General features: G+C 39.1%; 4 protein-coding genes across 16 annotated transcripts; 2 read left to right on the top strand and 2 right to left on the bottom strand.

Moving 5' to 3' along the window:
* Positions 1-55,080: 55,080 nt before the first annotated feature.
* Positions 55,081-89,426, top strand: LOC138742492 (guanine nucleotide-binding protein subunit beta-4). Of its 3 annotated transcripts, none has more exons than XM_069896978.1 (10): positions 55,081-55,268; positions 79,209-79,314; positions 80,108-80,146; positions 80,237-80,343; positions 82,352-82,415; positions 82,504-82,666; positions 83,535-83,601; positions 85,225-85,426; positions 85,817-86,033; positions 87,703-89,426. In XM_069896978.1, the coding sequence occupies exons 2-10, from the start codon at positions 79,258-79,260 to the stop codon at positions 87,807-87,809; spliced, it is 1,023 nt and encodes a 340-aa protein (XP_069753079.1). In that variant the 5' UTR covers positions 55,081-55,268; positions 79,209-79,257; the 3' UTR covers positions 87,810-89,426. The 3 variants fall into 3 exon arrangements, with proteins under 3 accessions (XP_069753079.1, XP_069753076.1, XP_069753078.1); XM_069896975.1 differs by having other exon boundaries at positions 55,081-55,308; XM_069896977.1 differs by lacking the exon at positions 55,081-55,268 and adding an exon at positions 57,089-57,293.
* A 6,108-nt stretch (positions 89,427-95,534) lies between these two features.
* On the bottom strand, positions 95,535-165,094 carry LOC138742490 (mitofusin-1-like). Of its 5 annotated transcripts, none has more exons than XM_069896967.1 (18): positions 165,070-165,094; positions 152,086-152,207; positions 144,893-145,028; positions 137,838-138,000; positions 133,158-133,282; positions 131,311-131,419; positions 129,559-129,666; positions 129,163-129,316; positions 127,891-127,958; positions 119,154-119,275; positions 116,551-116,677; positions 115,966-116,070; positions 115,773-115,875; positions 108,794-109,023; positions 108,252-108,404; positions 105,674-105,870; positions 102,967-103,101; positions 95,535-95,703 (listed from the first exon to the last, which is right to left on the bottom strand). In XM_069896967.1, the coding sequence occupies exons 2-18, from the start codon at positions 152,198-152,200 to the stop codon at positions 95,634-95,636; spliced, it is 2,220 nt and encodes a 739-aa protein (XP_069753068.1). In that variant the 5' UTR covers positions 152,201-152,207; positions 165,070-165,094; the 3' UTR covers positions 95,535-95,633. The 5 variants fall into 5 exon arrangements, with proteins under 5 accessions (XP_069753068.1, XP_069753065.1, XP_069753064.1 ...); XM_069896964.1 differs by lacking the exon at positions 165,070-165,094 and adding an exon at positions 160,389-160,474; XM_069896963.1 differs by lacking the exon at positions 165,070-165,094 and adding an exon at positions 160,092-160,432.
* On the top strand, positions 164,848-197,360 carry zmat3 (zinc finger, matrin-type 3). 7 transcript variants are annotated; one of them, XM_069896972.1, is made up of 7 exons: positions 165,059-165,245; positions 179,753-179,983; positions 180,222-180,571; positions 187,130-187,243; positions 190,504-190,673; positions 193,452-193,552; positions 195,743-197,360. In XM_069896972.1, exons 3-7 carry the CDS (start codon positions 180,260-180,262, stop codon positions 195,949-195,951), a joined length of 906 nt encoding a protein of 301 aa, XP_069753073.1. In that variant the 5' UTR covers positions 165,059-165,245; positions 179,753-179,983; positions 180,222-180,259; the 3' UTR covers positions 195,952-197,360. The 7 variants fall into 7 exon arrangements, with proteins under 7 accessions (XP_069753070.1, XP_069753071.1, XP_069753073.1 ...); XM_069896973.1 differs by lacking the exon at positions 165,059-165,245 and adding an exon at positions 165,328-165,377; XM_069896969.1 differs by lacking the exons at positions 165,059-165,245; positions 179,753-179,983 and adding an exon at positions 164,848-164,940.
* A 14,426-nt stretch (positions 197,361-211,786) lies between these two features.
* On the bottom strand, positions 211,787-232,658 carry s100p (S100 calcium binding protein P). The gene is made up of 6 exons (XM_069897874.1): positions 232,580-232,658; positions 227,912-227,998; positions 222,317-222,427; positions 217,317-217,487; positions 215,597-215,792; positions 211,787-212,231 (listed from the first exon to the last, which is right to left on the bottom strand). The coding sequence occupies exons 2-6, from the start codon at positions 227,995-227,997 to the stop codon at positions 211,902-211,904; spliced, it is 894 nt and encodes a 297-aa protein (XP_069753975.1). The 5' UTR covers position 227,998; positions 232,580-232,658; the 3' UTR covers positions 211,787-211,901.
* Between the last annotated feature and the right edge of the window lie 55,700 nt (positions 232,659-288,358).

Raw genomic sequence — 288,358 nt, 5'->3', positions numbered from 1 at the left:
GTTGTTGAGGAGTCTGATGGTAAAGGGGTAGCAAACTGTTCCTGAACCTGGTGGTGCTAATCTTGTGGCACCTACAACAACAGAGCGTATTCTGGGATGTGAAGGTCTTTGATGATTGCTGCTGCTCTCCGACAGCAGCATTCCCTGTAGATGTGCTCAATAGTGGGAGGGTTTTGCCTGTGATGTCGTGGGCTGTGTCCACTACTTTTTGGAGGGCTTTAAGCTCATGTGTATTGGTGTTTCCATACCAGACTGTAATGCAGCCAGTCTGCACAGGTTCCACCACACCTCTATGGATGTTTGCTAGGGTTTCTGATGTCATACCAAACCTCTGCAAACTCTTGAGGAAGAAGAGGCACTGACGACATCTTCTTGGACACCCTTAATAAATTCTACAAATTTCTTTCAGAAAAGATGTCACAGTTAATATTTGAGAACCAGTTATTTTTACATTTTTCCACAATCTGCTTTCTTATCGTTCAGCCTGCAACACTCATCGTGTGCTATCCGTCAGGTGAGGGGGACTGGGGGTGACGGCCGGGGATGGTGACCGGCTGGGACAGGAATCCTCAAGATGGGACTGCTCGGGACAGGATTGCTCAGGAGAGTGATCACAAGGATCGGCAACTGACCGCCTGGGATGGTGACTGCACAGACGGTAACACTGCTAAATACTAAATAAATTGGTTTACTATAATTTTTATTTGAAATGCATGTGCTTGTTTATAATGTTAGATTAAATTGTTGTTTTAAATTTACAGTAGACCTAATACAGTAAAGCCTCGTTAGAACGCAGTAGTTGGGGTCCAAGATTTCATACTGCATTACAGCTGAGTTGCGGAACAGATGCATATATGTCAGAGTGCCCACGGATAATCAAACCCAAATATTACCAGTTTTCAAAGGATCCGCTATCTATAACTAACAATTTCAATGAAAGAAAGCAAGTGCATTTTTTAATATTGGGATTCTGAATTTTAATCAACTTATTTGCAAAGTTTGGGGTCCACAGACACCTGCGCTATAGTGATTCCACGGATTAACGAATCGCGTTCTAACAAGGTTTCAATGTACTAAGAAAGAAGTGTGTGTTCGTTGTGTGTGGGGGAGCTATGGATGTGGCCTGGGAGCCAATGGGTCGGCAGCCCAAAATGTTTGGGAACCACTACAGTAGACAATCCTTCACAATGTCCTCCCTTTCTGCAGCTATCCCTGATTAGTAATGCTACTCCCAACCCCCCACCACTGCTCTTTTACCTTCCTTCCTATTCCTTTGAAACATCTAAACTGAGGTACCTGAATCACCCAGTCCTTGTGTCAGCCAAGTCTCTGTAATGGCCACAATTCCATCGTAATTCCATGCGCTGATCCATGCTGTGAGTTCATATACTTCTAGCATTGAAATAAACACATTTCAGACCTTCCAACAGATTGCAGTTATGCTTCCTTGAGAAGGGCCTTTGCCCTTGTCAGGATTACAGCACACACTGATCAGAAATGTAAAATTTTGAACAATGTGAGGGTAATATCCCATATCAATGATCAACATGCAATAACTAATGCCATTCTTTGCAGACCATGACCTTCAGTTCACTCAGCATCAGTACTGCATCAATCTTTTTTGCACTATTGAAATAGTGAGTTATGAATTGATGTGCAGCACTTGTTTTAGATGAATTGCTTCACTTTTACCAGCAGGGGGAAGAATTTTCAAGAATGCAGCCTTTCCCTCTTGTATTGAAACAGACCATCTTATTTTGAATTCTTGTTCAATAACAATTTTTTTTGTAACACTGCATTGATTTTCTGCAGTGTTTCTTCTCTCTGCTGGGGAAACATTTGTTATTGAATACTTTGGCTTCCTGTTGTGCCAGCTTCTGTTGCTCTTGATGCAAATTATATGCTAATACAGTTGCTTCTCTGAACAGATATTAAAAATGGCAATATTCACCCGCAAAGACAAGAATACGGATGAAATGTTAAAAAAAAACCAAAGAACTGCATTTATGTAACATCTTTCACAACCGCAGGTCTTTACAATCAATTAAGTTATTTTGAAATTCTCTGTATGCGATGGTATCACAAATAACAAGAATCCTGAGGCTTCTCCAGTATTCATTTGGGTGCTAACATCAACTAGTTTCCATGTAACAGGGTGGAAACAGCACAGTAGTGCATCACTTGTATTTTATTCTGGAGACATGTGAGAGACTTGTATTTTAAATGCTGCTCTTTCTGAAGAAGTTAATATTCCTACTCTAGTGTTGCACAGTGTGGGTGCCATTGTACAGTTTTGCTACTGAAATAATAGTTTGAACATATTTAGAGATCATTTTTTGAGATTAATTTGGAGAGACATGACCAATTAGCCTACTAACTTGTGAAACATGGCAGGAAACAGGAGGAATCTTACACAGTCACGGGGAGAATGTATAAACTCCTTACTGACAGTGACAGATTCGAACCCGGGGCACAGGTGATGTAAAAGTATTGTGCTAACCGCCACACTAACTGTGCCATCTCTAAAATATGTTTGAGAAATTTGTATTCTTACCTGTGTTCCAGGACTGATATTTTCATAAAAATTATCCTACTGATACTTTCTCACAGTTAAGTCATCTCTCTCTCTTTTAGAAAAAAACCTGTTGGTCTGCTTGCAAAGCCAAATGACCTTCTCAGAACAGCAAACTGCAACCAGACAGATTGTGGCAGCGGACCCAATCTTCTCAGCCTGTTCATCTGTTGCGTTCAAAACAATAATCCTGCTTTTGAAGTTCCTTAGCAAAGGATTTCCAAAATAGTTTTTATTGTCTTTGCAGAGGCTCTTGGAGCCTGGACTGTCTGGCTTAAGCAAAGCTCTTGCATTTTAAATGAGATCTCTTTTGTGATGTGTTTATGTCTGTTTGTGGTGACCTACACTAACCCCACCCCCATCTTTCTCTTTTAAAAAAACATTTATATATGTTATAAAATATAATATAACCCATCACAAACCCTTCTTTCCATCAGTCACCAAAATGTAAGCCTTTATAACATGGCATGTCTCTTGTTGTCAAAGGCAATGTGTGCTTATTAATCTAGGATGATCTCCTTTAAAACAATTCTTGATGTGATTGTTCCTTCTGCCCAGCATATCATTCCCTTATACCATCTTTGCATATCAGCTTCATAAGTGCAGGCACGCAACATATCTTGCTCCCTAGTACGTTCTCAGAGTTAGTTGTTAACTCGAGTCCATTGTTAGTGAGCTGAACCAGAAGGTTTTCTCTTATTCCAGAGACAAGAATCTGGTGCTCTTATTGCAGTACTGAGAATTTTGGCAGTGTTTTTTAAAAAAAACTGATTCTCAAATGAGTTGTTAAGATCTACTCTTTAGAAGGGAAAAAATACTCATAACAAACATTTATCTATAATATTTGGTCAATTTCACATTGTTGTCCATGGAATCCAGAAAAAAATCTTTTATACATTACAACAGGGGCAATATTAGCTGTAAACCAATTAGGGATCCCAGATTTAGTGAAAGATGATAATAGAAATCCTTGCTCTTTCTTTATATATCAATTTTTATAAAATATATTCAAATATTCCACTTTCTGTTCAAAATTTCAGTTTGGTGGTTGGAAAAGCATCTAAAACTGGCACAGGGTATATACCTTAGTTCACATATAAATGTAAGTCATGGTAAATAAATATAAAGATGTGTGTTTCATCTTAATATTTATTGTGTGGTTGAGTGATTTGTGCTTCCTGCAGGTTGTTGAACAATTCTAGAAATAGTTTTTTAAATATATAGATGTATATATTTATATCTATATATTTACTTTAGATCTGTGTGTGTGTGTGTGTGTGTGTGTGTGTGTGTGTGTGTGCGCGCGCGCGCGCATGTGACAGAGAGAATTATGTTTCTTCCTTTGTAGGGTGTATTGTGTGTGTACACTATGGTCCAGAGATGCAGTATGTTGTTTTGTCAGATTGTATATGCATATGTACAATCAGATGACAATAAACCTAAATTTAAACTTGTAAACAGAGCAGGGGAAAGTGAGTCATAATACAGTATATACAATTTCTTAAATTGCTGAAATAAATCTGAAACATTTAAAAATCTTTGTTTTGAATGAATTGAAAAGTAGTTAATCCTACTGTCACCAAAGATATTGTTATGCAAAACTTTGACAGTTGTCACAGTGAATAATGATAGTTGATTAAGAAACTACTTTATTTTGTTTATTCAGATATATTGCAGAAAACAAAAATATAAAAACTAACAGTTAAAAATTATATCAGGACCACTTTTCTAAAATGCTTCATCATCAAATGTAGGTTTTTAAATTTATCTTATATACTGACCACAATTTCTGAGAAATATCCATTAATATTTTGCATTTTAATAGCACACTGTTCCATGGTCTCAGTGGTATTTTTCTTACCTTCTTGACGTCATTGTGCTTTGCAGAAGTTACCATGGAAATGACCAATCACCCTAGAGAAATGTCTAGTGGAAAGGATAGCACACATTTTTGCCTTATTTGGTGTAGTGTCTTTAAAATTCATTATATTTTAATGGGATTATTACTCTGCAGAGAACAAGTTATCTTGTTCACATTTTAAAGCACATTTTCAAACTTGTAGGTTGGCATGAAATACCATAAAATTTAAAGGAGACAGCATTTTTCAAATTGTAGTCAAAAATTCATTATTATCAACTTTTTTAATACATTTGTTATTTAAACATTATGTCATCATTATCTAGCTGCACATAAAAAATTGTTTTGTTCTTGATTTTGCTCATGTGGATTTGCAGCATTTTTTTTAGCAAATGACCGTCTATTTTAATTCTCCCTCCCCCATCCACCATCCCCTCCAGAAACCATCCTTTATCTAACTGATGGAAGCAAGATGAGATTTAATAGTCCAAGATGACCTGTACATACAATTTCTATCCCTTCATATAGGAAAAATGCTGAATTCTTATTGGCATTACTACTAATGCCACGATTGAGGTTAGAAATCCACTTCAAAGAGGAAATGTGCACAAACTAACACTTTATCCTGTGAGTTGTCCTTTTACATTTTATAACATAACACTAGACTTCCATGAAAAGAGCATGAAAGAGAATGCATTCAAGGTTCTCATCCCTTTTATGCCAACCCTAGGAATAATGATTCCTGTGGTGGAAAATGTGTGGCTGTGAACTCACAGTATATTTATCAGACTGAACAAAGGTTATCTAGTGGAAATGCAGACCGTTTGAAAGCAGGCAGTGTACCTGTTAGAAGCTCTGAAGTTATTTATAGAAACAGTTGCTGCTTCATGTAGAATCAAAATTGTGTTCTATTTTTGAACAATGCAAATTGCTTAAAAGGAAAATAATAAAATTATGGAGTGCAAAATTCACCATATAGTGCATGTTATAAGTTGGAAAGGATAAAATTTATGAGTTCACAATAAAATCATGGAAAATTTATTTTATGAAGCATTTTTTGTTCACTTGTATTGATCTTGGTGCTGGCACTTTAATCCTATTAAAGTTATTTTGGAATATAGGTCACTTAATTTTAAAATGAAGAATTTATTTTGAAATTGTCTATAACTTTATAGTTCAGTTTTTTGTGATTGATTAATTGCAATCATATTTCAATGCAGCTGAAATGGGTTACCAAACAATGTATTCTTCTAAATACTATTTATTCAGCTTTCAGCAATTAAAAAAAAAATTCAGTTTCATGCATTGTTTATAGCTGAAGATCTTTGCTTTCTTAGTTAGCCTCATCATCCAGACAAGCAATACTAATCTACAAAGCAAAGAATAATTATAGGTATGGTAAAATGTGGTCTCCATGAAGGATGGATTTCAATAATGGATCTCAGGAGGCAAACTGCAGTATGGAACGATGCACGTGTCCAGAGGCCAAACTCCATGTTTTTGTCAGCTTGTTGAATGAAGTATTTGAAAGGTTGACCCACACACTCAACTTTTCAAAAGCAAAGTTTCTTTATCAAGTTGGCCCTACTTTGAAACACTTTGACAAGACCACATGTATGATACCTTTATTGCTCCAGTACTTTCTTCAGTCATCTGATGAAAAGACCTTTGAAGATAGTGCACTGGACAGCAATGATTCCTGCTTCTCTATTACTTTCTGAAACTTAAGCTATCTAAAGCAGCCACCACAAGGCATTGGAGATATTCTCCAAAAGCTGTCATCGCCATATCCTGACAGGATAAGCCAACTAACGTTAGAGTATTCTACTGGGCCAACATCTTTAGCGTTGAGGCTTCAATTACAGTTGGCTCTGTTTGTCAGGCCACATTATTAACTCCTGAACTGGACACTATTATCAGCTCTGTCATGAGCAGAGGTTACAAAGCTGACTGCGGAAAAGATTCAAAGAATTCCTGAAGCCCTTTTGAAATAATAAATCTCAAAAATATAACATCCCTCCACCAACTCTTGAGAGAAGTTGCATTCAGGATGCCTTTGAGGACTTCATATCAATGAGCCAGGAGCAAACAGAAACTCATCCCAGCTGATGGAAAGAGTGCACTACCTTACTAAAATACTTGCCCACTCCTCCTATCCTATCTGTGGTAGAATTTATGTGGTAGAATCTGTGGCCTCAATAGCCACATGAAACTTGAATGTGTAGGATCACAGAATACTGCAGAAAGTGGCAGACAAAACCAAATCCATCATGGACAGACTTCCAAACCATTAAAGACATCTACAAGAGATTTTGCCTCAAGAGCACGACCACCATCATAAAAGATCCTCATCACCCTTGCTATGTTCCCTTCTCACTGCTGCTTTCAGGCAGAAAGTATAGAAGGCTGAAGTCCAGCACTTCTAAGTTCAAGAACAGTTTTTTTCAAGTTCATGTTTATTGTCACATTATACCTAATACAGTAAGAAGGATTTGTTTCGTGAGCAGTCCTGCAAGTCAACTCTAACATGCACACAACAGACCAAAGTAGAAGAGCAAGAGCACATGTGTGTAGTGTTATTGTGAAAAAAAATCAACTGGTACACAGCAAGGGCAGGATGAAAACACCACTGTTAAGTTGGTTCAGAGTCTGATGGTTACAGGGAAGAAACTGTCCTTGAGCAGGATTTCACACTCTTGAACCTTCACTCTTGAACCTTCACTCTAGCAGGAAGAGGAAGGAGAAAGTGTGGTCAGGGTAGAATGGGTCCTTTTGTATATTGTTTGCCTTTCTGAAGCAACAGGAAGTGTTGATGGAGGGGAGGTATGTTTCTGTAACGTTCTGAGTTGCATTCACAATTTCCTGCTGATTCTTCCAATCTTGGCTAGAACGGCTCATGTACCATGCTGGGATGTATCCAGCTTGGATGCATTCAATAGTGCACTGCTAAAAATTGTTAAAGGACACAGGACATACAAAACTTGGCCTTCTAAGGAAGTAGAGGAGTTGTTTTTTTTCTTCTTGACTGCCTCGCCAATATCTTTGGTCCAGGTTAGGTCATTGGAAATGTTTAATCCTAAAGTTACTACAGTCTCCACTTTAATACCATTGACATGGACAGGAATGGGCTTTACTTTCCTCCTGAAGTCTATGACCTAACAGTTTACAGTTACTGGTAATTAGAAATTCTGTTTGTCCCACAGGGAAAAGAATCTCAGGGTTGTATGTGATGTCCTGTACGTTTTCTGACAATACATTTGAACTCCTTATCTTTCTGACTGAGAAAGAGGTGTTTATCATAGCATTAGACTCTCATTCTCCTTCCTGTATTCTGTCTCATCAATATTTAATATCTAGCCTACAATTATTATGGAGTCAGCGCACTGAAAGATGAAGTTGGAGGGGTATTTGGCTGTTTAGTCCTGAATGTAGAGGCAGTATTTGTAAAGGTTAAAATCTTTTGCTTTTGATTCTTAGTTAATTTTTTGTCTATCTCTTTAAGAAAAAGTATTGTTTGTAGTGTTACTATAATGACCATAATGTAATATGTCATAATATCCATGCAGACTAAGAGCTTGCATTTCATTCTTCGACAAACTATGAAGGGAATGTCAGCTCAAGATAATTTTCTTTGAATTCATCTTATTTCTTCTTGTCATCATCCCATATGTTCTTTAAAGTTGAAAACCATTATTACAGATGGAGTTAGCAGATAGTACATCAGTGCTTAAATACATTAATAACAAAACCATGAGGTTTCATACCTTTGTGACTAACAGAATTAATGAGATCAAGAAGGTTTCGCAAGCTAAACCTGGACACAAGACAGAGTTTCACCTGTTGAACTCCATTTACATATGTGGGAGTTGATTATTTTGAACCTTTGTAAGTAAAATGAGGAAGAAGTGTTGAAAAACAATATGGAGGTATTTTTAACTGTGTGACTACAAGAGCAATTCATATTGATGTAGTATCATGCTTGATACAGTCTCTTTTATCAATGTTTTTCGACGTTTTATCGCCAGACATGGTCAAGTAAAGGAATTATGTTCTGATAATGGATCTAATTTTACAGGAGCTCAATTAGAGTTATGAAAAGCAATTCAAAATTGGGATTAAGTACAATCACAGCATTTGCAGATTTTCTTCCTTCGCTTCATTACCTTCTGTAGTTTCTTCTAACCTTGAGCGATCAGATCCCATACCACATTGTGATGCCTCCAACAAATTGGCTTTCAATGGTGCACCTGTAGAATTTGTTGGGGGGACATGAATGGCATGACAAACTTCCTTAGTCTTCTAAGAAAGTAGAGACATCAATGCAGTTTCTTGACTGCCACATCAATGCGTTTGCTTCAAGAGGGGTGATTGTGTGTGTTTCTTTGAAGAATTTGGAGCTATCTACTCTTTCCACTTCATTTGTATTGATATGGACAGGGTGTGGTCTCTGATCCCTCTCCTGAAGTCAACGTTCATCTCCTTCATCTTACTGATGTTGATGGAAATATTGCTTTCTTGGCACCATGCCACTGACCTTTCAGTCACTTCCCTGCATTTTCTCATGTTGTTTGATACCTGGCCAAGACAGTGGCATCATCAACGAATTTGAACATGGTGATTGAACAGTATGTGACTGAATGGTTGTGGACATAGAGTGACTGTGACAGGGGACTGAGTGCACATACTGAGGAGCAGTAGTGTTGAGTTTGATCGTGGAGAGGTTTTGTTACCCATCTTCAATAATCATATTTACTGATCGATTAGTTTCTTGCTCTTGAGGAGTGGAATTTATTTATTAATCCCCATCATTGACAAATATCAACAGCAAAAGTTGATATTTTTCTTGCCTAGAAAGCATGCATCAGTTTTTTTCTTGCCTGGATTGCCTGCCAGTTCTGAAGCAACAACGTACTCGATGTTCTTTCATTTGTGTGAACAAAAGTTTCAATTGTCTCTGTTTGGACATCTGTGGTTATCAGCAGCCAAGTGGCTTGTTCTGTTGACAAACATTTTATTGAAGGGATTTTGTTTTCAATGGTCCTACATTTGAAAAGCAAAAAAAAAACCCACAAAAGATACATTGATAGACGACAAATTTCTTCATTATACAGGCTACATGTTACTGCCATTCTGATTACGGAATTCACAAATCACTGTCCCAAAATCTGAGATGTGGGATAATATTCACACTTGGAATTATAGTCTTACAGCACAGAAAAAGGCCCATGGGCTATTCCCACTTGCCTGCATTAAGCCCGTATTTCAATCCTCTCCCATCCATTCAGAAAGTCATGAGGCATTGGATGCATTAAATCTTGGCTGTATGGATTCAGAATTGGCTTGCCTGCAGAAACCAGAAAGTAGTAATATTCTGCCTGGATGTTAGTGATTGGTGGAGTTCTGCAGGGATCTATTCTAAGATCCCTGCTCTGTGTGATTTTTATCAATGATCTAGATGTAGAAGTGGAAGGATGGTTCAATAGGTTTGTGCATGGTACCAAGGTTGGAGGAGTTGTGGATGGTGTTAAAGATTGTTGTATGTTACAAAAGGATATAGACAGGATGCAGAGTTGGGTGGAGAAATGGCAGAGGGAGTTCAATCCAGGTAAGTGTGAGGTCATGCATTTTGGAAGGCCAAAACTGAAGGCTGAATATGGGGTTAATATTGTGGAAGAATAGAGGGTCCAGGGTCAAAATCCATACATCTCTCAAGTTTGTCATGCAGGTTGATAGGATAGTTAAGAAGGCTTATGTGATGCTAGGCTTTATTAGTTAGGGGATTAAGTTCAAGACCCAAGAGGTCATGTTGAAACTCTACAAATCTCTGGTAAGTCCACACTTAGAATATTGTGTTCAGTTCTGGTCACTTCAGAGGAAGAATGTGGAAGCTTTGGAGAAGATGTAGAGGAGATTTACCAGGATGGTGCCTGGATTGGAAAATACGTTTTATGAGACAAGGTCAACAGAGCTAGGATGAGAGGTGACTTATTTGAGGTCTACAATATTCAGAGAGGCATACATAAGGTAGACAGCCAGCGTCTTTTTCCCAGGGCGGGAGTAGCAAACACTAGAGGACATCTGTACAAAATGAAAGGAGGGAAGTTTAGGGGAATCTTCAGGGGTAAATGTTTTACACAGAAAGTTGAGGGTGCCTGGAATCCTTTGGCAGGGATGGTGGTAGAATCATTAGGGGCATTTAAAAAACTCTTAGACAGCCACATGGATGAAAGAAAAATAGAGGGTTACAGGGCAGGAAGGATTCTTTTTTATTTTGAATATAATATAGGTCAGCACAACATCAAGGGCCAAAGGTCCTGTACTGTGCTGTAGAACCCTAAATTTAAGTTTTAGATTTTACTATTGTAGCAGTAAAAAATCAGAAAGAGATCATATAATTCAAAGCTGCATGTTAGATTTAAAATCTGTTTAAAACTTAAATCAATGTTCTCTACTGACTGAATCTTTTCACACTAGAGACCGTTTCTTACTTTAGCAAGACTATTCATTATGTCAATGCATCCATGAAATCTTCTCTTAGTCTGCTCTGCACAATGGAAAACAATCTTAGCTCTTCGCTGTAACAGTCCCTTATCCTAATAATATTCTGAGCAGTGTACACAAATGAACACAGTATTCAAAATGTTCACAGTTTTATTTAAAAAAACTTAGATAACTTTGCTTTTTAATTTGTAATTAATTTGCATATTTTATATGGTCATTGAGTCCAAGCCATTGCTGGACACTGTCAGAATCTGTTCACATGCTGACAGATTGATCAGATCCATCTGAATACTGTCTGTGATGAGTTTGCATGTTATCCTTGTGACAGCTTGGGTTTCCTCCATCTGCTCTGGTTTCCTTCTAAATCCCTAAGACCTGCATTTGGGAATGCTATAAATTGCTTGTAGTATGTAGGCGAGTGGTAGAATTGAGGAGTTGATGAGGATGTGCAAAGAATGAAAACACAAGATTGGTTGATATGAAATATGTGAGCTGAGGCCACAGGCACAACCTACATCTCTCCATGACTCTTTGACTCTATGTGCTTGTTACCGTAAAGACACCTCTGTCCTGGTGAGAACTGTGCAGCCAAACCAAGAGAGGAGGAAGCCTCTTCCATCACATCCATGAGGAGATCATGAGAGAAATGTGAGAGGCTTGCCAATAGGTGGATCAGCCTCTGCAGTCTTTAGCTGTGGCCCACATCTCATGCTGAGGAAGAGCACTGCCTGCCGAACTCTAGCCCTTGTAGACAGGCTCTCCACAGTGAATCCCATTGCTGGATTTGCAGCAGATTCCTGGTTCTACATTGTGCAGTGACGCCAGGAACACTTTATTGTCAATATAATCTGTACTAATGCTCTCATTCCAGGAAACACATTTTGAGCCCCAGGTGAAGTCTCAATGTAGAGTCAAGAGAAAACGCATTCCTCTGCCCAAGCCACCATTGACACTTTACTGCTGATAGTCAGGTTTCTGATTTCATTAAAGGGTCAGATAGCATTGATACCAAATGTCTGTCAAATTCTGCTAACAATGTACCAGCAGCTAATAGTGTGTCTGTATTGCAGTTGCTTGAATTCAGTATTACACTTGCACCCACACATCCCTCACCATCATTCGGGGCCCCAAATAGTTATTTCAAGTGAAGCATCACTTCACTTGTGATTCTACAAGGGTCATCTACTACATCTGGTGCTCCTGTTGTTGTCTCCTCTACATTGGAGAGACTGGACACAGACTAAAAGCTCATTTGGTTGAGCACCTTCACTCTGTCTGCTGCAATAACAGGGACCTCCCAGTGGTCAACCATTTTATTTCCACACACCATTCCCCCACTGACATATCTATCCATGGCATCAAGCACTGCCAAACCAAGGCTACCAGCAAATTGGAGGAACAAGCCTTAATATTCCATCTGGGCACTCTCCAGCCAGATGGCATTAACATAATCCTGCAGTTTCCATTAAACCCCTCCCTCATCTCTTTTTCCTTTCCTCCACCTCCTCACCCTGTTCCCTCTTAGTTCAGAGAGCTAACGCTCCCCCATCACAGCTTTTTTCCCTTCTATCCTCCCACTTGTATCCACCTATGACCTCTTACTTGTTAGGTTGTGGTCCTTCCCCTGCCCATTTCTCCTCCTCTCTTCCCCAAACTTTTTATTCAGGCACCTACCTGCTTTTTGCTCAACTAAAGAGATCAGGCATAAAATGCTGGTTTTCCTTTACTTCCAATAGATGCTGCATGACCTGCTGAATTTCTCCAGCACTTCTGTGTATTGCATGACAATCACAGACTTTCCCATTTAACAATGTGTGGATCTGCTTGCCATGACCTTGAGATTAATATCAACTACAACATGGGGATTGTGAAACTAGCCTGACTTAATCTGAGCAGTCTGCTCAGACATATGAAATCATTGTGAGCGTGAGAAATCTTTCCTTGCCACACATATTTCTGGCTCTAACATTTGATGCCTGACATAATTATTTGGCAGCCATGGATAGACACTTTACACCAGGCAAGATCATCTTATGCTCAATACATTTTACAGTTGTAAGTCTTTCAGCAGCTTGCACTTGTTTGGTCCACTGGAGGAGAACAGAAGAATGGCCTGCCTCTCTGGCTCTCCTCAGATGCTAACAATTGGCTGTTGTTGAGCTTTCAGGAAATTTGTCCAAAACTGGCAAGTGTCAATGAGTGGGCCAAAGAGCAATGTGCTGTGAATGTCATGGGAATCTCTGCACTGTTGGAAGGTTTCTGCCAACAGGTCTAGATAAAGCCTCCCTCTTGCTCCAGTTAGTGCTCTGATTTCCTGTGCATATATACTATGGACCCTTTGATCATTGCCCTTCTCTCCTTCATTATCCTCATTCTCTCTCTCCAGTGATTCATATTGCTCGTTCTTTTGCTAGAAGCTCTCAGATAAGAGCTCTGCTTTTATTAGTTGTGAATAAGCAGCAAGGAACAACCAAGACAAAGACAAAGACTGGAGACCCATTATCCCCTAATATCCATACATTGATGCAGAGAGGCCCTTGAAAATTGAAGGAGAGCTACCAGATCAGAATGGAGCTACATAGAAACTCACAGGGAAAAGGACCTCTCATAATCAATACCAGCATGAACATTGAGGACGAAGGAGCTCTAATAGTGCATGAGTAGCTTACATTCCTGAAGGGGCATGCAGAATTATGTGAGTACAGTCATGAGGGCATGTAGCCTGAGGAAGCCCTTGGAACTGCAAATCCACACTTCAACTCTTGGTCAAAGTTAAAAGCAAAGAAAGTCATTCTGTAGGTACAGAATTGAGCTGTCAATATTCGGATGTGCGCAAATCAGTTGCAGCTACCTGGATGATTTTGTCTCGGTGTGGCAATTATATTAATTTTTCTGGCCAGAACGGTCCAGACCTGGGTACAAGCCCAGGTTGGGGCTACAGACAGTCGCATATCTCAGTTCAAATCATATTTAGCTTCTGGAGATATTGGAGGTGGGTACAGGCGCATGGGTATGTGTCGATCTTTGTGTATGGGTTTGTGCAGATATGGTCTATGGATGCCAGTTGATTTGCTGTCACAAAATATCTGGTGCAGCAAGAATGGTTCCAGTAGTGTGTTTGTCCAAAGTAAGATCATTGGAGATATTTATTCTTAAGAACGAAGCTATCTACTCTTAATGTGGACAGGGATATGGACTCTGCCCTTCTCCTGAAGTCAATGATCATCTCCTTTGTCTTAATGATGTTGAGGGAAGTTGTTATCTTGGCATCATAGCTCTAGACTTTCAACCCTTTCTTATATTCTGTCTCACTGGTATTTGATTCCTAGCCCACTACTTTAGTGTCATCGGCAACATTGAAGATGGAGCACCTGTTTCCTGACTGACTTTTTGATCCTGTTTCAAGTATTTCAGAAAAGCAATAGGAACAGCAAAGAAGCTTTAATTACAAGGTGTTTCCAGATTATGAATGGGAATAATAGATTGGCAGTGGATTTCAGAATGAACAGGTAGAAGAGTGGTCACAAATGATGGGAGAGTCAGCCCTTGTGCAGCAACCTGAAGAAAACCTATAGAGTTGTGAGTGACCAGTGTCAATGAGGAGAAAACGTCACTGAATTTTGTGCTGCAGTGCTAAATATATGAGCCATAGAGTTATCGGAATAATGTCTGTGGCTCTCATCAGTGTCATTGTAAATACAGTCATTCAGACTAGTTGGAGCTGGCAACAGAACAGCCATTATTGAAAGCAGCTATTTTGAGATAATCAACAGTGTGATCCCACAAGGAATCAAGGTGTTAACATGCAGCACCCTCAATTCTTAAATTACATTGATATGATCCTCTATTGAAAATCCAAGGATGACATGTGGGCTGCCTTCAGGAGAGTGAATACAAGGAAAGTACCTGGCCAATGACTGAAAACCTGTGCTGACCAATTTTCCAATGTATTCACGGATATCTTCAAAACCTCACTCTGGTTGGGCATGATATCCACCTGTTCCAAACAGGCCTCAATCATGTTGGTGCCTCTGTGACTACCAACCAGTGGTACTCCTATCCATATGAAGTATTTTGAAAGACTGGTATTGAAGCATGTCAGCTTCCTTTTGACTGGCGACATGGATCCATTCCAATTTGTATCACAGCAATAGGTCTACGCAGATGCCATCTCACTGGCTATAGATAAAGCCCTGGAACTTTTGGACAGCATAGATGCAAACATCAGGATGTTATTAATCAACTGCAGATCAGCATTCAACACCATCATCCCCTCAAAACCGATCAGCAAACTCCAAGTCCTGGGCCTTAAAACCCCACTGTGTACTTGGATCCTGGATTTCCTCACCTCCACCCCACAATCCAGTCCCTGGAGAACGCTGTTTCATCAGGTTGTTCTTGAACAATCAGAGGTCAATAAACTTGATTTGACAATCGGTGAGGATTGGTAATAACATCTCCTGCACAATCCCCGTCAGGACTGAAGCACCACAGGGCTGCATACTTAGCCCACTGCTTTACTCACTTTACACTTATCACTGTGTGACTTGGTATGGTAACATCACCAACTACAAATTCGCTGATGATACCACTGTACTGGGTAGTATAAAAAGGGGTGATGAGTCAGCACACAGGAGGGAGACAGAAAACATGGCTGAATGGTGCACCAACAACAATCTCGCACTCAGTGTCACCAAAACCAAAAAGCTGATTGTGGACTTTAGGACGGGAAAACCAGAGGAATATGATCCAGTGTACATTGGGGGATCAGAGGTGGAGAGGGTGAGCAAATTTAAATTCTTAGGAATCACTCTCTTGGAGGATCTTTCAAACTTAAGATGTCAAATTTATTGTCAGAGTATATACATACAACCCTGAGATGCCTTTTTCCTGCGGGTGTGGCAGAATTACTAGTGCAAAAAATAAACTGTACATAGCGTAAAACATGTAAACAAACAAAGATCTTTAACCAAACTGTGCGATACAGAGAGAACAAAATAAAGTCAATAAAATGCACAAGTCAGCCTTAAATGAGTCTCTGATTGAGTTTGTTGTTGAGGAGTCTGATGGTGGAGGGGTAGCAGCTATTCCTGAACCTGTGAGTCTTGTGGCACCTAGACCTTTTTCCTGATGGCAGCAGAGAGAACAGTGCTTGTGCTGGGTGGTGAGGGTCTTTGATGATTGCTGCTGCCCTCCGACAGCAGCGTTCCCTGTAGATGTACTCAATAGTGGGGAGGGCTTTGACTGTGATGTCTGGGCTGTGTCCACTACCATTTGGAGAGCTTTATGCTCAGGGGTATTGATGTTTCCACACCAAACTGTAATTCAGCAGATGGATCTTGGACCCAACAAACTAATGTCATCCTGAAGAAGGCACATCAGCACCTCTACTTCTACAGGAGTTTATGGAGGTTGGGTATGACATCAAAAACCTTGGCAAACTTCTACAGATGTGCAGTGGAAAGTGTGCTGAATAAAACATGGAAGTCTGCAGATGCTATGATTGCAGTAAAAAGACACTGAAAAGTGTGCTGACATCTGCATCATGGCCTTGTATAGAGGTACCAATATCTCTGAGTGGAATGCATTGCAAAAGGAAGTGGACACAGCCCAGTACATCGCAGGTAAAACTCTCCCCACCTCAGATACCCACCTGGTCACCACACCTCGACTATCTTGGCACCTTTTCTGACTGTCATCAGCATATTATTGATTCTACTGGGACAACTGTCTTTTACTTCGTAAGCACTCGTAATTTGTGGAAAAATTTTCTGGTGGACCTTCTTAATGATTTTTGTTCCAGTTTAATAAAGAAACTGATATCTTTAATCCATTGTATAATAGAAGGACCCTGTCAGACTTCCAGTAAAACAAGAATAAACACTTGGCAAATAGTGACCTAAACGCTATTGCATCTTTCTCAAGTGAATTTAGGGAGTTGTCCAAGAATCCAAATATTGCAGTCAACTGACAGGGTTGCAAATTGCCTTTAAATATTTTGGATATGTGCTGAAGACTTGGCTCCAAAACCCTTGCATTTTAGGGCACTGATAAAGCAAGTGACGTAGGTGGCAAAGGGGGCCATTACACCTATTACATTTTTCCTGAATTTCAGGATGTATGTGTATGGCTGACAGTCTGGATTTTGAAAAGTGACCCTGTGTAGCACCTTGAGTCCCAAGCGAGTGAAGGAGGGGGTAGAACAAATTCTCTTAATAGCCTCTTCCCACAGTTTCTCTTCAATTTCCATTTCACCAGATCCCATTCCTCTGATATTCCAACTGAGAAATCTGACTGGCATCATCCTGTCAGGAGTGCTCGGATTCATTGGATTATACATTTAGATTTTGCGAGCTGTACTGCCTTAACTGAATATAAGCACCAAGGTGGTACAACCCCAACTCCACCCCCCCCAAACTGACTCCTAACATACACAACAAATCTACATACACACCCACATACTTGCTACACTCATCCCCATATTAAAACTAGCCTTGGTATCAACACTTTACATCCTCATAGTCCAAATGTCTTTGCCCTAAATGTCAAGGTCTCAGAGAGTGAGCTTAGGAAGAACAGAAACATAACCATCCCTCTCATGAATTTTTAATTAGATTTACAGGCAGATTGCAAGGCACTTTGGTCAGCTCGATGTTGTTCAGCCCAATAAATTCATGTATAAATTTAACAGTGTATTTAATAAGTCTTGGAATTTCACCTTAACAGGTTTGATGAATGCAGATTAAAATAAGAATACCCAACAAGTGGCAGCGAGCGCCCCATTGCACTCGTACTTTAATCAGTTGTTTTTCAAAGTCTTTGTTGTGTATGCAATCACACAATTAAGACTCGGAGACGTGATGCTTTCTCATCCTTTACTTCTATTAGACTAACATGGCTACTGACACACAGGGTCATATATGAAAGGGTGACATCATGATGTGGGCATCATGATATCCAGCAGAGGACGGGCTTATACCCAACACTCTTCCCACCCCCACCCCCACCCCCACCCCCACTTGTGATAAATGCTGACTTGGCCCCTTCGAACTAATAAGATTACATCAGGCCCAGGATTACAAGTGAGAATTATAATACATCTCATGAGTAATTATAAAAAGGAAAGTATTTAATAATAATCAGGGCACAGAGTCCTCAAAGCATTCAGGTGGTCTTCTTTCTCTTTTGGACCACCTCGGTGTGGTTTGCTGTGCCAATCTTTGCGCGGGACCCATAGATAGTTGGGTCGGCGGACTAGGCAGTGAATGCCCGTTTTCGCTGCCTTCCTGGCTGCGTGTCTCAGTTACTGGACACCTCACTGGATTTCTCGGCTTCACAACCATCTCTGCCCCCCTTCACTTGGCCAGAGGGGAGGGATGGTTGGGGTAGGCCACGGCAGGTCTGGTTCCATCTCCTCCTCCAGTTCATGAGGCAGTTCATGGATCTTAGTGTCAGTTAATGCTCGTAATTGGTCAGTGTCCCTTCCACAATCTGTCCCCCACTAGAACAGAGTATGAGCAGGGGCTCAATTTTTGTAAGATTACTCCTACCATCTATGGGTCTTTATAATTGTCTCTAATCTTGTACCAGAACTCTGGTTTGTGGCGATGCTGTTTTTTGCAATCTGAGACCCAGATCTGGATGAACTGTGGACAGCCTTGTCCGCAGGTTGCAGCCAAACATTAGTTCTGCTGGGGTGCATTTTGTGGTAGAATCCAACGTTTCAGTACCCCAATAGGAAATCTGCGATTTTTGTGTCTCCAGGAGGGATTTAGATGTTTCATGGTTTTCTTTCCTTTTTTTTTTACTATTTGTACAAAACTTTGTGCCTCCTCGTTAGTACTTGAGTGATAGGGTGCGGACAAAATATGTCTGATATTGTTGTCACACATAAATTTTTTTAAATGTAAGCTGAGGCATATTTTCTGTAACTAATTCATGAGGCAATCCGTAAGTGGCAAAGATGGCTCTTAGACAGTCAATCGTTGGACCTGCTTTGGTGTTTTTCAGCTGTGAAACTACTGGCCTTTTGGAATGTGCGTCCACAGCTATTAGGAAAGTCTCACCCATGAATGGTCCAGCGAAGTCTACATGAATCCGATGCCAGGGTTTAGATGACCATTCGGGTTAGCTCTGCCTTGCAGCATTTTGGCTGCATTGATTGACATACTTTGTATTCACTTACTGTTGTTCCAATGTCTCTGTCTATGGAGGGCCACCATAGACATGCATCCGGGCCATTGCTTTCTTCGTACCATTCCCGGATGGTTGTGCTGTAGTTCTGATAACATGGTATCTTTCCATTTGGCTGGAATAATTGTTGCGAGGTTGCCTCTCTCTGCAATTGTTTTGACTTTAGCTGCCTGCTTATTTGCAGGCCAAATGCACTTTATAAGTGCACATTTAGCTTTGACATGTCCTTCGGTTTTGCAATTTAGAATTTTTGAAGAAACTGTTTTCTAGTCAGTGGTTGCATTTCCCACAATGGAAGCATTGTTGGTGGAAAGACCTCCTGACTAGTAGGTCTGGTTGACCCACATCCAAGTTTTCATTTGCCATTTCAGAGATGCAGGCAGCCCTGCAAGCAATTTTTAATGTAACGTCTTCATCCCTTGCTAATCATTTTTGCATTGCATTTTTTTTTAACTTTTATTTTTCACATTATTAACCATATTAAGCAAAATGCACACAAACATTTCCCTCTTGAATATACACTGTGTCATTTTCTCCCCTTTTTCATTTTTGCATTGCTTGGCGATTTGCCAGCCCCATCACTAATCTGTCTTCCCTGATTTAGAAACTGCTCAAAATGACAGCACTCTGCCAATTTGCGCAACGATGCCAGGTATTCACTTACTGTTTCTCCTGATCCTTGTCTCCTTTCATAGAATTGTTGCCGTTCTGCCATAACTGGTGGTTTGGGGCTTAACTGGTTCCTTAGAGCTGTGCGTAATTCGTTTCATGTCTTCGTCCCTGGATCCTCTGGGGCCAGCAAGGTCTTAATGAGGTCAAATGTTTTGCTGCCCATTATACTGAGGAAGAGGGCATGTTTGCGGTTTACTGGACCTTCCACAATATGCAGTAGTGGTTAAACTATTCAATGTAATTATCCCAACTTTCTTCTACTTCGGTGAATTCCCCAAACTTTCCCTCTGCCATCTTGGCGTGCTTTCACCTTGATCTTTTGGCAGGAATTTGTTGGGGTTGTTAGGTAGTCGTTACCTACCTTTCTTCTCAAGGTTGGTGCATGGAGTATGTGTAGGGTTTATTTTGTTCCTTGTTTCCACTGTTGTGTATGCACTCACATAATTAAGACTTGGAGACGTGATGCTTTCTCATCCTTTACTTCCATTGGTCTAACATGGCTACTGGCACACAGGGTTATATATGGAAGGATGTTATGATGTCCAGCAGAGGGCGGGCTTATATTCAACAGTCTTGACATACAGTATATGCTTGCTTCATCAGCCGAGAGGAAATCCTTCACCTCATCACCATGAGTGATCCATATTCAGGATGGGTAGATTAACCCATGTCGTACCCCTGCAGGGTTCACAGTTCCTGTTTAACATCATTGAACACCGCCCAGGCTTGGGCTTCTTTCACATTAAGATCAGGAAAATTGAGATAGTCATCCCCTTCAGTTTTACCTCGCAACGTTCTCTGGCATGGCGTAGAACGTCCACTCAATCACTGTAGTAGTGAAGTTTGGGCACTATGGCCCCTGGGCGCTCCCTCGATCCTAGTATCACCCTTAGGGTGTGGTGTGCTCAGTCCACCAGTGGCTCTTTATCCAGTCCAAACACATCTTTTAATAAAGCTGGTACTGTGTATTTGCTGTGCTGTCGGTTCCTTCGGGAACTATTCTAATGTTATTCCTCTGGGTCCTTGCTTCCAAATCATCAGATCCATTTTCCAGCTTTATCATATTGGCTATGAGTGTTTTAGTTTTGTTTTGCATTGAGCAGTTCAATGTTCTATCTCCCCAACAGTATCTTTAATTTTCCTCAGTTTGGTCTATGTGGATACCTTTTTGGCCATGAATTGTGTTTTTATTGTCTGTAGCTCCGCCTTAAAGGCAGCCAGTTCTTCTCCAATATGAATTTTTTTATCTCCATTTTAATACTCTTTACAAAGCTCAGTCAGCATTGCTAGCTTTATCCGTTTGAAGTTAGTTTCCTGTTCTTCCTGGTCTGACACTGAGCTGCCCAGGAAGGCAGGATCAGGTGAGGCTGAGACTTTAGTCTGCTGGGTGGGCCTTTGGGGCTGCTGCACACTGTCTGTACTTTTAGCCATCTTGTTTGGCATTTCACCACTTCAAAATCCATCACCATTACTTCAAAGTGTTGCCAACTATCATCCAATGATAGGACACTACCTGGTTTGCTGTTAAATAATACTTTACTAATACAATTTGGCCTTGCAACTTAAAGCTCATTTGTCTTCATTCATTCATTCATTCATTCTCCATTTTAACAAACGTTCTTTGATCTGTGATATTAAACTGCATTTCTTTCTCCATAGATTTGATCTGTTGAGTTTTGCCAGTATCTTCTGTTATTTCACATTTCCAGCATTTGCTGCTTCAATCAGTGTTTTAAATTACCATGTTTATTTTTAAATCTTAATTTAGACCCACAGCACGGTAACAGGGCCTTTCAGCCCAAGAGCCCATGCTGCCCAATTACACCTACTTGACCTACAACCCCCACCCCCCCCCCCCCCCCCCCACCGTACGTTTTGAATACTGGGAGGAAACTGGAACACACAGAGGAAACCTTCACAGACATGCAGAGAACTTACAAACTTCTCACAGATGGCATTGAATTTGTACTCCCGGTTCCGATCACTGGCACTGTAACAGCGTTGCGCTAAGCATTACGCTAAATGTACTGCCCTTTTTTTCATCCACTATTGAACAACTGAAAAGTGGCAAAGCAGCAGGTATGGATGGAATCCCCCCAGAGGTCTGGAAGGCTGGCGGCAAAACTCTGCATGCCAAACTGCATGAGTTTTTCAAGCTCTGCTGCGACCAAGGAAAGCTGCCTCAGGACCTTCGTGATGCCATCATCATCACCCTGTACAAAAACAAAGGCGAGAAATCAGACTGCTCAAACTACAGGGGAATCACGCTGCTCTCCATTGCAGGCAAAATCTTTGCTAGGATTCTCCTAAATAGAATAATACCAAGTGTCGCCGAGAATGTTCTCCCAGAATCACAGTGCGGCTTTCGTGCAAACAGAGGAACTACTGACATGGTCTTTGCCCTCAGACAGCTCCAAGAAAAGTGCAGAGAATAAAACAAAGGACTCTACATCACCTTTGTTGACCTCACCAAAGCCTTCGACACCGTGAGCAGGAAAGGGCTTTGGCAAATACTAGAGCGCCTCGGATGCCCCCCAAAGTTCCTCAACATGGTTATCCAACTGCACGAAAACCAACAAGGTCGGGTCAGATAAAGCAATGAGCTCTCTGAACCCTTCTCCATTAACAATGGCGTGAAGGAAGGCTGCGTTCTCGCACCAACCCTCTTTTCAATCTTCTTCAGCATGATGCTGAACCAAGCCATGAAAGACCTCAACAATGAAGACGCTGTTTACATCCGGTACCGCACGGATGGCAGTCTCTTCAATCTGAGGCGCCTGCAAGCTCACACCAAGACACAAGAGCAACTTGTCCGTGAACTACTCTTTGCAGATGATGCCGCTTTAGTTGCCCATTCAGAGCCAGCTCTTCAGCGCTTGACGTCCTGTTTTGTGGAAACTGCCAAAATGTTTGACCTGGAAGTCAGCCTGAAGAAAACTGAGGTCCTCCATCAGCCAGCTCCCCACCATGACTACCAGCCCCCCCAGATCTCCATCGGGCACACAAAACTCAAAACGGTCAATCAGTTTACCTACATCAGCAGCACTATTTCATCGGATGCAAGGATCGACAACGAGATAGACAACAGACTCGTCAAGGCAAATAGCGCCTTTGGAAGACTACACAAAAGAGTCTGGAAAAACAACCAACTGAAAAACCGCACAAAGATAAGCATATACAGACCCGTTGTCATACCCACACTCCTGTTTGGCTCCGAATCATGGGTCCTCTACCGGCATCACCTACGGCTCCTAGAACGCTTCCACCAGCGTTGTCTCCGCTCCATCCTCAACATTCATTGGAGCGACTTCATCCCTAACATCGAAGTACTTGAGATGGCAGAGGCCGACAGCATCGAATCCACGCTGCTGAAGATCCAACTGCGCTGGGTAGGTCACATCTCCAGAATGGAGGACCATCGCCTTCCCAAGATCGTGTTATATGGCGAGCTCTCCACTGGCCACCGTGACAGAGGTGCACCAAAGAAGAGGTACAAGGACTGCCTAAAGAAATCTCTTGGTGCCTGCCACATTGACCACCGCCAGTGGGCTGATATTGCCTCAAACCGTGCATCTTGGCGCCTCACAGTTCGGCGGGCAGCAACCTCCTTTGAAGAACACCGCAGAGCCCACCTCACTGACAAAAGACAAAGGAGGAAAAATCCAACGCCCAACCCCAACCAACCAATTTTCCCCTGCAACTGCTGCAACCATGTCTGCCTGTCCCACATCGGACTTGTCAGCCACAAACGAGCCTGCAGCTGACGTGGACGTTTACCCCTCCATAAATCTTCGTCTGCGAAGCCAAGCCGAAGAAAGAAAATTAACACCAATTTGTTGAATGCAAATATTTTACTCCATTGTGACTGCCTAAAATTTAACATCAATCAAAATAAGAGGGAGTGCACCACCCTTGGCTCTCCCTATTGTAAAATGCAATATTTATTCCGGAAAAGGGAATGAGTGAATGACATTTCATGCTTTGAATGGATGGATGGAGAACTGTTTTGCTGAGGATGATAATGAGGAAGGTTTTGCATAAGAATGAGGAGTGTCAGTTGTGGACAGGCTGATGACAGTATAAGGAAACACATTGGTAGGTGAAACTGCAAGTCGTTAGAGGTGAGAAGTATAAGCTAGTGACGCCAAACTGACGGGGATTGATTGATTTTGGTTCACGTTGCTTGAATTGTTCTTGTTTGTCCTTCTACACTTAGGTTATTGGCATTGACCTCATGTACCATATTCTAACCTCATGAATCCTTGGTTTTTTCTTCCCAGTGCCACTGATCAAATATTTTCTGAGCTCTTTTACTCCTCAGCAATAGTTCCTAGAAAGTACCTCTCATTTTTTTGACCCTAAATGAAAACTCTTTTAAGTTGTGAGTTTTGAAATTCCATTTTAATTCTGCAATTGAAATTATGTCATAGTGGTCATTTATTATAACACTGATGGGAATCATGTGGTGATGTCCAAACAGGTTAAAAAAGGCACAGGCAAACAAAGTGCACAGATGTCTTGGTTTCCTGCCAGTTTTCAATTAAAATGTATAGGGAAGTCAAAAGCAATTCAATTATTTGTCTAATACCATATCAGCTGTCCAATAAAGAAGAAAAAATACTGATTTGATGCTAAAATCTGCTTGAATCACTTCAAACTATGGCACAAAATTAAAAAGCCCAAATAGCTTTCTTTGCTTAAACTATAACTCCATCAATACAAACTGAATCTAAATAACATGAAGCAAAGCCTTACGATATACAATCCGAGAGATCATGAGGCAATATTGGGTATATATATCTATATATATATATCTATATATAGATATATATATATAAATTTATAATATGAAAGTAATTTAAAGCATGTCCTTTCTTAACACGCAATGCAGTGGAGCTGACCAGATCTCAGGGACAGTGCACAGAAATGCAGTGATTCATTAAGATGCTCTTTTGATTCTAAAAATATGTTCTATAGTTACTCTTTCAGAAAACTATATCTCAAAGCAGTTTGGTTTAAGTTATTTCCTCTCTGTGCTTTTATTTAGAAATATAGCACAGTAATAGAGGCCCTTTGGGCCACAAGCCTGTGCTGCACGTTTGCATCCAATTGACCTACAACCCTTGCTATATTTTGAATGGTTGTAGGAAACCAGAGCATCGAGAGAAAACCCATGCAGAAACAGGGAGAATGTACAAACTCCTTCCAGATAGCATCGGATTCAAATTCCAGTCGCTGGCGCTGTAATAGTGTTACGCGAACCATTATGCTAACCACTTTTAGTCTCTAAATTTGGAATAAATAATTAATTCCAAATTTTTGGCTTATATTTTAAAGTCAAGAGCATATATTATCAATTATAGTAAAAATATCAGTTATATTCATTTATCTGTGTTTTGGTAATTGGCTGTAAATGAATATTTATAATCGCATAAATACATAAAACAAGAGAATGACAATGTGAAATGTAAATTATGATTAATTGAAAATCTCTGATCTGAAGCTTTGTAAAAAAAACATTTTTTATTGTCTTTGTTCTGACATGACTGCCCTGAATTTTAAAAATATTGCTAGGATTTCTTCTAATCTTGAATGCAGAGACACTGATTGACGTCACAAGGTTGCTTTTGGGAAGTGCACAGGATCATCATTCTTCTGACTGGTTACAAAAAGCTTTCTAAAAATAGCAACAGAGCAAAATGGGAATAAAAAGACAAGGGTGTGTGAATCATGAAGGATTTTCTAGCCTGCCAATAGAGATGAATATTTTATGTGGAAAACACATTCAGGCAATGTAAAAGTGATAATGTCATGTCTAGATTTTGAAACAAATTAAATATATTATCTGACTATCTTTGACACAGATAATGTAGGGTCAATTAACCTGTGATTAGCTATAAGTTGCCTCTTCAGAAAGCTGGTTGATTTTTTGCATAAATGTTATTCAGCTTTGAGGGCATAACATTGAAGCAGGAAGAATTAATTAAATTATTTTCCAAGTATTCAATTTTTGTGGCATTGTGTAATCTTGGACTCAATTAATATTTGAATCACATGAAGAAAATGGGTGACAGCATAATACAGTGAATTGCTTTTTAATTTCTCTTTTTTTTCTAAGATGAAATATCTAACTAAAAATGTCTTGGTTAAATTATGAGCTTGTATATTATTCAACAACACCAGTCATTGTCCACTTTGTAGGACAGTAAGTAGTGTGTGTAGTGACAGCTGTAAAATGACAGATTAGAAATTACACAGTTAACCCATTGCAGCAAACTTGGCAATCTGAAACTTGAACAAGATAGATCTGTAGCAGGCTTGGCATTGTTGATGGCTCACTGATAGAGTAAATAGGGTCATGTGTAACAACATAAAGGATTTCTTCCACTTAGCTTCAGAGAACTCTGCCAGCTGATACCCTAATGGCATAATAGGATCTCTTTGAAAATGCATCAAGAAACTGCTTGTGTTTTGAATTAGGAAGTTGCAGAATTTTAACTGGTTAACTTTCAGCAATTCTCCTATGTATAATCTGAATTTGAAAATTAGAATTTACATTTCATTTCTTCAGGATTAGATAAATAGCTTCTGTCATTGCACAGAAAACAAGCTCTTCCACTGCTAATCAGAAATGCTACGTTTTTGGACTCAGGGCTTCTAAACATGAGGTGTTTTGGTGCATTTCAGACACCCAACATACAAATTCATGAAATTATGTGATGGCTTAGAGTAATTCATTCACCAACTGTGATAACTTTAGTTATATTAGTAATTCTCTAAATTGTAAATTCATTAATGAACAAATTCCTAAATCTAAATTACTTTTATATATAGGATTTCAAATACAGTTTACATCAGGTGGCTCTAATTTCTTGAAAGACAGTATCTCACAAAATGTATTGTAAAGGCAAAATGGAGGCAAACTGTTGATAACAGTGCTGGATTCCAAAGGTAGCTATTGCATTTGCTTTGAGGTTGGTGGAGAGCTCAGCTCAGCAGATTACGCAGAGTGTTTTCACATCTTTATGTCATATAACAGTTTCCTTATTATCAGAGAAGGTCAAAAGTATCAGGGTACAGCTTGGAACAACTGTCCTTACGCAGTTTACATATTTCTAGCCATTTCAAAGTTGTCACTGCTGCTTTGAAACCAATTTACACTGTTAAGGTTGCTTCCAAATTGTTCTAAGAACTTGAACAAAAATCACAGCAGTTTACTTTCTTTACTATATTTGAGTCATAATTAATTGCAGAAATCTTCAGTGGCTTGTTTTGACCATTAATATATAATAGGATTATTCTAACCTCCTTGTCAATCTGATAAAAGATTTGTATCTTTAGGGAAATGTTTCTATATCAGAGACATACATGTACTGTCAAAAATCATTATCGTACATCACTAATAAAAGTTATGGTTCAAAATAGAACAAGGTGCTCAAAAGTATATTAAACATGTAATATGTTCAAGAAGCAGGACACCAACTGTTGAGTTTATTGCATTCAAAATATTATTAGAAGCAGCTCAAGGATTCCTCTTATAACTAAAGCATTATTGAATTTTATTATTATCTCCTACTTTTTCTTTTGTCAATTTATTTATGACTATGGTACTAACTATAGTTATTAAGTATGTTTAAATTGAAAAGGTTTTGAAAAATATGGAAAATTAGATCACATTTAAAATTTTTGAAAATGTATCATTTGAAGAAAGCTGATATTAAAAAATTAAATCCTTTATCAAAGACATCTTGTGATATTAGGTATTCTTACCAATCCACATGGGGTGAATTCTTCACATAGCCTCCATGTTGTGATGTTACACTCCCTTGGTGTTAATTAATGACTAAAAATAGAATTGTGAAAGGAATGCAATGCACTGTATTGCAGGAGACATTTTATATTTATGTGCAGAATTAAATTATGCTTTTTTTTTTGTTTCACAAAATAAATACTGATAAAATCATTTCAGAAAGAAAATGGAGAATTCCAATTAAGAAATACTGTCTATATCTTATTATCTGTCTTACATTTTATCATTTTCTTGAAATTGTCTTATGCAGCATCAAACATAAACTAGATGTTTCATTTGCACTGCTGGGTGATCGATGCTCGGCAAATATTCCAATTAGTTTTACTTGCAATGGCCAAAAAACAAAATGCATATTGATAATGGAACGCATTTACTCTTTTTACTCAAGAATATTTTTAAAAATACAAATAAAATAATGGAAGATAAATGTCACAGTTATTCTTGTGTGTCAATAATTTGCAGATATTGTACAATGAATGAGATATTTAACTATACCTTTAGACCTTTACAATATGGCTACACTCTCCAACTTAATGAATTTCCATGTGAATATAATAGCAAATTAAAGTTGTAGTAACACAAGTTCAGAATATTTTAAAGATATCTTTAAATTTCATACACTGCAATTAATCAAATTTTCTTCCCTTCAATACTTAGAAAAATATGTGCTGCTAAAAATGTGTTTGTCAATCATCCCCTGCTCAAGTTCAGGGGATGTTACCTACAAGCTGTACTTCATAACTCAGGCTAAATTGAATTAATCTTTACTTAGCACCACTATTCTAGAACTAGAGTTCATGATCGCAATGTGTGAAGTTTAACTTCAGTTAGCTTGAGTCATCATAGAGGAAATTAGTTGGAAATAATACCATCTTATTTATGAATACTTGTAATAATTAATTAAAGCCATTCTAATACTTATCCATATACAATAAAATTTTTACTTCACTGCATCACAGGATCCTCTGAGCAGGAAGCCATCATTATCTGATGCCAGATTTCCTGTGGGACTTTGGACAGAATGCAGGATCTGTGTGAACAAGGCACCCCCTTGTACCTTTCCTTAATCAGAATGAAGAATTGTAAATTCATCTGAATTGTTTCAGTTAGTGTGTTTAATTCAATGCCACATCAGGAAAGAAAGTAAAACACAAAAGTCTGCTGGAGAAACACAGCAGGTCAAGCAGTGTACTTTATGTTAAAAATGGGATGAGTCAAATGAGAAGCTATTAAGGGTAAGAATAAGTTCTGCCAGGAGGAGGAGGTTGGTGGTGGAGGGGTTCTAATTGGGTCTCATGTTAAGAAAGAAACCAAGGGCTTATGAGACCTTCTGTTTGATTCCAGTGCCTGATGAAGGACTCAACCCTAAAACATTGGTTTTGTTTCTTTATCTTTGCTACATAAAGTACGCTGTTTGACCTGCTGAGCTTCTCCAGCGTTATGTTTGTAAAAGTAAATAATGCTAGAATTGAATGAGAAAAATAGCGAGAAATAAAGAGGACAAAAGATGTAAAATTTATTTTCTTTATATTTTTAAAATTAACAATAATTAAAATATGAAGTGATCAAATGCATAAGGTTTCACCTGTAATAATTGTTTGCTACAATTGAAATTTATCATGTTCTTGAAAAGACCTGACGCACTGAATTAGTTATGCATGACAAAATAGCATATAATTTATTTCAGTAGAATATACTGGTACAGTGCAATTTATAGAGGACTCAACTAACTCAAAGCAAAATTCAAAATTGCAGAAGTACATCAAAAAATAGGAGGTGAAGTAAGGCACAACCAATCATTCCTGACCTATCATCCAAAATATTCATGGCGGATAGGCTTCAGGCTTCATCTCTTCTATCCCAATTGCCATATCCTTCAATATTCTGATCTGTAAAAATGAAACCACTTCCTCTATACTGCATGCCTCCAATGGATGAGCCTCCACAACCTTCCAGGATAGAAATTCTATTGATTTGCCACTTCTGTGAAAAGTAGTTCCTAGTCACTTCAGTTTTGAATGACTGCCCTCTTATCTTGTCCTTATCCCCCTCATATGAAATTTTCCCACTAGTTGAAACATCTCAACATTTCAACATCTACTCTGTCTTGTCACCACAGATTATAACATTACTCCTCATTCTTCTAAACTCTAAAGAATATAAATTTATTTATGTGGACATGATAGGACAATCTTCTTATCCCAGGAATTTCTTTTAGACTGTCCCCAGTGCTGGTATATCCTTTGTCAAATAAAAGGACTAAAACCATGCAGAATTCTCCTGGTATAGTCTCATCTATACTCTTTGCCTAAAGTCTTCGATTTAGCTAACTTCCAACCTTATTGCAATAAACACTAATATGCCATTTGTCTTTCTAGCCACTTGCTGCACCTGCCTGCTAACTTTATGTGATTCATGCACAAGAACACCTAGATCTCTCTGATCACCTCCAACCTTATCTACTGTATTTGGTGTTCTCAATGTGGCCTTCTCTACATTGTTGAGACTGCACAGAATTGGGACTGCTACGCAGAGCATCTGTACTCTTAATGCAATGTCCATCCCAAGCTCCCAGTTGCATGCCATTTCAAATCCCCTTCCCATTCCCAGATTCCATCCTTTGTTTTGTTCACTGCCACATAATATTTCATATTCTGCCAGGGCAGTCTAATGGTGAGATCTTTGATGTTTTCAATTTCAGGTAAGAGTCCATCTTTTCTTCTGAGCTACTTCAATCTTCCTTCTTCCCCTACCCAGTTTTTTTCCCTTCCCCACACTCTCCCACCCATCCCCTCTTTCATTTCATAACCCTCCCTCTCTGGTGGCATCATTTTCTACCCTCATTTCCCTTGGATTCTTTCTCCTCATCTCTTCAGGTCCTTCTAGTCCCTTGTCTTTCCATAACAGCTCTTCCAGCACTGGCAGCTGCCTCCAAATATCATCCCCACCTCATACCCCAACCCCATACCCCACAACAGCTTCTACCTTTTTTTTCTCCTTTTATCTGGCACTCGCCAATAAACTACCTCTGTCCGTCAATCCATCATCCTTCACCCCTCCCTATTTCTCTAATCTCCCTTTGGTCCCAATCCAGCCCTTCCACCCTGTCTATATTAAACTAGTTGTCTCACCTCTGCACTCGTAGTTTTGAAGGATTCCGGCCCAAAACGTTGATAATTTTTCTTCCACTGATGCTGCTCGATCCACTGAGTTCATCCAGCAGATTGTTTGTTTCTCTAGATCACTGCATCTGCAGTCTCCTGTGTGTCTCTACATTCCTTTAATCTTTACTTATTTGCAGCCTTTCTCCATTTAGATAATGGACTGCGTTTAGATTCCTTCTGTCAAAGTGCATGTCCTCACACTTTCCCATGTTAAACTTTATTTGCCAGGCTTTCATATCATCACTAAACCTATTCATATCCTGTGGCAGAATCCAAATATCCTTATTGCATTGTACCCTACCATCTATTTTCACTTTCATTGGCAAATTTGGGCATATTTCACTGTGGCAACTTCTCCAGGTCATTAATATAAATTGTAAGTAATTAAGGACTGAAAACTGATCCTTGGGACAATCCAATAATTTCATTCTTTCAGCCTGAGAAAGACCTAATTAATCTGAATGTCTGTAGACACACAGGAGACTGCAGATGCAGTAATCTAGAGAAACAAACAATCTGCTGGATGAACTCAGTGGATCGAGCAGCATCAGTGGAAGAAAAATTATTAATCCATGCTGATAAACTTCCCATATCATTGTACACCAGCCTTTTGTGTAGCACCTTGTTAAACGTCTGCAGAAAATCCAAATATGTTCTATCTACAGGTTTCCTCTCAATCAACTCCCCTTGATGCATTCTCAAAGAACTCGAGCAAATTTGTCAAACGTGATTATCCTTCCATCTTTGCTAAGTGACTATTTCTTCTTTGAATATAGACACCAGTATGTTACCAACACCTCATGTCAAGATTTTACCTGCTTTTTGTTTTCTTCCCTGAGATTTTCCAATTTGCTGGTACCTTCCTAGAACACAATGAGTTTTGAAAAATATCAACCAAGGATTTCATTATCTCTGCAACTACTTCCTTTGAAAGCTGACAAAGAGGTGATGGAAGAGTGAGGCAGGGGCTGATAGGTTAGAGGTGGAACAGATGAGGTTGGAGACAATGTGCAGAAGTCCTTCATTCCCAACTTCACTAGCTTCCATCTATTACCTACCCGCTTCTGTCTTCCCACTCAGTCTTGATGCAGGGTCTCCAACCAAAATGTGACAATCCCTTAGCCTCCACAGGTGCTGCTTGACCTGCTGTGTTCCATCAACTGCTTGTTTTTTTGCCCCAGATTCCAGTATCTGCAGTTTCAAGCCTTCATTTAAATAGACTATTCTGATTTCCCCTTTCATTGAAAATAATGAAATTGGTTTTAAAATGCCTATAAAGTTTAACAAATTAACTCATTTTTGAATTCTCATTGATCATGGCAACTGTGCTGGTTTATTATCCTAGAGATAAAATAGACTTGTCAGTGTGGGTATCAATTAATTATTTTCAGTCATGTTCTATGCCAACTCATCTTTGACAATGATGAAACAGTTCAGGAGTATATTCAAACTCTCAATCATCTTCACTATTCTTTTGAGGTTTAGCAGAAAAATCTGCACAAACCTTTCTGAATGACTTGCCAAATCTTTGCAAATGATTTTTGATAATTGTGCATTGTTTCAACTTTTACCCTCACATTCAGGTTTGGCTGAAACACACTCAGACATTTTTGAGCCTTTTGTTCATCAGCATTTTTCTTATCCTGTTGTGGAGCTTTTGGTCAATCTATAGCTAGGATGATAATATGTAAATCAATGTTTCATTGGGAGACACTTCATTGCATGACTTGCTTCTTCAGTTTTCTTTCACTATGGGTACAGTATTGATCTATCTTTTTCTCTATTTGAAGCTGGACAATAAGATGTGAAACTATGTCAAATTGTTTACATTGAAATTCTGAAAGATTATTTGTGTTACGAGTCCAAAGGACCCCAAGACCCAGCAGCAAAAAACATTCACCAAGACAAGTGGTTTTTGAAACAAAAGTTATTTTTAATCAACTTCAAACATGAAAATAGAATCAAACTTTAACTTAACTCTATACTTAACTAACCCAAATACCCCCTTTCTAATTCTAAGCGCAAGTGTATGTAGTAATGTGTGTATAAATTTAAGAAAAGTTCTTTGGTTCATAGTTCAATCTCACTTTTCCTTCTTCCAAGTTCTTTGGTTCACCGTTCAATCTCACTTTTCCTGGTTCTCTGGTTGCAGGCAATCACCATACTGTGCACAGAATTTAACATTTATAAAGTTCACCAGGTGCTTGAAAGGTAAATGTTTATCGCTCAGGAAGGTTCTCGTAGGGTTTGCCAAGATATTTGTTGCTCCAGAACTTCCACAACTGAGGTACCACCATTAGTCACTTCAATGTCTCGCTGATTAAACTTGCCCCGTCACAGTTTTTCAGATGGTAACCTCTTTCTTTCAGGTTACAACAGAGCTCCTTCTGTTCCTCTTATTCCAAAAGAAACATCAGACAGATAGCACTTCCAGCCATCCACTGCTTTCCTGGATTGCACTGCTCAGTTTCACACACACACTCACTGAGAGACCTTGTCCTCTATCTCTCTCTCTCCAACTGAAACGCCAAAGAGAGCATGTGACTCATGCCTTGCAAAACCCCCACCTTCCTGAGCAAAACAACTGGAGTTCTTCTTTCAAGTTGTTATCATTAGCTGTGTTTATACTAAGGACACCTCGAATCACCGCGATTTTTTGTCGCTCGCATCACCGTGCATTTTTGGACTACCTGAACTGTTTCTACCGAGCGATTGAATACGCGGTGATGCAGGGCGATGCGAGGTGATGCGAGGAATGCGAGGTGATGCAGGGCGATGCGAGGTGACCAGGAAGTCCGATGACCAATTGAAAACCGCGGGTGAAAAATCGCGACTTCCGGTGAATCGCCCGCGGTGTTTCCACTGCGAGGTTGTCCCTCGCATCACCCCGCATCGACCACCTCAAAAGTAGGACACCGGAGCACCTCGAATTGCCGCACATTGGCCACAACCGGATGTGTTTCCAGTGCGGCCAGATTCGAGGTGTCACCGCGCATCACCGCGCTTCACCTCGCATTACCTCGCATCACCGCGCTTTTCCCGGCTCAGTAGAAACACCCCCTTAGGTAAACAATCCAGAATTGATCTTTCTCTGAGCATTTGCAGAAAGGGTACTGATAGACAGCATGATTCCAGCAAGACAATGGTCAAGCATTTTATGACGTCAGTTCAGTTAACACCTACTTGTGAAAGGTGCTTACATTCTCCAAGAGATCCTGCAATGTGAATTCTTCAGTCTTTCACATAAGATCTGTTTTAAAATGTGTGTATGTATGTGACCTACTCTAAATCTTATAAATTCTCCCCAAATATTAATATTGTTACATTTGATATGATCTCCTGGAAAGATCATGTCACAAAAATGGATGTGGGTTTTTCCACATGGACTACCTGAACTATGGGTACAGTACAATAACTATGCATGCGATGGCGCATGACCACATATTCATGACCTAATTTCACATTGAATGGCCAATACCAGGAACCATCCATACCTTTCTTGCAATCTGTCCTACCAGTTCAACATTGAAATAATGTGATTTGGGTAAAGGTTATTTTTCATTGCCCAGAATTCAACTCCAGGCTACTTTGAAGAACCAGGTAGTCTTTCCTGCTTTGGGAACCAATTCTGTGTAGTTTCAAACACATAATATTATTTAATTCAATTTCTCTTCAACTGCTCTTCCTCTTGCACAGAAATAGTATAGAACTCCACTAAGTTGCTTTGGCATCTGGTGAAATGTTCCCGTGGGCTTTGTTCCCATAAATGTGCTTGGATGTGCAAATTGAGTCTTTCAGTATCTAATTCAATTGTTTCTTCCAACTGTCCCTTTTTTTTTGAACAAATCTTTCCCTAATAAAGCTTGACTGTGCAGTTCGCTGTTCTGACTGCTCAGTAAGGGACAATGAGTAGTAATTTCACTTTTTGACAAATATTAACAACTACATGTTGGATCTGTTTAAGCCACATATTGAGCCATTAAATATTGTACAAGCCTCTCCTTCATGACTTTCAGTGATCTGTTTGTGCTTTCATTGAGAATCTGCTTGGTTGATATTATTTGGGATTGGCATCCTGGAACTACCCTTGCACATTGAGTTGTTTGACCTTTATTTTTGCAAAGCATTTTGTGGATCTAAACTGGCACCCCCATTATGTCAGTGGCAGCTTTTTTGCAACCAAGCCATTGGTGTCACCTGGACATATTACTGTAGTTCCTGCCTTAACTGCTCTGATGGCCTGCACACAATGTTACGCATGAGCTGAAATTCTTTGGAAGCTATGTCCATCAAGATGCTCTTAAATTGATTGTAAGATAAAACTCTTGAATTTGCAGTTGGATTGATGACAAAACTATCAGCATTCACCATCATTCCTCTTTTCTGTAAAAATTGGCGCAGTAACTTTGTCATTTGCATTTGCAGAAATCTAGTAATTATTTTGCCAGAAATTTCCTTTCTTCCAATAACGGTGAATTGGGTCACAACTTTTGCTATAAAAAGGCATTGAAAATATTAAATCTTGTTGAATAAGTCATATACTCCAACCATGATTTTTTAAATATATTTGTGCATATCAGGATACTGGCACAATATTCTGCAAATTAAAAGTTATGAAAAATCATTTTATACTTCAAACTTCCTTTGAACATTTCAGCTATTTTGACCCCATGTATATATCCTGATTCCTAATTTGCTTTCAGTAAAATGGTTTAAAAAATCTTTTTTCATTGCTTTTTATTTTTTGGTTGACTACCTGAGAGAATTCATTAGTCAATTGGCTTCCCAGTGAATTTGAATATGTCATTGGACTAGGTAATACAGAAATGTACGTATAGGTGATGGGCTAAAATTCACAGAAGGGATATCTGCACCTCAGAGTAGCTAAATTTAAGAGTGACATTTGCCAAGGTCAGTAGTGCCTCTTGACAGTCTCCAACATAAATAGTTGTCATGTATTTACCATGGCAACTTTCAGTACTAGAACATATCTCTGTCTTCTGTTTCCAGGCTCAGTTTACATTACTTCTGTCTATTATATTCATCCAGTCTGCTCTGAAAGTACTCTTGACTGCAGGATAGCTCTTACCTCTTGAAAAACAAGTACCAAAATGTGATTTTGCTTCTGGCATTTTTTGAAACATTTGCAGCTAAGTTGTTGACTTCAAATCACCTGGATTAACTCATTTTTCCCCCATGTGCAACCAAAGAGAAAACTAGAAGTATATTTAAATAAGATGACATTATATTACAATTCACATATAGAGCTGGTGCAGACAGCAATCAGTGATCAGCAATGCAGACTGACAGAGCTTAATAGGCTTCTGCTATGCATATTTGTCATTCATGTATTCAAGTTTGGCTATTCTAATTATAATTCGTTCAGGAAAGCAGAACAAAGGCAAAAAATGAGTCAAACAACCTTCTCCTATTTTTATTTGTTAATGATATTATAATTCTTATAGTCTGGATCTTTGAGTCCTATTTTATTTCAACATAAGACAAACCACATGGTACATTATTATTGATGTCATTAAGTGCATGCCTTAAACTGGGGAAAAGTCAAACATGCTAATGTGAATTGTGCACAGATGGCATCCGGTCCACTTTTATGATTTGTGTTATATCAGCGAGAAATGATTGCTTGTGTGATCTTTTCTAGTAATAATTGAATTTTTCATGATTAGCACTTAAAAGCCAATTTCTAAGCTTTGGTGTCTAACCTGACCTTGACATAAGCTTTATTTACCTTCATATTAATCAAACTCCTCCTCTCCCTCTAAAGCATCCCTCAGCCATTTAATTATTGATCATACAGATAGATAATAAATGTGAACTCATCTCTAACTTCAGGAGTATAACTATTTCAATTCTTCTCTGATCTAAGAAAATCCTGTGTATAATAGCTATTCCTTTTCCATCCACCAATCAACTGTCCATCCATGTTGCATTATTTTTAGTGGGCCACATGAGTGTGTTGAGCCCAGAGGACCCCAAAACCCACAGCAATAGATATTCACCAAGACCAATGGTTACTTAAACAAAGGTTGCTTTTAATTGTCTTTAAACATGAAAACAGAATCACGCTTTAACTTAATCATTATTGACTTAACTAACCTAACTTAACCCCCTTCTAATTCTAAGTGTACATGTATGTAATGTGTGTGTAAGTTCAGAAATGTTCTTTGATTCACAGACCAATCTCACTTCTCATTCCTCCAAGTCCACTGATTGTAGGCAATTCTTACACTGTGCACAGAATTTAACATTTATAAACTTCACCAGGCTTTGGTGCTTGAAAGGTAAATGGTTACCGCTCAGGAAGGTCCTTGTCGGTTTTCAGAGAGAGATTTGTTGTACGCTGGACACCCCAGCCACTTCAGTGACTTGCCAAAGAAACTTTCCCCATCAAGGTTCTCCAGATGATAACCTCTTTCTTTCAGGTCACCAGAGTCCCTTCTTGTTTCTCTTATTCCAAATGAAAGATTAGATAGCCAGTTCTCTCCTCTTGCATGAGCCACAAGAGCTTTGACCAGGCTGAACCAAGAACTTACAACCCATCTTCAAAATGGGGTTTTCCACAAGCTTGCCAGCTTGTCCTGTTCCAGTCCCAGCTGCTGCTGCTGACTGTAATGTAACTCTGTAGAAGTAATCTGTGTGTGTGTGTGTGTGTGTGTGTGTGTGTGTCTCTCTCTCTCTCTCTGAGAGAAAGCCTGTTTTACTCTCTCTGCCTGCAAACCACATGATCCTTTTAGAACAGGAAGTTCCCTTCCAGACAATATGTGGCTCCAACAAGCTCTTTGATCTGTTCCCTTTTTGTAAACAACAATTCATTAGTGAAGTCTCTTGGACACTTTCCAAAGCTTCTGCAAAGGCAGTGGGGCTGATAAGTCGAGCATTAGCAGAGCTCCAGTATTTCAAATAAAATTTGTTTTAAAGTGTTTGTATGTGACCTACTCTAAAACTTTCCCAATTTATCTCACAAAAACATATCTATATACTCTGTCACAACTGAATGTTTGAAACAAGCCTCTCTGTGGCATTTTGTTGAATACCATTCGAAAACACATCTGCATCATATTTTATCCATTTCCGTTATCTATCAAATTGATTACTTTTCCAAAAATTTATTGTTTGTCAAGAAGACTATCTCTTTTCTCCCAATTAACTTTATAACTCAAAATCACTCCATAGCGATTCAACAAATTTTGTAATGGTTCTAAAGAATTTTTAGGATAAGATAAATATATCAAGACATCATCCGCAAACAGATTAATTTTATACTCTTGTTCACCTATTTTAATTCCCTTAATGTTAACATCTTACCTTATCATTTGAGCCAAAGGTTCTATAACTAATGCAAATAAGATTGGTGACAGTGGACAGCCCTGTCTAGTTGATCTGGACAAATTAAATGCACGTGAAACCTGTCCATTCGTCACCACCCAGACAGAAGGATTGGTAGATAATGCCTTAATCCAAACAATAAAGAGCGGTCCAAATTTAAATCTTTCTAACACCTTAAATAAAAAATTCCACTCAACACGGTTGAAAACTTTTTCTGCATCAAGCGCTAATATCATTGGTTGATTGAGCAGCCATCTTGATTATTGTAATCAATTTAGTAATGTTATCAGCTGAATATCTATTCCTAATAAAGCCTGTTTGGACAACATGTACTAATTTTGATTAAAAATTAGTCAATCTGTTGGCTAATACCTTTGCTATAATCTTATAATCTGCATTCAATTAAGATATTGGTCTATATGAAGCCACTTTTAATGGATCGCTATCCTTCTTTGGAATAGCTGTTATTAATGCCCTTGAGAATGACCCTGGAAATGAACCTGTTTCTGTCACTTGTTTAAGTACTTCTGTATAGACAGGAAGTAGCAAATCATAAAATTATTTATAAAACTCCATTGTGAATCCATCTTCTGCTGGAGATTTCCCACTAGGCATGGATTGCAATGCCTCCTTAAGCTCGAAATCAGTAAATGGACCATCTAATTCCCTGGTCTGTTTCAGTTACAAATTAGTCAAAAAAGATTCAATCTGATCAGTATCTTGAGTCCCCCCCAGATGTATATAAATCCTGATAAAATGTACGAAATTCATCATTAATTTCCTGTGGTTTATATGTTATCTCTGAATTTCTCCTAACTGTTCTAGATACTTCTTCAGTCTTCAACTGCCAGGCTAAAAGCTTATGGGCCCTCTCACCTAACTCATAATAACATTGTTTCAATCATTGATCATTTTTTCATAATTCTAAGTTTGCAAAGTATTATAATGTATTTTCAATTTAGATAATTGTACCTTATTATCCTCCGTTGAACTCCTCCGAAATTTCTTCTCTAAATTTTGACTTTCTACCAAATATTGTTTTTTTCACTCTTGCTGTATAACTAATAATCTCACCCCTTAAATATGCCTTTAAAGCGTCACATAAAATAAATTTATTCTGTACTGAGCCTTCATTTGTTTGTAGAAAAAAGTCAATCTGATCTCTAACATATTCAATAAATTCAGGTTTCTTTAACAACATTTCATTAAATCTCCAACTGCCACCTCAGAACCAGTACAAGAAATTAGTAATAACAAATGATCAGACAAATCCTATTCAGCATGAGTAATTCTACCTTGCAATTGTGCCGATACCAAAAATAGATAAATTCTAGAAAACGAATCATGGCAAGCGGAATAAAATGAAAAATATTTATCATTCGGATTCATCCGCCTCCATATTTCCACTACATTTAAGTCTCTCAGTTATTCTTTTAGCCTTTTTAGGTTTTTTCTCACAGTTTTTGGAGATTTATCCAATAATGGATCCAATCAGCAGTTAAAATCCCCTCCTACCAAAATATTCTCATTCAATTGATTCAGATTCAAAAATGTATCTGTAACAAATTCTACATTCATCCATAAATAATTATTGAACTGAACTCAAATTATATATTCTAAGAATATGCAATCAATTAAAATTCAACACGCTAATTTGTTCTTCTCTCACATTTTAAACTGGGGTGTTACATTAGCCACGTCAAATCTCTGATCATAAATAGAATAACAACTTCATGGCCCTAGACCAGGAAAGTTAAAATTAGCTTACTTCTGCTTCGAATCAAATGACCTCTGTTCAAAACACTGCTTTTAAAATTATAAGAATTTGAAGTGAATGACTGAATAATTTGAAGTGTACTAAACTTTTCAAGGAATAATACTAAATTATTAAGAATAGTCAAATAGCTCATCAACACTTGCTATCCATACTCACGTATGTAAGTTTTTGACTAATTTCTGTGGAAGTGCACTTAAGAAAAAAATCTAAACATTCAAGATATAAAATTAGAAAAAATGTTCAACTGAAAAAAGGTTACTCTACAAACTTCATTAATTTTTGTTTGCCATTTCTGAGATTAATTCAAGTTTGATTTTATGCAAGATGCATTGTAACTGTGTTTCTTCAATGGGTTTGGGAAATCAAAGAACATTTGAGAGAAAGGAGGCCAATCATCCAATTGTATCCATACCTGCTGACAGAGTTCCACCCAGCCATTTCCCATTTGGTCTGAAATGCTTTAGAACATGACTCAAGTACATATCCAAGTACATTTTAAATGGAATAGGATTTCTATCTCTATTATTGTTTTATGCATTAAGCTCCAGAATACTACCTCTCTCTGGGTGAAAAGATTTTTCCTTACCTCCTCTTAAAATGTTTCAAACCTAGTTACATCTCACTAAATCCCCTCCAGTACAATCTCATAATTCTTGTAATGTATTGGCTAGAATTGTAGCATGAATTTGTAGACAAACAAACATTGTCTACTGATTTAGCGTAACCTTACTGTTCTTACACTTTATGCCTTGTCTAATAAGCCTCCCGTAAGATTTTAGCTGCCTTTTCAACCAATCTTCCTACTTTAAGCATATTTGGACATAATTTTAAAAGTCTGTCTATTTCTTCACATCTCTGCATATTCCCTTTCTTTGTCCACTGCCTCATTTCTCTGGACTTAATTCCTTTTGTTGTTAACAAATCAATACTCCGCCTTTAATTATCTGTAACTTTCTAAATTAAAGTTTGTACTGTCCCTCAGAACTGATTTAATTAACTGCCCACCACAGAAGTTTATATGTACTTAGTTCATCCCCTGCACCCTTCCTGAATAACAGCACAACACTAGCAGTCCAACAGTACTCTTGCACCAGCCCTGTAGCCAGGGAGGTATGGTCAGAACCTCTGCAATTTTCTTTCATTTCCATAAACTGTCTACTTTGTATTTAATCAAGGCCTAGTGACTTATCCACTTTTAAAGATGCTAAAACCCTTAATACTTCCTCATTGACAATGTTTATCTGTATTTTGCAATCTTCCTCTAACTACAATATCATATTGTTCACTTCTTATGAAGACATTATACATTGAGATCCTTACCCACAACCTATGCTTCTGGACGCCAATTCCATTTATTTTAAATTTCTTATTGTTCCTTATCTTACTCGGCTTCTTTGTTTTTTATATATATATATACACACATAAAACATCTTTAAATCTCCTTTGAATCCTCTTACCTGTATTATCACATGCTATTTCTTTGCTTTCATAATACCCCTTTGGGATGTCTAGAACTGATGCTCCCAACCTTTATTTTTGTGAGAACATGGTTGTGCTGAACCTTTTCAATCTCCTTGAACATCTCTCTTTTCTAAGACATTGATTCATCTTTTGCTATCTTTTTCTATATCCATGATAAATACTGTACGTTAATTTCTGATAATTATTACTTAAGTGCTTCTCACTTTGACTGCTGGACTTGCTATATTTTGGCAAAAAGAAAGTTTTGAATGTAATTTTGGAATTCTGTGCATTGTACTGATGTCTTGTCTGTCTTGTTTTACCATCAATGTTAAAGTTGTCTTAATTTAGTTACTTTTCTCCTTTTATTGCTGCCTTCATATGTTTTCATTTTGTTTTTGTCTTTCCCGTCTCTTCCTTGTGTCCATTCTTGAACAATTCCAAGCGACATTTTTGTATTGTATAACTCACCTTTGAATCATTTTCAACGCATTAAGTAGTTTTCAAAATGGTGGGTCAGTTAGAAAAGATTAAATGTTAAAGTAGCAAGACATGCAGTAATACATAGACAATGCAATCATTTGAAAGTCTGAGTCACACTGCTCACTAAAAGTGTATTGAATACACACGATGATTATACATGACAAATTACATTTTCACGATATTTTGTCTTTCTTTCTGAGAAAAGAAAACAAATTTCTGCCTTGTCAATCGATCCACTAGGTAAATTAACTCAATCTGTTGTCTGGACACTGATATCAAATATTAATGGAGTTGCATTAGAGTCAGAATTTTACAGCATGTAAACAGACTTTGTGGCTCACTTATCCATGCCAACCAAAGGTGTCTATATGAGCTCATCTCATTTGCCTGTGTTTGACCTCGATGTACCTGTATACATGTCTTTTAAACATTGCAATTGTACCCACCTCTTCACTTTTTCTGGCAACTCATTCCACATACCTACCACCCTCTGTGTGAAAAAGCTGTTTTTCTCCTCTAATTCAGAATCAGAATTTATTTCATGAACAAGTCACCAGTTTTTTTTCCACAGCAGCGTCACAGTGCAAACATTCATATTAATCACCTTACAAAAATAAATAAGTGCATAAAAAGTCAAAGTAAGGTAGTGTCATTGGTTTTTGATCATTCAGTGGCAAAGAAGCTGTCCTTGTGCCACTGAGTGCTCATCTTCAGTCTCCTGTAACCTTTTCACAATGGTAGCAGAGTGAAGAGGGATTGGCCTAAGTGGTGGGGGTCCTTGAGGATAGAGGCAGTTTTCTTAAGACACCACCTCTTTATATGTCCTCGATGGAGTGAAGTCTGGTGCCCATGATGTCGTAGGCTGAGTTAACAACCCTCTGGAGTTTTTTCTGGTCCTGAGTTTTGGCACTTCCATACCAGACAGTGATGCAACTAGCTAAAATGCTCTCTACAGTACACCTGTAGAGGTTTTCTAGCATCTTCGGTGACATACCAAATCTCCTTCAACATCTCACAAAGTATAGCTGCTGGTGAGCCTTCTTCATGATTGCATCCACATGGAGGCTCCAGGACAAATCCTTGGAGATGTTGACACCCAGGAATTTGAAGTTTTTGACTCGCTCCACTACTGAACCCTGGATGAAGACTGGTTCGTCTTCTCCTGACTTCCTTCTGAAGTCCACAATCATCATCTTGGTTTTGCTAATGTTGAGTGGAAGGTTGTTGGTGTGACGCCACTCAATGAATTGATCTATCTCCCTTCTGTACGCTTCCTCATTGCTGTTTCTGATTCTGCCAACAATCGTGGTCTCATCGGCAAATTATAGATAGCATTGGAATTGTACCTGGCCACACAGTCATGGGTATATAGTGGGTAGAGTAGTGGGCTAAGCACACATTCTTGAGATGTGCCTCTATTGAGAATGAGGAGGAGACAATGGATGAACATAGTCAGTAAGAATTGGAAACAATGAGGAGGGTGAGGAGGCCCAGAGTTTGGAGTTTGTGACCAGCTCTGAGAGAATAATGGTGCTGAAGGCTGAGCTGTGGTCGAGTTGCTGTTTTCCAGGTGATCCAGAGCTGAGTGGAGAGCCAGTGATATTGCATCTGCTGTGGAGCGATTGTGATGATGGGCAAATTGCAGTGGGTCCAGATCTTTGCTTAGGTACATGTTAATTCAGGTCATGGTGATCCTCTCAAAGCATTTCATCATAGCAGATATAAATCCCTGTATCTTTTGACTCCCCTACCCTGAGAAAAAGACTGTGACTTTCAACACCCCTCATGATTTTGATACCTTTATAAAGTTACTCCCAGCCTCCTATGCTCCATGGAAAAACTACCTAGCCTATCCAGCTCTCCTAATAACTCAAGCCCATCAATCCTGGTAACATTCTAATGAATCTTTTCAGCAGCCTTTTCCAAACCAATGGCCTAATTCTAATAACTAAATGACCAGAACTGGACACATACTCCAATTATGCTTTTATCATTGACTTGTACAATTGTAACATGATGTCCCCACTCCAATAACAATCTGGCAATCACATAGATAATAGGTGAAACGGGATTAAAACATGAGGATTTGCGTGACTAAATGTGTATTTCTAGATTCTCAGGGAAATTAGGATAATAAAGGACACTGACTTTTATAGACAATATCTTAATTTCAGTAAATTACCTCCAGTGATAGGTATAAGAAATGGGTGACACAACATATTTTTGCAAAATTCAGGGCAAGTATATATTATGCTCATTTATAGTTCAATGAATGCCTGTGTTACCAAACATTGCCAACTTTTATTTTAATGTTGAAAAACATCTCAAGAGCAGTCAGATAAAATCTGAAATCAACCCACTCATAGAGATATTCAATAAACAGCTCTTAAGGTGCATCTTAACGAGGAGAGGCCTCATATTAGATATGGCTGAATTAAAGCCATCATTCATCGGGTCTTATACTCAACATGTGCAAGACAAATGTCCTCTCCACATGCACCATATTGCCTCCAACAATTAAAATTAACAGCTGGACCCAGGAAAATGTTGTTTGTGCTTCACATCTTGAGAGTCACCTATCAATGAAGACAAATATCAATGATGGTTCTCACCACAACCCTACCCTGCTATTGGTTGATTGAGAAAGGGGTATTTGTGCATCTGACCAATTGGGTAGCAGTGATCCCTGTTCTTCAATATGCTTTTGAAACTTGGACTGCATCAGGTTCCTCAGGGCTGTGGAACAATAAGACCAACACTGTCTCAGCAAAAATTCTACAAATTCACTGGAAGGATAAAGCAAATCAATGTTAATATGTCACCAGTGAAGTCCTAGTTTTGTCCATTCAGCTAGGTTGGGCAGGCCACATCACTTATCTGCCGGTTATAATGCTTCCAAAAAGAAATTCATACTTAATCATAGAAGAGATTACCAAGTGAACAGAGGAAATTATTCAAGTTTGTGATCAAAGCTTCCAAGATCCAGCATGCAAACTGTATCTTGGACCATGATCACTCAAAGTCAAGAAGGAGCATTCATTATAGCTTTCTAAACCTTGAGTATATGCATGGGGAGCACACAGAAATCCTGTGTAAAAAAATCAAAAAGTTCAAATCACCTCTCAAATAGCCATCAACCCCATTCTCTCAAGCATCTCTTGTTCTATCATGGTAAGGTCTGTGGTTCCCACACTGGTCTCATCAGCCACCTCAGAATTCACAAAATAAGTCATCCTTGAATCTCAGGGGTTGGGTGAGAAGAATATTGGGTATGCACAAATGGTCAGCACTAGTGGAGAAATCCAAGATAACAAAGTGATACAGGTAACATTGAGATAGATTAAGAAATAACATAAATATAGTATTATGCTGTGGCCTATGTTGCATTTTAAATTATTAAAACTGTTCTATAAATAACAATGGTTCAATTTGTAACTATAACCAGGGCAATAAATAATGTAATTCTAGGATGGTATTTTGACATTTGGGATTAGGGCTCTTTGACTGCTTAGTTCTAGCTCAAGATGAAAATGAGGATATTTTGTCAATGCAAGTTTATTCATATCATTGAATAGATGTTAGAATCTGATCATCATTTTGAAGCTTAAGATAACTTGGTGAGTCCTTGAGTTATGGTGAATTAGGAAAACAATTAAATTTCCTTTTATGTGGGGAGAACCTTTGGGAAACAATTGTTTGTAGTTCCATCCTGACATTGGGAGGTGGCCTGAAAAGTGTGTAGTATACAGTATACTACTATATAACAACCGATGTCAATTATTAAAAGCAAAGGATATTTTAAAAATAGTAATATTACTTCATAGTTTTGTAAGCATTCTGTTCATCCGTTCCCTCTTATCTACTCTATTAGTTACAACTGCAAAAACTCAACAGGTTTATCAAGCCTGATCCCCTTTCCTGAGTCAACATTGACTGCTCAACTTCATCATTATTTTTTAGTCCTGTTTACTATTTGCTAAAAAATACATTAAATGCAAGGCGAGCATGTCTGCAGTCCCTTGTTCTCTTCCCGCTTTGACCTTGATTTCTAAGCTAAGACCATCCCAGATGTCAAATATTTAGCAAAGATGGATCCTCGTGTTCGCTATGAAAAAGGAGTGCATCAGAGTAGAGAATGCATCATTTTAATGTTATATAATGTGAAGTATCTTTAGTGAGTAGTTTTAAAGGCCTTTGGTCAGAGAATTTGAGTCTGACTAATTACCTAGAACAATTATATTGAGTAATGTTCCACAATTCATTCAATGATAATTACATAAAGGGAGCATATTCTGTGACATATGATAGTATTCTCAACCTTGAGTGCATGGGGAATTATAGTTTGTTCATTATAGTTTGAATTGTCCCAATCTAAGTTCCAGCTTTCACCTTGCTGATTGTGGAATGCAAGTTGTGAAACCTCCATCCTGCTACATTTCTCTTCAAAGGTTTTTTTCAAATTCTAGTTATTTAACTACGGGTTAGGGCGCATCTCCTAAAAGTGATCCTGCATGGTATATATTTTCTCTTTAAAAAGTGATGTGTTGTCTACTCTAAAGTTGCAATATAATTGTAAATTGTCACATCAAGAAATCAATTGATTTTATTGAGGCTGTTTTTTATCCTGGTCAGACTGCACATTGAATGCCAGCTTGGTACTGTAATATGAATGAATTAAGCACCTCTGGAGGTCATATAGAGGGCAAAAATTACCAATGATGGCAGAGGAAGAGTAAAAGAAGACAAAGTACCAGTCTCAAAATACACAATGCATGAAAATCGTACCAAGTTACAAAATAAACTTTAAAAAATGAAATTGCTTAAAATAATAAAGATATAGTATCTTAACCCAAATTGGTTTACTATTGTGATTGGCTTTATTACTTTTACATTAAGATGATCGACATCAAGGCGATGGAGTCACGGAGTTATGCAGCACAGAAATGCGCCCTTCGGCCTTTCCTTCCTTTTTGTCCATCTATGCTAATCCTATTTCAGTTTTGGATCCTTATCCTACGCATTGGCCTCTTGAGTGCTTGCCTAAATGCATTTTAAACTTAGTTATTATATCTGACTGCAGTACCTCCACTGGGCTGGCAACGAGTTCCAGATATATATATATATATATATATATCTTCTTTCTTTGGCTTGGCTTCGCGGACGAAGATTTATGGAGGGGGTAAAAAAGTCCACGTCAGCTGCAGGCTCGTTTGTGGCTGACCAGTCCGATGCGGGACAGGCAGACACGATTGCAGCGGTTGCAAGGGAAAATTGGTTGGTTGGGGTTGGGTGTTGGGTTTTTCCTCCTTTGCCTTTTGTCAGTGAGGTGGGCTCTGCGGTCTTCTTCAAAGGAGGCTGCTGCCCGCCAAACTGTGAGGCGCCAAGATGCACGGTTTGAGGCGTTATCAGCCCACTGGCGGTGGTCAATGTGGCAGGCACCAAGAGATTTCTTTAGGCAGTCCTTGTACCTTTTCTTTGGTGCACCTCTGTCACGGTGGCCAGTGGAGAGCTCGCCATATAATACGATCTTGGGAAGGCGATGGTCCTCCATTCTGGAGACGTGACCCATCCAACGCAGCTGGATCTTCAGCAGCGTGGACTCGATGCTGTCGACCTCTGCCATCTCGAGTACCTCGACGTTAGGGGTGTGAGCGCTCCAATGGATGTTGAGGATGGAGCGGAGACAACGCTGGTGGAAGCGTTCTAGGAGCCGTAGGTGGTGCCGGTAGAGGACCCATGATTCGGAGCCGAACAGGAGTGTGGGTATGACAACGGCTCTGTATACGCTTATCTTTGTGAGGTTTTTCAGTTGGTTGTTTTTCCAGACTCTTTTGTGTAGTCTTCCAAAGGCGCTATTTGCCTTGGCGAGTCTGTTGTCTATCTCATTGTCGATCCTTGCATCTGATGAAATGGTGCAGCCGAGATAGGTAAACTGGTTGACCGTTTTGAGTTTTGTGTGCCCGATGGAGATGTGGGGGGGCTGGTAGTCATGGTGGGGAGCTGGCTGATGGAGGACCTCAGTTTTCTTCAGGCTGACTTCCAGGCCAAACATTTTGGCAGTTTCCGCAAAGCAGGACGTCAAGCACTGAAGAGCTGGCTCTGAATGGGCAACTAAATATATATATATATATATCCTATATATATCACTTTCTGAAGTCCCGTTCCTCTCACTCTAACCCCCTCTTTTTGATACCCCTATAACGTTGTTGAGAAGAATGTTCAGATCGTGCTGTTGAATTCACTTTCAAATCAGGCACTGCAATGGGAAGAAGCATGAATTTAGTAATTGTCTCCAATCCGAATATTTGTTGAAGAGCCAAAATTCTATTAGAGTTTGCAGAACACTTCTGTTTAGTGGGTGTTTATGTATTGTCACAATTTGATACCTTTAACAAGTGGAAATGAATTACATGAAGCCCAAGACTTTTTAAAATAATTTTTTTTCATACTGTGAACCATATCAACCAAAATATATACAAACATTTCTCATTAAATATACACAGTGGCATTTTCTCCCTTTTTTTCCCCCCTACCTTCCCTCCCCCCTTCCCACCCCCCTCCAAAATCAATATTCAACATATACAATACAATAAAACCATTAAACAATGTCATAACACAATGAAAAATAAACAAGAAAAATGTGTGATCTACTTTTAAACACTGGATCAAGTCATTTTGCCTTCTTATCATTTTAGGGGGTGGAGGTCCGAGGCAAGCCCTCTCTGTTGTGTTCTATGTACGGTTCCCAAATTTGTTCAAATAATGTGACTTTATTTTTAAAATTATATGTTATTTTTTCCAATGGAAAACATTTATTCATTTCCATGTACCATTGCTGTATTCTTAGGCTCTCTTCTGATTTCCAAGTTGACATTATACATTTTTTTGCTACAGCTAAGGCTATCATAATAAATCTTTTTTGCGCTTTATCCAATTTGAGGCCTAATTCCTTGCTTCTTATATTACTTAGAAGAAATATCTCTGGATTTTTTGGTATGTTATTTTTTTGTGATTTTATTTAATATCTGATTCAGATCTTCCCAAAACATTTTCACTTTCTCACATGCCCAAATTGCATGTACTGTTGTTCCCATTTCCTTCTTACAGTGAAAACATCTATCTCATAATGTTGGATCCCATTTTTTTAAGCTTTTGGGGCGTGATATATAACCAATTATACTGTATCATGTGTAACCTTGTGTTTATTATATTCTTCATAGTTCCAGAACATAACTTTTCCCATGTTTCATTTTTTATCTTTATGGTTAAATACTTTTCCCACTTGGGTTCATAGCTTATTTCATCCTTTTCCTTCTCTTTCAGCTTAATGTACAAGTTTGTTATAAATCTTTTAATTATCATTGTGTCTGTAATCACATATTCAAAACTGCTTCCTTCTGGTAATCTCAGTCTGTTTCCCAATTTATCCTTTAAATAAGCTTTCAGTTGATGATATGTGAACATTGTACCATGAGTTATTCCATATTTGTACTTCAACTGTTCAAATGTTAATAAATTATTTCCCAAAAAAACAATTTTCTATTCTTATAATTCCTTTTCTCTCCCATTCTCTAAAGGAAAGGTTATCTATTGTAAAAGGGATTACCGGATTTTACGTCAATAGTAATTTTGGTGTTTGGTAATTCGTTTTTTTTTCCTTTCCAAGTGAACCTTCTTCCATATATTGAGTAAATGATGCAGTACTGGTGAGCTTTTATATTGTACCAGCTTTTCATCCCATGTATAAAGTATATGTTACAGTACCTTCTCCCCTATTTTATCTCATTCTATTTTAGTCCAGTCTGGTTTTTCCCTTGTCTGATAAAAATCTGATAAATACCTTAATTGTGCTGCTCTATAATAATTTTTAAAGTTTGGTAAGTGCAAAGCACCTTGGTTGTACCTCTCTGTTAATTTATCTAACGCTATCCTCGGTTTCCCCCCTTTCCACAAGAATTTCCTTATTATTCTCTTTAGTTGATTAAAGAATTTCTCTGTTAATGATTGAAATAAGTATTGTATCCTTGGGAAGACATTCATTTTAATGCAATTTACTCTCCCTATCAACGTTACCGGTAATTCTTTCCAATGTTTTAAGTCTTCCTGCAATTTCTTTATTAGTGGCTGATAATTTAGTTTGCACAAGTGGCTTAAGTTATTATCTAACCTAATACCTAGGTATCGGATTGCTTGAGTTTGCCATTTAAATGGTGATTCTTTTTTAAATTCTGTATAATCCACATTACTCATTGGCATCACTCCACTTTTATTTGCATTGATCTTGTACCCTGATATTTCTCCATACTCCTTCAATTTCTTATGTAATTCCTTTATTGATATTTCTGGTTCTGTTAAGTATACTATGATGTCATCTGGAAATAAACTGATTTTATATTCCTTCTCTTTTATTTTTATCTCTTTTATTTTATTTTCTGTTCTTATCACTTCTGCCAATGGTTCTATTGCTAAAGCGAACAGTGAGGGGGATAATGGACATCCCTGCCTAGTTGACCTACTTCATTTAAATTGGTTCGATACATATCTATTTTCTGTTACCTTTGCCAATGGTCCATTATATAATGCTTTAATTCAATTAATATATTTTTCTGGTACATTGAACCTCTGTAATACTTTCAATAAATAATTCCATTCTACTCTGTCAAAGACTTTTTCTGTGTCTAAACCAACAGCCACTGTTGGCATCTTATTTCCTTGAACTGCATGAATTAGATTAATAAATTTACAGACATTATCCGCTGTTCGCCTTTTCTTAATAAATCCAGTTGGATCTTGTTTTACTATTTTTGGTACACAATCGACCAATCTGTTTGCTAATAATTTCGCTATTATCTTATAGTCTGAGTTAAGTAAGAGATATTGGTCTATATGATGCTGGTGTTAGTGGATCCTTCCTTGTCTTTGGTATTACTGTAATTATTGCTCTTACATGAATCTGGCAAGTTTTGTGTTTCTTCTATCTGGTTCATTACTTCCAGGAGAGGGGGAATTAATAGCTCTTTAAATGTTTTATAGAATTCTATTGGGAATCCATCCTCTCCAGCCATTTTATTGTTTGGCACCTTTTTTAATATATCCTGTACTTACTCTATTTCAAATGGTTTTATCAGTTTGTTTTGTTCCTCTTCTTGGAATTTCGGCAGTTCAATTTTAGCTAAAAACTCTTCTACTTTATCATCTTTCCCCTCGATCTCAGTTTGGTATAATTGTTCATAAAATTCCTTAAAGTTCTCATTAATCTCCATTGGATTATATGTAATTTATTTGTCCTTTTTCCTTGATGCCAATACAGTTCTTTTAGCTTGTTCTGTTTTAAGTTGCCAAGCTAATATTTTGTGTGTTTTTTCTCCCAGTTCGTAATACTTTTGCTTTATTTTCATTAACCGCATGAATTAGATTAATAAATTTACAGACATTCTTCTCCACCTTATACGTTTGTAATGTTTTGTATGATTTTTTTGTCCACCAATTCTCTCCTTTTTGTTATATAATCCCTTTTTACTAGTTCCTTTTCTGTACTTACTATCTCCCTATTCTCTCCCCCCAACCCCCCAGAAAACACTTTTTTTACACATATAACAAAGTTCTCCCTTTTTCCCCCTTATTTCCTTTCTTCCTTTCTCTTTCCTTTCTTTAGTTCTTTACTTATACATTGTTTTTACATCTTTATATATATTTTATCGCCATTCTTCATTCTTGTTACATCTCTCCTTCTGTCCTGCAAGCGTTCTGAAAATTCTTATGCTTCCTCCGGATCCAAGAACAGTCTATTTTGCTCCCCAGGGATAAATATTTTAAGCACAGCTGGATGTCTTAACATAAATTTATAACCTTTATTCCATACGATCGATTTTGCTGTATTAAACTCCTTCCTCTTCTTTAAGAGTTCAAAACTTATGTCTGGGTAAAAAAAAAAAAAAAATTTTGACCTTTGTATTCCAATGATTTATTGTCTTCTCTAATTTTATTTCTTGCCCGCTCCAGTATATTTTCTCTTGTCGTATATCTCAAAATTTTAATAAAATGGATCTTGGTTTTTTGATGTATCTGTGGTTTCGGAGCTAGTGTTCTGTGTGCCCTTTCTATTTCCATTCCTTCCTGCATTTCTCAGGACCTTTGGGATCCATTCTTTTATAAATTCCTTCATTTCTGTGCATTCTTCATCTTCCTTTAGGCCCACTATTTTTGTGTTGTTTTGCCTGCTATGATTTTCCAACGTATCAACTTTCTGAGCTAACAACTCTTGTGACTCTAAGTTTTTTATCACTTTCTTCCAATTTTGTTCTTAAGTCGTTTACTTCCATTTTTACAGCCGTTTCTCGTTCTTCATCTTCTGTTCTTTTAATTTTCCCTTTAATTGCACTAAATTCTAATGACAACCATTCTTTTAATGCTCTCATTTGTTCTTGAAAAAAAGCTTTATGTATATTCTGTCCATCTGTTTTACCTTCTATTTCCCTGTGAAGATGTTGGTCTTCTTCTGTGTCTGTACCTGTATTTGTGTCTTCTTCTCTTTTTTGTATCTGTGTCTCTTCAAACTTTCCTGATGAGTTGCTTGTCTCACTTTGTCGGGCCTCTTCTTGCTTGGCCTCTTGCTGTTGGTCCTCTTCTTCTGAGCTGCTCATCTGAGCCTCCTGCTGCTGCTCTTCTTTCCTTTCCCCCCTCTCCTGCCGCTTTCCCCATTTCCCAGCTGAGAGCCCTGGTGTCGGGCGTCCCTCAGCTGGTCGCGCCGTGGTTGCCCGCTCCTCGGCTAAGCCCCCCTCCCGTCGATGTTTTCCTTTACCTTAGATTGCGCACTGCTTCCTCGCGCATGCGCAGTTGCGCACTTTTGTTTGGCTCAGAGAGCCATTTTTGCACTCCAGCAGTTGGGGGGGTCACGACTCTGCGGGGCCGTCACCAACCTCGGAAATCGGGTGCTCTTCACCACGGCTCCCTGTTTCTTCGAGCAGGTTAAGGCCTTCTCCTTTCTTTTCCGGCATCTTCTTTTTTTCCCGTTGATTTTACTTTTTCCTTCTTGGGTGCCAGGTGTTGTCCTGTCCTGCAGGAACAGAGGTTGCCCACTCCAGTAGGCTGGAGGTACACTCCTGCAGGAACAGAGGTTGCCCCTCTAGTAGGTTGGAGGTACACTTCTGCAGGAACAGAGGTTGCCCCTCTAGTAGGCTGGAGGTACACTCCTGCAGGAACAGAGGTTGCCCACTCCAGTAGGCTGGAGGTACACTCCTGCAGGAACAGAGGTTGCCCCTCTAGTAGGCTGGAGGTACACTCCTGCAGGAACAGAGGTTGCCCCCTCCAGTAGGCTGGAGGTACACTCCTGCAGGAACAGAGGTTGCCCCCTCCAGTAGGCCTGTGGTGGACCACCACACTTTTTTCTCTTCTTTTCTTACCCTACCGGCCACTACCCCATCACGTGACTGCTCCCGAAGCCCAAGATTTTACATGAAGAATCATTTTACTGAATTATTTTGGCCTCAAAAAGAGGCGAGCTTACATTTTGGAGTTCGGAAATTAATTGATGACAGATTTCCAATGCTTCATGAGGGTTGTGTCCAGTAATCCAGATTTTTCCCTGACAATTGAACATTCTGCCCAGTTTTATATTTAAATTTGACTCTGGAAAAATTACATCTGGGATTAATGAATTTTTTATACAAATGACTGATATTTTATTTATTCCAATAACACCCTTTCAGATCTGATTAGAAATGAGCACAGGGTTTATGAGATCAGTCCAGGTGGACGACCCATCCTCAAACAGATGGAATCTCATGTATCCAGAAGAGGTGTTTGCAGCAAGGTCAATTTTGTCAATTAATTGGAGGTTGGATGAGTACATGGATGTGAGGCGGTTGGAGGGTTATGGGCAGGGATCAGGTAGGTGGAACGAGTGGAGTTTCATTTCAATTGGTGCGAACTAGAAGGGCCGATATGGCCTGTTTCCGTACTGTAATTGTTATAAGGTTATATGAAATGAATGTTGAGGATGGAGCGGAGACAATGCTGGTGGAAGCATTCTAGGAGCCGTAGGTGATGCTGGTAGAGGACCCATGATTCGGAGCTGAACAGGAGTGTGGGTATGACAACGGCTCTGTCTATGCTCAACATTCATTGGAGCGACTTCATCCCTAACATCGAAGTACTCGAGATGGCAGAGGCCGACAACATCGAATCCACGCTGCTGAAGATCCAACTGCGCTGGGTAGGTCACGTCTCCAGAATGGAGGACCATCGCCTTCCCAAGATCGTGTTATATGGCGAGCTCTCCACTGGCCACCGTGACAGAGGTGCACCAAAGAAGAGGTACAAGGACTGCCTAAAGAAATCTCTTGGTGCCTGCCACATTGACCACCGCCAGTGGGCTGTTATTGCCTTAAACCGTGCATCTTGGCGCCTCACAGTTCGGCGGGCAGCAACCTCCTTTGAAGAAGACCGCAGAGCCCACCTCACTGACAAAAGACAAAGGAGGAAAAACCCAACACCCAACCGCAACCCACCAATTTTCCCTTGGTGTCTGCCTGTCCCGCATAGGACTTGTCAGCCACAAAGGAGCCTGCAGCTGATGTGGACATTACCCCTCCATAAATCTTCGTCGGCGAAGCCAAGCCAAAGAAGAAGTAAGAATATGGGATGAAGAAGGAAAATGCCATTCCAGGACACACTGACTGACATCTCTCTCTCTCTAAAGATATTTAGACTCATCATGTAGACACATCCTAAGAAAGTGCTGCCTGCTGTAACGTGCTGTAACGTTAAATCCTAGATTTAACGAGGTCGGCATCACCGCGATTTTAATGGTATTTCATAAATCTGGGGGAACCCCGACGTGGTCTTTTGCCGGTGGAAAGAAGATGTAATTGTTGACATTAAGTTGATATTCGCGGCCAACGATCCGAACGTCAACCCGATCTAATAATGGGCTGGAGCATGCCGGAAATCTGCAGCTGAGACGTTTTGCGAACTGTCGAAATTCCCGAAACTTTCTGTAATCTCCGAGCTCGGCTGACGAGGTGTCGGCTTTCAAAGCCACTGCTGGGATCGCTGCGGGGCAGGTGCAACTAACGTCAGCGGACCAGAGAAAGTCTGGCGAGTGCTGAGCGGCGTGGCCAGCCGTCCTGATCGCAGCCATCCGAACCAGCGCCTGCACCGGCCCACCCAGCGCACCCGGAAGGGGGGAAGCGAGTCGCTACACTGCAGCTCGCAGCGCTTGGCGACGTCAGAGCCCCGGTTCCCATGGCAACCACCAAGGTCCGAGGGAATCCATGCGCCTCGCTGCAACACGCAGTTTCAGACAAAAGAAAGTGGGCGGCTCGAGTCCCCCATGTGAGGGGCGGCCACATGTCTCCAACCCGCCCAATCATGAGCGCATCCCCATGTGGATCTGGATGCCCGGCGATTCTCTTGACTAGTTTCTGAAGGTCGCTGTTTGATCCCTCTCTTTTCACTCCTTGCTATCAGGTAACCTTGAGGAGAAGGAAGGGCGAGATTAGATTTGGTTTCCTTTTGATTCCCTTCTAGATAATTGGTTATATATGGGTTTAATTCTGGCAGATCACCTAGTTAGGTAGAAATGACTCTCAATAGGGGTTTAATTCTGGCAGATCACCTAGTTAGGTAGAAATGACTCTCAATAGGGGTTTAATTCTGGCAGATCACCTAGTTAGGTAGAAATGACTCTCTATAGGGGTTTAATTCTGGCTGTCTAGATCACCTGGTTAGGTAGAAATAACTCTCTATGGGTTTAATTCTGGCTGTCTTAGATCACCTGGTTATGTAGAAATGACTCTCTCTATAGGTTTAATTCTGGCTGCCTTAGATCACCTGGTTAGGTAGAAATGACTCTCTATGGGTTTAATTCTGGCTGTCTTAGATCACCTGGTTAGGTAGAAATAACTCTCTATGGGTTTAATTCTGGCTGTCTTAGATCACCTGGTTATGTAGAAATGACTCTATAGGTTTAATTCTGGCTGCCTTAGATCACCTGGTTAGGTAGAAATGACTCTCCATAGGGGTTTAATTCTGGCTGTCTTAGATCACCTAGTTAGGTAGAAATGACTCTCTATAGGGGTTTAATTCTGGCAGATCACCTAGTTAGGTAGAAATGACTCTCTATAGGGGTTTAATTCTGGCTGTCTAGATCACCTGGTTAGGTAGAAATAACTCTCTATGGGTTTAATTCTGGCTGTCTTAGATCACCTGGTTATGTAGAAATGACTCTCTCTATAGGTTTAATTCTGGCTGCCTTAGATCACCTGGTTAGGTAGAAATGACTCTCTATGGGTTTAATTCTGGCTGTCTTAGATCACCTGGTTAGGTAGAAATAACTCTCTATGGGTTTAATTCTGGCTGTCTTAGATCACCTGGTTATGTAGAAATGACTCTCTCTATAGGTTTAATTCTGGCTGCCTTAGATCACCTGGTTAGGTAGAAATGACTCTCTATGGGTTTAATTCTGGCTGTCTTAGATCACCTGGTTAGGTAGAAATGACTCTCTATGGGTTTAATTCTGGCTGTCTTAGATCAACTAGTTAGGCAGAAATTACTCTATATATGGGTTGAATTCTGGCTGTCTTAGATCACCTAGTCAGGCAGAAATTACTCTTATGTCTTGACCATAAGATTGTATAAAGCAACTTATTTGGTTTCTATCCAGAATTATTTTTAAGAAATAATGAACAAATATGGGTAGGTATTTTGAATTACATTTGCATTAATTGGTGATATGACATGCTATTTGTTAAATTGGAAGTTTTTATATGTAGGATTTGTATGTTAAACCCAATAAAACATATTAAAAAAAGAAAGCTACGTGAGGGGAGCTCCTGTTCCTCCAAATGCTGGCCAAGCCCTGAACGCCCTGCCCCACGGCCCATGACCCTAACCCAAACCAGAACGAAATACTGCGATACACTCCGGCGTTTTCAGTCGCCTAGTTTGACTTTTAATGACCACTCTTTCATGGAACTGCTCACTCTACCTGTGTCTCCTTCACTGTTATTTCAGGGTTTACGGCCGGGGTGGGGGTGAGGGCATTTTTGGGACAATTTGTAAAGGGTGAGGCGGTGAGTTTTACTTAAATTTTGTTGAGGGATTTTATTGCGGAGGGGGACGTGGTTGGTCGCCGAGTGTGGAGGACGGGCTGTCAGATCTCTGATCTCCCCCCCCCCTCCAAAGTTGTCGCTTAAGTCCCGGATCCTGGGTGTGGTCGGCAGAGGCGGGACAGTGTCGGGCCAGTGGGGGAAGGAGTCGCCACTGCTGTGTCCCGTTGCACACACGCAGCCTGCTTCCTGCGATCGTATCAGCGGAAGGCCGACACCATGCGTGGAGACTGAGGAGGGAGGGGTGGGGGGGACGGGTAATCCCGGACAAGCAGCACAGGAAATCCCGGGGCGAGGGAGCAGCGTGGAGGGGCCGGAGAGACGCGGCTACTGCTGCTTCACCAGGTAACTCTGCTTCGGTCCCCGGGCTTGGGGGTGATCGCGATGTCGGTGGGCTTCTATTAACGGGCAGGAGGAAAGACTTTCATCAGATAGTTAATGAGACCCCACCGCGTCTTGGTGAACATTACACTACAAGTGAGTGTCGTTGTATTTTGGAAGAATATGCAGTAATTTGAGGCTTTGGAATGTCGACATTGTAATTGTGCAAAAAAGCCAAACAATGTCTCCCTATGTCTTAGCCTTTTCTGCAAATAAATAAACCATTTCGACCCTTTTCATCTAAGTTACTATTGGAATCAGATGTCAGACACATCATTGAATATCGAAAAGAAGAATTCAGTGTAGCCTTGCGTACAGTCTAACAATCATGTTTTGTGTGACTTGAAATTCGCATGATTTACAGAATAATTGAGTCTTTGAAATAGACCAGGGTCTGTGTATTTGAAACATCGCAATAGCTGATCAAATATCACAACGTGTGGGAATAACGGGAATTTCCGAATATTAAAAGTAGGATGTATTGCTCTGGAGCAGAAGAAGATGTTCCATTCATCAGTTGTACAGGCAGTGTCAATTTCATTGTTCATTTCCGCGAGGGAGGAAGGAGGGAAGAAATGAATTGGTTCCGAAATACCCACCTGTATATATTTTGAGAATCTTAACTGGATTGTCAGAAAATACTTTCCAGTCACGACTTGCCATTTGATTTGTTTGTGATTGATACCAGATGTAACATGACAAGTTCTGAAATTTGGATTATTGGAGAATAAATATTTAGAGAACAAAAAAAATTCAATTGCACTTGTGACAAAAATGATAATGTACCTTTTGCAAATCTATGGCATCTTGTCATAAGACAGATCTTGTGGGAATAATAGGTGTCTGATGCAGATTAATTTTTTTTGCAATTTTTAAAATATTTTACAATGTGTGTGTTTGAACTATTTAAGATGATTTGGTTCAATATTTAAAATCGATTATTTCATGAAAGGTTGGCTGCTGAAGTTGACATACAGTGGTGGTTTTTGATTTGGTAGATCTCGTTCAGTCCATTGCCTTTGTGCTTGATTATTCCATTTTTGTGCAATGCTGGAACCTAAGGAGAGAAATATATCCAGTTTTTGCTCATGAGATCCAGCCACTTCTAACTGAAAATATGCTTTTGCCGGACTTTGTTTGGCTTGGCTGTGATCAAAGAATCATCAGATACCTAGGGTGCAAGAGACATCTATTCAGCCTAGATCCAAAAAGTGTTATTTCGATTGATTTCCTTTTTTAAGACTCTTTGTTTAACATAGCACATCAGGTGTTCAACTGGCTTCTACCTCCCACCATTTTGAGCAGTGAATTCCAAAAGCTTACCGCTTTTAACATGAATGAGCGTTCCATCAGTCTAATCTTTTGAGCAATTAACAAATTTTTTCTCTTCTGTACTCAACAAAATAGTGATTGGGTTCAGGATTCCTCCACTACAGATTAACCATTTAGAAAAAGATTTGGTAAGGTTGTTTCCACCCAACTGCAGCAGAAACTGGCAAGACGGAAGAGGAGACATCTGAGTTGGTTGATATTGAGTGGGTAGCACATCTTTTCCATAGGCAGCAAAATGATTTTGATAAAATTCATTTGACTATGCACAAATGTAATTGTTATAAGTTTGTGGGTAGTAGATAAAACCAGTGTTAATAGTGTAAGGAATAAAACATGAAAGACCTGCAGACACCTTGATTGAAGTGAAAACATAATGCTGTAATCCATTTTTTTTTGGTGCTGCTGTATACAAGATTTGGTATACTGTATTATGAAAATATTCATTAAAACATATGACTGTAAGAATTCTTTCTAAATTATAGTACAGAATAGAGTGACCTGATCTTTTGAAATAATGATGATGAGGTTTACTGTAACTCAATAAAATTTTGCAGCAAACAGCAAATTTAATATCATTACTTTTCAAATGTTATACTGTTTACTAATGGCCCAGCACGAGACTTTTAAAGTGGATGAAAAGAAGGCAAAGAAAACAAAGGAATTATTTTGTTCACCTTCTACATAAATCTTCATATTTGGAACATATTTATTGAATAATCACAATCTTTAAAAAAAAAGATGCATTTTTTTTGTTTTAGACAAGAATATTTTGGTTAAAAAATGCCACCAAGTTTTTCTAGGTCTCTGCAGAATCTCACTTTTGCAGAATGTTGGTATTTATTTCATTTGATCCCTGTGAATAGGAAACCATGAGACAATTTGTGTTTCTTAGCTTGAGGGAAAATTTAGTAACTTCTGAATCACAAGCGTGAAAGTCTGTATAAATTTAGATATTGGCGTTTAGAGGTTGCCGTAGTTGTGCTTTTGACCTGGTAAGGTTATAATTGTACTGTATTGTGGAAATTTCAATAGCCAGTACAGTGTTAATTTGCTCAATGAAAGCCTGAGTAATAGGCTTATTCCAGAACTCGAGTGGATGATATTGGTTCACCTTGCATGTTGCATGCTTTCCTTCAAGTAATCCTAGCAATTTCACAATATTTGAAGAAATGAGGCCTATTCTCTTCAAAATTCTTCAGTTAAAGAACATTGACAGTTGCAATGTAACTGACAAATTGCTTGTGTACTGTCTTTGTGTGCAGTTTTGAGAACCTGTTTGCTCTTAATTCACCCTAATCAAGAGTTAGATGACTTCAAAGTGGAAAATGACATTCTTTGCCCCTCTATATTTAGTTGAAATGGATAGCGTAGAACATTTGAATTTTTAAAAAATTTGGTATAATTTTTAAATAATGCTTGTTTTAAATATATAAACATGTCAAGCATTTCACTTGAATTGAATATTTCAAGTCAATGGTGTTAAATGCTGTCCAACCTCAATATTTTCATCATTTTGCCCTTAATTTCATTGTATTCGTATTTTATTTTTCTGGCATTGACCCTGACATTTTGACAAGGCAACACTTCCTCTATCAATTTGTTATAATTTGAACTAAACCTTCCATGAATCCACTCCTTAGCCAAAAACCATTTTTGTGATGCTACTGGAGATGACAAACCAATGCAGAGTCCAGAGGAAAAGTGGGAAAAGTGGATATGAAATGTTCATTAATTTGCTGAATGGCAATATTAATCTTCTGTCAACTAATACACTATATAATTAAACCAACCTAAAATCTTACTTTACTGCATAATTCTTAATTTGAGTTACTATTTTGCAAAATGTAGCAGTGTTTTCATATAAAAATAAACACAATGCTGCAAATTTTTAGAAAGCTGGGCAGCATCTTATAAAGAGAGAAATATTGTAGGTTTATGATCTTTGATCGGATTTGGAAGGAGAAAAAATGTTTGGAGTTGCAGGGTAAAGTGTGGAGTGTAGCGTGTTGTGTGGAAGCGCAGCTAAAGAACTAGACAGCAGCTGTGAGCTCTTCTAGCACAACTGATTTACTTTGAAGTTTGCGCTGCAGCCTTTAAGGCTATCCAAAGCCTGTCCCTCGTGACCCAGAATTTACGGTCTGCGCCGGAAGAGAAGGACCCACGATGCCATCTTTGCTGTGGCTGACTGCGCATGACAAGTGAGGCCGGAATATTCCACAGGAATACTGAGGTCAAAGGAATTGGCTGAGATGGAATGGTGATCAAGAAAATTCAGGTGACATTTTTGTTGTCAAGATGGTGGTGAAAGATTGTTAAACATAGATGATGTGTAAATAAGGAGATGAGTTAGGGTAGTGGAGAGAAAAAAAAGTAATTGAAAATTGCTGGAACAGAGACCCAGAATGCAGTTGGAATAATGAAATAAAAGAAAATGCTGAAAGTAACAGGTCCAGTAATTTGTTTCGAGAGAGTAAAAACTGATTTAATAGAGTAAAAATCCTGTTATTACAAAATTCAAGCAATCGCCAAAAATTGCAGAAATAGGTAAAATAATATGGAAGTTTAAAATTGGCACGTCTTGCTGTTAGTTCACCAATCACACCACATGCAGTCTCAAGCAACTGGGAAATTCACTTATCTGGCATCCACCATTCCCCATAAGTGCCGGATGGATACCAGCGGTTTTACTTATTACAGTTTGATGGCCTTGAATTAAAACTGGCAAATTCTGCCCTCTGCAAAAAATTGCTGCAAGGAAGGAGAACCATAGTCCTCAAACTTGTGTTGGGCTTCATCTAAACAGTGCAGTGAAGCCAAAGATGGGAATCAAATATGGAGTGGGACGGATATTCAAGCTGTTGTTCTTCTGAAAAGAAAGGTTGTTTGTAAAATGCTCACCTCATTTGTGATGGGTTTCTCTGCCAGTTATGACAGAATCTATAAAAATTGTTACATCAAGTTAAAGACTATACTCGCAGTATGTAACTCACTGCCGATAAATGGCATAAATCAATGATGGGGCCCAAAAATGTTTACTATTTAACTACGTTGATTTGAACAGCACAGGAACAGGCCCTTTGGTCCACCCTGTCTATACCAGTTATGATGGCAATCTTAGCTCATCCCACCTGCCTGTGCATGTTCTATCCTTTCATTTCGTGTCTTTAAAAAACAGTATTCTGATGATGTTACAATAAAGAGCAATTTGGGACAAGAAAGTGCAAGTCTGCAACATGCTGATTTAAAACATTTGATCCTGTTGATGTGTGCATAGTATTTTAAGCAGTTTTACTCAAATTCACTTTGTGGCTTGCGTAGTACTCTAGGGCATGAAAAGTAATTTGAATTGTACTGTAGCATACGGGTGTTTGAATAGTTGTAGGTCACTTGGCCCCTTGAGCCTCTTCTGTCATTCATCATGGCAAATTGTAACTTGAACTCTGTATTTCTGCCTGCCCTAATGGCCCTTCCCCCTCAGTAAGTTCTATTATTGAGTACAAACAGAAAGCTGTGTCAGTTATTTTAATTTAGTGTCTTTGGAGTAATAAACAAACTTTGACACTAAACTCTGAAACACTACATTGAAACTGTTGAGAGTAGTGATCAAAAACTTTGGTAAAGGTATGAAGAATTTGGTTTACGTCGAAAGGAAGAGCAGCAGAGTTTTAGTGAGCGTATTTGAGAACACCAGTGAGGTGACTGCTTGACAAATTACCTTTCATTTCGGAAGGGTGAGGATTCTAGTTGTAACTGAGACTTTCTTTGAAGCGATAAAACAGGAATGTGTGGGGGTGGAGGGGGGGAGGATGCAGAATTGGATGACACATAAGTGTGATTAGCACAGAGGAGCAAGGCCATAGAGCATTTGAACACAAGGGTAAGAATTGTATATTTTTTGTGTCACCCACTGAAGCCAATAAGAGGTAGAAAGAACATGAGTAAATGGGGCTGTGTAATTTGTGGTATGGGCATTGTCGTTGGGAAGTCTATGAAAGGGGGAAAGCTGGCTGAGAGAACAATGAGACAAAGATAAATTGTGACAGGGAGTTTCATCTGACAAATTGAGTAGAAGGAATGGTGGATGCCAGAAATGCAGTAATTAGAATAATTTGGAGTGGAAAGAAATCGTCTCATGAGTTTATGTGTCCCCTGAATAAATACAGACACAAAAATCTCTTTTTTGTTCTTTCCTCTTCTAATTTCTTGTGTTTTCTTGCATTTCTTATACTCCTTAAATACCTCATTTGGTCCTTGCTGACAATACCTGTATAGACCTCCTCCTTCTTCTCAACTAGGGCTTCAATATCTCTCAAACTAAGGTTCCCTTTTAGTCTAGTATTTAATTTTGATAGGAACTCTGTGCTCTCAGAATGTCACCTTTTGAAGTCTTCCCACTTTCCAAGTATACCTTTGGCAGAAAATAACCTGTCCCAATCCACACCATTAAAATTGGCCTTTTCCAATTTAGTATCTCAACTTTTTTCATCATTATCTTGAATGGCATGAACACCTACTTCAGTCACCTGCCCTGGCTCGTTCTGTAATAGGAGATCCAGTATTACATTCAAGTTGAGACCTCTACAAATTGATTAAGGAAACTTTCCTGAACATATTTGACAAACTAATGTACAGAAGTTTGATTAGAGTATTTAAGACGTGCTGAATCTCCTCACTACCTGGAATATAGAAGCATTGGTTAGCTTTCTTTACAGATGCCTCTGTGCTGGTTCAGGAAGGAAATGTGAATGCCAGAGAACTTGAAGCTACTAACCCTCTTCACTGCCATTCCGTCAATGAAGAGGTTTGAATAGATTCTGCCTCTAATTCCTGAAGTCTATAATCAACTCCTTGATCTTGCTGACACTGAGAGCAAGATTGTTGTTTTGGCACCATACAGCCAGATTCTTGATCTCCATTCTATATTCTAATTCATCGTTAATCATTATTTGGCCAACAGTGATGGTGTCATCAGAGAATATATAGATTTTGTTGGAGCTGAACGGCTACATGGTCATGAGCAAGGAATATAGTAGGGGGTGAAGCACACATCCTTGAGATGAAGAGGAAGAGATGTTGCTAATCCAGACTGATTGAGGTCTGCTGATGAAGCTGAGGATACATAGAAAGGAAGGAGCAGATTCCTGAGTTTGGTTATCAATTTAGGTTGGTTTGGCGTTAAACACTGAGCAATAGTCAAGGAAAAACTGACTGATGTAGCAGTTCTAATGACCCTAGTAGAGTGGAGGGCCAGCAAGATGGCATCTGCTGTTGACTTGTTGTGGCATTAATCAAATTGAAATGGGCCCAGATCTTTCCAGTGGTAGAAGTTGATATGTGTCAGAAGTAACCTCTGAACACCACTGGCTGGTTGTCATTGAGGCAGGGCACCTTTGTTATTCTTGGTCGTTGGTATGATAGATGTCCTTTTGAAGCAGGAAGGGACCTTGGTGAGCAATTGAAAATGTCTGCACATGTGTTAAGCATCCAGTATGGTACACTAGTTAACATGGATGGTTTCTGCTGGTTCAACCTCTTGAGAGTTCTTGTGTTGTCCTTAGTGAGTGAGAGCACGAGGTCATTAAGGGCTGTATATTTTTCCTTTTGAAGCAAGTAGAAGGTGTTGAGCTCATTTCAATGTGGTGCATTGCAGTCCTGATGCTACATTATAGGAATTGATGTCATGCACACTCTGCCATAGTGGCCAAGAGTCTACCTAAGCTTCCAGCTTTGTCAGGAATTGGCTTTTTGTGTAATAGTTTTCACAAGCTCGTATCTGGACAACCTGCATGACTCCAAATTGCCAGATTTAAATACCATAAATCTTGTCTTCAGCGGGTGGTGAATCTCCTGATTTGTCCTCATCTTCGGATTTGGGTACACCCATACATATTTACTAGAGGTACACTCATCCATACATTTCCTGATGAAGTTGTTAACAACATTCATTCAGGTCCTCAGTTGAGTCGTGAACGTGGCCAAGTCTACTGACTCCAGACTGTCACAAAACTACTCTTCTGTTTCCCAGACAGTGCTCTTCAATTTAGACCATTCAATATAGGAACAGAATGAGATCATTTTGTCCATTGAGTCTGCTCTGCCATTCAAATTGTGGATGATGTATTTTTCCTTTCTCCTGACCTCTCACCATAATTTCTGCCTGTCTGCAGAAAGAAGGAACATAAACAGGTTCAACTTTCCAAAGTGTGGGAGTGAGATGAAATAGTCATCAGCATTTACAGTAGATGTGCAGCAGTGGCCATGAATGTTTGGTCCTCTGGAGCAGCCATTCTCAACTTTGTTTTGGCTATGCTCCCCTTTGGACTGCTCAAAGTTTATGGGCCCCCTTCCCTGTGAAGCAGCCATTGAGTTGGTTTCTTCCGTACTTCTCTCCTACCATCTACATAATGAACATAACAAATAATTTATGATTTCAGTCCGTGGTTCCCCTGAAATGTGCTGTGGCCCCCAGGGGGCTGTATAGCTACTTTGAGAATGGCTACTCTGAAGACCTTCTGGTGATAAATTGGGAGTATTTTCTTGAAGCTAGCTTGACAATGATTGAGAAGGCATGGGGTATATTGTATGGTGTTTGTGATAAGCTCAGTTCTTTATCAAATAGTACACATTCTTTCTGCTGAATGCAGTGGTAGGGAAAGGAAATGAGTCAGGGGGTATAATGTATCTCAGGAATGATATTTTAGTTTTTTTTGTAATCAGGAAATTTCTGTTCATTCACCAAATCTTTTTGCTGTACCTTGCATTGGAGATCTGTTTCATCTTCTATCTTTTTCCCTTCCAAATTATAAATGTCAAAGGGAAAAAGTCAATTTTCAAAATTGCCACTCTCCTTCCAAAGTGAGGAAGAAAGGAAGAAAAGAAGCAGGAGAAATGATAAAACTAAGCAGGAAACAACTTTTTCCAATGGGTTGTTTTATAACATTAAATTGTACAGAGTGTGCATGAATCAAGTACAGGTCCTAAAGGAACTTGATTTTTTTAAAATTAAAACTTAATTATTTTCTTTTCTTTGTTGATTTCTTTCGTATTGGCTTGTTGCAAATTTAATGACGTAATCGTTTAATGTTTTAGAACATGGGCTTTAGTAAAGCCTTTGACAAGGTCACACATGGGAGGTTAGTTCAGAAGGTTATGACTCTAGGTAACCATGGAGAGGTTGTAAACTGGATTCATCATTGGCTGTGTGGGAGAAAATAGAGTGGGAGTGGAAGCCTGTGACTAGTGGTGTGCCTCAGAGGTCCATGTTGGGACCATCAATGATCTGGATGATGTGGTAAATTGGATCAGCAAGTTTGCTGCTGAAACAAAGATAGGAGGCGCTGTGGACAAATTTTCAAAGCTTGCAGAGGGATCTGGACCAATTGGAAGAATGGGCCAAAAAGTGGCAGATGGAGTTTAATGCATTTTGGAAGGGAAAACTAAGGTAGGACCCACATAGTAAATGATAGGACACTGAGGAGTGTGGAAGAGCAGAGAGATCTGGGAATACAGATGCACTGTTCCCTGAGGGTGACATCGCATGTGGATAGGGTTGTAAAGAAAGCTTTTGACATCTTAGCCTTTATAAATTAAAGTATTCAGTATAGGAGTTGGGATGTTATGTTGAAGTTGTTTAAGACATTGGTGAGGCCAAATTTAGAATATTGTGTGCAGTTTTGGGTGTCTAACTGCAGGAAGGATATCAATAAGATTGAAAGAGTGCAGAGAAGATTTTCTAGGATGCTGCTGGCTCTTCAGGAGTTGAGTAAAAGGGAAAGATTAAACAAGTTAGAACTTTATTCCTTGGAGCGAAAAAGATTTGATAGATTTACAAGGTTAAGAGAGGAAAATACAGAGTGGGTGCACAAGTAAGCTTTTTCCACTTAAATTGGGGGAGGTAAACAAGAGAGGTCATAGTTTCAAGCTGAAAGGGGGAAGGTTTAGGGGGAACATTAAAGGGTAGTTCTTCATTCAGAGCAGTGGGAGTGTGGAATGAACTGCTATCTGATGTGAATGCAGGCTTGATCTTGTGTTTTAAGAATATATTGGATACATGGATGGGAGAGGTCTGGAGGGTGATAGAATGGAAGCAGGTCAGTGGGACTAGCAAGATTATGGTTGTCATAGCCTAGAGGGGCTGAATGGCCTGTTTTCTGTAGCATTCTATGGTTCTAACATCTGTAAATAAGTTTCAACTGTTGCCCTTTTGGTAAAAGACAACTATGAAAATATGCCAAGGGCAGAAAATGAATTTAAAAGCTATTTTTCTTTGAGGAGAAGAGTTCTAACAATTGGACTAAAGTTACTTAGGTGGGTAAACTATTTCCATGTTACTGCTGTATGTTTTCTTGCTACTGCTAAGGCAACCTATACAAATTCTTTTTGATATATAGATAATTTCAATTTTGGTTTTATCCCTTCAATATTATCTAATAAAAATAACATTGGGATTTGTGGGAATTTAATTCCTTTAACTCATTCTTTAAAAAAAATTGCCAAATTTCACCAAAATATCTCACTTTAGGACAGGATGAAGTTGAATGTATAAAAAGTACCTATCTCCTGACCACATCTAAATCTGATAAATCTGATTTCGTTCTGTTGAACTTCTGTGGTGTGAGATATAATTGATGTGAAAAAATTTGAACTAATCTATAGTGTTTGTCATGCTATCTCAGTAGAAGTCTGACCAATTTTGTTCATCAGTGTTTATATTTAGATCCATCTCCTATCACTGCCTGGACCTATGTATCCCCTGTTTGGAAGTTCCCTTCTGCAATAAAGTGTACATAGCTGAGATAAATTTCTTTATATATTTATTACACATCACCACATTTCAGACATAACATTATTGGATCTAATTTATCTCTCAATAAGCCCTTAATTGATAATAACAAAAAACTATTATTTTGTATCCCATATTTTTTAATATTCAAATGACATTAAATTCCTTCCATCATAACAAACTTCTATATATCTAATTCCTTTTCAAGACCAAATATTTAAAAAATTGATTAAATCAATTCTGTATCAAGGGCATTTTAGACAGGACAACCCTTTTTTCCAGTTTCGTTATTTACTTTATTCCCAATATTAATCAACTGTTTCAACAAAGGTACTTCTCTCTCCCAAGATATTAATTTTGATTCCTATTTACATATAAAGTCTTCAGATATTGTCTCTCCTATTTTATTAATTACTATTTTAATCCATGCTGACTTTTCTACCTCCTAAAAAAAAAATCCAGAAATCTCATTTGAGCTGCCTTCGAGTAATTTTTAAAATTTGGTAACTGTAAACCTCCTAAATCAAAGTTCCACATCAGTTTGTCTAAAAAACTCTCAATATTTACCCTTCCAAAGAAAATGTCTTATATTTATTTCATTCTTGAAAAAACTTTTGTGGTATCATTGATAGAGCTTGAAATAAATATGATTCTCTAGCAAATATATTCAGTATCTTCCATTTGTTCAAATCTTCTCCAATTTTCTTAAGTAAAAGTACATAATTCAATTTATGTACATTATCTAATTTATTATCTACCCATATCCCTAAATATTTTATTCCATTCGTCAGCCATTTATATTGGGCATCTTTTGTCAATGAGTATAGTCCCCTCCAGTAAGGGGCATAATTTCACTTTTGTCACAATTTACTGTAGAGCCTGATATTTTCTCATATTTCTCCAGTCTTAAATATAATTTATGTAGCCAACCTATTGTTTTTGTCAAGTAAATCAAAATGTTGTCAGCAGATAAATTAATTTGATATTCTTCTTGATTAACTTTATTCCTTTAATTGGATCAGATTAAATCAATTCTGCTAGTGGTTCAATCACTAAAATAAATCTTTTTTTTTTCTTTCTTTTTCTTCTTTGGCTTGGCTTCGCGGACGAAGATTTATGGAGGGGGTTAAAAAGTCCACGTCAGCTGCAGGCTCGTTTGTGGCTGACCAGTCCGATGCGGGACAGGCAGACACGATTGCAGCGGTTGCAAGGGAAAATTGGTTGGTTGGGGTTGGGTGTTGGGTTTTTCCTCCTTTGCCTTTTGTCAGTGAGGTGGGCTCTGCGGTCTTCTTCAAAGGAGGCTGCTGCCCGCCAAACTGTGAGGCGCCAAGATGCACGGTTTGAGGCGTTATCAGCCCACTGGCGGTGGTCAATGTGGCAGGCACCAAGAGATTTCTTTAGGCAGTCCTTGTACCTTTTCTTTGGTGCACCTCTGTCACGGTGGCCAGTGGAGAGCTCGCCATATAATACGATCTTGGGAAGGCGATGGTCCTCCATTCTGGAGACGTGACCCATCCAGCGCAGCTGGATCTTCAGCAGCGTGGACTCGATGCTGTCGACCTCTGCCATCTCGAGTACCTCGACGTTAGGGGTGTGAGCGCTCCAATGGATGTTGAGGATGGAGCGGAGACAACGCTGGTGGAAGCGTTCTAGGAGCCGTAGGTGGTGCCGGTAGAGGACCCATGATTCGGAGCCGAACAGGAGTGTGGGTATGACAACGGCTCTGTATACGCTTATCTTTGTGAGGTTTTTCAGTTGGTTGTTTTTCCAGACTCTTTTGTGTAGTCTTCCAAAGGCGCTATTTGCCTTGGCGAGTCTGTTGTCTATCTCATTGTCGATCCTTGCATCTGATGAAATGGTGCAGCCGAGATAGGTAAACTGGTTGACCGTTTTGAGTTTTGTGTGCCCGATGGAGATGTGGGGGGGCTGGTAGTCATGGTGGGGAGCTGGCTGATGGAGGACCTCAGTTTTCTTCAGGCTGACTTCCAGGCCAAACATTTTGGCAGTTTCCGCAAAGCAGGACGTCAAGCGCTGAAGAGCTGGCTCTGAATGGGCAACTAAAGCGGCATCATCTGCAAAGAGTAGTTCACGGACAAGTTTCTCTTGTGTCTTGGTGTGAGCTTGCAGGCGCCTCAGATTGAAGAGACTGCCATCCGTGCGGTACCGGATGTAAACAGCGTCTTCATTGTTGGGGTCTTTCATGGCTTGGTTCAGCATCATGCTGAAGAAGATTGAAAAGAGGGTTGGTGCGAGAACACAGCCTTGCTTCACGCCATTGTTAATGGAGAAGGGTTCAGAGAGCTCATTGCTGTATCTGACCCGACCTTGTTGGTTTTCGTGCAGTTGGATAATCATGTTGAGGAACTTTGGGGGACATCCGATGCGCTCTAGTATTTGCCAAAGCCCTTTCCTGCTCACGGTGTCGAAGGCTTTGGTGAGGTCAACAAAGGTGATGTAGAGTCCTTTGTTTTGTTCTCTACACTTTTCTTGGAGCTGTCTGAGGGCAAAGACCATGTCAGTGGTTCCTCTGTTAGCGCGAAAGCCGCACTGTGATTCTGGGAGAATATTCTCAGCGACACTAGGTATTATTCTATTTAGTAGAATCCTAGCGAAGATTTTGCCTGCAATGGAGAGCAACGTGATTCCCCTGTAGTTTGAGCAGTCTGATTTCTCGCCTTTGTTTTTGTACAGGGTGATGATGGTGGCATCACGAAGATCCTGAGGCAGTTTACCTTGGTCCCAACAAAGCTTGAAAAACTCATGCAGCTTGCTTGGCCACGGCACACGAACCATGGGTGTAAAGGGTGGGGCCAGTACTGCGCGCACTGCACTCCACCTAAAAGCTCCTTTGCGCAGGCCCGAGGACAGGTCCACGTCCTCCCCCTCCACGTCCTCCCCCTCCACGTCCTCCCCCTCAAAAGATGCTCACAAACTCAAGCTAGCATGCTGGAACATCAGAACCATGCTAGATAAGACTGACAGCCATCGACCTGAACGTCGGTCTGCCCTCATTGCACATGAACTCCTCAGACTTGACATCGACATAGCCGCTCTCAGTGAAGTCCGCCTGGCAGATGTAGGCAGCTTCCAAGAACGCGGCGCGGGCTACACACTCTACTGGTCTGGCAAGCCTTCGGATGAACGACGCCTATCTGGTGTAGGCTTCATGGTCAAGAGCTTCATTGCCTCCAAACTCGAAAACCTTCCGACAGGCCTCTCGGACCGAATCATGTCCATGCGACTCCCACTTCAAAACAAGCGTCACATCACCCTCATCAGTGTCTATGCTCCAACCCTCCAGGCGGAACCAGCAGAAAAGAACAAGTTCTACACCGACCTGCGCAACCTCATCCAACGTACCCCTACAGCCGACAAGGTTGTCATCCTGGGCGACTTCAACGCTCGTGTCGGCAAAGACTCAGAAACCTGGCCAAGAATCCTGGGCAAGCATGGCGTCGGCAAGTGCAACGACAATGGGCGCCTCCTGTTGGAGCTCTGCGCAGAACAGCGGCTTGTCATTACAAACACCCTTTTTCAGCAGAGGGACAGCCTTAAGACCACCTGGATGCATCCCCGATCCAAACACTGGCACCTCCTGGACTACATCCTGGTGCGAGAAAGTGACAAACAAGATGTGCTCCACACCAGGGTCATGCCTAGCGCGGAATGCCACACTGACCACCGGCTGGTTCGCTGCAAGCTCAACCTTCACTTCAAGCCAAAGCCCAGGAACAATAAAGCCCCCAGAAAGAGGTTCAATGTTGGAAAACTGCAGTCAGACGAAGCGAGAGGAAACTTCCAGGCAAACCTCAAAGCAAAGCTCGACGTTGCAACCCGCCTCACGGACCCGTCCCCTGAAACCCTCTGGGATCAGTTGAAGACTACCATACTGCAATCCACTGAAGAGGTACTGGGCTTCTCCTCCAGGAAAAACAAGGACTGGTTTGACGAAAACAGCCAGGAAATCCAGGAGCTGCTGGCAAAGAAGCGAGCTGCCCACCAGGCTCACCTTACAAAGCCGTCCTGTCCAGAGAAGAAACAAGCCTTCCGTCGCGCATGCAGCCATCTTCAGCGCAAACTCCGGGAGATCCAAAATGAGTGGTGGACTAGCCTCGCCAAACGAACACAGCTCAGCGCGGACATTGGCGACTTCAGGGGTTTCTACGAGGCTCTAAAGGCTGTGTACGGCCCCTCACCCCAAGTCCAAAGCCCACTGCGCAGCTCAGACGGCAAAGTCCTCCTCAGCGACAAGATCTCCATCCTCAACCGATGGTCAGAACACTTTCAATCTCTTTTCAGTGCCAACCGCTCAGTCCAAGATTCCGCCCTGCTCCAGCTCCCTCAACAGCCCCTAAGGCTAGAGCTGGATGAGGTTCCCACACTGGATGAGACATATAAGGCAATCGAACAACTGAAAAGTGGCAAAGCAGCAGGTATGGATGGAATCCCCCCAGAAGTCTGGAAGGCTGGCGGCAAAACTCTGCATGCCAAACTAAAATAAATAAAGCAGCTGATAATGCCCATCTTTGTCTACTGTATCTAGTTAATTGAAATGGTAGTGAAACCTGCTCATTTGTAACAACTTTAGCCTAGGCTCATTATATAAAGCTTTAACCCAATTTGCAAATACCTGTCCCATCCAGAATATTTCAAACACCTTAAACAAAAAGTTCCATTCTGATCTATCAAATGCTTTTTCTGCATCTAAAGCCATTGCCACACTTGGATCTCCCTTATTTTGTGCTAGATGTATTATACTAAGTCATCTAGTTACATTATCTGCAGATTTTCTCTTTTTCACAACCCTATCTGATCCATATTTATCAACTTTGGTAAAAATTTTGTTAATCTATTAGCTAAAATGTTTGCAGTTATATAATCTACATTCAACAATGAAATATGATGATGGCTTTAAAGGGTCTGTGTCATTTTTTGGTATTATTGCAGTGGAATAAGATTCCAGGAGAGTGTGAGTTACCACTGCCTGACTTAATGCTTCTATAAAATGAAGAATCAACAAATCTTTAAATTCTTTATAAAATTCAGGTGGGAAACCATCTTTGTAATGAGATCAACGCTTCCCCCACCATCATTGGGGTGAAAAGGGCATCCAGCTCCACTTGCTCTTGTGAAGTTAACTTTGGTAACCTTATTTATGACAAAACATCTTCTATTTTATTATTGTCTTTCTGCGACTCCAATTTATATAATTGAGATTAAAATTACTTAAAAGCTTCTTTGATTTCTTGAGGCTTGTAGGAAGTCACATTCAACTCTAATTTAATTGAATTAATCCAAGCAAATACCTTATGAACTCTTTCTCCTAACTCATAATATCTCTCTGTTCTATATGTTTGTAATGTATTATACTGAAGTTTCTTATTTATAAGCCTTCTACGTTTTTTCTCAGAGGTCTTTCTTTGGAGATCTTTTTCTAAACATTTTATCTCATTTTTCAATTGATCCAATTCTTTCATATCATCCTTAATTTTAGAAGTATAACTTATAATTGTCCTCTTAAGTATGCTTTCATCGCATACCATAAAATAAATATATTATTAACCGAATTAGAATTAGTCTCAAGAAAGATTTGAATTTGTCTTCTAACAAAATGCTAAAAATCTGGTCTTTTTAATAATATTGAGTTAAATCTCCATCTATAAATTGGTTCTTCTTTATCTAACACTGCAAGTGTCATTTAACAAAGGTGAGTGATAGATAAAGTTCTTGCTTTGTAATCAACTTGATGAATTCTATCTTGGAGATGCGCCGATATTAAAAAAAAAATCTGTTGTTGTATAAGAATTGTGTCTAATAGAATAAAAAGAATAATCTCTCTCTCTCTCTTGGGTGAATTCTTCTTCATATGTCTATTAAATTGAAGTCCTTCATTAATGTTGAAGTGGCTTTTGCTGCCTTTGCCCTTGTTACTGTTCTAGTTGATCTATGTAAGCTGGGTCTAGAGCAGTGGTTATCAACCTTTCCCACTCACATACCACCTTAACCAATCCCTTACATATGGCATAGGGATTACTTAAAGTGTGAAATATTTTGCTTGAGGAAAATTGTCATTGGTCCATTTCCTTTGGGGTATGAAACAGTGCACATAATGAGTCAATTAGGTACAATTAAAACTGGTTTTAAAACTTTTACTTTCCACCCACATACCAAGCAATCCCTTACTAATCACAGAGCACCTATGGCATAGGGAATATTTAAAGTGGTATATGAGTGGAAAGAAAAAGGTTGAGAACTGCTGATCTAGACAAAAATTGAAATCCCTGGCTATTAAAATATTCTGATGTGTTCCTGCCAGAATAAGAAATGTTTCTTGTATAACTTTTTCACCATTGACATTTGGTACATATATATTCAAAAGGGTCCAGAATTCTGAAAAGATTTGACAATATACTCTAATATATCTTTCTGCAGGATCAATTACTACATTTTGTAATTACCTGGAAGTCTTTATCAAGATTGCCACTCCGCTTCGTTTTGATTAAATGAAGAAGCTGTGACATATCCCACCCAGTCTCTTTTTAAGTTCTGATGTTCTATTTCAATTAAATGAATCGCTTGTTAAAAAAAAAACTATATTTACTTTCATTTTTTAAAAAATATGTCAATATTCTCTTCCTCTTCACATGTCTGTTTAGCTTGTTAACATTAAAACTTAGAAAGCTCATAATTTAGTCCAAATCCAATGACATTTTCCCTTCATCTCTCTCCCCGCACCTCCTCGGCCATCCTCTTTGGCAATACAGGTAGGGGAAAGAAGAATTGTACATAGTCAGTTTAACTTTACAACAATTAAAAGATGCAAAAATAAGAAAAAGAAAATAAACCCCCCCCCCCCGATTAATGTTGTTTAAATAATATAGATTACTTCCCTCCATTTTATGGGTTGCAGCATTTGCCACAAATACGAGTCGATAGTAGTCAGTCCTTAACTCCTTTACACCCCCCCCCCCCGATGTTCTCATTATCAATTTCATCTATGCAGAAAGTAAAAATAAAAAAAAAACGCTTTATATTATCCAAAGCATTTTCAAACTCCCTCTTGCTGATTAACTAGTAGTGTATCAACAAATTCTTCAGCAAGAACATGATCTGTAAATAACTTGTTCTGCCCTCCTTGCAAGAAAATCCTCAAGTTGGCAGGATAGCACACAATTAATCTGTAGCCTTTTTGCTATAAAGTGTGTTTTACCGTGTTAAATTCTTTCCTTTTCTTCAGCCATCCAAGCTTGTATCAGGATAGAAAAATATCTTTGTTCTGTGAAATTCCAATGGACCTTGTCTATCTTTGGCACCTTGTGGTGCTCAAGCCCATATTTTATCTCTATCTTGATAGCAGACATTTTATGAGTATAGACCTTGGTTTATGATCTGATGGAGGCTGGGGTCTCGAGGCTCTATGCGCCCTTTCAATTTCAATAGTATTTTCAAATTTATCTGGTCCCAGGACCTCTGAAATCCATTCAGTTTATCTAGATCAACATGTCAGGGTTGCCCATTGTCACCAGCCTTATTTGCATTGGTCAAGCTATTAGACAAAATAGTAATATTAAAGGAATAAAAATAGCTGAAGACGAGTATAAGATTAATTTATTTGCAGATGATGTGTTGATATATTTAATGCATCCTGAACAATCTGAGACATTTGCAAGATTGTTTAGAACAATATGGAGCAATGTCTGGGTATAAAGTTAATTGGGACAAGAGCAAAATATTACCAACTTCAGATGAGGACTATACTAATTGTTAGCAGATTACAAGATTAAGATGGTCTAATAAAATTAAATATTTAGGGGTAACCATTGATGTAAATTATCAGTCTTTATATAAATTAAACTATGTTCCTTTGTTTAAAGTAGATTTGATTAAGTGGAAAGATCTTTCTATAATGTTAATAGGCCATGTGAACTGTATCAAGATTACTATTTTTCCACATATTCAGTATCTTTTTCAGTCAATTCCATGTGTACTTCCAAAAGTATTTTTTCAGGAATTGAATGCTGCTGTGAGAATGTTTTAGTGGAAAGGTAAATTAGCTAGAGTAGCATTGCAAAAATTGACCTGGAAGTATGCTTTAGGAGGACTTCAATTACCTCATTTTCAGAATTATTATGAAGCTGCCCAATTAAAATTTATTAATAGGATGTTTGATGTTATTTAACCTCCTGGGTTAGCTAAAGTTGAATTGGCTTGTATTTCTGAGCTCAATGTTCATCAATTTATATTTAAGTGGAGTCCCCGTTTGTTGTAGGGTTATAATGTGCCTGTTTTAAAGCATTTGTTGGAGATTTGGACTAAAAGAAATTATATTATAGGTTCTTGAGGTAAAATAATGACTCAAACTCCGTTATATCATAATAAAGTTATTCCTTTTTCAATGAATAATCAGTATTTAAGAATTTGGGATTCTAAGGGTATTAAGTGGCAGCAGAGCCCACCCCACTGACAAAAGACAAAGGAGGAAAAACCCAACACCCAACCCCAACCAACCAATTTTCCCTTGCAACCGCTGCAACCGTGTCTGCCTGTCCCGCATCGGACTTGTCAGCCACAAACGAGCCTGCAGCTGACGTGGACATTACCCCTCCATTAATCTTCGTCCGCGAAGCCAAGCCAAAGAAAGAAGAAGAATTATTTTGAAGACAGACAGTTTCTTTACTAGACTTATGGAGAAGTTCAGGATACCATCTAATTCCTTATTTGTATACTATCAGGTGTGAGCATTAGTGATACATAATTTTGGAAGAGAAATGATGCTACCTAAATTAACTAAGTTCAAGGCTTTAATTTTGGAAGCATCAAAAAAGGGATTTATTTCACAAGTGTGTGCTTTGTTACAAGATAAGATGAGTAAACCAGATTTAAGAAAATCTAGAATTAAATGGGAGAAAGATTTATCTTTTGATATATCCCAGGAGGAATGGGAAGTTATGTGTCAAGAGAGTGTGACTAGATTGATTAATGTAAGATATAGTTTAGTTGATCATAATTTTTTTTACATCAGTTATATTTACTCCTGAAAAGTTAAAAAGATATGGTTTTAGTATTTCAGATTTGTGTTTTAGATGTGGGATTCACACTGGAACATTTTTACATGCAGTTTGGTCTTGTGACAAATTTCAATAATTTTGGTTAAAAATTAAAAACTTTTTTGAAGATTAATTCAAGATTAAATTACCATTGGATCTAATAACTTTTTTGTTGGGTTATAGTGTAGGATAAATTTCAGATGGCATTCGTTTGTCTGGTATTGGCGGTAGCGCAGAAATGTATTGTGATTTCATGGAAAGATAATGTGGAATTGAATATGGTTCATTGGCATAATGAGTTAAAATCCTGTACTTATTTGGAGAAGATAACGTATAACCTGTATAATAATTACTCTTTCTTTGTTAAGATGTGGTTGCCTTATTTGAAATTTATCGGTTTGGAAATATCTTAACATTTTTTTTTCTCTGGTCTTGTTAGTTTGGCACATCACACAGTGTATGTAATTAACTCCCCTTGAGGGGTTAGTTGGGGTTGGTGGGAGGGGTTAGTGGGGTTAATTTTTTTTTAATGTATGTATCTAAATTTATAAATAAAGTTTTCAAAAAAGAAAGACCTCTGGAATCCATCACTAAAAATTTTTTATCAGATCATCACCTTCTTTAAGACCAACAATTTTAATATTATTTATTTATTCTACTAAAGTTCTCTGGAGGTCAATTTTCCTCCAAAATTGCTTCTTTACAATGGCCCATTCATCAGTCTCAATTTCCATTTTCACCATTCTATCCTGTACCTCCTCCATACCAGCCTTGTTTTAATTCTTTCATCTACATTGTCGAATTTATTTTGCAATTTATGTACAATAGCAAAATACTTCATCCGTTTATCCAAATTTTTCATCTCCTCATCTCCCTCAGTTCTTTTAATTACTGAACATTTGTACAATCTTCTTCCTGTGGCATTTTTAGTTTCCTACCATTATCTTTAGACACTTTTGTCTGCTTTGTTACTTCCTCTTCATGATCTTCTTTCTCTTCATCGCTGGCCTTTGAGTCAGATGGAGGAATCTCCTCTTCTCCTTGTTGAAATAACTTTTGGCATATACCTGAGCCAGCAAAAACGCTGCTGGCTCCTAGTGATATCTTGGAGCTCTTCTGGACTGCGCATGTACGTCTTCCCATGCATGTGCAGTTTAGTATCTTCCTCTTTGATACCCTCACCCCGGATAAACAGCTGTGATGACGCTGTGGAGTGTCAGACAGTCCCTATAGGGTTGCAACTCATCTGGGGATGAGCTCTCGCCTTACTTTCTGGTTCCATTGAAATTGCAGGCCTTGTTTCTTTGTCTTGTCGTTGTTCCATCTGTGTTTGTGACAGGCTAGCAACAGTGCTCTCTTAGGTGACGTGGTTAGAATATTATAAAGTAATTCTTAAGCAGCTTTTGACAAATTTGATTAAATGTACTTTGCTTACTTGGCACTTTTTAAATTAATTCCCAGGAGAGTCAGATTTACACTTCCTGACTCTACCGCATCACGTGACATCCCCCAATCCTTAAGATTCTTGATTAAGTTATGTTCTTTTTGAACATTGAGATAAAGCTTTAAATTGCCAGATGAATAAGCATTGGTTTTAACATAAACAGGTATATTTGAGGCATTTAAGGTGTCCTAGGTAGAATTGTATATACTATATATGCTTAAAATATGTTTAAATACATTTGTCCCTCATTTCCCCTAACCTTAATGTATCAGATACAGAGATAATCAAGAAAGTGGATTTCAGGAGAACAATTTTTGTTGAACAATGGAATGTGATCATGGCCAGGTGGTTTACTTTCTATAACTGATCTGTGGGATACACTTGCTTAAAATGCTTTGCTGAGGATTAGATATATTGCTATTGGAAGGACATCTGTAATTATGATGTGTGAGAAAGATTGGGCATTATGGTTTCATTTTTTGATTAAAATGTAAAACTACATTAAAAATCTATTCTAAAAGATAATGAGAAATTTTCTAATTGAGTGAGAACGAACCTTTTCCCCATCACAGGAAGGATGTGAAGGCTTTAGAAAGAGATTTACAAGGATACTATGTGGATTAAAGGGAGGTTTCAGAAATAAACAATATTAAGAGGTTGGACAAACAGGGTTGTTTTCTCTGGTGTGTAATTAGATCAGCCATGATCGTATTGAATGGCGGAGCAGGCTCGATGGGCCATTTTTGGCCTACTCCTGTTCCTACTTCCTATGTTTCTATGTAGGCTGATGAGCTAGCTTATAGAAGTTTATTAACTGGAGAGACATAGATAGGGGAGGTGGTCAGAATTTTTCTCCCAGGGTGAAAATGTTGAATACTAGAGGACATGCTTTTAAGGTGAGAAGGCAAAAGTTTTAGAGGGGATGAGTGAACTACATTTATTGCACAGAGTGGTAGGTGCCTGGAATGGATTGCCAGGAATAGTGGTGGAGGTAGATATGATAGAAGCATTAAGAAGCTTCAAGATACATGAACATGCAACGAATGGAAGGATATGGATCATGTATGGGCAGAAGGACTTGGTTTAATATGGCATCATGTTTGGTGCAGACACCATGGGGTGAAATCCTGTTCATGTGTTATATTGTTCAGTTTATTTCTGAAAGCGTCCTCAGGAAAATTGTCCCTTTGTGGGTCATAATATTCAAAGTATAATTACCGTAATTGATTGTTGTATTAATTTGAATAACACTGAACAGACATTTTTCATCATAGATCTGCTTCGTGATATTGTGCGTGGGCATTTTGATACCAAGCTAGGAAAATGAGTGAACTAGAACAGTTGCGCCAAGAAGCAGAGCAGCTGAGGAATCAAATTAGGGTAAGATTTTCTGAAACTATGCACATGATATATGAACAACTCAGCTGTGAGCGTGTATGGAGTTAAGTTGGAACCATTCACTTGTGGAACACCCCCATTTAGACCTTAAAGATTGCTGATCATTTTATTTCATGTGAACAAAAATATGTTGATCAAGATTATTTGCTTATTATCTTGTGGGTTTATTATTAATGTGGCTGGTCTTTCCATTTAGGTTCCTCGTTAATGTTGTTTCCTAGGATGTTATTGTGTATTTACATTTGTAATGTGCGTAGGTTTCAATAATAGCAGATCTATATCTGCTGCAAAATAATTTATTTATTAAAGCGAACCTTGTGTTCCCTGGATCCTGCTAACAGAAACATGCATTTCGATCATCACATTTTGTGTGGTAAATTACCATGTAGTGTTCACAGTTGTAAAATAAGGTCTCATGCAATAGATGTTAATGACCCGAGTTTAGTAAATTGCAGCCAGAATTTCAGCAAGTTATGAGAAAGAGAGCAGAAAACTGTCATCCTAGAAAGCCTATAGGGAACATAACCTATTCATTATGAATGTAGCAGTAGGAGATGAGAATACAAGAATGACCATGGAGAAGCAGCTGATTTTTCAACCACAGTCTGAGCTACCACAAGTTGTGAAGTTCCAGATCAAGAAAATATCAATGGGATCCTGTTGCTTACCTAATAAAAAATAAGGATAATAGCAGTGCAGACGGGATCTTAAGCAGTGGTATTGCTTGTTACTTGTGTTAGCAATGGGACAAGTAAAATTTTGTTTGTCCTTACAGGATGCAAGGAAAGCTTGTGGTGATTCTACCCTAGCCCAGGTAATATTTGATGGGAAATGACAAAGAACTTGTTTTGCCTTTCTTCTTTGTCACTTTGATTGGCGCATACTAACTAACTGTTCTTTCCAGATTACAGCTGGTTTAGATTCAGTGGGCCGAATCCAAATGCGCACAAGGCGTACACTGAGGGGGCATTTGGCTAAAATATATGCCATGCACTGGGGATCAGACTCCAGGTTAGTACTCAGATGTTAAAGCTCTTAATTGTAACGTGATCAGTTAGCACAGTGAGAAAGATTTTTTTTCTTTAATAAATTGATTGATTACCTGTATGAAATCGGCAATATCTTGGTTATAACATTCAAGGAATTTACTGCATTTATTCTAAATGTCCAATGTCTGAAATTGCTTCACTGAAATCAGTCATGAAAATATTGCTGTCGTGGACCTTTTCACTGCAATTTCAGAGCTAACTCTCATTTGTGGTTGTATCATGGGCTTAATTTTGGTCTGACCTAAAGACAGTGCATTATAATGCCTTTAATTAGAGTATATTTTAATTGGTGGACAATCTCAGTTCAGCTATACCATATAGTATCAGCTGTTGTGGAATTTTTAAAAAATAGTCAAATTGAAAAATGGAAAGATTAAGAATTTAGTGAATGGTAATTTGATAGATTTTAATTTCCACAGAGAGCTTCTCTGCACACTCTGTGAGGTTTTGGAAATGATTATCTACTTAAGCTATTTGATAATTTAAAAAAAAAATACCCATACTGGTTATTGCTTTGATCTGTATTCTAATTTTTAAAAGAAAACTTTTGTGGATTCTGTTTCCATTCATTACTGCTTCTGCACTTATTCTACTTCCTAACAATACTATTTATTAATTGAAGAATAAATTTTCAAATATCACTGTCTTTTTGGTAAATTTTACATTCTTCAGTTTCCAGTCCTCTTAACTAATGAACCCATTCTATGTTGAATCACCTAAACCACAGAACGCTTGCATCAGCCTGTTTTCCAGTGACTACAGCTTACCAGCAGAGCTTATGACTAAGCTGAAGGACCTGGGTCTCTGTCTGACCCTCTGCCACTGGATCCTCTACTTTCTCATTGGCAGTATGGATATGGATTGGCAATATCGCCTCCTGCTCTCTATTAACATGGGCACCCAAGGCCTCTATTTTCTCATTGGCAGTATGGATATGGATTGACAATATCGCCTCCTGCTCTCCATCAACATGGGCACCCAAGGCTGTGTAGTTAGTACCCTACTCTATTCCTTGCAGACCCATGCCCATATATCTAAATTCAGCTCCAAATGCATCTACAAATGTGATGACCAGTTGTTGACTGAATAATTGGAAACATTGAGTCAGAATACAGGATAGAGTTAAGAACTTGGTTGGGTGGGCTACAACTGAGAAGCTGATTGTTGATTTTAGGAAGGAGAGGCTTAAGGACTATACACCTATCTGCATTGTTGGGGGAAAAAGTGGATAGAGTCAGACCTTTAAAGTCCTGGCAGTCTATATTTCAGAAGACCTCTCCATCAAGGCCACCATGAAAAAGGTACACCAATGCCTATACTTTCTGAGGAGATTTGGCATATCATCAGATACTCAATCAAACTTGCATTATGGAAGGTAGACCGAATGGCTGCATCACTGCCTGGTTTCGTTATTCAAGAGCCATGGAATGTAGTAAGCTATAGAATGTAGTAAATATAGCCATGTCCATAATGGGTCCTGACCTCCTGCTGCAAACTTGTGAGACACTGCCTGAAGAAAGCAGCCAACATCATAAAGATCCCCCATCACCCTCGTCTCATTGTTACCTTGGTTGAAAACCAATGCCTCTAGATTGAAGAACGGTTTCTTTCCAACAGCAGTCTGACCCTTGGTACCCTAGACATAGACTGCTCCAACAACACAAAAGAACTGGCAGCACTGTTGCAAGTCACTTTTTTTGAACTAGGATTACTGTGAATATTTAATATCTATCTTGTGTATTTGTATCTTAATTGAATCCTGTAAATTTTCTATCTTGGTTCTAGTGAAATTAAAATGATAAAAATGAAAAAAAAAGAATAATTTTAGTTTATCTTTTCTAAACCCTTCAATTTTGAATCTTGATCAGGCAGGAAGGACCAGTTTCACTCACCATACTTTTCATACAAGTGATTCATCTTCTCCCTGCTATCTTTGTCTTTGACGTCTTTAAATGTTTTTATATTTGCAGACTTTTAGTCAGTGCATCTCAAGATGGAAAATTAATCATCTGGGACAGTTATACAACAAACAAAGTAAGTGCAAAAGGTTTAGGTTTAAAGTGTTGCACAGTTTAAATCATGATTAAGGTGAACTCAGTGACATTTTTCTCCTTTTCTATAGATGCATGCTATCCCTTTACGGTCATCCTGGGTTATGACTTGTGCTTATGCTCCATCTGGAAATTATGTTGCCTGTGGTGGGCTTGACAACATCTGTTCCATCTACAGCTTGAAGACCAGAGAGGGTAATGTTCGAGTAAGCAGGGAACTACCAGGACACACAGGTAATACTGGTGTAAGTGCTTCCTGCTTAGCACTGCTGATGTGCCGATGAACCACATCAATCAACTTTCATCCTGCAGAGGAAGTGCAAAGATGGAAGAATGTTGGTCAGAGTCCTGTGATTCTTTCTGTAAGCTTTGAGTAAGAATGAAGTTGAGACAGAGGATAAGCAGCTAACCCATCCAGGATTGTCGCAGAAGACTCTAGAATAGATACTGAAATTTACCAAAGCACAGATAATGCTTTTGAGAAGGAGCAAAAACTATGGTCATCTGATAAATTACCAACTTGACTTTTCATATGATGTGAGCAATTTTGCACAACATGATGAGAGTCAGTAATAAAATACATGTCCCTCTACGCTTCATCTCCTTTGAATCATTTGTAGCATTTTTCAGCAATACACTGAACAGCAGAAGGTAATTAGACGTCAGATGCGATGGGAAAATTGCGATTTTGCTCTTATTAAACCAGTTAATGATGTGATAATTAATCTTTAGTTGACATAATGATTAACTTACGTAAGTTCTGATTTAGTTGATGTTCTATAGGGCTAATTCTGTTGTTGAAATGAGGAATGCAACTAGAATTCCATAATGACAACTGGAGTCATTGATAATGGGTTTGCTTAATTTTCATTCTGTTAATTATATTTAAGCTTAGTATTTTTAAGGAACTAGCTGAGAGATCAGTTATTGCATTCAAGGAGACTAAAGTTGTAAGAAAATAAATGTATGTTTCTATGGAAGGAATGAAAATTCTACATGTGAACTTTTGTTAAAATTAAATGCTGTATTTGATTTGAAGACCTTTTTGAATGATTACGAATTGTGCCAAAATTGATACTGACACCATTAACATTTTAAACAGGATACTTATCATGTTGTCGCTTTCTGGATGACAACCAGATTGTTACAAGTTCGGGAGATACAAGTTGGTAAGCCCACTTAATTATAGTCTTCTAAGCCTTGAGGTTACTCTTGAGAGGATCTTAGTCCTTGTGAAGACAAGCAAATTTGGATCCATAAGCTGCAAATAATCTGGTTTAATTCAGAAATGGTGATTAGAAAATGGTTTGGACAGGGGATATACTGGGTGTTGAAGAATTTTGCTATACAATAATTGTTAGGCTCTGATACTCAGTCATCAGCTTTGTACTAAGGAGAGAGAGAGTGTCAGTCTCCACCTGGCCTTCTGCTCTAATTTATAAAGTTTAGCAGATGTACTTTATACTAATGAATTAATCACATGACATTCCAGCAACCTTCTGATTACAGGCACAGATAAAAAGAAAGGAAACACTCTCTGTTTCCTCAATTTAGCCCACACATAATGAATACAAACAATGCCGAAGTGTTTGCATCCAGTACAACTCCAGATGCACTCAGGAAAATGAGAAAAATGCTCAAGATCACAAATGTGCCTAATGCAATATGTCATATCCTGTCAGTCCTTGCAAAGGATCACCATAATTGATTCTTCCACACCGGGGTATTGATTGAACGTGGAGGTGTGTTTTCTGAGGAAGATATGTGAGAATTTGAGAGGAAACCTGGACAGGTAGGAAGTGAAATGAATTGGATATAGAGTGGAGAGAACAGATCATAATGTTATGGACAGTTGTAGAGCTAGGTATCAAGTACTCCAGCCTCCAGTTCTAAAACATCTGTGGGTTAATTTAAGGTTCAAGATCATTATGTAAAATTGAAATTTAATTAATCAAGATTATCAGGCAGGCTTTCGTTTCTTCTGTCTTTCCTACTTTTTTGGGGAGGGTGGGGGAGAAAATATGAAAATATGTATTCTTTTTGCATCATTTTGTTATTCCTTGTGATATGGATAAAAACTGTACTTGTATTGATGCAAATAAAAAAATAAAATTTACAAATAAGAAACCATCTGTGGGATTAGCTTCAAAAAATACTTGATTTTCTTTCCACTGTTTTCTGGGTTCACATGTATTTGTATGGAAAACTTGCTCAAATAAATGTATATTAACTTACTCAAATTAACTTGCACATTTTTTGGAAGTTAACATGATGTTTTATATATTAGGGGTGTTGAATCTAAGTTGAAATTGAATATGTATCAAAGGATGTTTGTTCAAATTGCCTTAGCAATAGCAAGAAAATGTATTGCCATAACTTGGAAGTCTGAGATAGATTTGGGTACAGAAAGATGACATGCTATAGTTTAGAGGTGTATACCACTTGAGAAAATCTCATAATTTAAGAGATAAATACTATCTACTTTGGCAGAAATGGAGCCCATATTTCCAAAATATGGGTGTAAATATTTAAATGAAGTTCTGACATTCTCTTTCTCCTTAAGGTCTCAATAAACTATGAGAAACTTTAAAGTAATAGGCACTCCCATTGAGGGTCTCTTGACCCTTTTTTCCCTCTTTTGTAGGGGGATTGAAGGGGGAGGGGGTTCTCATTTTTTTTCTATAAGCCTCATGTATTTGTAATGATTTGTATTTTTTTTAATCGTGTGTATTTTTTTGTGGTTCTACATTCATAAATAACATTTTTAAAAACATGGTGTTTTATATTTGTAGTGCTTTATGGGACATTGAAACAGGTCATCAAACCACAACATTTACAGGACATACTGGGGATGTCATGAGTCTCACATTAAGTCCTGATATGAAGATTTTTGTTTCTGGTGCTTGTGATGCTTCTGCCAAACTCTGGGATATTCGAGATGGAATGTGTCGACAGTCATTCATAGGCCATGTATCTGATATTAATGCAGTTTGTGTAAGTATACTTTTATTCTAGGCCAAGTAATGGTTCAGCACAGATAGGGTGAGCCAAAGGGCCTGTTACTGTAGTCTTCTATGGTCCAACTCTTTTCACCTCAGGTAATAATGAGTAGTTTCCATTAGCTCTGAGACATGACAACTTTTATACTAATTGTTATTAATTACTGAACTTAGTGGGGTTTTTGAAAAGTTGGATTTAAGTATGTTACCTTTCCTAGTTTGAAATCAAAACCAGATTGTGCAAATTTTGAAATATGGTTCTTATTTTCATAAATCTAATTTTTTTCAGACTAAAAAAAAGAATACAATTTGACTACCTAGTTTTGTAGCCACCTATATTGAATATGGTTCTAATTTTGTAAAATTATATTATTTCCATTCTCAGTTTTTCCCCAATGGAAATGCATTTGCCACTGGGTCGGATGATGCTACTTGCAGATTGTTTGATCTCCGAGCTGATCAGGAGCTGATGATGTACTCGCACGACAACATCATCTGTGGGATTACGTCAGTCGCATTTTCCAAAAGTGGACGTCTCTTGCTTGCAGGCTATGATGATTTTAATTGCAATGTTTGGGACTCTTTAAAGGGAGATCGTGCAGGTCGGAAAATCATTTGTCTTTGACCAGATATTGTATGTCATATTTTTATAACTCTAAAAATAGCATGTTAGAGGAAATAGAATACCATAAATATTCCAGTTAAGGCAAAACATCGGTGGAAAAATGATTAACAACACTTCAAGTCTAAACTATGTAAGATGGAGATGTTAACAACTTGTATTTGCTAGACCATGCATTTCCACAATTGTATGAATATTTTGGCAAGAAAAGGCCAATTTAACTGAACAGTTGTGAGCTACCACAGGAAGTTGTAGAAGTGGTTGCAGTTATAACCTTCAAAAGGCATTTGGACATGTATATGGATTGGAAGGGTTCAGAAGAATGTACGCAAATAGGACTAGCCCAGAATACCACCTTGGTCGACATAGTTGAGTTGTGTTGTAGGGCTTGTTACCTGCTGCCTGATTCTATGTGTTACATCAACGTGTTAATTTGGTACAAGCATATGAAAGTTTACATTATTTTAGACAGTCTCTATAGGTAACTAGGGAATTGCTTGATACTGCAGCATCTTGTGCTCTTTGCTTCAAATTTCTCTTCTCCCCCCCACTTTTAAACTCATTTGTTTTCAGTTTTTGAATACTCCATAGTTGATTGTTGTACATGGTCCATGGAACTATAGAAAAACTACAGTGTAACAGGCCCTTTGGCCCATCGAGTCTGTGCTGAACTCATCCCAAAGAGCTGCACCAGAACCATGGCTTTCCATACCTGCCCCAACTATGTATCTATGCAAATTTTTCTTGTCAAAATGGAGCCTGCATTTTCTGCTTCAGCTCCATACTCTCACCACTCACGGTGTGAAGATCCCCCCTCCTATTCCCTTTTACTGTTTGTTCTTTCACTCTTAACTCGTGTCCTATCAATGTAGAAGCCTGCTTGCATCTACTCTATAATTTTGGACACCTGTCATTATCTCACATCATTTTCCTATGCTCATCGAGAGAACCAGGAAAGAGGTTCTGCTGAGGAATATGAGGATCTAGGGACTAAATTAAAAGCTAGAACCAAAAAGGTGGTAATCTCAGGATTACTAGCTGAGTCACATGCAAATTGGCACAGGGCCGAGAAGTGGGTTAAATTAATGGGAAACTGTCACCAAATTGGGGAAGGAAGGAGCAGTTCAAAGGTGACGGGCTCCATCTGAACTGTGATGGGACCTGGATCCTGGCGAATTGCATAACTAGGACTCAATAGGAGGGGTGGGGCGGGGTGAGTTCAACAGGTTGGAGGATAGATAAAGTAAAAGCAAAAGTTTTTTTGGAAAAAAAATAGAAAAGTAAGAGTAGAATGTATAAAAGTCAAGTGCAAAAGAAGCAAAGATTACCAGATTTTAAAAGCACAAAAAGTATAAGGACACTTTAATCGAATGTTCGTAGTATTCAAAACAAGGTCAATGAAGTTGTTGCACAAATCTTTACTAAAAGGTATGATTTGGAGTCCATTACAGAAATTTGGTTGCAGGGTTGGAAGGATTGGGAATTAAATATTCAAGGATATCAGATAATATGGAAGATTCCTCCTTGTCTCTTTGAATATCCTAATGGTATAAAGTTATAGTTGTCAGATTTGCCAATCAAAATTATTTTGGTGTTTCTAGTTGGTATAATCATTGTATTTTCTTCATCTTCATCTCTCTTTTTTCCAGGAGTACTTGCTGGACATGACAATCGTGTGAGCTGTTTAGGCATCACTGATGATGGAATGGCTGTAGCAACAGGATCATGGGATAGTTTTCTGAAAATCTGGAACTGAGGTAGTCATCTGAATATTGTTATTAGGACTACCTATGCTGCAACCAACAGTTTTAAAATAACATTCTTTTTATCAAGTATTTGCAGGTGACGTTTTTCTATCACTGAATATAATTGTACACAAGGCTTGTGTAAAGTAGGCAAATCTATTGAAGAGGAAAAATCCTTACGGCTGCTAACTTTAAGGCTGTCACATTATCACAGTGAGCAGAAAATATTTTAAACTAATCATTGTTTAGTTTTAAGGACTGCATTATTTGGAGGATTTTTTTGCTCATCTGTCAATCCAATGTTTCGTACAGAATGTACACAAAAACAGCAGCTAACCATCTCACATTTGTCTAATGTAAAGAAATCACATTTTAAAGCTAAATTTCTCACCCATATTTATCAAATTACACTGGTGATAAATTGCTTTTGATTTGATTTTCTGGTGAAATAACTTATTGTGAGATATTTAACTACAGTTGTGTGTATTCGCTTGTTTTTTTTCCCCAGCACTTTTTAATTATACAGAACATTCCATCAATATTGTATATCCATTTGCAATAAAACACTGCTTAACATACTGTTCAGAAACAGGAACTCTCGCGTCAAATACTGTTGCACATGTATTAGCCTTTTTCTCCTTGTGGCAATATCCGCCAAATGACCTGCACCCAGAACAGACAACACATTCTTTGTTTCTATGTACCTGAGCCCATCTGTTCCATCAGCCCCTTCACCTTCCACTTTTCCCTTCATCTCTTGATTGAGATGTCATTTCATGGAGCATCACCGTTACAGGCAGTATATTGTTCAAGTCTGTCTACATCTGCCTGTTAATGATCAGCTGCACAGCTTCGCATCACAATAGAGCCTAATGACAGGGTGCAAAATCTCGTGCATTATCCAACAGATACAAGTTCTTGACCAGCACAGGATTTACTGGGTTGATTGTATTCTTATGTGCACACACAAATGCCTGCCATTTAAAAATCAGTTACAACACACAATGAGCAAATGAAGCTGGTGCCTTCCTAATTCATCGGACTTGGTGTCATACAGTACATTTAACTGCTGTACAATTGGGAGTTTTGCTTGAAATTAACATTCATGGTGTGGAGAAATAATTTTTGATTGTGAATATGTATGTGCACTATATTAACATGAAATTCAATTTACACTATGTAAACCTAAATGGCCTTTTTCTAAAGTGCTATCACTAGAACATGGGTTGAAAAAAAGTAGCATTTCTTAAGATAGAAAATTAACCAAATCACTTAGCATTAACTGTAAAACTTGTTATGCAGCATAAAATGTATAGTTTACATGGTGATTTATTGAAATTTAGTTTGGGTTTTGTTGTTGTACTAGTTATTATTTTGGTTGTACTGGATTGCACAAATCATGTGATTTAATGTGGATTTTTGAATGTCATAATTAACCTACTTGATGTTATCTTTGGTGTAATATAAACCCTAAAACCTTGTGAATCCAGTGTTTACATTGTGCCAATAACAGGTGTGGAGAACTCAGTTTAATAGTCAGCGTTTTTAATCAGTGATCAATTCGAGCAACTTCATGGTTCAGCTTCCCCCCCCCGAACAGCTTTGTAAAAGATGTATTTTTTTTTCTTCAAACAAAAGCATTCACAGGTCAGAATTTTTCAGTTCGGTAAGTGTGTATTTTTTTTTGTTGTTGCTTATTTTTATTTAGAAAGATCAATCGATGACTGTTCATCATTAAAGATTTGTATCCAACAAATGGCATTAAATTTGGACTTGATAGAATGGTACTAATCAGCTTGCAAAGAATGCCTTAAATTTCTGTACTTTGGTTTGTGCCATAATTAGTCGTGTGTTAAACTCCAGAAATGGATTTTTATATACGCTGCATAGGTTTTCAAAACTTTTAATCATTTTCATTTTATTTGGCCATACTTTGAAACAAATGATACATTTAATCCCTTGTATTTAATCCTATTTCATTTGTCTATTAAGAATGAACATTAGTGAACTAATTCGTGAATCTGTTAAATAATTCAATGACAATTACTTGTCTTAATCTGTCTGGGGTGTGCTGTTGCCATGAGAATTTTCACATGCCCTCTACAGAATTTCAAATATGGAGGTTGGTTCTGAATGTGGCTAAATTTGAATCCGATTTGGCCAACAACCAAAATGTTGAAAAATATAGGTATTGCATATGAGGATACCACCGTAGAAGTTGAAGCACACAGTTGAGCACTATGCATCATATTTGGGTAAGTTATCCCCTCAAATACTTTGCTTCTGGGATTGGGTAGCCTGAAGAATCAGGATTGCATCTCAGATATGAGTTGTTAAATTCAAATCAGTAAAAAAAACTTCAGTGGATATATCTGAATTGCAAAATATGAAGAATACAAATGGGTGGCACGGTTGGCATAGAGGTGAGTGCAATGCCTTTATGGCACCAGCGATTGGAACCTGGGTTCGAATCCTAAACTGTCTGTCAGGAGTTTGTACATTCTCCCTGTGTCTTTGTGGGTTTTCTCTGGGGGCTCCAGTTTCCTCCCACAGTTCAAAACATATTGGGGGTGTAATTTAATGGGATGTAAATTGGGCGGCACGACTTGTGGGCAGAAATGGCCTGTTAGTGTGCTGTATGTCTAAATTTTAACAAGATTAAAATTTAGTTGTGCAATTTGCTGTCATGTTTAGTATTAGAAACATGGTCTAAAGTGCAAAATCAATTTCTTCTAGCCTGTACAAATAGCTTTACATAATTAATAATTATGGTTACAGTATTAACCCGTTTTGTAATATTGCATTCTTTGGATTTTGTATTTATTCTGCAGCCAATAAAACCAGCAATTTGTGCTATTTTTTTCTTCTATTGTGCTATTATATAAACTATGAACTGATCTTCACTACTTGTATCTTTATAGTGTTTACACATCAATATTTCTTTTATATATGTACAGTGGCTCTGTGAAACTAATGTTGCGATAAATTGATTGTCACCAATAAAATGCTTTTAACCAGGGTTGTGTAAAGGTTCGTATTTTCTAGGTGTCTTAAAGCTTGAAGCATAAAGTATTTTTTACATCAATTTACATATCATAGTTCCAAGAGTGCTTCTTTAACTGCTCATTCACTTGAGCATTTTGTGGAACCGAATTCATTTACAAGCTTAAACTCCAGGAGGAAAGTGAATAGGAGGGGGAAAAAAATTATAGTCAAGAATATGGAATGTATTTATACCAAATATGAATATAAAACCAGCTTGCATTGCCTACTCCAGAAAGCAGTAGCTGAGAAATATGCATCCTTGTATTTTTAACATAGTTTTCCTGAAATTAGATCGATTTTCACTGCCCCTGCTACACTTGACCGAGCAGTGAAAATCGATGCCTTTGTTGTGAAGAAATATAGCCATTACCTGACAAAGTGAGTACCAAATTGGCATTGGTTCCTTTAGATGGAAGTTGCATTGATAAGGAAGGAATCCAGATTATGTTTAAATGGGTTAATTTAAGATTATACACCTTGAAACATTGTAGGTACAATGTTACTGTCCATGCAGTTAATCGGGTAGCACTTTTAGTATAACATTTTTACAATGCCAGTGACCCAGCTTCAGTGGTGGATTAACCACCACCCGGGCCCTAGGCTAATCTTTAGTAAGGCCCCTGTCCCACCCTTCGTTGAATAAAATGAAATTGTTCCATTTATTAGCATTTGGGCGTGATGCCTTCACATATTCTAAATTTATCTACTGGGTATGTAGTGGGAATACACCAGTTGGTGTTTGGTTGTGACATCGGACAGTTTGGCGCTGGCTCTCGCATTTAGTGACGGACATGGCATGTAATTTATTATCATGTTCATAAATATAATAAATTAAGTATTGATTAAAATGTTTTTTTTTTGGCACTAACAGTTAGGCTATAACAATTTATTCACTTATAATATGAAGCAAGGAACGGCGTTTCAGGCTGTCGTGCAGGACCTGCTCTTGGGACAGAGGCTGTTGCTCTATCACGTCAAGCTTGCTGACACGGCACTTCAGGTGCTGGAGGCTTACCAGCAATGACTGAGTCAACAGGACAGGGGAACCCGGTGGAGGGGACTGGGTGGCAGGAGGACTGTGAGTGGAGGGTGGTCAGGAATCATGAGGGTATTGGTGTCCAGTCCCTGACCCTAGGATAACCTGCCTATGCTACCCCAAAAGGGCTCGGCAACAGGTTCCCTCCCATCGTCCACCGCTGCCATTTACTCTCCGCCAAGTGCTGGTAAACCTCCAGCGCTCGTAGTGTTGTGTCGGTCAGCTTAACATAATAGTGACAGCTGTTGTCCCTAGTGTAGGGTCCCACATGACAGCCTGAAGAGCCACTTCTCATTTCATGTATAATAAATGAATAAATTGTAAAATCGAACAAATCTTTACCTTACAGAAACCATCTGCTAGCCCTGAATAATTTGAATTGTCTGTTAGTTACAAAAGGATAAATAAAATCAGTTCTAAAACCACAATCTCAATATAAAATAACAGAAGGGAGAGTCTTTAAAAAAGTAAACCGTACCACCACAGAAATAGGGTGATAATTAAGTTTTACCTCCTGTGGACACTGCAAAACCTGCTGAGTTCCTCCAACATTTCCATGTTTTAACTTTGCAAAAGAAGCACTGTCCCCCTTCCCCTCAGGGTGGCCAGTGTGCTGGTGCGAGGGAACATGATTGACAATTTTCTTTGCCGAATCTTACGGGGAGAATGGGACATGTGGTGGTGATTGGCATGGAAATGGATCCAAGAGCAGGTTTCCGAAATTGAGCATTGGTGGAAGATGGGGAGTGGGAATGAGTGGGCAGGTGCTGTGTATGATGATGTCATTACAGGAGATCACATGGTTTAGTTGCAGTTTGTGTATTTTATTTTAAGGTGGGTGAGCTGGAACAGTTTCTGCACTGCTTTACATTGAGGGTAAAACACTGACATCTCTGTTGCTGTGCCCTATATGAAGAATTCTGCTCTGGCAGCACTACACCCCTGTAACTGGTGGACCCAGGACTAACGCTAGCCCATGTTGATAAGTGGTTACATTGGTATACCAATGGTTGTGATGGGCCCCCTTACCTTCCAGGTCCCTAGGCTTCAGTCTACTTAGCCTAATGGTTAATCTGCTACTGCCCAGCTTCAAATCTGGTGTTATCTTTAAGGAGTTTGTACATTCTCCCTGTATCTGTCTAAGTTTCCTCCTACCTTTCAAAATGATACAGAGATTGTAGGTAATCCCTTACTAAGATATTTGATTCCACCTTCAACAAACAAGTTAATGCAGTAGCCTTTTCATCTTTGCACCATTGCCAAAATCAAATCATTCCATTAATTTAAAGATCTTGAGAAAAGTTATCCATGCCCTTATATTCTCACATTTAGACTATTCTAACTCTCTATACACTGAAATTAGTCAGTCTTCATTATACTGTCTGCAACTGATTCAGGCCTCCCTTCATTGGCTGCCAGTACAGCTCATAATTAATTTTAAAGTTCTCCTATTTGTTTATAAAGCCTTTAATGGGCTAGCCCTCTCTTATATCATGGATGTCCTTATTCCTCTTCAAGACCTCTCAGGACTGCTAACTTGGGGTACTTGGCTGTTCTGTGCCCAAATTGTAAACACAGAGGAAATCACACCTTCGCTACTGCAGTCCCCAAACTGTGGAACAATATTCCTCTTTCTATCAAATCGGCCCTTGAAGCTGTACTTTTATTCACTAGCATTTTGAGTCCTCATTATGCACCTTGTTGTTACCTTGTGTTCTAACCTCTCGTATTCATTTTTTTTGTACTTTAATAGTTGCCTAGTTGTGATATCTTTATCTGTACAGCACTTTGGTCAATGCGAGTTGTTTTAAATATGCTATATAAATAAACTAAACTAATTGGTGTATTTTCGGTTGGGTGAGTTGCTAGTAAGTCTGAATGGCATGTTACCATGCTGTATGTCTAAATTAAATTAGGGTTACAAATAGGCTTCTTGAGCCTTCTCTCCTTTCAATAGGTTGCCCATCTCTACCATCTTTTTATCCCTTTGCCTAAGAATTTGGTGATCTTTATCTTGCATGCTACACATTTGACCTGATAAATACAATGTTTTTTTTAAAAAAAAACTAAAATGAGCTGAATTGTTCATTCTTTAAGACTAGGATTTCCCCATTTTATCTCTATTCACAAAACATTAAGGCAATAAGAATAAATTTCAAGATGTCCTTAATTCAAATAATTTATTAGAAATTGTACATTGCTTTAAAAGTATGCATGTTCTTGAACTGTAACTATGGTTTGTTGTTCACATCTAGTAAAAGTATATACAAGACAGTTCATTTAAATAGTATGAACCACAAATTTAAAAAAACTTCAAGGCCCCTTTACTGTTTAACACAAATTGCCTAAACTTGATGAATAACTATAAAATTATCCTATTTTACTTCCAAACACTAGTGATTCATCACTTAATTACAAAGGATTTATTTTCCTATCTCATGGATCCTAATCCATTGGAAATGAAGTACCCGATAGATAAATTTAAGTTATTTTACACAAGATACTGTAAAGCACAGCATTTTATCCTGATAAGAGGGAAATCCATGGCAAGATAGAAATCCTCATCTCCCATTTTAATTAGAGCAGGTAAATTTGCTGTTATAACTGATAAAAATTCAATACAAGTCACAACCATTTTTCAAGTCTTTGAACAATCTGCATGGAAAATAATGGTAGAGATCTGCTGATATACTAAATTTCATATTTAATTAAAATTGTTCGTATCTATAAAAAAAACTTTCAAGTGGCATTGCAAATTGTATAGTGGGACAGATTTTTGTGGAAGTTAAAGGTTTTAATATATTTAATGAAATCTAATGTGTCAATTCTAAAGCAACTAAGCTGCAATATCTTTGGTAATTGCATGATTATGCACTGAAATACCCTTAAGAATTTAGTTATCAAAAGGGCCATAGATGGACGATTAAAATGAATAGGTAAAAGTTTGTGGCAGAAGTGAAACGATCAAGAAATCATTTAATACTCGCTTCTTGAGATGCTGTTACCAGAACAAGTTTCTGCACACTTTGTATTGATTCATTTTAAAAGCAGTTTATAGAAAATTTAGCTAATAGTACTTGAACCTTGAATACTATTTTGGCATAGGATATCCTGTTTATTTAAATTGCATCTATCCTATTACTGCTTTAACTGATTGCTGCATTAAAATCCAATCACTAATTAAATGATTGGGAGATGTTTCATTTACAATTTTTTTGTTTTCTTTAGTTCATGGATGCCACCATGCTACTGGGTCAATTTAATGAAAGTTCATTTTACTAATAATTAAACAAGCAAATGGTAGAATTTACATGAAAATAGACTTGGGGGAATCTGAGACGAGGCATTTAGTTTTCCATGGATAGAGATACGAGTACAAGGTTGTTTTGATCAGTAATATACATGTGCTTCAACAAAATAGATTTTATAATCTAATTTAGTACACAACTTTAATACCCTTTCATTATAAGAGCTGAGTTTCTGACCAATGATTGCTTGATCAAACTGAATCTGACATGTGGAATATTGCTGTTTCCTCAAAACAAAAATCGTATCACAAATAATCCCAATCGGCAGCAATTAGCTTTTGGAAATCGAAGTATAGTTTGGGAAACGATAGAATTTAAGAGCTGCTGAACTGGATCATTACTGTGTGTAAAGGGAGAGCAAGTTGTATTTTCACATAATACTGTGGCAGCATTGGTAACATTCACCTGATTACTGAACAAACATTCTTTAAAAAGTTAGCAAACAATCAGCGGCTTGGCTGCAAGTACTGCTTTGTAAATACATCCAATTCATTTTCCAACCATGTTGCCTTGTTTCTGTAAGAAAAATGGTTTTGATACATTCAAGTACACAATAACTGACAGCTACTTAAAATAAAACATGCACAAGTTTTTGTTATATTAGTAAATTAATTATTATACGGCAGTAGAATGATGAGCAATTTACAAGTTGCAGCTTGAAGCTAAGAAAATAAGGAACTGAATTGAAACAGGAATAAAACACAAGTCTACAGACACCATGATTTTAGTAAAAACACAATGCTGGAGAAACTCAGCAGGTCAAACGGTGTTCTTTATTATAGCAAAGCAAAGGAACCAATTTTTCAGGCTTGAGCTCTTGGTCAAGGACTGATCAAAATGTAGACAGGAACCCAAACAAAATAATGGGGGGTGTGCAAGCATTAGGTGGATAACGGATGGGGTGGAGAGCTGGAGAAAAGACAGAGGAAGAATGGGGTAGCAGAAACTGGAGAAATTGTTGTTAATGCCATCCAGTTGGAGAGTGCCCAGACAGAATATTGACTGTTGCTCCTCCAATTTACTGGTGGTCTTGGTTTGACAGTACATGGGGCCGAGACAGACTTGTCAGCATAGGAGTGGAGTGCAGAATTGAAATTGTTGGCCACTGGGAGATTCACAAGTGCTCTTCATTTGGAAGGATTGTTTGGGGCCTCACATGGTGGTGAGGGAGGAGGTGCGGCACAAGTGTGAAACACTTCCTCCAGCTGCAGGAGAAGATGACAAGGAAGGGATGAGTGGATGAGGGAGTCATGGAGGGAGTGGTCCATTCAGAAGGTGGAGAGGGGAAGATGTGTCTGGTGGTGAGATCATGATGCAGGTGGGTGACAGAAATTGCAGAGCCTGTAGGGTGGTAGCTCATACCAGAGCTACTCTCTATTTTACTATAGCCTGCATCTATTCTCACACCCTTCAACTTGGTGATTCTTTCGTCACTTCTCTACATCAAGGGGTAGTTACAGTTGAAGGCTGACCCACTGGCATCTCTTTGGGATAGGCAAAGAAACCAAAGCACCTAGTGGAAACTTTTTTTTATTTAAAAAAATTTTTCACACTATGAACCATATCAACCAAAATATGTACAAATGTTTCTCATTAAATTTACACGGTGGTCTTTTCTCCCTTTTTTTCCCCCTTTCCCTCCCTCCCCTCTACCCACCCCCCCCCTCCAAAATCCACATTCAACATATACAATACAATAAAACCATATTTTCACACAAAGGAAAATAAACAAGAAAAATGTGTCATCTATTTATTACACTTTGAATCTGGTCGTTTTGTCTTCTTATCATTTTCATTCTCATTTTAGGGGATGGAGGTCGTAGGCAAGCTCTCTGATATGTTTGTTCCATGTATGGTTCCCAAATTTGTTCAAACATTGTGACTTTATTTTTTAAATTGTATGTTATTTTTTCCAATGGAATACATTTATTCATTTCCATTGCTGTTTACTCAGGCTCTCTTCCATTTTCCAAGATGACATTATACATTTTTTTGCTATCGCTAAGGCTATCACAATGAATTTTTTTTTTTGCACTTTATACAATTTGAGGCCTAATTCTCTACTTCTTATGTTACCAAAAAAACCAGAGATTTTTTAAAAGTATGTTATTTTTTGTAATTTTATTTAGTATCTGATTTAATTTTTTCCAAAACGTATTTACTTTCGTACATGCCCAAGATGCATGTCGTGTTGTTCCCATTTCCTTCTTGCAGCGAAAACATCTATCTGATAAAGTTGAATCCCATTTTTTAAATTTTTGAGGAGTAATATATACCCTGTGTAACCAATTATACTGTATCATGCGTAACCTTGTGTTTATGGTATTCTTCATAGTTCCAGAACATAACTTTTCCCATATATAATTTTTTTATCTATGTTTAGATCCTTTTCCCACTTCTGCTTAGGTTTATAGTTTACTTCATTTTCCTTATCTTGCAGTTTGATATACATGTTGGTTATAAAATCTTTTAATTATCATTGTGTCTGTAATCACGTATTCAAAGCTGCTTCCTTCAGGTAATCTCAGTCTGTTTCCCAATTTATCCTTTAAATAAGCTTTCAATTGATGATATGCAAACATTGTACCATGAGTTATTCCACATTTATACTTCAACTGTTCAAATGTTAATAAATTATTTCCCAAAAAACAAATTTCTATTCTTTTGATTCCTTTTCTCTCCCATTCTCTAAAGGAAAGGTTGTCTATTGTAAAAAGGATTAGCGGATTTTGTGTCAATAGTAATTTTGGTATTTGATCATTTGTTTTTTTTCCTTTCTCAGTGGATCTTCTTCCACGTATTAAGTAAATGATGCAGTACTGGTGAGTTTTTATATTGCACCAGCTTTTCATCCCACTTATAAAGGTTCTGGTACCTTTCCCCCCATTTTATCTAGTTCTATCTTAGTCCAGTCTGGTAAAAATCTGATAAATACCTTAATTGTGCAGCTCTATAATAATTTCTAAAATTTGGTAACTGCAAACCACCTTGATTATACCTCTCTGCTAATTTATCTGACACTACCCTTTGATTCCTCCCTTTCCACAAGAATTTCCTTATTATTCTCTTTAGTTCCTTAAAGAATTTTTCTGTTAAAGGAATTGGAAACATTTGAAATCAGTATTGTATCTTTGGGAACAGGTTCCTTTTAATGCAGTTTACCCTCCCTATCAACGTTAGCGGTAATTCTTTCCAATGTTCTAAGTCTTCCTGCAATTTCTTTATTAGTGGCTGATAATTTAGTTTGTACAAGTGGCTTAAGTTATTATCTAACCTGATCCCTAGGTATCAGATTGCTTGTGCTTGCCATTTAAATGGTGATTCTTTTTTAAATTCTGTATAGTCTGCGTTACTCATTGGCATCGCTTCACTTTTATTTGCGTTGATCTTGCACCCTGATATTTCTCCATATTCCTTCAATTTCTTATGTAATTCTTTTACTGATACCTCTGGTTCTGTTAGGTATACTATGATGTCATCTGCAAATAAGCTGATTTTATACTCTTTCTCCTTTTTCTTTTATTTTCTATTCTTATCAGTTCTGCCAAAGGTTCTATTGCTAAGGCGAACAATGAGGGGGATAGTGGACATCCCTGTCTATTTAACCTACTTAATTTAAAGTGACTCGATACATATCCATTTACTGTTACCTTAGTCCATTATACAATGCTTTAATCCAATTTATATATTTTTCTGGTAGATTGAACCTCTGTAATACTTTGAATAAATAATTCCATTCTACTCTGTCAAAGGCTTTTTCTGCGTCCAGAGCAACAGCCACTGTTGGTTTCTTATTTCCTTGAACTGTGTGAATTAGATTAATAAATTTGCAGACAATGTCCGCTGTTCGTCTTTTCTTAATAAATCCAGTTTGATCTTGTTTTACTATTTTAGGTACACAATTGGCCAATCTGTTGGCTAATAATTTTGCTATTATCTTAGTCTGAGTTAAGTAGAGATATTGGTCTATATGATGCTGGTGTTAATGGATCCTTCCCTGTCTTTGGTATTACTGTAATTATTGCTGTCTTACATGAATCTGGCAAGTTTTGTGTTTCTTCTATCTGATTCATTACTTCCAGGAGAGGAGAAATTAATAACTCTTTAAATGTTTTATAAAATTCTATTGGAAATCCATCCTCTCCTGGTGTTTTATTGTTCAGCAGATTTTTTAATATATCCTGTACTTCCTATATTTCAAATAGTTTTATTAGTTTGTTTTTTTCCTCTTGCAATTTTGGAAGTTCAATTTTAGCTAAAAATTCTTCTATTTTATCATCTTTCCCCTAGTTCTCAGTTTGATACAATTGTTCATAAAATTCCTTAAAATTTTCATTAATTGGATTGTATGTAATTTGTTTGTCCTTTTTCCTTGATGCCAGTATCATTCTTTTAGCTTGTTCTGTTTTAAGTTGCCAGGCTAATATTTTATGTGGATTTTTTTCTCCCAGTTTTGTTTTCATGATGTTCTTCTCTACCTTGTACGTTTGTAATGTTATGTATTTAATTTTTTTTGTCAGCCAATTCTCTCCTTTTCGTTATATCATCCCTCTTTACAAATTCCTTTCTGTACTTACTATCTCCCTTTCCAACTGCTCTATTTCCCGATTGTAATCCTTTTTCATCTTAGTCACATAACTTATTATCTGCCCTCTAATGAAGGCTTTCATTGCGTCCCATAATATAAATTTGTCTTTCACTGATCCTGTGTTTATTTCAAAATATGTTTTAATTTGGCATTCAATAAACTCCCTAAATTCCTGTCTTTTAAGTAGCAGAGAGTTTAACCTCCATCTGTATGTTCTTGGTGGGATGTCCTCCAGTTCTATTGCTAATAATAGGGGTGAATGATCTGACAGTAGTCTAGCTTTATACTCAGTTTTCCTAACTCTCCCTTGAATGTGGGCTGACAACAAAAACATATCAATCCTTGAGTAAGTTTTGTGCCTACTCGAATAATATGAAAATTCCTTCTCTCTTGGGTGTTGCCTCCTTCATATATCCATAAGTTTCATTTCCTGCATAGATTTAACCATAAATTTGGCTACTTTATTCTTTTTACTGGTCTTTTGTCCAGTTTTATCCAACATTCGGTCCAAATTAAGGTTAAAATCCCCTCCTATCAATATATTTCCTTGTGTGTCTGCAGTCTTCAAACAAAATCATGCATAAACTTTTGTTCTTCCTCATTAGGCGCGTATATATCAAGCAAATTCCAAAATTCTGAGTATGCCTGACACTTTATCATTGCATACCTCCCTGCTGGATCTATTATTTCCTCCATTTTGATTGGTACATTTTTGTTAACTAGTATGGCTACACCTCTAGCTTTTGAATTATAGTATGCTGCCATTACGTGTCCTACCCAGTGTTCTCTTTAGTTTGTTATGTTCCACATCAGTTAGATGCGTTTCCTGCACAAATGCTATATCTATTTTTCCTTCTTCAATAAATTTAGTAGCCTCTTCCTTTTAATTTGGTTATGTATTCCATTCCTGTTTATAGTCATATAGTTCAAGATGGCCATCTTATATCTTGCATACACCTCTTTGCCACCTCCATCCCCCTTTTCCATCTCTTAGTTTTCTCTTATTACACTTAATGTATGACAACACATTTAAGACAAAGTACCCCTGCAGTTCCCACATCCACTAATACCTTAACCCCAAAAGTTCCCCCCCTCTCTGAGTTGCCCCATATCCCTTGCCGGGCAACCACAACTTCCCATTTCATTTGGATTGCCATCTTGTTCATGGCATCAACAGATTTTGCAGTGACGGTTTTTTCCCCCTCTCCTCAGCCCTTTCCAGAAAACACTTTTATTAATATAAACACATATAACAAAACTCTATTTTTCACCCTATTCCCTTCCTTCCCTTCTCTTTTCCCTCTTTAGTTCTTTACATATACATTGTTTTTACATCTTTAAATATACTTTATCGCCGTTCTTCATTCTTGTTACATCTCTTCTCCTGTCCTGCTAACGTTCTGCAAAGTCTTGCGCTTTCTCTGCATCTGAGAACAGTCTGTTTCGCTCCCCGGGTATAAATATTTTAAGCACGGCTGGATGTCTTAATATGAATTTGTAACCTTTTTTCCATAAAGTCGATTTTACTGTATTAAACTCCTTCCTTTGAGTTCAAAACTTATGTCTGGGTAAAAAAATATTTTTTGACACTTGTATTCCAATGGTTTATTATCTTCTTTAATTTTATTCCTTGCCCTGTCCAGTATATTTTCTCTTTTCGTGTATCAACCTCAAAAATTTAACTAAGATGGATCTTGGTTTTTGATGTGCCTATGGTTTTGGAGCTAATGCTCTGTGGGCCCTTTCTATTTCCATTTCTTCCTGCATTTCTGTCGTTCCCAGGACCTTCGGGATCCATCCTTTTATAAATTCCTTCATGTCTGTGCCTTCTTCACCCTCCTTCAGGCCCACTATTTTTATGTTGTTTCACCTACTATAATTAATTTTCCAACATATCAATTTTCTGATATAACAACTCTTGTGTCTCTAATTTTTTTGTCACTTCCAATTTTTCTCTTAAGTCATTTACTTCCATTTCTACAGCCGTTTCCTGCTCTTCCACATTCTCTACTCCTCTGTCGTTACTTCTAACCTTTGCATTTTATCTTCTGTTCTTTTCATTTTCCTTTTAATTGCATTAAACTCTAATGAAAACCATTCCTTTAATGACCTCATTTGTTCTTAAAAAAGACTTTATCTATATTCTGTTCATCAGTTTTACCTTTTCTCTTTGTCCATCAGTTTTACCTTCTATTTCTTTGTGAAGATCTTGGTCTTCTTCCTCTTCTTTTGTTTCTGCGTTTGTGTCTTCTTCTTCTCTTCCTGATGAGCTGCTTCTATCTCTTTTGTCAGGCCTCATGTTGCTGGTCCTCCTCTCCTAGGCTGCTCGTCTGTTGTTCTTCCTGACGTTGGTCTTCTTGCTGGTCATCCCTCCATCTATCTCCCATGTCGGTTTCATCGCTCCCTCTTCTGCTGTCTTCCTCGTCCTCCAGCTAAGAGCCCTGGTGTCGGGCATCCCTCAGCTGTTCGCTCTTTGACAGCCCGCTCCTTTGCTGAGCCCCCCTCCTGTCGGTGTCCTTTCTCCTTTGATTGCGCACTTTTGTTTGGCTCTGAGAGCTATTTTTGTAGTGCACCGGCTGGTGGGTCGTGACTCCGCAGGGCAGGCACTGACCTTGAGGGTTGGGCGCTCCTCGCCACCACAGCGTCCTGTTCCTTTGTGCAGGTAAGGCCTTCTCCAGCGACTTTTCTACTTTTTTTCCCAGTTGTTTTTACTTTCTCCTTCTTGGAAGCCATCTTCTTTCTCTTCTCTGTATCTTTATTTTCTATTTCTTGTATTTTATTTTTGTTATGCTTTGCTTTTTCCTAAATTTTTTCCTATTTTCCTGGAGAGGGCTGGTTTTCCCGACCAGCCACTACTCCATCATGTGACTCCTCTCCTAGTGAAAATTAATGGACAAAGAAAAGATGCACCTAAGATCAGAATTGAACAGCAGTTAGCTGCTGAACCATTCCCAAATTATTTGGCTATCCAAGGGGAAGGTCTGTCAGTGAAAATGAAAGCATGTAAACGTTCAAGTTCACTTGTGCTGATGAACTCCACACTTTAAACACAATTCTGTCCTATTCCAATTACAGGGGAATGACTTTGCACTATGGTTAGAAAATTGTAGAAACAGATCAACTTGCATACCATGAAATGTTTTAAAATATATCTTCCAAGAATAAAGGTTTCATTGGAAAAAAAAATTTACCTCAGAAGCTTTGATCGGTTTTGTGTGGTTTCTAAGAGTTCAATTTTTTTGTTGAGGTTGGAGATTGCTTCTTCTAAATTTTTCTCTGTAAGATCTACCTGCTGACATAGTCGAGCAAATGTACTGCTCATTTCCCTGGAAAAATAGAAAAGTGGATTGGGCAGGAAATTCATAGGTTCACTTGCAAAAATTAAACAATTACAAAGCATTTTTTGATTATGTTATTCTGACCCAATTTAAAAAGAATGATTTTATCCCTTAGCTTAGTCATTTAATTTTATGCCAGCAAAAGTTGCATATTGGAACAAATTTGTCACAGCAGAGATTAGTAGTTACCTATCATACAGAATACAGTTACTTCCAGTATAGTTCAAAGAACCAGGAAGCAGCACATTAGCAAGGCTCACTGCAGCACAAAACCTCTTTCAGTGTAACAAAGTTACCCTTGGCAGGCTGCCTTTGGCAGCTGGTGAGGCCGTGTACTCTGGTTCCCTGGATAACAAAACTGGTATAGTTACTGAATCTTTGTAGTTTGATCCTCAAATCTTTCAGCAGTCTTCATTAAATCAAAGAAAAGGCTCCTCTTTCCTTTCTCACAACCATCAATTGTCTCCCTTCCATTCTGATAAACCTGCTTTGGTTGGGAAATCTGATTAGCAATGCGCTGGTGGACTTATGATGTCTATCAGTACACCAGTTAGTTTAGGGTGGTGCAACACCTCCGACACTTTTGGCCTTGTTACAAGTTTGATAATGGCAACAAATAAAAGTAAGCAAGATTGAGGAAAATATAATATTCTTGACAATCAGTATCCTTAGTCCATTATACAAATAAGAAAATCAAGTTTGATGATTTTGTTTCTTTATCTGCACATGAAAGCCACTGAATCATGACAAATGAACAATTTTTGACTAAAACTGTATACAGCTGAGTTTTACAAAGAACTATTAATGATTTGATAATTGTTATAACTAAGTAACTGGAAATAAAAATCACTTTTGTCCAATGACTATTTTTTAAAAAAATGACAATGTTAATGCATCACAACCCACACCTGACAGACTCCTGCTTTCCCAACGTTACAAAAGCAATTCTTTGAATCCTGCCCTTTACCATTCAGTGTTAGGTCTTCAACCCTCCAAGGTCTCTGTATTTGAATTTAGACCAACCATTTTATTGCTACAACTCTGAAGCAAAGCACTGAAGTTTCTTCAAATCTCTCTCCCTCAAAACACTATAATGCCTGCCAATTGGACATCACCTGCATTGATTTCATGTGGGTCAACTTTGTGCAAAGAATGACAATTTCCCAATGCAGAGATGCCATAAAAATGAAAATATTGTACAGCCAGTTCTTCAAAAAGATCAAATAGAGGAAAACTCAAGTAATAGAAAATAGAACATTCAAAGCCATGAAATATTCACTACTGATAGGAAAGTAGCAGCTATAATATGCAAGTGGAGATGTTAAGGTTTGAGCTTAAAAAAAGCAGATAAAAGGGTATGCTGACTGAGGCGGCCAAAATAGGAATGTACATTGAATTAATTTAAGGTACAACTCCCAGAATTATTTTTAATACTTGGGAAAGGCTCTATTCCACATAATATATAGACCCTGCAGTTTAGGATTTATTTATTTTAAATATTGTCCAAAGACCAAGTGGAACTATGCAATGATCTATTTTTTTTAAAATCTCAACTTTATTCTCCCAGTATTTCTCACTTTAGTGTTACCATACAGGTTAAGTCTTGCCTCAAAATCCTTCTCTGATAATGTCCATAATAAACTCTCACAATGTACAGATGCATTAAAATTCTTATTTTAGCTACAATGGTACACAAGATACACCAACAACACAAATTACCATAATGTGCTAAGAAACAAATAGAAAAGGACAAATGTTTACAGTTGATACAAAAAAAGTTTCAATTGTGCAGCCAAATCTCTTGGTGGTCTGGGTGTGCGTGCATGCAAAGACTGCAGCAGAAGCTGGAGGAAAAGCAAATCATTGATGAACCAGAGAATTCACAATTGTGCTGGAAAAACTCAGCATATATAGGAAGGATAGCTATCGTTTCAGGCCGTTTCGACGTCAAGTATAAGCAAAAACAGGCAGGCACCAAAATAAAAAGGTGGGGGGGGGGGGGGTAGGGGAGAAAAAAGGGAGGATTAAGGACTGGTGGGAGGGCAAAGTGAAAACATGAGTGATTGGGAAGAGTGTTGAGGGTAGCTCACTGGTAATAAGGGAAGGGGTGGGGATCTGAAAGAAAGAATCAGTAACTGTGGCCACATCAAGCCAAGAAGAAGTTAGCACAATCACGATAGATCTTCAGACAAAGGCTATTAGAAGGGTGGTTCTTTCAGCCAAAAAAAGATAAAATAGGGGAATGTCAAAAAATAATTAAACCATATTGGGTGCAATAAACAAAATATTAGACACCCATTCGAAAAGAAGCAAAGGGGAAATTTATTGGAAGGTACACATCTACTGGCGCACAAAATTTAGATTCAGAAAAATGAATCAAAAGGAAATGACAAATGTGAGAAAACTGTTAGATCCATCAACTCTTCATCCTTTAGTTACACCACCGTTAGAGATCATGCTCCCATCTACCAACCACTAAGTAATCTTCCCGGAAGAGGAAGCAGCTCCAGCTTATTCAGAGGGATTCAATTGAAATTAGTTTTCTTAGAAAAGTACTTACTGACTAACTTGATGACTACAGTTTGCACTTGTGAAACTAATGACCATCTGCAATTTCTCAGTCGCATAATCCACAAATTGGCGCTTGAAAGTTCTCTCCTTTGCTTTTGTTGTCCACATCAAGCGTTCATACATGTACAATAAACTGTATGAACTTAAAGCAATAGCTATAAGCCTCCATCCCACAGCCCTCAAAATCTAGGTGAAAAATGCAAAAAATGATTATTTACAAGCAAGATATACTTATTCAAAACTACAATGTGTCTATAAAAGTTATACAGTAAACATAATAGGGAGAAATTTTATTTTGGTTAACCAATTTAAAGTTTTGGATGAAGACCCCCCCCACCCCCGCATTATGTTTTTATAATGATTTTCCTTTGTTATACATTTCAACAATTTTTTTTCTGCAACCATAGTTAAAACTGTCAGATTTATTGTCAGTAGATACATGACACCACATACAACCAAGATTCTTTTGCTTGTAGGCCAGGCAGAATTTCTACTTGTCAAAAGTGCAAAAAAAACTGCTCAAGATGCACATACAAAAGAAATGTAAACAAACTGCAATACAGAAAATAAATATTCAATAATAAATAATATGAAACTTAGGTGTCCTTAAATTAGTCTCGGAGTTTGTTGTTGAGATGTCTGATGGTGGATAGGGGTAACAACTGTTCCTGAACCTGGTAGTACAAGACCTGTGGCACCTATATCCCTTTCCTGATGCCAGCAGAAAGAACTGAGTGTGTCTTGGGTGTCAGGGATTATTGATGATTGCTTCTGCCCTCCAACATCAGCGTTCCATGTAGATTTTCTTGATGGTCTTGCTTGTGATGTATTGGACGGTTTTCATTAACCTTTGCAAGGCTTTCCACTCAGAGATATTGGTGCTCCCATACCATGCTGTGATGCAGCTGGTCACCATTCTTTCCACTACACATCAGAGACATTTGTCAAGTATGAATTTGAAACAATGTCCCCTCCTCAACAACTATCAACACAGGTGCAGTTCAAGGATGTGTGCTCTACTCACTATACACCCATGACTGTGGGATCAGGTACAATTCCAATGCCATTTATAAATTTGCCGATGAAACCACGGTTTTCAGCAGATTCACATACATCAATGAAGAATTGTACAGGAGGGTGATTGATCAGCTTCAATGAGTTGTGTTGCACTAATAACCTTGCACTCAACAGTAGCAAAACCAAAGCGATGATTGTGGACTTTAGGAAGTCAGAAGAACACAATACATGGATATCAAAATCTCCAAAAAAAACAGCTGACCTGTGATGCCCAACCAAGAGAAAATTGGAATTTAATGTTTTCTTGAAAATCTGCACAAATCTTGTTGCAATCCAGATCATAACAGAGATCAAACTTGTGAAATGGTAAACGCTCATTGACCTGATTCTGAATATTTAATGGAAGCAAAGGCTTGAGATTTTCTGCAAATATACAAGACTTTGATCAATGCTCTGAATCCAATTTAAACAACAACCAGCTGGTTGCATCACTGTATGGAGGTGCCTATGCTCAGGACCAAGAAAGAACTCCAAAAGGTTGTTGGTTTACATCACAGGCACCAGACTTCAATCCATGAAGGACATCTACAAGAGGTTGTGTTTTAAGAAAGCAGCCTCTGTCCTCAAGGACCATTACCCAGGCCATGCCTTCTTCACTCTGCTACCATCAGGAAAAAGGAGCCTGCAGAAACGCACCCAGTACCACAAGGCCTGCTGCTTCCCCGCTGCCATCTGATTGCTGAATGATCAATGAACAAAAGACACTGCCTTACTTTGACTCTTCTTGCACTATTTTTATTTATGTTTGTAAGGTGGTTTGTATGAATATTTGCTCTGTGATGCTGCCGCAAAACAATGGGATTGTGCCTCGTTCATGACAATAGATTTGGATTCTGAGATTATTAATGTCATACCAAACCTCTGCAAACTCCTGAGAAAGTAAAGGCACTGAGTTGTTTTCTTCAGGATCATATTTGTGTGTGTCCAGGAAAGGTCCTCCAAGATAGTGACTCCCAGGAAATTTAAATTTGCTCCCCCCCCTCTCCATCTCAAACTAATAATATAGCATCAATGAAAAAGACTTATCGTGAGAATTTGGGGGTAGGGAAGCATGTTGCAGGGAGCTACTGTTCAATCCCATTTTTGTCTTGCAAAACACCTTTCACTGATCTCTAGAGGGCAAGTCTTCAAAGTACAATTTGGCTCATGCAATATTTCAAAAATTGCTGCAGTGCCTCTGGCTCAGTTCACATTTGTAGATGGTCATCACACTGTACAAATGTTCATCAATTCATATATTTTTGCTTAACGAGACAATTTCCAGAATATATTAATTTTATAAATTCTCCTATTTACTTGATAATATAGCTGTAAAGATGTAAACCAATTCAAAAAGGTGGGACATTTCAAGTTCGAACCATGCAAATAATCACAAGAAAAGTTACTGGTATAGGCAATATGATAGAATGGCCCAGCATAGTAAGCTTTCCTCAAAATTACTGGGGCCATTGTGATAGCTTGTCATCTTAATTTCAGCCACAGATACTTGCCACTCCTCCAATAACAACAACACCCACGGAGGTCCGCGACGTCAGAGAAGCTAACCCAGTAACTAGGGATATCATGTCTTCTTGAGTCATGTTTTCCTGTGCAAGTTCAGGAGCATTTGTCACGATTGGGGTTACTGGTAATGGTCGAAGAAACTATAGTACAAGGAAGCAAAGATATTCAAATTACATTCTTGCTTCAGTTATTACAGAAATGTGCAATTGTATTACTTTCATTTGCCATTTAAGTATCATGGTTAATGTGATTTATGGTGTGAAAAATAAAAAAATTAAAAAAAAAAAATTCAAAGACAAGGTCGTAGCTGTCTATCTGTTCTCCTGAGAGTTGAGCCAAGGGAAAACATCTAGTCCAAACAAATATATAGAATACACCCTCAAAAAGCACTAAATTTTGAATCCTAAAATGCAAGATTAGGTTTTGGGTTTAATATTTTCAAATCTATTATACAAATTTTAACTTAATAGATTATTAAAAATGATTGTAAAAATGATTGTAAACCATACATGTAGCATGTTCAATGTACCTGAGAAGTTGGGTTAGCAAGACCCAGAAGGGCTCTACGAGCATTCTTCGGTCCCAAAAAGCGGCTGACCAGTGATGTCCAACCAAGAGAAAATTGGAATTCAATGTTTTCTTGAAAATCTGCACATATCTTGTTACAATTCAGATCATAACTGAGATCAAACTTGTGAAATGGTAAGAGCTCATTGACCCGATTCTGAATATTTAACGGAAGCAAAGGCTTGAAGTTTTCTGCAAAATATACAAGACTCTGATCAATGTTCTGTATCCAATTTAAGCAACAACTTAACAGAAAAAGTAACACTAGTCTGCCTGCTTTTTGCTCATACCTTAATGAATGGCTCAGGTCCAAAACATTGGTTAGGTATCTTTGCCTCCTATGGAGGATACAGGACCTGCTGAGTTTCTCTAGCACTTTTGTGTATTAACTGGCATCACAATGGGATAGCTGTTAATTAGGTTACTGCTGTCTATCAAAAGATCTGTACACTAAGCCAGTCAATTTCACAACATTAAAAAATGAAGCTTCTCAAGTTTTCTGAATACTAAAGCGAATGTGTCTAAAATTAAATTGTTTCGTTTCCATTCAGACATAAATCCTCTATGTGACAAATGTAAACTAGGTGATGCTTCTTTAGTTCAAACATTCTGGACCTGGCCTAGCTTAGAATAATTTTGGAAAGATGTTTTTCAAACACTATCGGAAATTCTTAAGTTAAAAGTGGATCTTTGCCCTTTAATTGTTCTTTTTGGATCACCTCAAGATGTTGATGTATTACTGACTTCAATTCAAAGCTGAATTTTATCTTTTACGTCATTGATAGCAAGATGTGCAATTTCGATTAAATGGAAAGATAATACTCCACCTATACATGCACAAGGCTAAGAGAAATTATGGCTTGTTTAATGCTAGAAAAAAATTAGATATGTGATCAAGGATTCAAATGTTAAATTCCAAAAGACATGGGCCCTATTTATGGATTATTATCATAATTTTAAGATTTTGGTTTTTTTTTTAAATATAAATTTTATTTACAATTCAAAACCACAAAAGATTCACGCATTTTACAGTAATACAAATCCATTTCAAATATGTGGTAAATACAAGAAAAAGAAAAAAATGAAAGAGAAAGGCTCTCCCTATAAACCTTCCCCCTCGAACCCTCTACAATGCAAAAAAAAAAAAAAAAAATGGGACAAGAGACCTTCAACTGCAGTGCTCCTTACTATAAGTCTTCTTCTAATATACAGAGACTTTTAGGAGAAAGAGAATGTCTAAGATTCATTCAAATATTCATACCTACAGTTGTAAATATGGACTCCATATTTTCCAAAATATATATTTATCTCTTAAATTATAAGTAATTTTCTCAACTCCGAACTTGCATATGCCATCTATCCATTCCAAATCTATGTCAGACTTCCAAGTTATAGCAATACATTTTTTAGCTATGAATAAACGTCACCTGATACATATTCAATTTTAATTTAAGTTTAACCCCTCTAATATCACCCAATAAAAAAAAAAAACATTGGATCCTGTGGGAATTTAACTGCCATTATTCATTCTAATAAATTACCTATTTCCAACCAAAAAGGTTTAACCTTAGGACACTGCCAAGTAAAATGCAAAAATGTACCAAGTTCCTGTCCATATCTGATGCATAAATCCTAGAAAGCCTGATTCAATTTAGCTTTTGTGATGAATACAATTATATTGAACCAACCTATACCTCACACTTATTGTGCTTTTCATACTTTCTCTACACAACTCAATCCAATTCCACTCATCTTATTTGCTTACTCACATTTACTTCCCATTTTGTCTTGAATTAAGCACCCCTACTTTCTGAGCTTTTTTTGTATCAACCTATACATTACTGGAATAAATTTCTTTCTATCCCTGCTACACAAAAATGACTCCACTTCCATCTGTGCTGGCAATAACAGACAGATCTTGACCAACATTTTCAGGTAAGAATCTCATAACCTGATAATAATAAAATCTGGAACCTTAAACTTCTTCATTCTTCAAAAGTAATAAATTTCCCCACTTCAAAACAATCCTCAATGTTCTTAATACCGTAACATTGCCAGACCTTTAGAAACTGATTTCCCATAGAAAATGGAATAAATCCATTTTGAAATAAAGTTGTTCTTCTTGACATCAAACCTTCTCCAATAGCTATATCGACCTTATTTCAAAGCTCAATTAAATATTTCAATATAAAGGTTTCTCTATTCGCTAACAATCTTGAATTCCATTTATAAATAAAATCTTGTGGGTTGGTTTCCCCTATTTTACTAAATTCTATATTTACCCAAGCTGGTATTTTATCTATGTCATACATTACATTAATAAAACACAACTGGGCTGCTTTATAATCATAAAGTTGGGGAGCTGCAAATCTCCTAAATCATATTTCCACTTTAATTTTTTTCCAAAGAAACCCTTGCCATTTTCCCTTTCCATAAAAAATTCCTAACACAAGTATTTAATCTGCTTCCACCTAAATATTTTCTTCCAGCTTCTAGCCACGTAAAATCAATTGTTCAGTGCTTAGTGTTGTGGAATTTTGGTGCTGTGTTGTCCCGCTCCAAGTTGGGGGTCTCTTGATTCATACATGTCAACTTTCAATTCTGATTCGAGGAAGAGGTTTTTGGATTTTTTTTCTTTTTTTTGTTGTTAAATCTTATTTTATTGACATGATTGTGCCTCTGTCTTCTGGATTACCGTATTATGAGAATACTACATTATGTTTATTTCTTTTTTTCCTAATCTTGTAGCACATTATACAATTGTACTCTTCAATTGTTTATATTGTAAAATATTAATAAAAATATTTTAAAAAGGATATCAATCTACATTGTTTACTCTCCACATGTACCTGGACTTTAATTGACAGGAACAAATCAGTTAATTATTTGAGCTATTAGGTAGCTATTGCTTTAAGCCGCAGCAAAGGATTTCCTGTGTAAAGGCATTTCTTGTTCTTACACAGTGCTTCCTCTGGTTCTTTTCTCTTGCGTCTTGCATCAAATACTTTATCCGATCTGTTCTATTTAATTCCTTTATATACTAAAGTGTAAGTCAACCTCATCCTTACATCTTACTCCCTACTAAAATTCATATACCATTAAAATGCAATTAGAAAATTAAACAAACTTCCACAATAAGTACAACATAGGCAGTGATATTCTCTGGTTCTGTACACTCAGACAGGCAAGTTAGCTTTATCTACCTTATTTCAAAGCTCAATTAAATGTTTCAATATAAAGGTTTCTCTATTCGCTGCTAACAATCTTGAATTCCATTTAAAATAAAATCTTGTGGGTTGGTTTCCCCTATTTTACTAAATTCTATATTGAAGCTGGTATTTTATCTATGTCATACATTACATTAATAAAACACAGAGCAGATAACAAGAAACAACTCATTCACATTCCCTTGAACTAAATCTTAAATGCCATATGTCATTCAATGGGAAGGTATAAAATAATAGCAACTCAAGATTGAAAAATCAATCATTAGTATAGCATATTGTGTTTGCATGCAGTTTTTAAAAAAAAGCTAAAAAGCCCCAAATTCATCAGGTTAAACTATTGTTGCAGTACTAAAACTACATTTGTTGGCAAAAGGCCAAATTAAATCCAGCAAATTGCAATCTTGACTGTAGTGATGCTAGGAGGAACACAGATGTGCAACCACAAAGTACACAGGATGTCTATTAGAATATCCTAAATAGCATTAACTACACTTCAAAAAGTTAATGAGGACACAAGGAATTGCAGTGGAGGGAAGTCAAATAGCCCTCAATGTTGTTTTCCCTTCAATACGATAAAAAAATGGCCAATTTAGCCTCAACTTCCCCAGATTCTTCAATCTTCCCCAACCTTGGTTTGGGGGAGGGGGGGTGGGGGGGGGAGAAAACACTCGTATGTTTTTGAGTTGTTGACAAACAGTCCAAAAGATAACTAGCCACTACATACATGAAAGACTGCAGGTGCGACCTGGAGCCACACAATTTGCTGGAGGAACCCAGTGGGTTGAGCAAGGGTTCCCACCCTCAATGTTGACAATCTTTTTTTTAAATTTCACTGATGCTGCTCAGCTTTTGAGCTCATCCAGCAGATGGTATTCCAACTAGCCACAAAACACTGAGAAAATGATGTTGCTCTACAAATCCAAACTTTCACTTAAAAGTTTAATGATCAGCTGCACCATCAGATCAGAACAGGTTCAGACTCAAAACAACACATTTCGCTTGTATTTAATTAGCTCAGATGTATTTGGGTTTATGTGGTGTGAATGTAAAGGCCATTATTGTGCATGTGCATCTGCTACCTTGGTGCTTCTACATACGTACAGAAGGTCACAGATTTTGGAACTGCTGCAAGTATCTGTATTCAGTAGTCAGGAAAAAGCCTAGCCCTGATCAGCTTGAGACGATTAAACTTCTGGATAAAGCTTTGTCCGACTTGACATCAAGTTTCTACAAAGTTGCAACAACATCCTTGCAATAAAGTAAAGCTTATTCTATTACATTTCCAAATCGACTCTCGAAATTGAGAGGTTTTGGAAAGATTGGAGGCAAATTATTCTCATTACAAAACTACATTGAATTAGATGTTACTACATATACATATTTGTATTCACAAATTTATGGAACCATTTAAAGGTCTATTTGCTTTAAAATAACATTACCCGACCCTTCTCAAAGTATGCACAACTACAGTATTAGAAACTTTGATATCCAAGTTTTATCAGACAAAAAGGTACCTATTAAGTGTCTGAAAATACTACATATCTAACACTACAAGTATGACTTGAATGCAGAAGAAAAATACAAATGTAACAGTTCAGTATTCATTCATTTATGACCGTTATTTTAATTACACATAGGTCCATGATGTTGCACAATCAATTTTGCATGGAAAGACTTTTAGGTAAAACCAACATAACCCACGATTTACAATTAAGCTAGATATTCTTTTCCTAGATAGTGCCACGTTATGTAATTATTTCTGGAGATTTAATCATCCCAGTTGAAATATATCAAACCCTCCTAATTTGTGGCTGGAAAATGGCAGATAAACTTTGGGGAGTCACAGATGAGTGACTCATTGCAGGATTACAACCTCTGATTTGTTGTTAAGGCCACAGTAATTATGCAGCTGCTCCAATTAGGTTTATGGTCAACCGTTAACGCTTAAGACATTAGCCCCTTTCACACTTGCAAGTGATCCCAGGAATTAACCGCCAATGGGCCTTTAAAGTGCTAAGTGTGAAAGCAAAATCAGCTCAATACCAGCGTCAGATGACATCTCACGCCGGGGATTGGCACATCAAGTGATGGTGGACCTGCCCTAAATCCTGATCAATGTATTATGATTTTATATTTGAACAAAATTAATCATGCCTAATTATAACATAATTAAGTTTTATGTACAGCACAGTATGAGCTCTTCAGCTCCTGTTGTTGTTCTGCTGACCCCTAGTACAATCCCTGGGGTCTGCAGATGCCAGTGTTTGCAATCAGGCAAGTGTGAAATGGGTAATTTCATTGTGGGATTGTAATGACCCAAGTTTTTGTGTGAATGTAGGAACGTGAAGGAAGATTAAAATTAAGGTATAAACTTTGCCGTGGGAAGGTCATAGCAGGAGAGAGAGAGAGGAAATAGAGAGCAATAAATAGCAATAGCGGACAATTTTAAAACAGCATGGGAAAGTTGGTAGCGCTATAGCGCACAATTTATAAAGACTGTGGGAAAAAACAATGGCAGACCTCACTTCCCAGAATATCATGCAGCAGAGAAAGCCTTCCATAAATGCTCCGTTGCCACAGCCGGTCATACAGCCCTTTCTCTGCCCCATGGAATTCTGTGAGGGCAGGTCCGCCATCGCTTTTTCTCCACGGTATTTATAAATTGTATGCAATAGTGCTACAAGATACTCCAACATTTCTGCCAACTTTAGTGCAAACCCACCATCAGCCAAATTTTCCCCCTCTCCAACCCAGGAACAAGTCTCTCCAAGACTGCTTAGTCCGTTCTTCCTTTCCCATCCATAATTCTGCCTCCTTAAGCACTTCCTGCTGTAAACTGCAGAAGGTACAAAACTTGTCCCTACATCTTCCGCTCACATCTACCCAGGGCCATAAACAGACCTTCAAGCCAAAGGAGAATTGTCCAACCTAATCTACTTCATTTGATGCACTGGTGTGGCCTCTATGTTGGTAAGACCCAAAGCAGATTGGGTGACTGCTTTATTGTGTTTGTAGGTCTTGACAAAAGATTTTGACTGAAACATTGACTGACTTCTACTAGATGTTCCTCCAGCAAATCTGTCTGCTCAAAATTCCTGCATCTGTAGCTTTTGTGCTTCTCTAATTTCTTTGTGGTTTGTTAATCTGGATATCACAATTCCAGAATATGAAGATTTGCCAGGTACAATTATTTTTGACTATTTTATTTATAAATTTAAACCACAGAAAATCACATACATTACAAATCTTTAAGTCAATTTAAAATACATGTGGTATATAAAAAGAAAATGAAAAAACCCTTACCCATCCCTCCCCCCACTAAGCCCCATAAGGAAAGGAAAGAAAGGAAAAAAGGATAGGTCAAGAGATTGTCAGCAGGGTAACTTACAGTATTTAACACCATCCAATAAGAAAGATGACCAAGAGAGAGAAAAATGTCGGGATTTCAATTAAACATGTACAAACTGACAACATGTCTAATATTTTGCCTCTACCAAAAGAACTTTGAAACACTGTATGCACTGCCTACAAATGTACTTCATTCTGCTAACTTTCTGATCAATTTTTAAACTTTATTTGCTAAAGTGTTTGTCATATACTTGGAGAATGAAATAGTTGAGAATTCATTTGGAATGACTCAGTTCCATGACTGAAAATCAGACCCATGGGAAATCCTGCTACTCAATTCAAAAACTTATATTTTGATGTACAAACCTATAATTTCAAGTTGTGCTGTGTGCAAAGATGCATGGACTGCAGTGGAACAACGATCGGCCAAGTTCCTCCCTAGTCCAGCTTCAATATGCTTCTGCAGATCCTGTAAAGTAATTAAGTACTTCAGCGATGTGAGCATTATTTTATGATTGCTTTCCTCTACAAAATGCTCAATGATGGTTTTACTGCTTACATTTTTATAAAACCTCAAGACTGAAGGAGCAGAATGGAAATCTCCTTTAAATTCATCAACCAATATAGATAATCGGCAGATTTCATGTGTCATTGCAGCAGAAACCTGAAATAACAATTTTAAAAGCAAAATGTTACATTTCCAAAAAAACTGATTTTTTTTTAAACTTGCAATGTCAAAAATACAAATAGACTGCGCTCAGAACATGGGCAGTCCAGACAAGCAGATCTTCCAGATTATTGGTACCCTAGTACAATTTTAATTAATTGTTTTAAAGATGTTACACAGAATCATAATGAATGCTGCTGTGAACCCAGAGAGTCAAAAGGAAGCATGATGTCCAAGGCTCTGTTGAGTCAAAAGTGTGCGTAGCCCACGTTACCTACTGAGCCAGATACTGAAGCTATATTTACAAATAGTCAGCAGATTATTGGAGTTTGTGTACTTAGATAAAATTTCAACCATAAGACATAACATTTTTAAAGCATTTTATACATAATATTTTTGGTTAACATCAGTACTGGCCAAGATCAACTGGAGGCCAACACTTTAAAGACAAGGCGGGGATGGTCTACAGATTCTCACCTTAGTTTCTACTTCTTCTGTTACCAGCTTTATTTTTCTCTTACAGTCCTCTGACAGTAAAGTCAATTGACTACGCACAAACTCTAGTTGATCTAGATGATCCTCTCGTTCTTCCAATGAAAGCACCCTGACAGCAAATAAATGGCTTAATTTTAAATATTATCACGATTTGGGAACACGTGTCCTTAATTCAATTTTATATGAATTAAATAGACTGACCCTTCAATGCACAATTGTACATATGACTACATGTTGAAGTTGGTGCACTCATTTTGAGATGAAGCTTTCTACATTCAGCCATTGTCAATAAGTAAATAATTATTTTCAAAAATTACTGTTTTTTGTGCAATGGAAATAAATTTCTGATGCATTTGGACAGAGCATAATCTACAATAACTTACAATTAAAAACATCTTCAATGAAATTAAACACTGGAAGTGACTTCACAAGAGTCTTAAGGGTTAAAATTTGAAATAGAGAGATTTCATATTTATTGTCATGTGACAATAAATTGTCAGGAAAAATTACCAGAATCTCAATCAAATTGACAATCTTAAGAAGCATATTGAAGGGAAAAGAGATGGGTAGAGAGAAAATTATGAAGGTTAAGATAGTTTGGAAGTACAGCTGTCAACAAAGCAATTTTAAAAAGTGGAGATGCTCAAGACACCCAAATTTAGAGTGAAATTTTAAAGGAAGAAATTGCAGAGATAAAATGGGACATGGCCATGAAATGACTTCAAAGGAAAGAGAATTTTAAAATGGAGGCATTGCCAGATTGGGAATTAATTTAAACCTGCACACAGGCAGCAAAGCCTTGAATGACCACCAACATGTAGTATGTAAGTACTGAGGAAAAACATGGGAACAGTCGGATTCTGAGGCAATAAAAGCAAACTTGATAAGATATTAAGATAGACCATATAGAAAAAAAGAACAAGAAACCAGTACTTGTATGATGCCTTGCAAACCCCGCAACAGAAAAGTTTCCTCTTTTTATACCTAGAGATATAACAGAGCACAAAACAGGAAACAAAACACAAGTTCCATGCCAGATTCCCCACATTCTTTGCACTTGTATGCATTTCTGGGGCAGTCCCCCAGGAACAGGTTTAAATTGTTAAGAGGATGTCAGCAAGACGACAAGAAAATGGGAGCAGGATTAGATCATAGCCCCTCAAGCCTTTCAACATTGCTTTGGCCGATATTCACCTCCTGTACAATTACCCCATAGCTCACAATTCCATAGATCTTTCAAAAATGTATCTTCTAATTCTTTCCATATCCTAATGATTTTAGCTTTCACAACATTCAGAGAATTCCAGTAATTCACCATTCAGAAGTTGTTCCAATGCACTTCAATTTAAATGGCCATCTCCAAATCTTGTAACGATGTCCCCTCATTTAAGATTTTCACACATCTTAATTTCTACTCTCTCATGCCTCTTCAAAGTATTATACATTTCAATCAGATCTCAATGTTCTAAACTGCAGAGAATAAAGATCAACTTTTAGCCGAAACTGCAGAGAAGATAGATCTACTTTTAGCTGCATTGGACAATCCTCTCCTCTCAGGAGATACTTACATTTCTTGGGACTGCTTCCAATGGCATTACTTCCTTTCATAAACAAAAACATTAAAACTGTGCAGTACTCAAGTTATTGCAGCACTAGTAGCTTATGTAATTGTAATAATGCTTCCCCATTTCTAAACTCTAACCCTCTTGCAATCAAGGCAGAGATGCTATTTCCCTTCCACTTACAGCAACTGCCTGCTGAAGTTTTACAATTCATGCACAAGAATATAGATACTTTTGCAATCTTCCTCAGTTTAGATACTGATGTCTTTAGATTTTGCTTATCAAAGTGGATACCATTTTTATCTTAAAACCCACTTGTAGTTTACATCCATTCATTAAACCCATGTTTATCCTATTACCCAATCCAAAAAAAACTCACTGGAATATTCTCAAACCTATTTTGTATATTATTCTTATTATAATCAAAATGCAAGTGATCCCTCATTTTTCTGGGATTCATCCTGCTAAAAATGGATACTAGAGTTACAACCATCCCTGCAGATTTGAGAACTAGAGACCAAAAATCCTCATCCAATTCTTTCCCCTCTTAGCTTTCCTTGGTCAACAACAAATTAATGATTGTTATTATTCGCAGTGAGCAACTGGGCTTGAGGTGTTGGCAATTATTGTTGCCACAAATTTGCTCGAGAATTCTGAAAAAGGGTTCCAGTTTCTCACTCAATTGCTAGCAATGTATTTATTATTCCAGGGGTATACTGTTGTCGCAGATGACTGGAATTACAAAGGAATGAGGGTTGTTCCAATCAATTAAACAGATTACATTTTCAGTGCCCACCATCCAATTTTCAGGCATTTAGCATGTAAGTGCAGAGATAGGAAGAATGGACTGGCTGTGACTGGGGAAATTGAAACATTTTAATGCTTAATGGAATTTATTTTCACACTAACAATTAAATCAATAATTCGTGTTTCACTTCAACATTTCTCATTCAAGACCCAGGTAATGTAAAAGCTTCACCAGATGTCTTGCATATAAATCAAGTTATCGGGAATTTTTCTTACCTTTTTTCTGCCGCAACCACATTGATGGAGTCCATAATTTTTTTCACAGTGTCTATGATCTGTTTAGCTCTGATAGTGTGTTGCTCAAATTTTGTTTTCACTGCTGATTGCGAGATACACTCCTGCGAGGTCCAAGCAGGAACACATTACTGTGAATGTTACATCATTATATTGGACAATTATAAAGATACAGACTTGCTGCTGATCGTAAACAAAATGTGAAGCTTCAACAAAACAAGTAGGAAATAAAATTTAAATAAAACAAAAATGCCAAAACAGCAGCAAGGCAATACCTTAGCCCAAAGATTTATATTCACAGTAATGTGGTTTTTTTTAAAAAAAAAGAAAAATCATGCACTTCCATAAAATAACATAAAGGGTTACTTATAATATGTAAATACAGTAAAAACTACATCTAACTATAGCTGTCACTGATGATCAAATTACATTTCCTCACTCAGAGTGTAATACTTATTATCAATGCCGGGAGTAATACTCATATGTCACAGCTCCTTTGTTTTTGTTATCATGCCTTAATCCACTTCTACCGTTATCATTTACATTTTTAAAATTGCATTTAATGACATATTGCTACCTCAACAAAACCTGAAACCAGCGCAAGACCAGTAGAAGCTATTCTTGAACCTGAAGGTAAGAGTCTTGCGGCACCTATACCCCTTTCTGACGGCAGTAGTGAGAACAGATAGTGTCCTTGGTGATGTGAATCCTTGATGATTCTTGTTACTCTCTGACAGCTGCTTTTCCATGTATGTATTTTCTACACCGGGGAGAGTTTTGCCATTGATGTACTGAGTTGTATCCACCACCTTTTGCAGGGCTTTCCGTTCAGGAGGTACTGGTGCCCTCATATCAGGTTGTGATGTGGGTGGTCAGCACACTTTCCACTATGCATCTGTAGAAGTTTGCCAAGATTTCAGACGATATACCACAATTCTGCAAACTCCCGAAGATGTTGAGGCACTGACATGCTTTCGTCCCAATGGCATTAGTATGGTCCTCATGAGATAGTGGCTCCCAGGAATTTAAATTTGCTCTTCATTTTCCCCTCGGATTCCCCCAATGATCATTGGATCATACACCTTTGGTTTTCCTTTCCTATAGTTTATAATCAGCTCCTTGGTCTTGGTGACATTGAAAGCGAGGTTGTTGTTAGTACACCATTCAGCCAAGTTTTCAATCTCCCTCCTGTAGTCTGATTCATCATCACTCCCCCCGCCCTCCCTTTTAAAAAAAAATACACAACCCACTTCAGTGGAATAATCAGCCAATTTGTTTCTGGTGTTGTCATACTGAGCCACGTAGACACGTCAAGTCACCTTAATTTATCATTCATATCATGCTCACATGATAAAGACAAGATAGCATTTCTCCAGGACTACGGAGCATATTTACATAAAAATAAGTTAAAAGTTAAACACATTGAAATATTAAAATATTAAGATGTATACAGTGAAAGTCCACAGTGCACTATCCACATAAGTTCTTGGAATTCAGGAGCCAGGTGGCTTGGGCGAAAAAAAACTTGTGGCCCAATCTGGATGCAAGGACCTGAGGGCTACAGTACCTATCTGATGGTAGAAGGGGGATAATGTGGAGACCTTCACAATGTTTATTGCCTTTTGCCTGCATTGACTGTTGTAGATGTCCTTCATGGTAGGAAGAGAACCCCCAATTATCTTTTCTGCGGACTTCACTATCCTCTGCAGGGTCATGCAGTCCAAGGTGGTACAGCTTCCAATCCAGACAGTGATGCAGTTGCACAGGATGCTCTCAATTCATCCTCTGTAATGCAGTAAGGATGGCACGGGGTGGGGAGGGGGGGTGGTGTGAGGTGAATTTTCCTCAGCCTTCACAGGAAGTAGAGGCACTGCTGGACTCTCTTGGCTATGGAGCTGGTGTTAAGAGTCTACGTGAGATTCTCCGCCAATTGCACGCCAAGGAACTTGATACTCTTGACAGCCTCATTGGTCAAGCAGTCAATGGTCAGCTGGTGGGCCTTATTAATACGAATGAGTCAGCAGACAGAGATGAGGTGCAGTTGCTAACAGACAGGTGCAGAGCCAACAACCTGTATCTAAACATTAATAAAACAAAAGAGATGATTGTTGACTTCAGGAGGGCCTGGGGGACTGTGCATTTGTCCATTATCAACTGAACCTCATCTGTATATGCCGACACCTCATTCATGCTAATAAGGCCCACCACGGTTGTGTCATCAGCAAACTTAATGATGCGGTTCAAGCTGTGTTTAGCTGCACAATCGTGGGTCAGCAGAATGAACAGCAGTAGACTAAGCACGCAGCTCTGGATGGCCCCCGTACTCAGTGTGATGGCCTTGGAAGTGCTGTTACTGATCTGGACTGCTTGAGATCTCGCCAAAAGGAAGTCAAAAATCCTGTCATATGTGTACAGTATGCACAGTCATAGGTGTACAGAGAGTGGAGCATTGGGACCAAGTATGCAACCCTGTGTTACTCCATGCTAATGGAGACTGTGGAGGAGATGTTCTTTCCAAGCTGCATTGATTGGGGTCTGAAGGTGAAGAAATCCAGGATCCAATTGTACAGTGGGGTATTGATGGCGACATCTTTGAGTAGTTTATTAGTTTTGAGGAGATGATTATGTTGAATGCTGAATTGTAGTTGATAAAGAGCTTCCTAATGCATGAATCTTTGCTCTCCAGGGTTTCGAGTGGAACCAGTGAGATGGCATCTGCTGGGGATTTGTTGCTGTGGTAGGTAAATTGTAAAGGATCCATGTTGCCACTCAGAACACTTTGTCAGTGTGGATGAGAATGCCACTGGTCAGTGGTCATTTAGGCTGGTGACCACTCTCATTTTCTGCATTAGTATGATGAAGCCTGTTTGAAACAGATGGGTACCACTGTCAAAGTGAGATGTTGAAGATATCAGTGGATACACTGGCCAGTTGATTGGCACAGGTTTTCCGTGCTTGGCAGGGTACCCCCTCTGGACCAGATGTTTTCCTTGGATCCACTCTCCTGAAGGTAGTCCATATGCCATACTCTGATATTGACAGTAGATCAACAGAGGAAATTAGAGTGTGCAGTGGTTTTTCCTTTTCTGGTGATCATATTAGGCATCAAAGGCATTGAGCTCATTTTGGAATGAAGCTTTTGTGTCTTCTACTACATCGGATTTGGTTTTTCAGTAGGTTATGTCTGGGCACTTTCCAACTGGATGGCATCAACACTGACTTTTCTGGTTTCCATTAAACACTGCCCCCCAATCTTCTTCCCCCTGTCTCCTTTCCTCTAGTTCTGTCTCTTTCTCTTCCTTTTCCCTTTCTTCTTTCAGAGCCAAAAATCAATTCTCACCTTATCTTTTATCATATCCAATTAAGATCTCATCTGTTGGCCTGGATTCCTCCCCCTCCCATTCTTCCCTCTTTCTCTTCCCAATCTTTAATTCAGACACCTGCCAGCTTTTTGCTTACACTGTGAAGGGGCCAGGGCCCATTGGTAATATATCTTTACCTCCTATGGACACTCCAAGACCAGTTGAGTTTCTCTAGCATTTCTGTGTGTTTTTACTACAATTATAGTGTTTGTAAACTATTGTGTTTCACTCTATGTCATTTAGGTATCTTTTGTCATTTCCATCACTACCATTATTTCCAACTCAGCATTTGTGGTTATTCTCAACATTGTGTGTTTGGTTCACATTCACAATTAGAAAATCCTGCTGTCAACTTACATAGTTATGTTTATTGAAAAAAATATACAATATTGATATCCTACAAAGGATGCAATTTGTAAATTTAAAAATATTCAATCTAACATTTACTGCATTAATGAAAGCTTCACTTTGGGATTGCCTGCCTACTAAAAGTTGTGCAAATTTCATGACTAGTTTCTTTTTACTTGATATGAATTGCATATATGGGATGCTCGTCCTCTTAACACATCCCTTAGAATCAAGGATGATTTGCTTTCAATTATCTTTTGGGATTTAAAGCAACTGATGAGGCAAATGTGGAGATCACAAACAGTGTTGGCAGCTGAATAACGAAGTGATGCACTCCTTCTGCCGTCTGACTCCTGTGTGCTCCCAATGCATGGAGTACAGCTCTTAGAGTGCCACTCCAAATGTTCCTTAAGAAGCTATGAATAAGGAACCAATCGTGGTTTGGCTGCTCAACTCCCCAACCAACTCTGAGAATGTTCTTCAATATTTTGGTCTGTTATCTAGTAATCTCTTGACAAAGTTCAAACTAGAGTTTCTGTTTGGGAATTTGGTGTTGGGCATGTGAATATTATGACTTGCCCAAACACAATAAATAAATGTAATTAAAGCCTCAATGTCAGGAATGTTTGTATGGAAAAGAATGCTGACATTAGATAACATCATTCCAGAGTATTTTTAGGGTTCAGTAGAGCTTGTGTTGGTACTATGTTTCCATTGCTCGAGACCAAGTCTCAGAAATAAGTCGGAGGTCAAGACTTATTGCTATCCAAGTGTCAAGTTTAAGGTCCTGATCTTCAAACAGTTATCCTCAGAATGTGCTGGTGTACTGTGAATTTCATCATTGATTATCAATTAGTGTTCTCAATAGCTGGCCATACTCGTGCATTTCTGCCTTAACCAAATGACTAGGAATAACACTGCTTAGACCAGCAGGAGGAGGACTGTGATAGAAGTAGTGCAGCAAAGTGCGAGCATCTAACAGACCAGAGCTACATTTGAAACTGGAGCACAATGGGAACAGGGCTTGACAATGCATAGTCAGGGATGGAACGCACCAGCTTAATAAGTTTGATGTTTCAGTGCTAGAACACCAAAGAAAGAAATACAGGTTCCTAGCTTAAGTATTTCTAAATCAAGGGCTACATTTTAAAAAGTCTACTCGATAGGAACTGAAGAAATAGCCTCAAGGCATTCTACATTGTTAAGCATTCTGCAAACCCTACTTATAAATATGTTCTTAGTGCAAAGAAGTGATGCAGGAATGAGTGAAAGTACACTTGCTCAATTTAATTTTTGAAAGAAAAAGTATGAAATCAAGAATAAAGTAATAGAAAACAAAATAGCATTCCTAAGAGCACCTCATCAAAGCATGTCTAGACTTCAGCAATGAACACAAAAGACTGACCAGAAAAATGCACACATTGCTGGAGAATGTTAGTGTACAGCTGCACAAAAGAAGACATTTTTCAAAGAGAAACTGAGAGATGGTTAGGCAAGATATTAAATAAACAATTTCTATAATTATAACAATTTTATGACAATGCTAAATTTCAATTCATATCCAGAAAAATTCTGACCAGAAACATTCAAAATAAAAGATGAACAGTAAAATTGTTGAGCACCAGCATTTTTATATGTTACACTGCGTCCATTTTTAAAAAATTGTTAAAATATCAGTAAAGCTACAATGTACTGATTTTCTTCTGGTGGGAGATCACATTACAAAACATTGGTATGCCCACATTTAGAATACTATGTGCATTTCGGGTTACCATGTCATCAAACTGGACAGAGGGCCAAACAAAAAAGAGGATAAAGAAACTAGATAGGCTATTTTTTTCCTTAGAGCATAGGAGGCTGAGGGGTGATCTTATAGGAGGTTTACAAAATCATCAGGGACATAGATAAGGTGAATAACCAAGCATCTTTTCCCCAGTCTAAATTATACAATAGACATGTTTCAAATATGGCACCTCTAAAACAAGAGGACATAGGATTAAAGTGTTTTTTTTGGGGGGGTGGTAAACACTTAAAAAGATACGAGAGGCAACTTTCTTCCCACCCCCCCCCCCCCCCCCCCCCGTCACAGTGGGTAAGCTGCCAGAGAAAGTGATAGAGGTTGAGGCAGCTCCAATTGCAACACTAAAATGACATAGAACAGAAACATGGATCAGAAAGGTATAAAGATAAGGGCCAAACACAGGAAAATGGAAACTAACTGGTCAACTTGGTCAGCAAGGACAAGCTGAGTCAAAGGGCCAGTTTCCATTCTGTATAGTTCTGTCACCCTGAGATGAAATTTAAATATTTTGTCATGCAGTAACACAGCAGTGCTTTCACTTGAGACAAAGAAATTCATGACATTGTTGCAAACATGAATCAATGATATTCTCTTAATCCTTTGCATACTGTGAGACAACTATGAAAACATTACAATTAATGCCTTGGTATGATGATCTAAAATTGCTTTGTTTGAATTGAACATGGTTGTTCATTCCAGATTTGGAACTTGTCTACTGTATTTTCAAATCTGCAGCTTAATAGAGCATGACAATTTCAGTTCTTAAGGAAAATATAAATACAGCAGCCCTTTAATCTGCAGTGTTTTCATCTGAAATAGAATAGGAGCTTACATCTTGAAAATTAAGGGTTTCTCCTCAGGATGAGCCAGATTTGATAGCATGTTACTGCAAGAAAGGAGGAAGAACATCTGTCTTTTAACACTGAAAGCATCTCTGGAGAAATTATGTGTATATCTCCGGTTAGTTTCCTGACCATTAGAAGAGATTCAAATTCTAAATGTACTACATCTGAAATGTTAATACACCGCACTGTCATAACACCACAATAGAACTTCCAATCAACAGTCACTCTGAACTATTAACTTCACAAAGCAAACCATTCCAAATAGTCCACATCTGCACTTCATGTTGATTTGATCAATCAATACACGTTTAAATCGAAAAATTTTGTTGTGCGAAACACAAAATAGGACATAATAAATTAAATAGGCCAAAGTTGAAGGAAATAATATACATTGACACAAATAAAATCATCTAGTAATAAGCAACTAATAGAGCGAGGAAGGAGAAGAGAATGAAGCCAAAACTATAGTTCATAAAACATAGAACTCAAAGACTTACCCACCTTATGTTTATCCTCCTCCACCACCCTCCAACCTCTCTCCCCCCCCCCCCCCCACCACACCTTAATCAGTTACAGGTGCACAACAATTCAGTAATATGAATGTGTGAAGTTACCTGCGATTCAACAGCATGAGATGTATATGGTAAACCTGGAACCACAATCTGGAAGTGGCTTAACAAGTGCAATTCTGTATCACCCTCACCACCAGACATGAACACTAGAGCTTACTTGCAGAACAGTAGCATATCAAGACAAAACATGTGGGTGAGAAAAAGCATCTAGAATGGTAGATAAGAAGTTCAACATCTGTTAAGCAAAGGTTTTTCTTGAAATTATAAGTGGTGTCCAGATTAGGGCTCTGATATTGTGCAATAATGAGATCTGGCAACAAACGTGAACAGGAGAACATGGAAAAGGAAATGACAATTGATTGAGGGTATAGCAAAAGGCAATATATTCCCTTAAGTTGGTTCCATCATTTAACCTGCATCTCAAATATATTTACCAAAATCAATAACCGAGGAGAATAAATGAGCAGCTGGAGAAGAATAATGGCCACAAAAAACAATTACAATCAAAGTTATAATCACAACCACCAAGGCAAATAAAGAACTAACAGACAAATAGTTTCTTGCTTGGAGCAATGCGAAGCTGTAGGCTTTATGCATTCCAATAACATTTAGGCAAGATAGTCCTATGATGTTCACTGAAACTTTGCCCAGTGGATAATTTTCCCAGGTTTAGATGGTGGGGCTGGGCAGAGCTCAGAATTGGGAGGGCATTTATGGGGTGAAGAATAGATGATGCATACCTTTACAAGTTTCTAGTCTGGAGGTGATTTTAGGTACTCAGAAAAATAATGGAGCTGTCAATTGTTTCACCTGGTATCGCCATGTAATGTAAACAAAGAGGTAATGAGTTTGGACAACAAATAGTGAACCTTCAGTTGATAATAATTGACAAAGGAATAATGAAACAACTACAAGTATCATCAACCTGTACATTCAAGTTTGCAGATGATACAAAGTTCAAAGATACAGTATATTGAATTGTGATTCATTGAAAAATCCTACAAGGATACAAAATGTATATGTGGATAGAATAGTGTACATGCTGGCAGGATAATAGACTCTGGGCACATAGAAGATCTGTTTAAAGGTGAATGCATAGAATTCAGATGACCAAAGAGGTTAAGGGATCCTGATTAAGAAAATGGCATCTTAAAAAAAATTTCATCACAAATGACATCAGGTTTATGATCTTAAGAGCCTATGTATCATGTTTCTTGAAGAATGAGAAAAAAAAAATTGTTGTATTGGGCTCCACACAGGTTACAGTAGCCACGTAACTTTCCTTCTATTGAAGGCATTAGAAAATAAAGAAGAGCCAAATACTCTGCAAGAACACAAAGTAACAAGAGCAAAGCATTACAGATTTAATGTCCTGCGTTCAGATGACAGGAGCCACAAGTACCTTATCATTGCTATTTTTGCCAATTTTTGCCAAACATGATGCACTGACATGAATGAGAAAAGGGTATCCAAACCCATTTGACTTCATTACTTTTATTCAAAGTCTAATTATATTTGAAAAGGTTATGCTTATCATTTAAAGCTTAAAATGCGATTGAAACATCAGTTTACAGACTTAATTTTACCAAAATCTAAAGCTACAATAAGACTGTCAAAGAAACATCTTCATAAGATGCGAAGTCAACAAGTTTAAAGTAATAAATATTTCAATCTAAGCCTACATCCACAATTCATTTTTAAAAATTGGATAAAAACCACTCCATTTTGGAAACATAAACCTATGTTTGGGGGTGGGGGAAGAGGAGGGATAAAAACTTATCTTTTGCATACCTCAAACTGTCGTTCAAACTTTTGAAATTCAAAAAGCCTAGCCTGGAAACCATCTGCTAGTGCACCACCTGGAAATCAAAAGAAAAAAAGTGAAAGAATTGCTAATTTTTCATGATTAGTAAGTGGGAGAGTTTTTTTTAAAAACTATAATAGTAAAGCAGCCAATCAGACAATTATAATCAGTGTTAAAATAATGACTCTCGGGTAAAGGAAAAGTCAATTTCCAATATCTGTAATTAATTCCAAGTTATTACACTTCAAATCAAAGCAATCCTCACACAATACAAATATAACATTGGTAAAATTATCTATTTAATAGTAACAACATATTTATTCAAGTTCTAAAAAGCCACAATGCTGTGATTTTTTAAAAAAAGTTATTTGACTTTTCTGAATGGAAGATTTCATGTAAAATTTTAAAAAACTTTTTCCAAACAAGAACACTGATTTGGAATGGGCCATTTAATTTTGAGTTCACTTTCCCATACTTCTATTATCTTGGCAAGACTTAGTGATCTGCTTCTTGGGTTGGCAGATATGTTACATAAAGGGAAGTCAAGTAGGAGAGGTTTCTGTATTTCACAGTTTAGACAACATCATATAAACATTTTAGAAGGCTTAACAAGGTAGATACTGGAAAGACCATTTCCCTGGTTAAGGAGACCATATACTGAAGGATCACAATCTCAAAACATGGGATAAGGTAGTTTAATTCCTTGGTTGGAGGTTTGTGAAGGTTCAGATACTAATTGCATGCAATGAATGTCCATATATTAGTGGTAACAAAGGATCTGGGGATTGGGCAAGGTTGAGAGGGATGTGGGCCAAAAACAGGCAAAAAGGATTAATACAAATTATTTGGCAAGTACAAATTGAGCTAATGCACCTGCTTCTGTGCTGTATAATGGTAGGAATTGATTACAATAGTGTTGAAGTATGAGATCAATTATGACTTTGCAATTGGAAAATTAGGTTTGAGAGATTGAATGGCCTAGTTTTTTTGTGTATGGCCATTGAGCTAAAAATCAGTTGACAAGTACAAGACTGATGAGAAAGCAAGATAAATTAATAATTTCACACACACACAAAAAAAATCACAATTCCAATCTTCCTTTGTCATCAAGGTTAGAAAAGTTTTTTTTCTTCCCTCAGAATCTTGTCTTTAATGAGAAAATGGCAGATCAATCAGCAAAATTATAACCAAGGATTGGCAAAGTTCAATTTACACGCACAACCTCTAATATTTAATAGAGATAAGAATACAACACCTACCACCTTCTGGCATCCCTTGAGCTTTATGAATTCTGGCATTTACAGCCTCCTTGGCAGAAATAAAAAATATACGATTCTCCGCCTGTGCATGATCCATTACGCCAAGCTCATCAACCAGAAAGTTAACACAACGATCAGTATGTTGCTGACGCACCTGAATTATAAAAATATAGATTTGTATTTCGACAACATTGACAGAAATGAAATACATTTTCTTCTATTTTGTCATACACGTGTGTAATCACAGCAACAAAGCTACAATTATTTAATTGTTATTTAAGCATAAATATTTGAAAAGCATTTAATCAACAACTGTATTCACAACAACATCTCAAATAAAATTGATTATTTTTCCATTCATTAAACAAATTTAAGCATTGTCCATTAGCAACTTACTTCGTCCATGTATTCTGGTTCAGAAGCAGAAGCATCCCAACGATTATTCAGAATAAAAATATTTGGCTTGGAAAGTCGCTCATTCACTTTATAAAAAAACTGTTTTTCCTGAAATTGAGATAAATTAATAGTCAGAAAGTATTTGAACATGCAAAGTTCACATGAAAATGTCAAAATCTAAATTTACAAAATAGTTCAAGAAACTGATTCAGTTAAACTAGGAAACATTTCAAATTTAGAGGCAGTTGATTTATTCTATGAACAGCTAAATAAAAGTATGGAGTGTGATCAAGGGGATAGGTAGCCAAGAATTCAGCATAGAAGCACTGGCTAGTTGCAGTGTGCGTGTTAGTCATTTGAGACTCCAGCAGCTGCACATGCCACTGAACTATATGGAATGCATGGAGGTCAATTCTGCAATGAGCACAGGGTCAATCTATGATGTACCAAACTGAAGGCTCTAGTGTACAACACATCCGGCTTCTTAAATTTCAGGCCAACCATGATTGGTACACCCCAATTTTATCTGACAGACGTCACTGATCTTCTCTTACAAAGAGTTGAAGATGAGATACTTAATATGTATGATAATTTTAATTTTTTTTTATTGTTTCTAAATGCATCTGATCATTTTGAAACAGTGGAAAGGTCCTTCTGACAGAATAAGGTTGTTTAAGATTTTACTTGTCACGACTTGCAGTCACACCAGCAGCAAACTACTCCACCTTGTGGAACAATTGGCAAAACCAGCAGATCTCGGTAACCACATCCCACAAGCGATGAACCCAAATAGAGCTCAGAATTATCCAATCATTATTCGGAATTAATGACCATGAAGGCAACATGAAAGTGGAAAAATGTCAAACCCATTTACTTTGAATCTTTAGAGTTTTCCAACCAAAGGATTGTGGATATAAGCTGTTCCTTATATTCAAAAGAACGGTCTACATTATTGCAAGTCATTTTTCTGCATGGGGATTAATGTGACTATTTATTGTCTTTTTTAATTCAAAAACATTTACTATTATAACTTTTGTTTAATCAGTATGTGTTCGATGCAGCAAGAATTGTGGTGCTTATGTACTTTATACAATATACATGTCACACTCATTGTAATTCAAGACCAAAGCTGATCAACTTCTGGACTGGATGGATTTGGGAATGGCAGAGCAACCTGGGGAGCTGAGTTATCAACTGCTATAGTTGATATGTAGTCGTGGAGTCCAATGTTTAGTTTTACAATATGTCCAGTTCTCAACAGTCAAAATTATATTTAACACAAAACACAACATAGAACTGCACAGCACAGGAACAGGCCATTTAGCCTACAATCTCAGCACCAAACTAAAACTCTGATGTTTGCACATGATCCACATGCTTCTATTCCCAACATATGTAACTTGTAGGCTCTTGCATGGTATTATTATATCTGCTTCCACTACTACTCCTGACAGCCTATTCCAGTTAACCATTACTGAGTGACAAAATCTTGCCATACACATTTCCTTTAAACTTTTCCCTTCCTCACCTTAAGCACATGTCCTCTAGTAGAGGACAATATTTTTATGGCTTTGGGTAGAAAATAAATTCTGCTGGCTGTCCAGCCTATCAAAGCTTCTCATAATGTTATAAATTTCTTTCATATTTATTCATACATTCACAGTTGCACCACTAACAGAGAGAAAATTATAAAGATTCAACCTTCTGATAATTGTCTTTAAATTGTACCAAGAATTAAAAGTATTTACTTGCCGTTTGCATTAATGTTGATTCTGAATTTGCAACCAAGACAAAAACATCAGCATCCAGACAGAACTTGTCAATCCAAGTATCCAACTCGGTGGTGACATCAGTACCAGGGCTGCAGAAGAAAATATCAGTTGACACAAACACATTCAACACACATTCTGAAATTTCAAAATGCTCTGTTAATTATACAAATAATCTTTCTGAACAGAAAATGCAGAGAATATTGCTGAGGCTCTCAATGCATACCATTATAAAAAGAGAAAATCTGACCCTAACGCGAGGAATGCATATGCATAGATATACAAAGAAATACAAGTAACACTCTGCTCATATGAATGGTTCTTCTTTCTCCAACACAATTTACAGAAAATTTTGAAATTTTTCCCTTTCATAAATGAAGCTTGTGATTTTTAAGTGTGTATATATAGCTACAACAGTGACTTATAATGCCATTAAAATATTTTATTCAGGAAGTCTATTTTTCTCAACAATATCAGAATTCCACAGTTGTAAAATAGTCATTTTCCCAGTCATACCATAAGAGGGGCTCAGGCCCAAAAAATATCTTTACCTCCTATAGACGTTGAGAGACCTTATTTCTGATCTGATTAAATTTACACAATCAACTGCTTTAATGCTGGCAATTTTAAAAAAAAGAGATACAGCGCAGTAACAGGCCCTTCTGGCCCATGAGTCCATGCCACCCAAATACATTAATTAACTTACAAACCCCACAATATCTCTGGAACTAAAAACATGCAATTTATGACATCAAAGCTAACAATATGCAATATATTACATCAAGAAAGAGGAAATCTTTATTTTTGGAAAGAGTTATAGAAGTTAAGTTTCTTCAAGATCCAAATTTTTTTTAAACTTGGAAATATTTTTGATACAGAATTGAAAATGAAATTAAATAAATACCAATGAGAATGTGTTAAAATAGCCCTAACAGCAGCTAGAAAATGTGTGGCAGTAACTTGGAAATCAGATGTGTATTTGGGAATGGGTAGATGGCACCACTTGAAAAGATTGCATATAATTTACGAAACAAATTTGAAATTTAAAAAAAATTTGGGAATCATCTTTATAAATTGTAGGAATTAAGGTGTAATTGCCCAATCGGAACCTTCCGACTTCTAAAATCAGGGGTTCCCAACCTGGGATACATGTACCCCCAGTGGTACATTTGCACTTTTCAGGGAGTACATTGGGTCTGAGAGAATAACCACTACTGTACAATACATGGTGTTGTAATCTGCAGTCAGATTGCACAGTGTCGTGTTTTTTTTAAATCCTTAAATTTTAAGGGTACACAGGAACCTATAAAAATGCCCAAGGGGTACAGAGGAACAAAAAGGTTGGGAACCCCTGTCTAAAATTAAGAAAATTAAGTTATGTTAGATTTGATTTGAGATAGTTTTAGTAAATTTTTCTAAATATTATCCAGATAGTTTCTTTCTTCTTTTTTTCCTTTCTTTTCTATCGGGTTGTTGGGGGGAGGGGGGGAGGGAAGGGAAGAGGATGGAAGCAAGATTTTTTGAAAAAAATCACTATGTATTAATTTTTCAATATTTTCAAATAAGGAATTTAAGTACAAGTATTTCTTTAATGTATATGTGAAATTAAATAAAATTTTCAAAAAAAAGGAAAAGCACATCAGGGAGATTACTAAATCTTTGTAACAGCTTTCTTCCAGTGAACACTACAGCTTCATACATGATTACAAAATCCATGCAAGAAGAATCTGATCCCACTTGAACAAATGAGATAAGTGTTCTATAATTGTCTAGAACAATTAAGCAATAAAAATTATAATTCAGTTTCAAATTAATTTGAACTGATCAGACCTGTCCATTAATACCAAGTCATCTCGGAGAAGAGCACATTTCGATTTTGGCCAAAAAACACGGACAAGACATCCAGCATCCAAGTATTCATTCTGATGTAAAGCATGTGCCAGCTGATTCACAGTCTAAAAATATGAATACATGGATTATTGCACATTGTATAAGATTGGCAAAATGTGATTTACAAGGAAAACATATACAACACCACCGAAAGAAACAGAAATCAAGAAGGAAAGCTCTTCAATATCCAGATTCCTTCATGAAAAAATGTACAAGAAATATAGTACAAGCCACCCCTCCCAGGATGATTCAAATAGCTAGATTTTTTTCTTTGTAATTAACTAGATGATTCAATTCCTGGGTGTCATCATCTCTGTCGATGCAATCCTGAACACAAAGTACACCAGTGGCTATACAGTGCAGTACCCCGTACCCAAAACGCTTGTGACCAGATGTTGTTTGGTTTATAGGTTTTCAGAAAAAAACAAAAGACCCAAAAACAACATAGTAGCATCAGCAGAATACTTGCATCAGCAGTTAAACAACAACATGAAAATTCACATGAAATAATGTTTAATACATGCCAAAAAAAACCCCACGATCTCTGCCGCCGGACCCCAACACCTCACAATTGCTGCTGCCAGTTCCCGACTATGGTCCCCGCCCCTGCCCAGGAACCAGAGGTCCTTACTCCTCCTTGGGAACCCAAGGCAACTTCTTCGATGTGGAATTTACTGTCCTTTTTACTTGAAACTTTCTGCTCAAATTAACTCTCTACATTTACTATATCGCAAGGCTTCCCTTCATCCAACTTGCAACCTTTTCAAGGCTATCTTTGATGAATACTTAATTTTTTTTAGCCTCCGCTTTACATATCCTTCTCCAGTATCACTATCCTTTCCATTCATGTAATGCTTTTCTCCTCCCTTTGCAAAGTCATCTCTTATTTATGGCATAGTACAGGAGTAGCCAAACTTATTTTACACAAGAGCCACATATGAAGAACTTCAGATGTTTGAGAGCAGCCAACAGTCATGCAATCGCAAGCCACACCCTCTAAAACTACCATCGTGAGCAGCGGCCCATACGATTTCTGGATCAGCCAATGCATTTCCACGAGCCACACATTAAATGTCAAAGAGTCACAGGTGGCTTGCTGGCCACGGTTTGGCCACCTCCTTCAATTTCCTTATCCTCACTTCACCAATTTCCTATATCTGCAAAAACTATTATTCAGCATTACACCATTGAGCAATCCAGTTAAACAGTTGAAGACAGAAGTAAGCTGAGTGGGCAATTAAATTCAACAGTTCAAAATTCAATTTATTATCATAGTATTAAAACAGTCTCAAATTACATGAAATTCTTTTTGCCTGCTGCAAGACAGACAGATTCACCAACAGCAGGAATTGCCAAAGTATCTCTTTACAGTCTGACTGCAAGTCAGACTAATAGTCAGAGAGAGAAGCAAAAGAGAGTGTGTTCCCCACCCCCCACCCCCCCACCCCCTTGCAGGAAGGTTTGCTCGTGTTGCTACAGTGGGTTTAAACTGGATTTGCAGGGGAATGAGAGCAGAAAGAAGAGTGGAGGAAGGAATAGATGATGTGAAAATTGCATGCGCTGTTAGAAGTCAATGGTTGAACGTGGTGAAAATGTTCTCAGGTTTATCTATTTCAATGCATGGAATACTGTAGGAAAGGCAGATGAACTTGGAGCATGGACACACACAGAATTATGACACCATTAGTGAAACTTGGTTGCAGAAGGGGCAGGACTGGCAGCTCAATGTTCCGGGCTTCTGTTGCTTTAGCCACAATAGAATGGGGGCGGGGAGGAGTGGCATTGCTTGTCAGGGAAAATATCACAGCTGTGCTCATGCAGGACAGAACAGAGGGCTTGTCTACTGAGGCTAATATGGCTGGAGCTGAGGAACGAGAAAAGTATGACCACAATTATGGGTTGTTGTATTATAGGCCTCCCAATAATCAACAAGAATTGGAGGAGCAAATCTGTAGAGAAATAGCAGACAGCTGCAGGAAACAGAAGGTTGTGATAGTTGGAGATTTTAACTTTCCACATATTGATTGGGACTTCCATACTGTAAAAGTGATGAATGGCTTGGAGTTTGTCAAATTTACATAAATTGGAGGGACAACAGCACATTTTCTGTCTGGGCACTATCCAGCCAGATGGGATTGACTTTTCTGGCTTCTGTTTACCTGCTCTCCTCTTCCACATTCCCCCCCCCACCCCCACCCCTCTCTATTCACCTAGCCATTCCTCCTCCCATTGCTCACTGCTGTCCCCTTTCCCCCTTCTCCACCTATTACCCCCTGCCTTTGCAACCATACCTTCCTCCCCCCACCCCCACACTCTTTTGTTCGGATGTCTGCCGAAATTTTTCCATACCTTGATGAAGGGCTCAAGCCTGAAACATTGATTATGTAATTTTACATTTGCTATATAAAAGACACTGTTCAACCTCCTGAGTTTCTCCAGCATTGTGGTTTTACCTTAGACTGGAGGCCTGCGACTAGTGGTGGGCCTCAGGGATCGGTGCTGGCACCATTGTTGTTTGTTATCTACATCATGATCTGGATGATAATGTGGTAAATTGAATCAGCAAGTTTGCAGACAACACTAAGATTGGAGGCTTTGTTGGCAGCAAAGAAGGTTTTCAAAGCTTGCAGAGGGATCTAGACTAGCTTAAAAAAATGGACTAAAAGTGGTAGATGGAATTTATGCAGACAAGTGTGAAATTTTGCATTTCTGGAAGGAGAAAGCAAAAAAGGACACACAGTAAATGGTAGGACACTGAGAGTGCAGTAGAACAGAGGGATTTGGGAAAACAGATACATAATTCCCTGAAAGTGGCGTCATAGATAGGGTTGTAAAGAGAGCTTTTGGCATATTGGCCTTCATAAATCAAGGAATTGAGCAAATGAGTTGGGATGTTATGTTACAGTTGTACAATGCATTGGTGTGAGGCCAAATTTGGAGTAATGTGTGCTGTTCTGGTCATCTAATTACAGGAAAGATATCAATAAGCTTGAAAGAGTGCAGAGAAGATTTACTAGGATGTTGCCTAGACTTCAGGAACTTAGTTAGAGGGAGAGCTTAATCAAGTTAGGACTTCATTCCCTGGAGCCGTAGGAGAATGAGGAGAAATTTAATAAGGGAATTTAAAATGATGAGGGGTCTAGACAGTAAATTTAGGTAGGCTTTTTCCACTGAGAGTAGGTGAGATACAAACCAGAAGACACGTATTAAGAGTGAAAGAGGAATTGTTTAGGGGGAACCTTCAAAAGAGAGTGGTGGGATGTGAAACAAACTGCCAGCTGAAGTGGTGAATGAAGGCTCAATTTTAACATTTAAGAATTTGGACAGACACATGGATGGGAGAGGTATGGAAGATTATGGACTGGGTGCAAGTCAGTGGGACTAGGCCAAAAAAAAAATGGTTTAGCACAGATAAGAAGGGCCAAAGGAGCCTGTTTCTGTGCTGTAATGTTCTATATTCTATGTTAATGTGGTAATGTTCTATGTTCTATGATTGGTTCTACAATTATTATTTATTCAGCAAAATAAAATTAATATTCTACAACAGTCTTCAGTAATTTGGCATTGATATTACCCATCATCCAAAACAAAATACAATGTATGCCAGGAACACCTTCTGTGTTTCCCCTCCATCAGTGCACAAGCTATTACGGTGCAGCTCCAAGGTTAACACAGGCTCTCTGACAGCAAATGCCCTGCTATTCCCACAGATGCTCCTCCTGAATGCTGGTCACTGAAGTGTCAGATGCAGGCTGTTACTGTACGCTGTTCCAAACCATCACCACTTCCATCCAGTTTGATCCTCATCTACCGCTGTAAAAGTGGCTGAACACCTTTATCAAGAATTAGTAGGAAATACAGGATACACCAGAATGCCAACTCTTCATAATTTGCATAACCCTGATTTAATTAAGTTTGTATTAAATGGAATGCAGAAAGATAATCTGTTTTGATGATATTAAGGACAGCTGAGGATATAGACAAATTATATCCCTATATAATTTGGATAGTAAATCGAAAAAATAGAGGGCATAATCAGTAAATTAGAGCCAATCTTTCAGAATGTTTGGAGCACATTTGCACACAAAGATAGTAGAAAGTTGCAGTCCTCTTCTGCTTTTGACAAATGAAGCTGTATTGATTACTGTATTTTAAATCTGAAATGGATACACTTTTTTAACCATGTGCATAAAAAGATGAAAGTAGTTTATGGAGCCAGATTGATGATCATCTATAATACTCTGTTTGTTCAAATTTTTTGTTTTGAAAATCTTTCTCTGGATAGCTCCAGGATCATGTAGTAAAGTCATGTTTTAGCATTGGTATGAGGTCTTGGTAGGGAAAAATTGAGATTGGAAGGGAGGAGAAACACATTTTGGTGACATAATACGAACAGAGACTTCTCTGGATATCCCAATTGAAGACATATCCTTGACCAGATCACCATTCTCCAAGGCCACGTTTCAAACTGCAAACTAAATTATGATAAGATATGATCATTCAAGCATGAAGTACATGTAAAAAAAAAACCCACAAATATTTAGTTTCATCAATATACTGTATTTAATTCCTGCTGATCTCAACATTCCTAATGCCATGCATTCTTACGCAAGTACATACCTTCACATTCTTTTTTTCCTCAGAGTCTTCAGTCATCAAATAAGCTTTGTCCCCATCTGTTCCTTCAACACTTAAGAAACAGTTGGTTGTATGTCCAATGCCACTGGGCAGTACCTTGTCCCACAGCATTGCATTGATCACTGTACTCTTCCCATTACTTGTTCTAAGAAAAAAATACCTTAAAGTTATACATTTCAAGATCAGAGTTTAAAATAAAAACCACAGAAAAATATGCAACTGAATGTTAGAAAGCAATGTCTCAATTTATTTCAGGTTGATAATATCAAAATGTACATAAGCAGATACGTGAATAACCGAGAATTTGAATATATTTTCAGTCTTTCAGGAAAGGTTAACAGCAGCCTCTTACAACTGGCCAAGAACAGAGTAAGCTGCCTCATACACTATTGCCCAGTAGTACTCATATTTACTGTAATGAAATGCTTTGAGGGGGTTAACTCGTACCCAAGACCTGAAGTCTATGCAATTTGCCTACCACCACAAACGTTCCACAGCAGATGCAATCTCACTGGCTCTCTACTCATCCCTAGATCACCTAGACAACAGCAATACATACATTAGGCTGCTTTTTAATCAATTACAGCTCCGCTTTCAACACCATCATCCCTTCGGTACTGGTTTGAAAGCTTCAAAACCTGGGCCTCTGCTCTTCCCTCTGCAACTAGATCCTTGACTTCCTCATCTGAAGACCAAATTCAGTGCAGATTGGTAACCACCTCTCCTCCTTACCGACAATTAACACAGGTGCACCTCAACAGTGTGTGCATAGCCCCCTGCTATACTTGCATTACACCCATTAAATGTCTGGCTAGGCACAATTCAAATTACATCTACAAATTTGCTGAATCACAGATGGCAATGAGAAAGCATATAGAAGCGAGATAGATTTGCTAGTTCAGTGGTGTCACAACAATTCTGCACCCAACATTTGCAAAACTAAAAAAATATTGTGGACTTCAGAAGGGGAAAACACAAACTATTCCTCATCAGTTGAGATGGCAACGAACTTCAAATTCCCAGGTGCCAACTTCTCTGAAGATCTATCCTGGGGCCATCGCATTGATGCAATCAAGAACAAGGCTTGCCAACTATGACATTTCATTAGGAGATTTGATATGTCACCAAAGACTTTTGCAAATTTCTACAGGTGTGCCGTGGAGAGCATTCTCTGTCTGGTATGGGGGTGCTAATCCACAGGAAAAGAAAAGGATTCAGAGGGTTGTAAACTCAGCCATTGCCATCAGGGGCATTAATCCTCACTCCATTAAGGACATCTTTAGAGGCGGTGTCTCAAGAAAGCAGCCTCTATCATCAGAGCCCTCAACACCAAAGCCATGCCCTTTTGCACTATTTATTTTTTGTATCTTGTATTTATAGAACTGTAACTTATAGCAATTTTCCACCTGTAATGGTCAATACTGCTGCCAAAAGAGACAATTTTTAAACATGTGTTCATGATAATAAATCAGAATCTGATTCTGTACAAAGTGCCCTCCTTAAAAATATGCCAATACCAAGGGTTCAAAAATCAAAGAAATATTTAGAGTTGTCTGTTTTCCGTCTATTAGGGTCTTCAAAGAGGTGATGCTTTTTTAAAAATAATTTAGACATACAGCATAGGAATAGACCGTTTTAGCCCACGAGTCTGTACCACCCAATTTACACCTCATTATACACCCCCAGTACATTCTTGAACGGTGGAAGCCGAAGACCCTGGAGAAAACCCATGCAGACACAGGAAGAGCATACAAACTCCTTTCAGACAGCGTGGGATTCAAACCCCAGACCGGTCCCAAGTGCTGTCGCTGTAAAGGCTTTGTGCCAACCACTACGCCAACTGTGCTGCCCTTGATCACGAGCGGAGTCCAACACACGTTTCAATATAGTTCTTGGATCTGGGAAATAGGTTACAGCCTTTGTTCTTCTACAATTGAGGTGTAGATCTGTTGCAGCACAGTGACCTAGATTCAATCCCAATGCTCAGCTGTGTGTAGAGTTGCACTTTCCCTTTTTGTCTGCATGAATATCCCTCAAATGCTTTGGTTTCCACCCACTTACAAGAAGCTGGTAGGTTACATGCTGTCTACATATTATTCCTTTTCTTTTTAAAATATTTTAATTGAGTTTAACATAACAATCCATATACAAGATAATAATAAAGACAAAATAATAACATGTACATAACATGAAATTAAAGTAAATGCATAATATGACAAATTTTATTTTCCATCCCTTATTAAATGCGATTCTCTATTAAAATGATTATACGTTTATATCAGCTAAATACAAATCGCATTGTAACTTAACAAAATTGAAAAAAAGGATATTATCCAGGATAATCATAATGAACCCCATAAATCCACTTACCTAAAGAAAAAACCCAAAACAAATACTAATCTAAACCCTCCCTCTAATTAAGGTTACAAAAAAAGATGGATCAAGTCGCGACCTCCAGAAAACAGACAGATCAGCACTAGAGCACACAAATCATCTCAAACTGCCAATTAGGATAATATTTTATAAATGGGCCCAATACCTTTTAACTGTAACTTTTTATCTTTAATATTATACCTAATTTTCTCTAAGCTTAGATATGACATTACATCATGTAACCATTGTGCGGGTTTGGTTTTTGTTTTTAGTAATTTTGTGTGAGCGCGCGTGTGCGTGAGTGCGCGTGTTCGTGCACCATGTTGGCATTTTGAGATATTGTTTTATTGCATTATCTGTAAGCATGGCTGTTTTTCTTATAAATAAAATATTAAAAAAACATTGTGCACGAGTCAGTGAGTGTTCACCTTTCCATTTCATTAAAACTGCTCGTCCGGCTAATAATGTGCTAAAAGCTTAAAACTTTCTCTTGAGATGCTGATAAAAGTTTATCCTGTTCACGTGAAAAACCAAACAGGGCAGTTAAAGGGCATGGATCTAAATTTAATCTTAATAATAGTTGGCAAAGAATGCAAAAATATTCTGCCACTATCTTAATAATTTAGGACACTCCCAAAACATATGAATTAATGAGGCTTCAAAAATTTTACATTTTACACAAAATGGATCAACACCTGCATAGAAATGGGATAATATGAGTTTAGACATGTATTCTGTGTATTAGCTTAAATTGTAATAAACAGTGCCTTGCACAAAATGAAGATTCATTGATCAAACTAAGAGTGAAATACCAATCTTCATCTGAAAACGTTATAAGAAGATCATGCTCCCAGTCATCTTCAATCTTTGCCATTGGGCTCATCTTAAATCCAATAGATCAATATAAATATGTGATATGAATCCACTATGAACAAACTGTAGATCAAAAAGTATATCAAGAATATGTGAATCTGCGATTCGAGGAAAAGCATTCAATTCAGTCTGAACAAAATTCCAAACTTGACAATTGTTCAAAAGAAGCAAAGTTATTTTGAATAATACCAAGTTTGTACCATTCTTTAAAGCCTTCACCTAATACTGAAAGTGGGAAAAGATGGTTATCTACCATAGAAAAGGCAGCAAAAAATCATTATGCCCAGAAGTATTGAACTGCACATTTCACAAACATTTCTATGACTGATTCCACCTGCATTGAATTCGGCCATCGTTATTGAATGAAGATCTACGGGGACCAATGCCTGAAGAGGGCGCACAAAATCAGTGAACCAGTGCGGACTCGAAAGGCCAACATGGCCTGTTTCCGCTCCGTAAATGGTTATAACCAAAAAATTTCTTAAATTGAGCCCGTATTCTCAATCTCATTCTCGGATTATGTGTCAATTTAGAAAATGAAAAGGGTAAAGTGGATCCTAAAATTGCCAACATAAACGATTTCTTAGAAAAGTTCAGTTCCATTTCTGCCCAAGAATGGTGACTTGCTAATTTATCAAATTTTAATTATAAAAGTAAATTGCATATTTTGATCGCCCAGTAATAAAATCAAAAATTTGTAAGTGACATTCCCCCATTCCTAATAGTTTTCTTAAGATGGTCTTTATTTATACATGGGTGTTTCCCCTGCCATATATGAAAAAAAATAACAGAATCTAATAAATTAAAAAAGGATTTAGGAATAAAAATTGGTAATGCTTGAAAATGATCCAAAAATTTAGGTAGAATATTCATTTTAATCAAATTAATAGATCCAATCATTGTAATTAAAAGTGATGACCATCCTGAGAATATTTTAATCTGATTGAGTAACACTACACATTTTTCTTACAAAGTTCATGACTTTTTGTAATAGTGATTCCTAAATATTGATATTTATCATTAACTAGTTTAAACAGAAATTTAGAATACATAGAAAGAGATCCATTTAAAAAGATAAAAGTTCACTCTTATGTAAATTTACTTTATATCCTGAAAATTGTACAAACTGAGTGAACATAGTTAACATATTTGTATCGAAACCTCTAGGTTTGAAATGAAAAGCAATAAATCATCCACATAAAGAGATACTTTATGTTCAATTCCATTTCTATTTAATCCTTTAAATTGTCCAGATTCTCAAAGGACTACTGTTAATGCTTCTAGTGTTAATATAGAAGCTGTACATCATTAAACTCAAGCCTGATGTGAAACCATTTTTACTGAAGGTACCTCGAAGGGTCCCATTGCAGCTCATGGGCAAAGTGAAGAGAGAGCTTGAAAGAATGGAGAAGCTTGGAGATATCAGCTGTATAGAGGAGCCTACAGAATGGTGCTGCGGCATGGTGGTAGCACCGAAAAAGAATAAAGAAGATGTTCGCATTTGTGTGGACTTGACACCCTTGAATGGATCAGTGTGCAAAAAAAAAAAGTTTAAACTTCCTTCGGTGGATCAAAACCTAGGCAGGCTCACTGGTGCACATTATTTTACTAAGTTGGACGCGAATTCCTTTGTCCAAAGAATCAGTTCTCTACACATTTATCACACCATTCAGGCGTTACTATTTCAACCACCTACCCTTTGGTATCTCCCTTACCCCTGAACACTTCCAGAACAGAATGGTGACTGAGGTTACTGCAGGGCTGGAAGAAGTTGTCTGCCACATGGATTTATCCTCATTTGGGGGACCACAAAGGACCAACACGATGTGAGGGTCCATGCAGTCCTAGAATGAGCAGAAAAGGCAAGGATCACTCTCAACATGGAGAAATGTGAGTTTGGAAGGAGGCAGGTGAAATTTCTGGGTACATTATCTCAGCAGACAGCATGAGACCAGAACAGAATTTTCCTCGGTATGTGAGCCAACTAGGGAAGTTCATACTAAATATGGCTGAAAATGACAAACCACTGAGAGAACTGTTGTCCAAGAAAAACCAGTAGAGTTGGGAACATGGGCAACAGAGGACATTTAGAAACCTCAATCGAGAGCTATCATCCACACCGGTACTTCAGTTGTATGATCCAAATACAATTGGTCACCAATCGCTTATGCTTCCAGATTGCTAACAGAAACAGAGCAATGGTACGTGCTGCTGGAAAAAGGGACATGGGCCTGCGAGAGATTCAACGGCTTCATTTTGGGACTACAGTTTGAGTTGGAGAAGGACCACAAACCACTTGCGAGTCTGTTAAGTGGGCAAGCGCTGGATTCACTGCCACCACAGATAAGGAGGTTCTGGATGAGGCCGATGAGATACTCATACATGATCACACACACACACCAGGGAAGAACCTCTCACCTGCGGATCTATTTGCTCGCTCCTCCCTACAAGACATGCTGAAAAAGACCTCATGGAGGACACCAATATTTACATGGAGACGGTAATGGAAACCCTCCCAACAAGCAACAGATACCTGACAGAGCTCAGAGAGCAACTATGCGCTGACAGTGTGAGCAAGTAAGTCATGAAATACTGCATCGGAGGGTGGCTAGACAGAAACCAGTAACAAGGACCAGTCAAACACTACTGGCAAGAGAAGGCCATTCTGAGTGTGCACAACGGACTACTCCTGCAGGGTACGAGATTAGTTATTCTGGCTAACTTGCGGAACAAGTTACTCAAGAAAATACACGAGGGCCACCATGGGGTTGTAAAGTGTCGGGAACATGCCAATCAAACAGTGTGGTGGCCAGGTCTGAGTATTCAAATAAGCGAGATTGTCTTGAGGTGCAGAGAGTGCATCCAGGAAAGAACAAACATCAAGAGAACTGTTGATGCCAAGTAAATTCCCAACAGGCCATGGGAAAAACTTGGAACAGACATTCACTCTTGGAGAGAACGCATACTTATTAGTGGTGGACTATTTTTCTAGATTCAAAGAAATAGCACAACTCAGCCTGACACGAACTACAGATGTAAATGTTCATTTAAAATCGATGTTTGCACGGCATGGCATTCCATAAGCGACAATGGTCCACAATTCTCAAATGATCAACCTGGAAAAGCTGGCACCAGGAGATAAGGTGTGGATCTCTGATGCAAGACAGCAACGTACAGTAACTTCTGTGCACCACAACCCACAGTCGTACATTTTTAGTGGACCACAAGGGACACTGAGATGGAATTACCCACATCTCGTTCCCATACCAGAGTCTCCAGGTGAAAAGCAACAAGAGCATGGGCCAGAAATGGACTCTCCTGCAAAGGCAGGTCCAGAGACTCTGCCGAATGAAACACAGAGTTCGCTTGACATAATAAGAACGAGGTCTGGACAAGTAAAGAGACTGTAGAGACTGTAAAACACCCAGAGTCAAGAAAGACTTGTGTACTGTAAATGTTGTATGTGTATTTGTATCGGAATGTGTAAAGGTAACGGGCGAATCCACAGAAAAGGGGGCTTCGAATGCAAAGGGGGATGTGGTATAACACTATTGGTGGGACATCGAGCAGGCCAAAGACATTACGGGGTGGGACTTCCACATCTTGGAGAGGCTCAGGACTAGCAGGGAAAAGCCTACGCATGTAAGGTAAAACAAGCTACAAACGCGACTCTAGACTCAAGGTCATTTTTATAACAAGCGTGTCTGAACCCAACACGACATGAAACACCAGAAAAATAATTTGCTCTTTAGACCAAGCAATGTCTGTTAATCATTACACATTCCTCTCACCTTCCAAAAAAGGCTACTTTCATGTGTCGGCGTGCCAACACTTCACTGATTCCAGCTACCTTAGATGCAAATATTTTTATCTCTGACAACTGCTGCTGTGTTGTTATCTTTTCCAGGCCTTTATTCTGATGAGATTCTGAAAAATTCAAACAATCAGTCAATAAAAATAAGGTATTGCATTTTTTAAACATCATCTTTGCCAAAGTAAAAGATTCACACAATTTAAAAAAAATAACACTGAACCAAAGACAACACTACCTCAGACCAAGTTTCTGTTTAGTAGATAAGCCAGCATTGAAGGTTAAAGAAAAAGGAAGGGGTCATACAAAGATTTGAACATTGGAATCCAGATCTCCTGACATGCAACTTGCCAGCTTAGACCACAAGATGTAGGAACAGAATTAGCCAATTGGCCCACCAAGTCTGCTCTACCATTAAATCCCACAACCTTTCGCACCCTTACTAAGCAAGAACCTATCAACCTCAACTTTGAATACACCCATTAACTTAGCCTCCACAGATTCTCCACCCTCTGGTGGAAGAAGTTTCTCCTCACACCTGTTCTTAAAGGATATCCTTTATTCCAAGGCTGTGCCCTTTGGTCCAAGACTCTTTGACTATAAATGACCTGGATGAGGAAGTGGAAAGATGGGTTAGTAAGCCTGCAGATTGCATAAAACTGGGTGGTGTAGTCAGTCTGGAGGGTTATCACATTAAAAAGGGACATGAAAAGATGAAGAGAGAGGCTAAGAAGTGGTAGATGGTATTTAACCCAGAAACGTATGAAGTGGTTCATTTTGGCGAGTCAAATTTAAATGCAGAATACAATATTAATAGGACTCCAAGCAGAATGGACGAACTGAGAGGTCTTGAGATCAATGTCCATAGGTCATTCAAAGCTGTTGCACAGGTTGATAGTGGCGAGTTGGTCTTCAGTAACCATGGGATCAAGTTCAAGAGCCATGAGGTAATGTTACAGCTCTTCAAAATCTTGCTTAGACCCCACTTGCAGTACCGTGTTCAATTCTGATCACCTCATTACAGGAAAGATGAACATGCTATAGAGAGGGTGTAGAGATTTACAAGGTTGCTGCCTGGATTGGAGAGCATGCCTGATGAGGATAAGTTGAGTGTACTTGGTCTTTTCTTCTTGCAGCGAGAGAGGAGGAGGAGAGACAGTATAGATGTATACAAGATGATGAGGAATTGATCAAATGGATGGCCCCTAACGTGAGGGGTAATAGCTTTAAGGTGCTTGGGAGAAAGTACAGGAGGGATGCAAGAGGTAGGTTTTTCCACACAGAAAGTGGTGGATGCATGGAATGTGCTGCAGCAATGGTGGTGGAAGCATGTACAATAGGATGTTTTAAGTGTCTATTAGATACATGCAACTGAGAAAAATTGAGTGTTCTGCAAAAGTGAAATTCTAGGCAGTTGTTGGAGTAGGTTGTGAAGAAGGCAAATGCAATGCTGGCATTCATTTCAAGAGGAATAGAATACAAAAGCAGAGATGTGATGTTGAGGCTTTACAAGTCAATGATGAGTCCTCACATGAGTATCATGAGCAGTTTTGGGTTCCTCATTTAAGAAAGGATGTGGTGGCATTGGGGAGGGTTTAGAGGAGGTTCACAGGGATAATTCTGGGAATGAAGGGGTATCATATGAGGAGCATTTGACAGCTCTTGACCTATACTTGTTGGAATTTAGGGGGGGGTGAGGAGATTTCAATGAAACATTTTGAATGTTGAAAGGAGTGGACAGAGTAGATGTAGAAAGGTTGTTTCCCCATGGTGGGAGAGTTGAGGCAAGAGGACAACTTCAGAATTGAAGGGCGTCCACTTAGAACAGAGATGCACGGAGGAATTTCTTTAGCCAGAGGGTGTTAAACCTATGGAATTTGTTGCCACAGGCTGTTGGGTGTATTTAATATAGAGATTGATAGGTTCTTGATTAGCCAGGGCATTGAAGGTTACACAGAGAAGGCTGAGCAATGGGGCTGAGAAGGGAAATGGATCAGCTCATGATTAAACTGCAGGGAAGACTCGGTGGGCTGAATAGCCCATTTCTGCTCCTGTCTTGTGGTCTTATCGTTATTAGGACAGCACATCACTGTGGGATGAAGGGCCTATACTGAGCTGTAGATTTCTATATTCTATGTACCAGAAACATTTTCTCCACATCTAGCCCTGTCAACAATAATTTTTGTTCCCACTCTTGTCACAGACAATAGTATAACATTCAACAAACTCTCAAATTAAACAAAAATGTAGACATGCGGCACAATTATAGGCCATTTCGGTCCACGAGTCCATGCTGCCCAATTTACACCTCTTAACCTATACCACCCTCCCCTGGTACGTTTTGAATGGAGGGATTGGAAAACAGGTCCCAGAGAAAACCCAAACAGACACTAGGAGAATGAACAAATGTACAGATAGCGCAGGACGAACCCCAGTCCGGTCTCGATCACTGGCGCTGTAAAGGCATTACACTAACCGCTACGCCAACTGTGCCACCCCTTCCAAATAACTAACAGAACTCAACAGCCCACTCACTAACAAACCCAGAGCTTGTAAGCCTCATTGGAAGTCACCCATCTTACCCACACACAAATATGAATGGAGCATTTTAGTTACATGGAGAGATAGGGTGGATTTTCCTGATGCAGAGGAGGCCAAGGAAACAGTCCCCCATTCCAGAGGTCTACAAAACTAGAGGATGTGGATTTAAGTAGAGGGGATCAGAGGATGGATTTTATTTTATTCCCCACTGAGATTGTACAGGATGAGCTCCAGTTGCAAAGGTCAAATTTATGGACACCTGTATTGTGGAGGGTCAGGACTGTCATGTGACAGCCCTGCCCACCACCTGGTCGAAAGATACACCACTTGCCAATCAATGATTGGCCCTGCCCCACACATCAGTGCACAGCTAATCACTGGCCCTTTGTACTTGGGCCATTGGATTTGTAATCGACTTAACCTTGTTGGCACCAAACCATTGGCTCCCTGTAAATTACCTTGACTGGGACCACCCCCCCACCCCTATAAAGGACACTACGTGTGTTGGGTTCTTTCTCTTTGCCATCTTTAAGTGACCACCCTGCTTCACTCCAGGCTGAGTACCATGGAACAATGCTGGAGAAATCATTGATGAGGTGTACATTGTGATAGAGAGTGTTTTAATTAGGTTTTGCTAATGGCATAGGGCCGTGCCTGCACTGAGTCAAGGTGTGGCAGGTATCAATTTTTTTTCCTTGGTTGTAAGAGTGTGTGGGTGTGGGGGATGCGCGCATTTTATTCCTGGTGCGATTTTCCCAAACTCGTCCATAAATTGTGTGCATGTTTTATTCCCAGTGCAATTTTCCCATGATCATCCAAAAGTTGTGTGCATGCGCTTTATTCCTGATACCATTTTCCCATCTTTTTGTAAATAAAATCATTTACTACTAAACTGTGTTCAGAGTCCTTGCTTTTGAGACCCATCGAATCAGTTTTCTCACTCACAACACCCCACATATTCAAGCTATTATATTTAAATTTTGTTAAAAAAAAGTGTAATCTCCCCAGTAATCGGACACGATTGTTGCTCAAAAACAAACTCTGGCAGTTTCACTGCAGGAGGTCACCTAAGAGAGCTCCTCCAGAAATGGAATGCCATCACCTCTACTGACATGTATGTAACAATAGGCCTTGTTAACTATGTAACAAGCTCAAAACCAGCCATTGATGTGGGAAATCCTGATTCTGTACCATTGTAACTAGGCAGGGGAAGCTAGCTGATCATATATGAATGTGAAAGCAGCAATAACAAAAATAACTGATTGATTAGGCTTTCAGAGACATGTTACTGGTGTGGATAGATCATCTAGGGCAGGGGTGCTCGCACACCTTAGGGGGTGCGAGATAGCATTGCAGGGGGTGCGAGATAGCATTGCAGGGGGTGCGAGATAGCATTGCAGGGGGTGCGAGATAGCATTGCAGGGGGTGCGAGATAGCATTGCAGGGGGTGCGAGATAGCATTGCAGGGGGTGCGAGATAGCATTGCAGGGGGTGCGAGATAGCATTGCAGGGGGTGCGAGATAGCATTGCAGGGGGTGCGAGATAGCATTGCAGGGGGTGCGAGATAGCATTGCAGGGGGTGCGAGATAGCATTGCAGGGGGTGCGAGATAGCATTGCAGGGGGTGCGAGATAGCATTGCAGGGGGTGCGAGATAGCATTGCAGGGGGTGCGAGATAGCATTGCAGGGGGTGCGAGATAGCATTGCAGGGGGTGCGAGATAGCATTGCAGGGGGTGCGAGATAGCATTGCAGGGGGTGCGAGATAGCATTGCAGGGGGTGCGAGATAGCATTGCAGGGGGTGCGAGATAGCATTGCAGGGGGTGCGAGATAGCATTGCAGGGGGTGCGAGATAGCATTGCAGGGGGTGCGAGATAGCATTGCAGGGGGTGCGAGATAGCATTGCAGGGGGTGCGAGATAGCATTGCAGGGGGTGCGAGATAGCATTGCAGGGGGTGCGAGATAGCATTGCAGGGGGTGCGAGATAGCATTGCAGGGGGTGCGAGATAGCATTGCAGGGGGTGCGAGATAGCATTGCAGGGGGTGCGAGATAGCATTGCAGGGGGTGCGAGATAGCATTGCAGGGGGTGCGAGATAGCATTGCAGGGGGTGCGAGATAGCATTGCAGGGGGTGCGAGATAGCATTGCAGGGGGTGCGAGATAGCATTGCAGGGGGTGCGAGATAGCATTGCAGGGGGTGCGAGATAGCATTGCAGGGGGTGCGAGATAGCATTGCAGGGGGTGCGAGATAGCATTGCAGGGGGTGCGAGATAGCATTGCAGGGGGTGCGAGATAGCATTGCAGGGGGTGCGAGATAGCATTGCAGGGGGTGCGAGATAGCATTGCAGGGGGTGCGAGATAGCATTGCAGGGGGTGCGAGATAGCATTGCAGGGGGTGCGAGATAGCATTGCAGGGGGTGCGAGATAGCATTGCAGGGGGTGCGAGATAGCATTGCAGGGGGTGCGAGATAGCATTGCAGGGGGTGCGAGATAGCATTGCAGGGGGTGCGAGATAGCATTGCAGGGGGTGCGAGATAGCATTGCAGGGGGTGCGAGATAGCATTGCAGGGGGTGCGAGATAGCATTGCAGGGGGTGCGAGATAGCATTGCAGGGGGTGCGAGATAGCATTGCAGGGGGTGCGAGATAGCATTGCAGGGGGTGCGAGATAGCATTGCAGGGGGTGCGAGATAGCATTGCAGGGGGTGCGAGATAGCATTGCAGGGGGTGCGAGATAGCATTGCAGGGGGTGCGAGATAGCATTGCAGGGGGTGCGAGATAGCATTCCAGGGGGTGCGAGATAGCATTCCAGGGGGTGCGAGATAGCATTCCAGGGGGTGCGAGATAGCATTCCAGGGGGTGCGAGATAGCATTCCAGGGGGTGCGAGATAGCATTCCATTTTTTTTAATATAAATCCATACTCCTTCAATTTGGATAATATGTCGGATGATGAAGAGCTGAAGGAAGATCTTATTGAACTGCGCACAAATCGTGTTCTTGAAATGCAGTTTGAAAGCAAAACTTTGGAACAATATTGGTGTTCGGCAATGGACAGGCTTCCAAGACTTTGTGAAAAAGCACTAACTGTGCTCATCCCATTCGCGACGACATACTTATGCGAGTCTGAATTTGGTGCCCTTTTGTCAATCAAGACAAAATCTAGAAATCACTTGGGTCCACGGGCTATCAGCAACAAAGTGCCACGTTTTGAAAAACTCGAGCAATAAACAGGAACAAAAGAGTCATTAAATTTAAATTGGCTGATGAACATTTGAACATTCGTTCTTTAATTTTTTTTAAAGAAATTTCATGCATGGATGAAAATTTAATTTTTTTGTAGGTGTTATGCAACTTTTAATTTGTTGTAATATTTTTTCTTTTCCATATGTTTCATTTTTGTTTATATATTATTAAAAATTGATTATACAAATTAGTTTTGGTCACCTTCACCTTAAATAAATTATTACTTTAAGGGGTGCGAGAACATATTAAAAATTGTTTAGGGGTGCGGGGCATAAAAAAGGTTGGGAACCACTGATCTCGGGGATGGAAAGATATTTTAAAAAGATGGTCAAACAGTACAAGTTTACACTGTTTGCAAATAGCCTGTTTTAGCCTGAGACAAATGCCAGTTAAGGGAATGAAATCAGCGCCCAGAACTTTCTGTTCATCAAGTTCAATGTTGAGCACAATCATGTTTTACAAGTTCATAGTGGGATCAAGAGAATCCGAGTATGCTGGTACAGTGTACAGTCTACCATCAGCTCTAGTGTGACCACAGTCAGGAAAAGCACATTATACAAATGTATTTACTATCTACTGTTGACTTGTACAAATCACAAGCAACTTGGCTTTGGGCAGCACGTTAATGCAGCAGTTAGACACCACCAGCAACCCAGGTTCAAATCCAGCGCTGTCTGTAAGGTTCTCTGGCACCTAGGGTTAGGGTTAGGGAAATGTAAGGGAGTTGTAGGTTAATTGGGGCATTTAAGTGGCATGGGTTCAGGGTTAGGGTTAGGGAAATGTAAGGGAGTTGTAGGTTAATTGGGGCATTTAAGTGGCATGGGTTCAGGGTTAGGGTTAGGGAAATGTAAGGGAGTGTAGGTTAATTGGGGCATTTAAGTGGCATGGGTTCAGGGTTAGGGAAATGTAAGGGAGTTTTGTAGGTTAATTGGGGCATTTAAGTGGCAAGGGTTCATGTTCAGGGTTAGGGTTAGGGATAGGGAAATGTAAGGGAATTGTAGGTTAATTGGGGCATTTAAGTGGCATGGGTTCATGCTGGAAAGGCCTGTTGTGCTGTATGTCTACAATTAAAATGTATAATTCAACATCTATTACTTTTTAAAAAAGATATACAGCACAGTAATAGACCCTTTCAACCCATGAGGCCAAATCATACCAATTGACCAACATTCCTCAGTACATTTTTTGAAGGGTGGGAGGAAACTGGAGGCCCTGAGGAAAACCTATGCAGGCATGGGGGAGAAACAACAAATTCCTTACAAACAATGTGGGATTTGAACCCCAGTTCCGATCGCTGGTGCTGTAACAGCTTTGCACTAATCATTATGCTACCTATATTGATCTATGTGTTGACAATTATTAAATCTATTAAATCATAAAATCATCACTTACCTTCAATAAACCTTGCCCCTTCATTAACATATTCCAATAATTGTTCAAAGATGGTATTAATCTTCTTCTTAGCCTGCACAAAGTGCTTCAGTGGAGATGAACTCGAGTCTGCCATGATTAAACTATTAAAAAAAGTCATTAGTAGGTGAAATAAAGTAATTCTAACCCAACAATAATTTTCATTTAGTGCAAGATATCCCAAAATGTTTGGAAAGAGCATTACAGAATAAAATTTGACAGCATGCCACAAGAAAAAAAATGAAACCCAAAAGAAAGTTAATTCTGGAGGGTCTTAAAGAAGGTGCCTCAGGGATCAGTGCTGGGTCCATTGTTGTTTGTCATCCATGTCAGTGATCTGGATAATAATGTGGTAAATTGGATCAGTAAGTTTGCAGATGTCACTAAAATTGGAAGCGTTGTGGACAGCAAGGAAGGCTTTCAAAGCTTGCAGAGGGATTGAGACCAGCTGGAAAAAATAGTTTGAAAAATGGCAGATGGAGTTTAATGCAGATGTGTGTGAGGTGTTGTATTTTGGAAGGACAAGCAAAGGTAGGACATACATGGTAAATGGTAGGGCAATGAGGAGTGTGGTAGAATAGAGGGATCTGGGAATACAGATTCATAAATCCACGAAAATGGCATTACAGTTAGGTGGCTAGGGTCGTAAAGAAAGCTTTTTGGCATACTGGCCTTCATAGATCAAAGTTCTGAATATAGGAGTTAGGATGTTATGGTAAAGTTGTACAAGACATTGGTGAGGCCAAATTTAGAATATTGTGTGCAGTTCTGGTCACCTAACTAGAGAAAAGTTATCTATAAGATTGAAAGAGTGCAGAGAAGATTTACTAGGATGTAGTCTGGACTTTAAGAACTGAGTTACAGTGAAAGGTTAAACAGATTAGGGCTTTATTCCCTGAAGGGTACAAGAATGAGCGATTTGATAGAGAAATTTAAAATTATGAGAGGTGTAGACAGAGTTAATGCAAGTCAGCTTTTTCCACTGAGGTTAGGTAAGATACAAACCAGAGGACATGGGTTAAGGGTAAAAGGGGAAACATTAGGGGGAAACTTCTTCACAGAGAGTAGTGGGAGTGTGGAATGAGCTGCCTGCTGAAGTGGTGAATGTAGTCACAATTTTAACATTTGAGAAAAATTTGGACAGCCATATGCGTGGGAGGGTAATGGATTGGGTGAAGGCCAGTGGGACAAGGCAGAATAATAATTCAGCAGACTAGAAGGGCCTATGGTCTGCCAAACTATTATTCTGCCGAGTAATGTTGTATGGTTCTTGGTTCCAAGATGAGAAAGAGAAAATATAGGCAAATGTTGGGGGGACAAAATTCCAGGGTTCAGGACATTAGAAGAAGGAATGGCCAATACTGACATCTCAATTAAAAAATGACAACTGGATTTAAATTATTTGACAAAGGAAAACAGTTTCACATTTTCTAATGCTATAGAAACATTATCTTAATTAAAAACAATTAAAATTGTAACACTCAGTGGATGAGTTAGTAGCTAAGAAGAGGAACAGAATAATGATTTCAAGTCTTTGATATGTTAATTCTTATTTCTCCCTCCACAGTTGTTGCATGGCCCAGTGACTATTTCCAGCTTTTTCTATATTACAGATTTTCAAGTTCCACAGTATTTTAGCATTGTAATTATTCAGTTCCTTAAAGTGGCATCACAGATGGTGTGGGCAAAAAGGCTTTTGGCATATTGTGCTCAGTTTTGGTCACCGCACTGTAGGAAATACATTATGAAACTGAAGAGGGTCCCGAGAATATTTACAATAATGTTGCCCGGACTCGTGGGGCTTAGCCATCAGGAGAGGTTAAGTAGGCTAGGGGTTTAATTCTTGGAGCATAGAAAGATGATAGATGATCTCAGAGGTGCTCAAAATCATGAGGTCCAGAATAAGGGAAAAAGAGTATCAGAGAGCATAGTTTAAGATGAGGGGTGGGGGAAAGAAATTTAATAGGAACCTGAAGGCTTTATATATATATAAAAAAACAAAGGGTGGTGGGTGTATGGAACTTTGCCAGAGGAGGCACTCGAGGCAAGTACTATTGAGAAACAATTAAACGGGTATATGGATAGGATAGGTAGAGAGGTATATGGGCTAAATATAGAGAAGTGGGACTAGTTTGGATGGGCATTTGGTCAATGTAGGCAAGGGTCTGTTTCCATGTCTGTTTCTAATTGAGAAGTTATGAATTAAAATGTTTCCTAAGCTCATTTAGGGAACAGCAGTATGAAGCAATTAAAAGTGATGAAATAAAAGTGATGGGCCTCAAATCAGCAGAAAAAGCAAAGTAGAAAACATGAAGTGAAAAGAGATGGCAAGGGGGAAACATGACAAACACAACACAAGTCAGAAAGGAATTCCAATCAGAAGGTACTACCAACAGGAAGAAAAGGCATGACAAAAATATTGAATAAATATTTATGTAATATGATAATGAATGAGATCTTAAGTGAATTTGAAAACAAAGATATTGATCCATTTTTGGTAACCATAAAAGCAAGAACTGAACTTTTGTTAAAGGTGAAGAGGAAGATGGCATGTTGGAGCCCGAAGGAAAGAAACTCTGGTAAAGAAAATAGAAATGTAGGTAAAACTCATTTTGGAAACTAGCAGTTAAATAACATCTTGATTTGTTACAATCCTGGAGGAACAGAAATCAAAACTGAAAGCACTAACTGAAATGAAACAATAGTGATTTGGTCGACACCAAAATATTATTACTATCCCTTCAGAGAATTCAACACATATTTAGATACCTTTTCAATACTACCACATTACAGTGCTTCCTTCTTGCAACCCAATTTTTCAAGTTTGGAGGTTCAGTCCAAGGTTCAGTCCAAGTATATGAAAAATATCAGCCTCTTTTAAACTGTTGTTCTGTTGCTTCGATCACAAATGTAACTGCTAAATCTTAGATTCTCAAGGTGGGGGTGTGGGAACATTTTGGTGGGGTGTGGGGCTTAAGAATATTTTAATGGGGTGTAGGAATATTTTGGGAAATAATTAAAAAGTTGGTTTGAAAAAGTAAACTTGTATGTTGGTGTGAAAGATGCGGCTTGGCAATACTGTCAGTCCAACACAATTGTGGTAACTTCCAAGTAAAATCTCTTTGACCTTTTTATTTTCATAATGTTTTTGCTTTTCTGATGTTTCTTGTTGTTATCCTTGGTTAATATTATAATGATATTTTTTCTGACCGGTCTTATTATCATTCATTCCAAATATTTCATTGACGACGAAGATTCCAAATGATAAAAAATGAAGAATGTGAGATTATTGCTTCACACTGAAGTAAGGTGGTTGTCAAAGGGAAACTACTTCAAAAGGTTTATGGAACTGTTTGATCTCCTCAGCAATTTTTTGAAGGACAAATCTGAAATGAAGATCTTGCTAACAACAGATGACAAAGCTTATGAGTTACTTGATGGATATTTTTGAGAATCTAAGTACATTGAACAAGCAACTCCAAGTAGCAAATATGATGCTCGTTGATGCAAACACAAAGATATTTGGATTCATGGCACTTTTAAAATTATTCCAAAGGTATATTTCTGCAAGAAATTTCAGTCAATTCTATTGGTTGAATAAGTGTGAGGTAACTAATGCTGCTACAAACATCATTGTTGGCCATTTGAACATGTTGGTTATTGACTTCAATGATAGATTTTGTGATTTAAAGGAAATGAATTTTCCCTCTTAGTTAACTCAGCCATTGCTGGTGGACTTATCTGAAGTTCCAGTGTGCAATACCAAGAAGAGCAACATGATGAATCTGTGAAAACTCTGTTCAAAGTGAAAGGAACCATGATGTGGCTTTCAAACGAGATTGAAAAGAAATACCCAAACTCGACTACTTTACTATTGAAACATTTTCCATCATCTTATTTAATAGAATGTGGCTTCAGTGCTATTAGTGATTTGCTACAAGCAAAGAAAAACCAACTGGAAATTACAAAACATGGAGATTTAAGGTTGAAACTAACAAAATTAGTCCCTAGATTCAAAAAAATCTGCAGCCAGCGTCAGGGGCAAGGTTACCAGTGAAGTGACGACAATTGCTGAATGTGTGTTTGAGATGGTTGACATATGGAAGAAGTAGCTGAATATGAAATGTGTTCCAGTGTATTCCCGACCTTAATTGCATTGAAATACACTTGCAGTAAATGATTTAATTAAAACTTCTTTTGAATACATAACTTTTTTCAGCTAATGGTGGGGCATACTTTTTTTGAAAAATTAAAGTGGGGCCAAGGGCAAAAAAGGTTGAGAACCGCTGTATTAAATGATGTCCAACATCATATTCTTTTTCTATCACAGGGTATTTATTCAGAACTTAATATTAATATTTATCAGTTTGCAATCATAGTGGAGAGAAAAAAAACAATTTACATGCTCAGTGACAAATGATCCTGTACATTAAAATAATAATTAGCGACCTAGCTATTGAAAATTCACTCATTTACCAGTATGTAGAAAGAACTAATTTATCCATGTCAACCAAAATCAGATTCCACCAATAGATTCAATGTATCCAAACTTGCAATGAGAACATTAATTTTCACAACTTTGATAGTTTCATGCAAATCAATGCCAATATCCCATCCTAACAGTGTATTTGAGTTTAAAGCCTAGAACAAATGACAAATGTGAAAGGAATTAGTGAAGCTGTGTGCTCCCATGTACAAGATGACTATCGTCCAGTCGATCTAACATCTACGATGAAATACTTTGGAAGGATCACAATGGCCAGAATTAACACGTACCAAAGGTCTGGACCCACTGCAATTCGCCTATCATCACAATCGCTCCTCAGCAGATGCAATGTCACTGACTTTCCACTCAGCTCTGGATCACGTCAAACAGCAACTCATACATATGGCTGTTCTTCTTTGACTACAGCTCAGCCTTCAACACCATTATTCCTTCCTCAGTGCTGATCAAGAAGCTCCAAACCCTGGGCCTCTGCACCCTATTAACCATACAACAATTACAGCACGGAAACTGGCCAATTTGGCCCTTCTAGTCCGCACTGATCAAAGAACCCTCCTCTATCCCACTTACCAGCACTCTGCCCATATCCCTCCATCCATATACTTATCCAACTCTTTCTTAAATGACAAAATTGACCCTGCCTCCACCACCTTTCCCGGAAGCCCATTCCACACAGTAACCACTCTCTGAGTAAAGATCCCCCTCATGTTACTCCTAAACCTTTGCCTGTCAACTCTCAACCCATGACCTCTTGTATCCATCTCTCCTACTCTCAATGGGAAAAGCTTTTCCACATCAACTCTATCTATCTATCCCTCTCATTATCTTAAACACCTCTATTAAATCCCCTCACACCCTTCTACGTTCCAAGGAATAAAGACCTAATTTGCTCAATCTTTCCTTGTATTCCAGATGCTGAAACCCAGTCAACATTTTTGTAAATCTTCTCTATCTTGTTAATATCCTTCCTATAAATTGGTGACCAGAATTGCACACAGTACTCTAAATTTGGCCTCACCAATGCCTTGTACAGTTTCATCATTACTTCCCAACTCCTATATTCTATGCACTGATTTATATAGGCAAGCATATTAAAGGCCTTCTGCCACTGGATCCTTGACTTCCTCATTAGAAGACCATGGTCAGTATTAATTGGAAACAACATCTCCTCCTCACTGACTATTAACACAGGCACACCTTAAGGATGCGTGTTTAGCCCACTGCTCTACTCACTATACACCTACGAATGTGTGGCCAGGCACAATTCTAATGCTATCTACAAGTTTGCTGACGGTTGTCAGCAGAATCACAAACAGCCATGAGGAAGTGTACAGGAGGGAGGTAGATCAGCTCATTGAGTGGTGTCACACCAACAACCTTGCAGTCTAAATGAAGGAGATGATTGTGGACTTCAAGAGGAAATCAGGAGAATATAATCCAGTCTTCAGTAAAGGCTCAGTAAGGAAGAGGGTCAAGAACTTCAAATTCCTGGGTATCAACATCTTCGAGGATCTGTCCTGGAGCCTCCATGTCGATGCAATCATGAAGAAGGCTCATCAGTTGCTATATTTTGTGAGGTGTTTGAGGAGATTTGACAACTCTCAACAGGTGTAAAGTGGAGAGCATTCTGCCTGGTTGCACAGAGGTGCCTATGCTCAGGACAAGAATAAAAAACTCCAGAAGGTTGTTAACTCAGCCTGCGACATCACGGGCATGACCTCAATCCATCAAGGACATCGACAAGAGGTTACGTCTTAAGAAAGCAGCCTTTATCCTCAAGGACCCTCTTCACTCTGCTACCATTGGGAAAAAGGTACAGGAGCCTGCAGACAAGCACTCAGCGGTTTCTTCCCCGCTGCCGTCACATTGCTGAATGATCAATGAACCAAAGACACTGCCTTACTTCAACTCTTAGTAAACTGTTTTTATTCATTTTTGTAAGATGCTTTATATGAATGTTTGCCGCAAATTATTGAATTTTGTGACTCGTTCATGACAATAAATTCTGATTCTGAGGTTATGACGATCTGTTCCGGAGCCTCCATGTTGATGTAATCGCAAAGAAGGCTCACCAGCATCTCTACTTGGTGAGGTGTTGGGAGGAGATTCAGGATGGCATCGAAGGCTCTTGAAAATTTCGACTGATGTACCATGGAGAGAATTCTGGCTGGTTGCATCACAGTCTGGTAAGGAGGTGCCTATACTCAGCACAAGAAAAAACTCCAGAAGGTTGTTAACTCAGCCTGCGGTATCAGGACACCAGATGACCCCCACCACCAAGACCATGCCCTCTTCACTCAGGAAAAAAAAGTACAGGAGCCTATAGACAAGCACTCAGCAGCTTCTTCCCAACTGACATCAGGTTCCTGAAAGACACTGCCTTACTAAAGTGCACTTTAATTATTTTTCTTTTGGTAAGGTGGTTTATTTGAATGCTGTCGAAAAACAACGAATTTCATGACTTGTTCAGATTCTGAAACCGAGGACAAACTAGTTTTAAATCAGTAGGCACTGTTATTAGAGTAAACAACTCTTGCACAGCAGATACACCTCGCATCTTTAAACGGGAGTTGATGAGACTCCAGGAAAACTCAATGCAACATTTAATGTCAATCTCTTCTCCGTTTCTAACAACATTCGGAGCTTTCCCCGCAATTTACGAGCTTCCCTGTCGTGTTGATTGAGTACAAGGCCTGGCGTAGGCCTGTGTTCATACGAGCGATTCGTTCCTGCGACGGGGCAGGCAGTTCAAACGCGACCGAACCGTCGCCCTTTTAATACTGAATCCTCTGGCCGCTTGCAGCCCTTCTCATCGCTCCCCATCCCCACGTACCTCGGCTCCAGAAGCAGTTCAGCAGCGACCGTCCGCGGCCACGCGTGCACGAGCCCCGTCAGCCACGGGAGCCCAGGCCGCCGTGTGCACACGCTTCAAAGGGTAACAGGGCGAGCCGAGAAGCGAGGATCTGGAGCAAGTCGCAAACTGCTGGAGGAATTCAATGGGTCTGTCGGGGCAAAGAGGTTTCGGGGAGAGATCTTGCATCTCGTCCAACCTCAGATCACTCAGAAGAGGGACTATCTGTGAACAACCGCTTGGCGCAGGTAAGGAACAACCCCCCCTTGATATTTTACAGAATGACTTTTTAAATAATTTACTTTATTAAAATTTTTTTTTTTAAAAACGGCGAAATGTGGTCGAAAGATACTTGCACAAAATAACCTGCAGCCATACGGTGTGGACACGAGAGGACAAGTTGAGTCGCAGAGCTGTGAGCTTTGGATTTCCAGCATCCATGCTCATCCGAGCGAAGGTGGCAGACGAACAAGGGAACGTCTACTGAACTCAGCAACTCCACGACTTTAACCATTTCCACTCGTGAATTCGACATCTCCCACCTGACTTGTTGGTTAAAGGGGGCCGCCCCGGTGTCAAGTTGAACAGGAGTCTTCTGTTTATTCTCGAGAAAACCAATAAAACATAACTTACAGAAGTGTATTTGTGCCTCTGCGGTAATCTTGGAGATCCCACTGTAAGATGACATTTGTCTGAATCAATTTTATGCCGGTATATTTCACGGATCAAGGGTCACCCTGGTATCTTCCCCTCCCTCAACACGGTATCGAACTCTCCCACGTGTAAATCCGTTACATTTTTTAAAAATCACGAAGACCTATTCTGCATGCAGAAAAGCGGAATGCCATATAGTATTCAATAGTAAAAGCTAGCTTGCATTAGTGCACGGGTTAAAACTGCGCCACACGTAGGTTTGCTATGCCACATTACCTACTCCCTCGTGTTTAGACTATCACTTGAACAAGATCTGAAATCCTTCGTGTGGTTTTAAATTGAGTATCTTAATGAATTGTAACAATATCAGGTCATAATACTACTGGGTCATGTGATTTCGTTGCCAAGCTTTAATTGGATGATGGAATTTTTAAATTTGATGTTGCTAAACTCTAACCATGTTTTATATCGTCATTTCAAGGCTAAATGTTTGATTAAAGATGCCCTTTGCGATCAAATATGTTTAGTACTTTTAATCAAACCTTTACAGTGTTAAGCGAGTGAAGCAATTTCTCAGGAAGAAATTGTACGTTCGGCCATTACACGGGGTGGGGGAGATTCACTTTAATTTCAGAATTCTTACCCACCCACTGCCTCCCACTTTACTTCTAGTATACTGGGGTTCTGGATCCCACTTTACGTACTATGATGTGATTGCCTTCCTGAGACATTGCACAAGCTGACATCCCCAGAAGGAAGGAGGCTGAGAACTGATGGGATATATATATATACAGGTGTAAGATTATGAAACCGTGGGGCATATGTATATGAGTGTGTGAACAGTTTCCTGAGATGGTGGAAGGCATCAGCAAGTAAAATCTCTTTTCTTTGAATCTTGTCCTGCTAAGTTATTTAAGAAGCCTCCCAAGTTACCCAAGAGACATAAATAACACTGTGGTTCTGATGCCACTCTACATACTATTGATGTGATTGCCTTCTTGAGAGTATGGAGGAGGGTGTTCCTTGGATTGGAAGACTTCTGTTATGGGAAGACATTGCACAAGATTATATCCCCAAAAGGATGAAGGCTGATGAGTGATGTGATTTTTTTTTTTAAATAGATATGTATATGAAAAGAATTGATAAGGTAGGTAGTCAAAATTATTTTCTCTTGGGCTATCAATCAAAAGAGCATAGTTTTACAGTTTTAATGGGGCTTTTTTATTAATACATTGAGCGAGATTGCCAAAGGGAAAATGCCAGAAAAAAAACAATAAAGTTAGAGAAATTTAGAATATAGATGCAGTTTTTAAAAAGTTATATTTAGACGCATCCTGGTAACAGGCCTTTTTGACTCATGGGTGCAGTTTTAAAATAGACGCATCCTGGTGTAAGGGATAATGGAATGTGAGGAGTCAAGCAAGTGCTAATTAAGAATGAATTATGATGGGTTAAATAAGGGTGAAGTAAGAATGGAATGTGAGGAGTCGAGCAAGTGTTAATTAAGGAAGAATTACGATGGGTTAAATAAGCGTGAAGTAAGAATGGAATGTGAGGAAGGGTTAAGCAAGTATAATAAAATAGGGGTCTTCAAAAACAGGATAGCAAGTAGATAGATTTAGCAAGTCCTGGGGGTTGATTAATGAGTAAGAACAAAGACATGACACTTCCTGGTAAACAAGTTTGCAGAAAAAGGCACATAAACTGATCAGATGTTAGAATACATGTAGGCAGAATTACCTAATGGTTAACCAATCCAGGAGGCAGAAGAATGTTAAGGGGGAAGGTATTTCTGTACTGAAATGGAATGTATAAAAAGTTGGGTAAGCCCCAGTATCTGTGTGTATTCCCAGGGTAAGGGGAAGCACCCAACTTTGCATTGTTGTAAAATAAATGTTCTTTGTTCTCAATTTTTGTCTCGAGTGAAATCTGTGAAGGCACCTCTGCTTCTCACACTGGTAACAGGCCCTTTCGGCGCATGAACCCATGCCGCCCAATTGACCTACAACCTCTGTACTTTTTGAAGGTGGAAACTGGAGCACAAGGAGGAAACTGATACAGACATGGTGAGAATGTACAAACACCTTACAGACATCATGGAATTCTAGTCTCAGTCACTGTAACAGTGTTGTGATTACTGTCCTGCCCTAAAGGAAGTTCTTAAAGGAAGCAGGGTATCCAAGATAGCTATTGGATGTCCATTGGCTTGAAATCACGAATGGTCATTGAACTATTTGCTGAGTTGCAGAACTTGGGTAAGGATTAATATTAAGCTGAGAATAAGGTGGCAATTGGCAGAAAGGTGATAAATGTTTGAATTCCTTATGAGATCAGGAATCCACACCAATACAACCATCAATATATCGGTAATAGAGATAACTTAGGGGACCCAAGTTGGTCTGAAACAACATAAAAACAAACATCAGAAACATGCAGTAGATCAAAACACATCTATGGAAAGAGAATAAAAATGAATATTTCAGTTTAAAGATCAAAACTGTGAAGGACTGGTCTTCCCTTTTCCAGTTCTGACAAAGGTTCTTCAACTTAAAATGTTAATTCTGTTTATCTTTTCACATTTACTGCATAACCTTTTTAGGTTTTCTGTTTTGATTTCACATTTGCAGCATTTTTTTTTAATTTTGAGGTTGAAATTAAGATTGTTTTAATTAAGGAAGAATTATGATGGGTTAAATAAAGTCAAAAACTTGAATCCATGCAAGTCCCCATAACTTGAATTTTGTTTTGAAATTAGTGAACGAAGCAAAGGAGAGTTGAAATGGGGTAAAGGATAATGAAGTAAAGGAAGGGAAAAGTGAGGAACCACATATTTGCCTTCATTGATGGGACAGCAGTGGAGAAGTTTAGTAAGTTCAAGTTTCTGGGAGTCCACATTATCGGAGGACCTCTCTTGGAGCCAGTGGATCAAGGTTGCTGAAGAAGGCACACCAACATCTTTACTTTCTAAGTTTGGAAACTTGGGAGCCTAGGAATACAAAAGGCTGCAGAAAATGCTAACCAAGTCAAGTCCATCAAAGGTACCAGCCTCAAGTTCATTGACAGCATCTCTGTGAGATGCTGCCCCAACAAATCTGCCAACATCATAAAGGATGCCCTGGTCTCAATCACTTCTCATTGCTTCCTTCAGGCAGATATACACAAGCCTGAGGTCTAGCATCTCCAGGTTCAAGAGCAGTTTTTATCCAACAGCTATCAGGCTCCTGAACATCTCAGATCTATCGTATCCCTAACCCTAAACTATGCCAAGACCACAAAAAGATCTGTCTGCACTACTGAAATCTCATCATTTTTCTTGCACCAACTGAAATTGTGAATCTAACCATCATTTTATATTTATTATCTATTTTTATGTCTTGGCATATTCCAGTAACTTAATGTATACTATCATAGTTGGTGAATGCTTACCTGTAGCAAGTGGGAATTTCAGTGGATATGTACAGCGTGTTTAAGTATACAATAAAATTCACATTGAACATGTTATCACAATTTAGTCAGATGAAGATGGTAGACAGCAGAGAGGGGTCTGACTGGATCTTTGGTCAAGTAAGAAGCAATGGCATACAGAACATTGCCTAGTATGTGATGCAGATGTAGAAATACTGCAATTAAAATAAGTCAGTTAGGGCAAAAAAATATAGAAATTCAAAGTGGCAGTGCCAAGGATTTCAGAGGCATCATCGATACAAGTGCAAAGGGACAGGACAAAAAAAATCACATTGAAAGCTGGTATTCAGTCTGAGAGAAACATCTTTTTACCAAATGATAACAATGGTGGTCTTGTCATCAAGTTTAGCAAACATGAAGCAGAGTGCTCAGAGTTTAGAGATGTATAGGTTCAACTGAGCAAAGTCAGTTGAAAAATTGACAGGCAGGCATTCAGTGATGAAGAGAAGATAAAAGGGCAAAGCAAGTAATCTTGGTGTATTGGAAATTCCAAACTCACAAATTCTGTGTGAAGATTCCTGGCCAAAGAAAGTCCTATGGTTGAAGGTGGTGGATAAAAAACTTAAGGTTATGTTGGGCTTGTAGTTTATGAGATGCCGAGGTCTCTATTCAGGAGTGATCATTTGGGATCAGAGAGAGGAAATTAGAAGAGATAGTGAAAACATGGCATGTCACAAGTCCAGGGGTGAAGAAGATGGGGCCAGCGAAAACTGGTATGTTAAGTAGGACTCGGTGTTAATATCCCTTACTGCACTCCTGAGACTTGCTGCCTAGACGCTACAGAGCCAAGTGCGTGGTGGCATCTTCTGGGTTATCAAGTAGGTGCCGTCCTTCCTCAGTGTTTCGCTGATAGACCGACGACACCTTCAGAGGGTTCAACAGGTTCAGGTCCAACCCCGTGTGCCTTTCTGATGGGTAGATGGTGGATGTGCAAATAATGACAAGGGTGAGCAGTGTTGTCTCGAAGATGGTTTTATGATGTACATAAAATAGTAACTGACATTTCAGGAAGGCTAATGAGGTTCCCAAAAGGCCAATCATAAAAATGGCAAATGAGGCAGAGCAGCAAAAGGACATTGGGGCTGGTTGGCCACGGGTCATGAAGCAGGTAAAGTTCTCAAACTAGTGAGCTGACAACATAGGAAAATCCCAACACATTTCATGGGCGTTATATTTTAAATAACTCCCCAGCCTTTTACAATCTAACCTTTGAAATTACTTCAAATTGGGGGGGGGGGGGGGGGGAGAGATGCTGCGCAGATGGAAGTGATGCACTTTCAATCTGATGCGTGAGTAATGGTTCAGGAGCTGACAGCTCTTCAACCCAGTCTTTGCGACCTCTCGCTGGAAGAGGCGAAATCAGGTACCTGTGTCAGGTGTGGCGGCCCTTCTCTGCACCACCTTGCCGTTCGGTCCCCGCTCTGAGACCCCTCCTCCCCTCCCCTCCCCTCCCCTCCCCTCCCCCAGGCCGCGGTCCCTGTTCATCACGCACCCCGGTCTGCCGCTGCCCTGCCAGGGGCTGCTTCACCGCGACGAGCTGCCGTTCGTCCAAACATCGGCGAGCTCCGGCGAGCCCTTTGCCACGAGCGGAGGGCGCGCGCGGACATTCGGGCGGCCGACTTCCCATCATGCCCCGGCCGGCCCAGCAGCCCCACCGTGGTTCAGGGGGTAAGTGGCCACGCAGTTGTGTGCGGCGAGCCTGCCGCACTTGTCCACTCGGGCTTGCCCTCCCCCACCCTCACCCCCACCCCGGGTCGGGAAAGCGCCCGCGTTCACCGCCGCTGCTCCCCGTCGCTTGCGGTAAGGCAGATTGCCCCAAGTGGGCAAGGAGGGTCTCAGTGATGAGGGTCTCGGTGAAGGGTGAAGCAGTAAACAGTTTCTCAGGGGGGGGGGGGGGGGGGACTGGGGGAAAATGGCGAGAGGTAGAAAACATTGGGGCCATGGCCAATATCATCTGCAGAGGTGAGAAGCCGCAGCTAATATTGGCCCTGCATATTTTCGTGGAATAAATAGATCTTCAAATCTGACCTGTTAACTTTGATAATGAGGGGAAGATTATTTGCCTGTAGAGACTTTTTTTTTTACACCATATAAGTATTAGAAACACTTCTTTGGAAATGCTACTAATTTGCCTGTTATTTGTATATTGATTCTGTGCTATAGACGTGGCAGGTGTCCATTTCTCCCCCACCAATATGTAAAGGGAGCTGCTTCCCCCACCCCCAGGAACTTTGGAATGTGAAACGCATTTGTTTTGGTTTTGTAAAGTATTTTTCTTTTGGTGAATAGATTCTAAGAGATTAAATCATATTTACCCTTCCAATGAACTCCATTGTAAACTCCAAGAATTACATTTGACATTTGTCCATGGACTTCTTGCCCCTGGAGGAATTCAGCATTGTTCAACAAATCCACATACTAGCCACAGGTTTTTTTTTGCAGTGATTTTTCAATTTTTGTTTGTGTCTCTGGAGGCTTTTTCATTTATTTTACTTCAGCAAATTATTTTCCTTTGGACCATGGTACTTTTATTTTTTTAATATCTGATGCTTTCACTTTATCACAGACACCTTCTGTGCTATTACGGCCTCTATTTAATTTGAACCTGTTATTCCTTTGATTTTTTTTTGCCATGAACTTTCTCATGCTCGACTTATTGTGTCTGACGTGCTGTGCTTTTCCAGCATTTTCTGTTTTTGTTTTGGTTTTCAAGCATTTGGTTTTGTTTAACTTGCCCCACGTGTTGCCCAGATTTTGAGATTTCTGTCAAGGTATGTGCTGAGGCATTGTTGAGAGTTGCAGAGAATAATGAGAAATTGCAAGGGTCTTTCAAAATTCTTGTTAATGTAAATGGGATATCTGATGTGTGTTAAGGTGACTATATAGATATATTGATTTAGAAAAACACTTGAGTATGATACTTTTGCTTGCCAGCAGGTACTAACTATTAGATGTATCTCTCACAGTTATTCACTTATTAATAGAATTGAAACTCATTTTATTTATTTATCAGAATTGTACAAAACTTTACAACCATATAAGGCACTGTTGCAACTGCAGGCAGTATCTTGCACAGTTCTGGTCAGCCAGCTATAGGATTAATATTATTAAGCTAACAAGGGTGCAGAAAAAAAAAATCACAAGAATGTTACCAGGACTGGTAGACTTTATAAGGAGAGGCTGGATGGGCTGTGTTTCTTCCCCCCCACCCCACTCCTGAGCACATAGATGTTTGTAAAATCATGAGGGGTTTTGATAAGGTCATTTTCCCAGGATAGGTGGCATAGATGTAAGATGTGAGGTCCTGAGCACATAGATGTTTGTAAAATCATGAGGGGTTTTGATAAGGTCATTTTCCCAGGATAGGTGGCATAGATGTAAGATGTGGGGGAAGTATTTAAAAAGGATCTGAGGGTACCTGCTCCAGAAAGAGTATGGTGTAAAAAAAAAAAATGAAATGAGCTACTGGAGAAAGGAGTAGAGGTGGGGACAATTTCAAGATTTAAAAATAAATGTATACTGGTACATGGATAGAAAATGTACAAATTGGACTAGCTTGGACAAATTGGACAGAAGGGCTTGTTTCTATGTTATAGAACTCTATTACTCCATAACTGCTAAATAAGCAAGGGTATATGCTCTCTTTGGATATATAAACAGCAAGTGGATATCAAGAGGAGGAATACATCAATTCAGGATAAAGAAAATGATTGGTGCATACAGCCAGGCGTGCAGTACTAAATTAGTATTTTGTGAAGGGAAAATAGAGGATACTGCCATGATATCAATAGAAGGGGAGGTTGTAGATATTTATAAAGTAATTAAAAATTGATAACACGATAAAGACTGCCTCCGATTAATCAAGTTACATTGTCCAAATAGGATGCATCTTTGGTTGCTCTTAAAGGTGAGGTGGAGTTGTAGGAGGGGTTGCCATCTATCATGGCTCCCTTGATTCGATGGAAGTACCAGACTTCTGAATAATAGTAAATGTTACCATCTTTTATAGAAGCGGGGGGGGGTGGTGGGGGGGGGGAAATGCGAACATGTATGTTTTAACTACTTGCTGGTCAAGAGCTTTTACAAGCAATAATCAAAGAAGAAAAAATGACATTTGAAGAATTTTGACTAATGAACAGAGAACCATCTTGGATTTCCATTTTAAAAATATCTTATTTTAGTTTCCATACATGTATTAACATCCAGATACGAAAGACGATATTCATATAAATCAAATTAATTATACATGTTATTATATACTCCCTGAAATCGCACCAACCCCCTGTCCCAAATAATAACCCCTAAATTAAAAAAACAAGAAAAAGAAAAAAAGATAGAAAGAAAATATAATTGAAGTAAAGAAAGAAACAAACCTAGTTACCAAAATATCACCACCATTCACTTAACTTTGCCTTTTCAATATTATTCATTTACTTATCCCAAGGAGTTAGCAAGGTTTCATGAGGTTTGGGGAAAGCACTTAATAAATTAATACCTACAATGTGTAAGCATGGGCATCAAATTTTCAAAAGAGTATCCTATTTACTCCTTGCATGTAATCTTCTCAAGAGGTGTACAACTGTATTTCTGCATGCCATCTTTCCATTCCTAAATGCAAATCTTATTTCCATGTCACTGCTTTACATTTTCTTGCAACTGCTAGTGCAATTTTTACAAATTCATTTTGATAAAAATTGAATTTCAGTTTTGACCTTATCACTGAAGTATTACCCAATAAACAGAATATTGGATCTTGTGGAAATTTAACTCCCGTGATTTGTTCAAGAAATGTTTCTAATTCTATCCAAAATGGCCTCAATTTTGAACGTAACCATGCAGAATGCAAAAAAAAGTACCTATCTCTTGACTACACCTAAAATATTTATCTGATAAATCTGATTTCAATCTATTTAATTTTTGTAGGGTAAGATATAGTTGATCTAAAACAATTATACTGAACCAATCTATATCTAATATGTATTGTATTTGTCATACTATCATAACATAATTCCAACCAATTTTTCTTCCCAATACTTGTATTTAAATATGTTTCCATCTCTGTCTAGATTAATGAATTCCCTGCTTTTGAGATCCCATAGCTGTATAACTTATTCCTTGTCTTCTTAAATAAGCCTTGAGAGAATCCCATACCACCAACTTATTAGTTACAGAATATTCATTCAGGTCCATAAAAAAATGTATCTGTTGCCTTATGAAATCACAAAAATCTTTTCAACAATGCTGCATTAAATCTCCATCTATAATCTATATTTTGCTCCTCCTCCAGTAAAACTGACATAACTAAAGGTGAATGATCAGACAATATCCTTGCCTGATATTCAATACTATGAACTCTTGTCTGGAGTTGAGATGCGATTAAAAGCATATCTATATGGGAATATGTTTTATGTCTATAAGAATAAAACAAATAATCCTTAACATCAGGATGTATCTTTCTCCAACTATCAACAAGTTTCATTTCATTCATAAAATTTTACACATCCTTTGTTAACCATAATCCCTCCTGATCTATCCAGCTTGGAATCAAAGGTAAAATTAAAGTCTCCTCCCATAATTATTTTCCCTTTTGCATTAACTAACTGCATAAAAACATATTGTGTAAATTTTCCATCATCGACATTCAGTACATATATATTCATCAAGATTTGATGAATATATTTATCATCACATACCTCCCCACTTTATCAGTCATTACATCCAGTATTTCAATAGGTAAACTCTTATTTATTAATATTGCTACTCCTCTAGCTTTAGAATTAAATGAAGAAGAGAATACCTCCCTACCCAATCTCTCTTTAGTTTCTTATATTCTATTTCTGTTAAATGAATTTCTTGTATAAAAGCTACATCTACTTTTTTTTTCATATAATTCAATAAACTTTTTTTCTTTATCAGATTCTGAATTCCATTAATATTAATACTAATAAATGGCAATTTCTCTGCCATTAGATTCAAAATTAAAATCTATATCCCTTCAGCATTCTCCCTCTATCTCCCCAACCAACCCAAGCCTCTCCATATATATATTTTACATCTATAAACGGTCTAGGCTAAGAACCAAAAAAAAAAGAAAGGAAGAAAGATATGGGAAAACCCCAAAAGCACATGATGTTGAAGCATCTCTATCATCCTGATCTGCATGGGATGCAAAACTGGTTGCATTAGTGCCCATGATAACCTAGTGGTCAGCATCACATTCCCCATTAACTCACTCAAAATATCATACCATCCCTTCTTTGGCTTGGCTTCGCGGACGAAGATTTATGGAGGGGGTAAAAAGTCCACGTCAGCTGCAGGCTCGTTTGTGGCTGACCAGTCCGATGCGGGACAGGCAGACACGATTGCAGCGGTTGCAAGGGAAAATTGGTTGGTTGGGGTTGGGTGTTGGGTTTTTCCTCCTTTGCCTTTTGTCAGTGAGGTGGGCTCTGCGGTCTTCTTCAAAGGAGGCTGCTGACCGCCAAACTGTGAGGCGCCAAGATGCACGGTTTGAGGCGTTATCAGCCCACTGGCGGTGGTCAATGTGGCAGGCACCAAGAGATTTCTTTAGGCAGTCCTTGTACCTTTTCTTTGGTGCACCTCTGTCACGGTGGCCAGTGGAGAGCTCGCCATATAATACGATCTTGGGAAGGCGATGGTCCTCCATTCTGGAGACGTGACCCATCCAGCGCAGCTGGATCTTCAGCAGCGTGGACTCGATGCTGTCGACCTCTGCCATCTCGAGTACCTCGACGTTAGGGGTGTGAGCGCTCCAATGGATGTTGAAGATGGAGCGGAGACAACGCTGGTGGAAGCGTTCTAGGAGCCGTAGGTGGTGCCGGTAGAGGACCCATGATTCGGAGCCGAACAGGAGTGAAGCTTATCAATAAACCTTTTAATCCATTAATCTTATCCAGTATATTAGGTCATGCACAATATAGGTTAAACTTTCCTCCCCTTTAATCTCTCTCAAAACTCACACAGCAAAACCTCCCAGTTATATAATGAATTCAAGTGTCTACAACCATCTGCTGATCTTTAACAGGGATATACCTTTTCTTCATTAGGCTCAGTAAAAAATCTATTCCTCCCTCCCGGGACAAATACTTTCAAAACGGCTGGATATCTCAAAACAAAGGCATAGCCTTTTTTTCACAATACACCTTTAACCGGGTCAAGCTCCTTTCTCTTTTTCAACAAATCAAAACTTGTATCTGGATTTAAAAAAATCTTATTTCCATTATAAATCAAAGGCGATTGTCTTTCTTTAGCTTGTTTTGCTGCCTGCTCCAATATCTTCTCTCTTACTTCATATCAAAGGAATCTGACAAGTATTGGATGGGACCTTTGGTCAGGCTGAGGTTTAGGCCTCAGTGCCCTATGGGCTCATTCTGTCTCCAAATCACCTTGAATCATGTGCAGAGTCTTGAGCACAAATACAGTTCTATTACATTAGTGAATGGTAATAAAAATTGCCATATAAATAGCTAGCTTGGGAATCTTGCATTTCATGAAACCTGCTTCTTTGGCACACAATTGAACTAGATGTGAAGGATGAGGTGCCAATTGATGTTCAGCAATAACCTACAATATGGCTTGCTACAAATTTATTTCAACCTAATCTGTACCTTATGTCACAGAGAGCTATAGCGAATAAGGAAACAGATTGAATCAACTATACATTCAATAATTTAAGATTGCTCAGTTTGTAGTTGCAGTTATAGAGGCAATTCAGCAAGTCAGAAGAAAGCCATTTAGAATGCTAGACTCAGGTCAGTAATGGGAACAAATTCTAATTGGCCACATTTCATGCCAATTAGACCTGGGTTTGAATCCAATGCTGTCTAAGGAGTTTGTACGTTCTCCCTAAGTGCTGCAGTTTCCTTCAAAGCATGTGGGGGCTATAGGTTGATTGGTGTATTTGGGCAGCACAAGTTTGTGGGCTGGAAGGGCCTGTAACCATGCTGAATGTCTAATTTAATTTTAATATATTTTGGTGATGGCTCAGTTACCCATTTAGGATGGAGGATATTGCTAAATTTGCTTCAAACACAAATTTTCCACATTTCCAAAAGCAAAATTTCCTAAGTTGCCTTTTGCATATGGTAGATTAATGGATTTAAGGTTTGTTCTGACCCCATGTCTCAGCATATTTTCTGCAGAATAACATGTGGTCAGACAGTTATGGCAATACAAGATTATAAGGGTCTTCTAAACAAATAACCATGGGCAAAAATGTCGACTCGTTGTTAAGCAAAGGTCCAGAGTCGGTGGATCTCTTTAAAATGTAATACTTGCACAGTAAAACCTCTGGTATTCAGAATTGTTTATTCTTAATGTTGGTGTATTAATTAGGCATTGTAAGAGCAAGACTCAAGCAACCCGAAAATACTCTTATCTGTAGGGCTGGATTAAACTAGTGCAGGGCCTGTAGCACATGTTGTAAAGGGGCCCTAAATTTAAAAAAAAATACACATATATATTAAAACATCTAGTAGTTTAAAAGAGAGAATGAAAGGGGCAAGTAGGACACCAAATGCCAGGGGAAGCTAAATTCAGAGCAGAGAGATGAACTCAAAGCAATAAAACATTGCAAATGCAGCCCCTCGTGCACTTTATGAATGGATACAAATTTTTGCAGATAAAGCATATTTCAAAGGGAGTCGGTGGCTGGTCAAAGGGGAGATGCAGCTGGGTGAAGGACAAAGAGTTTTCAGCTGAATATCTGGTGGTGGGCAACAGAAACCCAGCAAAGGGGCTTGTCAAATGCTCAGCAAGTGACTGGAGACCTGCCTGGCCATCAGAACCAGCACCTGTCCCTGTGATATCATGCAGATCCCCTGCTTTTGCTCCAGGGATGAGAGAATAGGCCAGTCCACCAAAATGTTGGGCGTGAATAAAAAAGGAGACAGTTTCCTGAAAGACGGCATCTGCTTGGAGCATTGCATCAAGAACCCCAAGAACAGCATTGATACAGATTCCCCCGGTAAGTGAACATAATGGCCACAGAGTTACATCAACAGCAAGGAGTTTCTTCAACATTTTAGTTCAAAATCAGCTGCTGCATTTTTTTTTACATGTATTAACAAAGAAACTTTATCAATGGACTTGAATTGCAGACCTTATGCCAATAAAAAGGAGATAAATGGGTAGCCCTGATTCAGAATTCTGAGCTGCTGTGAGATCCATCTTGGCAGTTGGTTTGGAGGTGAAGAAATGGAAGTGTAATTGATCAGGGATCCTTTGGGGGAAATCGGCAGAGGGGGGATTGCATGCTTAATACCACTGGATTTCTCGCTGATTTATGATTCAGTGTGCAAAATTAAAAATCAAAATAATGTATTTTCAAACAATTAAACGAAATAATTTCTATTTTTCATTCTCACTAAACACTTAAAGCCATTTGATTATAATCGGAGTGAAGGTTTCACTCATTGTGTATTTTTTAAATATAACTAGTTTAAAGATAATCTTTTGGAGTATTATAATGAACTGATTGATTCTTTTGCATCTGCATCTTTCTCTTAAATGTTTATTATCTGTTCTTTGATTGGGGATGTTACAATCATCTAAAATCAACTCTGATATTCATTTTTTTTTAAAACTTCAGTTATATTAATAGAATAGAGCAAGTGCGGGGCCCTTGAAAATGTGGGGCCTGTAGCATGCTACTTTTGCTACTACCTTAATCCAGCGCTATTTATCCAGCATCTACTAATCCCATAGGTGCTGGATACCAAAGGTTTTACTGTACAAACCATTGGTGAGATGCATTTTGTCTCTTGTGTACAGTTTTGGTCACCACACTACAAGAAGTTTGTGGAAGCAGTAAAGGGACTGCAGAAAAGATTTGCCACTGAGTTGCCTCAAAGTAAGAGCTGCAGTAAGCAGAGATTGGATAGGTTGCATTCATTGTCATTGCAAAATAGGAGGCTGAATAACTTCATGATTCTTTTATTGTCATATAATAAAAAAGATGTAATATTACACAAAATTGCATTTAGTCTGCTGTAAGGCGGGCAAAGATTCGCCATCGGCAGAAGTTGCCTGGCACCCTTTATAGGCAGTGCAAGAGAAACAAAAGAGAGACCCTTCAGTCACTGAGTGTCCGTGGATTGGCCTCCAATGCACCAGTAGCCTCTGCAGCCGCACAGACTTCAGATTAAGCCATTGGCAACCTATATTCCAGAGTTGCCTCAAATGGAGAGCTGCTGTTATAAGCAGAGATTGGATGGGTTGCATTTATTGTCACTGCAAAATAAGAGGCTGAATATAGAATTTTCAAAATTGAGGGACATAATAGGGTAAGTTGTCAAAGACTTTATCCCCCGGGGCAGGAAAGTCTAGAACTTGTGGGTACAGGTTTGAAGTGAGAGGGGGAGAAAGTTAAAGGAGATCTGAGAAGTAAATTTTTCACACAGAAGGTGGTGGTTATTTGTGGTGTTGAGAACAGGTATCGGGTTTGGTGGGTTCATAGAGAGATGAGTCTGGCCACAATCACATCTAGCTTTTATTAACACACAATTTATAGAGAGTGGAAAAATTGTAACAGGAATCTAAAATACACTTGCACAGAATTTATAAAAGGGTGTAGCAAAACTTTAAACAGTCTTCTTTGGCTTGGCTTTGCGGACAAAGATTTATGGAGGGGGTAAAAGTCCACGTCAGCTGCAGGCTCGTTTGTGGCTGACAAGTCCGATGCGGGACAGGCAGACACGGTTGCAGCGGCTGCAGGCGAAAATTGGTTGGTTGGGGTTGGGTGTTGGGTGTTTCCTCCTTTGCCTTTTGTCAGTGAGGTGGGCTCTGCGGTCTTCTTCAAAGGAGGTTGCTGCCCGCCAAACTGTGAGGCGCCAAGATGCACGGTTTGAGGTGATATCAGCCCACTGGCGGTGGTCAATGTGGCAGGCACCAAGAGATTTCTTTAGGCAGTCCTTGTACCTTTTCTTTGGTGCACCTCTGTCACGGTGGCCAGTGGAGAGCTCGCCATATAACACGATCTTGGGAAGGCGATGGTCCTCCATTCTGGAGACGTGACCCACCCAGCGCAGCTGGATCTTCAGCAGCGTGGACTCGATGCTGTCGACCTCTGCCATCTCGAGTACACAATTACTAATTCACATCGCAATGCTGGCATTAACACACTATAAGATGGGGTAATACACACCCTCTCAGATTGTCGGGAGGCGGCTCTGGTACAAACAGTACTCGCAGGGGTATATACACACACTCTTAGACTCCTGATCATCAATAAATGTGGCTCTACTGTATGTATATCGATCTATAGCAATACTACAGCTCAATTTACCCACAACCCTTCCAAGCAACATCTACAGTAGTGTCCAGAGTTATCACCATGAGGCAGAAAGCAAAATGTGCTCTGTGCTGGTGCTAAATACAGGGCTAATCTGTGTGTCTAGTCCATAGTGATGCTGAGTGATTTGAATTAGCCAATGGCAAGATGTGCACTAATTTGTTACCAGAGTCCAACCTTGACTGACAGGTGATGTGACTTCCAAATCCATTCCAGGGAGGGAGGACACAAACATACCTTCCAGATAGGGAGGCCACATTTTCTCCACACACAACATTATCTCAAATGAGATGCCAAAGCAGGTGCAAGAGACAGTAACACTTACAAAGCTTAGGCAGCATTTGAACAGATACTTGTTGAGAAGAGGAATAGGGATATAATGCCCTCCATAATGTTTGGGACAAAGACACATTTTTCCTTTATTTGTGCCTGTGGCTCCAATAGTTTTACATTCAATTAAAGTGCACATTCCAGAGTTTATTCAGGTTATTTATATATGTTTTGGTTTGACCATGTAGAAATAACACCACTTTTTATACAAACCCCCTTATTTCAGGGCACCATAATGTTTGGGACATTTGGCTTCACAGGTGTTTGTGAGTACTCAGGTATGATTATCTGCTTCATTGGTGTAGGTATAAGAGAGCTAGGTTTGCTTCTGAGCTTTTAATCACCTTTGGAATATGTATTTGCCATTTTTCAAAACCATTATGAGGCTGAAAAACAAAAAGAAAACAGTAAGAGACATTGCCCAAACCTTAAGATTACCAAAATCAACAATTTGGGACATCATTAAGAAGAAAGGGTGTACAGGTGAGCCCAGTGATTGCAAAGGGAGTGGTATTCCAAGGAAGACCCCCACTGCTGGTGACAGAAGAACTCTCATCTTGAAGAAAAATCCTCAAGTGTATGTCCAACAGATCAGGAACGCTCTTTAGGAGGTAGGTCTGGATATGTCAAAAAAAATATATAATATGTTTAAAAAAGAATGTCATCTCAGTTGTTTCCCATTCCTCCTGTGGTGCCGACCTAGCCTGTCTTAACTATTGTGATGCTTGACCTAGGCATGTGACTGCAAAAAGACGTTCTTCTCCAGCAGCCATGCACATCTTGTAAGCATTCTTTCCCCTGCAAATACTGTTTGGAGTTCCAACATGAAACCTTTGTTTGTCTTCAACATTGATATATTTGTGTACTGGATGTAATAGTTAATTGCCATTTGAAGAAATTCTGCCTGGCCAAGAATCTTGGGGTGTTATGTATCTACTCTGACAATAAATTTGAACTTTAAAACTATGCTTTAATATATAACATAAAAGTGGAGGGCTAGGTCAGAAAGTTTTCAGATGATACAAAGGCTGGAGGTGTTGTGGATAGTGTAGAAGGTTCTTGTGGGTTACAACAGGATATAGGCAGGCTACAGAGTTGGGTGGAGAAGTGGCAGATAGAATTTAATCCTGATAAGTATGAAGAGATGCACTTTGGAAGGTCAAACTTTAAGGCAGAGGATGTGGTTAATGGTAGGATTCTTAACCATATGGAGAAACAGAGATCTTGGGATTCAGGTGAATAGATCTCTCAAGTTGCTTTGCAAGTTGATAGGGTGGTTAAGAAGACATATGATATGTTTGTCTTCATTAGTTGGAGGATTGAGTTAAAGATCCATGAGATAATGTTGCAGGTCTATCAAACTCTGGTTCGACCATATTTGGAGTACTGTGTTCAGTTATGGTCACCTCATTACAGAAAAGATGTAGATACTTTAGAGAGGGTGCAGAGATTTACCAGGATGTTGCCCAGAGAAGAGAACATGTCTTATGAAGCAAGGTTGATGGAGCTAGAGGTTTTCTCTTTGGAGCGATGAAGGATGAGAGTTGAGTTAATGGAGGTAGATAAGAATATCCCAGGCTTCAATAGGTTAGAGAGCCAGCACCATTTTTCCTGGGCGATAATAATAAATACCAGAGGACATCTGTTTGTGAGTGGAAGAAAATTTAGGAGAGCTATCAGATTTTTTTTAATAACTCAGTGATTGGTGGGTGCCTGAAATGCAATGCCAGAGGTGGTGGAGGCTGGTACAATAGGGACATTGAAAAGACTCCTTTGCTTTTAATTGGGGTACTCGCGGTATGTGCACATGGGTGCAAACTCATCTACACAGGTCTTAAAGTTGGTGGCAGCTGTGGCATATATAATTCAAGTTTGAAAATAAGTCCTTGAATATGGTCTGGTGCTCCTCTGTGTCCCTCGACCAAGCTGTCACTGTCTTCATCACTGGTGCTGTAGTCCTCAGTCTCTGCTTGTACGCTGGGAGTAGAAGTACAGCTAGGTGATCAGATTTGCCGAAGTCTGGGTGTAGGATGGCTCACAAGGCATTCTTAATGGTGGTATAGCAGTGGACAAGTCCATTGCTGTTCACTGCTGACTCATGAATGTGCAGCTCGAACCACATCATCAACTTTGCTGCCGATATGACCTTGGTGGACCTTATCAGCAAGAATGATGAGATGAGGTGCAGTTGCTAATGGACTGGTGCAGAGCCAACAACCTGCACCTGAATGTTAATAAAACAAAAGAGATGGTTGTCAACTTAAGAAGGGCCCGGGGATCACTCTTTGCTGACCATTGACAGCCCTACTGTTGAGGTGATCAAGAGTATTAAGTTGGTGTGTACTTGGTGGAGAATCTCACCAGCTCCATAGCCAAGAAAACCCAGCAGCGCCTCTACTTCCTGCGAAGGCTGAGGAAAGTTCATCTCCCATCCTCACTACATTCTACAGATGATGTGTTGAGAGCATTCTGAGCAGTTACATCACCACCTGGTTTGGAAACTACCATTTCAGATCATAAGACTCTGCAGAGGTTAGTGGAGTCAGCAGAGATTATCTTTTCCTACAATGGCAAATATCTACAATACATGATGCATGTGGAAGGCAAATAGCATTGTGAAGGACTTTTCACACCCCGCTTGTAAACTTTTCTCCCTTCTGCCATCGGGAAGGAGGTACTGTAGCATACAGGCCCACACATTCAGATGGTGCAACAGTTTTTTTTTCCCCACAGTCTGCCAGAGTTTGTCATTTCTGACAACCGCTAGATCTTCCAATGTACTTAATACGTTGTTACTTAACAGGTTTGTCGATTTCTGTGGCTGTAGGTTTGATTTGTATTAGTTCTTAATGGGAATGATTCAAAAAGTCACCACTGTAAGGTGCCATCTCTTTTTTTTTAAACTCACTGGAGTCTTTATCGACATTTTCAATCTCTCATTGCTGTAGTCGGAGGTTCTCACCTGCTTCAAAAGGGCATCAATCATACCAAGTGAGCGGTCTCAATGACTATCGCCCAGTCACGCTGATATCTACTGTGTTGAAATGCTTTGAGAAGGTGGTCATGGCTGGAATTAACGTATCTATGTAAAGATCTGGACCCACTACAATTCGCCTACTAGCACAATCACTCCAACACAGATACAATCTAACTGGCTCTCCACTCAGCCATGGATCACTAAGACCAGAGCAATATGTACATCAGACTGATTTTAATTGACTACAGTTCAAATTTCAACACCATCATACCTTCAGTATAGTCAGTAAGCATCAAAACCTGGGCTTCTCCATCTCACTGTACAACTGGATCCTTGAATTCCTCATTGGAAAACCACAGTCAGTACAAATTGGAAACAATGTCTTCTCCTCACTGACGATCAACATAGGCACACCTCAACAATGTGTGCTTAGCCCATTTCTCTACTTGCTTTACACTCATGACTGTGACTTGGCACAATTCTAATGCCACCTACAAATTTTCTGATGACACCATGGTTGTTGGAAGAATCACAGATGGCAATGAAGAAGTGTACAGGTGTAAGATAGATAAGCTGGTTGAGTGCATCACAACAACAACCTTGCACTCAACGTTAACAAAACTAAGGAACTAATTGTGGACCAGGAAGGGGAAATTAGGAGAACACAACCTTGTCCTCATCGAAGGGTGAGCAGTGGAGAGGGTAAGAAACTTCAAATTTCTGGGGTCAACATCTCTGAGGATCTATCCTGGGGTCTCTGTGTTGATGCAATTATAAAGAAGGTTCATCAGTGGCTTCACTTTGTGAGGAATTTTGTATGTCATCAAAGATTCTTGAAATTTCTACAGGTGTACCGTGGAGAGCATTCTGACAGTTGCACACTATCTGATTTGGAGGTGCCAATGTACAGGACAAGAAAAGGCTGCAGAAATTTGTGAACTCGGCCTGTGCCATCATGGGCATCAGACTTCATTCCATTAAGGACATCTACAAGAGGTGGTGTATGAAGAAAGCAGTCTCTATCCTCAAGGACCCTCAACTCCCAGGCCATGCCCTTTTTTTCATTGCTACCATCAGGAAGGAAGTACAGGACCCTGAAGACTAACAGCCAATGGTACAAAAACAGCTGCTTCTACTCTGCCATCAGATTTCTGAATTGTCAGTGAACCACAGAGGCTGACATTAATCTTCTTTTGCACTAGTTGTTAAAAAAAATTAATTTTTAGCAATTCTGCCCTTGTAATGTTCCACAAAACAATGAATTTTGTGACACATGTTCATGACAATAAATTCTGATTCTGAAAATATTCTTGGATGTAAAAAAAATAGAAAGTTATGGGTGTGAGGTAAGAAGAAATAGATTGTGTGTAGGTTTACATAGGTCAGTACAACATCATGGGGTGAAGGGTCTGTGCTGTAAATGTTTTATATTATCCTACAATAATGTTTATTGCATTAGCATGCCTTGATCCGCTAACACTCAGAAAACTAAGCTACTTTCAGAATCCTAATCCAATTTGAACAATGGATATAACTATAATTTTCAAACTGTTGCTTTAGGATCTGTCAGCCAGAAAATGATATCAACTTGTGCTATACTGTTAAGAACTGTGGTCCTTGCCTTGCTATGGAAAGACAGCCTGAAGATAATTGAATTCATTTGAACAGTCATCAATGCAAAACAGTTCAAGGGCCCCCTTTTTCCCCAGTGACCTTTTACAGCAGTCTGGACACAGAAATCCAGGACAACTGAACCCACAGGCCACAAAGAAGTTAGGAGTGGCACACTGCGTGAGTGTGGACTTAGTTTTATAGCAATTTGGACTGAGTTAAGATAGTGGCTAATTTCATGCATCCAGAAAGCTTCTGGTGATGATGTAACTTGTATGTGAAGGGATTGTACATTAAAGAGCACATAGAAATTATAGGAGTATAAAGCTAACCAAAACCTATCAGAAAGTTGAGTGGTGCCGATAAGAAGTGCATGCAAACGTATACTGCTAGTATTTAATTTTATTCTTTTGTTCAGCCCAAGAAACAAAGATAAAGTCTGCTTCTGAATCTCCAATGTGTCAACAGTCATATCAACATACAACTTTATCCCAGACACTGCAGTCATTTTCTCTCCAGCCTCTACTTTCAAAACAATCCCAGAACCTTCAGTCAATCACACCTGCAATGATGCCACCAGCCTCACAATTGTTACCTACACAGATGTTTAAACCATCTCCGTCGGAGATTGATATTTTATCACAAGAAAAGGCGCCGTATATTAATACAGACCAGGATCCTGTTTTAACAGATCTCTGTAGACCACTACATTGTAAACTGTGCAACGTCTCTCTCAATTCAACTCAGCAAGCACAGGCACATTACCAGGTGAGTGAGCATCATGAACATGAATGTGCATCTGTAAGTATAATTAGAATTATTGAAATAATCAAGGATGTTTTTTTCTTGATTTCAGATGAAGTAAGAATAGAGACCATAGTTAATGAACAAAATATTTCAAACTTTTTTTAAAATTGCTTTTATTTTCATACTTTGACTATATTTGGCTAGATTGTGGTCTAAAATTAACATTGCTAACAACTGACAGTTGAAAAGTGACCATTGATAAGGTGTATATAGAGAAAACTTTTACTGATCATACTCACATTGTTAAATCCAGAATTCAGAAACTACTGCCAAATTTGCCAAAGTTGTGCCATGCTGTTATTTATGCAAGGGACTTGATATTGGAATATATTATCGGTATGAAGTTGGGGAATATGGATTGAGGAGGCAATCACAGCAAAACAGTCACTGGCATTAAATCACAGGTGTGGAATCATTTTCCTTCAATTTTTTTTCTCAGAGATTTAATGATTGTTTTAATATTTTTTTTGCATCTTGTTCCTTGATTCACACCTCATTCTCTTGCTATCCACAAGTGTGTGATCTCTGTTCAATATGTATTTTAATGAGTGACTTGGAAGAGTGGTGCATATGGAAGGACAGAAAATAATTGGAAACAGATGAGAGGAATTGGAGGGAAGAATTCAGGGGAAGAACATAAGAGGCCAGCAAGGTAAAATGAAGAAAAGAGGAGACAGTGTTTTAGTGAGGGAAGGAGATGGGAGAAAAAATGAGAATGATTGGAGAAAAGTAAATTTCCCATTTTTGAGTCAGATTTCTTGTCAGAGTACATACATGACATCACATACAACCCTGAGATTCTTTTTTCCCATGGGTGCAGCAGAATTACCACTGCAAAAATGCAGTGCAAAAATAAACTGTACACAGTGTAAACAAAGAACAGTAAACAGATAATGAATGTAAATTAACTGCAATACAGAGAGAACAAAAAAAATCATTAAGTGTGCAAGTAAATGAGTCTCTGATTGAGGAGTCTGATAGTGGAGGGGTAGCAGCTGTTCCTGAATCTGGTGGTACATGTTTTGTGGCACCTTTTTCCTGATGGCAATAGCAAGAATAGAGGGTGTGCTGGGTGATGTGGGCCTTTTGATGATTGCTGCTGCTTTCCGACAGCAGCGTTGCCTCTAAATGCACTCAATAGTGGGGAGGGTTTTGCCTGTGATTCCCTGGGCTGTGTCCATTATTTTTTTGGAGGGCTTTACATTCAGGGGTATTAATGTCCCCATACCAGGCCATGATGCAGCCAGTCAGTGCACTTTCCACCACACCTCCTGTAGAAATTTTCCAGGGCTTCTGGTGTCCCATCAAACTGCCACAAAACCCTGAAGAAGTTGAGGTGCTGACGTGCTTTTTTCACGATGCCATTGGTGTGTTGGGTCCAGGAAAGATCCTCTGAGATAGTGACTCCCAAGAACAAAATTTCTCATCCTCACCACCTCTGATTTTCCCCCAATGATCACTGAATTGTCTACCTCTGGCTTTCCCTTCCTGAAGTCAACAATCAGCTTCTTAGTTTTGGTGATATTGAAAGCAAGGTTGTTGTTGGTGCACCATTTAGCCAAGTTTTCGATCTCCATCATGTAGGCTGACTCATCCCCCTTCCTTTATACAACCCACTACCATTAACAGATACCAGAGGTCTTGGGGGAAAAAACAACTGTAAAGTGCAAGTATTGAAGGCTTCTTTTTGAAAGAAGGAAGGTTGAATAGTTTTCATGTGCAAAATCACTTATTCTGTTGCATGATATTTTAATGTTGGAAACCAAAGTAGTAGATAAACCAGCAAATATGGAGCTGTGGAGTCAGAAACTTAATGTTAACTACAGTTAACATTGTTAACTTGGTAGTTAGACATGCAGTTATCTTGATTTAATTATATGAGAAATGCCTTCATTGTTTTTGCCTTAATGTATCTTTAGAGAAAGATCCTAAGGCAAAAGTGAATTTACGAATAAACCAAAAGAGATGAGAAGTTGTGTGGGGAAGAAAAATTTGGTGGGTTCAAAGATCAACAAGTCAGGACACAGGCTGAACACAAGAAGGATCTTTATTATAACAGGGATAACACACACTAGTGCTCTCAATCACAACACAGTATAGTCAGTCACATCAGAGTTAATGCTACCGCTACTAGCAACTGTTTTAACAACCAAAGATTACAATACACCACCTACTGTTCCTTGTCTCAGCTCCAATGCTATGTAACAGCCCTGATCCCTGTGTAGTGCACACCTTACCAACCAGTCCTCCAGCATTGTCCACAGTTTGTGACCTGGAGTGGAGCAGAGTTCGTCTCCGGTCTGAAGAGCAAAGGAGGAAGAGCTACTCCATGTGGTGTACTTCATAGTACAGTAAGCTAGAGGTAATCACTAGGTGTTTAAAGGGGCCAATAGTCAGGTGTGCACTAATGGATGGGCAGAGTCCAACCTTGATTGGCAGGTGATGCGATCCTGACTAGGTTGCAGATGAGAGGTCACGTGACCCTCCACAATCCACATTCCTACTAGGTTCCAGACCCAGGTCACGTGACCCTCTACAATCCATTTTCCAAATCATTAAAAGAATAAATACAAACATTGCAAAAAGTAAATTAATACATTGTTACAAAAAGTAAATACATTGCTTCAGTGCAAGTGCCTGATGAATAAACTGATGGACCAGGGTGGCCAAACTTGCTTAATGTAGGAATTACATACAATAAACTGCAGATGTTTGAGAGAAGCAAGACACGCATATTTTTAAAGAAAATTTTATTACATATTAAAAAATACATGTATATAGTAATATTTCATGTATGTAGTTTTTAACTGCTTAATTTGTATTAGTTTCAGTAATCAAAATGGATACATACTGTATATCTCATGTAATTTTGTGGACCAATTATTTGGGTAAAATTTCGGAGGTCTACTATTACACATACTATTTTTGTCTATGAGCTGTTCGAGGCATCAGGAGCTTGGATGGGTGGGAAGTCGGCATTGGGATCTAAGGCAGGAGGCTGGGGCATTGGGATCTCAGATAAGTGGGAAGCCAAGGCATCGGTAGCTTGAATGGATGGGAGGCTGGGATGTCTTGAGCTCAGGTGGGTGGCTGGCTGGTGGGGGTCTAGGTGAAGGTTTTACAATCGGGAGCTCAGATGAGTGGGAGACCGAGGCCTAGGTGGAAGATGGGGGTCTGGGCATCAACAGGTCAGATGGCCAGGTGGCCAGAGCATTGGGAGCTCAGATGGGAGGGAAGTCTGGATCATGCTTACACTTCGCTAATTTCACTGCCCACAACACAGCCACACATGCCACAATCACACGATCTCAAGCCACACTCACTAAAACTGCATAGCCAAAATATTTCTATGAGCCACTGCTTGTGAGATGCAGGTTGGCCACCCCTGGGATAAGTACAACAGAAGGGTGAAGGTATTGTTTCAGAAAATGACAATGGCCTACCAATTCCCCACAGATCAAAAGAGTAATTGTTCTCCCTTTGGAGTGTTGTTCTGTGGGAACTGGCTTCCTGTCTGTTTGGTGTTTTTTTGTCAGTCACTGACTCTCAAATGTGGTCTCCCCAACTTGCATGAGATAAATGTGCAGCACATCTCACCGGCAACAGCACTGATACTACCTTCATCTGTGAGCAAGTAGGGCAAGGTCATCCAGCTTTCCCTTAATCCAAAGTACCACAGCCTTTCATTGGCTAGCATTTCCACCACTGGATGCTCCCTCATCGTTTGAAGGCACGCATCCCAAATAGCTGCCGCTGGGTCATACTGTGGGAAGCCAAGGGTTGGTCCAACAGGCGTGTATCCAGGGCGTAAGGATGATTCTCATGGGAGCACCCCATTGCTAGGCTATGGATTGTTTGCGCCAAGATGCTCATATTCCCACTGATTGCTTGAACCAGTGCTGACTGAACTTGCTGCATCACATTGCCAAGGCGTGCTCCCTTTGTGGAGTCACTGGGAGAGTCAGGACTGTTTGTATGCCAAATTGTATGGAAGGGAAAAATAAACCATTTCCTGACACACCCACCCCCACCAAGGATTATTGAAAGTGAGGTGGTTAAGTGGTGAGAGAAGTGAAATATCGCCATCATTACCAAAACATTTTGATGAATGACTCCATGCAAGCAACTCCTGTAGCTGTCATCGAATGGGGTTGGTGTAAGTAGAAAACCCTCAGCTGCGTTTGCCGGAACAGTGCTGCAGTCTGGTGTGGTGGTGCTGTGTGCGTATTCGTAGACTAGGAGGAGCAGTTTGGAAAGCAGCCTCCTGTTGTTGGGGTGGGGGAAGAGAGTAGTGGGTTTGGGAGAAGTCATTCACATCTGTTGACTTGGTTGATGTGGTTATATGATAGATTATTCAGGGGCCACCTCTGGTGGAGGAGGCACAGGGGAGGCTGGTCTGAGTTGGTATGTGCAGTACATTGGAAGCTCTAGGCTTTTCCCCTCCCCCACCCCCCCCGCCCCCCCCCCCCCCCCCCCCCGGCAATGCTATTTCCAGAAGAGAGCATGCATGTCTCAAGGTTGTGATTGTCTATCCTCACATCCCCATCCCCCAACCACGTGATAACCCCCCCCCCCCCCTCCCTTGCACTGCTGGACAATGGCACAGACTTTGACTGGGTCGAGCTGCCAGCCAGACTGGCGAGCTGCTTGTAGCTGCTGCATTTTAATTAGCTTGCAAGCTGCCTCTATGCCTTTCACCTCTGGGATGGTTGCGTGCACTTGGGCAGTCTGCGTTGCTTCCTGTAGCACACAACAGCAATGCCGGAAGGTATCTATCCTCTATCTTTCTGAGTACCATGTTGGCCTAATTCTCTTATAATTCTCCTATAATTTCCTGTTGGCTTCTCAGGAAAGATGCCATAAGCCATTGGGCAACCCCCCTCCCCCCCACCCCGTACCCATGACTTCCCTCAGTCTTGGGAGATCCCGGCTTTTCAAGGAGGTATACCAGATAGTGCCCAATCTTCTCCTCTTGCAGGTCCAAACTGTCAGCCCAGTCTATAAATCTTCCGTGGTCCAGCAGTAAACCTGCTTAACCCTGCATTATCATCAGTCTACCTGGGAATTCTTCCCTTGTGCCCTGAGGCTCCTTTGCTATTTGTGGAGTTGTTCCTGCCAGTCCTGTTCATGAGGAATCATGCCTTAACACATACGCATGACAGGAGACCCACACACATGCTTGTTAATACAAGGTCAAACATTGTGTACAGTCAAGACTCCTTGAACCCTGCTCATGTGTGAGCAGTCAGTGACTAATTCTGTTTTTCTAAGTAAACTATATTGTTCCAGGTTTCAATGGAGAATAATAACCAAACTGCTTAATACTCTGAAGTAGCAGTCAAGCTACTTTTTAATCTTCGAGCAAACAGATTTCCAATTTAATAAACAACTCGAGGTTCATGGCTCTGTTCACCGCTTTCAACTGGACAATAAATTCCTTCATCTCCAACTTGATGGAGTCATGGCATCTGCTTTAAAATGATGTAAAGTGTGTCTTTCCCTGTTCAAATCCACCCAGTAACTTTTCTAAAATATATATATATATATATATATAAATAAAATAACCTAAAGATTAATATAACATCATTTTGTAACGATGAGTTATGCTGCTAAATGAGAGAACAAAGTTGAGAAAGGTTATTTATCCCTTCTGCAAAATACCAACTATAATACATAGAGGCAGTCCCTGGCTTGTGTCCATAATTGGGACTGAAGGATCAGTCGCATCTCGGAATGCATGCAAGTTGGAATTTTGCCCTTATGTGTGGAGTACCGAAGTCAAAGCAAACTTTTTAATCAAATCTTTTTTAAATCGTTGATTTTTGTTGTATTTGACAAACTATAACAGGGATACAGGGCATGTAAGAGCCAAAATGTGCATACTTGTTAGTCTGCATTCTGGGATTCTTAGACTGGATGCGCCATCTTGATTCCTGTGCGCATGAGTGAGTCTTCGATTGGCGCACGTGCAATTGGTTCGCGTATTGGAATTCAGTTGGCCCATGTATGGTGGGTTCGCATATTGGAGTTTGGTTGGCGAATGTATTGGCTTTTGCATTGGAGTTTGGTTGATGCATGCATAGTGGGTTCGCATATTTGAGTTCGATTGGCACATGTGCGATAATTAAGGGCATGAATTCAATATCATCAGAGTGCTTTAACTCAGTCGTAAGTTGAGTAGGTCATAAGTTGGGGAGTACCTGTAAATAATAATTACCTATGGGGATTGGTAGATGCTGGATCAGTGAATTTGTCAGTTGCTTGAGATTGCCTGTTGTGTGGATTGGCAAACTGACTAGTTGGGGGTGCCATTTTTTAAACTATTTTTTTACCTATTGGTATTTATTTTCTGTGATTTTTTTTTTTCCCAGTTGCTTGAGGGTGTCAGTTACTTGAATTCTGGATAACGGATTTTACTGTATCTGTTTATTGGAAATATTCTTTGGCATCTTGATCCCATCATGCGAAATGTAGATATATTCACTGCTGAAATAATTAATTTAATAATTTTTATTTTAGGGTAAAAACCACTCCAAGAAACTTCGTAATTATTATGCTGGACATCAATGTGTGTCTACTTTCAAAATGACTCACTCTGTTGATCAGGCAGCCACACATCCTCCAGCATCCCAGGTATTGTAAGTGTATGTTGGTATTGAAGCAATGTCTTGAATATTACAACTGTTAGGTGTCTTGATAATTTCTGTAGTAGTATAGCTGAACTTAAGCTATATTAATTAATTCTGTTTGTATATTTATCTTTCTCGTACTTAGTGTAGTTATTTTTATATTCTTTGGCTTGGCTTCGCGGACATGGAGGGGTAATGTCCACGTCAGCTGCAGGCTCGTTTGTGGCTGACAAGTCCGATGCAGGACAGGCAGACACGGTTGCAAGGGAAAATTGGTTGATTGGGGTTGGGTGTTGGGTTTTTCCTCCTTTGTCTTTTGTCAGTGAGGTGGGCTCTGCGGTCTTCTTCAAAGGAGGTTGCTGCCCGCCGAACTGTGAGGCGCCAAGATGCATGGTTTGAGGCGATATCAGCCCACTGGCAGTGGTCAATGTGGCAGGCACCAAGAGATTTCTTTAGGCAGTCCTTGTACCTCTTCTTTGGTACATCTCTGTCTCGGTGGCCAGTGGAGAGCTCGCCATATAGCACGATCTTGGGAAGGTGATGGTCCTCCATTCTGGAGACGTGACCTACCCAGCGCAGTTGGATCTTCAGCAGCATGGATTCGATGCTGTCAGCCTCTGCCATCTCGAGTACTTCGATGTTGGTGATGAAGTCGCTCCAATGAATGTTGAGGATGGAGCGGAGACAATGCTGGTGGAAGCGTTCTAGGAGCCGTAGGTGATGCCGGTAGAGGAACTCCATTGCCTCCAAACTAGAAAACCTCCCGACAGGCCACTCGGACCGGATCACGTCCATGCGATTTCCCCCTTCAAAACAAGCGTCGCATCACTCTCATCAGTGTCTATGCTCCAACCCTCCAAGCGGAACAAGCAGAAAAGGACAAGTTCTACACTGATCTGCGCAACCTCATTCAACGCACCCCTACAGCCGACAAGGTTGTCATCCTTGGCGACTTCAACGCTTGCGTCGGCAAAGACTCAGAAACCTGGCCAGGAATCCTGGGCAAGCATGGTGTCGGCAAGTGCAACGACAACGGGCGCCTCCTGTTGGAGCTCTGCGCAGAACAGCGGCTTGTCATTACAAACACCCTTTTTCAGCAGAGGGACAGCCTGAAGACTACCTTGGTGCATCCTGGCACCTCCTGGACTACGTCCTGGTGCAAGAAAGAGACAAACGAGATGTGCTCCACACCAGGGTCATGCCCAGCACGGAATGCCACACTGACCACCGGCTTGTTCGCTGCAAGCTCAATCTTCACTTCAAGCCAAAGTCCAGGAACAGTAAAGCCCCCAGAGAGAGGTTCAATGTTGGAAACTTGCAGTTAGACGAAGTGAGAGGAAACTTCCAGGCAAACCTTAAAAAAAGTATTTTTATATATATATTGAAAAAAACACGATACGTATTCTCTGAGTTCCAAGCCACTACAGAACCAATCTAATAGCACGTGTTTAAATTATCTAAAGTATTTGGGATTTTAAATAGTGTGATGAGATACAGATGTGAAACAGCCATTCATATTTACCTTGCACTACTGCTGTCTCACATCCAAGACAGATCTGTTGTGTTTACACCAAAATCTAATGCTAACAAATAACATGTTCTTGTGTAAAGCAAGGTGTCCAGAAGAAACAATGAACTATTTTTTGATAATGTTGGCTTATGAATATGGTTCTTCATATATCATCATAGAATCTCCAATGGTGATCCAAGAGAACAAACTGGACCTCAATGTAACTGCTCATTTGCAAAATGCCATATAGTTGACTAATCTCGAACCCACTGGATTTCAAAGCCAAGGAGGGGGGGGGGGGGGTAAAAAAGTATCAGATACAGAGAGCTTATTCCTCAAAGAAGATAGAAGATGTAAGGGTGAAAGTAAAAGCAAAGTTATGAAAGTGTAACAAGGCATGAAAAAGAAGAGTGAACTTTAATGGCAATGCAAAAATGTTTGCTAAGAGTGCAAAGAGCAAGAAAATAGCATGGGTTTTTTTTTGTATAGGTAGAGTAAATGTGCCAGTTTCTTGGTGAGTACATTGTTGCTTTCTTCACACCAGAGGGGACAATGTAATTTTGTACTTCAGGAGAATATGTGTAATGGGATAGACAGAGTAAGACACTAAGTGCTAGGTAGTTCAGTTTGACTGAAAGGGGATAAATTGCTAGACTTGAATGAAACATATAGCAGGTTGAATGAAACATATAGCAGGTTGAATGAAACATGTATGGCAGGTTGAATGAAACATATGGCAGGTTTGCAAGAGGGGAAATTGCAGAGATTTTGACCATTTTTTTTAAATTCTATCTGATCACAGAAGAGATACCAAGGACTGGGGAACCAATCATATTGTATGACTGTTCAAAAAGGGAGGAACTACAGGCCAGATAGTTTAATTTTGCTGATAGATAAACTATTGGAATCAATTCTGAGAATAAAACAGAAATGACTTTTTTAAATTAATCAAGAACAGTTAACATGAATTTTTTTTATGAATCATGGCTGATTAAAGAGAGTAAAAGAAACATTTATCTACCACTGATGTTGAGCTGACTGATTTGTGATTACCTTGACTAACTTCCTTTTAAACCATAATGGCACAATAGCAGTCTTAGAATTTGTATCCAACAGATCTGCCATTGGACATGATTATTTTGCATTCTCCACCAGGAAATATAATATCCTTTAAATATGAATTCCTGGGATGTTAACTGGTAGCTTATTATGCCAAAAGCATTTTCCACATTCATTCATTAATATGGACTGTTGAATGTACAGAATGTGAATGCTAACAATCAATGCTGCCCTAGTGATGCACAACAACATTGATTACTTAGTTTGACCTAAAATAACATTGTAAAGAAAATCTGTGCTTAGTGTAACATTGCTGCAATGTGTGGCTAAAATTCTAAACCAAAGCATTTTAGCTAAGAGTGACTTTGACATTTACGTTCAAGTAGAAAACAGCCCTGTCTAGATGCCAAGAAGATGTACGTGGAGCAGTTTTTAAACAAGTCTCTCAGAATTCCTGGACCCAAAGCATCTTCTTTGCAGCAATGCCTGTATTTGACACATGGTATATAATTCCACAAAAATTCTGGTTTTAAAATCATTAGAATACTTGAACGTTGCCTTTTTGTCTTTGTTATCTGTTATATACAAGGAAAAAAACAAGTTTCTGGTTATTCCTTTGTTTACAAGATACTCTGCAGTCTACAAAACAAGTTGCCTCCTTTATTTTGATTATTTATATCTTATTTTCCACTCAGTCAGGGTCCTCCAAGTCGGCAAGTCGTGTGATTTTGGCCACAGCAAATGATTACTGCAAACTCTGTGATGCCTCTTTTAGCTCTCCTGCTGTGGCACAAGCACATTATCAAGGAAAGAACCATGCAAAGAGGCTGCGGCTGGCAGAAGCTCAGAAAACAAATTCACTTTTGTATGTATGCTAAAAATCTATGACAGTTTTTTTTTTAGTATCATAATTTTGATAATGTGGATAGTTCATTTCTAAACAAAAAAAAACAATTAAATTTTGTTTCAATGTTTGATTTCTAAGTACGTTGCTTCTTTTGGGTCCATAGACCTGGAGTTTATTCCTTCAGGTGTTCATATTCTAGTAAAGGCCATCACCCAATCTGCCACCAATCTTTAGAACAGTGCCTCTTTGGAAAATGTTTTCATTTGACCTCCCTCCAAGCATATATTACTAGCAGCAACATCTGAGTTTTAATACTATCCAGGAGGGAAAATAAACAATTAAATATTTTCTGCTTTTTTTTTTGCTGTGTCCAATTTATGAATCTTTGATTTATTTCTCATTTTGGAATATTGTCTTAAACCTCTATCATGAAGATTCCAGAAATTAACTCCTAAAAGGTCGAATTTCTTTGAGGCAGTGCCCAAGATTATTTTTGGGTTACAGTATGTTCTGCAATGTGGTTGGTCAATAAACTGAAGCCATACCAGCAAAATCTGTATCACACAAATAATATTTAAAAAACGATTTCAATGAATCTTCACTACTCAAATGTGTCTTTTCACATCTGCCAGATACACAGAATTTAGAAAGATATGCACAATGTGGGGTGAGCAAATCCATGGCCAATGTTCTGGGAAGAACCTCCAGGAGTATGGATGTCTGTATATATGAACAAGTTCCTATGTCAATTAACCTCATAATTTTTCTTAATTGACACAAGTTTAATTTTAATAGAGATAATGAAGCCTATAGACCTAGTCAAAAACAATTCGCAAAATATATTTAATTTGTATCATGTGGCACAACATTTATAGATTGACAATAATTAATAATTTAAATTCCAATAACAAATTCAGAACTTGAATTTTTAAGTGTAAACAGAATGGGTACTCTGTGCTGAAAATGCATTTTTTTTAATTTTTGATCTTGGTCCTCTTTCTGTATGCATGTCAAATGACAAGAGACTATACAGTGTGAAGAAAGATATTAGATGCTTTAGAAGGCTTGTTTTATCATTATACATTTTTAATTTTATAAATATTACTATATTTATAAAACATACATACATACATAGCTTTTGTGTCACAATTCCTAAAGCAAGCAATGTGATTTCACTTGCATTATGTGAGCTTGACATGAGTTTTTCTTTAGTTTCCTTGAGCAAATGGTCTTGGGATTTTTTTTTTAGACTGTTTCTAGCTCCTCAATGTGCAATAGCAGGAAGGGCTCAAATTGATACTAATCTTGTTCTTTTTAAGATTGACCTTACACTATGTTTATGTGCGTTTAACTCTAATAAAGCCGATTTAGTTAGGGGTTTGACCTGTCGATATTTGATGTTAAGCAGTTGGCCGAGCATTTAATTCACTCCAGCAAAGATGGCTTTAAGGTTGAGTTGGTGTTTGGTGCATTTATCTTTCCCCTGCAATAACTTTATTAAGGTGAGCTCACAGCTGCACAGCAATCGGCTTGGCCCTTCCTCCCTTGCCCACGGCTCTCATTCACTCCCCCTCCCTGTTCAGCCCCCACCGTTTAGGCGGCGACAACAGCAGCAATGACATTCACCTACTGGGATGTTTAGGCACAACATGTGCCACTTATTCCTCTTTATCACCCCTTCTTGTTGCTGTTCAAGGCCGTGCTTCCCATGAGGTTTCCTGGTGGCTCTTTTCCCTGGACCAGTGCCCCTTTTGACAGATGCACCGCGCACCCCTTGGATCAAGGGCATTGGCTGCGAAGGGAGGAAACTTCCGAGTTACCTCCCCTCTGCAAGCCCTGCAGTGCTTGTTAAAACCAACGTGGGCTTCAGCGACCATTTGTGTTGAGCCACTTAATTCCCCTCTAAAAGTGTCCCGTGCCCCCTGCTCTGTTCTGCACTCACTGGACAACACGCCACCCAGATATTTATTAATATCTCCTTGCCCTGCACACATGAGATCACAGGTTGAAGGTTGCCCACCCCTGGCCTAGAGCATCTTTTAATGAGCTGATAATTGTTCAGCAGGAATTGGTATTTGTTTCAGTGTGTCTTCTTGGGAATAGACCATCGCAGGTTGAAGGTTGCCCACCCCTGGCCTAGAGCATCTTTTAATGAGCTGATAATTGTTCAGCAGGAATTGGTATTTGTTTCAGTGTGTCTTCTTGGGAATAGACCATCGGGAACATAACCCGGTGTTCAGCAGTTTTAGATAAATTCTGAAAAAGATCTTTGCATTTTGCAAATAGAATGCTCTTGGTAAATGCATATTTCAGGAGTAGATTGAAAGCTCCTAGCACCTGTTCAAGTTGTTTTCCACAATCAAAAGGGAGTGCATTTGTCACAGTTCCAATTTGTGCTTCACCTTGGTTCATGTGTTCCCATTCAGTTCTTGCTATCCAGCTCTTCTGAACCTTATTCCCATGACCATTCAGGCAAGGAGAGAGAGGTTGAAAATGCCTGCGAATACTTCTGCTGCACAGGCATTGAGGACTCCACCAGGGATTACATCTGGTCCAGTTTCAATTCATCCTTCACTTTCCATTGGGCCAGGGCTTCCCTAACTTTTTAGCCCACGTAAAAAAAAAATGTTTTTTCAAAATAAGATATGCATTGAAAATAATGACACCAAATTATTGAAATTGGAATTGTGTACACCAGAAGGTATGGTGGTTGCGAGATCACTTTAAAAAGCTATAAAACAGTTAAGGAAATCATATGATCATTAAACTGACTAACAAAGAATTATTATCCTGCAGAGATGCAACAGAACTCACAAAGAGGAAACAAAGGAAAGAAGGGAATGCTTTTAAAGTAGTGCCAAATCGTCGCAATCTGCATGGAGTTCAAAATACTCTAGGTATGCAATGATTTTGTTTATTATGTGGCAAATATTTAACATATTAACAATGTACAACAATGAAATAAATGTTTGCAGGATGTCAAGAGAACACTTCCTTTTCTTCCATGAGATCTTTCACTTTGAGAAGGGAGCCATCAGTTTATATTTCAGCCTAACTTCCACTTCTTTGTATTGAAGTGCCACCCAACCTTGTTTGCCCAAATCTCTGAAGGAATCCTTGGCCTTTAGTCTTGAAGGAAAGGGCATTGTCCTTTGGATTATATTAGCATTGTTATGAAGTCAATGTATTCCCTTTAGAAAAAGGTCAGTTACAACTTTTAAAAATAAAATGGGATCAGAATAGTAATTTATTGACTGGCAATGGAAATATCTTTTTAGCAATAAATAGTTTTAGACATTTCCTGGTATTTATTTCATCAACTTAAATAGAATGAAAAATTGAAAGAGAAGTACGATGTGCAGTGGATATTATAGCACTCACTATACCTTAGCATTAGCAGCCAAAGACAAAATTCAGTCCCAGTCTATTATGTTTCATTTGTTGCCAAATGGCCAGAGTAGAGGAAACTTCTTTGACAATAGAGGTAATTGTAAAACCGTTGGTCATTTAGAGAAATACTGACACAATTTTAAAAATAAGCAACTTGTATTCCATGTCTGATTTTACATACAACCCACTGCAATTTACCTATTGTCACAGTTGCTCCACAGTAGTTGCAATATCACTGTCTCTCCACTCAGCTTTGGATCACCTTGAAAACAGCAATTCATTCATACAGCTGCTCTTCATAGACTACAGCTCAGCCTTCAATGCCATTATTCCTTTAGTGCTGGTCAAGAAGCTACAAACTCGAGGCCTCTGCAATTGGATCCTTGACTCTCATTAGAAGACCACAGTCAGTACAAATTGAAAACAATGCCTCCTCCTCACTGATCAGCAACACAGGTGCACCCCAAGGATGCATACTTAGCATCCTTAGGGTGCTGCTTGTTATACACCCAGACCTGTGTGGCCGGGCACAATTCCAATGCCATCTACAAGTTTACCGATGACACCACAGTTGTCAGAGAATCACAAACAGCAATGAGGAAACGTACAGGAGGGAGATGGATCATCTTATAGAATGGTGCAACGACAACAACCTTGCGCTCAACGTCAGCAAAATCAAGGAGACGATTGTAGACTTGAGGAGGAAGTTGGGGAAACACGACCCAGTCCTCATCGAGGGCTCAGTAGCGGAGTGTGTGAAGAACATCAAATTCCTGGATGTCAATATCTCTGAAGACCTGACCTGTCCAGCGGCTATACTTTGTGAGGTGTTTGAGGCAGTTCAGTATGAAACCGAAGACTCTTGTAAGCTTCTACAGGTGTACCACGGAGAGGATTCTGGCTGGTTGGATCACTGCCTGATATGGAAGTGCCAATTCTCAGAACAAGTATGAATTCCAGAGTATTGTTAACTCAGCCTGTGACATCAGAGGCACCAGACTTCATTGAGGACATCTACATGAGGTGGTATCTTAAAAAACCAGCCTCCATCCTCAAAGATTCCAACCACCCAGGCTATGCCCTCTTCGCTCTGCTACCACCAGGGAAAAGGTACAGGAGCCGAAAGATGAGCACTCAGCGGCACAAGGACAGCTTCTTTCCCACTGCCATCAGATTCCTGAATAATTAGGGAACAAAGACACTGCCTGACTTTTCGTCCACTGTTATTGTTATTATTTTTATTTTATTTTTTATAGTGATGTCATGAGATGGTTATAATGTGTATGTTTGCTCTATGAATCTGCTGCAAACACCAAATTTCATAATTTGTTCATTACAATAAATCCTGATTTTTCTCACCTTTCTTAATAATCTCTTTTGAAGCTGAAGGCTCACTTATTCTGTGCCATTTGGTCACCCAATTACAGAAAAGATTTCAATAAGATTGAAAGAGTCGAGAGAAGATTTGCAAGGATGTTTCCAGGTCTTGAGGAGCTGAGTTACAAGGAAAGGTTAAATGGTTCAGACTTTATTCCCTCGAGTTTCAGAGAATGAGGAGAGATTTGAGAAAGGTATGGACAATTATGAAGGGTATAGATCAAGTTAATACAAGCAGACTTTCTCTACTGAGGTTAGGTGAGAAAAGAACTAGAGCACGTTTGTGTACAGTATGTATATAATATTTTATATTTATACAGGTCCTTATTTTAATCCACGTTCCCGGCAACGGATTCCACGTGACCTAGCAATGTGCGTGACACCAAGTGGACAGTTCTATTGTTCCATGTGTAATATTGGAGCCAGTGAGGAACAAGAATTTAGGTTGCACCTTGAAAGCAAACTGCATAAATGCAAAGTGTCAGAGCAGCGATACCGCAGTGAGTTGGAAAATCTTGGATATGTCTGAAGGTTTGAAAATGTGCACATCTTGAAACTTAAAGCAAATGCTTATGTTTGTCCATTTTCCATTCACAATATCTATAGAGGATATTAAAATTAAATAAATTATTGAGGCCATTTTTTATTAAAATTCATTTGTTTAACATCAAAATGTATTTTGTGTTTGCTTAATATTTATTTAATGTAGTTAGAGTTTTAGAAGACATCAGTTAATTGTTTTGTTATTTTTTATCCATGAAAGGGAATGTATAACTGGTCCTATAATGCTTTTAGAAATGATTTGGAAGTGTTTGAGTGATATTAATATTTGTTTTTCTTCCAAAATTTTTCCAACAAAATGTCCCATTATTGTAATTTTAATGTCATTCTAATTTAGTTTATTTTAATATATTTATTTTTGTTCCATAATATATATGGTCTTTTGAAGTCAATTCAGAAGGTGATATTCTAATAAATGTTCAACTTTGATCATTCCTTTATTGTTGACTATTGTTACAAAGAGAATCTCACTTATCAGGCTCTCTGCAGAATTCTTAAGGTTAAAAAATACCATAACAGATTAATGTCCATTTAAGTTATCTTTATTTCCGATAATTATTCGGAGGACTTGATGAGGACTTAATGACCTTCATAATGTTACTAATTAGCAAAAGTTTGAGGATTCCTAGACTGTATAAACTACAGTGCATACATATACAAAATTTATAATTGAGCTCCTTGATCATTATTTTAGCCACCACTGGCATCGTCAGCATGCACTATTTAAACTTTAAATGGTCAACAGCAAAAAAAATAAAGGATGTTATTGCTGTTGTTAATTTTTCATCTTGAAACATTTTTAAAATGTTAAGTGATATTCTCCTTTTAACAATGTTTCACAATACTAAAACCTTATGAAAATAATTCACTTAAGAATAATTTTAAAAGTTTAATATTGTGGAAAAATAAAATGCTATCCTTTTGCAAATCAATTAAAATGAGTTTCAGAATTTGATGGATAATATCCTTTGAAAGTCTTGGGCAAATAATTTGTCCTGAGGTGGTTTGCTGAGCTTGGATTAATAACAAGTGAATATGTAAATTGTATTATGAAAAAGAGTTTAAAAAGTGCATCCCTTTTCACTTGGCTGCCGAGACTACCTGTACAAATCAGAGTCAAGAGATCTTTTTTATTAAATGCGAGCATTTAATGAATATTCTTTATCAAATTATAGTTTATTTTTTATAATTTTTATGGATGTAAAATTGTACTGAACTTTTCTATCATTATGCTCATTGTTATATTTTGCTCTGCTGGATTTTATGTGGAAGAGAAATATCTGTTTTATGTCTTATATAAAAGCTATTCAAATTGAGCCTTTCACATTGACATGATAGATAGATGATAAAAATTAAACAAGTGCATTTATAAATTTATGGCTGACTGTGACCACTTCATGATTGTACTTGGTATCTTAATTGTAGCCAATGGTACGATCTGTTGGATGACATTTCTATTTCAAACTCTGATTCACTTCAGGCCCCTAATTTTTTTTTTAATGTTTCAACTCACAATTTAATAATGGCAGAATTCCACATGTAAAGTACATAAAATCGAACAGAACTGGCATTTTGCTCTATGATGCAGCCAGCCAGTATGCTCTCAATAGAGCTCCTGTAGAAAGGTAGTGGCTTGTAGCCTTTTCTGCCTTAGTGTGCACCTTCCTCACAGATGAGGAGATGTTTTGTGTCTAGGATAGGTCACTTCTTAAGTGGGCTCTGAGCAACTTGGTGCTCTCTTTCTCTGCTACAGAGCTATTAGTGTGTAGTGGAGGATGGTTGTCCCTGGTCCTCCTGAAGTACACAATCATCATGTTGAGTTTTGGGTTGTTATTCTCGCACTATTTCATGAGATCTTCCACCTCTGTAGTGTGACTTATCGTTGTTGCTCATGAGGCCAACTACCCGTCATGACACCTGAAAACTTGACTTGGAGCTTTATCTGGCAAGGCAGTTGTGGGTCAGTAGCATAACCAGAGTGAGATCTGAGGTGCTCAGTGTGACAGTGTTCGATGTTCTGCTGCCATCCCAGATGGACTGTGGTTTTCTGTTAGGAAGTCCACAATCCAGTTACAGAGAGGGTTGTTGAGACCCAGCAAGGACAACGTCTCCACCAGACTCTGGAGAATGATCATATTAAATGCAGAGCTGAAGTTAATGAACAGCTATGTTCTCCAGGTGAGTCAGGACTGAGTGGAGAGACAAGGCTATAGCATCATCAGTAGAATAGTTCTGTCTGAAGGTGAATTTAAATGGGTCCAGTGTCTCTGGGAGGTGTGCTTTGATGTGTTTCATAACCAGATGCTTGAAGCATTTCACTGGGTGGAAGTCATTGGGGCCTGTTACAGTTGTCCTCTTTGGTACTGGGATGATCGCTCCTGTCTTGAAACCCACATGGATGATGGATTGCTGCAGTGACATGTTGAAGTTGTAAGGACCTCTGTCAATTGGACTGCATAGTGCTTTAGTAGCTGACTAGGTTATGTTGTCTGGTCCCGCTGCCTTGTGTGGATTGATCTTGAATTGGGATCTCCTCACCTCAGCCACGGCTATGTAGGGATTCATTCATCAGGGGGTAAAGGAGCTTTCTTTGGCCTCTGCCTATTCTTGTCGTCGAACCATACACAGATGATCTGTCTCCAGAAGGGAGGTGTCATTGTCTTTGACTCGCAAGGTTGTTTTGGGGTCTGTTTTTGATCCCTTGCCACATGCACCTCGTGTTTCTAATCTTCCTTGCATACCCATGCTTTGCCTTCTGGATTGCACAGGAGAGTTCCGCCCTGGCTGATCTTACTGCCAAGTTGTCTCCTGTCCTGAAAGCAGCATCATGAGGTTTGAGAAGAGCCCAGATCTCTGCATTCAATCATAGTTTCTGGTTAGCCCTGGTTGTGAAGCATTTGATCCCGGTGACATCCTCAATGCATTTTCTGATGTAGCCAGTCACTGAGCTTGTGTACTCCTCAATATTAGCGTGACTGTTGTAAGTGGTCGCTTCCCTGAAACAGCTCCAGTCGATGGTCTCATAGCCATCCTGTAACATTGCAATGCCCCCACTGGTCACGTCCTAATCTCCCTGTGAAGTGGCCTCATTCGCATGGCCAGCAGTGTATATGCCGGAGTTAGCAGGACTGATGTATGATCCAAATATCCAAGGTGGTGTACATTCAATCCAGGATGTTTTCTGGCAGCAAAGATGCATACTGTTAAACCATGATCGATTTGCTTTCAGGTTGGTGTGATTAAAGTCACCAGCTACAACCATGCCACTGTCAGTGTGGGAAATCTGGACTTCTCAGGTGGCATCATAAAGTTCTTTCATTATTTTACCTTCATTCACCTTGGACATAATGTAAACAGCATTAATCAGCATGGCAGTAAGTTCCCTGGGCAGGTAGAAGGGTTGCATTTCACCATCAGGTACTCTATTTCAGCTAAGCAGAAGGTTCTTACATCAGAGAAATTTGTGCACCAGTTTTCATTGATGTAAATGAACAGGACGACTCCCCCCCCCACCCACCCCCCAAACCCATCCTCAAGTCATTCCAGAACCAGCAGCATCTTTGTCTTCCCTGATGGAAATAAGACCATTTAGCTGGATCGCTGAAACTGGAATAGAGTCTTGGAGCCAGTTTTCTGTATTTGCCAAACCACAACAGCCTTGCTATTCTTTCTGGTTCATATGCATTCAATAATTATATTTATATGCAATCTATATTAATGATTGGATGAGTTCCAAAATTTGCAGATGACATTCAATGTGGAGGTATAATCTGAGAGGATAGCAATAGAGTTTAAGAAGAACTAGGTAAGGTCATGGAATGGGTAAAGATATTGTTGATGAAAGTTACTGTTTTACAAATGGGGGTGTTAGATTTTGGTAGAAAGAATGAAAAACAGCAATATTAACCAGAAGGTACAATCATAAAAAGGACATGAGAACTGTTTTGGGGGGAATGAGTGCAGGATCCATTGAGTCGGGCATGAGGAGAAAATAATTGGAAAGGTATTTGTGATCCTTGGGTTTATAGACATTATAGAGAAATGTTGGTGAAACTGTCAATATTTCATCACTTAAATAGGGTACTATTGAGAGAACAAGTAACTGTATTAACATCATTGGTAGTAAATTGCTTTGTTCTCAGAAACCTGCAACACTTTTCCATCATGGATCAATTTGCCTTCTACAGTCCATCTTTGTGGGACTATTGTAATTTGTCACATTTGCACAAGAGGGCAATGTTGAACAAAAATAGCTTCCAAATTTAACTGCTTTTCCTACAGGAGTCATGATTCCTGATGAAGTGTTAGCAGGGGTTCAGTGCTGCCAGAGCTCACCCGGAGCACTGCCCGGCATCTCATCGGGCTGCTTCAGGTCCACTCCAGCACCTCACGGGGCCTGCTCAGGACAACGGTAGATAAGACAACCCCTCCTCCCTGGGAGCTATTCTTTTTCTTCCATGACAAGGCATCCTAGTTCGCAGTCCTTTGGTTCACAGTCAATTATACACCATCAAATATAACATGGCAGTCACCAAAGATAGGTCACGCGAAACCTCCTTGTCGCTGGGTTTGGTGAGCTCCTGCACCTAAAAAAAATTTGCATTGCTTCCCTGAGGGTTAGAGCTCCAAACATTAACTACTTTGGATGCTGCATGACCAGCAGGGTTCCTCCCATTTTTTTTTACTGTTACTTTATTTCCTCCATGACATTTGGTGGTTTTTCAGATTGACAAATTTACTTTTAAAATCTTATACAGGCAAAGTCCCTTGATTTCAAACCACAACATGAAAATAATCTCAAACCTGTTTTTGAAAACTCTTGTGGTTAAGATTTTGGATGGTCTTAAAAGATTGGAAAGTTGGTGTTAGGAAGCCAAGTCAGACCTAAAGTGGATAAATCATCTGTTGGAGATGTGGTTCAGAGGATTAGCCTTCCTTGTAATCTTTCAAACATCTGAATATTTAGGAGAAGAATCTGAAAACTGAAAACATGTTTGTTCAAAAAGAATTAAACTCAAGTTAATAAATTTAATTTCATTATGGAAAAATTCAAGAAATAATAATCAGGGATAAAATTAACAGCCCCTAGGATGAGTGTGAGTTGATTCAAGAAACCCAAAATGGATTGTTAAAATTAAGAGAGAGTTGGTGAGGGAAATATGATTACATAAACTTCACAAAGGCATTTGATAAATTGCCAAATAGTTGATGCAATTATGCTTGAAGTCCATGGTGTAAAAGCAATTGTGATAACGTAGCTGGAAAGTTGTGAGAGGAAGTGGAATATAGTGAAAGGTTGATTTTTTTCAAATGAGCATAAAATGTACAAAAAATGCTTTTCAGTGATTAATTGACATTTAAACTAAGGACTTGGACTTGGGTTCCCAAATATACATGTGACAAACAAATTTGAAGGTGGAAACCCCAAATAGACTTTAAGCAGATATAGATAGGGTAGTGGAATGGGTAAAGATATAGTAGATTAAAGTTACAGATTACAAATAGGGGATGTCACATTTTGGTAAAAAGAATGAAAAGAAGCAATATTAACCAGAGGGTACAACCCTAAAAAAGGGGGAATGTGTTCAGGATCCATTGAAAGCAGTCTGGCATGAGGAGAAAATAATTGGAAAAGCATTTGGGATCCTTGGCTTAATATTTAGATATATAGAGTATAAGAGCAAGGAAGTGACAATGAACCTTTATAAAACACTGGCTGCAATTGGACAGTTCCAGGCTGCAAGCCAAAACCTAAGATGAAAAACACTTAGAGAATGCACAATGGATTTATAAATATCAGGCAAGATGGGGTTTGGTTATATGAATAGCCTGGTGATACAAGGTTGATCCAATTGAACAAAGGTACTTATAAAGATATCTAATGTAGACATTCAAAACCATGAACACCAAAGACTGAACTATTGTCATAAGTATCAAGTGCAAGGAGACATAGACTGACAGCCCCTCCAATTTACGGACACATACATATAAATGAGGTCTCATAAGACTCTCATATTCACGAAACACAAAACAACATTTGTATATATGAATACTTGTCTTGCACATGTATTGAATGTCTGGTTTTGTGGGTATGTGTGTTTTTTGCACCAACGATCAGAGAAAGAGAAAGCTGTTTCGTTGGGTTGTACTTGTGCAATCAGATGACAATAAACTTAACTAATGTTTCTAGAAAGACATCTGCATGCTTCATGAACAGAAGTTGAAAAAGTAAATGTTCTGATTATGTGCCTACTTTTTTTCAAAGAAATGCTGCAAGTGAATTTTATTACATATCTCAAATTTTTGGATAGTCATTTATGAATTGTCCCAGGGTGAATTTTTGTCATTGCCAGGCTTGCCTCTCTTAAACTCAGAAGTCTAGTATACATTTATACTTGCATTCCTATGAATGGCTATGAGAATTTTTTTCTCTCTCCAGATTTCAGATTTATTGTCAGAGTATACACATGATGTCACATTCAACCCTGAGATTCTTTTTCCTGTAGGTGAGGCAGAATTACCACTTAAAGTGCAAAAAAAGTACACATGTAAACAAATTTTAAAAATGTAAACAATAAAGTGCAAAAGAGTTTTTAAATGATTCCCTGATTGAGTTTGTTGTTCAGAAGTCTGATGGCATAGGGATAGCAGTTGTTCATGAACCTGCCAATACGAGTCTCGAAGCACCAATACCTTTTTCCTGATAGCAGCGAGAAAAGAGCATGTGCTGGGTGATGTGGATTCTTGATTGCTGCTGTACCCTGTCGATGTTCTTGATTGTTTTTCCTTTGATGTCCTGGGCTGTGACCACTACCTTTTACAGAGATTTATGCTCAGGGATATTGCTGTCCCCATACCAGACTGTGATGCAGTCGGTCATACACTTTCCACCATACACCTGTTGAAATTTGGCAGGGTTACCAATGTCATACCAACCTCCACAAACTCCTGAGGAAGTAGAGGCACTGATGTGCTTTTTGTTCACAATGCCATTACTGTGTTGGGTCCAGGAAAGATCCTCCGAGATAGTGACTCCCAAGAATTTAAATTTGCTCACCCTCTCCATGTCTGATCACTCAATGATCACTTAATTGTACACTGCTGGTTTTAGTAATTGTTCTTTCTTGTGGTTTAAATTTTACAAAATGGTGTTACATTGTGCTTTTGATGCCATTTCTTAGGCATCTTCTGGAGTTAGAGAATTGGGGAGTAACTGGTTAATTCAAAGGAGACCCGGTCTTTAAATAAAACCTGTCTACATGACACTCCTCACAGTAAACGGACACCATTGTTTCTTAAAAACACTGCCAATTTTCCCATAGGAGGCCATTTAAGAAATTAGCTATGGAAACTGACAATGTAAACCACACTTGATACTGCAATGATATTCTTTTAAACAATGTAACATCCACTGATCCTTTAAGACCATTGAAACTTGCCATTGAGCCTTGGATATCCTGATTCTATAGTTTTCTAACCAGACTGGGGAAGGCAATATTTGGGCCACATTGAAACACCAATGATGCGATCAGTGAAGGCATTAAGTGGTTATTTCCTATATTAATCTATCTGTTTGCATAACCAGGGAGCCATCCCTCAACAGTGAACAAGATAAATATATTATGGGTGTCTGGGGTTTTGTGTTCAAAATCGCTTACAACAGTCATCAGTATTTGAAGCCAAATGCAATCTGCTGGAGGGGCTCCACAGGTCAAACAGTATCATTCAGAGAAAAAGAATGGTCAGCGTTTCAAGCCAAAACTCTCATCAGCACTAGTTAAATGTAGAAGAGAAGCTGGTATAAAGTAGTCAGAGCTGGAGGGTGGAACAAGTGTCTCTGAGGATTGGTGAAAAATGATGGACAGATGAAGTAGATTGGCAGATGGCAAAGAGAGAGAGGCAAAAAATAGTTATCAGGTGGAGTACAGTGGGTGATTAGAATACATGGAACCTGTTAAGAAGGCGAGGATAGAGGTGTAAAAGTCCAAAAGGAGGGAACGGAGAGAGCGTTAGAATCAAATGGGGATGGAACCAAAAAGGAGGGTGGATGAGAACGAGTGGAGGTGGTCAGGATTGTCCATGCCCAATTGTTAAACTTAAATGGGCAATATAACTTTCAATGAAACACGATGGATAGGCTGCAGATGCTGTGATTGTGGTCAACACACTGAAATGCTGGAGGAACTCAGCTGGTCTCTTCAGCATCTATAGGAGTCAAAGATATATTGTCGATATTTCAGGCCTGTGCAAAAGGAGACAGGGAATGGAAAGATGATGGGGGAAGCAGGCGATGCGGTTTTTAATGAAAGCCAAAGGTCAATATTAATGCCGCCCAGTTGGAAGATGAGGTGATGTTCCTCCAATTTACAGTGGTTTCAATCTGGCAGTACATGAGACCATGGACAGACATGTTGGTAAGGGAATGGGAAGGATAATTGAAATGGGTGGTCACTGGGATATGATATATACTACCTAGTCCATTATCATATTCAATTAACACCTTTTGTTGGTCTGGATTCTTCCCCCATTTAAAAAAAAGTTCTGAGACTTGGTGATGTATCCTGTTCCTGCCTTTTCTGATTTTTTTCTTGAAGAAGGGCTTAGGCCCGAAACATCGGTAATATATTTTTGTGGCTTATAGACGCTGAAAAGACCAGCTGAGTTCCTCCAGCATTTTGGTGTGTTTACTAATTTGACCTTCAAAACTGTACTTAATCATGTTCTTTTATTTTTGTGTTTGAAATGTATAAATCTTCATTGTACTGCAATGTCATGAAAGGGAAAGGAGAGGAGAAATTGATTGTTCAGTACACTGGTTTGTGCTGAATGAAGACTTCAATTTCCAGTGGTTTAGCAGCAGTCACAAGACTGTGGAGTAAACAAGTGATCTTATTTACTTCTTGACTCATGGAAAAAAAAATGACCTGTGGATAGCTGTAAAAACAAAACCCATTCATAACCTGGAGATATATTTTGCTCCTAGAGATTGCTACTAATGAATAAAACTAAAACTGATCAAAATCAATGAGGCAAGAAGATGTAATTGTGCATTGATGCAGCTCTGTGATCGTGCAGAAAGGAAATGAATCAGCAACATATAATATTGTACATGCCCACGGACTCCCCCCAGCTATCTCGATTCTTCATCTCACAAAGTCTACTGGAAATATTTTATTCCATTGTCCGAAATGCCCGATCTGCATCATTTCTGTGCTCCAGTTGAGACTTTCCACACTGGTGCATCTGAAATCTCTTTTTTCTTCTTGAACTATGGCCTCTTTTCCCTTGACTATACATTATCAAGCCTTCCTCTCTTCGACAGAACCAGGAAAGAGATTTCATAATTCTCACCTTTCACCTCTCCAGAGTCCATATTCAATTGATTTTCAGGTTCAAGTTTATTGTAATGTGCAAAGATGCACTGATACCAATTGTCTTGCAAGCAGGCCGATTAGACATCTCTTATTTAGTACAAGTAAAACACAGTACAAAAGTGCAGAGTTACAGAAAGAGATGAATTGGTATGGAGCAAAGGCAGCACAGTTTTACTATTATGGGGTTCGTTCAGAAGTATGAGAATGACAGGAAAGAAATTGTCTTTGAATCTGGTGGTGCATGATCTTGTATTTGTCAATCTTCTTCCTCATGGGAGAGGTATGTGTTAGGATGAGATGTCTTTTAATATCTTGGCTACTTTTACAAAGCAATGGGAGATAGAGATATTGATGGAAGGGAGGACCTGAGCCACATTCACAACCCTTTGGAGTTTCTTGTGGTCTCAGCCTTATCTTCTCAGATATATTCACTTTTTCCTGTCCATTCCTGTGGTGATAGGGAGCAGACTCATCATACATACTATATTCTCTTGGGGTAGGCCCCATTATTGCAGAGATACAAACCATTTTGTTTGGATCTGTAGTATTCCAGTAAACTGCCACAAGCACTGTAACCTGTAGAGGCCTGCTTAGATCTTTATACATCTTCTGATTTATATTTCCATGGACTTCCCTTCGCTCAGTCAGAGCCACAAACTGTTCTGGATCCTGAGCTGCTAGATTAATTATCCTTAGTCAATAAATGGAGAAAATTCAAACTGATTTAATGATAAAGACAATTTTTCCAGGAAGTGAAATTCTAAAGAACTAATTAATTGGATCCAAGGATATTTTATTTGTCAAACGAATTGCACCTAAAGGACAATATTAGTTATTGAAGGCAAGACAGAAACTGACCTTCCCTCATCTGGATAATATTTATCATATTAAGAATTCTGTCCATTGACCCATAAGTTGTTTATAATATATAAATGACAGATGAGATTTCAGTGCTCTACAAAATAAAATAAATAACAAGTTTTATTGCATGTATTATTTGTATCAAAACGTTATGTATAACCTGATAAATGCAGGGAGGTTGAATAAGTGGGATGGAATTTTCTGAAAAAGTAATGCTGTATTGAAGGATGAATAAAATTACCAATGTACAGGTTAGCCTATCAAGAGGAAGTGAAGCCCAATGAGTTACAAATATCATCAAATGTTGGAATGACGTGTGCAATTTATTATTACCATATATACTCGTGTAAAAGTAGAAGTTTGTAGACCATTTCTTAATGTTAAATTTGTGGGGGTGGCTATTACTTTTGAGAGGCTGAAATTCACACTAGAATGCAAAATATCTTAACAGTGGCAGAAGTCCAAATGATCTCTAAACGAATAAAGAACAAAAACACAATTAGAGTAATGATAGTCTGCATATCAAAACACACGTCCGACCATAGGGGGGGAGGTCAGGACTGTGGCAAGTATCTGCATCATCGGAGGTGTCGGGAATTCTGATGGGTGGGCGGCTAGGCTGAGGCAAGAGTCTGCTTTTGAGGCTCCGATTGGTGGGTGGCCGAAGCCAAGGCGAGAGTTTGCATTTGAGATATCAGGAGCTCTCATGGGTGGGTGGTCAGGGTCCAGGTGAAAGTTCGTGATCAGGAGCTACAATTGACGGGCGGCCAGGGCTGAGGCAACAGTTTGCAACCGAGGCGTCGGGAGCTATGATATGCGGGCGAAAGTCCACATCATAGACATCAGGAGCTCTGATGGGCAGAGCCAAGACGAGAGTCCACGTTCGAGGCATCAGATGGCTGGCGGCTAGGGCCGAGTCATTGGAAGCTCTGGCCTGGGGTCAGCCAGGGCCAAGGTGAGAGTGTAAGGTCAACGTTTACATGATATATGGAAAAATTCCAATATTTCTGGACAAAAATAGGGGGTCAACTTTTATATGAGTATATACGGTAACTTAACAGAAGTATCATTTATGTTTTATCTTTTCTGTATTTTGGATGATGTCAACTTGTGCACTTTAGTTGACAATTAGATGGCACAGAAGTTTTTACTTACTAATAACAGCATATAAATGTTTTCTGGCATTGTGATAATTCTAATGACTTCCAAATAATATTTCTGACCTAGGTCATCAATAATTATGTCTTCAGTCTTATTTATGCTGGTGGTGAATTATTAGTGCTCTAAAAATGCTAAAAATTAAATTTTTAAATATTTTTCCTTTTTCCTACTCTTAATCCAATATTAATTTCTCTTTGCATGTCTTCCTTACATTGAATTCACAGTTTCAATTCACCTGACTCTTCGTTATTCCTTTATTCATTCTTTCATTTTCATTAATTTAAGACAAAATACTTTGTTGCTCCCATTTATCAATGTTCTCAGATGGTTCAGAACAAAGCAATTTTCTTGATTGTAACACATTCCAACGACTGTTAACAGTGGTCTTTACAGTGTCCTCCATAATGTTTGGGACAAAGACGTTTTGAACCACAGTAAGGGTGGCAAGATTACAATCTGCTGAGAAGTATTTAAAAAGAGCCTGCAGAATTCTATAAAAAGGTCTTGTGGACAGATGAGACCAAGATTAACCTGTATCAGAGTGTTAGCAGGAGCAAAGTGTGGTGGCACAAAGGAACAGCCCAAGATCCAAAGTATGCCATCTTGCAATGTAGCCTCTGTATTTCTTTTCATGAAGCCTTCTATAGATAGTAGTTATTGACATATCCACACCTGCCTTCTGAAGAGTGTGTCTGGTCTGTTGAACATATGTTTGGGGATTTTTTCTTCATTATGGTGAGAATTATTCTGTCATCAGCAGTGGTGGTTTTCCTTGGAATGCCAGTTCCTTTGCGATTACTGAGCTCACCAGTATACTCTTTCTTCTTACTGATGTTTCAAACTGTTGATTTTGGAGTCCTAAAGTTTGGGCATTGTCTCATTGTTTTATTCTAAGTTTTCAGTCTCATAATGGATTATTTGACTTTTACTGGCATAACTCTGGTCCTCATGTTGAAAAATGACAACTACAGACTCCAAAGATGAGCAAAAGCTTAGAAGCAAGCCTAGCTTTCTTATCCCTGTACCAATGAAGTATTGAACCATACCTTAGTATTCATAAACACCTGTGAAGCTAAATGGCCCAAACATTGTGGTGCCCTGAAATGACGGGACTGTAAAAAAGTGCTGTAATTTCTACATGGTCAAACCAAAATATACACAAATAACCCTGAATAAAATCTGGAATGTGCATTTTAATTCCAAAGACTATCAACGGTTCAATGAGGCAACCCTTCCTGAATGTTACCCCATCCCTCACATCCAAGACTTTACGGCCAACCTGCATGACGCGAGGGTCTTCTCCAAGATTGACCTGGTGTGAGGATATAACCAGATCCTGGGCATTGGAAGCCGCTGGCACCCTGAGGACATACCCAAGACGGCCATCATCACCCCCTTTGGCCTGTTCGAATTCCTGCACATGCCGTTCGGGCTCAGGAATGCTGCTTAGACTTTCCAGCGCCTCATGGAGTCTGTGGGCAGGGACATGGATTTCGTCTTTATTTATTTGGATGGCATCGTCGCCAGCAAGGACCGGGTGCAACACAAGGCCCACCTATGTGCCCTTTTCTCCCGGCTGGTCGACTTCGGCCTTACTATCAACCCGGCCAAGTGCCAGTTCGGGAAAGAGTCCATGCAGTTCCTGGGCCATAACATCATGGCTGAAGGAGCCACGCCCGCCACTGCGAAGGTTACCGCCATCAGGGAGTTCCCACACCCGAACAGCCTCTAGGGGCTGCAGGAGTTCACGGGTATGGTTAACTTTTACAACCGCTTCATCCCGGGAGCTGCGCGCATCATGCAACCGCTGTTCGCCCTCATCGCAGCCAAGCACAAGACACTCGGTTGGAACCCAGAAGCCTGCATCGCATTCGAGGGCACCAAGGACGCCCTTGCGAAGGCCGCCATGCTCGCCCACCCACACACCGACCTGCATATGGCTCTCTCTGTCGATGCTTCTGCCACAGCCATCAGTGCTGTCCTGGAGCAGCAGGTGAATGGGCATTGGAAGCCGCTGGCATTCTTCAGCCGCCTGCTCTGCCCGCTGGAACACAAGTATAGTGCCTTCGACCACAAATTACTGGGCATGTACCTGGCAGTGCGGCATTTCCGCTATTTTTTGGAGCGGAGGACTTTTACCATCTTCACTGAACACAAACTCCTCACCCAGGCGCTCGCAATGCCAAAGGATCCCTGGTCGGCCCGCCAGCAGCGTCACCTCTCCTTCGTGTCGGAGTTTACCACCAACATTCGGCACAAGGCAGGGAAGGACAATGTGGTTGCCGATGCACTCTCACGACTGGCCATCTGCGCGCTGACGCCTGGCCTCGACTTCGACCAGCTCGCCTGGGACCAGGAAGCTGATGAGGAGACGAGGGCCTTCAAGACCGCCATCACCGCCCTGCGGTTCTGAGACCTCCTGACTCCGAGCTGCAAAAGCACCATCCTGTGCGATATCTCCTTGGGCACCCCGCGGCCAATGGTTCCACAGCAGTGGTGCAGGCAAGTCTTCCATCACATCCACGACCTTTCACATCCGTCCATCAGGTCCACGGTCCAGATGGTGACAGAATAGTTCGTATGGGATGGGCTGCGGAAGCAGATTGCGGGATGCACCCATTGCCAGACGTCCAAGGTGCACAGGCACACTAGGGTGCCCGTACAGGAGTTCGAGCATGTCCGGGAACGGTTCAGCAACATTCACATGGACATCGTCAGGCCCTTACCCGTTTCCCGGGGCAACCGTTACCCGTTTACGGTGGTGGACCGCACCACTCGCTGGCCCGAGGCAATCCCATTGCAGACGCCACCACCGACTCCTGCTCCCGAGTCCTGTGCATGGTTGGGTCGCCCACTTCGGCGTCCCGGCTCACCTCACCAGCGATCGGGGCACCCAGTTCACATCTGCGCTCTGGGCACAACTCGCCAACTGGTTGGGGGTACAGCTACACCGCATCACGGCCTTCCACCCGCAGGCCAATGGACTGGTCAAATGTCTGCACCGCCACCTTAAGTCGGTGCTCATAGCCCGCCTCACCGGTCCCAACTGGATGGATGAACTGCCTTGGGTCCTCCTGGGCATCTGCTCCACTCCCAAGGAAGATAGGCAGGCATCATCAGCTGAGCTGGTCTACAGTGCGCCACAGGCACTACCTGGTGAGTTCATCAACGCACGTCACAATCCCCAGCAGTCACCGCATGAACTACTTCCTCACCTCAGAGCACGCTTGGACTCCTTCGAACCCCCACCGCCGCCCAGGCATGGTACCCGCCCAACTCGAGTTTCTGGCGAGCTGCTTTGCACAGAGTTAGTTTTCGTTCGGCGGGGCCTGACCGCATCACTTCTGCAGCGACCATATGAGGGGACATACAGGGTTATACAGCATTCCAGCTCGACGTTCACGTTGGACTTGGGCAGCAGGTATGAGTTGTTTACCATGGATGGGCTGAAGCCAGCGCACTTCGATCCCACCAAGCCCGTGGTCGTTGCCCAGCCCAAGAAGTGAGGCCGCCTGGCAAAAAAGGACATTGGCGCTGATTCTGGGGGGTGGCTGTGTGGTGGCTCACCACAAGGCAGGCGAACTGGCCCCGCTTGTAAGCCATGCGGCGGGGCAGCCTGCCAAAATGGCGCCGTCAGGGGTTTCCCTTCCTTCCAGCTCGGGGCTCAGAAACCTGTGCTTGAGGACCATGTGACGCCTGGGTGATGTCAGCGCCCTCTAGCGTGGTTCTCAGCCAGGTCCAGGCTGGGAGTATAAGTGCAGCCCAGCAGCCTGCAATAAACCAGTCTGCTCACTGAGCTCAACCCGTATGGTTGCGTGTGTTATTGCAGGAGCAGAGTAGCTGCCACTACTGAACATTATTTAAAATATGTTAAATTGACTATTTTCGCCTTAAAATGTGGAACTCACTTTTACAAGGAAGATGTTTCAGCTAGGATAAGTGAATATCAATAATACAATTATCCCACCCAAGCAACATTCTCTTCATCCTCCTTCCATGGAGAAGAAAATTCATGAGTATGAGATCATGCACCACCAAATTTAAGGACAGTTTCTTTCCCATCATTATTATATTCCCGAATGAACCTTAAAATATTAAAATGGTGCTGCCTTTGCTTTGTATTTAACTGATCTCTCTCTGTAACCTTGCACTTCTTAAATGGTGTCTTGCTGTACTATGTATGAGATACCTTGCACACAAAATAAACTTTATCATTGCATCTTTGCTACATGTGATAATGAACTTAATAATGTAAATATTTGCACAACATTGCTTTTATTTGCTAAAATTATCCTTTGAATGTGGTTATTTATCATGAGTAAGTATCTCTTATTTGTGTTAAGTTAAATTTGCTGAAGTCTGTGCTAACTCTTTTTAGCAAGTTTTTACATAATATTTAATTTTGCAGGTACTCAGAGCATTTTATGTTGTTTGCATGTATTTATTAATTTGACAGAAGTTTCAGAAAGCTTTTTGAGATTGTATAACAAAGACCTGTAATTTTTCTGGTACAATGCATATGTCAATTCTTAAGGAACTTTGATGAATATTGGCAACCTTTTGCAATTTTTTTAGTTTCTTCCAGTGACTGTTCACTGAGCAGAGATAGGTATTGTGTCAGCCTCACCAGGATTACAAGTACAAGTCCACCAAGAAACATACAAGAAGGCCAGAGCATTCCACAATACCAAGCATTAAACATATTAAATTTTGCCAAGAGAACATTTCTTTGTCTTCCTTTTGGATCATAATAACATGGAAAAGACTGAAACTGTGTGATGTTTTCTTTAAGAGAAGCTAATATCATTTTATTTTCAGAATGATTCCTTTTACAATTTGAAGTGCAGAAACACTGAAAAAGAAAAAAAAGAGACAATTAATTTTAAACTTTTGGTTTAAAACACCCAGTATGATGGGGCAGAGAGGGTAAGTTAAGCATTTGGAACAATAGAGAGACAAGCCCCACATCATGGGGATTTGCGTGACTTTCTGTAATGCGAAGATAGATGGGTTAGGAAACGAAAGCTGAAAAAAGGTTGTGTTGAATTATTTCTTTTTCATATTACATGCATAATTAACTAGAAACTGCTATGTTTTCTGAAGGCCAATTACTGGTAAATATTGTTTAGGGCTAATTTATGCTGTGGCCATCAACGTTTAGGTGTTACACAATACATGGTCTGTTTATTCAAAATGATCATTATTGGCCTTTTTAAAAAAAGGTTTGCTTCCTCAAAAAAAATTGGGAATTAGGATAGATAACTTCAAGATGAACACAAAGATCTTTTCAGATTTTCTGTTTCATACAGGAAGTTGGAGAAAAATTAACTTTTATTGAATTTAGCATGTCTAATTGCATAATGATGCTGACACATTGTGTGAGTTCAACTGACCTAAAAATGTTTTGCCGCTTATTTTGTTTTGTACTCCGCATCTGATGCCTCTCGTTTCTGTATCCAGCATTGATGGATTCCAGTTGCCCTGACGCCACTTTTCCATGGTTGCAATGCTTACGATGTTCCTCACTGACTGCACCAAGATCAGTCCAAGTGCAAATGCAGAAAATAAATTTTCACAGACATGCTGCACTTCATGGTTGTGTAAGCTTGAAACATGCTTAAAATATGACAGGAAATGACAAAGATGGGTTATATCTAAAAAATGGTATGTGATAGGAAATTTTTAAAAGGTGATTTTCATGACCAGGAAGCAAAATCTTTGCTGTCCAGTGAAAGTTCTGATTAGATATAGATTTGATGATCCCACAGATACATGTGAATGGTCTATTGCCCACTTAGAGTTGCGCAAGATGTACAGGCGATAAGGTGACTTTCTCCAGTTTTTATGAACTGATCTTTCCATTTTCAGGCAATAAGTCAACAGCATAAGATTTGACAAATAATGTAGAATCCTTGGACACCAGCTTGCCTTCTTTCTATATTTAATATTTCCTCAGATCCATTTTTACTACATTTCATTTTTAAAACTTTCTCCATCTGTCTCTGGATCATGCACTTGAACATCCAAGATGTTCCTGAAATTACTCATATTTTTATGAGTAGAACCCAACAATGTCTCCAAAGCAACATCAAGTTCACCCTGGCAAAAAAAAGTTACAATGGAATGAAAAGCATGCTCTGAAGATTAAGAAAAAATACTTACCTTAAACAAAACCACATTGGCCTGGTTATATTCAAAATCATTCTAGGTAATTTTCACAATATAAAGTAATTGCCTCTTGGAAGCATTCTTCCATTTTCTTCTGCTCCACCGTCCAAAAAAAAGTATTTTAAATTTATCCATTTTTGAAGCAGCTAATGGCGCTTCACATCAGATGCATACATATGTGTGGCTAGATGCTGTAATTGATGTATAAACACAAATTCTGGAAGAACTCAGCAGGTCTTCCAGCTTTCATAGGAGATAAAGATGTATAACCAATATTTTGGGCTTGAGCCCCTCATCAAGGTATGAGCAAAAAACAGGCAGGAGCTAGAATAAAAAGGCTATGGGAGGAGGAAAGAAAGGGGAGGGGTGGAAGTTGGCATCAGTTGATAAAGTCAACAAGCTCATCATGGGTGCATAATGCAGCACCAATGTAGTCAACAATGAAGTGGAGGTTGATTTGAGGAGCCTTGCCTGTGCGGGCTTGAGCATGGATTGCTTCACATAATTAATGAAAAAACCAGGCATAGCTGGGGCCATGCAGGTACCCATGGCTACCCTTTTGACTTGGAGAAAGTGGGATGAGTCAATTCAGAAGTTATTGAGAGTGAGGACAAGTTCTGCCACTCGGAGGAGGATGATGGTGGAGGAGGACTGGTTGAGTCTGTTGTCGAGGAAGAAACAAAAGGCTTTGTGGCCTTCATTATGGGGGATGGAGGTGTAGAACAATTGGATATTCATGGTGGTGGAGGGCATGTGAAATATCCCGGATGCATGCGGGGAGGATCTGGACTGGAGGTGGGGACAAAACAGAGTCAAAGTAAGTGGATACCAGTTCAGTAGGGCAAGAGAACACAGAAATATGGGTCTACTTGGACAATTGGTTTTGTCAATCTTGGATAGGAGACAGAACCGTGCAGCGTGAGGTGGAGACCCTGGAAGGGAGATGAGAGAAAGTAATGTTTGGAGTTAGTGCATGCGTGAGATGATGGTTTGATGAGTTTTGGGGGGGTTCTGTTGTAGGTGTACTGTGTGGCTTGCCCACTGTGTCACTTGATCTGTGACCCAATGTGTGGCTTGATCTGTGTGCCCACTGTGTGGCTTTCCCACTGATCTACGTAATGTCTATACTTTGGCAACAAATGGAAAACTCTTGAAAAACTTAAATGGAAAATCTGCATTTTGAAACATAACAATTGAGTCATGAGTTTGTTCTTTTTTTCCTACTTTAGAGGAGTAATTTTCTAACAATATTTTCTTAATAATGAATAGCCAAATATTTCCACAAAAATAATGTTTGGAACTGTCAGAAATCCTGGTGTAATGGGGTCTCCTGCTTCAATATGCAAGAACGTGCAAGTTCCAGTTTTCTCAAAGTTTATAGCTCCTGTTTTACATTATTCTAAGAAATCTGCTACATCAGGTAAGATTTGGCACTGTCATTTCAGTGGCGAGGAATATACACATAACTCTGAATTGATTGAGTTAATTTAAATGTTTTTTTTATTTTTAAGTATTTCCAAGTGTTATGTTTTTTAAAAAAATATTTGTTTAATTCATTTTCAGTTTCAAAACTAAATAGCATGATAAATTTGAATTAAATACAAACATTTTAAGCTCTGTTACAACTTTAACAATTCATTCATCTTTACCACTTCAAAGGATTAAGGATCAGAAAACTTTGTGTTACACAAGGCTTTATCTATCAGTTTCCTTGAGGAAGTTCTTGGTAGGTGACCCACTCAAGCAACAAACCAGGAAGACATCAAAATCAATGGAAGAAAACTGTTCTGTATATTAATAGTTGCATGAAGGAGGAACATTCTATAGTCTCAAAAATAGAAGCAAATCCATCTTTACTATCAACATAAAGATATTTTAATTCACATACATCACCACTCAGAACATTATCTTCATTAGACAAAATTATCAGTCTATTGCCTTTCCATCTTTTCCTCTCCTCATTCTTATCAAGGTCACTAAACATGATTGGTTTACATTCATTTCAACTGACAAGTTAATGAGTACAGGATTCCATAGTAGGTTTCTTACCTCAGAATTGAAGCGTACTGTTTCTTCTGACTGGTGTAGCAGAACCTTCATCCCTGAAGAGGATAAATTAACATATACCTGTAGGCAAGCATACTGTGATGGTTTCCAACAATTTGGCCCACAGTTAAATGTGCAGTTTTTGCAGTTTGTAATTCTTGCTTCAATGACAGTGCATTTTGACACCTCTGTCCAAACACTAAGAAAAATAAAACTGGATATCAAGATACATAATTTGTATCTTTAGTTAGGTAATTAGAAAAATCTGAATCCATTTCATTGCTTCCATAATATGAATTTTGCTTTTTTTGTACATGATATCTAATACTAATAATAATCGCAATTTCTTAGGAATTATTAATTCACATTTGGAGTTTTCAATGTTAACTGGCATTGCATATTTTATGAATGCAAATCTGCAACCTTGAATTGGTGTCAGTTCACATTCAAGTTCCTGGATTTGAATCTGGCTGGCAGGAATAAGAAAGAATATCAAACCTTCAAATTTTGTGAACATATGGATGAAACAATCAGCTATTTTAATGGATATATTCAGTATGTGTAGGCAAGATGCTTTAATGTTTCCTCTGTAGGAGAGCTTAAATTTGACCTAGATATGGGATTTAATTTTCCAAACATGTTTACGATGAATTTTCAGAATGCATCACATTTTATGAAGAATTTTTGTATTATAAGCTAAGCCTACACATTAAATTTTAAAATGAGAAAATGTAGCATGAGTGGATTGAATTAGAATGATTTTTATTCTTAATAATTTATAAAACAGTTTGTATTGCAAATAGCTAAGTGAAAAACATGTGGTTTAATACATGATGTACAGGCACTCCCCGACTTACAAGCTATGTGACTTGTGTCCATCTGCACATACGAACAAAATTGTTTTTTAAAAAAATTACTGCGCAGGTAGCATTCCCTCTTGTCCCTGCCGGGAAGCTAAAGTCCTCGCTCCTGCTGGGAGCCCGAGGTGGAACCGGGTAACTAGGGGCAGCACCATCACATCACAACCTACGTTGCCGTTGCTCTCTCTCCCTCTTCAATCTCTCTCCCCTTCCCCAGCGATGGCATTCTGTGCATGTGTTCCAAATTGAGCCTATCTATAGAAAATAACGCCTCTCGCGAGAGCTGGCTGATGGGCAACCTCTTGCGAGTGCTGGCCTTGGTGGCCTCCATGAGTTATTTCGCCACATTTTAACTCCTGTGTCCCATTTTTTTTGATTCTGTTGCTCAATATTCTGATGGTCAGACAGATTTTAGAGGCCAGTGGAGTCTGCAGGGTGTTCAGGGTCCGCAGCCACAGAGAATGAAAAGGATTCAGAGATAGAGAATGGAAGGAAATCGATCATTTTACAGGTAGGGCCATTGCAACACATGTCCATTTCGAAATACAGCTGGTCATCCAGAACAGAACACGAACATATGTCAGGGAGTACCTGTATGTCATCAAATTAAACATAATGCACACCACTGAATTAAATGCATGGTATACATTATGTACATTTAATTTTCATAATGCCAACCATTTTATAAATTATGAAGAATACAAAAACACTTTTGACTCAATCCAATTATTATTTGTTTCCAAACAGTAATTTATAATGTTTGACTTAGTTAATTTGGTTCTGAGATGAAACAATGTTTAGTAGTCTTAGCATTATATCAATATGTAGATGTATCAAAAAGCAAATAGTTATTTTTCTGTTACCTCTCCTTGTTGTGTTGGACCACTTTTATTCCCAAAAGGAAGGCAATCAATATTGAGCACACCAGCATTGCCAGACCCAGAAATATGGCCCTGTTCTCTCCAGCTTTCAGAGCAGTAGCTGTTTTCCGTTTGTCCAGAATATCGAGTGCTCTTATCTTTTTATATATGTTTCTGAAATGTAAACAGATACATTAGAAAAGTCCATCTTTCACTTTATTGAAACCCGGATGCCAGTGAATTGCATTATAATCTGTGGAATCATAGATGTCAGTTGACAACGCAGTATTGGCTTAAATTTAAAAAGCAGATTAGAAGTGAATAAAACTGTAACTTAGTAACCTCAAAGATCCACAGACCAATGATGTCAGTAATCACAGCTGGTGATTTCACCAAATGTATGCAGGGACAATTTATTCTAGCCTTCATGCTCTGAGGAATTTCACACAGCAGATCTGCCAGGTCTAGTACGATACCTCACTGAAGGGTTGCAGGATATGTGCCAAAAGGACATCTTAATGCACCCTCAAGATGAGCGTAAAAGTGACATATGGACCTTTAGAGGGATCCTAGTTCTGCATGCTGTTGGGCAGGAATACTAGCTCTGCTCTATTTAAACTAATTGGTCGTTATCAGCTAGGGATGATGAAACCAGGAGTCTCCATCTCACAAAGATCTCTTACTGCTGTTGTGCAATAGGTAGAGTCCAGCTGAGTTTGGAATCCATCTTTTCCAGATCAGAAGTGGCATATGTGTCTTTAGCTCAAAAGCGCCTGATCTTTTGTTGTCATTTCAGCACAATTCGAAGCCGTGTATCAGTGGAAGATTGGACTTTACTCATGTGACCGGGGTCTGTCATACCATGTTCAGTAATCTGGCATTTTGTCCTCCAGTAGATTATTAGGATCACACTGAGGCATCTCCCAGAGGAATGTCACTGGTTTTGTGACGCAGATACCAGCTTCCTTTCTCAGGATCACGGCATTTGTCACCCCATCAATATTATTTTATCAGAGCCACACCTGATGCCTGTTAACCACCCAGTTCAAACCTCTGCTGGGTCTGCTGAATGAAACATTACAACCTCAGCCTGAGCCTTCTGGTGCAAAACTGCTCGAGGTTATTCCACAAAGCTACCCTCCTTGTAGCATTCCTCCAGCAATGTTGTAGCCTCAATTGATCCTCCTCTGGAGTGCTGGGCCAAGTAAAGGCACATGGAAGATTACAAGGCTATTTAGATAATATCTGTAAACTACTGGGCAAACTGTCAGCAGTTCAGGAAAGTGCTAAGCTATTGTAAAATAGCAAAAAAAGGTGTGTTACTGGTGATGATGAGAGATAACGGGAAAAGGAGACCAGTCCATGCTGCAGCTGAACACAAGGTAAAGTGATGCTGGAGTATTGAACTCTAATTTGACACTGCTAGCATTGAATAAATGTGGCATAATCTGCATTCTTCCAGTGGGAGTGACTTTCTATGAATCAGTTGCAACACTGGAAATTATTTGTAAATGATTTGTCCAATTCACTGGAGCAAGATACAATGCTGGAAGGATTCAACAAATCAGGCTACATCCATGGATCCTCGGCTAAGGTTATTTAGCTTTTCTCCATAAATTATGCTACTGAGACTGATAATCAACCTCATTATTTTTCTAAGCTCTACCCCAAGTGGGACACATTCTAAATGAGGTTTGACCAGGCACTGTTAGTTTTAGCATTACCTCCTCTGTCTGATAGCTCACATGCTAATTGTATAGTTCAACATCTTGTAAGATTACTGGTAGCTCCTGTCCATTAGTTACTTTTCCTTTGATCCTTATCTATAGAGCTCCTGAGGTCTCTTTCAGCTCCATACTTAGCTATTCCATTACCATTCATGGATCTTGTGCATCATCTCCTTTTCCAATGTCCATGTATTTTTTGCGTTCTCTGCTTTAAATTTCATCCATCAATGTTCTGGCATGTACTTATTCCATTCAACATTTGTTCCAGCAGAACATTATGGGATTGTTTATAGTCCATGCAGAAACCAATTGCTTCATTCACTCACACTGAAACTTTCTGCTATATGATAGTATATTTCAGCTGAACAAAAGTGTGGGAAAGAAAGGGGTTAATAACAAACACTGTAAAATATTTTCATTAGATAGTACCACATAACCAAATCCTGTGATTAAATAGTTGGAGAATTGACCTACATATTACATAATTATTAAAAGTATGAAATATTGTGACATACAATCCTCTATTCCCTTTCAACTTTACTCATCTGACATGTGGCACATTACACTACAGCTATGTATATTTTAAGTTTAAATTTGTATATGTAGCATGGTAGCAGGGGCTTTCTGGCCCCCAAGCCCGTGCCCATCAAATACACAAATTAACCTACAAACACTGCATGTTTTTGGAGAGTGGGAGAAAACCAGAGCACAGCAAGAACCTACAAACTCCTTACAGATAGCGCTGGATATGAACCCGGGTCATTGGTACTGTAAAGCATTGCTAGTATTTGTAATAACATTCAGTATTTTTTTTCCACAAAGCTTTCCAAACCATAATTTCGCTTTACAAAGCTATTAATAGCCTAAAGAAATCTCTTGGTGCCTGCCACATTGACCACTGCTAGTGGGCTGATATCACCTCAAACCATGCATCTTGGCGCCTCACAGTTCAGTGGGCAGCAACCTCCTTTGAAGAAGACCGCAGAGCCCACCTCACTGACAAAAGACAAAGGAGAAAAAACCCAACATCCAACCCGAACCAACCAATTTTCTCTTGCAACCGCTGCAACCGTGTCTGCCTGTCCCGCATCGGACTTGTCAGCCACAAATGAGCTTGCAGCTGACATTACCCTCCATAAATCTTCATCCGCGAAGCCAAGCCAAAGAATAGCCTTGATAGTCCTAGCTTACGTTCTGATAACACTTTACAGTTTCATTAATTTATTTCAATACAATGTGTTTTCTACCCCATGCCCACAGTGGATGCCAGTTTCATCTGTTTATTGTTGAAGGTGTGTGAAAAAATCAATTAGTCAATTGCAAGTCGTTCCAGCATACCCTGATTAGTACTTCCTACTAATTTAATTGAAAATGCAAAGCTAAATTCATTTTTCCTTCAAACCAAGAGAAGTATTTGCAGAAATGTCGTGTTAACAAATAAAAATCTCTTGATTTGATGAGTGCTTCCAGAACTTATTGCTTACAATGCATAACAGCAAGGCACAATTTTAAGCTCAAAATAATATCACTTTGACAACAGAATCTCTTGTCACAAAGACATATTTATCACAATTCAAGGAAGATATCCTCCAAAAAGAATTTAGTTGCACTCATGCATCTTTCAACCTTCAGCTTGGGTGTTTGGAAATAATTTTACCTGTCTATATGGCTTCCAACAATGAAAATGGGAGGAGGGCCTGGCGTTCAAGACAACCGACATTTTTGGATGATATGCATTGTGTATGCTAGGGAATCAACATGGGAAGTATACAGACAGGTCAGGATGTATTCCTGCTCTCTATCTCTTTTCTCTCAGTCAGTGAAACAAGAAAATCTCTTGAAATTGTCTATCTAATAACTGCAATTTAGCAGTCAGTCAAGACAGAAAAGTTTAATTAAATTAACAGTTAAATGAAAAGTTCCATATCCCCGTTTCTCCAATTCAGGCTTCGTGTCAATTATGTCAGTTAATAAACATTTTCTGATGCTGTTTGAAGTTAGCAGAAGGAAACAAGTAAATTTTTTGTATTCACATTCTAGGCAAAATCAATCAATCTAAAATATAAACTAATACTTTTTATTTTATATTTTTAAATAATCATTTTTTTAATATCTGAGTGTAGACTTTTATGAGAAATCCTGGCATAAGGTTTATAAATTGAGCTATCTTGTAACTTTAAATTATATTTATATATCTTATCAGAGTAATCTATTCCAATCAAAGGAAAGGTAGTCAGGTGGAAAACTGTATTTTATGTGCTCTGCCTTAAGTGAAAACTTATGTCACTAAATTTTAAGTGTTACCAAGTTTCCTGAGTTTCCATAAGCTGTATATTTACCATTTACCTGACAGTACTGAGGTCCTCCATCAGCCAGCTCCCCACCATGACTACCAGCCCCCCCCCCCCCCCACATCTCCATTGGGCACACAAAACTCAAAACGGTCAACCAGTTTACCTATCTCGGCTGCACCATTTTATCAGATGCAAGGATCGCCAATGAGATAGACAACAGACTCGCCAAGGCAAATAGTGCCTTTGGAAGACTACACAAAAGAGTCTGGAAAAACAACCAACTGAAAAACCTCACAAAGATAAGCGTATACAGAGCCGTTGTCATACCCACACTCCTGTTCGGCTCTGAATCATGGGTCCTCTACCGGCATCACCTACGGCTCCTAGAACGCTTCCACCAGCGTTGTCTCCGCTCCATCCTCAACACCCATTGGAGCGCTTTCATCCCTAACGTCGAAGTACTCGAGATGGCAGAGGTCGACAGCATCGAGTCCACGCTGCTGAAGATCCAGCTGCGCTGGGTGGGTCACGTCTCCAGAATGGAGGACCATCGCCTTCCCAAGATTGTGTTATATGGCGAGCTCTCCACTGGCCACCGTGACAGAGGTGCACCAAAGAAAAGGTACAAGGACTGCCTAAAGAAATCTCTTGGTGCCTGCCACATTGACCACCGCCAGTGGGCTGATATCGCCTCAAACCGTGCATCTTGGCGCCTCACAGTTTGGCGGGCAGCAACCTCCTTTGAAGAAGACCGCAGAGCCCACCTCACTGACAAAAGGCAAAGGAGGAAAAACCCAACACCCAACCCCAACCAACCAATTTTCCCCTGCAGCCGCTGCAACCGTGTCTGCCTGTCCCGCATCGGACTTGTCAGCCACAAACGAGCCTGCAGCTGACGTGGACTTTTTACCCCCTCCATAAATCTTCGTCCGCGAAGCCAAGCCAAAGAAGAAATTGAGGAAAGGCAGGAATTAAATCTTACCTTGCTGGTTGCTCTTTCTGTTGTGGCTTGGACCACAGAAACATTTTAGGCACTGAACCACTGCTGACATCTCTCGCAGAAGAGGAGAGATTCACATTACGTTGAAGGGGCCTATTGAAGGGAAAATCCATGAAATCCATTAGAATAGATTTAGTTTAAAAAAGACTCAAGTAATTTGCTGTCTCAGTGTAGTTTAATATCTCATGCCATGTGACAGAGAATACTCTAAAATTTTCTCTTTTAATGTGTTATACTTTTCAAGCAATTGTGATTTGTTTTTTGGTTAGATGATGCAACATTTTGTTAGGAACTATCAGTTTTCTACTGCAAAATTACAGTGATGTAAAGCACCATCCTGTGCAGGTTCTCTGATTGGTCCTGAGGGAGAAAGCCATAGCAACATATTAAGGTGCACAGGTGCTTCTATGCAATAAATGACTGCTGATGTGGAAGGTAAGCTTTATGACTTAACCTCTCTCATGTTGATTTAAAGACCTGGCCTAAAACAAGGAAAACAGACTATTAGATTTTATTTGGAAACATAAAGTTCCCATCTTTCTTGAATTTTCAGAGCATATAAATTATGAGTTGGACTTGGCCCCTCAAATCTGTTTAATATATAATAAGAGCATGGTTGACTGATTGTAATCTCATCCCTGCATCCCAAGCCCTAGTTTTTCCAAATATTTTTCTTCCTATTCTTTAAAAATATTCAAAAATTCTGTTTCCACTACCATTTGAGAAAAAACATTGCTATATTCCTGTCAACCCTTTATTTTTAAACAGTGAATCCTGGTTCTAGATTCTGCCATCTTCTTCACAATCAGCCCACCAAGGCCTCTCAGGATATCACATGTTTGAATCAGTCACACACTCCCCCCCCTCTCTCCAGCCTGTCCAACACTTCCTCAAAAACCAACTGATCCATTCCAGCTTTCAGATTAATAATAACAAGATAAATTCTTATCTTGTCCCTTATCACATCCAATTAACACCCTTCATTGGTCTGGATTTCTCCCTCTGCCAGCATTGTTTGAATTCTGAGACTTTAGGTCCTTTCAAGCCAGGCCTCCACCTGGAGGCCTGCTATAAGTGCACAGAGACAGGGTGACTGCCGCTATAGTGTCACCCATCATAAATACATGGCACAGCAATGGCCATCTTCCCAACCCATAATCCCCCATGCAGCTGGAACCACTCTGTGTTTCCCAGAGCAGTTTCAATTGCGTGGGGGATTATGGGTCAGGAAGACGGTCATTGCCCTACCACATTTTGAGCCACTGACGAACAGCCCCAAAGGCCGAAGTGGCCTGGTGAAGTGCCAGAGTGGCCGGCAGGGCTTTCACACCAGCCACTCCTAAAGGCCCCCACCGGTGCACCCTACCCTGATGGCCCCCATGTCCACCTCTGCCATCCTGCTTCTGGCTTATTCTGCTTATTCCTTGAAGAAGGGATCAGGCCTGAAACATTGGCAATATGTTTTTACCTCCTATGACACTGAAAAGACTGGCTGAGTTCCTCCAGCAATTCAGTGTGTTTTTCCTATAAAACTGAAACATGGCTCCTTACTTTTGCATTCAATTTCCTTTGTAATAAATAATATCTCTAGTTATGTTCAAATCATGCACCAGGCCTCCCAAATAGTCAAATTCACATCTTCCCACATTATACTCCACCTGACCAGATCTTTAACCCCCCGTCACTTAATCTAATTATACCCTTATGTCCCTTTCACAACTTGCAGTTCCACCTATCCTTATGTCATTAGCAAATTTAGCAAACATACCTTCAGTCCTTGCTCTGTGACTTATGTGGATTGTAAAATATTGAAACCCCATCTCTAATACCTGCAGTAATCACTCACTGATACATCGGAAAAATCCTCTTTTAGGCCTACTTCCAATTTCCACCAATTTACTTTTCTCCAAAAGCTGCAGATGTAGGAATCTTAAGTCGACAAAAGAATTGTTGGAGGAACTCAGAAAGGTAAGACAGCATCCATGGTCAGTCAAAGTTTTGGGTCTGAACTCTTTATCAAGACTAAGATAAAAATAGAGAAAATAACATTTATAGGGGGACGAAGCTGCAGGAGGGGCCCAAAAGTGATAGAGAATCATTGAGCAGGTGGAGCGACAGTAGAGGGAGAATCCACCTCTCCACCTCATTCAGGCTAATTTTGCTCATATGATTATTCCATTCTTTGTATAGAATAAAATCCCCATGATTATTGCTATACTTTTTTGACAACCTCCTATTATTTACTTCTTTATACTCTGTCCTACTCTGTGGATAAGGACTGTACACCTCCATCCAAACCACTTCTACATTTTGATTTCCTAAGCTTGGATCATAATATTAACACAGGTCTCTAATAATTCAGGAAATGAGTAGAGCAATCTACAGTAATTAACAAATTGTATCATGAAGTACTTTACTCTTGGCACCTTTATGATAAGAAGTAATGGCACTGGGGTAGAAAACAATACAATTTACAATAGGCATAACAATCCAGGAATTCCAATGTTTAATTGTAAAAACACAATGCTGGAGAAACTCAGCTTGACAAACAGTATAGATTATCTAGCAAAGATAAAGATACATGACCAATGTTGTGGGCTTGAGCCTTCATCATACCTTGGGCCTAAACTACCTTACACATGTACATGAAAACCCCAAGGTTCTATGTCAAAGAAGTTTTGGGGAATTGTCAGCAGTCTGCCGGTCAATATCTATCTCATTGTCAACATCATCAGCTGATCTAGATCATATGTGAGGATGCTTTGCCTTTGCCTTTGATTGTAGAGCTTGGTCTTATTGGACTGCTTCTGGAGATTCTACTCTACAGAATACCATCGTCCTCTTGGCAAGTGTCTTCTGTAAAAATTATTTATTAAAAAAATAAGGCTGGCTGGTGATGTGTGAAGATATAAATGTCACAAGATGGATAAGAACATAAAACAGGAGCAAAAAAAGGCTATTCAGCCCATCAAGCCTGCACCGCCATTCAATCATGAGCTGATTCATTTCGCACTCATCCCTACTGCCCAACCTTCTTCCTGTGATCATTGATGCACTGGCTAATAAAGACCTGATCAATCTTTGCCTTAAAGACACCCAGTGGCCTGGCCTCCATAACTGCCTGTGGCAATAAATTCCACAAATTTACCACCCTCTGGCTAAAGAAATTCCTATCCATCTCTGTTCTAAGTGAAACTTGATGTTGTGCCCTCTTGTCCTAGACTCTCCCGCCATTGGAAACAACCTTTCTACATCTATATCCTTGTCTTTCAACATTTAAAATATTTCAATGAGGTCCTCTTAATTCTCTGCAACGATGCAGGCCAAGAGCCATCAAAAATTCCTCATATGATAACCCTTTCATTCTCAGAATCATCCTTGTGAACATCTTCTGAACCCCCTCTAACATCAGCATGTCCTTTCTTAAATGAAGAGCCAAAAACTACTCACCATACTCCAAGTGAGGACTTATCAGTGCATTATAAATCCTCAACATCACATCCCTGCTCTTATATCATATTCCACTTAAAATGAATGCCAGCATTGCATTTGCTTTCTTCACTGCCGACTCAATCTGCAAGTATACCTTCAGGGTAATCTGCACGAGGGCTTCCAGGTCCCTTTGCATCTGGGAATTTTCAATTTTCTCCCCATTTAGAAAATAGCCTTCCCGTTTATTTCTTCTACCAAAATGCATGACCATAAACTTTCCAACATTGTATTTCATTTGCTACTTCTCTGCCCACTCTCCTGTCTAAGTCCTTCTGCAGCCTCCCTGTTTCCTCAACACCAACTGCTCCTCCACCTTCCTTCATATTATCTGCAAACTTAGCACAAAGCCTGTCATTCCTTAATCTAAATTATGAATATACAAGATAAAAAGAAGCATTCCATACCAACCCCTGTGGAACACCAATAACAATTTGCAGCCAACCAGAATATCGTCCCTATATTCTGACTCTCTGCTTCCTGCAAATCAGCCAATGCTCTACCACGCTAATATATTTCCTGTTATACCATGAACTAGTCCGTGAACTACTCTTTGCAGATGATGCCGCTTTAGTTGCCCATTCAGAGCCAGCTCTTCAGCGCTTGACGTCCTGCTTTGCGGAAACTGCCAAAATGTTTGGCCTGGAAGTCAGCCTGAAGAAAACTGAGGTCCTCCATCAGCCAGCTCCCCACCATGACTACCAGCCCCCCCACATCTCCATCGGGCACACAAAATTCAAAACGGTCAACCAGTTTACCTATCTCGGCTGCACCATTTCATCAGATGCAAGGATCGACAATGAGATAGACAACAGACTCGCCAAGGCAAATAGCGCCTTTGGAAGACTACACAAAAGAGTCTGGAAAAACAACCAACTGAAAAACCTCACAAAGATAAGCGTATACAGAGCCGTTGTCATACCCACACTCCTGTTCGGCTCCGAATCATGGGTCCTCTACCGGCACCACCTACGGCTCCTAGAACGCTTCCACCAGCGTTGTCTCCGCTCCATCCTCAACATCCATTGGAGCGCTCACACCCCTAACGTCGAGGTACTCGAGATGGCAGAGGTCGACAGCATCGAGTCCACGCTGCTGAAGATCCAGCTGCGCTGGATGGGTCACGTCTCCAGAATGGAGGACCATCGCCTTCCCAAGATCGTATTATATGGCGAGCTCTCCACTGGCCACCGTGACAGAGGTGCACCAAAGAAAAGGTACAAGGACTGCCTAAAGAAATCTCTTGGTGCCTGCCACATTGACCACCGCCAGTGGGCTGATAACGCCTCAAACCGTGCATCTTGGCGCCTCACAGTTTGGCGGGCAGCAGCCTCCTTTGAAGAAGACCGCAGAGCCCACCTCACTGACAAAAGGCAAAGGAGGAAAAACCCAACACCCAACCCCAACCAACCAATTTTCCCTTGCAACCGCTGCAATCGTGTCTGCCTGTCCCGCATCGGACTGGTCAGCCACAAACGAGCCTGCAGCTGACGTGGACTTTTTACCCCCTCCATAAATCTTCGTCCGCGAAGCCAAGCCAAAGGAATACCATGGACTCTTATCTTGTTGAATACATCGAAGCATGATGTGCTCTTAGTTCTGTGATTGAATAGCAAAGACCCCTAGGAGCTCCAGTGACTACTGGGAGTGGTTCACGTGTGCTTAGTGATCAGAGTAATTAAGTGCCAATTCTCAGCTGCACTAAAATGAATTGCATCTGGAATTGCCAGGGCCAATTTTCCCAATGGGCACAATTGCACTAATTTCCAAATCTATTTCTGATAAAATTATATTTGTGTACCATTTTGCACAAAATGCTTGCAAATGAGTCCTACTTCCAGGGTTTACATTACACAGGTCTTTACTGGGTAGAACAGAGCAAATTGCTATTGCCTCAAGCTTTTCATTTGAGCTTCTCTACATCCTCCAAAAGGATAAACAATAGGGTTGGTTATCAGACTTCCTGCAAGTTCTAACATCTGAAATCTTCTAAATCTCTCAGAGTCTTATTTAAGCTTAGATCAGGAGACCACCAACATACTTCAGAAGCAGATGATTCAAGTTTTTTTTTTAAAGTTTGAAACTTACCGCAATTTTCTTTGTGATTCCTTGAGAAAGACAGTGGTTCCATCTCTCAACATGATTTCACTTCCTTCTGGTTTAAAATTGTTCATTCTGAAGGAAGGAAGGGCGGGCATAAGAGCATCATTCCAATGTGAAAAAAAAGTCGGAAGTTTTCTGCTGTTCACAGTCCATTTTACTTTAAATATTCCTGGCAAATTGTCAAGCTGCCATCTTAAAAATGAGTTAACATTGACTATGAAAGCACTACAATTTTTTACATGAATAAAAATTAATAGATTATTACAGTAACCACACCATTGAGAATACCGATATCTTGTTCAACGGCAATAAATTTGAGATAAAATTCCTACAGATAGTAATCATTTTGGAATTTCATACAATTTAGAAAATTGGCCTTGTAGATATAGCCATAACTATGATGAGACTGAATTATTGATAACAACAAGAAGTAAACATTTATTCAAAACTTTTTCCAGTTAATGCCAGCAGGTGTCTCCACAAGCTACAAATGCTATCGTCAGAGAAGATAGCTACAGTAATTAGAAAATAAAACTGAGGATAAAATTACCTTTCCAACAAGCTCTGAGTAAAGATAGATTTATGGAAAAGTTTTATATGAAAATTAAAAACTCTGAGGTATATAAACCATGATGAACTTATTGGGGATCCATAATAACATTGATTAATTAAAATTAATTCTAAATTATTTTCAAAAATTTATAATTTTATTGTAAGCAAAGTCCTTTTTACTATACAATTTGAAAATGATACAATTTGTATCATCAGGTTTTATTTACTCATTCAAATTAAAACTGTGTACTTTTCATATCTACAACATTACAATCATTGAATTGAAACAATAATGGAGCAGAAAGCATGATAGGCCTCTAATTCAAAGGTACTTTTCTATCATTCAACTCTGGTCACAATCATAAAATACCACCAAGTATCGAGACCCCAGTTTTGCATTGCTCCTATCACAACTTGCCTGTTCCAATGAACTGTGTTAAGCAATGAAAATATTTAACCACATCTATAATCATGTTTGACAAACGTAGTAGAACTTTTTGATCACCAGCAGGATACATAAAGAGAAATTATCATATGGAGTGACTTTAGATATTATGTAACATTGATAAGATACTGCATACAAGTTGTTGCAAAGATTATGGCTCACCTTCTTTGGAGTAATATACATTTACAGGAATAAACAACTGGGTGACAGACAGCAGGATAAGAAGCAGAATTAGAATCAAAATTTATTGTCATGAACAAGTCACGAAATTTGTTGTTTTGTGGCAGCATCACAGTGTAAACATTCATATCAACCACCCTACAAAAATAAATAAAAACAGTGCACGAAAAGTCAAAGTATGACAGTGTCTTTGATTCATTGATCATTCAGGAATCTGATGGCAGCAGGGAAGAACCTGTCCTTGCACCGTTGAGTGTTCATCTTTAGGCTTCTGAACCTTTTTCATGATAGTATCAGAGTAAAGAAGGCGTGGCTTGGGAGGTGAGGGATTTTGAGGACAGTGGCTGCCTTTTTTAAGACGCCGCCTCTTGTAGATGTCCTTGATGGAGTGAAGTCTGGTGCCCATGATGTCACAGGCCGAGTTAGCAACCCTCTGGAGATTTTATTGTCCTTAGCATTGGCACCTCTGTACCAGACAGTGATGCAAACAGCCAGAAAGCACTCTACGGTACACCTGTAGAAGGTTTCGAGAGTCTTCGGTGACATACTGAATCTCCTTAAACATCTCACAAAGTATAGCCACTGGCAAGAATTTGTGTGGTTGCATCGACATGGAGGTTTCAGAACAGATCCTCCGAGATGTTGACACCCAGGAATTTGAAGTTCTTGGCCCTTTCCACTACTGAGGCTTCGATGAGAACTGGATTGTGTTCTCCTGACTTCCTATGGAAGTCTACAATCATCTCTTTGGTTTTGCTAACGTTGAGTGCAAGGTTGTTGGTATGACACCACTCAACGAGCTGATCTATCTTCCTCCTGTACGCTTCCTCATTTCCGTTTGTGATTCTGTCAACAACCGTGGTGTCATCAGCAAATTTGTAGATAGCATTGGGATTGGCCACACAGTCATGGGTGTAGAGTGAGTAGAGCAGTGGGTTAAGCACACATCCTTGGGGTGTGCCTGTGTTGATGATCAGTGAGGAGATGTTGTTTCCAGTTCATACTGACTGTGGTCTTCCGATGAGGAAATCAAGGATCCAATTGCAGAGGGGGATGCAGAAGCCCAGGGTTTGGAGGGAATAATGGTGCTGAAGGCTGAGCTGTAGACTATGAAGAGCAGCCGTATGTATGAGTTGCTGTTTTCGAGGTGATCCAGAGCTGAGTGGAGAGTCAGCGATATAGCATCTACTGTGGAGCAATTGTGACAAAAGGCAAATTGCAGTGGGTCCAGACCTCTGCTTAGGTACGAATTAATTCTGGCCATGATCAACCTCTCAAAGCATTTCATCCCAATGGATGTCAGTGCTACTGGGAGATAATCATTGAGGCAGCTCATTCTGCTTTTCTTGGGCATCAGAATGATTAATGCCCTTTTGAAGCAGGTGGGAACCTCTGAATACAGTAATGAAAGGTTGAAAATATTTGTGAACATTCCAGCTAGTTGGTTGCCACAGATTTTCAGTACCCTACCAGGTACATCTGACGCCTTGCGAGAATTCACTCTTATGAATGATGTTCTGAAATTGGCTTCCAAGACATATTACAGGGTCCTCAGCCTTTGCAGGGATTCTCGTAGGCATTGTTGGGTTCTTCTTCTCAGAGTGGGCATAAAAGGTATTCAATTCATTGGGTAGTGAAGCATCACAGCCATCTATGGCAGTCACCCTCACTTTGAGGGCTGTTAAGGCCTGCACTCCTTGCCTTAGCTGGCACGTGTCTGTCTCTAGCTTCCTCCAGAATTGCCACTTTGTTTTAGAGATAGCCTTCCGCTAGTCAAACCAGGACTTCTTGTAGACATCTCCTTAAGCCCCCTTGATCTCGCCCTCAGCAGGTTGCGAATCCTCTGATTCATTCAAGGCAGAAGCCTGGTTGAGGAACACCCGGTGTGTGCGCGTGGACACACGCTCATCCATGCAAGTCTTGATGAAGTTGGTGACACATGTTGCATATTCATTCATCTAAGGATGAGATCTTGAATATGGTCCAGTCCACCGATTCAAAGCAGACACTTCTCTGCCTCCCTGGATTATACGTTCACCATCTTCACTACTGGTGCTGTGGACCTCAGTCTCTGTTTGTATGCCGGAAGTAGAAGTACAGCCAGGTGATCAGAGTTGCTGAACTGCAGTTGTTGTATGGCTCAGTAGGTATTCTTTATGGTGGTGTAAAAGTAGTTGTGTGTTGGCTCCTTTGGTCTTGGATGTGGCAACATGACGTATTGGTTGTAGTTCGTTAGAGTCTTCTTCAGGTTGGCCTGATTGAAGTCATAGGCTGTAACTAGTTTTTGGGCTCCAGCAATTGAATGCCTGCCTGTTTATTGGTTACTTATTACTTGTTACTCATTCATTTATTCAGTCAGTCAGTTATTTTGGGGAAGCTAGGTGTCACTGACAAGTTCAACATTCATAGCCCCTATCTAATTGTCCTGGGCCCTGGAGAAAATGAAGATGAGCCATCACCTTAAACAGTTGTGATGAAGGTACTCCCATAGTACTGTTGAGTTGGGACTTTCAGGATTTAGGTCTAGCAATAATGACAAGGTTTAGTGTTATATTTCCAAGTCAGAATAATTGTATTTTGGAGAGGAATGTGCAGTCAGTGGTGTTCAAGCCACAGATTTATGTGGCAAATCCCAATGAGTTTCTGGTCCTTGGCAACCCCACAGGATACTGATGGTCATGTCAGTTAATATCAAGAATAAGTGCTTTTGCTCTTTCATTGTGGAATGTTATTGCTTTGCAGTTTTTAGCATAGGTTCAACTTTTCACATATCACACTATACTTGAGTGTTGTCCAGGTCTCAATGAATATAATCATATTAACGTGAATATAACTAAGGAGATGTAAATGGTCTTGAATGGCAGAAAGGTCATTGATTAGCAGTTGAAGATGGTTGGGACTAGAGCACTCATGCAATGATGCCCTTTGCTTGGGATGATTGACTTCCAATATCCACAAGCAGCTTTGTTTGTGTGAAATTTGATTCCAACCATCAGTGTTTTTGCTTTGACAAACATTGACCTGTTTTACATGGGCATTTGATGTTGCTCTCAATCAAATGCTCCATTGATGCTGGGGGAGTCACTCTCACTTCACCTCTAGAATTCAGCCTTCTGATCCAATTTTGGATAAAGTATGATGAAAATCATTCCTAAGGAGGTGGTGTTGGTTATTTTGCTAGGTCCTTCCAGCTAAACTTAGTCTGGAAGATTTCCAACTGTCTTGTTGCATCAAGGTCCTGTTGGTGCTTGTGAGTTCTCATTTTCCTTAATTATACATGCCAAACCTCTGATAATTTCAAGCCCAGCAACAGAGCGGGCATTTCCCCCATACTTTGATTGAAGTAAAACATGAAATTCTGCGACATGGTGATTGAAGTAAAAACACAATGCTGGAGAACCTTAGCAAGTCAAACAGTATATTTTATGTAGCAAAGTAAAAAAGATACATAACCAACATTTCAGGCTCGAGCCTACCATCAAGGCATTCTGATTTCCTGCTTAGATTCTTCTGTTTACTGTCACCAAATCGTTCTTTTTCATTTCATTGTCTTGGGGTAAATTGTAGCACCAAACATTTTAAAAGATTGAATATATTACCAAGAACTGCATCATGTACCTGACGGTTTGTTTTTCACAATGTAGATTTTAATGACATGAATTGAATCCAGACAGGAAATACCTCATTCAGCCAACATCCTGTTCGTGCAGCAACACTCAAACTAAGCACCATTTGTTTTGCTCTCAATTCTTAATGCTCAAAATATTGTTGAACAGTGTAATTACTTTACTTATTTTATCATGAAGCTGTTAATTTGTTATTCAATCTGATTAATGATAGATCAACAGCATATCTCTTTGCCCAAAAATACTTCCATGCAAAGATTAACATTTGGATAGGAATCAGGATTACCTTCAAGATGGTCATAAACTAAATTCTAATACAAATAATTTTAGTTCCAGTTCCATTGAGCACAAGAGTACACTTGTGCTCATGGGGTTAAATTAAAGCTAATTTTCGACATGGAAATAAGCTTCACATATTGGGTGAGCTCCAAACTTAACAGGTTGTATTCTCCATTTTGGAAAGGTTATCATTACTCAAGATTGAAGGGAGTTTTAATTGGGGTCTATTCTCAACAATTCTCACTGCAGTTACTATTGCTAATTATTTTTCACTTCATGTTCTCAACTATTTTTCAACTTGGTCTAAATTTAATTTTGAGCTGATGGTACACTGTCTTTGTGTGCATCTAAAGTTAATCATTGGAAATACTAAAAACCTGAAATAAAAACAGAAAATACTGTATCTCAGGTATCATCCATAAAAAGAAAAACAATTTTTAGTCTGTAAATGAGGAACCATTATACTGAAAGGTTAATGTTGCTTCTCTCACAGCAGCATAAAGTTCTCTAAAAGGTAATGGATACTGCCCAGGCAAAGCCCTCCCCACTATTGAGTACATCTATAGGGAGCACTGCTGTTGGAGAGCAGCAGCAGTAATCATCAAAAACCCACACCACTCAGCACATGTTCTGTTTTCACTGCTGCCATCAGGAAAGAGCTAAGGGTATCACAAGACTCACACCACCAGGCGTGAGTTTTGTGGCTGCCCCTCTACCATCAGATTCCTCAACAACAAACTCAGAGATTCGTTTAAGGACTCTAACTTGTGCACTTTTATTTTCTTTTGTTCTTTCTGTATTGCACAGTCAGTTTGTTTACCTACATTATCTGTTTATAGTTATTTTATTTGTTTACATGTTTACGCTGTGTATAGTCTTTTTTCACTACTGCAGAATAAAGGAATTTCAGGGTTGTATGTGATGTCATGTATGGACTCTTACAATAAATCTGAAATATGAGAAGATGACTATAATTCCATAGTATTTCAGCCAAAGAGACAATTCAAGAAATAGGTATGTCATCACATTCACAAGATAACCTAATACACTTCCCAGCTGATTTAATTATATTTGAAGAGCATTTGTCAGTCTACTTGGACACAGGAGTTATATATAAATAATGCATAAGGTAAATGACTTGTGATTATGTTTTAGTTGTTGTTTGAGAGATGAACGTTGGCCAGTGTACTAAGCAACCTTCCTACTGCAGTTGGAATAGGGCCAGCAAGTAAGAGACTGGTTAATTGGAGAAGAGTCCTACCTCCTGCAAATACGACTCATGATTTCTTTTGTAGGCTTATGCCAGGGAGGGGAAATCATCCACTGGCTTCACTAGAACCAGTATTAATACGAGTCATCAAGCAATGATCCCACAACTGAGCAGATCCGGCAATTTCTTGCTGTTATGTTTGTCCCTTGAAGAACAATCTTGCGTGGTTTTAACACTTAAACAACTTTACTTTTCAAACTACTTCAACTACCAACTACTGTCATTGTCTTCTTTTTGTACCCACGCACACTGTGCACATTAACCACTGGGAAGTGTAGCTATTTATTATACTCGCATAATAACACATCTTTCCCCTTTTTAAAAAGCAACACAAACACAACACTATGTCTATATAACAAGGATATCTACATTCCATGGCCAATCTTTCCACTCAGCAGCTTTCAATCAGTCTTTGAGGTGTTTTAACAGTCCTTTTTGGACTGGTATGTGTTTCTACCGCTGCATTGGTTGCATTGGCTGCTTTAGTATTTGTGTCTTTCTGTGAGCTCTGAACAACGTGTTCCATTTCTATATGTTCTGGTCCCTGTTGTGTACTGACAGGTGACGGGTCACAACCATGAGATAGAGCTTGTGGTCGTAGATCCACGTGGCTTCTTCTCAAAGGTGTCCCTCCCTCTGTCTGGATCTGGCAGGAATGTGGATCTATTTCCTCTTGCACACATCCTTTCATGGACCATGTGCCAAAATTGTGATCTCATATTCCAGGCTTCTGGACTAGTTGGATTTTCGCAGACTTGTCATGATACTGTTTGTTTCACTTTCTCTTCCACTTTAGCCTGTTGGACCTTGTGTACTCCTTTAGGTGTCAACAGATTTTCATGCACTGGAAGGGCATGTAAGTATCCATCAGCACTTGGGCAGGAGAAAAGGCCATTCTATAGTGGGGCACTTCTGTAGAAATCTTCTCGTCCAGCATACATTTTCTTCATGTGGCTCTTCACCACCTTGACAGAACTTTCTGTTAGACTTTGGGTTATGTGCACTTGAAGTTGTATGTCAAAACCCCCAAGTATTGGAAAAGGACTCAAATTCACTGCTTGAAAATTGTGGACCATTATCTGATACTATGTCACAGGAACTCCATGCCTTGCAAACACATTTTTCATGGAAGTGATAACTGCTTTGCTGGATGTTGACTGCAGTGTTGCTACCTCTGGGTAAATGGAAAAATAGTCTGTCAATACTGTATGATTCTTCCCATTATAGTTAAATAAACCTACTCCAACCTTGAAGTACGGCCTGTCTGGTACAGGGTGTGGTGTAAGCGGTTCTGCTTGCTGTTTTGGTCTATAGGTAAGGTATATTTCACATGAAGCAGTGGTCTGGCTTATGTCTTGGTTCATTCTTGGCCAATGCATCACCTCTCAAGCTCAATGTTTCCATTTGTCCTCACGAAGATGTCCCTCATGTATCTTATTGAGCATTTCCATGCGTAGAAACATGAGAAGCACGAATCTGTTTCCTTTGAAGACCCTATCTTTCACAACGGACAGTTCATCTCTGCATGCCCAATAATCCCAAATACCCATTAGACAGTCATTCATAGCTTCTGACCATCCTTTCTGTTTTGCTTCTTTGAGCTCTTTCATTTGTCTCTGTTGCTTTCCTGATCTGTTCTGTGTTCTTTCACGGGATGCTGGAAAAGAAGTGATAATCATGTCAACATAGGCCTGTATTTCCACATTAACTTCTTGGTTGCTCTTTTCTTTCTTGTCAACTGCTCGAGCCGGTGCATCAGCTGCAAACATGCATTTTTCTGGTATGTAGATCATTTTCACATCATATTTCTGCAGCCTTATCAACATGTGCTGTTCTCTCATGGGACCGTCATTCAGTGGCTTGGATATAATTGAGACCAGTGGTTTATGTTCTGTCTCCATTTCAAGAGCTTATCCATAAATGGATTGATGGAACTTTTTGCAAGCATAAATGCGGACAAGAAGCTCTTTCTCTATCTGTGCACAGTTGGCTTCTGCATTTGTTAAAGCCTTTGATCTTGTGTACACCAGGTAAACGTCCAAGCCCCTCAAAGACATCCGTGTACTCTTCCATGAGTGTTGTATGCTCATCTTCAGTCTGCGAAGCCACTGTGAAAGCTCTTTTCATCAGGTTGAGCTCATCCCAGACCTAATATTGGCTGTACTCTCTTTCTACAATTAGTAGCTGAGACTTTAAATGCCGCCCTTTGTGATTGAAGATCACCATACAGCCCTCTTTTACTAGAACATTCTCTTCAGTGTAGCCTGTCACTTTTAATTTCACTGGATAAATCTTGCTCTTTTTGTAATCGTCCATATATAACAGATTCACCTAGGCTCTGGTGTTGATCTTAAATGAAATTAAATGAGATCACTCTCTCATTCACAGTCACTGGAATGATCCGTTCCATTTTACTAGCAGCAGTAGTCTGCTGTGAATCCAGGAAGAAATCCTCCATTTCTTCATCCACTGTGTGCACCTCTCTCTCGGTAATCCCTGCTTTGCAGCATTTTGCAAAATGATTCTTCTTCCCACATTTATTGCAGGACTTTCCATAGGCACGACACATCTTTGGAATATGTCTACCTCTGCACCTGCTGCATTTGCTGTTTGAGCCTATCTCTTTGATGTAGCTTTGGGAAACTCCCGATGCTCTGCTTCTCTGTTTTTACCACATGTCTAACCTGTGCAGCTCCTTGGCTTGTTCTCATGTGGTCTCTTCTGCCCTACACATACTCTCAGTCTTTTCCAGTCTCAAATCTTTTTCACGCATCAGTCTTTCTCTAACGAGTGAGCTTTTCAAATTTCCAGATTCACAGAACTTACTCAGTGCATGAAGTTCGGCTAAGTATTGGTCGAAACTCATACCTTATTTCTTCTCACAGCAGAAAACTTGAATCTCTCAAACATGATGTTTTTACATGGAACAAAATACTCCTCAAATTTTGTCATCAGAATGTCCAACATGAAAGCTATCTCATTAATTTGAAAACTGTTATAGATGTCCAAATCATCTTCACCAATCACGTGTAGAAATATAGACACTTGCTGTTTTTCCCCCATCGGTCTCTCCCACTTCACCAGCCTCTAAATAAATGTTGAATGGCTGTTCGAAGCATTTCAAATTATCAGTTAGATTGCCTGTAAACAGCATCAGTGTGGGAGGACTTAACTTATCCATGGTGGGAACTATTGTCTTTTCGTACTTACTCACACACTTCTGACACCATGTTATGTTTGTTCCTTGAAGAAGAACAATGTTGCATGGTTTTATCACTTATACAACTATCTTTTGAGCTGCTTGAACCAACAACACACTTGACTTCTGTTGTGGTCTACTTTTTGTTCCCACGCACACCGCGCGCATGAAGCAAGGCTGTGTTCTCGCACCAACCCTCTTTTCAATCTTCTTCAGCATGATGCTGAACCAAGCTATGAAAGACCTTAACAATGAAGACGCTGTTTACATCCGGTACCGCACGGATGGCAGTCTCTTCAATCTGAGGCGCCTGCAAGCTCACACCAAGACACAAGAGAAACTTGTCCGTGAACTACTCTTTGCAGACGATGCCGCTTTAGTTGCCCATTCAGAGCCAGCTCTTCAGCGCTTGACGTCCTGTTTTGCGGAAACTGCCAAAATGTTTGGCCTGGAAGTCAGCCTGAAGAAAACTGAGGTCCTCCATCAGCCAGCTCCCTACCATGACTACCAGCCCCCCCACATCTCCATCGGGCACACAAAACTCAAAACGGTCAACCAGTTTACCTATCTCGGATGCACTACTTCATCAGATGCAAGGATCGACAACGAGATAGACAACAGACTCGCCAAGGCAAATAGCGCCTTTGGAAGACTACACAAAAGAGTCTGGAAAAACAACCAATTGAAAAACCTCACAAAGATAAGCGTATACAGAGCCGTTGTCATACCCACACTCCTGTTCGGCTCCGAATCATGGGTCCTCTACCGGCATCACCTACGGCTCCTAGAACGCTTCCACCCGCGTTGTCTCCGCTCCATCCTCAACATTCATTGGAGCGCTTTCATCCCTATCATCGAAGTACTCGAGATGGCAGAGGTCGACAGCATTGATTCCACACTGCTGAAGATCTAGCTGCGCTGGGTGGGTCACGTCTCCAGAATGGAGGACCATCGCCTTCCCAAGATCGTGTTATATGGCGAGCTCTCCACTGGCCACCGTGACAGAGGTGCACCAAAGAAAAGGTATAAGGACTGCCTAAAGAAATCTCTTGGTGCCTGCCACATTGACCACCGCCAGTGGGCTGATATCGCCTCAAACCATGCATCTTGGCACCTCACAGTTCGGCGGGCAGCAACCTCCTTTGAAGAAGACCGCAGAGCCCACCTCACTGACAAAAGGCAAAGGAGGAAAAACCCAACACCCAACCCCAAACAACCAATTTTCCCCTGCAACCGTGTCTGCCTGTCCCGCATCAGACTTGTCAGCCACAAACGAGCTGACGTGGACATTTACCCCCTCCGTAAATCTTCGTCCGCGAAGCCAAGCCAAGAAGATAATAACACATTAACAGTATAGCTAGAGGAAGAATATCTAGTGTAATACTTACCTTGATGAAAGGCTCAAACCAAAAATATTGGTTGTGCATACCTTGATGAAGGGCTCAAGTCTGGCACATTGGTTATGTATCTTTATCTTTTCCACATAAAATACACTATTTGACCAGCTGAGTTTCTCTAGCATTGCATTTTTACTTCAACCACAGTGTCTGCAGACTTTTGTGTTTTACTAGCGTAATATTTAGTTGTTGCATGCAGCATTGTTCTCAGTAACTAGCTACAATCCAGAATGAAACTTAATAAGCTCACCATTGTGACAGCCATTGTAATTAAGTGAGAGAAAATGAAGAGAGGATGTTTAAATAGTCGACCCTTCATCCTGCCATCTCCAATGTTGGAAGGCATGACTCTCAATTATAAGCCTTCTACATCAGTGCCCTCCTCTAATCCAAAGCATCATACTACAGTGACCACGACTGAAAATGTTATTGCCCTTTAAAGGGAGTTCATCTAATGACGACAGTGCTGGCATTCCACTCTCTGAATCAATGAGTAGCCTCTTGGGGGTCACAATTGGCATTAGAAAGTTACTGATTACATTTAAATCAAGGTCTGGCTTAAAAGTAACTGTATTGGATGCAATATTTTGAGAATCTTATTTTAATAAATAAAAAAATATCATGCACATCTATATAAAGCTGCCAGATGGTTGCCTTACTGCTTTGATTCATGTCTTTTCTGGTTGTGAATAGGCTTCATACTTTCCCAGAATTTGCAAAATTTAGTTAATATTGATTCCTGCATTTGACAGATATCCTGTTGTTTTAATGAGATGTTCTAACGTGAGGACCATCTTTCTGCTTTGTTAATAGGACATAAAATATTCTAAGGCACAGCTCAGACAGAAAAGTCACAGCCAACATGCTTATTTTAACTACATCAGACAGCAGATTATTTCTTTGGTTACAAGCCATTAGATCTTGCTGTGGTTGTTGCCTTTATAAATCAATGCATTTTAAAATATTTAATTGTATAAAAATAATTTTTTTTTAAATTTTATTACATTTGTCAAATTGCAAGGGTTTTGTTGCCTACTGTCCCAAAATAATGTCATTTATATTTAATGGGATTCATCTATATTAAATGCAATAATGTAAATCCTTGTATCTATTATGTGACAAATAATCTCAGAGTCCAAACATTGGACTTTTGAACTGCTGCCAGGAATAAAACTGTAATAAATGGATGACACCTCTCCAAGCATGCACCCATGCCTAATCAAAATTACAAGTTAATTTTCAACCTTTCAACTGCGCCACATGAAGAAAATTTTGTTTCAAATGCTTGTTTTCTATACTACAATATTTGCTTATAGATCCTAAATGATCATCGCCACAGAGGATGTCATTGCTTGAGTAAATAGCCATTTATGTCATGTATATTTTAAAAGTGTTTCAGATTTTTCTCTAACTTGCCATTGTTAAAGCTTCCTTTATACACAGATTTTTAAACAAAGTATATAGCAGTACCTCTTACTTTTAATTTGGTGATATAGTATTTAAAATGCATTTCATGTGAAATAATATTTAGCAGTGGCTGACGTAACAAACATAGGACTTTGTAATATTTAATGCTTTATGTCTTGCCTTCGGACATCCATGCATGGAGTAATGGAAACTCTTCTTTGGTCACCAGTGCAAAACAAATGCACTTTTACTATTATCTGTACTTCGTTATTTGGTTCCATTGGCCCCTGAAACTATAACCTTAATAGCTAAAGTATAATTTCTGCCCTGAAGAAGGCAAGAAATAAGAGCAGGAGTAAATCATGGCTGATCTGATGATCGACTCATCTCTACCTACCTGCCTTTTCCTCATATCCATCAATTCACCTCCTATTTAAAAATCTATCCAACTTTGTCTTAAATATCATACCCCATTATACCTTGATGAAGGGCTCAAGCCCAAAACATTGATTATGTATATTATCTTTGCTATGCAAAGTGCACTGCTCGACCTGCTGAGTTTCTCCAGTACTGTGTTTTCACTTCACCACGGCATCCACAGATTTTTGTGTTTTACTCTTATCTTTAAATATATTTACTGAGGTAGCCTGCACAGATTCACTCCCCTCTGGGAAAAGCAGTTTCTCCTCATCTCTGCCCTAAATCTACTCTATTCAATCTTGAGGTTATGTCCCCTAGTTCTGGTCTCCACCAGAAGTTGGAAACAACTTACCTACCTCTATCTTGTCTATGCCTTTCATAATTTTATATATTTTATCTCTTACTTCAAAATTCCATTCAATACAGTCTCATATGACAAGTTCTCTTCATAGGCTAACCCCCCCTCATCCCTGGAATCAACCTGGTGAACCTCTTCTGCACCACCTCCAAAGCCAGAACATCCTTCCTCAAATAAGGAGTCCTGAGCTGCATGCAGTGTCCAGGTGCAGTCTCACCAGCATAACCTCCCTGCTCCTAAACTCAACCCCTCTAGCAATCAAGGCCAACATTCCATTTGCCTTCTTGATCGCCTGCTGCACCTGCAAACCAACCTTTTGCGATTCATGCTCAAGCACTCCCAAGTCCTTCTGCACAACAGCATGCTGCAATCGCTTACCATTTAAATAATACGCTGATCTTCCATTTTTCCTTCAAAAGTAGATCACTTCATATTTACCAACATTGGATTCCATCTGCCAGACCCTTGCCCACTCAGACTAAAACAATTCATGCTTTTGAAATAGCAGTATTACTTTTATACATCTTTTTTTAAAGTTGACAAGCTATCAGTAATACTGTGATGTATTTTTAGTCCAATGTAGTTTTTTTTTTGTTTATTACTAATTCAGGTTGTGGGATCACGCGTTATTTCCAAGCAGATTTCCAAAAAAAGGCAGCAGACTTCAGTTTTACTGCAGCTTTATTATATATGCTATACCCTTTTAGAACAAACACCATGAACCAAGCTCACTCTTCCTTATCTTCTTCAGAAAATAATTTTAGTGAGCTCTTGCAGCCTGAGAATGTAACAGATGATTTATATGGTACAGTTATATTCAACTCGTGCTGTGACAACTTTATCAGAATTTGCTCTATTTAAAGTCTGATAAGTTTTCATCATTTCAGAAGTCTAATATACCACATTAACCAAATTTAAGTAAGTTGCTTGTGTCTTGAAATGACCTTGCAATTTTCTGATAAACAGCAAAGTGACAGCAACAAGCAGCAGGAGTTTCTCCCATCAACAAAGCCTCTTCCTTAAAACTAGCTTGGCTTCTTAAGTATAGTCAGGCTGACTGACTTTGCATGGGGATTAAGTTTTTCTCAGTCTGTGAAGCAGACAAGGATATTTCAGTGGTGTGCATTTGACATATTTCCATGTGTTTTATGAAATATGTAATTAGTTAAAACACAGAATTTTAAGTGTTAACTGGTTGATCTCAATCACCTTATTTATTTTTGTTTTATTCCACTGTATCTGATCATATTGTGTTATATTGTCTTGCCTTAAAATAATTCCATTTCAGTGGTGGGAATCTTGCAATGTAACAGAATCCATGCATTTCACTCCTCTTCAAAAAAATGGGTTCTTTTTTTTTATATAAAGAGCAGAGTGGAATAATGCCTACTGTACCGGTTTCAGATTTATTGTCAGTACAAACATGACATCACATACAACCCTGAGATTCTTTTTCATGTGGATGAGGCAGAATTACCACTTATTGATAGTGCAAAAAAAAATGCAATGTACACATGTAAACAAATAAAGAAATGTAAACAGATAACAAAATGTAAACAAACTGTGTCATACAGAAAGAATTTTTTAAAAATTCAATAAAGTGCACAAGAAAGAGTCCTTAAGTATTTGAGTCTCTGATTGAGTTTGTCCTTGAGAAGTTTGATGATGGAGGGGTAATAGCTGTTCCTGAACCTGGTGGTCCAAGTCTTGTGGCACCTATTACCTCTTTCCTGATGGCGGCAGTGAGAATTGAGTGTGTGCTCAACGATGTGGGTCTTTGATGATTGCTGCTGCTCTCTGATGGCAACGTTCCCTGAAGATGTTCTTGATGATGGGGAGCATTTCACTTGTGATGTCTTAGGCTGTGTCCACTACCTTTTGCAGGGCTTTATGCTCAGGGTCATTGGTATCCCCACACCAGACTGTGAGGAAGCCGGTCAGCACACTTAACACATCTGTCGAAATTTACCAGGGTTTCAGATGTCATACTAAAGCTCTGCAAACTCCTGAGGAAGTAGTGGGGCTGACGTTCCTTCTTCTCGATGTTATTAGTGTGTTGGGTCTAGGAAAGATCCTCCAAGATAGTGACTCCCAAGAACTTAAATTTTCTTACCCTCTTCATCTCTGATCCCTTAATAATTACTGGATCATATACCTCTGGCTTTCCCTTCCTGAAGTCAACAATCAGCACCTTGGATTTGGTAATATTGAGTGCAAGGTTGTCATTAGTGCACCATTCAGCCAAGTTTTCAATCTCCCTCCTTTATTCTGTCCTGTATGCTAACTCATTGCCTTTTTTATACAACTCACTACTGTGGGATCATTGGCTAATTTGTAGATGATGTTATTGTTGTACTGAGCCACAGAGTCATAGGTGTAAAGTGACTAGAGCACGGAGCTAAGAACACAGCCCTCACAGTTCTTGTGAGCCAGGTTCAATCCTGAGCTCTGGTGCACATGTGTGAAGTTTGAAAAGACTCTTAACCATTTTGTGGATGTGCTGCAGACATTGCTATTTCCTTCCGTGTCCCAAAGACATAAGTGCTTGAATGGTAGTGTCTGAGAGGCTCATTGATAGGAATTATAGGATGCTCTGTGAGCCATACAGATTCACCAGGTCAAATGAGCTTTCTTCTATGTCATGAGGCAATGTGGAAAAATGGAAATCATGAAGTTAGTTTCCTCCCATTTATGCAAAATGCTTTTGCAATCTGCTGGAGAAATCTTCACAGATCATTCCATTGGTTTCTTCACATCCTTGTTTCCAATATTATTCATAACACTATAGCATTAATTGCACCATGCACCCTTCAATATTACCCACCATTGCCTTTTCCAATACTGATTCATTAGGCATCTACCCAAAGATGTTGAAGTTGTAAACTTCTCATCAATTATGTCTAGAATTCTTCCATCCCTTTCTTTACTCCATACTCTCATCCATGCTTAAATTGAACCACCTCCCTGCAACCCCCACATCAAATTATGTGCTTATCTGATTCTAATTATATCCCAATATTGGTTAATGTGTTTTTGCGTGATTTGGCCCAAACTCTAGCATCCCTTTTTCAATTTTTATTTCCTCCTCAAAGGCCTTCTGCTACTACTATGCAATCTAGAATGTTCCCTCTCCTCAAATCCTTTCTTTCCCCAGTGCATAGCTTTAGGCATTATGGGGCAGCAATCAAGAGTGGGAATTATTTTTTCAATCATATTCCAAGTCTAAGGGAATGAAAATAAATTGTGGTATCTAGATCAAAACCAGGTAAACATATTCACAAATTTTAACCCAGGACATTCTTGTTTAGAGCAACATAAATACACTTTAAAAAGAAAAAAAAAACACCCAGCTACTAAATGAATTAACTGAGCATTAACTAGATTTCTGCTACATCTTAGCTCATTACTTAAGGGGAAATCCAATTAGCCTCAGATACATGGCAGGTCTAGATGTTAAAACAATTGATAAATGTTAAAATTAGCCAAATGCTGGGAACAATATCAGTTGTGATAAATCTATAGATCTAAAGTAAATACAAAAAGAAATATTTACATTTATTTATATTCTCTTCTTCCACTTATATTTTACTTTCATGTTTTTCTTTGGCTGGCTCATTTTATTTAAGACCCAGGTACATGTTGATTAAAAACTGTTCTTCAACCTCAAGATGCAGGACTTCAGCCTTCTATACCTTCTGCCCATAGGTAGCAATGAGAGGAGATGGTGACCAATGTGATAGACGTCCTTTATGATTTTCAGCTTGGTCTTTTATAGCATGTTGAGTGCTAATATCTTTTGTATTTTGAATCACATTAGAAATGTTTTGACTTGTGTGACTTGTAAAAGAAAATTTGTGTACCATGATAGCAATGAAAAAAAGGGATTATACTTTTTTGTATAAGGCAAAAAGGCACCCTGGAAAATTTCTACAGATGTGTGGTGGAAAGTGTGCTGATATGCTGCGACACAGTCTGGTATGGGGTTACCAATTCCCCTCAGCGTAAACCCCTGCAAGCGGTAGTGAACGCAGCCCAGGACATCACAGGCAAAGCCCTCCCCACTATTGAAAATCATCAAGGATCCACACCACCCAGCACATACTCTGTTCTTGCTGCTGCCATCAGGAAAGAGGTAGAGGAGCCACAAGACTCACACCACCAGGTTCAGGAACAGCTGCTACCCCTCCACCATCAGACTCCTCAACAACAAACTCAATCAGGGACTCATACTTGTGCACTTTATTGATTTTTTTTAAAAAATTCTCTCTGTATTGCTCAGTTTCTTTACATTTGTTATCTGTTTACGATTCTTTATTTGTTTACATATAAACACTGTGTACAGTTTTTTTGCACTACCAAAAAGTGGTAATTTTGCCTGGCCTGCAGAAAAAGAATCTCAATGTAGTATCTAATGTCACGTATGTACTCTGACAATAAATCTGAAATCTTGTAAAGGAAGAACCAGATATTATCATAACCATTTGCTCCATGAACATTCCAGTCTTTCTGGTGATTTCTTTAAAAATAAATACTTTCAGTTCATACTCCCTTACCGGAATAAATCCCACAGAAATTAAGTTGACAAACTCATTGAATTTTAGAAACTATAAGCTAGTATATGCAATTAAAACAATACAAGTTTTCAACAAAAGCCAAATTCAAATGCAGCTACATATCAATATAATTTCAAGCTGCTGTATGTTGGCTGAGTCATGGTGTGAAATAAGTCTGCTCCCACACTGAGTGGATTTTTGAGTTACCTTTCTATAGGTTTTCTGCTTAGAATACTTAATACCGGGTATGATTGGAACAAAAGTAATCAATGTCTATTTCTTCCTGAAAGTTGGAGCAGAATTCTCAAATCAATGGGGAACGCCATTCAAATGTTTAAGCAAATTACTACAAAAGATATTGTATGCTTAATTCATCCAGTGAACCTTGGGATCATTGGTTTGGCCAAGGAGACCTCCCCTAGCTTTTAACTGCTGATGCCAAATTTCAAAAAAAAGGCAACAAACAATTGAAAATTGCCCCTCCATCAATATGTTACCAGCAGCACCCACATACAAATGAAGATCTGGCACTGCTTTTATTGAATGAAACAGTGAAAACTACAAAATTCAAACCAAACATTGCAGATGTATTGATTGATTTCGCTACAAATCAGAGCAAACGTAGGGGTATATTTTGTGCTGCGAAATCATACGTCACATTTGAAGAACGAAGAAGTCTGGTAGACATCAAATGAAAAAATTTAGGAATCTTTGCATGATAATTGCCGATATAGTGTTTGGGGAAAAGAAAATTTTCACTAAGTTTAAATTTTACAGTTAATTTTGCAGTTAATTTGTTTTAACAACTTCACTGACCTGTAGATCAGTTGCTGCATGGCTTGACCTTTTCTTCTCACCTTCCCTGAGACTCCACAATTGAGAAAAGATCATCAATACAGTTGTCACCTCACACCATCTTCTTAATGTTAAGTTCTAGGTCATCCAACTCCCTTTCTGAAAGCACAATTTTTTTTTTTTTTTTTTTAAAAACAAGATTTGTGGTTTACAGAAAAGATAATTCTTAAGTAAAACATCCCAATGAAAATTGATAACCCTGGACAACACAGATTTTTCTTCCTGGTCCCTTTTGGGTGCATTTTATGGATTTTGGGCTGCTTATCACGAAAATCACCTTAAAATTTTCTTATCACATACTTTTTTTATATAAAGATATAACCCATTTTTGGGAATTCCTGTCATATTTTAAGTCTACTTCAACCATACAAAAGCATAAAGAGTAACAGGTCATTGAAAATTAATTTTCTACATTCGCATTTAGACTTCTTCCCCACTGATCTTGCTGCAGTTAGGGACGAACACAGTGGAAGTTTGGAAAAGTGATATATCGGGGCAACTGAAATCCATCAATGCTGGCTAAATATTGTTGGACATTGATGCAAGAGGGATCAGATACTGAGTACAAATGAACATCAGCAGGAAAACATTGTTGGATCCGTTGAACTAAGGCAATGAATCAGCGTCATTAAACATACTAAATTCAATAAAGGTTAATTTTATGTTTCTCCAATTTCCTACGTGAGACAGCAAATCTGAAATTATCTTTGTGTTCAGCTTGTAGTTGTTTATCATAATCCCCAATTTTTTTTCAGAATGCAAACTTTTGAAAAAAGTGTTGTCCAAAGTAATGTGCTGCATTCTAAACAATTTGCAAATTGCTGGAGCTAATAGAATGCTTTAAAAGAAGTGCAAGAGGATTTCATAGGTGGTTTAGAAATTTGAGGTTCGGAAACAATATAAATTGTAAACAAAGTTGGGAAGCAAAATTCCTTTAACGAAAGGAAATATAATCATGCAATATCTTTAAGTTGCAACTGACAATTAAACATCTTGAAAGGGTCAAGATGTTTTTCACTTTGTGACATTGTGTTAAAGGTAAATTGACTCCTGTAAACAAAAGTGTACATAGATGGATGGGGGAGGATCAGAGGGGTATATGAAAGAATAGACTCAAGGGAAAGCAAGTTGGAATGGGACTGAAGGGAGTTTTCTGAGATCTGGCTTTGACTTGCAGGCTGAATGGATTATATTTTTGAAAAATTTGAAAAAAATAAATTAAAACTAAGGTGTACATATTTAAATATTTTTGCTCTAGTAATTTAGATTAATGACCTAAATGGATTGTATTGAATTCTTTAAATCAGTGATTCTCAACCTTTTTCTTTCCACTCGCATACCACTTTAAGGAATCCCTATGCCATCGTGCTGTGATTAGTAAGGGATTTCTTAAGATAGTATGTGAGTGAGAAGGGAAGGTTGAGAATCATTGCTCCAGACCCAATTGTTACTGAAATATTTTGCTTGAGAAAAATTGTCATTGGTCCATTTCCTTTGGATTTATGAAACCGTGGACATAACAAGTCAATTAGGTACAATTAAAACAGTGGGGTTTTTTTTCTTTCCACCCACATACCATCTTAAGCAATTCCTTACTAATCACAGAGCACCTATGGTATAGGGAATACTTAAAGTGGTATGCGAGTGGAAAGAAAACGGTTGAGAACCACTGCTTTAAATGAATCACTTTGAACTAACTGATTATCCCTTTCTCATATCATTCAGGTTATGCCTCCACAGCTCCTTGACCAAATTAAGTCAAACTCCTATAGATATTAGTTCCATCCCAGACTAACAATCATTGTTTGCTTGAATATAATTTTTGTTTCACATAATATACTGTGATGGAATATTTGGGAATGTTTTTGGGAGATAAATTAGTAAAAAAGTAGAGTTGGTTACATGCACACACTTTAAAACTGATACTATTTGAAATACTGAAGAATTCATATTTAGTGACTTTACAGAAACTATGGAGAATTCAGAAGTGGCTGTTAATTGAAGTGAATGAATGGACTATCGTCTTTAAAGCCACAGCAAGAGACAGGTCATCTCCTAATACCTCTTCACAGAAAGGTCACTACTGGGTTCTTGTTTACCTAAAAAAAACAGATTAATCAGAAGACAAATTCCTATTGTTTGCTGGAGAAGGTCAGGGGTTTTGCAAGTGAGAGAGAGAGAAAACTACATTCTTCCTGGCAGTCAGAGAGACAGAAGGGAGTCTTTGACCCTATGTGACACAGAAAGCTGTAACAAGCCAGGAGAAGCTTATTGGAACTGAAACAGAAGCTCCAGAGTGGCGGATGGCTGGAAGTGCTTTTTGTCTGATGTTTCTCTTGGAATAAGAGGAACAGAAAGGAACCCTGAGATTGCCTGAAAGAAAAAAGGTTATCATCTAGAGAACCCTGATGGGGCAAGTTTCATCAGCAAGAGAAGGATGGATTTGTACATGGATATGAAGGGGTTGGAGGGCTACAGGCAGAGAGTGGGAGGGGGGGGAACTAGTAGAGTTGTTCTAGTGAACCGGCACAGACTTGAAGGGCCAATATGGGCTGTTTCTGCACTGTGGTTATATAAGACATTGAGGTGACTAATGGTGGTACCTCAGTTGTGAAAATCCTGGAACCACACATCTATCTCTGCAAACCTACAAGAACCTTCCTGGGCAGTAACCTTTTACCTTTCGAGCACCAAAGCCTGGTGAACTTTATAAATGTTAAATTCTGTGCACAGTGTAAGAATTGCCTGCAACCAGTGAACTTGGAAGAATAAATGAGATTGGACTGTGAACCAAAGAACTTTTCTTAATTTACACACACATTACATACACAAGCACTTAGAATTAGAAGGGGGTTAAGTAAGTCAACAGTGATAAAGTTTGATTCTGTTTTCATGTTTAAAGATAATTAAAAACAACTTTTGTTTAAGTAACTATTTGTCGTGGTGAATATCTATTGCTGCTGGGTTTGGGGCCCTTTAGGCTCGTAACAATACCTTGTCATTGTCAACTTTTGAGGTCTGCATTTGAGGCATTGTAAATGGAGTGTGAAACTCACCAACAATTGCAGGAATGAGGCACAGACTATTTTTCTAAGGTTCTGCTCATCATTTAGAACTTAGGAGGTAGGAGCAAGGATGGTAAGACATGTGATTTTATATTTGAGAAGGGAAGATGTATGGCACACAGAAAGTTTAAATTTAGAACAGGCCCCATGAGAAAAGTATATTTTTGACATTCTTCATGGAAAATCCCGATTGTTCTTCACTTGCAGAAAAATACGACCATGACGCAGACCTCAAGTCTCTCACCCACAATGACCTAATTCTAGTCATGACCTCTACAGCCATCTGTGACGAGTTTGCACAATTGACCTGTGATCACTTTGATCTCCCATGGGCAACCTGGTTTCTTCCTACACGTCAACAATGATTGATAGAATCATTGATCATATCAATTTTCCCTCATGTGGAATGGGCGAGAATGTGTGAAGAATATAGTACATGGGAGGAGTCACGTGATGGAGTAGTGGCCGGACGGTGAACTCCAGCCCTCTCCAGAAAAGTCGGGAAAAACAAGAGAAAATACAAAGGCACAGAAATACAAGTTAAAGAAAAGTCAGTATAAAGGTGGAAAGAAGATGGAGACAAAAGGAGAAAAATCAAAATCAACGGAAAGAAGAGAGGAAGAGAAGACAACGGAGGAAAAAGGTGAAGGCCTTACCTGTCCGAAGAGGCCCGCTGTGGAGAGAGGGCCCCACTACCTCAGGTCGGTAGAAAAAGAACTACAACAATGGCTCACAGAGCCGAGTAAAAGTGCGCAACCGCGCATGCGCGACTCCTCGCGCATGCGCGATGCGCATGCAAAAAAACACACCGACGGGAGGGGGGACCAGCTGGGGAGTCGATCTCCACAGCCGGCAACGACAGCTGCAGAACACCTGCAGCAAGAAGAGACCACAGAAGACAATGGAAACAAGAAAGAAGAGGAGGAAAGGGCAGCAAAGAAACAACAGATGGTCAACCCAGAGGAAGAAGAAGAGGAAGAGTACAGTGAAATAGATAAAGGGAAAGGCAAGGTAAAGGATATACTTGCTCTTGTTAGAGGATACATGGAGTCATTTAAAGAATGGCAAACACAGGAATTCAATGATTTAAGAAGAAGAATAAACAACACAGAAGAGAAAATAAATAAAATGGATATGACCTTAACAGAAATGGGGAAAAAAATGGACAAGATGGAAGAACGGGCAATAGCAGCAGAAATGGAGGTAGAAGACTTAAAAAAGAAATTGGAGGAATCTAATAAAAAAACTAAAGAGACACAAGAATTACTAGCCCAAAAAATAGATATAATGGAAAATTATAACAGAAGAAATAACATAAAGATAGTGGGCCTTAAGGAAGATGAAGAAGGCAAGAATATGAGGGAGTTTATAAAAGAATGGATCCCTAAGGCCCTAGGATGTCCAGAACTACAGCAAGAAATGGAAATAGAAAGGGCACATAGAGCATTGGCCCCTAAACCACAACCACAACAAAAACCAAGATCTATTGTAGTAAAATTCCTAAGATATACTACAAGAGAAAAGGTACTGGAGAAGACAATGGAAAAAGTAAGAGAGGGCAACAAACCACTGGAGTATAAAGGGCAAAAAATCTTCATTTATCCAGATATAAGCTTTGAACTCCTAAAGAAGAGAAAAGAGTTCAATACAGCAAAAGCGATTTTATGGAAGAAAGGATATAAATTTACACTGAAGCATCCTGCGGTATTGAAAATATTTATTCCAGGACAACAAAACAGACTATTCTCGGATCCAGAAGAAGCACGAAAATTTGCAGAACAATTACAAAAATAGACTGAGGGATGAAGACGGGTAATGAGAGCAAAAATGATCACGATTGATATGTATGTGGGTAAAGACAAAAATAGACTGAGGGATGAAGAAGGGTAAGGAGGGTAAAAATGACCACGATTGATATGTATGCGGGTAAAGAGGTATAAGAGTGAATAGAGACAATGGGCATATGTGAAAGTATCTGTAATTAGAGGAAAACATAGAGAGTATAGACAAGAATTAATAAGAGAAGGTAATGGAATAGAGAGAATAAGGAGGGAATTAAAAGAGTGACCTTTGTGACATATAAAAAGCGAAATCTTTTCTGGGGGGGCTGGGTGGGGGAAAAGAGCGGTCACTGCAAAATCAGTTGACGCTTGCGAGTGGATTCGCAAATCCAAATGGAGAGGGGAGATGTGGTTGTCCGACAAGGGATAAAGGGCAACTCAGGAGGGGAAGGGGAGATTGGGGATAAAGAAGATAGAAATAGGAGAATAAGGAAAATGTTGGATGTTGTAGGAATGTTGTCTGGTAAAGAGTTGAAAATAAGAAAACAGAAATGGAAAAGGAGGAAAGGTAATGATGGAAAAACGGAAAGAGAAGATAAACAAAATATAAAATGGCTACGCTGAACTATATGACTCTAAATATTAATGGAATACATAACCAAATTAAAAGGAAGAAACTACTAAATTTACTGAAAAAGGAAAAAATAGATATAGCATTTGTCCAAGAAACACACTTAACTGAATTGGAGCACAAGAAATTAAAGAGAGATTGGGTAGGACATGTAACAACAGCATCGTATAATTCAAAAGCAAGAGGAGTGGCTATATTAATTAGCAAAAATGTGCCATTTAAAATAGAAGAGGAAATAATAGATCCAGCAGGGAGATATGTTATGATAAAATGTCAGATATATTCAGAGCTTTGGAATCTACTTAATATATATTCACCTAACGAAGAAGATCAAAAGTTTATGCAAGATATCTTTTTGAAGGTAGCTAATACGCAAGGGAACATACTAATAGGAGGGGATTTCAATCTGAATTTGGATCCAAATATGGATAAAACGGGGAAAAAAATTAACAGGAAGAACAAAGTAACCAAATTTATAATTAAATCAATGCAAGAAATGAAACTTGTGGACATATGGAGGAAACAAAACCCAAAAGAAAAGGAATACTCATACTACTCGACTAGACATAAAACATACTCAAGGATAGACCTATTCCTGTTATCAGCCCACATTCAAGGGAGAGTTAGGAAAACGGAATATAAAGCTAGACTATTATCGGACCACTCACCCCTGTTATTGGCAATAGAGCTAGAGGACATCCCTCCAAGAATGTATAGATGGAGATTAAACCCCATGCTACTTAAAAGACAGGATTTTAGAGAATTTATTGAAAAACAATTAAAAATGTACTTTGAAGTAAATACGGAATCAGTGGAAGATAAGTTTATACTATGGGACGCAATGAAAGCATTCATTAGAGGGCAAATAATAAGTTATGCAACCAAGATGAAGAAGGACTATAACCAGGAAACAGAGCAGTTGGAAAGGGAAATAATAAACATAGAAAAAAAATTAGCAATAAAGGAAGATACAACCAAAAGAAGAGAATTGGCGGATAAAAAAATAAAATATGAAACATTACAAACATATAAGGTGGAGAAGAATATAATGAAGACAAAACAGAAATATTATGAACTAGGTGAAAAAACACACAAAATCTTAGCATGGCAGCTTAAGACAGAGCAAACTAAGAAAATGGTATTGGCAACAAGGAAAAAAGACAAACAAATTACATATAATCCAAAAGAAATTAAGGAAAACTTCAGAGAATTCTATGAACAATTATACCGAACCGAAAACGAAGGGAAAGAAGGGAAAATAGATGAATTTTTGACTAAAATTGAACTACCAAAACTACAAATAGAGGAACAAAATAAATTAACAGAACCATTTGGAACAGTAGAAATACAAGAGATAATAAAAAATTTACCAAATAATAAGACACCAGGAGAGGATGGACTCCCAATAGAATTCTACAAAACATTTAAAGACCTAATAATACCGCCCCTCCTGGATGTAATCAACCAGATTGATGAGACACAAAACTTACCAGATTCATGTAAAACAGCAATAATTACAGTGATACTAAAACAAGGGAAAGATCCACTCTCACCAGCGTCATATAGACCAATATCTCTGCTAAACACAGATTATAAGATAATAGCTAAACTATTAGCGAACAGATTAGCAGAACAGGTACCGAAAATGGTAAATTTAGACCAAACTGGATTTATCAAAAAAAGACGCACAACAGACAATATTTGTAAATTTATTAACTTAATTCATGCAGTAGAAGGAAATAAAGCACCGGCAGCAGCAGTTGCTTTAGACGCAGAGAAGGCCTTCGACAGAGTAGAATGGAATTACTTGTTCAAAGTATTGCAAAAATTCAGTTTACCGGAGAAGTATATTAATTGGATTAAAGCATTATATAAGGGACCGTTAGCGAAAGTGACAGTAAATGGACATGTATCAAAGCAATTTAACTTAAGCAGGTCAACGCGGCAGGGATGCCCACTATCACCATTATTGTTTGCGCTAGCTATAGAACCACTAGCAGAATCGATAAGAAGAGATAATAATATAAAAGGAATAAAAATAAAAGACAGGGAATATAAAATCAGTCTGTTTGCGGATGATGTGATAGTGTACTTAACAGAACCAGAACTATCAATAAAAGAACTATATAAGAAATTGAAGGAATATGGAGAAGTGTCGGGATACAAGATAAACGTAAATAAAAGTGAAGCAATGCCTATGAATAACGCGGATTTCTCAAAATTTAAGGAGGAATCCCCATTCAGATGGCAAACGCAGGCAATAAGATACCTAGGTGTGCAAATAAACAAAAATCTAGGCCAATTATATAAACTCAATTACAATCCACTAATGAAAAAATTACAGGACGATTTAGAGCATTGGAAAGAGCTACCACTAACACTGATAGGAAGGATAAACTGTATTAAAATGAACATTTTTCCAAGGATACTATACTTATTTCAGGCATTGCCAATACAACTGACAGAAAAATTCTTCAAAGAGTTAAAGAAAATAATAAGGAGATTTTTATGGAGAGGGGGCAAACCGAGGATAGCACTAGATAAATTAACAGAATGGTATAAACAAGGAGGCTTACAATTGCCAAACTTCAAAAATTATTATAGAGCCGCACAATTAAGGTACCTATCAGATTTTTATCAAACAAGGGAAAAACCAGACTGGACGAGACTAGAATTAGATAAAATAGGGGAAAAGATACCTGAACACATATTATATAAATGGGACGAAAAATTGGTACAACATAGAACTTCTCCAGTATTACACCATCTCCTCAATATATGGAAGAAGATTCATGTAGAAAGAAATAAAATAAATTACCAAATACCAAAACTAATATTGACGCAAAATAAGCTACTCCCTTTTACAATAGACAACCTTGCCTTTAGAAAATGGGGAAAAAAAGGGATTAAAAGAATAGAAAATTGTTTTTCAGGAAGTAGATTCTTATCCTTTGAACAAATGAGAGATAAGTACAATATAACTGGAGATACAGCGCTGGCATATTACCAACTGAGATCCTACTTGAAAGATAAATTAGGAAACAACTTGAGTTTACCAGAGGGAAGTAACCTTGAATATGTGATTACAGATACAATGTTAATCAAAAGATTTATAAAAAATATGTATATTAAACTGCAAGAAAAGGAGAATGAGGAAACAAATGGTAAAACTAAACAAAAATGGGAACAAGATTTAAATATAAAGATAAAAAAGGAAACATGGGAGAAGTTATGCTCTGGAACGATGAGAAATACAATAAATACGAGGCTGCGTATGATACAATATAATTGGTTACACAGACTAAACATTACACCGCAAAAGTTAAATAAATGGGACCCAACAGTATCTGATAGATGTTTTCGATGTAAAAAAGAAAGGGGAACAACAATTCATGCAATCTGGACATGTGAGAGAGTAGAAAAATTTTGGGATGATCTCAATCAGATATTAAATAAAATAACAGAAAACAATATACCAAAGAATCCAGAGATCTTTCTCCTAAGTAACATAAAAAATAAAGAATTTGGAATTGACTTGGAAGATGCACAAAAAAGATTTGTCAAGATAGCCCTAGCCGTAGCAAAAAAATGTATTATGTCAACCTGGAAATTGGAAGATAATTTGAAAATACAACAATGGTATATAGAAATGAATAAATGTATTCCATTAGAAAAAATAACATATAGTTTAAGAAATAATATTGAAATATTCGAACAAGTATGGGAGCCTTACATTAAATACAATAGCGAAAACCTACCGGGAACAAACATTACCTAAGTTGATGGAAGGAGAAGAAAAGAAAAGAATGGACTCAGTAGAATTTCTGGTGTATTTCTGTTGAATGACAACATTGTCTAACTGAATTAATGCAACCTAGATTGTATACCTAAAATGGATGAGAGGGGGGGGGGTGGGGGGGTGGCTTGGGAGGAGGGAGGGGGGAGGGAGAAAAAGTCACTGTAAATGTGTGGAAAAGAAAAAGTGTATATCATGGCTATTGTGATTTATGGTGTGAAAAATAAAAAAAAAAAAAAAAAAAGAATATAGTACATGGGAAATTAGATTGCCCTGTGAACCAACACCAATTTGATGAGCCAAATGGCCTCCTGTGTAGTAAGCCAATAGTAAAATGTGCAAAAATTACTTCATCCAAAACAAATTTCATGTAATCATAGTAATGTTTATATAAAAATGAGGTGAATTTTGGGGTCGGTATCTTTATTGCAAATCAGAAGAGATAGTTAAAAATGTGGTTTATGGGATTGTTGAGGCATTCAAGAGCTCAAGTAATCTGGGCAATTTCAACTGTTGATCCACCCATTTTCACCAGACAGTAGGAGTAAAATCCCTTCATATATAAGCTTCTATTTTGAATTACACCACAAATTATTTTCAGTTACTACTTGAGAGTGGATTATTTTATTTTGGTAGTTATTACCAGTGAACAGGAGAGGAAATTTTTTTTTTATTTCCTGTGCTCGAGTTATTTCCTGTCTTGGCTTGTCCAATTTAAATTTAGTAACACCATTTAGTATCCTTCAATCCCATGAGAAAGGTGTCTTAAAATTATAACGGTTTTTACTTCATTTGCATGCTTAGCTATAGCCTTAATAGGACTACCACATAACTGCTCTCATTCTCCAGAGAAATTTCCATTAAATCAATTTATCAGGGTTAACAACATTAGAGTACATGTGGGAATCTGTTCTTTGTGAAAAATGGTGGGTGAACAATTAGTATTCATGTGGTGTTACTGACATTTGAATTGACTGATTGTGTGGGCAGTTTAGCTGTCAAGGTTTTATCAAAATATAAATTGTTTTGTTCAACTTATTATCTTACCTTATTCATTCAGCCAATTGTTTTAGGATTAGATCTTCTTTTAAAAGAAGATGTGAATTGGAAAAGAGTTTTAATACTAGGCAATTTCAATTTTGCTCCATCTGTCAGAACAAAAATTCTGATCTCTTGGGGCAACAAGCCATTTTTATGAATGCTGTGTGAGACCTTCTGTGTCATTTGCAAACTGATATGTTCACTAAATTCAATTTAACAAAAGTTTCAACTAGGTCGTGGTGGTAATTTTTAATCTCAACTTGTCATATTGGTTTATTCTTCTTTGGAATTACAATTATTTTGCTTTGATGTGAAGTGTACAGATTCTTAGGCTTGCAGTCTAAAATGTTAAATTTTGTTACAAAATTAAGTATTAAAGTTCTGACTCGTTGAGCCTTCAGGCACTGTTTTTGGAACAATTATATTATTTTCCTAATTTACTTTCTGTTCTTGCCTTTTCTTTAACAAGTTTGTCAGTATATAAATGTAAGACCAATCTCCATGACATGCAATGCTGATGCTTTTGCAAATTACAAACTTATCCCTTATTTTTAGTAGTTTCATTATAAATCAGAAGTAATAAGAAGAGGTCACAAGAACTATCATGTTTAACACCAGTTTGAAATATGAATCTCATGTAATTAAACTGATTGTTAGTATAGGGAACCTAGGCTGAGAAATTCATTCATACGTGTTTATTTTTTAAATGTAATAGAATTTTGTTTGAGAACAGATCATTGAAAATATTGGGCACTTATTGCCCATTTCCAGAAAGTCACCAGAATAGAGGTAGCCACATGCAATGGCTTCCATAAACATGCAACACACATTTGGATGACACATGGTCTGCAAATGCAGCTAGCATCTTGTTCCAACAGCAAGACTTGACAGTGCATAGAAGATCTTGCTTCTCATGTTCTTTGTTTGTATTTAAGACCTTACCCTATGTTTTGAATTAAATGATATCCCCTTTCACACTCATTAAGGTTCTACCATTGTATGGTAATTTTTTTTTACTAGAGGCTCCTATGCATCAAGGTTATTAATGAAACATTTTTTCATTCCACTCTACTAAATCTGAAATAGTATTTTCCTTAGTTCATTCTTCAATCATAGATCTAAAAAAATCCCATACTTTCTGTGAATTTTCATTCCATCTTCATGACTTTAATTTGATTTGCCCAATCTATACTCCCATTGTTGCCGTCAGCATTTCAAAGTTTCTGACAAAATTCTTGTCTAAATTTTGGACTTCTCAGAAATTTGGTTGCACCAAAGGAATTAGTGGATTTGTCTTACACAGAATATACTGACCCACCCTCAAAACAATTCAAGCCCCAGACAATGCTTTGGATTTCATCATGACCTTAGATAGGACAGAGAATCTCTGGCTGCATCTCTGACTGACAACTTGTGCATTTTTAAAAATCTGTTCCTAGTTAATGCTATCCAAGATTAATTTGTCTGTAGTCTACAAGGGAAAGCACATCACAAACATCTGCTGTTACACTACAATGTTGCATTGGCTATGGAACTTGCTTGTAAGGAAACCAAGAGCTGGAACACCATTGTGACTCCAGCTGGAGATGCATTTCGAACAATCGGCACAGCCCCAGAGGATAAATAAATGCTAAAAGGGCCTCATTCCATTAATCAGCAAACACAGGATCCTCAGAAACTTGCTTCTCACATAATAGTCACAACCAAGGATGTTACCATTATTTTGTAAATTTAATCAGGAAAATTGCAACAATAGTGAAAAAGTAGGTCATTAATCAAAAGTATGCAAACTTCCATTTTTCCTACCTTTTTTTTTGGGGGGGGGAGAAAATATGAAAATGCATTTTTTTTGCATTGTGATTTTTTTTATTCTCTATGATATGGATAAATACTATACTTGTATTGATGCAAATGAAAAATTTACCAAAAAAAGTATGCAGTCTTACAGAATACATTGCTCCTAATTAGAGGGAGAGCAAGTTGTGTGAAGTGAATGCACAACTCAAGGTAGTGGAGAGAGAATTAACTCCAGATGAAGCTGGTTGGAGAAATCAGTGAGCAATGAGCTAGAAACTGGAGCATCTATATTATTTGCACCAGAGTTCACACACAAAGAGAGGCCTTGCAGTCATCGTACTAGATATAGAAGACAGAATTCTTGGAGGAGAAATCCAGTGAAGTAGTATGGCAAAAGTTGGATTATGTCCTCAGCAGCAAATGAAGGGGGTGGGTGAGCTTCCCCTATTAAGATAAAATTGTCTGGGAAAGATCAAGTTGAACAGAGAAAATATCTTCAGCTTACAAAGCAAAGAAAATGATCCATAACATGCACCGCAGGAGGCATTGGATGGAAATTCTTCAATATTTTGACGGAGGTTTTGGGAAAATAAAGGATTTCACATAGAAGAGGAAGATGTCACGTTAAAGCTTGACCTTGAAAGAAGCATTTGTTGATTAACTTGATTGGAGACACATGCACCATGACTGGTCAGCTACTGTTAGAACAAGAGAGTAAGGCTACTAGAAAGTCCTGGTATAAAAATCGGAGTCTTTGTCATGGTTCAATACAGATAATTTATTTACTATCTTGGTAAGCAGAAAGTTTTTCAGTAAACAGGATTTAGGTCCCTGCTGCTGAAGTCCATCTTATCACCTAACCTATGTTCCAGCTCTTTGTGGACCAGGTTTTGCATGGGCTCTACCATGTTGTCCACTTTTTGGGCAATATCTTGGTTTCAACATTTACAGTAATGGAGTTCTGACAACCCGGGACAAAGTCATATTCAGATTTCTTGACGCTAGGTTTTGCTCTCGACTCTTTTCAGATGTTCCATTGCCAGATGCAACACAAATATATTTTTCTCATGATTACATTTCCTTCTATTAAAAGTCCAGACTTATCTTTATTTATAACTCTCTTAAAACATAAGGAGTTGTGATCACTCTTCCCAAAGTCCCATCGCATTGAAAGGTCCTTTTGTTCAAAGGAAAGCAAAATGGAGTGTTACAACAGTTTACCTATTTAAATCCTTTGTCCTCTTTTAATAGTTTAAATTTTACTTGAGTCAAATTAAGCCTATTTTGAATTGTTTAGAATGGTGTTAAAACAAGTATATCAGTATGAATGGAAATTGTACTGCAACATTCATACATCAGGCGAACATTGATGTGCATATATTCAACTCATGAAATTCCATGAAACAGAAGATATCCATGTTGGAAGTAAAATGTGTTTTCAGTACACTTTTAAAAAATTATTTATGAGATGTGGATTTCATTGGCCTCCCTTATCAATCTTGTAAATGAGGTGGTGCCCCATTGATGAAGGCAATCAGACAGTACTGGATATAGGACCAATGACAATCAGAAAGACCGTCATATTTCCAAGTCCGAATAAAGGACATTTCTCCACACTATATTACATTAAAAAAGACTAACTATTGTGAGTATTTGAAAAGATTGGTTGATATTTCAGTTCCTATTTTAATATTTCCAAATCTTTGGACAAAATCTTAGTAGCCAGGGCCTGCTGATTAGAATTTATGTCTACAATCTCCTCATGGCTGCATAAACTGGATTTGGACGTTTACCTTGTTGGTTCAGAGTGTTGCAGACTTCAGTGGCTGAGCTCCTGGAAGGTTGCATCAAAAAAGCAGCCATCCATTGTGCCATTGAAATGTATTATGGGGTATGCATGTGCACCATGGTCCAGAGAAACACGGTTTCATCTGGTTGATTATGTATAGTTAGATGATAATAAACTTGAATGGGTAAAAAAAAAAATGTGCTGGGCAGCAGTCCATTGGAGTTGCAGATTCTGGGGAGCATCAGGCCAGTGCAGGGGACAAGATATAGGGAGAACACCACCTTTTGAGAAGGAGAAGCGTGGGAGACAACCCGACAGGAAGATAATCTCTGTAACTAACCAATGAGGGGCTCAGCATCTGAAGGGCCCCACACAGGCTGCAGGCGACTTGTGGTCAAAGGACTTGAACAGGCTGCAGGTCAAACCATCCACATAGGCTGCACACTGCTGGAGACTGGCTCATGGGAACCAGGTATTAAAACCAGAATTTGAAAGACTGCCGAGGGAAAGAAAGGTCTCCCAAAGGGCCTCAGGTGCTGAAGTCTTCCTGAATGTATCTGGAGCTTGGTTTGCTGATGGTTTGAACTGAGTTATGTAGCTGTTCTGGAGGCAAATCCATGGGTACTCAACATTTCTAAAGTGACTCCCTCTATTGTTAGGGGCACTAGACAATGCTCATAGTGACTGTCTTGCAGCAGTCAAAAAGTTGAAGTGTATCATGTACAGTATATTTTTATGTATTATTACATGACAATAAAAGGAACATTGACCTTGAACAAACACCTGTCAGCATACTGAAGAAGCCCCATACCTGTGCTTTTGAAATCTTCAACAGAGGGTAACTGTCAACTCTCAACGTAGCTAGCTGTCAAACCTGTAGAAAATATTTAATAATTTGAGAAGTGAAAAAGCTACAGCCAGCTGGGGTGAAGGGGATTATGTCTGTCATTGTTAATATTGCTAGGAGCTCTTGCTATAACTTTGAGATTTTAACCCCATAACTTACTTAACTTCCTCCATTCACTGCATTTTTCTGAAGAAATTACTCACTTTTAATGGGTGAAGCTGCATATAGCTGTCAAACCTGTAGAAAATATTTAATAATTTGAGAAGTGAATTTGGTGAAAATGCTACAGCCAGCTGGGGTGAAGGGGATTATGTCTGTCATTGTTAATATTGCTAGGAGCTCTTGCTATAACTTTGAGATTTTAACCCCATAACTTACTTAACTTCCTCCATTCACTGCATTTTTCTGAAGAAATTACTCACTTTTAATGGGTGAAGCTGCATTAGTGTCCCTCTCCTCTGCTTTATATAAAAAAAAGCTTTGATTGTTGAGTAAATTAATACCGTTTCCTGTTTGCTGTGACTCATCCACCTCCAATTCATCTGGTGTCATCAATACTCTGCAGTTTTTAAATGTCGTCCTGAATTATTCAGCCGGCCAGGATCATCTGCAAAGGGAAAAATCAGAATTAACATTTCTGATTCAAGATAACAACTGGTTAATTTGAGGTAATCTTTGGCTCTGTAAGTTGTGATTTTATGTTCTCAGCTGTGATTTCATTTGAATTAACTTTTTTCCCCAGAATCAATTTGAGGGAAGATGAAAAAGATTAAACACAGCAGAACTCAATATTAAAGAGTTCAAGGCTGCATGAAATGGAATTAGTGCAGGGCAGGTTTTTTTTTCCCCACCCGTCATGGTTCAATAATAACCAAAATGTTTCCTACTTTGGCCATCAAATGTGCCAGCACATTCTAACCCTTTTTAAAAACTCAACAATGGATGGGATTCCACGTTGAATGAATTAACTAAATATGTAGTTAATGGGAGTTGAGTCTGGGGCATTTGACTGTCTAAAATAATTTTGTTTACCAATTGCATCCATCACCTGGCTCCAAGGTTATGAGGCATGTTTATGAGTGACCTGACTGCTGAAGTCAAAGTTTTTTTATTGGAGCATACATATTGAAGGAATTCATTTCCTTTTGTAATATTATTGCCTTAATTTAAAATAAGCTACAAGCTAGGAGTTAGTGATAGAATTAGAATTGTATCTAATTTATTCCAAGCATAAATAGGACATTACATCACGTAACCACTGTGTCCGAGTAGGTGAAGAGTCATCTTTCCATTTCATTAAAATTGCTCATCTGGCTATCAACATGATAAAAGCTAAAACTTTCTCCTCAGATGCAGGCAAATGTATATCCAGTTCATGAGAAAAACCAAACAAGGAAATTAAAGGGCATGGTTCTATTTTGGTCTTAAAAATTGTTGATAAAGTTTAGAAAATATTTTCCTAAAATCTTCCTCAATTGGGGCACTCCCAAAACATATGAATCAATGAAGCTTTAAAAATTTTATACTTCCCACATAATGGATCAACATCTGCATAAAAACAAGATAATTTGAGTTTGGACATATGTATTCTATGTACCACCTTAAATTATAATAAACACTGCCTTGCACAAAATAAGGAATCATTAAGTATAGAGTACCAATCTTCAGCTGAAAATGTTATGTTCAAATCACATACCCAATCTTTCTTAATCCCAGCCATTGAGGCTGTTCATAAATCCAATGTCATTATAAATACATGATATTACTCCATTGTGAATGAACTGCAAATTTAAAAATAAATCAAGAATATTTTATTTTGAAATTGAGGAAAATCAGAAAGTTTGGACTGAGCAAAATGCCCGACTTGTAAATATCTAAAAAAAGTGTTTATTAGAAGTGTTAAATTTAGCAGACAATTGTTCAAAAGAGGCGCAGTTGTCTCAAACAAAAAAATATTTTTAAAACTTTTGATACCTAATCTATACTATTCCTTGAAGCCTCCATCTAAAACAAACGGCTGAAAAAAGGTTATCTATAATGGGACGAGCAAGAGAAAAACTATTATAACCAAAAGAATTTCTGAATTGAACCCATATTCTCATCCTATTTCTCATTATTGGATTATGTGTCAATTTAGAAAAGGAAAAGGGTAAAAAGGAATCTAAAATTGCCACCATTGATGATTTTTTAGAAAACTTCAGTTCCATTTCTACCCAAGAAGGGGGATTCACTAATTTATCAAAATGTAATAATAAAAGTCAATTACATTTCAATTTGAAAAGATGTGGGGCCATTCATAGAATACTGTTATGATTGGAAGATTTAAGAAGTTTGGATGCTGCTCTGCTGAGTCTGTCTAGTTTCTGAAGGCTGCTATTTCATCCATATCTTTACATCCTTTTCTAGAAGGTAACCTTGATTGGAGGGAAGAAGTAGATTAGGTTTAGGGTTTTTTTTATTTTATTTTAAGATTAACTGGTTAAATATGTGTTTAATTATGGTTAAATTCTGTCTAATTTAATGATTATGATCTTGTCCCGACCAGTGGTTCCCAACCTTTTTCTTTCCACTCACATCCCACTTTAAGTAATCCCAATGCTGTTGGTGCTCTGTGATTAGTAAGGGATTGCTAAAGGTGGTATGTGGGTGGAAAGAAAAAGTTTGAAAACCATTGTTTTGATTTGTTACATGCACAGTTTCATAACTCCAAAGGAAATGGGCCAATGACAATTTTTCTCAAGCAAAATATTTCATTAACAATTGGGTCTAGAGCAGTGACTCTCAATCTTCCCTTCCCACTCACCTCCCACCTTAAACAATTCTTTCCTAATCACAGAGCACCAATGGGATAGGTGGTATGTGGGTGGAAAGAAAAAAAGTTGAGGACCACTGGTTTAGATCAAGAGAATAGTCTCATGTAGTTTGCTAGGTTTCCATCCAGAATTATTTTTAAGATATGTGAGTAACTAAATATGGATAGGTTTTTGATTTATATTAATTTGTGATATGTACATGATATAATCTATTATTTGTTTTATTAGAAGACTTTCTATGTAGGATTTGTGTTAAACTCAATAAAAAATATTTTAAAAGGGAGAAGAATTAGTGTGGATATAACTAAAGATGAAAGATGTTGAAATCTAGTATAAAAAGGAAACTGGAGGAGGAAGACAGTTAAGCAGCTGAGGTGGTGGATGATGCCCCCTCTCTAATTTAGCTCCATCCCCCATCATCTCCCTGCTCACCGGGAACAACCTATTGCTTGTCAGTACTCATTTCACCCTTCCTCCCACCTTCTTCACACTTTACTTAGTGCTGATATAGGGTCTTGACCTGAAACATCCATTTGACTATCCATTTCCTTCAACAAAAGTTGCTTTATTCGCCGAGTTTCATTCCACTATTCGACCATATCTGTTCTGCTCTCTTTTGTTGGAGCAGAATTAGACCATTTATCCCATCGGGTCTGCTCTGCCATTTGAATCATGGCTGATGTGTTCTTCCTTGCAACCCCATTCTTCTCCCTTCTCCCCATAAAATTTAACATCTTTATTAATTAAGGACCTATCAACCTCTGCTCTAAATTTACCCAATGACAGCTTCCACAGCCACCTGGCAATTAATTCCAGATTTAACACCCTTTAGATGAGGACATTTCTCATCATCTCTGCTCTAAGAGGACGACCTTTTAGTCTTAGGTTGTGCCCTGTTCCTAGACTCTCCCACTACTGGAAACATCTGCTCTTCATCTACTCTATCCATCTATTTCAATATTCAGTACGTTTCAGTGAGATCCCTCCCCATTCTTCTAAGCTCTCATGGGAATATCCCCAGAGTCCTCATTTGTTAACCCTTTCATCCCCTGGATTATTCCCATAAACTTCCTGTGGACTCTCTCTGACACCACACATCTTTCCTTAGATTTGTGCCCAAAACAGCTCACAATAGACCAGATGTGGTCTGACTAACACCTTGTAAAGCCTTGGCTTTACATCTTTGCCTTTATATTCTCGTCCTCTCAAAATGAATGCTAACATTGCATTTGCCTTTCTTATTACTGACTCAACCTGCAAGTTAACCTCTAGGGAATCCTGCACAAGAACTACCAAATCCCTTTGGACCTCTGCTTTCTGCATTTTCTCCTCATTTAAAAAATAGTCTGTGTCTTTATTCCTTCGACCAAAATGCATGATCATACATTTCCCTATTCTACATCCTACCTACCACTACTTGCCCAATTTCCCAACCTGTCCAAGTCTCTCTTCAGACTCCCTGCTTCCTCAACATTACCCACCCCTCCAGTTATCTTGATATCTTCCACAAATTTGGTCACAAAGCCATCAATTAAGTCATCTGAATCATTTACATATAATGTGAAAAGTAAGAGACCCAGCACCAACCCTGTGGAACATTAGTTGCCAGCAGCCAACCAGAAAAGGACCCCTTTATTCTCACTCTGTCCTCCGCCAGTCAGCTTCCATCCATGTTAGCACCTTTCCCGTAATACCACAAGCTTCAGTCTTATATGTGGCATTTTGTCAAAGGCCAACTGAAAATCCAAATGAACAACATTCACTGACACTCCTGCTAATTACTTCCTCAAAGGACTGCATGAGATTTGTTTGGCAAGATCTTGACTGCAAGAAACCACAATAACATCAACTTGTATTTTCTTCTGCTTTCTATCCCCAAATTCTTCCAGCATTTTTTTGTTACTCAGTAGAGGTAAGACTTGATGATCGGAAATGATTTGGGGAGCCTAAAGTGAAAAAGATCTGCAGACGCTGTGAGTGCAATAAAAGCACAACAAAATGCTGGAGAAATTCAGCTGGTCTTTTCAGCGTCTATAGGAAGCAAAGATATATTGCTGATGTTTGGTGCCTCAGCCCTTCTTCAAGGAATAAGCCAGAAGCAGGAAATCTCAGAAAATTCAGATAACACTGGCTAGGGGAACAAAGTTGGGTGTGATAAGGGACAAAGTAAGAATTTATCCTATTTGTGCAAAAGTGGGGGGGGGGGGGGGTTTAATGAAAGTCAGAGGTCCATATTAATGCCATCCATTTGGAGGGTGCCCAGTCAAAAGATGAGGTGTTGTTCCTCCAGTTTGAGAGTGGTCTCAGTTTAGCAGTGCATGAGAACCTAGGGGCTAATTTCTCTGCTTGATGACTATGAATTGCAATAGGACCTGCACGTTTTCCAGAACTCAGAAGAGTTAATTAAAATGACCTTGAGTGGTTTTAAATTGTGATTGTCCAATATGAATAAAATACCCTTACATACAGGTTGCATCTCATTTCCTTCAGTTTTGCAGAAATTTGGAACCCTTCAGATTGCTTAGATCTGGGTGGGAGACATTAAAATGCATTTGATAGAAAAGAACAGGAAGAACATCACCGTTCACAGCAGCAAGAAGTGTGACCTGCTGCAATTAGCACATCCTCAGCAGGAAGGGGGAGATGCAGGCACCCAATGATTTGAGGTGCAGAGAGGGAAATACTTCAGAAGAAGGTGCATAGGATACATTACACACATCTCAAGGTTGTAGACCGTGACTCAGGCTGAGCTCTCCCAAAGGGTCGTAACAGTTACCTGCAATTTGCTGGAATATCTGCTTCCTGATGGACGTCCTCACCAAAGAATGTTGGATGTGACCAATTTTGCTTCTTATTTTTCCTCTACTTTCTTCCAGGTTGCTTCCAGAACTGTCAAATTTTCTGCAATCCACTGCACTTAAAAGAACAAGATAAGTGTTGCAAAGACAGTACCAGGTGTAGGATTTAGTTACTGTATTATTAATGTGATGGGAATTAAGTTACAAGTTAACGAATGGGATTATAATCAGGAAGTTTAATTTATTCAATGCACAAGTGTACTAATGCATGAGTATCAGCAAGACAGATTGTGAAAGTGATAGGGGCAGTTAGAGAAAAGGAAAGAACAAATAAATCAAATAAATAATGTTTTGCCATAGATGTGCCTTCAATTAAAGGGGTATAAAAGATGACTTCAAGCTGAAATTCACAAAAGCATGGTGGTAGCAAGGTAGGCAATATTCCTCTTCAGAGAACAGGAAACATTCTGCAAGGTGAACTAGAAAGGAAGAATCAAACTCCAGAGTGATAAAAGAGAGGAATTAAACATTTGTCTTAAGACCATCTCAGAGATTTGGTGAGGCAACTTGATGAGGGCCAGAGAAAGGAAAATCATATGGGAAGCTAATATCATCACATCAAGGAAAAACTGGAGTACATGTACATTTGTGGTTGGACCACGATTGACTGAGGTAATAATGAACCAATGGTACCAGGAAAGACTCCCAAGAGGCTACATAAGGCATGCCTAAAAAAAGGAAACTAGGAGCGAGGCCATCAAATTTCATAAGGGGAAAACAGTGGCTGTGCAAGTTGAGTGGGATGCAATGAAGACCTATGGCACGCTGGCTTTCATTGGTCAGGACGCTGAGTACAAAAGTAAGAAAGATGTTGCAGTTATATAAAACTTTAGTTAGGCTGGACTCAAGAGGATCGCTTGCATTTCCATTCACCCCGTTGCAGGGAATGATGGGGAGTTCTGGAAAGATTTATCAGGATGCTGCCTGGATTAGAGGGTATGAGCAATGGGGAGATGTTGGGCAAACTTGCTTGTTTTCTCTGGAGCTGACAAAAACTGATAGGATATACAATCAGAATCTTTTTATCCAGGGTAAATGGTGTTGAAGCACATCAGCTCCTGTCTGAGCAGCGACATGGATACATTCCAGTTTGCCTATTCTAGCAACAGGTCTGTGGTGGATGCCATCTCACTGGGTCTACACAAAGCCCTGAAACATCTAGACAGTTAAGATGCATTCATCAGGATGCTCTTTATGTTGACTGCAGTTCAACATTTAACACTATAATCACCTCAAAGTTGATCAGCAAACCCCAAGACCTGGGACTCAGCACCCCACTGTGTAATTGGATCATGGATTTCCTCACCTCCAGGCAACAATCAGAACATCTCCACAATCTTCATCAGTACCAGAGTACCTCAGGGCTATGTTCTTAGCCCATAGGTCTACTCACTTTACACCTAGGACTGTGTGACTCAGTACGACAATAACACCATCTACAAATTTACCAAAGGTGATGAGTCAGGATACTGGATGGAGATTGGCTGAATTATGCACCAACAATCTCCACTCAATGTCACCAAAATTACGGAGCTGATTGTTGACTTCAGAAGGGAAAGCCAGAGGTGTACAATCCTGATCAATGAGGTGGAGATGGTGAACAAATTTAAGTTCTTGGGAGTCACCATCTCGGAGGATCTTCCTGGACCAAACATATTAAAGCCATCATGAAAAAAAACACATCAGGAGTTTGCAGAGCTTTGGCATGACAACAGACACTCTGGCAAATTTCTACAGATATGTAGTGGAAAGTGTGTTGACCAGCTGCATCACAGTCTGGTATGGGGACACTAATACCTCTGAGTGTGAAGTCCTCCAAAAGATGGTGGACACAGCCCAGGACATCACAGACAAAGCCCTTCCCACTTCAGGGAATGCTGCCATCAGAGAGCATCAGCAATCATCAAGGATCAGTACTTCCCAGGGCATGCTCTGTTCTAAATGCTGCTACCAGGTTCAGGAACAGCTGCTACCCCTCCACCATTACAGTCCTCAAGAACAAACTCAATCAGGGACTCATTTAAGGACTATTATTTGTGCACTTTATTGATTTTTTTTATTCTCTCTGTATCACACCGTCAGTTTGTTTACATTCATTATCTGTTCACAGTTCTTTATTTGTTTACATGTATACGCTATATATAGTTTTTTTTTAATGACCAATAAGTAGTAATTCTGCAGTGCCCACAGAAGAAAATCTCAGCATTGTACATCTTAGGCTGGCTGCCAACCAAGGTAATGAGCCCAGCCTACCCATCCAGTTATACCGCTGGACGCTCGGTCGTGCCATGACGTAGCAAACTCAGTGAAAACAGGGGACACCAACAAGGTGTTGCTACGGATGCACTGATGTAGGAGAGGCCATTTGCAGTGACCTCCTGGCTGGCGATCACTACACAGAGAAAGGAGAGGGTACATATTACACTTGCACTTTCTCTGAGTGAATGGGACATCAGGTCAAGACATCACCTGTACTCTGACAAGAAATCTGAAATCCTAGAGGAGAACCTGTTTCTGCTCCGTAAATGGTTATATGTTTAAGTTGAGGGTGGGGAATGTTAAAAAGGAGATATGCAGGTTAAGTTTTTTTTTTAAAAACACAGAAACTGGATCAGACTATTAAGTACAATGGTGGAAGCAGATGCTATAGTAACATTTAAGTTGCTTCTAGATAGGCATGTACATATGCAGGAGATAGGTGGATATGTATCATGTGCAAGCAGCAGCGTCTTAGTTTAATTTTGGTATCATGGTCGCACAGAGATCATGGGCTGAAGGGCTGTTCCTGTGTTGCATTATCCTATGTTCTAAATGGGAGTCTTGGCCTGGCATTTTGAGTAGTTCAAGAGAGCTTTGTTACTTGCTGTCAGGATTGCACCATAAAACTATGCAGGAGTTAGAGAAAGGCCAAACAGATTCCAAGCCCTGACTGCTGCGTGGCGTTTCCTCAATGATCTCTGGCCTTTGGACAAAAATTGTGTTGCAAATCTGCAACAGGTTGTGAAGCCTCAGATATATCCAGCTGTCACCTTGCTCATTTTTGGGGCCTGATCGAGAGCCAGATTAATTTTGTGTATGTATTGTAATTTATTCTGCACCTTTTCCTTGATCATCTTCTGTAGTTAATTTGGCCACTTTGGTTTCTTTCCGAACTAATAAGCCACACTATTCTGTGTCCTGTCCAGATAATCTGATATCGGACTGTGGGAATTGTAATCTGATGACACCAATAGTTTGGGTGAGCATTCAGCTGCTTGAATGGCTTCCCACGGTGTTGGATGGCATTCTCTTTTCATGTGCCAAATCCAGCTCACCACCACGTATAATCTCAAGAGTTGTTCATCCAACGACTCACAGCTAGTGTACAGCCACAGAGGGGACATGAGAGAAGATGAAGAAACTTTCTAAACCACAAGAAATGAAATCCCAAAGTGCACTTTGTTCCTCTTCCCTCTCTGTTGATTATTGGGCATGACCCAGAGATGGTGCTCACCATCATATTACACTTCAATGTCTTCAGATAACCGATAAAACAAATCCTGCTGATCTGGTAGATTAAAACAGGGGTCATTCTATGTAAAGGGACGACCTTTGTTTGCATAGTCATTCATTAGAAGAGGATCAGAGCACAAAATTCTCAAATGTGTCCTTAAGACTACCTTGGTAATAACAGTGCCAAATCAATGAGTTTTTGTGCGAGTTAAGAAAAATAAACGCAACAACATATCAGTTTGTCAGAAGTCCAAATGTTAATCACGGTAGTGATTAACAACACTATTACAGTGGCAGCCATACGAATTCGAATCCAAATCCAATGCTGTCTGCAAGGAGTTTGCATGTTCTCTCCATGTCTGTGTGGGTTTCCTCAGGGCACTCCGGTTTCCTCCCACCCTCTAAAAACATACGGGATTTGTAGGTGTATTTGAGTGGCATGGGCTCTTGGGCTGGAAGGGCCTGTTACCGTGCTGTATCTCTTAAAAAGAGACAGGGTGTCCTTCAGTTTACAAATCTACGATGGCAAAAGTTAGTACTGTGTGGCTTCAAATCCCTTGTTCTTTAGGAGACCTCAGATATGCCAGCTGTCATGTCATTTGAGGCAAGCATCTTTATGTCTGATGTAGAGTCATGACTCAAGATCTCAGAAGGAAGCTGCTGCCTCCAAATCAGAAATTCCTAAAATTTCCTCCACCACCAATCATTATTTTCATTATAGACTCTTTCCATCACCGTTCTTTCCCACCCCCCACCACCCAAAACACCAGTTTCAGGATCCGTGTTTCATAAACAAACTCTCCTCAGCTCTTCCTTTACTCACGTGATCACTTGTGAGCTATTATTCATCCAGCAATAGACCAGATGACTATATACATGAACCTACTTTCATGTGATCTTTGTGGGAATGCACCAAATTATAATGACTGGTATTTCTTGTGGAGTCATTTTCTTTCGTGTCTTGCAGTGTTAGCTGAATGTAGGGCTGGAAGACAAAACAGAAATATGATTCAGTGTTGGCAAGGAGCCATTCCTGGCAATCACTCTACTCATCTTGATAATGTGATGTTCGCTTACAGGTTTCAGAGCTGTTGGTAAAAATGTTATTAGTTTTAGTTTGTGAGGATCACATATCATTTTGTGAGGTGGACTATCTGTAACACATCTCCCTTCACTTTGTGCTTGCACTATCTTCCTTTGCTGGAGGTGAGAATTCAAAGTTGCAAAGTGAGTTTCCATCCAGTGGAGGTCATGGGTTTACTGAGAATGATACATCAGATTGCATTAGAATGATTTGAGTCGTCAAGGTGGATAATTGATTCTGGTGTTAGTGAAGTGGGCAGAGGATGAAAGCTGCTTAAAGTGGGGGAAATTTTTTTAATTTCAGTTAATTTAGAGATACAGCAGTGACGGTCCTTATGACCCACAAGCCCATGCTGCCCAATTACACCCAAGTGGCCATCAACCTTCTCACGTCTTTTGGAATGTTGAGCCCCCAGAGGAAACCCACATGGCCATGGGCAAAATGTACAAACTCCTTAGATTTGAAGCTGGGTCACTGGAACTGTAGAGGTGATGGGGTTGCTGCTATGCAACCCCATGCTGTGTATTGTGATGGAGAACAACTGGAAGCACTTGTATCTCGTTACACTTGTTACATTCATAAATCTGCAGATTAATATCTTTCAAACCAAGGCAAGAGACAATGAAGTAAATGGTGTTTTACACAATAGGAAATTGCCATCATGGAATTAAAGCTACCATTAATTTACGTCTAATAAAAATGAAAGCCATGGAAAATATCACTTTGTCCAAAATAGATAAGAACTGAGTGAGGCAGTAAGAAACCTTGGATGAGAGAGAAGATAAACCCATTTCATTTTCTGCTTTCTGTTGTCAAATAGAGTTCACTTTATTTAAGCAAGAGTTCACTATTTCTATTTAGTAAAATATACAACCTAAATAAATGGAAGGTTTTGATGTATTATTGTTAAGGTCTAATTTGTCCACTCCCAAAAAAAACTGCTCACAACATTATCATCCTGCAAGATTGAGAGTTTTGATGTTGAAATGGATTGATACATTTGGGAAAATATCATATTTCTTCTAAACTATTTTAGATATTTTTCAGTGATAGGGAATTTAGGCACTAGTTTGAGTGGCTCTTCATTCAGTACAGATTTGGTCAATGGGTGTGCAGATAATTGAATGCGATCTGGGAGGCCGTCTGCAACATCCTGCCAATCAGACAAAATGACCTTCACATCCCATTGTCCGGCCTACACTCTCCTATGAAGCACATTTTACTTTGCAAAAACAATGGATAGTTTTGATTCACTGGTTCCAAGAAACAAAGACTTGTATTTCATTTAATTCAACACGCAATGAATGAATTACATGTAATGCAGTTTTAATTAATGATGTGATTAATTCAAATTAAAAAAACCCTGGAGGATTTAGTCTTGCCCCATTTATGCTGAAGTGTCAGACATGACTTGCAAAGCTGAACACCATAATTTATAAATCTACCTGACCCAATTTAAGTTTCAGCTTTCTGGAACCAGCTCTGTGCATGCATGCCCCCAGGCATGTGCAGTCCTTTTTTGAACAAGTCATTTCCAGCCAAGCGAAGCCACAGCATAAACATTATTCTGGCTGGCTTTCATCCAAAGGACAGAACAACTGTTTTAGTTTAAACTGGTAACAGCATTAATTTATTTCCAGAATGAAACATGAAAGTCTGCAGACACTGTAATATTAGTGAAAACACACCAAAATGCTAAAGGCACTCAGCCAGTCTTTTCAGGGTCTATAAGAGACAAAGATATATTACCAACATTTCTGGTCTGATCCCTTCTTCAAGGTTGGAGGGTGCCCAGTCAGAAGATGAGGTGTTGCTCCTCCAATTTGCATCTAGTGCATGAGACATTGGACAGACATGTTAGCAAAAATGGGGAATTGAAATGAGTGGCCATTGGGAGATCCACACTATTGCAGTGGACAAAGTGATCTCCCATTCTGTGCCCAGCCTCTCTGATGAAAAGGAAACCACAATGGAAGCACCAAATGTAGTATACAACCCCTGCAGATTCACAAACGAAATGTTGCTTCTCTTAGGAGGACTGTTTGGGGCCCCAAATAGTAATGAGGGAGAAGGGAGTGGCACAAGTGGAGCATCTACTATGGTCACATGTGTAGGTCCCAAGGGAGGTGGGGAGGGAAGAGTAGACAAGGGAGTCATGGAGGGAGCAGTTCCTGGGGAAAGCGGAGAGGTGGGTTCACATAATAGCTGGTGGAAATGATGGATGAGGAGGTGTTGGACGCGGAGGCTGGTGGGGTGGTAGGCGAGGACAATTGGAATCCTGTCCTTGTTGCGCATGGAGGTGGAGGGGTCCAGGGCAGATGTGTGGATAATGGAGGATATGCAGGCAAGTGCAAAATTAATGGTGATAGAGGGAAAGCCACATTGTTTGAAGAAGGAGGTCATCTCTGATGGTCTGGGATGGAAGTCCTCATCTTGGGTGCAGATGCAACAGGAATTGAGAGAATGGAATCCATACATGGGAACAGGTATAGTCGAAGTAGCTGGTGAGTTTATGTAAGATGTCTGTTGATAGTTTGTCTCCGGTTGGGGGGGGGGGGGTCAGGGAGGAGGGGAGACAGAGACAGAATCATGGGTACATGAGGTAGCTCCAAAGAAGTCATCAATGTAGCAGAGGAAGAGTTGAGGGGCCTTGCATGTGTAGGCCTGTAGCATGGATTGCTCCACGTAGTCAACAAAAGGCAGACAAAGCTGGAGCCCATGGCTACCCCTTTAACCTGGAGAAAGTGGGATGAGTCAAAGAAATTATTTCAACCAGTGTTGCACATCAGAACTCAAACTGCAGAACATCACCTTCATTTTTCAAATCCAAGTCCTGGGAGCAACTAAAGAGCCAGAAGTTAGGTCAATCTGCCATAATCAGTGTTTTTTTTTAGCATCCTAAATTAGAAAACTTGAAACCAAAGTATCAAACCATTTTTGATGAACAACCAAAATGGGTATAAAATTAAGAAGCTACATTATTTGTTAAATAATATGATTGGACTAAATAGAGCAAATATTTTAAATGTGATTATAAAGATCTAAGTCACAAATTAATGCACAAGTGTAGCTTTTCAGTCAGTGATCCTTTCTGCCTTTTGAACATTTCGTCATATCCCTGAAATTTCCTTCATTGATTTGAATATTTGTTTTGAAAGTTACTAATCAATCTACATCCACCTCCCTTGCAAACACTGAAAACTAAATCATAAACAGAAGAGAGCCTAACCTCCTTACAGGTTTATCCCAAACATGAACCAAAGGTGGATTTCAGTGATGAGGTAAGAGTGCCTGCCCTAGAAATCAAAGTAACATTTCATTCAATGTGACATTAGGAGCCTTGTAAAATTGGCCATTGGGAGAAAGTTTTGCACTGCTCGAGGTTGCTCATTGCTGCAGAAGTTCTTCAAGGCCCTTGGCTTTACAATGTGTTCACCATCAAACTTCCTTCCATCATTATTTCAGACATGCGTGTCTGTTGACTGATAAATGGACAATATTTAATTCCAAACACAGCTCAGAAAATGATGCTGCCAAACCTACATTCAGTGAGACCTATGTACTTACTATTCAGGCAAGTAACATTCAGGCCACAAAGTTATAAGGAAGTGATTATCTTCAACAAGAGAATTATTAATCATTCATCCTTTGCATTCCATGACATTAACATTCCCAAGGCCCTGTAATCAACATTCTGGGAGATATCCCATTCACTGGAAATTTAACGAAGCATCCACAAAAAAATACAGTGACCACTACAAGATTAGGGCTGACTATCTGCAGTATATCTTACAGTCTGAAGCATTTCCCCAAAGTTCAAGAGTGACAGGAGTCTGCCGGAATACTCTCCACTTTCTTGGATGCCCAGCTCCTACAATACTTAAAAAAGGTCAGCAGCATAAGATATGAGAAGAAGTCCATTTGACCTGTCGAGTTCGCTCCACCATTCCATCCTGAACTGATCCATTCTCCCACTCAGCCCCTCTCCCTTGCCTTCTCCCCATATCCTTTGATGCACTGCCTTAAAAACATCTGCCTTAAATACACACAACAGCCTGGCCTGCACACCTGACTGTGGCAGCAAACTCTGGAGGTTCACCACTTTTGTCACCATTCAGGACAAAGCTGCTTATTTGATTAAGCACCACATCCATTTGCCAAAGAATTCATTTGCAGCTGGGTGTACTATCTACAACAATCAAAGTCACACCATCCAAGTTTCTCTGACAACATGCAAACTTTATCTCCAAGGAGAAAAAGGCAGCAGGTGCATGTGAATTCTGCTCCAGAATACTCCCCACCCCCATCAAGTTGTTAGAAGTATATTACCATAAACATAATCATGAAATTTCCTTTCAATAGTGGTGTTCAAGAAGATGGTTCTCTCATACCTTATCAATGGCATCCTGGAAGGACCAATAGATGTTTATATTTAAATTTTAAAATTTAAAATTTGAACTTACAGCACAGTACAGGCCATTTCGGCCCATGAGCCAGTGCCACCCAGTTACCCCTAATTGACCTACACCCCTGGTACGTTTCGAATGGTGGGAGGAAACCAGACCCGCAGTGGAACACAGACAGTGCGGGATTCGAACCCTCTTCCCAATCGCTGGTGTTGTAACAGGATTGCACCAACCACTACAATAACTGTGCTGACCCTTGGGTTGACCTCGTTTGCCCCATCCAGTCTGCTGGTAACATGAACAATAATGAAGATACAAAAAAAAGCACCTGGCCCTATATTGAACTCAAAAGAACACATTTTGCATATTAAATGGTTAAACTAATTTGTTAATACTCTTGCAACAATAGATTGGGATATCTGCCAGAAAGTGACTCCACTGAATGTCATTGCCAACAGCTGTGATGCCTCTTTACTGTTGCAATGCTCTGCCATGATTCGGGATGTAGAGCTAAAAGTCACAGAATATTTGATTTCTCATAGTTGTGTCCTTGTCTGAATTGTTAAATTTTCACCTGCCTTATAGATTAAATTGCTAGAGCATTGCCTCTTTTCCTTTAAATGTCTTGGATGCAATGTGATGAATCATTTCTTGATCCTTGATATATTACTCTTTTTCATAAGTCATTCAAGTTTCAACATAGCTCACTGGATTTTAGAAACATGAAGAATCACAGTTCAACAAACACTCTACTGAAATGCAAAATTATAGGGTAGCCCAATATTGGCAACCCAATACTTAATGCTGCAGGATTTTGAAGCAGGTAAAATTGTCTGACTGGAAACACTGGGAATCCCTAATCTCCAAATGAAGTAAGGCATCAACTCCATGGCATGAACTTTTCTTTTAAACATCCATGAACCAACCTGATCGGCAGGCTCAGCTCTTAGAACTGGACACAGCCCAGAAATAATGTACATTGTCTGGGAGTGAGACAAGGGGTGAAGGTGTAGAAATCAGCTACAGAAAGTAGATGAGGTGGAGCTTTGTTGGAGAAAGATAAGGGGTAGAGACAAGGAGTCGGGGGACAAGGTAGTGGTGATCACATCCATGGAAATTAACAAGTATGCAGAACAGAGTTTGGTGGTTGTATACATTCTTGGTGCCATCCATCAAGGTCCCCATTCCTATCGTCCAAAATTCTGCACTCTGAGGGCAACTAACATTGGCTAATTAATATACCAACCTGAATGACTGTGGAACATAGGAGAAAACCGTGGCACCTTGGTGCAGGGTGGGGGGAGGGGAAGAGTTGGTATGTATGGTCACTGAGAAAATTTACTAACTCCACGCAGTCAGCACAGTAATGACCTTGGTTGCTGGCATCATGAGGCAGTTACTCTACAAGCCACGTCACAATGCCAGCCAGACATTAATGATGGATGATGTGTTTAGGACAGTGGCATCATCCAAGTTCAGAGGGAAATTGCTGGAATTAGGAGCAGAGTAGCAAGACACATTTCCAAATCAATGGGAGGATAATATGATTGTTGAAGAGGTGAGCAACAAGAATACAGTGGAAAAAAAATCTAGGAAGTAATTCATGAACAGTAAGTCAGACTATGGTTTAGACCTCATCATGATCCAAGAAATCCGTAGAGCCTCTAACCAAACAACTGCAAAATCTCAAGTTTAGGGACCACAGCCATCTGAATGGAAATTTAACAAGGAATCATTGTTTTCAAGATCTCTTGGAAACAAATCCATATTTTTTAAATGCGTGAATGAGAAGCATTCTGTTGTAGGATTACATGATTTCATAGACCACTATCTTCGTCTGCGGAAGCTCCCAAAGATAAAGAATGTGCTTCCACAAATGCTCCTTGTTTGAGACTCGCGAGAAACCACTGATGCTGGAATCAGGACCAAAAAGCAATCAGCCTGAGGAACTCAGCAGATCGAACACATCAGTGGGAAAGCAAAATTATTGTCAGTGTTTTGGGTTGAAACCCTACATCAATACACCATGTCTCGATGAAAGGTTCTGACCTGAAACATCGACAGTATTTTTTTCCCTTTTGATGTTGATCAACCTGTTGAGTTTCTCCAACAGATTGCTTAATATTCCTTAATTGTCCTGATATTCAGAGCACAGCAACCTTGCAAAAGGCCATCCCACTTCTTCCTTTCTTATCCTAATGAACAGTGATACAAATACAAATTGTGTTTTACCTGTGACTCATGAACTGCATTTAAAAACCTATCTGCAACACGAATTATGCTATTGTCTAAAGTTTGTTAAATATAATACTGTATCAATGAAATCATCAAGTTGATGAGCTTGTTTTGTCTCAAACTATGGAGCCTGTAAAATCTTTTTGTTTGGATTACTGAAGCATGAACCAATTAAGTCTCAAAATGTGAGTGCCTTTGACATTGTTCACACGTTAACTTTATGGGTCATTGGCTGATGAAGAACAGAACGGGACTGCTTGCACATTACCTTGCACAAATCCTTCAACCATCACTCCAGTGTCAGAACCCATCTCACCAAATTAAATTTAGCTCACAATAATGCTAACTTAAAATTAACACTACAGTAACTGGGCAACGTAAAGTAATTCTTCAATGTCTGGAAACAATGATGAACCTTGATGGTGATGCAGAAAATCCAGATTAAATAATTATGTCCACTATCTGGAATGTGTTGTCTGCTCTTTGAAAAGAGGGAATGATTACACTGGACAAATTTTTTCAAGAAGTTTGCTTCCTGAAAACAAATTGGGATTATGACAGGCAACTTCAAGATGAACACCAAGATAATTTCAGATTTCCTTTATCACATTGGAGGTTGGAGAAACATTAAATTAACTTATTGAATTTAGCATTAAGCATATTCTCGCCACAAACAGAATGTATTGCAGCTGTTGAGACATTAACAAGACATTTCTGCTGTATTGAATTTTCTTGAAGACAATAAATGTTATGGTTAAGTACACTCGCTATACTTTTGTCTGAAGAACACATGCATCAACAGGCATTCAATCCATACCAATGCAATCCACAGCAACTGTATATGTGAGCTGCTTTTATAGCCTGTCTGCATTTATCCTGACTAAGTATGCCCAGGTCTAAAACAATATTTGCATAGCCCCTGCACAAAATCCATAAAATACACCCAAAAGTGTATAGGAAGTAATATCTTGGTTGAACATTGTTATAAACACAGTAAACACTGCATATCTTTATGCTACCATCACCCGTTTCAGGCGACTTCTTCAAAGCAGAGTGATTGAATTTTTTTTTTAAACCATTATGGACTTTATGGTAGGAAAACAAAGAGCACTCAAAGCATCTGAGTAGATGGTGGATAAATTTGCCATAATTCCAGTTGAGAATGCCATTAGATCTTAAGAAATTCTATCATTCTACTCACACGTAGACCACAGTTTTCTAAAAATCAAAGGCATGTTCCAGTAACCCATACCCATGTTAATTTTATGCATTCGCCTCTACATACAGAAAAATATAGGAGCAGAATTAGATCATCTGATTAATATTGGCTGATGTATTCTTCCTTTCATCCCCATTCTCCTACCTTTTTCTTATTTTTAATTTTTTTTAAATAAATTTAAGACATACAGCACAGTAACAGGCCCTTCTGGTCCATGAACCTATGCCACCCAAATACATCCATAGGTTTTGAAGGGTGGGAGGAAACTGGAGCATCTGGGGAAAACCCATGCAAACACGAGGAGAATGTAAACACTTCTTACAGATAGCCCCGGATTCGAACACTTGTTGCTGGCACCATAATAACGTTACACTGACCATTTCAGCCCTGGGAAAAAGTGTCTGGCCATCCGCATGATCAATGTCTCTCATCATCTTATACACTTCTGCCAGGTCACCCCTCATCCTCCATTACAACAAGGAGCAAAAGCATAATGAGTGTACTTAACCATAACATTTATTGTCTTCAGGAAAATTCAATACAGCAGAAATGTCTTGTTAATGCCACAAGTTCACTCACCCTATCCTCATAAGGCATGCTCTCCAATTCAGGAAACAGCCATGTAAATCTCTTTTTCACCCTCTGTATGGCATCTGTATTTTTTTGTGGTGTGGTGACCAGTAGAATATGGACAATACAGTTAATGTAGTAGTTAACGCAATGCTGTTACAGCACCAGTGACCAAGGTTCGAATCCGACACTGCATGCTAGGAGTTTGTATGTTCTCCGTGTCTGTATAGGTTTCCTCCCACTGTTCAAAATGTATGGGGGTTGTAGGATGTAATTGGGTGGCACGGGCTCATGGCCAAAAGGGCCTATTAGGTGTAATTAAAAATTGAAAATTAAATTAAAATTATAATCACCACCTTTGTGTCATCTGCAAACTTCCTAACCTATCCTTGCACTTCCTCATCTAGGTAATTTATAGAAATCACAAAGAGAAGGGGTCCTGAGCAGATCCCTGTGGAACACTTCTGTTCACCAATTTCCATGCAGAATACAAACCATCCTTTCTCTGTCTTATCTGAACAAGTCAATTGTGTATCTACAAAGCAAGGCCTCTTTGGATTCTATGCCTCCTTATGATGTTTTCATTCAAAGTTTACTTTTTACTTTTTTCTAATAAGTCATCTGATTGAGAAGTTTTGACTTAAGAAATGGTTTCTTTAAAAATATTGTATTTTTTAGCCACTTGAAAATTATTTTGCACATTTTTAAAAAGTAAAAACGAACTAAAGTCCATTTTAAGTATTCAGACTTGCATCAAAATCTGCCAAGTGTGGATGGGGTCCTGGGCTATGTCCATGAAGCTTTGTCACTTTTGTGCCCCTTCCCTGTCTTGCCATAAATCTTGAAGATTCATGGGCCAGTAAAATCCTACCCATATATCTATGTGAAGGTTCTGTTAAGCATTGAAAAAGCACAGGCAGCAAAATCCAGTCCAATAATGCTTTTGTTAATTATGTCAATAAATGCAAGTTGTTGTTTTGTAACAACATAATTAGTAAAGACCATCATCTTCATCAAGTGGAGATTACATCACTCATGAATAATGTAATGTTGTTCAGACCAGCTAATGTTCACTAGTGCTACATAAATGCATTTTTATTGAAGGGCAAATATGAACTGTGTAAATGACAATAATGGCTTTTTAAACAACACCAACAAATCACTGAAATGACAAAAAAAAAACACCAATTAGTGAGCTATTTGAAGGACAGAACAGGAGGTGCTGCTAATTGTAGACAAGAAGCACCATTTTGCAATGAAAATGTTTGGCAACATGTAATTTAACAAGGTACAAATGCTAATTGTTTAAGTGAAATCCATGATAAAGAAACCAACAATTAAAATCAATGTACTTCAGCTATAAATGATCAAAATTAAAATACGAAAGTTCAATCCACAGTTGACAACCCACTTTATTGGGATGATGTATGGACGCATTCCGAGAAAGTGGTCCATATCACCATTTTCCATAATGTCCGGCTTTGTCACCTGCACAAGAAATAAGTTGAAAAATATAAATTCTGAGTTTGTTCATATGTTTTTAATTCTTACATAAATTCTGTGAAAGCAGATTGATTTTGGATCTCAAATTCTTGGGTAGTGATTTGTGGATTCTATGAGGATGAATTTCTGTTAACCCAAACAGCCAGCCTCTCATTTTAACTTGGGAATCCATTTCTCTGATGGCATAACTATGCCTAGTTCCATTGGATTCAAGTTGTTCATATCTAATTATTTTTCTTTCAATGTTTTTAAGTTACCTTTTCAAATTTAGCTGAAGAAAAGCCATGGGTATTATAGTTCTTGAGCAGCATTTGTAATCCTCTTCCCAAGATGCTGGTCTATTTGAGTTAAAAAAAAATAACATTGCAAGTCGGAATCCATCAAGATTTGAAGGGTTCATCCCACATCATCAACAAGTATTTTTCTCCACCTGATACTGCTTGATCCATTGCACACATGTCAAACTCTGGCCCGCGGGCCAAATTTGGCCCGCGATATAATTATATTTGGCCCACAAGATAATTTCAAAAATGTATTAGAGGTGGCCCGCCCTGCAGCGAGAGCCGATGCTGTTTTTTGGTAATGTCCCCCTTCATTGCACATCCTTCCCCATTGTAACACGAGAAATTGTAACACGAGAAGTCTGTCGATGTTATCAGCCGGCAAGCCAGTTGGAAGGCTCCCCGCACAACCAGTCACTTCTCCCATCAGTCGAGTGGTGCGGCGAATTGGCGAGCACCTGTGATTTCCTGTCGGCGTGACGGGCATGGCAGGCTGCGCACGGCCCCCGGGCAGCGCAAGCCCCGCGCGACTGGCACCGGACGGCCCTTACACAGCGCGAGCGCACTTCTCCCGGTCGCCACGGCTTTCAGCGCTTGCACCTGCGCGGATCCCAGGGACGGCTGGTTTGGCCCTGCATGTGAAGAGAGAGATGGTGGCTGTCCGCAAAGGCTGATCGGCAGCGCGCTGGGCCTGAGTGGGTGGGTAAGCAGGGGTGGGCAGAGGGCGTAGGTGAGGAGTAATGGGCAGGGGAAGTTATGGTGGTGCGAGGGGCAGTTAGACGGAGGGATGAGTAGAAGGAGGGGTGGATAGGGAAGAGGTAAAAGGGGAGGGGCAGGGCGAGTAGGGGAGGGGTGATTAGAGGGTGAGACACGGGTAGAGGGAGGAACAGGTTGAGGGGAGAGGCAGTAGAGGGGCGTGTATAGGATGGGGTGGGTAGAGGCAGAGCGAGTGGAGTGAGGGGTGAGTAGAGGTTGGGTAAAGGACTGGTCAGGTAGAGGGATGGTGGGTCGAGGGTGAATAGAGGCCTAGAGCCTGAGGAGTGAGCAGGAAATGCTGAGTCCTGATGCAGGCCAAAATGGACAGAGCCTGTGAATGCTGACTACATCTCCACAGGGACCAAATAGGTTTCCCTCAGGTCAAGCAAAGGGTGAACTTGAGCTAGCTACTCCTGACCTGTAACATTATCCTCCTAAAGTTATATCCTAAAGTTTAACATTACATATGTTGAAAGAAGAGAAAACATACAGATGTTGTTGAAAATTTTCGATAAATATTTAGTTCGGCCCTCGACTTAGTCCAAGTTTTTAATTTTGGCCCTCTGTGAATTTGAGTTTGACACCCCTGATCCATTGAGTTCTTCCAGAAGACTGTTTCATGCTCCAGTTTCCAGCCTATTGGAGTTTAAGAAAAATGAATTGCTCTCATGTTGCAATTATTAGCATTGCATCCTAAAAGTCTCACTTGGGTTCATCCTGACCAGATGTAAAGCATTAAATAACCAACACTGCCCTGAAAGACAATGCTCTACCACTTTACTGATCTCCTGGATTGGCTGTTTGTGATCACGTTTACCCAGTGGTGTGTAAGATTTTCCACTTTAAAGTCCAAATATCTCTGTAGGTGGCAGCACAGGTATATAGGGTGACAATGAAGATATACAGGATGTTTGCCTTAATGAGGGAGAACAAGATCAGGAAGGTTAGAATCAGAATTTATTGCCATGAACAAGTCACAAAATTCATTGTTTTGCAGAGCATCAAAATGCAAACATTTATATAAACCACCTGACATCAGTAAATATGTCAAAGTAAGGCAGTGTCTTTGGTTCATTGGTGTATCATAAAACATAGTTAAGCTGGAGTACTGTGTGCAATTCTGGTGATCACAATTTTGGAAGGGCGCATTTTCTCTGTCCTGATAGAGGTGTACAAAATATTGAGAAGCACAGATGATAGATACCCTTTTCCATGCCTAATAGCAAAGGGCTTTGGTATAATCGGAGGAGAAAGAGTTTTAGAAAGAAGCTGAAAAAGAATTGATTCATCTGGTTAGCATTTACAACCTAGAAAGTACTGCCTGAGAAGGTGAAAGCAAACATCTCACATCTAAGAAGCATCTTGACAGACATTTGAATCACCAAGGCTTGGTAGGCTGTGGACCATGTTACTAAATGCTGTTATAGATAGGTTCCTGATGGACAAGGTGGGCTGAAGAGTTGGTTCCTTTATAATATAACTCTCGGTGGTTTAAAGATTTTACTTTTTTTTTAAACTTAATTATGAATCATGAAGTGTATCTCAGAGCCCAAAGATAGTCTGTGTTTTCCATCATAAAATGAGAAATCTTACTGGAGAGTTGATTGATGTAATTGTGATTTCATTATTTGGTAAGAATTCAGTGGTAATATAAAAGGATACTGACAGAGGGTGAAGGCCTGTGGAAGGATGGGAGAGACCGTGGGCATGGATTGGAGCAAAGGATAGAAGGAATAGGGTGGACTCTTGTTGTGAGGGAGTGGGAGGCACAAACCTTAGACATCTCATTCATTTCCTCTTTATGCCTTTTGTTGAGCAGGTTTATCCAGGTTTTTACTAGTGAATTAGCTTCCAATGTATTTCATTGAATTGGTCAGCCCCTTCACACTACAACCCCCACCCCATCTCTGCAATCCTTGCATTGTTAAACAACTATATCTTCACTTCATATATCATATAATATTTAAATCTCAGTTAAATGTAAAGTGAATTAAACAGATTAAAAAGCTTCTCCTCCAATTAGTTGGACTTTTCCCTATAATAGAGGCTGTAGGCTACAGGTAATTATACTCATGCCAGATTAACATTTCAACATATTGAATTTTAGATGGGACTTCCAAGGGAGATAATGGCATAACTCACAGCAAAATTGCTTGTCATTAAATCTAACTGATGCTGGAGATGAATGGCTTTGTTATTTACCATAAAGTGGCTTTTAGGTCTTCAACCTCTGGTTATCATCAACAATGGAAATTGATGACACAATGGATAAATGGAATTGTTGACAGCATTATTAAATAAGAACTGTTAGTTATTAATGCAAGGGACAAATGCATATGTTTAGCCAGAAGTGTTTGGAAGTGATTGTTGATAGTTACCACGTTGTATGTACAATTCCAAACCTCTAGTTCTTGTTTCATACTGCGCTTTAAATAGCTGCTTAAGATGTAATTTATGATCTGTACAGCACTTTGATCAACACAAATTGTTTTAAATGTGCTATATAAATAAAATTTGGAAAGAGGCCAAATTAAGAAAAATCCAAACTAAGTCTAAAGGATGCAAAATTAAAATGATCAACATTAGAGGATACAAAATTGATTTAATTGCCTGATACTAGCTGTCATAAATGGCAATTTATTCAAATTGATGTTTGCTCTGGGACTTGGGATAATATCTTTGTTTCACTAGAGGTCAGTAATACACTTTGTATATACTATATTGTAGTTCACTCAAAGGGAAGCAGAATACATACAATAGATTCATATGAATCCTGCTTTAGTCACATGCATTTACAGACCCTGATTGCCTCTTGTTCAGAGTTTAGTTATGAATATTTAATTGCATTTACCTATTAAGTAATGGTGGAAAAGAAACTTCCTTTAAGGTACAATCCATTAGAACAACCTTCTATGATCAATAGCCACCTTCACTTCCACCATCACACTGGCAGGAGAGGAGCTTTACCCCCATTAGTTTATGGTCCTGATCCCAGACATTTGCACAGGGTTTGTAGCAACAGTTAGAAAGGGATGATATTTATTGATGTTGGCTCTGCTATACTGGGAGGCTCCATTCGTTTTTTTTCCCCCCAAGAATGTGAAAAATGATTTGAAAAAGACATGATCTGCTCAATGCTACCTTGGAATTACACGGACAATATTTAGCTTGTCAATGTTAATGTCGTAAGTTGTAGCGCTTTTTTTTTTTAATTAAAAACTGGAATTCCCAGTTAATTGGCCATTCAGTGTGCGGGTTAAAGAAGCCATTTTTGCTGATCCCACTTTCAACCAGGATATTACCTGCTTTCACATTGACCACAAGTATTCCCGGGGATAGGAGAGTCCGCCTTCAACATTTTGGTCCCATGATGTAACTGGTCCTTTTTTCACTGGCTAAATTGGCACGTTTGCATCAGCTGATGCCAGGAATATGAATAGGGGTCATGGGTGTCAACCTCAGCTTGATTTTGCATGATCTGAACTGATTGATTCGCTTTCCCACTGGACCCTTAACCAGTAAATTAGCCGTCAATTCCTGGGACAAGTTGCCAGTGAAAAAGGGAAAGCAATCATTCAAATGGATGATTTTGAGCATCTGCTAATATGTATTTTATTGAAAATCCTTCCATTTATTGGTGGGTTTAAATGCCAGAGTTCCCCACCCTTCATCATGGTGTGTGTACATTCACCAGAGAGATTTCAGGAATAATTAGGGATGGGCAATGAATGTGGACTTGATCTGAAAGAGATTTACAGAACGATGATAAAAGTTGCCTGGGCATTAGGTTCTTACCACACCAGTTAAGGTGATTAATTGTTCACACTAACTGAATTTTAATAGGATGAAAGGACTTTCTAACCATCCATTTGGAGGATTGTAACCAGGTACATTCAGGGCTTCACATAGTCCATCAGTTGTCGGGTGGGAGTTGTGCCATTCAGAGGAATACTTCTCTTTGAAATCAATATACAGCATCTTCACTAGAAGATTGCAACCATGTGAGCCTTGTGTAGCAGAAGCACTTAGACTTTCTGGCCAGTATACCCTCAACCAAAAGTGATTTAATCCCATTTTAAAAAATGGAGTCAGGATAACATTTGTGTCCTCTGCACCAAAAAAGCTCAGACAATTTTCACCGTCATGGATTTCATCCTACTATAATTGAATAAAAATGCAGTATGGTACAGAATCTTTCAACAGAAACCCTTGGGACCTGGCACTTTTCAGAATTTGGAATTTTTTGATTAATAGAATAATAGTAACAGTGGTTCAAAATAATTGCACTGATTTCAGATTCGCACAAAAGAAAGACACACTCCAACTAGAAGGGACTCAGCACCATGGCAGGGGGGGGGGGGGGGGGATGGTGCAGTTCCATTGCTGATATGGGGCAGTTACACAGAGCAATTTTTTTTGTTTGAATTATTAATTGGTTTGAAGAAACTATAGAGGTTTGTGAGAGTATTCCCAAATGAACACACCTGAAGGTGCCTTCCCAATGTCAATCTGTCAGTTTACATCCAAAGTAAACATTGAACAGGAAAAGTTTCTGACGGCTCGTGAAATCGCTAATGGCTTGCAACCCAGTTAAAATAAGCTGTTTTAACCCACAGGATGGTCTTGCCTGAGCGATTGCTGTAAACTGATGAAAGTGGTCAATGACATGAAATTCCTGAATGGATACTTAGTACAATAATCTTTTATGAGGATCGTTCTCATTTTCCCTTTGAATCTCAATAAGCACAGGTGGATTTCTTAAGAGTTCATTTTAAGATCTTCTAAATCAATCTTCCGGATACATTGTTATTTTTCAGTCACTTGAGAGGTAACACCCAATATTTCACTTCCCCATAATAATGGGTTGGATGGGTACAATAATTAATGGGTGTTGCCGTTTTACTGAGATCAATCCAGTACGAAAGGAAGGCATTACACAAGTCATCCTTTTCTCCTTCCTCCTATGTCTGAGGACTCAGCTAAAATTGGAATGCTCTTTCTCCATGGAAAATCCAAAACTAAATTTAGGGTGCAAAATGTTGGATAAAATTTTAATGTTTCATTTGGGACCCTATTGATCTGATAATGTTGAAATCAGGCAGATTGGTTTAATTGGAGTTTGGCTTATTGAACTAAATATTCTTGGTCAGATTTATTTATATATAATATGTGTGTGTGTGTGTGTGTGTGTGTGTGTATTAAATACTTGTCCTGCATATGTGTTGTTTATCTGTATGTTTGTTATGTCTGGTTGTATTCTGCATGTTTTTGCACTGAGGACTGGAGAACGCTGTTTCATTGGGCTGAACTTGCACAATCAGATGACAATAAATGAAAGTTGACTCGAGTTGAAATTATTAACCAAAGACAATTCCTGATTTAAAATATACAAGAAACGATCAACTGACATAATTTTACCCGAGCTGCTTCATTCTTGAGTTTGGGATCTTTGGTAAAACTGAGCAAATAGTAGGGACTCTCCACTCAGCTCTGGATCACCTTGAAAAAAGCAATTCATACATACGGCTTCTCTTCATAGACTACAGTTCAGCTTTCAATACCATTATTTCCTCAGACTGGAAGAAGCTACAAACTCTAGGCCTCTGTAGTCCCGCCCCTCCCCCCAAACAAGATTCTTGACTTTCTCATCAGAAGACCATAGACAATATGAATTGGAAACAATGTCTCCTCCTCTCTGATTATCAACACAGGGCACCCCAAGGATGTGTGTTTAGCCCACTGCCCTACTTCTATACCATGACTGTGTGGCCAGTCACAATTCTAATGCCATCTACAAGTTTGCCGATGACAAGTTGTCAACAGACTCACAAATGGCAATGAGGAAGTGAACAAGAGGGAGATAGATCAGCTTGTTGAATGGTTTAATGACACCAGCCTTGCGCTCAACGTCAGCAAACCCAAGATGA

Source organism: Narcine bancroftii, chromosome 9, assembly GCF_036971445.1.
Source record: "Narcine bancroftii isolate sNarBan1 chromosome 9, sNarBan1.hap1, whole genome shotgun sequence".
Lineage (NCBI taxonomy): Eukaryota > Metazoa > Chordata > Chondrichthyes > Torpediniformes > Narcinidae > Narcine > Narcine bancroftii.
This window is presented reverse-complemented; position numbering and strand designations above follow the sequence as displayed.

What these genes read in the sequence shown, in the direction of transcription:
- LOC138742492 (XM_069896978.1), top strand. Translation starts at nt 79,258, where the DNA reads ATGAGTGAACTAGAACAGTTGCGCCAAGAAGCAGAGCAGCTGAGGAAT. An exon ending in CACTGGGGATCAGACTCCAG is followed by an intron (nt 80,344 to 82,351) that starts GTTAGTACTCAG and finishes TTATATTTGCAG; the next exon opens with ACTTTTAGTCAGTGCATCTC. An exon ending in ACAGTTATACAACAAACAAA is followed by an intron (nt 82,416 to 82,503) that starts GTAAGTGCAAAA and finishes CCTTTTCTATAG; the next exon opens with ATGCATGCTATCCCTTTACG.
- LOC138742490 (XM_069896962.1), bottom strand. Translation starts at nt 159,895, where the DNA reads ATGCTGGAAATCCAAAGCTCACAGCTCTGCGACTCAACTTGTCCTCTC. An exon ending in AGGGGCAAGGTTTATTGAAG is followed by an intron (nt 145,029 to 152,085) that starts GTAAGTGATGAT and finishes TGAATTTTTCAG; the next exon opens with AATCTCATCAGAATAAAGGC. An exon ending in TGTAGTCATCAAGTTAGTCA is followed by an intron (nt 103,102 to 105,673) that starts GTAAGTACTTTT and finishes CTATTTTTCCAG; the next exon opens with GGAAATGAGCAGTACATTTG.
- zmat3 (XM_069896968.1), top strand. Translation starts at nt 172,404, where the DNA reads ATGCAGATCCCCTGCTTTTGCTCCAGGGATGAGAGAATAGGCCAGTCC. An exon ending in AAGCACAGGCACATTACCAG is followed by an intron (nt 180,572 to 187,129) that starts GTGAGTGAGCAT and finishes TTTTTATTTTAG; the next exon opens with GGTAAAAACCACTCCAAGAA. An exon ending in CAGAAAACAAATTCACTTTT is followed by an intron (nt 190,674 to 193,451) that starts GTATGTATGCTA and finishes ATTATCCTGCAG; the next exon opens with AGATGCAACAGAACTCACAA.
- s100p (XM_069897874.1), bottom strand. Translation starts at nt 227,997, where the DNA reads ATGAACAATTTTAAACCAGAAGGAAGTGAAATCATGTTGAGAGATGGA. An exon ending in CAGAAAGAGCAACCAGCAAG is followed by an intron (nt 217,488 to 222,316) that starts GTAAGATTTAAT and finishes TTTACATTTCAG; the next exon opens with AAACATATATAAAAAGATAA. An exon ending in GTCCAACACAACAAGGAGAG is followed by an intron (nt 215,793 to 217,316) that starts GTAACAGAAAAA and finishes TATTTTTCTTAG; the next exon opens with TGTTTGGACAGAGGTGTCAA.